Source organism: Ictalurus punctatus, chromosome 2 (genome assembly GCF_001660625.3).
Source record: "Ictalurus punctatus breed USDA103 chromosome 2, Coco_2.0, whole genome shotgun sequence".
NCBI lineage: Eukaryota > Metazoa > Chordata > Actinopteri > Siluriformes > Ictaluridae > Ictalurus > Ictalurus punctatus.
Genome location: NC_030417.2, coordinates 19,408,205 through 19,687,649, shown reverse-complemented (window position 1 = coordinate 19,687,649; position 279,445 = coordinate 19,408,205). Strand labels below are relative to the sequence as shown.

Sequence of the window (279,445 nt, the reverse complement as noted above, 5' to 3'; positions counted from 1 at the left end):
TATTATTATTATTATTATTTAATTCAGGAAACATCTCCTTTAAGCAAATGAACTGAAATGCAGGCACAGTCAACCAGCCATGAAAACTGCTTTGTGATCTTACCTCAAAGAACATCACTGGAAGCAATACCATTTCTAAACATTCATAAAAATACCAGTACAGTCAGTCATTATTTAAAGTTATATTCAGGGTTCATAATAGAAACCACTGCAGTTTTTTCTATCATGGATGGATCATCCATCCATTTTCCATACCCCTTGTCCTACACAGGGTGGCGGGGAACCTGGCGTCTATCCCAGATAACCCTTGGCACAAGGTGGGGTTCCAGCCCATCACAGGGTACAATCTCTCTCACACACAGACACACCGGACAATTTGGACATGCCAATCAACCTACAACACAAGTCGTTGGACTGGGGGAGGAAACCGGAGTACCCGGAGGAAATCCCCGAAGCACGAAGAGAACATGCAAAATACACACACACAGGCCGGGGGCGAGATTTGAACCCCCAACCCTAGAGGTGCGAGACAAACATATCTAAACCTCCGTAAGCCCTAGTTATTATTTAAGTGTGCTGTCCACCTGCAGATTGCATGTCGCTAAATGAAGCTTGTATTCGGCTATTTATTATTAGTCTGAAACTAACAGTGCAAAATCAGCACAGGGATTAAGTTCACCCTGAACACAGACATGCAGCAGCTTTTGTGTGTGTGTGTGTGTGTGTGTGTGTGTGTGTGTGTGTGTGTGTATGTGTGTGTTTGTGTTTCAGGAGTAACACCAAAGGAGCCCTGAGCAGGTCAGTGACAACATGGAGAAAACTTTACTGCAGCTTAAAAATAGAAATCACAACAAAATCAGCACATTATTACGATTAGACAAATATGTCTGTCCATGATGGAGCTGTCCTATCTAAACAATTCATCATTCCCTGCGGTTTTGCCCCTGATCACAGATCAGAGAGCAGCGCAAAAAGAATGATAAATGTCAGGAAGTGCTAAAAATAGTTTTGTTTTGTTTTTAAATGTTTTTTTGAAAATAGCATGCACAATCGTGCATTTATAGCAAAACAATGTTGTTGTTGTTTTTTGTTGAAAAAAATATCATTGTTTTTTATATATATTTTTGAAAATCTTGCTGGCTCTCATGATAGCTCCAAAAGATAATGACACAAAATCAAACATTTTTAAAAACGTTTCAAGTGGATTTTTAAAAATGTTTTTGGGGAAACATTCAACGATTTCAGTCTACATATGTGGTACAAAAAGTACAATAAATAAATAAATATAATATATATATTTTGTAATGTCATGTTTGATTACACAGCGATGGCTCTGCACTTTCTCTGAGTTCTCAGTTAAACCGTTTTTGGCCGTTCGTTGCTGCAGGTGTGTGAAAGCTCTTTTTTTGTTTAAGGTGTGTGAATTGTAATCTGATCCTGCTTTTGTTTGCTTTACTTTCACTGGAACCCTGTGAGAAGAAGTTTTACAGCTCTCAGGTGGCTGCTTTATGCCTCCCTCAGGTAAGTGCTGGAGGCCTTATTGATGACAGACAGCTGGAGCAGCTGGACTTTAATGTGGATTTTTGTATGAAAGGTATAAGCTTTAGTCGAGATAAATAAATAAATAAATAAATAAATAAATACATAAAAAAAGATTATGGTATTTAACCTTTGGATTTAAATGGATTCATGGATCTACAGTAATTAAAACATGCTTTGAGCAGACGCTGAGTGTATTTCTGTCCTGCAGGGGGCGACACCAGAGTGTGTTTTTTTTTAGTTTACAGAATTTATTTCATTTATTATTACATTTGATCCTAAACCATTTACATTATTATCAGCAGGTTTTAAGACACAAAATTGGATTTCCCTCAGTCCTGGGATGTGATCTCACACATTTCCAGTACTAACCAAAAAGCAAGAAAAAAAATACCATCTTTCTCTCTCACAATTAATAAGAAAAATAAAAATAAAAAAAACACACACAGCTTGTCATTTAATCAAGAAATCGCAAAGAAGAGTAAACTCCTCTGTCCTGAAGATGTCGGAATAAATTGTAACGTTACAGCTTTACCTCTGACTGTTACAAAGCACTGACACTGGAGACTCCTTCCATCAATGTTAAATGAACATCTCCTCATAGAAAACGTCACCGTATCTATAATTATACATGATTTTTAATCTGTTTCTGTGGGGCGTCCACTATATACAACCAGGTCCATAAGTATGACACAATTTTTGTCATTTTAACTCTGTACATCCCCACAGTTGATCTGAAATGAAGCAATCAAGATGGAATCAACTCCAGACATTTTGTCTCCTTCATTTGTCATGAAATAACAAGGAGACAGGCCACACCTGGCTGTGAAACGGCCTTGCTTATCAGTCAATTGTCCAGTTACTTTTGACACTGTAAAAAATGGCTGTAATTCCTAAACTGTTGATGCAATATTTTGTTGAATTAAAGCTGAAAGTCTACACTTCAGTCACGTCTCGATTGCTTCATTTCAAATCCATCGTGGTGGTGTACAGTGGCAACAGTCACTGTGACTGTAAATCCCTATGAATATGCAATTAATATAGAAACGATAATATCTGTCAAAGGAACCATGGGGGTGAGATGAAGATGTGAGAGTGTAATCTGTTAGAATGAGTGCATTTGCAACTGCACTACTGTCAGAGCTGCTGCTATAGAAAATGAATCAACACCTTCTGACCAATCAGAGTCCAGAATCCCACAACGCTGTGGCATAAAATGGCATTTAACATCATCATATTAAATACCATCACACCCATAATATAAATAAAAAACCTTTCTCACATGAAAGCGAGAGAAGAGAAAGTAGAGCACGCGCACACACACATACACACATCATCTAGGTATTAGTGTCACCTTAAATAGCTGAAGGTGAGAGATAAATACCACTAGGTTGTGAACCTAACCCATTTTTGGTTCAATGATAGCTCTTGCCCCGATTTAACCACCCACCACAGAGAACAGAAGCGGTGTGTGTGTGTGTTTGTGTATGTATGTGGGTGAGAGTTTCCTTTTGTGTGAAGTGAAGGAAGTATGTGTTTGCATTTTATGGCTATTGTGCGGCCTCAGAAATCACAGAGGAGGTATGTATAATGAAGAACAGATGTATTATGGGGGTTCGGACGGGGCGGGGCTAGGTGCCCGTGAGAATTAAAGCGGATTGGGCGTGCACGTGAATGTAACGCATTGAGAGAATGGAATGCACTGCATATAATTACAATTCAGGATCAACTGTCCAGTCACAGAGGACTTTGTTTTGATTATACACTCACAAACCTTCTGTTCGTTTCTGCTGTTGTGTTTTCTACATATGTAAAAAATAAAGATAAAAAAGAAAAAAAAAGAAAAACAAAAGACTGTACTGCAAAAATGCTGGAGCTCCTCTGGTATGGTATTTTTTTGGGGGAAAGGAAATGAATCCACCTTAAATTGATCCATGTAACGTCTAGTTTTGGTTCGACTCAACAGAAGTCTGACTTTATTACATCGTCAGTCAAAATAGAGTATAAAATATTACTCAACTCAACTGTATTATTCAGGAATATGTTACATATGAGTGTGTGAGGTGAGGAACCGAGTGCCTGAGGTAAGGTACCATGCGCGTGAGGAACCGAACGCGAGGTGACGAACCGAGTGCTTGAGGTGAGGAACCGAGTGCGAGAGGAACCGAGTGCTTGAGGTGAGGAACCGAGTGCTTGAGGTGAGGAACCGAGTGCGAGAGATACCGAGTGCTTGAGGTGACGAACCGAGTGCTTGAGGTGAAGAACCGAGTGCGAGAGGAACCGAGTGCTTGAGGTGAGGAACCGAGTGCGAGAGGAACCGAGTGCGAGAGGAACCGAGTGCTTGAGGTGACGAACCGAGTGCTTGAGGTGACGAACCGAGTGCTTGAGGTGAGGAACCGAGTACTTGAGGTGAGAAAACGAGTGCGAGGTGAGGAACCGAGTGCTTTCGGTGAGGGACCGAGTGCGTTAAGTGAATTAAAATTCATAGCATGCCAGTGTTAGCGCCTGGAGATTAGCAGGCTAACATCCCTATTTTAACAGCTGTCATTAGAAGTTGATTATGCTAATGGATATAATGGCTAATATTGACCGGTGCTTTATTACCCTGACCTGCGATGCTGAGATCAAAATAACGAGCGTCTCATTTATGTGCAAACAAGGGTCCACTGAAAGCAAAAAGTTTCATTATCAGCTGGCTGCAGAGTTAGCGGATTAGCTGAACAAAAATAGCAGCTTTGCTAATAGAGCATGGGATTTAGAGAGAGAACAGGAGGAGTTAAAAGTAAAGTGAAAGTCACATCTCAGTTATCAGAATTTCAGCAGTTTGTTTAATGTCCTGTTCTAGGAGGGAAAAAAGCAAGGGACTTTCCTGACTTACTCAAATTCTGCACTATTGAGTAAACAGCTGGAGATGATCGTGATCTGCTCCAGATGTGAATTGTGCTGTCACAAAAATCACTTTGGAAACAATGAGATGATTTGGTTCTGGTCAGGTTAATGACGTTTGTGTGGGTTAGCCAAAATAACAATCCCGGATAATATTGAATTCAACAGACAAGACTAACGCCCCAAACGTTTAATTGGATTTGTTACTAGAACATCAGCCAAATGTTTGAGGGCACAGAATTCGTACTAAGAAGACAGCCTGATGGTGGTTGTTTTCCATCAGAAGCATCAGCTACTAAATAGACCACAGTGTTTGGGACACATACTGAATCTTCACTTAATCAGCTAATGAATTGTCTTATCATCTGTATCATTCTAGCCTGCAGATTAGCACAAAGACCTCTTTTTTTTTTTATTTGCAATAAGTGTTGGAACATTTTTGAAACACCGCTGAAGATCAGAACACCCCAGGCATTGTATTATCAGTGTGTTTAGGTCTCTGGAGAACCCAACAGTCATTACAGGTGTATCATCAGAGAAGATAAATCAACAATCAACTTCATTTCCACTTGATACCAGTCACTTGTCTTTCAAGGTGACATTCACTCTTTTGTTTTCCCGAGGCCCCACCCTTTGGATGCGGTTTTCCCTCCAGGCCACAAAACAGTGTGACTGAACTGTACACAATGACACATGGAATATGGGAGGGGTTCCTCGCTCCGGGTTCTTAATTAAACGCTCTATGAGTCAGAGAATATGACTAATTTAATGACTCAAGTCAAACACCAAACCAGCAATGCTCTGAGGGTAAGTAGGAAAGTTTCTAGTTCCAGTTCTACCCATCCATCTATTTAATCATATATTCTATATATTTACTTAGAAATATTATCCTCTTGCTTTTCCTTCCATTTATCAAGATCTTGTTGCCAAATACATCCCTTCCTCCATCTATCCACTTAGGCACCAGTTTCATCCATCCCCTGCCAGTTCATTCCACCAAATTACCAAATACATCCCTCTATTCATCCACCCCCCCTTTCTTTCTTCATCCATCCACCTATACCTCCATCCCTTCCTCCATCGTTCCATTCATCCTCTGCCAGTTCCATCCACCTAGTTACCAAATACCTCCCCCCATCTATCCACCTCTCCCTTCCTTTATCCATCCATCCAGTCATCCTCTTGCCAGTTCCATCCATCTAGTTCCCAAATACTGTACATCCCTTCATCCATCTACCCCTTCCTTTCTCCATCCATCCATCCATCCATCCATCCATCCATCCATCCATCCATCCCTTCATCCCTTCCTCTATCCATCCATTCATCCTCTTGCCAGTTCCACCCATTCATATATTCACTAGATCCATCCATCCCTTCATTGATTCATCCTTTTGCGAGATCATCCATCCTCTTACCCAATGCATCATTCCATCCACCCATCTATCCAGTTGCCAGTTCCTTGTGGTTTGGTACACTTTTAGAAAAAAAAATCCAGAACCATAAAGGATCACAGCTTGTCTGTCTGGGAGATCCATCCATCAATCTGTCCATACATCCATCAATTGATCTTTTCAGTTGCTAGTTTAATCCATCCATCTAATTAAAGTTATATCCATATGTCCATCCCTGCATTCATCCAGCTGCCAGATCCATCCATGCACCCATCTGCCAGTTTCATCTATTCATCTAGTTACCAGTTCCAGTAAGCCAGCAAGCCTATCAATCTATGCATCAAACCCTCTATTCATCCATCCCTTCAACTAGTTAACAGTTATATCCATCCCTCTAACCATTTAATTCATCTAGTTGCCAGGTCCATCCATCCATCCATCCATCTATCCATCCATTCATCTATCAATCTCTCCATCCATGCATTCATCCAGTTTGCCAGTTCTTTGTGATTTAATACACTCTTAAATCTAGAACCCTAAAGGCTTATTTAGCTTGTCTGTTTGGGGGATCCATCCATCCATCCACCCATCTTGTTCTCAGTTCTATTCATACAGAATTATATTATGTTTTTTGAGGATAAATAATAATGCTATGTGAGTAAACTGAAACTCATTCTGATTCTTCATTTCTTCCACCCATACCAGGACTTATTTTTGTGTCATTTCAATTCCTCTACTCTCACCACATGGATATGATGAAATAGGTGTGTCTCTGTCCTGGTGTAACCCACATGTCCTCAACTCGCTGAGGTCTCGCACGTTTCGTCACTCACTGCTGGCCAAACTGCTTGTGTTGCGTACTATATTTTGACTACCGTTCACGGAAGCATCCAGGAATGTAGTTTTACTCAGAATACTTAGAGCGAAAGGAAGTGGGCTTGTTATTTTTGGTACACTCAGGGCTAAATGTCAGTCCAGAAACAGGAAAACGGCCACACATGCGGTTCCTGTCGATACGGCGGCATAGTGTGGTGTTAGGACAGGACACACTGGGTGTGATGGTGTGGCCATCAGTCAGTGACAGTGACAGCACAGAGCGCTGCTACTTTGGACTGGCAGCACTCGAGACAGGACTGCAGCTGTATAAACACACACACTCGCATACACTCACACACACTTCTGCGTCACTTCCAGGTAGAGAAAACACAGCAATGACACACAGAAAAAGAAGCAAAGACAGCAGAGCAACGAAAATAACACATGGTCAGAAGGTGCTGATTCATTTTCTTTAACCGCAGTTTTGACAAATTAATGCTCTTATTATAATACACCAATGTTTCTATAGTAACAGCTCATACACAGAGACTTAATATTGTGAAGTTTTATATCTGTAAGGAGATTTGTGACTGTGAGGAGTTTATTTAACGTTTATGGAAGGAGTCTCCAGTGTCAGTGCTTTGTAACTGAGGTAGCAGAGGTAAAGCTGTAACTTAAAAAAAAAACAAACTTTTCTAACATCTTTAGGACACAAGAGTCTATGCTTTGTGGGTTCAAGCTGTAATTTTCTCATTTCATAGACATTCCCCAACATTAAATGTAACTCTAAACGGACAATAGTCTACAGATTTAGATAACAGTTAGGCTTTCTGTGGTGGTTTCCAACGGTAGTTTAGACCACACACATCGCTGTGGCTGTGTACACGTTGTGGGTTCTGCATGATTGCAGAATAACCCCATCAGCTCGCTATTTTGCTGTTGGTTTAAAAGGTGGAGCTCGGCGGGTGTTAAACAGCAGGATATGGACACGAGTGGACTTTGTACGGCATCCTGCACTTACTATTTATTTACTTTCACGCTCCGGTCTGTGTTTTTTCTCTTTGAATCTACAAGAGAGTTGAGAGATGTTTAAACAAAATACACTTCAATGTGTGTTTCGTATCGTACATTAGGCACAGTGTGTGTTAGTCGTCTGGATTTGACACAATTTCACAGTAGAATGGAGCTCATGCTGTTTTATTGGTTATCGTCATGATAAACAAAGGACTTAATTACTGCTTCACCACATCTCTGTATTTATTTAGTTCACGAAAGCAAAATGAACTTTAGACTCTACTGAATATTAAATTTGCGCATATGGTGTGTACTCGCCTAACTCTGGTGTTATGCGATGCAAAGACTTGATCACATTTCATTTTGGTTCAGTTTCTTTGTATTTGAATGAAAAAATCTGATATCTGAACCTCAAAATGTAAAAAAAAAAATTTCTGTAAAATTAAATAAAACAACAATAAAACACACAAAGTTCTTGTCTATATGTTTTGGTTTTGTTCCACAGACAATACAAATGTAAAGAAAAAAAACTATGATTATTATTATTAACAATAATAATCATCATCATCATCACCACAACTGCTTTTTGAGCCCAAATCTGTCATTATGAATTACTGTGGTGCTTGTTGTTGAGAATTTTCTATATTTCTGCATAAATATGACTTAAAACATCATTTTAGGACAGAAAAGTGCTAAAAGTAGATAAAGAACCCAGTTAAACAAATGAAACAAAAATATTATACTTGGTAATTTATTTATTGAGGGAAATGATTCAATATTACATATCTATGAGTGGTAAAAGTATGTGAACCTCTAGTATTAGCAGTTAATTTGAAGGTGAAATTAGAGTCAGGTGTTTTCAATCGATGGGATGATAATCAGGTGTGAGTGAGCACCCTGTTTTATTTAAAGAACTGATCTTCAGATAAAAGTCTGATCTTCACAACACATGTTTCAAGCAAATGAATCAAAAATAAAAAGGAAATTTGGCACCAAACAATCCAACTGAACAGCAGTGCTCAATGTACAAACTGTACATATACAGTACAATTACAGAACTTGCCCTTAGCATATATGTCAAGCTGTGTGTGTGAGTGAGTGCACATTATGAATGGTGATTTGTGTTCTAAGTGTTTGCTGCACATTTTAAGGACTTGATGACAGGGGTAGGGGGCTCCCACTTAAAGCACTGTGGCTCAAGGCCAGCCATTTTCACCATCATGATGAATGATAGCATTCAGTCCAGAGCCAAACTGTTCCTAGTTTTAGTTTTGTTTTGTTCAAACGCACCATGGAGAACACTCTCTCTGCATCTGCATCCGAGTGGAGAAGAACTAAAACCAGTCTGGCAATCTTAGGCAGCGTTCCAAATCTGCTCAAACCGGTCACCTGTAAAAATAAATAAATAAATAAATAAATAAATAAATAAATGACCTAAGAAGGCCTAATTATTCTCTTAATTTTTTTTTTATTTGCATTGATAAAGCTGATTAAGTAAATGTCAAAGTGTGTAGAATATCACTTACCCTATTTTTCATTGATGACATATAAAATAATAATAATTTAGCATGAATTTGGTTATATTCCCAAACATCAGCTCTCACTATATTTGATCACAGGCAAGTGGTTTTGTCCAGGAATCGTAAAATCAAAATGCTAAAAAAGAAAAAAAAAAGGGGTTACCTACTGCATTCATCGGATCTTGCTCTTCCAACCTCCACACCTTGTCCACGTGCATCCATGTTGCCTAGTAACAAACGTGCTTGCAGCGGGATCACGTAATTTACCCGGAAACAACTAATTCTAATTTCTGATTGGCTGGTAAATAAGTAAGTGAATTTTATTTATTTAACACATTTAACATAGCAAAGCTGACCAAAGTGCTGAACAGAGTAATAAAAGTAAAATAGAAAACAGAATAAAACAAAATATAGACAGACCATAGAAAACATTAGATTGAAACGCCTGGGAGAAGAGATATGCATTCAGACTCTTTTTAAAAATGATAATTGAGGGTGCAAGGCGGTTGTCCAGTGGCAATTGAGTACATAAACAAGGGGCGGTGACTGAAAAAACTCTATCCCCCTTAGTTTTTAAACAGGATCGAGGGCCATTCAATTCAATTTTATTTAAAAAGCAGCTTTACAGAAATATATAAACATGGGATACAGCAAGCCAGTGGCGACAGTGGCAAGGAAAAACTCCCTAAGATGATATGAGAAAGAAACCTTGAGAGGAACCAGACTCAGAAGGGAACCCATCCTCATCTGGGTAACAACAGATAGTGTGAAAGTAAAAGAAAGTTCATTATAGTTTTTACATGAAGTCTTTGTTGAACAAGTCCACTGTTCACTAAAGGAGACCTGAGTGCAAAACTGAATGTGATAATTGCAATACTAAGGCCATAGCAGCAACCGTAGTCCCAGCACCACAGAGAGAATGTCCATGTGGAATTGAGATCCAAAACTATTTCATGGTACTTCAAGCGGTATCATCCTCAGCAATCTCCAGGCTGTAGCCTCCAGTTGATGAGAGCTCCATCCAGAGGTAGGGCATATGAACGGATCAGGCAGGTCTGGAGTGCAGAAAGGGTCAGGATCACTGGAATCTCCATAAAATCATGTGTGGCTCGACATACAGACTAAACCTATCAGAAGATCTTAAAAATCTGCTAGATGAACGTGGTGTAAGAAGATCTTTGAGATAAGAAGGATCTTGATCATTTAGAGTTTTAAAGACAAACAACAGAATCTTAACCTGGATCCTACAGTGGACCGGGAGCCAATGGAGCGATGCTAAAATTGGGGTGACATGATCATATTTCTGGTAGGTGGCATTGAACTCCGTATATCTCGAGACAGCTATGAACTCATCAGAAAACTTCCCTCCGTATACCTGCCATATATACGTATATGTCCATTAAATGTACACAGCGGGACAAGTTTCCGCCTACTTCTCAGCATGAGAAATACAAGGTATGGCATGTGAACTGGTTGAAATGTATGTGTCTCATGATGAATGCATGAGACTTGAGAGCCCTGTAGCACAAAGCTGAAATGTAAATTCTATGGAAAACTTGTCTGGAAAACAAAGAGATGTTGTTCTGCATGGGATAAAAGAGGAACATCGCAGAGAACTTTAATCAAATCATGTTGTTTGCTTTTCCGTATAACTAGGAGTTTTGTATAAACTCAGAACTGACTCTGCTGACTCCGCCCCTCCATGATCATTTGTGTCTTTGATTTGATTTTCCGTTGCATATTTATAGCCATGATTCCTTTTGTGCTGCTGATTTTTACAATCCTGCGATGCAAATATGTTTTAAATCCTTCCTGTTGTTTTATAGCATTCTGACTTTCAGTATTTAATAAGTTATTGGTTAATGCTTACTCGATGTGGCATAGAGAACTGGCCTAAACTCGCCAAATGTGCATATAAAAGAGTTAGCTAAATGAGTAAGCCATGGTAAGCCATGGTAAGTCTCAGAGTTGACGTGAAATAAAGAACTCAGGTTACATTCACTTCAAAAGAAAAATCAAGAAGCTTTTCTTGAAGTATGACTGTATGACTCATGCTGATGACATCATCAAACCGCTGTTAATGGGCAGAACTTCCTGCGTCACTGTCTCAGCTGGAGGTGCCTGTCTCTGGGTCTTTAACACTGGTGTACAATTAAAAACATTCACACTCAGTAAAGTTTGACTCCCATCTGACCTTTAGGGTTAATGTGCCCCTACTATAGTGTGCAACCTGGCGCAGTCTCATAACCTTTGACCTTGGAGTGCACTATTTATACTCTGAAGAGAAAGGTAATCTGTTGGTCTGCTGTCCATTTAAATAAAGTTCCACCAAGTTCACATCATTTTTCTTATTCTTTGGCAGAAATAATTAATCTTTTTTTCAGCATATCTGCTTACCTTAAAGAACCATTAAAAAAATATTTTTTTTAATGGTAGACATTTTAGAACACCTTCTGGTCTGTCTGCTCCAAGTAACACCCTATTAGGAGGCGTAGAAATCTTGAAGAACCCATTTTTAAGAGTGGATCAATTACCAGGATGTTAAACACCTGACAGGTTCTAGGTTTTAAGAAGAAAATAATGAGCAATAAGTTGTACCGCAATCTTACCCAGTTAATACGTACATTCTTAGAAAAAAAAAGGATCTTTAAGGGTTTATTGCATAAACAAGGGTTCTTAGTTTCCAACTAGGAAACACTGTGTTGTAGTGTTCTACACAGAAGCCTAAATGGGTCCCCCAAAGGGGCAACCAAAGAGCACTTAGGGCTTTTAACTTTTTCCAGTAGTTCTTTAAGGGTTTATTAGATAATGAATGCTTCTTAGCTTCCAAAGGTTCTATTTGGAACAGTTTCTGATAGGAAAACACTGTGCTGTTGAGGTTTTACACAGAACATTTAAGGGTTCCCAAATGATGGACACCCTAACAATATTTTTTTTTTTGTAGTTTTACACAGAACTAAAGGACAACCAAAGACCCTTAAGTGATTCTGATATAAAACTGATGATAAGAGTGTACACATTTAGAAAAAAAAGGGTTCTTTTAAAAAAAGGCTCATTAAATACTTAAGGGATCTTAGCTTCCAATGGAAACTGTTCTTCAAGGATGAAATACTGCGAATTAGGAGCATACATGTGTGATTTGCAGCTGCACTGCTATCAGACCTGCTGCTATATCAAATAAATCAACACCTTCTGACTAATCTGAATCCAGAACTAAATAGCTCTATGTTTGTTATTATACTCTGCAGGACTTTGCTTCTCATGCTGAATGGCTTAAGATGAGGTGAGTCACAAAGTGGTGCTTTGTTTTGCATTATACAAAAATGTGCTCACAGCTGAAACCATCGTGTCAGGAAATAAAACTATATGTATCATTTCCTACTGTCTATGTGCAGATTAAGGCCAACTGAGGCAAAATTACAGCCTTATATTCAGTTCTATGTAAACATGGATTTAAATTTAATTTCTTTGTGATGTTAAACATCTGTCAGATTTAAAATATATATAATTAACTACAGTTTAATAATAGTTAAATGCTACAAAAACTAACTAAAAAAAGTAATGAAGACTCAGTATAAATGTGGAGGTGTGGCCTTTGTAGGTCAGTATAAGTAAAAGAAGTCTGGCCTTGGTGCCTTAGAAAGCAGTAAAGGAAGTGTGGCCTCAGTAGGAGTAAAGTAGGCGTGGCCTCTGTGCCTTAGCAACACTAAAGTAGATGGGGTGGGGACTCTGTGCCTTTCAGTCTGAGTTAGCAGTGTGGCCTCTGTGCCTCAGCAGCACTAAAGGAGGTGTGGCCTCTGCTTTTAAGACCAAGTAAAGAAGGTGTGGCCTCTGTGGCTTGGTAGCAGTAAAGAGGGTGTGGCCTCTGTGGCTCAGTAGCAGTAAAGAGGGTGTGGCTTCTGTAATTTTCAGTCTAAGTTAAAGGTGTGGCCTCTGTGGCTTGGTAGCAGTAAAGAGGGTGTGGCCTCTGTGCCTCAGTAGCAGTAAAAAGGGTGTGGCTCAGTGGGAAATAAAGAGAGTGTGGCTTCTGTGGCTCAGTAGCAGTAAAGAGGGTGTGGCCTCTGTGCCTCAGTAGGAGGAAAGGAGGCATTTGCCTCAATGTAAATGTAGAGGCCTCGCCTCCAAAGCTCATTTTAATAAAGGCGGCGTTTCTATGTCTGTTAGTAAGAATGAAAGGAGGCGTGGCCACTGTGCTTCAGTAGCACTAAAGGAGGCATAAGCTCTGTGACTCTCAGTCAAAATATAGAGATGTGGTCTCTGTGCTTCTCTGTCCAAGTTAAGGGTGTGGCCTCAGCCGTCCTACTGGAGGAGGCGGGCACTCTTCTCCTGTTTTTAATGTTTTGAAATGTGGGAATTTTACAGACTTCTGCTGAGGTTTATGGTTGTTTTTTCAGGCTCATTAGAGAGAAAGTTGGAGAACTCACACCGTTCTGGAAACCGTCTCTGTCTCTCTCCCCCCACCCCCTCCTCCTCCTCAGGAAACTCAGGGAGCCAAAATCCTGTGAATACAGGATGAGAGGTGATTATCTCACACTCACTGCAGACGCTGTATCCACATTACACACATTTTATACAGCAGTAAAGTCACACGGCGTCCATTTACACGTGACAGCGAGACGTGTTTTACGGGTTCTCCACGTGGGAATGTTCTTGCGAGATGAAACCTAGGCAGCAGAGTGGAGAATTCTGGAACACAGCTGTGGATTTTCAACAATTTCCTCAGTGAGTAAATCTACTGGCCCGGGCTTCCTGTCATTTCAATCAGAAACAGGAAAAGGCCTAACCCTTCTTCATCCGTACTGCTTCAGCAAGGAAAAACACAAACACACCGGCACACAGAAACACCCTGGGGGAATTGAAGAATGAGGGAAGAAAAATATGTGGGGATAATGTGGCTTTTTAAAATTCTTTTAAGCACATGAATGGATTTGATTAATTTAGATTTTTTACACCATGCCCCCAATGGTGTCTTTTTTTTTTTTTTTTTTTTTCGCTTTTACTAAGAAAGGTTTGTACAAGCTTAGTTCTATATCTATAAGGTTCTACATCTATATCTATAAGGTTCTATATCTATAAGGTCTTGATATCATATCTGACAAAATGCACACCATTCATAAAATTTATAGAATTTTTTTTTTTTTTATAGAAAAATACATTTTGAATGGTAGTGTGTATACACACACACACACACACACACACACACACACACACACACACACACACACACGTGTGAAGCTGGGACTGCACAGTGGACTTTATTGTAGATCAGACCACTGAGGAACCACAGACGCATTCATTCCTCCCTACACGTCTGTCTAAACTGCTGGAGGAATTCATTCTCCACGGCTCAGAGTGTGTTATGCTTTGGTGGGGAAGTTGCTGGTGTTCAGGAGGATTTGGGGTGTAAATAGACTCCTGTATTTGCTTCCTAAAGAATATGATGACGTACTTTGAATTTCTAATTGTGTGCTAGTTTTTACTTTATTAAGAAGGAGACTTATCTTTTTTCCCTCTTTCCTGTCTGAAAAGGACTGGATTCATTTTTTCCCTTGTTCCTTACCTTTACTTTAAAGGATCTGACCCATTAGTTTTTAAATGAAATAATTCTCTCTCTGTACTCTTTCTATACCTCCCCTACACAATTCTATTGCAGCTCCACCCTGTGTGTGTGTTCCATATTTTTCTATTCCTTTTCCCCCTTCTTTTTGGAGAGGAGGAGCGCGCGCTTTTCACGCCCAGCCGTTCACTACTACAGCCGACTTGCAGCGCGCGCCGTCACGGGGTTTTCTTTCTTTTCTTTTTTTATTTTGCGCTTTTCCCCCCTTCTTAAACTTTTGGTGTTGGACCCTGAAGTCTCTCGGACGCAGTCTTCTTTATCGTCTGGGACTTTTCTACTCCGGTAAGTCGGCTTTAATGAGTTTGCTCGAGCGCGGCTGTTTATACAGTAGCTATAAACAGCGTTTGATAGCTTTTTACAAAAAAAAAAACCAACAACAAACAAAAACAGCAAAACCCCCCACAAACAAACAGGACATTTTTCGCTTTTGTGTGTGTGTGTGTGTGTGTGTGTGTGTTGGCTGGCTTGTTAGTCCTGTTGTGCATTTTAGCCAAACTCACTCCTGAGTCGAGTCTAGAAAGGGGCGTTGTTCACCTCGCGCGCTTCTAAAGAAAGCTTGTTATGCTAATTATGCAAATGAGATCGCGCTAATTAACAAAGTGTTAATCCTGCTCCATGCACGAGCTCTTATTTCGTTTAAACCACAAACTATTCAGTCGTTCCTTCAATACATTTTGGGTAATTTGTGAATTCCAATTTTTATTTATTTTATTTTATTATTATTATTATTGTTTTTTTTTTAGAAATAATTATTATAGAAAGTATGCAGGGAAAATAAGTAAATGGTTGGTTTAAAAATATTATAAACAAGCTGTAACCTGAAAAAAGTTTGACAATTTTGCAAAAGAAATGTTTACATACTAACTGTCCAACATGCAAAATGTCGCCCCCTGGTGACCGATGATGATGATGTTGATGATGATGACGATGCTGTTGCTGCTGCTACTACTACTAATAGTAACAATGTTTTAAAGCTATTTGGTCCCTAAATTGCATTCACGCCCATTACTTTCAAAGAAGTTGCAAAAAAACCCAGTAGTTTTTATCCTGCACAAGTTGCTTCTGTTAAGAAACCATGAGTTATTTATTTTTTCTATATGGTCCCAGAATTGCTTGTGCCTCCACATCCTAGTTAAAAACACTTACAAAAAGTTGAAACAAAAAACAAACCAAGCAAACATGCAGTTTTGTTTTTGTCCTTAACAAGTTGCTTTCAACTTTTTAAAGAAAGGTGCACTAAGGTGGACGTTTCTGTGAAATGTATTGCGTGTACATCCATATCCTTGTCCATGTCTTCAATTTAAAAAAAAATGTTTTTGACTTACAAAATTGTTTTACAAAATAAGCATTTAGTTTTTGTCCTGCTCAAGTTGCCTTTTGAACACAGGTGCAGTAAGACAGGTTGACATCTGTCCCATGAATTTGCATGTAAGAATTTTTGCATATTAGGCATCAGATCTCACATACCCATCCTATGTGTGTGTGTGTGTGTGTAATTGGGCGTGTGAGCCTTCAGCACATTCCATAGTGGTATGTGTTGAGGCGTTTTATTTTTTTTTGGGTGGTGAATGGAGAGAGTCTGTGTGTAGTTGGGGGTTGGTTGGATTTCCGGACTGCAACACAAACACAACGAGCCGTGCCACTACGATCTGGGCACCATGAATCCACCCAGGCTGCTTGGATGAAAAAAAAGGCACTTCAGACGAGTGCAAACACTCACAGAACAAGCTGAGATGTTTATTATTGTGTAGCGATGCAAGGTGTCTGTGTGTCCAAGTTCAAGATCAACTCAGTGGCTGATTATTATTTTATGTTTTCATTTTATTTTGAAGTCCAGCTGTGTGGAACATGGCTCCACTGCATCTTTCTTTATTATTCAAAGCAGATCTGTTCCACTAATCCACTCACAAAGTTGTTTCCTGACACCACTGGATGTGTAGCACACTGACATTTTTAGAACTGGACATGATAAACACGTTGCCATGGTTACCGTAGCGTACTTAACCCGTTCAGGCCCGGCGTCCGCTATAATGACCACCACGTGATTGACCGATTTTGATAAATAATCATGCAAGTCCACTGATTGGTTGCCAAGAAGTCTTTCACAAGCTATCAGAGGTGAGCGTTGGCACTAATGTGACATATAGAGTAAATATATTCCAACACATTTCCATTATAATAGTAATCATAATAATAATATTTATAATGTAAATAATACTTATGTCAGAAATAATCGATTCATGTAATCAAATATTACAATTTAATCTTAATTTCAAAACGAATGATTAATGATAAGGTAATGCTTTATTAAATGTGAATAATTATAATATTCTAATGTTAATAATAATACATATTGATGCATAGATTTCATTATATTAGCATTATATTGATACATGACTACCTTAATTACCAACAACCTTTTAAATACATAAAAACAAAAACAAACAAACGTAAGGAAGTTGAATCATTCCATGATGCTTGCAAATTAATGGACACGCTTAAAAAAAAGTTAGACCATTAAGTGTTCTTCAGTTGTTCCTTTCGGAAAGGGGATAATTTTTTGGAAGCATATAACCCTTAACTAGCCAACAGACCCTTAAAGAACCCCTGGAGAACCCTTTTTTTCTCCCATGAACAGTGTGTACTGTATACTAACTGAGTAAGTGTGTGGTGTAAACTGCAAATTACTGCTGATTGTCAGTGATTGTCAAAAGGGTTCTTGTTAGGTTCTTTAAGGGTTTGTTGGATAATTAAAGGTTCTTGGCATGCTAAAAAGGTTATGTGGAAAACTTTCTGGTAGGGGAAGCACTCTGCTGTTGGGTTCTACACAAGGACAAGCGAAGAATACTTAAAGTGAATGACCACAATAACAACATTATGTGTGTTGAATTCTTCCTGGACGAGTAAACTTCTTGATCCTGATTGTTTAATGAGAAGTTCTGGAAGTTAAGCAAGACTCAGAATTCTGAATTACTCTCTGAGCATTGTTTCAGTGAGATCCCTGCACAACATAACCCTATTAAAGGTTTGACATTACCGGCTGAGCTTTAGACGTGTCGACCTCTTTGATTAGCCGTGAGAGACGTTCAGAATTTATTTTGGAAAGCTGAGGGGAACGAATGAACTCTTCTGAACTTTAGCAAGTTTATCATGTATTTTTCCTCGATGAGATCTTCTCTGGGTTATCAGAGGTTGATATTGGCCGGAGTTGGAGCTCTCACGTGATTGATCTTAGAGAAGATGAGGCCTAAGCTTTCCGGCGTTTCTGAGGACTCGGTCATGCCGGTGCTGAAAATGCACTTTTTTTTTTCCTGCAACGCTTTGAACTCCATGTCAACGCTTTTCGCTTCAGAGACACAGAAATGTGATGATCCATCAGTCTCCCGCTCGGATCTTCGGAAGCATTTGCATTGCAAAGTGACCGTCACAGTTGCAGAATGTGTGATTAGCGTCGCAGTGCCAGGAAGAAGGAAGAGCGCGGTGGAAAAAATGAGGGCGACATTACGGTCTGCTTCTGCCACTTTCCTCCTCTGATAAAAAGGAAAAATAATTTATGAATCGAAGGCATGATGTCATTTTATTTTTCTGTCTGGGAAAGCTTTTCCAAACTGAGAATTCTAGCCAGAATGGCTTTTCAATATGAAAATATTTTCATCTTTTAACACTTTTTGGTGTTGGGTGTGGAGTCTGCTTTTAGAGAGTGTCAATAAATTGCTTGGGTGTGGTTTCATATGTCATGAATTACAAAAATAAAAAAAAAAAAAAATTGACCAGCAGTCAAAATTCCTGAAGCTTCTGGCTACAATGATGTTCCCTGTTCCTGGCTAAGACTCACAGGCGGGAAGAAACGGAAACGTCCCTCAAAAGGGTGGGGGTCTACCAGACGTAAAAACAGACGTCCACTTAAGCAGGATTGAGGGATTTTGCTCTCTCTCTCACACACACACACCCACACACACAAGGAAAATGAGATGCGCCTGGCATGTTGGAGCAGTTTTGTTTATAAATGAGGGGACTCAGCCTTCAGAGTATTATATTTACGCTCACATGACAAAAATAAGTGGCGTTTTAAACACGAGTGCTTGGCACGCCGAGTCACAATCTGTTATTCGCATGACGAGACTAAACACACAAGTGGCACAGGGAGCCGTTGCTCAGATCAGAGATCTTAGGCTGTTGTTTCATCCCCCTGATCCCACGCATTAGTTGCGAAATTCTCAAATTCGAAACGCCCCCACTTCCTCGCACGTTAGCATAATACGCCACAGATGGAAAAGCCGAATGGAATCCCTAAGTACAGTCCGTGTGAAGCAACAGGCGGCTCAGACAAGGCTTCTGTCTATCTATCGCTCTCTCGCTCTCCATCTGAAGATCAAAGTTTCTGGAGAGGATCCAAAAAGCGTGTGAATCAAAGTTCCTCGCTCCTTTGGGTTGTCCAAGTCTGGAATGTTGCACAGTGAGACTCAAAGTGGATATTGTGCAAAATGAAACGGAAAACAATGTGTCCAGAGCCCAAATCCAGACTTTTAACTCTGTAGTGGAGGTACAGCACTGAAATACAACGACGCAAATCATAAAGCTTCAGATTTATTTGTTTTGGCAGAAAGTTTGATCGGAAACCATTTCTAACTACGTAGAGGCAGTCAGGTCCACCAGGTCCAAAATCTTAAAACAATTCCAAAGGAAGCTGAATAAAATATGAAGTGTATACGATGGCAAATGTTAGAAAAAAGGAAGCTAGAAATGAATAAATAAATGAATTAAAAATATTATCGGCCGACATTTATCAGCAGTTAGCTATTCCACGCTCACACTCAACATGTTTTGAGAAACAAAATTTCCTAAAAGCAGCCCAACAACCCACGTCATTACTTAATCATTCAACTCTGTTTTTGAACTAGACCAATTTTGAATGATCCAAACTTTCCAACAATTTTTAAACTAGTTCAGTTCAACCAGACCAATTTCACCCTAGTCCAATTATCCACTTTTCAAACTAGCCAAATTTCCAACCAACTAGATTTTCCGACTGGCCCAGTTTTCCGACCAGACCAAGTTTCAAGGTAGGCGATTTTTTTATTTTCCAACAACCTAGATTTTCCAACTAACAAAATTTTTTTTAACTGCTCCATATTTGACCTTGACCAATTTCGGAACTAGCCCAATTTAGTGGGAAAGCTAGAACAATCCATCTATATGATGACAGTAAATTACTTTCTACTGCACCTTTTTAAGAGTATTGTGAGAATCCCTGGCACTTCTGTTACACTGATGGTCTCCATTGTTAATCGTTGGAACGTGATGGGATAGAATTGATAAGTCGAGGGTTAAGGGCCCTTGCCCTTAAGGGTTAACAGCGACTTAACCTCCCATGATAGCGTCATGTTGTTTGGACAGTCAGATGAGAGGGTCTTGAGTAGATGAGTGACAGAACATCTTAAAAACGTTACACTGTTATTCTGACTGTGGACATTATCTCTCCTCGTGTTTCTCAAGAAGATTTCTCCTTTTGTGTTAATTCCGCTCTAGTTCCAGGTCTTCGGTGGGTGGGGCTGAGGTTACGACGGAGTTACGAGCCCTGAAGCAGAACTCGCTTTGTTTCTGTGCATTAAAACCTCAACACTGGCTGCGTGCCAACTCTGGCTTTTGTGTTTTCTCCAGAAATAGGCCTGATCGCTGCACACAATATGACACCCCAAGGAACCATGAGGATGAGACAATTAAAGAGGTCAGAGGCAGAGCTGAGTCTCTGCTTTTACAGATTCACTAATCAACAGTGGTTGAGGTTTTGAGCCATAAAAAGTGAGGCTTGTAAACATCTGCAGGCGTCGCTCAGGGCCTGTGAAAAGGCGCTTTGTGCTGAACTGTGCTCTGGGACAGAACTTTGGTAAACAGAAAGGTAATTGGGGAAGGTAATTGTCCTCCAAAGTTGAGTTTCTTTAGCTCTAGGGAAGGTAAGACTGTGATTACAGGCAAATGTGAGTATGCTTGAGCACAGAAGGTTCCAGAAAGTCCTGCTTTTCAACAACAGTAATTTGAGCTGCTGCCATACAGTTGCACAAGAAGTGGAAGATGTCTTCATAAGTATGGGACATGAAACAAAAAGGTGCATTTTGACATCTGTAGCATTATTAAACCCAGACTTAATTTATGACTTGGAATAAATTAAGCTTTGATCTTTTATTCCATCAGTCCTCATGGCCTTGCTTTCTCTTCCTGCAAGGTTTCTGTGCTGCAAAAAAGAGCTTCTTGTTTCAACGCCGTTCTTCGTTCTTTCCTGGAGAAGAACTCTGCACCTTCATTCACTGCAGCTCGTGAAACGACTCGCGTCTCGTATTTTTCCTTCCTTCCTACGAGTTGGAAACTGCGGAATAAACCCGCTGACGCTGAATACCTAAGAGCTGAACATCAAGACCACAGCTGCTGTAGAGCTAAGCGCTAAAACATTTATTGCACGGATTCCCTCAGTAGGGAAACTCTTTTTCCTTCTTCCCTTTTTTTTTTCCCACTCCAACACGCCTGGGTTGTCTGAGTTCCTGTCCTAAAAAGGTCATGTGGTCCTTTACAGGACTTTTTGAGATGTCTTGCTATAAAACATCAAACTTTCAGACAAACCCTAGATTCAGAAACCACTTAGGATTTAGAAGGAGACTCCAGTGTCAGCAATTTGTAACAGGAAAGAAGGAAGTCTTCCAGACAGAGGAGTTTATACGACAAGATTCGTATTTTATGTTTTTATATATATATATATATATATATAAGAGAGAGAGGCTGGTGAGGGAACGACTGTTTATAGCTGCTATAATGTAAGTGACAATAGGAACTAACCTCTTTCAAGGGCATTAAATGTAACTATAAACGGACAAAAACGTCATACTTTAGGCGAAAACATTTGAATTGCTGTCAAATTCCTGTGGAACAAGATGAATAAAACATTTAAAACTTCAGTGTGGTAACAGTAACTCCACTTCACACATCACACCACCTGCCACTGATTATTTTCCGTTAAGAGCATGCCACACAATGGTTTATTCCTAACTTACCCAGCACAGATTATCAGCACCATTAGATGATCTGAGATGATCACATTCCCACATAGTTTTATCATATGTACCAATTATTCATTTCATAATTATTTCCCTTAATACCACAGAACATCTTAAACGTCTTCTGAGCCACACAGGGATCTCCGACATTTCTTCCATGACTGCATCGGCCAACCTGGAAGCTCGGATGCAGACTTATGTGGCTTTTGTTTTATATGAAAAAAAAAAACCCCTCAGATGAAATGTTCGAAAGCCGAGTCAGCGTTTTCCACTGAGCAGGATGAGGGGAAAGACTTGGGCAGATTAGCAGCTGGATTCGTCTCCAGCGTATTTACACATTTTGCTTTGAAGAAAGACGGGACTATGGATTCTGTAATCCTGAAAAGCTGCAGACTAATCCCAGGAACTTTTCCAAGATAAACTTGTAGGTTTTGGTGTTTCATCCCAGTGCACACAGCCTTGCATTAGAGGAATTTCTTCCGTTTACTTACGTTGATTTTCTCTTTTGAATTCCAAGGGCAGCAGCTGTGATGCAGAAGTTTACAATAACTGAGTGATGAATTTGAATGTATAGACGTCATATAGGTGTACGTTCATCTGAAATATTTCCAACATCCATTATTTAAAGATACTGTATGTATTTGTGTAAATTGATTACAAAAATTAATTCAAGCCAAACCGCTTACATACGGACTGCATTTAAAATTCCTCATTTTCCCCCTCCGTTTTTCTCTCTGCCGCTCTTTCAGTCCCTCTTATTGCTCTTGTATTATTTCCCTTTTCATCTTCTTCACCATCCTCTTTCTTTATTCCTCCCAATGTTTCTTTGTCCTTTTAAACATAATATTCCTCTTTATTTCATCAAGTCAGTTTCTCTTTCCCTCCTTTCGTTCTTTCTTGAATCTTTCATCTTCTTCTATTCCTTCTTTCTTTTTTCCTTCCTTCCTTCCTTATGAGCCAGAATTCAATTTGAGCTTAAAAAGCAAGTAAACTAGAGTTAAGTTTGTCGAGAGCTCAACACTAGCGCTTTATCCATCTTGGGATTCGACATCACAACCTTCTCATGACTTGAACAGGACCTTAAACACTGAGCATCACAACATCACAGACTCGTTCATGCTCTTTAAAGCACCACAATAGCACTCTTGTTTCTGCACTGCCTTTGCTAGATGATTGTCCATTGCTAAGCTTAACTATGAGAAAGCTTGAGATGCTGTTTTACTTCTGTGAGAGTTTTAATATCAGGAATTTCCTTCTGAAAGTTGATCTCATTGCCACCCGTGGAGAATTTGGCAATGTAAGGAAGAAACCAACACTGGTTCGTTTGTTTTAACTCTGTAGGGTGTTGTCCAAATGTCAATTATCACAATCCGAGCTGTTTTACATTGTTATTTCAGCTAATGGCCAATTCGAACCGTCGTTGGGATCTCTCCGAGTGGTCCTGGGTTGGTTTTATATTGCATGGTACTATAAAAAGGTTAAAGCTGCTACATCCAGGTTATCGTCTTCTGATATCAGGGTCCTCTGATCTCATACGAAATATTTTTCACTTTAGTAATAGCGATAAGGTGTTGCTGTAAGGTTGCACCATTTTCTCATTATTTTCTTTCCACCAATGACGAGTTTAAGATTATGCTCAAGAATTAATAATCGTTGGATCAAAAGGAAAAAATCCAACCTGATCTCAATCTGGAGCTTCAGGCCAATATCCGTTGGCGCAGCCTTAATGTGTAGTTCGGATCACTAATAAAAAAAATTCTTTTTGAAAAGATTTTGATTCATTAAAAGTAATTATTCATTTTGCAACTGAATCAAAACAAACAGATGAGTATGCATGAGTGGTTACATGGTGGACTAGACTTTAAAATTGATCTACAATAGAATTACAAGAAAAGAAACAATATTTTTTTTATATTTGCAGTTAGCCTCGAGATACCGAGGGGGGATAGGTAAAGACCTGAGCGTTCAGAGAAAGGAGAGAGACATGAGGGGAAAATTCATTTTAAGGTGTATGCAAACTTTTTCACTCAACTCTAAACACCCTTTTTGTATCTCATGTAGTTGTTTGGACATTTTGGAACAAGTCATTTTAGTACATAAAAGTTCCTTATATTAAAAAAAAAATAAAAAAATGATTGCATTTTGGTTGGTTTGCGTTTTATTTCTTCCCTCCACCCCTTTGTTTGCATTTCGTTCCCTCCATTTTCCCCGGCTCCTCCCCTCAACCGTCTTACATCTCTTGAATGAATCCACAGAAGGCGGCAGCTGCATAAATTTAGACCATGTGCATAACAAGTCCGTACCCAACCTCCCACTGTATGTTCTCCCCCCCCCAAAAAATGTAGATGGCTAAAAAAAAACACTCCGTCCAGCTCGGGGGGAGGAGGTGTTCGGTGTCATACTCCACACACTGGTGCATGTTTGTCAAGACTCGTAGCTGATGGCGTTCTCAGTGCTGAAGAATAAGGCTCAGATTTAAAGAGTACCTCAGACTGCAGATCTTTATAGCTCATTCTTATCGTCCTCTCAATTGAAGGTCCGCTAATTAGGTTCTTCATTTCACTTCATCAGAATTCGGTGTTAAGCAGATAAACTGTGACCTACACTCCAGGAACATACCAGAAGAACAGAGTTTTAATGCCTGTGGTAATCCCTTGCTCCATAATTATAAGTCCAGAGCCAGAGAGAATTCCGTCCTGGTAGGGCTGGGCAATATGACAATAATATCACGATATTATATCAAGATATCTGTACGATACATGGTGTATATCACGATATATAATTTAACTACCAAACTGCCAGCGTTTAAGTTGCACAGACTGAATGACGTTAATGTTAAACTGAGGTACGTTTGAACAAATATATCGAAACGTTTTCTTTTACGAAAGTCAGTAGGACGTTTTTCTTTGTTTGGTTGTTAGAAGAGTTAAGAAAAAGAAAAGTAGGTGGATGAGAGACAAGCTGCAGATTTCCTATGAAATGTTAAAAGATTCACTCAGTTAATATCAGCATGTGGTCAAAGCTGCAAGAACAAAATGTTTTTCAGATTTAATTAATAGATATGTACATTGTCCAAAAGTTGTGTGTAGTACCACAAACAAGGCGCTAAACCCGACTACTTCACCTTCGATAGATTTAACCTCTAATACCTGTGAAGATTTTTTTGTAAATAAGATTGATATGATCAGATCACATATTAAACCCTCTAATATCGATTCGCCGATTTCTGTTTCAAGTTCCGTTTTGAATCTGTCTCTCTTTCAACTTTAGCACACATAATCAACAAATATGAAACCGACGTCTACTCCTTCAGATCCTATTCTTACTCGACTTTTCAAAGACCTGTTTGGCTGCCGGTTCAGTTCAGGATTGATTTTTAAGAATGTACTTGTTTTTAAAGCAGTACATAGCTTGGCTCCACAATGTATCACAGATCTCCTAAGCCTTTATAGTTCATCAAGGCCTATGAGGTCGACAGATCAAATGTTGTTGGCTGCCCCTCGGTCTAAGCAAAAGTCAAAGGGTGATCGGGCATTCTCTGTACTTGCTCCCAAATTATGGAAAAATACCCCCCTTTATATTCGCTTGGGCCCGTCAGTGGAGATTTTGAAGTCTCAGCATTAAACTGTGGGAACGCTGAGTACTTGAGATTTGTGTTCTGATATTAATGACTCTAATGTAAATTAATGACTGTTGATCACTTCTACTTTGTATATGCAGATTTTGTTGGAGTTTGTATTGCTGTCGATGTGTGTGTTGGTGTGTCATTTTACTGTTCTTTGATTTTCTGGTTGTGAAGCACTTTGTTCAACTCTGTTGTTTTTAAATGTGCTATATACATAAATTGAATTGAGCTCACTGATCCTGAATCTCTGCCTGATTTGGGATTACACAAGTCTTTATATTGCATCTTGTAAAATAAATTAGGATTCATTAGTTCCTGGTTTGCACCTAAAATTCACAGCTTAAAAAAGCCCTATTGTGTCTGGGAGAACTTCTCTCTCTCTTTCTTGTGTGTGTGTGTGTGGTTTTTTTTAAGTAAAGTGAAAGCAGAATGCATTTGTAAGATGTGTACACACTTCTGTATTACTCTGGTTGGCCAATTTAACTGCTTTTAGACCACAAAAAAAGTTTCTGGATTCCTGTAAACTGACAACTAGACATAAAAGACGAGTGCCGCAGCTGCTGCCACGCTATAAAAATGTTCTTGTGGGGAATTAGATTACTCTTAAAAGGCAGCAGAAAAAGCAGAGTCTATGTGTGAGAATGACCTGGTAGGCAGTCGTGGATGTTCTGTATATCCTGCTGAGCCATTTATTGTAAATTTCTCACTTTAAGTGTTTAAGTGTTTTTGTGTAAGCAATAACACACTTCAAGCCAGCTGTTATAAGAAAATACATTTACATTTATTCATTTAGAAGACGCTTTTATCCAAATGAGGAAATACAAGCGAATATAACAGCAAAATAATCTGAAAAAAGTAAAAAAGGCTGTTACCATTCTGAAGACGATCATTTTCATACATCAGCATAAAGTGCGTTATTCCGCTTAAATCACAGAAATTCGTCAACAGTTGACTTTTTTTTTTTTATCTATTAATATACAAAATGTTCTGCTTCCTTAGTGATTATAGTTACAGGTAAGAGACAAGATGGTTCCTGTTCTCACTTGCATTATAGCAGCTATAAACCGTAGTTCCCTCTCCAGCCTCTGCGTCCTCTCACTTAAAACCAAAAATGCAGCTTGTCGTTGTTTATTACAGAGAAACAGCAAAGTATAAACTCCTCTGTCCTGAAGATGTTGTATAACTTCCAGCTTTACCTCTGACTGTTACAATGCGCTGACACTGGAGACTCCTTCCGTAAGTGTGAAATGAATGTCTCCTTACAGAAAATGCCACCATATCAATGATTACGTATGTTTTTCCTTGTTAAAAAAAACAGCATGCTTTTCTAGAAAAAAAAAATCTAACCCATTAGAACAAGCTCATTAAGATATACCTTACATCTGGAGCTACTGTCAGGGCTGTGCTGTTATATAATAATCACACTGAATTCAACCACACTGTGGTATTTTAAAGAATAGTTCGTTAAAGAGAGGTCTACAAAAGGTCCTTCGTTAGAGACTCTCCCAGCGTTTATGACTTTTAGAGACATTATAAATATCTCAGAAGAGAAATCTTTGAAATCCTAGCTTGAGGTTTTAATTATGAATGTGGTTTTGGCTGAGGAATTTCTAGTACTAAGGCAGTCTTAAACGCTAGGTATAAATACTGTAACAGTTGGCCCCAGTTCCACTGGCACCATTTATTCAACCTCCTTGTAGAGGAAGAGAAAGGAATTTGTCCTGTGAGCTCGAGCTCCTGCTGGGTGGAGGTCTAATCTGCACTATTTTGATTCGATCAGTGTCAGATACATATTTTTGGTTCATTCTTTCTCACGTACAATGAGTGCTGAGGTTTTTACTCGACTTTCCCAATCCGGGCTTGAGCTAAATTTATAGGAATTCTACTAAACATGACGAATGCCAACACTTGTTGGATTTCACATGAACATACTGTAGTTATGATCGTGGAGCCTTTCGTGACTGTTATCTGGGCTACTTGAAATTTTGTGCAAATACTTAAAGCTCAAATGTGAGACAGTGTTGTTCCTCTACATTCTCAGAAAGGTTATAAAGAAGAGAAAGACCGAACAAAGCTGCAGTTTGGGATTATTCTGTGGCTGTTTTTAGATACCAGTTTGTCTATGCATAAACATATGCTCTAGGATTGAGATGCTACATTGTTGCTGAAAATCTCGACTCTAGTTTTAAACCTTTGGCCACGCCTACTACTGGAGTGGTTTGGGTTCAAAATGGTGAACGATGTGCCTCTGTCCAAAGCTGATTGAGAAGACACCACTGTGGGACGATTTAGACACGGAGTTTCCCAGTACTCATTAGCCTCGCAAAACCTGAAGAAGGAAACCTCAGACACCAAACCCATCTTGTCTCATGGACTGGTTTTGAAATGTTATTATTTGCCGGATGTGAACTTTAAGGTCACCGAGGTTTATGTATTTAGTCAGTGGAAGCCCATGAGGCCCCGCTGAAGGTCTCAAGGCTTTACAGCACTCGTAGCCAAATCCAACTCTGAATGTAGGCTCAGACGTGAGCTCAGCGCGAACGCTGCCACAGCATGACCTCATCAACTTTATGGCAGAACAATGTGCTCTCGGGCTAAACATGGTGAAGTTTGGGAAATTCTTGAAATATTCTGAGGCACAGCTTGTGATCAGAATGGCTTCATGTGTTAGTCAATATGCTCAATCATTCCTCTCATTTTTGTTTATTTGGTTGTCGCACAGCTCTCATCATAATGAGATCTCGGGGAGTTTTCTTTACTGCACACTATAAGATGAAGCTGATAATTAAAACGTTCGGGAGCCGAAACTGCCTGTATGACTGTTTGTTTTTTGTCCCTGGAGGAGCAGAAAGTTTTCTTTGTTCCATATGTAGGCAATTAAAAGGACGAAAGGTCTGTATGAGGCATGGCCCTGGTATAAAATAATCAAGAAGGAGGGTGTGTCAGATTGCCTTGGCGTCTTCTTCTGCTCCGACACACCTGATTCACCAGCTAATTAACGAGCTGCAGCAGGTGTGAATGAGGAAGTGAAACTCTAAACTGTGAATTTCCATTTTTAGTCTATTTGTTTGACAGGTGCTTTTTTAAATTATTATTTATTATTATTTATTTATTTTTTAAGCAAGTTGAACAAAACCGAAAACAACTTGTATGTGAGGCAAAATACAGTACAGGCAGAGCGACAACAGAGACATGTTTCACACCAAATGACCAGAAACAGGTGCAATATACTCAGGACTGCTTCATGGACTAGACACAAAGCTGTCAGTCAAACTCTGAACTAATTTAATAATGCTAAAATTCCAAGAAATTTTCCACTGCATTGTAGTTTTTGCAACAGGAAACAGGAAGTCTGCTTTTGGCCAACAGTCCAGTATCAAAGGTTCTAGTTGTACTGTTTTTGGAACCAGCTGATGATTAACACAAGCCGGAACTAAAGTGGTGCAAATGAACTGGACCACCAAGGTCTGCTGATTCTGTTTAAGCCAGATTCTTTTTTAAACATGCAGTGAAAAAAAAAAAAAGCCCAACAAATGCTGCTTTTGGTTCTGGATTAGAATGTTAAAGCATCTAGTCCAGGCATATATATTGATTTATCCATTGGCAATTGTAACTACAGTGACATTTATGTGAGGAGCTAAAAGCAATACAATTACTGCAGAAGTTTCCATCAGACCATCTGACTCTAGACCCAGTGCTACACAGTGGTGGCCACAGCCACTAGGGTAGGTTCTGACAGGGTAGTCAAGGGTAGACTGCAGCAACTAGGGTAGGTCCTGACAAGTGACACACCCTGTAGATGGGTACGGTTCCTTTCCTATAGATGAGCATTAAGGATTGAACTTGATGCAAGAAGCTACAGTAAGCCAGTGGAGTGTGCTGACTAGGGAATGTAAGGTGCACATGACTAGACTGGCTGCTATACTTGCCACGTTGGTTAATATTGAAAGCTGGGTTCAGAGAGTTGAGTCGAGTCAATATTATACAGCTCAAATCTGCAACATCAGGAGACGGAGGTAGTTCGTTACATTACGGGACTTGCTTTGAAAGGTTGAGTCTTCATACAGGTTGAGATGTTTACCAACGAACATGTTGACCAAAGGGGACAAGCCAGAATGCTTAACAATAATAGACCTGTTCTTTCATGTGCAGTCCATGTGTAGGATCTCATCTTAATGCGAATGTTCTTGTTTCCCCTCAGGTTAGTCTCATCCTCCTGCTCCAGTGTCAGCCATGTTGGTGATTTTGGCTTTCATCATCCTCTTCCACATTATTTCGGCAATACTGCTTTTCATATCAACTATCCACAATGTGAGTATCTGATCATCGTAAGGAGCCGAAACCTTTCTACCCTCCTGCGGCTTCATCCCCATCCAATTCTCAGTTCAAGAACTTTTTCAGGACATAAGTTAAATGCAATTGGATCTGACACTGAAGAACAGGCCATAACGGATGCTGGATAAAATGTTAAAAGTTAAAAGTAAACGGTGAAGGAGAGGGCATTTTTCAGGAATGGATGATTCATTCAATTTCTTCTTCTCATAGTGAAACAAACCCTATAATTTACTGCCATTTTTGATGATTCTGCCACTCACAGGCTTGGTGGTTTACAACAAACGGGGACTTCTACACAGATCTTTGGTACATATGCAACGTCACTTGTAAAGAGATTCCAAAAAGTGCATCCAGTGAAGCAGGTAAGTTGTTAGAATCAGATTTAACATCTTTAATTTCTACACAAAATGATTACCAGGTGCAATATTGTCACAAATCAGTCAAGTTACATCATCTGTATACCTTTTAAGCATTATATTTAATAGGTTTGTCAAATTGCCATCACCATTTACCCTTGACGTAACCCTCGTCCGCATCTTAAGGCCCATTTTGATACTTTATTATCCAAGTGATGTGCGTTAGTTGACCGCTTTGAGTGGTTGAGGGTTCAAGTTAACAGAACTGATACTGAAACAGAGATTGGCAGGTTGGCCAGTGATCATTACCCCATGGGTCCTGGTGGACCTTGATGGTAGTAGCAATACAGAGCCAAACTTGAATAAGCCAAGCCGGAATAACAGATGATTAGCCTTCTTTGAAAGGTTGAGTTGAAGGTCTGGATTTAGACCTTGTGCTACACAGGGATGGTATCACCAGATGCGTTTCATTCAAAAACCATGGTGATTGTGCTGGAACGTAGGTCCTGACAACTAACTCCATGTAGGTGGCCATAGTTTCCTATTGGGAAAGAAGAAGAATGTGAAGTGCACATGATTTGTTTGATTGATGGTTTTCCATGCTTGAGTCATCCTCGATGGTTTAATAATGACTCTCTGACTTCAGAGAACTGTGGGAGTCTATTCGCAAGGTGAGAAATCCCAGGACAAGTTGTAGTATTGCATAAATCTGACAGGTACAGTCTAATCTTCTAGATACTATACAGGTCTAACCTGCAGGGTACGGACACTACCACATAGTGGTCTGTAAAAGCAGGTTGGCCATCGATTACTACCTCAAAGTTACTGGTGGTCTTTGATGGAAGTAGCTGTGAGGAGCCATATTTAATAACGGTTTGTTTATAGTACTTGGGATGTTGTGCAATACATTTGGCAAACAGGGTCACAGAGGAAAGGAATCGCAGATTAAATGAATTTAGATCCGTTTTCAAAAACATAAATAGACTCCAGTCACACTCATTGCAGCTGTAAATCCTATAGAAGAACCTGACCCTTTCTTTCTTCCTTTTCTGACCAGGTTATCTTCAGACCGTGCAGGCTGCCATGATTCTAGCCACGATCCTGTGCTGTGTGGACTTCTTCGTCTTCGTCCTTCAGCTTTTCCGTTTGAAGCAGGGCGAGAGATTTGTCTTCACGGCCATCGTTCAGCTCTTGTCTTGTGAGTTACATGGACAACACCGGTTATTTTTGTTCTTATAGTAAAATGCTGAGCGATGGTGTAAAGTGTGTTATAGCTACCACCATGAAGTTGATTATTTTTCTATACACCATCTACTGTATGTTTCAGAGTGTTTTATATACCACAGCAATCAGACATGACATGTTTACTATATTAAATGATGATTAATGATTTTATCCATTTATAATTACATCTATTGTTGTGGAGCGTCTGTGAAACAAGCTTGTTCCTGTTCTTATGTCTGTTATAGCAGCTATAAACAGTCGTTCCCTCACCAGCCTGTCTTTTCTATCTCTCCTGAAGTTCATAAGACAAAAATACACAGCTTGACATTGTTTGTCACCAAGAAACCACAAAGCATAAACGCTTCTATTCCGATCATGTCAGAAAGCGTAATGTTACAGTTTTTCCTGACTGTTACGGGAGAATCCTTCCATAAATGTTAAATAAACGTCTCCTCAAGCTGTTGCTATAGAAACGATAACATATTAGAATAAGTGCATTATTATATACCTATGATTTGCTGCTACTGTCAGAGAAAATAAATCAACACCATCCGACCAATCCGAATCCAGAATTCAACAGTGCTGTGGTGTAAATATACTCATTGTTCTTTGCAAAACCACTCAAAGACTTTTTCACTTATTAATTAATTTATTTATTTATTTATTTAATGTTCCCCTCTGTGCAGCACTGTGTGTGATGATCGCTGCATCCATCTACACGGCCGAGCGGACAAGTTTCCAGAGCGCGAGTGTAAATGACGGGAACTATGGCTACTCCTTCGTGCTTGCCTGGGTGGCCTTCCCGATGACGTTCATCAGCGGCCTCATGTATTTAGTGCTGCGCAAGCGCAAGTAGACGCCTTACAACAGCCCACCTCATCCGGCTGCGACCTTCGCCAACAGAATTTATTGTGTAAATATGTTTTTTTGTTTTTTAAATGTGGACATCCAAAACATTGTCAAAACATATCATTAAAAAAGAATAACGTTAAAGCATAAAATACTGGAAACTAATTAGTTTTTCTTTTCTGTGCTACAGTATGGAGTTTTAACCCTTTTTTTTTTGTTGTAAATTGGTTTTTAATTTTGGAAATTTGAGCAAAATTTAGATACGATTTAATAAGATATAAATTAGAAATGGCAAAACCACTATAAGAATTTTTTTCAGAAACTACACATTGTGAATTAGGCTTAATAAATACTTGACCATTTCTAACATGTCAGATAAAACTCGTGCTGGCAGTTTGTCGAGGACCACATCATACTTGAAGCTGAACAAAGCAAGGCTGGATGTGTACATGACGCCTTTTTTGTGAAAGTTCGTATTCTTTTTTTTTTTGTTTTCTTTTGTAAACTAAGGTTGTAGTTATACTGCATGTTTTATTTTACTTGCATTTAGCTTACCATTGATATCAATTGTAGCACGGATTATAGTTCATTAGGCAGTGTAATAAGCTTATAGTGAAAGATTTGGGTTTGAGGATAAAATGGTTTTTTTAATTATTATTCTTGTGTGTTTGACAGAAATGGTTCAAATAATGTAGAAGTTTATTTATGTTTTTTTTGTAATGAAGTATTATTTCATCAAGCTTGAACCCATTTTACTGAAGGCTTTTTATTTCTAATGGAGTGAAATCATAATGGCAGCTTTCTTTCCTTTCCTTTTTTAATCTGTTTTGCTTGTTCTTCATGCTATGATCTATCCAGTTGCCTGTATTTCCAGTGACTGATCCCCACCAAGGGCTCATTTTCTGCATTTTTTAAGTTTAATTAAATGTATTTTACTTTACTTTTTTGTCATTATTTGAGTTTTCTCTCATTTTCACATTTTCGCTTTCAGGATATTTCTTACAGCTTCAGTAAAAATCATCATCTTTTAGGTCTGACGTTCCATATAAACTCAGCAAAAAAAAAAAACCATCCTCTCACATTCAACTGCTTTTATTTCCAGCAAATTTATTTATTTTTATTAACATAAAAACAATCAACAACTGAGACATAAACTGAACAAGTTTCAGACATTTGAGGAACAGAAATGGAATAATGAGTCCCTGAACAAAGGGGGGGGGGGTGTGTGTGTGTGTGTGTGTGTGAATATTAAAAGTAACAGTCAGTATGTGGTGGCCTCCAGCTGCTTTAAGTACTACAGTGCATGTCATCCTTGTGGACTGCACCACATTTGTCATTTCTTGCTGTGAGATGTTGCTCCCCTCTTCCACCAAGGCATTCTCCATCACGACTAGGGGGACACACGGTTACATGCAATTTTCCACTGCAAGGACGATCAGCTGTCCTTCCTGTCTCCCTGTAGCACTGTCATAGGCGTCTTACAGACGTTGCAGTTTATTGCTCTGGATACATCGGCAGTCCTCATGCCCCCCTGCAGCAGGCCTATGGCATGTTCACACAGGTGAGCAGGAACCCTAGGCATGTTTCTTCTGGTGTTTTTCAGAGTCAGTAGAAAGGTCTCTTTAGTGTCCTAAGTTTTTGTAACTGTGACCTTAATTGCCTTCAGCCTGTAAACTGTTAGTGTCTTAAGGACTGTTCCACAGGTGCATGTGCAATAATTGTTTATGGTTCATTGAACAAGCATGAAAAACATCGTTTAAACCCTTTCCAATAAAGATCTGTAAAGCTTATTTGGATTTTAGTAAATTATCTTTAAAATACAGTCTCCTGAAAAAGGGACTTTTTTTTTGCTGAGTTTATATAATATATTTTCCATACTAAGGATTCACCCTCTAGCTGAGAAACCCCTAAAATGGTTTGATTGGAAAGAGACATGGCAACAGCATCAAATATTTAGCTTGCTAATAAAAGAATTCCATCATTAGCACACTCCTTGGGTAGCTAAATTGACTGCCCTGAACTTATATCTCCATTTTGCCCCCTAGAGGAATAACAGAATTCCACTTTCTTTTTTTTTTATTCTTTCAGTTCAATTACAGTCCACACGGCTTTAATACACAACACGGATTCTAAAGTCACTTTAACCTTCATCCAGCTGTATATTCGATCCCCCAGTTTACTTGCTATGAACCTCATTTTAAATGTTTCTGATTACTGAAAAGGAAGTAAGAAACACTGGTTCAAGAGTACTGCAGCGTTTTTTTATGAGGATAAACCTCAGGATCAAACATGATACCATGCAATTTTGATAAGGTAACGATTTGATCTTTGACAATACCACTGAATCTGCTATGCTTTAGTATGGATTGATGTTTGTTCAGAATCTGGGGTACCGTTAAAGACTATGATGATGGACAGAAAGACAATTATATAAGTAGCAGAGTTAGGGACAAATCAACTTAGTAGCCTATTAAATTATTTACATATTTATATTTACACGTGTTTTATTTTGTCCTTTTTTGATAGTAATCGATTTCTAATCAATGATGATTGCTAAAAAGCAATATACAACTGTTGGAGCAATTAATTTCAATCGTTGCTTTATTAGTGCATCGCTCCAGTGTTGGAAATTTGGATTAACCACCATTTTGTCCTCTCAACCTGTGACCTTTATTTTTTAGACCTGTAATGACTGTCATTTTAAATTTTCGCTATTTAATTAAAAAAATAATAAAATCCTATTAATTTAGGAGATATTTATTAGTTAAACTTATTTTTGGTAATGAAGTATTATTTCATTAAGTTTGAACCAGTTATCTGAAGGCTTTTGGCGGCATATCATTTTTAGAGATGGAATTTTTGAGAAGGGTGTAAACCTCAGACTTCCACACAATATGATAATGATTGAAGTGGTGATATGAAGATAATATGAAGTGGTGCACTAGCTACAATAAAAAATATAACTCGTGAGGTAGTGTTTGCACTTATTAGTCAAAATTAGAGCATCTATTGGTTTAGTTGTTGTCACCGATGATCACAGCGATGTAACGTGTTTAAAAACGGATTAAATAAAGACGAACTGCAGAAGAGTCTAGAGGGAAGGGAATCCAAAAAATTTTGGCGAGTCTTTATCAGGGGTAGCCAAAGAACAGGAAATGTGTGGGAATGTGTTTCAATCTGTATTATGAAAAAGTCAATACTGAGGTCCATTCCTATCGTACACCGTGACCATGAACAACCGTGAAACCCTGACAACCACAATACTGCCCCTACTGTTTTTATGATGGCATTGCAACAGATTTATATTGTGTTTCCTGTGACATGCACAATATGGCTGAGTGATATGACAATAATATATATTATATTATAATACCACTATAGTGATAACTTGCATCACAGTATGCTTTTCTGAGATATTGCGTATATCGTTGTATATTTTTATTAATATTAAAAGAAATATATAATTATATACTTTTTGACTGACAGCAGCGCATGTGATTTAATGAAACACTACTGTTTTAGAAAACCTATACATATAGAATATTTTTGTGCACAACTGACTGAACGAATGCTCTCACTACGTTAAATATACATTATAGTGTAATGATCTATCTCTATACCTCATCTACCTGCCCATTTTCCAGCTGTAAGCGCATCTCCATATAACTGCAGATGTTTTGCTGTGGTCTTTTATAAACCAGGTTTCACTGAAAAAGGACAGAATTGCATCAGAATACATTTTATTGTAACAATATCAAAGAATTTACTTGACAAGAAAAAAAATGCTGAGCAGTTCGCCTTGCTTACGTGTCACTAAAACTAAATATTTAAAAACAGGTAAAGTTCACGTTTCTCCGGGCCAAACGGTGTGGACATCGCTGTAGGGTCCGTAGCGGCCGTACACGTCCTTCCCGATGATGATGAAACACAGCGTCTTGTCTCCGGATCGTTCTGCCGCCACTCTGCAGGCCATCGGCAGAGGCATGGCTTTGATCACGCCCATGGTTTTCCATTTGGTGAAAGTTCCGTCGCTGCGCTCCTGCGTTACGTAGATGTAGTAGCAGTCCATGGTGGCGGCGTCTGGATCTTCCTCTTCCACGTTCCACAGCAGGGCGATTCCTCGTGGGGTTTTGATGCGCGCCACTTTCACAACAGGCTTCTGAGGCATGGATCTGCTGGCAGCCGCGACGGGAAGTTGGTTCGGGAACGGAGTGTGTGGAAACGGCGGGAGTCTGGACAGCAGGGCCGCCTGTTCAATTATACAACGTTAGCATCTTAAGAAATCGATCGAAAGGAAAACTCTCTTAATAAAACTCTTTACAAAATGAACATGGAATTAAGAGGGGAAAATTCTGTGCTCTGTCTAGGAAAAAAAATTACACAGTATGATCAAAGTATACACAATATGTATATATTACATTGTGACAAACATCTGTACAGCTGGATTGTGTCCATGAGGAGAACAATAAATAAAGTATCTGCTACCTCAAGTTATAGAGGTTTGTTGTTAAAAAAAAAAAAAAATATATATATATATATATATATATATATATATATATATATATATATAAAAAATGTAAGGTTTGCATCAAAATTGAACATTGAGATGATGCCATGACGTCTTACCTCTGCTTCCTGCACCTCAGGTGATTTTTTCTCCACCACTACAGAGCCCTGAATCTCACCGTCCTCTGTTAAAAATACACAATGTGCAGGAAATGTGTGATTCTTTAATATACTCCTTTTAAAAAATGTAATAAACAAATAATTTAATTCCTCAGCATACCCAGTGGAGATGATCTGCTGTCTACGTATTCCTGTGAGTGAGAGAGATAGAGCGAGAGGGGACTGTTAACAAGGAAAGAATAAACATCATGCTTTCAGCCAACAGGTGAGAGCAGACTTACCTGCGATGAGGTTTGGGGAGAATCGCTGTGCTTGATCCCATTTTTTCTGCACACTGCCTCAGAAAACACACACACACAGTTCAGCATTATGCATGTCTCACACATCACAGTATTAAACAGATCATGTGATCACGTGCACTAAGAGTGCATTAAAACACAAGTATAGATTTAAAAAAAAAAAAAAAAAAGTGCATTATTTGTTCTATATTAACATCATACTCTGGAATGTATTTTAATTGATGTGGCTGACATTTTCAATCATCATCTTTCACTACCTGCTCTACATTTTATAAAATATCCGAATTAGAACTCATGATAAATACTAAAATAGGATAAATAATAATACAATAAAATCTCATTATTTATATCATAGCCATCTTATTTATAATTAGATGAATAAAGATGAAGAAAACAAAAACAAAAGAGCAAAGTAATTCATTTTTTTTAAATTGTGCAAACGTAATGTTTATATACAAAAAACAATAAGTAAAATAAGTAAACCATATAAAACAAAAATAAATGCAATATATGCAATAGAATTAATAAAAGTAATAATGCAATCATTTGCTTTTTTGTTATAGTTAAGTTATATAACATCTTTCACTTAATGCAAAATGAGAAAGAAGAATAAACTAAATTAATAAAAAAAAGAAAAATCATAACTAGCTTTTTTTTACATTAAACATAAAACATTTATTTATTCATTAATTCTTTCTTTCTTTAGACTCTTATTTGTTTCGGAGTGCTTTTAACGAATATGCAACGCTAATGTCTTCCAGATCTTTGGTGCTCGAAACAAGACTCCTTCACCACTCTGTGTTTATAAATACACAAACAGAACAATTTTTTATTTTTTATTTTAAAAAGCTTAGTCTCTGAACAGATCGCACCTTCTCCGTCAACGGTCAGGTCCACAAACTGATTCTTTATGCGCTGGAATTGAAAGAAAAGAAAAACAGATCAAACCTTCCGTCACGCTCGAGTCCACAGATGGAGTGAAGGACATGAAAAATGAAGACAAAAAGCTACCAAACTCTGCCAGCAGTCTTCTTTAGGTTTCCCCGCCGTGTCTCCTTCACTGGTGATGGCTACAACAATGACATGAAAAGAGAGAGAGAAAAAAAGTGAGAGATAAACCTTAGTTACTGGTTATGGAGCAAAAATAAATCTCACTTAGAGCTGATGCAAGACGTTAGTGATGAACACACATACCTCCTGACACTGAGAAATCAGAAACCCCTCCGTTAGCAGAACTGTGAAGAAAAAAATAAGCCAATTAACTTCTTTATTTCAGACACTCAGCAGGATTCTGGACTTTTTTTTTTTTTTAACGAGATCATACATTTTAATATATAATCACAAATAATCACTGATCTCTACTCTTCACAGAAAGTATTTTGACACCATAGAGGCATGTGCAAAAGTTAGCATCCCCTCAGGAGAAAATTGAATGGCAGAAACTGTAATTGATTCACTGTGTTCACTTTTACAGATTAGAAGATTAGATACTAACAGCGAGAAAAAAAAAAAAACGTTTGCATCTCCGTTTCTGGACGTAATGAATACATTACAGATGCCCCACACCTTTATTGATAACGATAAACAGATACATTTTAATCGTTGACAATCTATTGTGGTATAAGAGGAATAAAACATTTCAGGACATGCTGTTATCGGAAAATAATCAACGACAGAGTTACTCAATGTTACTTAACATTTTACTTTAGCAGCACATCTTGACACGCTTTATTCCTCTTATACAACAGCAATTTCCAAGCTTTCACAATTTCATTCATTAAAAGAATGAAACGTCATACATCTTATCCGCTTATTGTTACAATTAATATTGCGACACATCCACAAAACAAGGTCCACCCCCCCCACGTTATAGCAGCTATAAAAAAGTAATTCCCTCACAAACCTGTTTTGTTTTCTCTGACAAAAAAAACCCCCCACAACTGTCGCTGTTTGTAAGCGAGAAACCGCAAATAAAAAAGCGTGACTCAATTGTAGGAAAACTTATAGTTACAGTGCTGACACTAGAGACTCCTTCCATAAAATGTTACCTAAACGCATTTCTCTTTTTTTAGTCCGTTTTATGTGAGGCGTCCACTGCGCTAGACCGCTTGAATGAGCTGTTACTATAGAAACGATAACGTATTCGACTGTAATATAAACTGAATCTCTGCTGATTTAACAGAAGATGAATCGGACCAATCAGAATCCAGAAGCGCTGTGGTGTAAATATTCTACAACCACTTGTATGAAGTCAGACTGATAAACGCCTCTGCTGGCCTCTACGTGGCACTGTTTGCCCTTCAGAGGAGAAAATGGCGCACTCCATTCATCAGAACACCACAAGATGAATTTGTTTTTCACTGACTTAGCAAAGTGCTTTAGAGTATAAGACTGCACATGAATCTTACTAACGTAGCATGGGGCATTTAAGTACTCTAGCCCTTCCTGCTTCCAAAAACAGAGAGAGAGAGAGAAGAAAAAGCAGAACTCGATCGATTAACAGAAAGCACAGGTTGCACGGACGGAGAAGGGCTATAATGATGATCATGATTTTTCTCTTAGTTCAAGTCATCATTATCCATCATGAGTGTTTGTTTAAAATAAACAGAAAACAGCATTTCTCCTTTTACAGAACAGAGATTTAGATTGTAATGTACTGACTGGAGTTAATAAAAGGAGATCGTTAGCATAAACTAATTTGATCTATTCTCACCAATATCGCAGTTAATTATTTGAAAAGCCAAAAATAATGATTTACATTTAAAATATATTTATTTACTACGATTAAGAAACACCTACAAAACAGAACATCTACGATTTTATTAATCATTAAGGCCTACAAATGTTTGGCCTGCAATAACGTCACTGAGTGATCAAATCTGAAGCAAGGTTGCCAATATATAAGAAAAGACCTTAAATTCGTCAAAAATTTAATAAATGAATAAATAAATGGATTAAGAATAGCCTTTAAAAACCATGCACGCACGCATGCATGCACATCAGATTAAGAACAATATAGAATAAAGTTGATTAAGAGTAGTCTTAAAAAAAAAAAAACAACAACACAAAAACCCACCGGATTAAGAACAGCTTTAGGGGGAAAACAAATAAATAATTAATAAACTGATTCATTATTTAAACTTGATTAAGCCTTTTATTATTAATTGAATAATAAAAAGCTTATTCTCAAACAAACACAAGACCCCAGACCACATTAAGAATGGCCATGAAGAATTAAAAAAAAAAACTGATTAATAAAATGATTTATAAAACAAACATGCACTCGCACACACAGGATTAAGAAGTCTTGAAAAAGTAAATAAGTAAACAATAAACTTAACATTAAAAAAAGAAAGGATTAACTCCCCCTCCCAAAAAAAGATTAATAACAGCATTTATGTTAAAATACTACTACTACTACTACTAATAGCCTCAAGAAACAAACATATCCAGATTAAGAATAGCTTTAAATAAAAAATAAACAAATGGACAGATGAATGAATGAAAAAATAAATGAATAAATAAACAAATTAAAGAATAAGTGAATAAATAAATACATTAATAAATTAAATAATAAATGTATGAATAAATTTGTGAATGAATGAACGAAAGAACTGATTAAAAATAGAGTAGGTATGAACAGACTGCTCAAAACCTCAACATGCAAATGTAAGATGATGAAGGTCTTAAACGCTTTTAAACTTTAATGTTGTAAAGTGTAAGTGCAGCTAAATCACGGTGTACAGTGTGAGTGTGTGTGTGTGTGTATACAGTATATAGGATGCAGCAGGCACAGTGAGCGTTATAGCGGTGATGTAACCAAGCAAAACGCTGCATTTTGCACATTTCGGGAAGCGGCACTGGCAAACGCACGTTATTATTAGACTCTGGAGACGAGACAGAGACGTGCTGTAGCCTTTTTTTAGCTTCGGTTTCTGTGTGCGATTTCTCAAGTATCTGAAAATATGAAGACACGATGCCAAGAGATGTTCAACACAAACACGACAAATCGATAGAAGTCCTACATTCTTGTGTTATAGATTTAACAAGTGATCGTCTGGATGTTGACTGATCTGAAGTAAATACGTGTGTATACACTGTAACTCATTTAAATGGGAGTGGCCATGTTAATTTGATGTCACCTACAAATTCTTATATAAAAGATATAAAATAAAATAATAGAACAATAATCAAATAATAACAAGCTAATAATGTAATTTTTTTATTTACTAACTTAAAAACTAATTTTACTACCACTACTGATGATAATAATAATAATAAGAAGAATGTACCTGGTCACATTTAGGATTTTTGCCTCTTTTTTGATCACAAGTGTTGGGGGGAGATTCTGGGATCCAGTGGCAGTGAGAGAATTTGGAGGGGGTGGGGGGAGGAGAGAGAGAGAGAGAGAGAGACTTAAACACCATCAAACATGATTTTAATTCATTAATACTGTATGAGTGGCCGAAGTTTTTTCTTGAAGCAAAAGTGCTACGAACAGAAAAACAACAGAATTTATTTATTTATGTAATAATTTTAGCATATTAATATTATGACAAAATGATTAAAAAAAGTGGTTTAAAAAAAGCATTTAAAATTAGAAATATATTACCAAAAAAAGGAAATAAAATAGCATGAAGCTTTCTTTTAAATACATAACGATTTATTAATTTATTTTTGTAAAATATTTCTATTTTTATGAGAAACAATTTCAGTAAAGAAAGTGACGAATCCCCCGAGGACACAGAAAAAATAAAGCAGCTAAAACATAAATAAATAAAAACCAAAATCTTATATTCAAATTATATTGTAAAATATAGAAAGAAAAGTGTGACGTAAATTTTTATATAAATATTTTTAGAATATTTTTCACTAAGGAAGAAGACAAAAAAACATTTTAAGAAAGCATAAAAAATAATTAGTTAAAGGGGTCGTATCATGATTCTTAAACAATTTTAAACGTTAATTATTTGGTTTGTTGGGTGTAATACAGTAAGTTAACATGCTTTAAATGGCTCAGGAGATGGCTTCAAATGCCATAATTGATTTGTAGATATTTCACAATTGATTTAACAAAAGTACCAAATAAACCAGATGTTGAATGCTAGCAATTGTGGTGTTTGTGGTGGTAGTAATAGCAGCTGAGAGACTACTTTGTCGGTCATGGCAAAGTAACTAAACACAGTTAATTTCTGTCTGCCTTTTACAGCTGAATTGTATTTGTGATCGGACAGCATACGAGATTTAATTGTGGTGACACCCACTGTACCTGGCTTAAATAATTTTTTATAAACACTGCAAAATCTCTCTATGTTGACCACCAACGGGCTACAACCATGTCCTAAATTCTTCATCTTCCAGCCACTTTTGCTGGAATTTGCACTTCCCCATTTCTTTGCAACTTTTTATGAAACTTGGCCAGCTGACCGTTGACCCAACTTGGCCAGCTGACCATTGCATTATGATTGGCCAAAAGCCTCACGAGTGTGTTGGAAATGTAACGCCCCTTGGGTTAGCTTTAGCCACCAAAGCTTCTAAAGCAATGTCATCGGTATCAGCTCGAGCCAGAGTTCGATTCAGAGACTGCGGATGATCAAGTGGAAGCAAGTTTACAAACACTAGCTAGTATTCTTGTGATTCGATTGATATAAACCGTTTCAAGATGCAATCACAACAGCAGCTACAATCAACATCTCTGTCAGACCACTGATATACAAACACTTACAAACCTGAGGCAAGTTAACAAACTTTAGCTAGCACCTTAGCAGAGGTCTACAACTGAGTCACAACACAAAACTCCACATCTGAACAGTCAATAGTAGATACTTCATAAAATAATCAAAACACATTTACAGGTTTTGATTCAGAAGCACAAGATGAGTAATGTGGGAATCGCCCCACTTTTCAGGAGTAGCCTTTGTGTATAACCAGCCTTTACTTGCCCAGGTTCAGGAAGCTCTCCTCCGCAAAATGTGCTGTGCACAAGCAAATGTTTGGGTTGTACTGCTCAGGAACAGCATTATAAATAAACAGTAACCACCAACTCCTAATTTCGTCTGTTTTCGGAAGGTCAAACGAGGTTTTGCTCTCGCACCGAAACACACAGCATTTCCGCAACATGACACCTGAACTCACTACACCTTGCCTTCTTTCTTCGTCGCTGCCTTTGGGCGGGATTATGCCGACACTGCACTCAGTGACAGAGAAATTACGGAAGTAAATTTGGACTTCGAACGACGCTTTCGGGCAGGTCTGGAGCAGTGTTCTCTGATGGAAAAAATAAATCCTTCTGGGGAAGACTGAGCTTTGTGACTTTGCAGAGATTATACATGCACAAACAGATACATTACACTCCCAAACAAAAGGAAAACCTTTTTTTTAAAATCATGAAATGACCCCTTTAATTATTTATCATTTTAAAATATTCATGCTGTTAATAGATAAAATGACAATGTACAAAAAGTAGAATACAAACAGCGTTCAGCTATCCTCTACAATTATGAGGATAAGGCAGCACGTCACAATCATTGACTGAATCGCGGGCTGCCAATACTTATAATCAACCCGTTCCTAAGCCCCACCCACTTAAACTGCTATTGCTATGAGTTTTCACACACACGTAAGAAAAGTCTTTACAAAAAAAAAACCTAAGTCAGGTCAAATAAATAAAAGTGGAAACGTGTTTATCGTGATGTTTATTGCTTTTCTCTCCTGGGTTTTCAGTTTATTTCTCTCCTCCTCGTCACTGCTGCTGGTAAGAATATCTCTCCTGACCTCATGACTCATCTCTGTGTACATATGACTCATGTGTGTGCATGCGCGTGTGTTAGATTATGTCTTACAGTCATAATTATACACTCGATATGCATCCTGGAATAGTTTATGCACCACTCTAATGTGTGGAACGCAGTCATACAAATGTTATTAAAAGGTTAAATAAATGATTAAAGTCATTTACAGAACAGTGAGGAAGTAAAGTTTATTCTCAATCCAGATTCCTAATTATGCTAATAATCTCAACATGCAGTGAAAATCTATTTCCAGTAAAGTTGACCCAGGGCTCAATTCTCGGCAGAAATTTGACAGAAAGACGACTCTGGTTATTAAAATTAACGGGAAATGTCCATCAGTAAAGCAGACACATTGCTTTAACTCTGCTTTTTAATATTACAAGCTGTGTTTTGGGAAAAGTATACCTTTCCGAGAATAAATACATTCAATAGATGTGTAATAATAATAATAATAATAATAATAATAATATTAGCAGTAGTTTTAGTAATAATTTCACTATTAATCTGTTTACCGAGTCCGAATCAGCATGAAAGTGATGCTTTTATTTTACGTCGTCGGAGAACTCTTTCATTCATTGGTCAGAAGTGTGTTGAGGAAATAAAGGTAAATTCATGTTTACACCTTCTCCAAGCAGGCGTAGAAATCAACTGAATCACCCGAACAGGGAGAACATGGAGTCGGCGCGCCATAAATGATTAGACGACTAAATAATTAACTGTATATCTAATCTCATCCAGCGTTTATTTTCTCTTTTTATTCCAGAACAAGTGGCATTTCTGCAGCGCTACATCTCTGTCCTTAGAGAAAATCTGAAGTTTGTTTTTTTTTTTTAATTTTTTTTTTTTTAAATCTAACACACACAGCATCTGATTCACTTCCTGTAGGTGAGTCGATTCACTTTCTTGGTAGAGTTCACTAGGAGCAGGTGGGAAAACACCTCGTGCAGGTGCTCTCAGATCGGAGGGCTCTCACTCGCTGTGGTCTCAGCTGCCTAAAGAACTGTACCACGCCCTGTCGCACCCCTCTGGTTTTAGGCAACACCCCCTACCAGATACCTGCGCCTGCCACTAAACTAGAGTATTTATGATTTTCAGAATATCATCAAGAGATATCACCGTATTGCACCATGCTAAACTGGTAGCTAAACGTGTACAGTATTTGTTAGCTACGTTAGATACGTTTCATGTTTAGTAAGAGTAAGGAGATATGACTGAAATTAAATACCATTTCGTGCACGCCGTTTTCTTGTACCTGTTCCTGGGCTGCTTCCAAGCTTGCACGTTTCTGTATGTTCGCGAACACGGTGTCTCCTCTTCGCTTCACTTTCCTAACATGTGCCTGGAAAAAGGAATAGCAAAATAAATAATAATAATAACAATAATATTTAAAAGGTAAACGATTAAGCAAGATGCATCGACACTGGGTGAGTGTTTATTCTGCATTTACTGTTTCTTGTTTTTAAGTGATTAGAGTGACTTTTGTGCTCACAGGCAAATTACCTGGCTGCGCTGGGCGCTTCCCGATTTCAGACTGAAGTGGAGAATGTCTGTAAAATGACTGACAGGAGGCCCATCCAAACACAATGAAGCGCTTCAGACCGGAAAGCATTTTTCCATCCCACTTAACATAATATACTTGTGTTGAGGCTATGGGGTAAGTGATCATTTAAATAAATAAATAAATAAATAAATAAATAAATAAATAAATAAAAGATAGGCTAGTTGCACTAGTAAGAAATAAAAAAATAGACTATTTTACCCTTTAAGCTAGAAAGATAGATGATTTTTGAATTCTGCCCCCTCTGGTGCAAAAATGCTACTGCAAGTTACTTAAGTGAGGCGATTCCCGGGCACTGCAAGCATCACCACTTCTTTATAAAAATTTATGCGTCTGCACGGTTAATTAATGCAAAGGAACATAATCACTGACCGCGTGCACATCTCATTAAGTCGATCATCATGTTTCAAACATGACTCCAAAATGTAGTGTGTATTAGTTTAGATGTATACACTAGAAAAATGATACATGCATGCTTGATAACGATACATGCATAAGACGATGTAATACGATATCACGGTGAGTGATGCCACAAAATACTGAGATATTGTCAAATTTATTTATTTTGAAAAATATCAATTTCAGACTCTGACTGAAGGTTTTGATTAAAATGTTAAGAATACTATTCAGCGTTTTCAAAACATTTCCTACTTTACCCAAGTATTGCTAAACTTGACATTTCGCATGCATTTATGGTGATATTTTCCTAGACGCTAGGAAAATAGATTTCCTAGCGTCTCTATCTTAACTAAAATTGACTAGCGGCAACTCCCCCCAAGCGCCTTATGGTTACCGTAAAACCCGTATATACGCATGCTACCTTTGGTCGGCACAACAAAATGATTATTTCATTAAGAAAAATTTAGCTCATTCCCCTGCATTACTAAATTACAGAGCTGTCTCAAGTAGAACTCCATATATTTTTTCTACTTCAGCGTACACTAACGATTACGAATCGCATCTCACTGCATACACTGTGCATGACGTGCACTCACCTCCAGCTTCCGAATTCTCACGTCGTATCTGGGTTCGTTATCGACCTCCTGAATTCTGTCCATCAGGGCTTTCATCATTTTGTCGGACTGTTCCAGGGCAGACTTCACCTCTCTGGAGATCAGCTCCTGGATCCAAAATCCAAAGCAAAATGTAGAGTTTGAGGATCAAGATTACTTTTATTTTAAGAATGATGCAGTAAGAATTTTTAATCAGTGCACTAAGACAACCTTTGAGACTAGTGCTGGGCGATGAGACAAAAATATAATTTCACGTTACTTAAGGACATTTTCTACGATATACAATGCGCATTATGATATATAATTTCAATAAAAATGTTAAACTGTCTTTGATGACAAAATGATTTAATGACATCAAACCAAAAGCATCCATTCAGTTCCACTTAATTTGTAATTATTAAAAACTTTAAATATACATCACCATACCAACGATATCTCAGAAAAGGCTATCGTGTAATCATTTATCAGGATATCGATATTATAGTGATATAATCGCCCAGCCCTACTTGCGACGTCTCGACTGATTTATTTTTAAAAGTTCCTGAATCCTTACAGCCCTTTAAATCCCGTCAACTATTTTCTCCTAATTAGTTTGGATCCTGAATTGACCAGCACACATTTCAGTTCAGTATGTTTGCACACTCCGATTTTAGTTCAATATCTTCTCCTCACTAATTCTAAAAACCTCTCTCCTTCTATATTAAGTGTTCCCCCTCCCCCGAGACAATCAAGACGAGTGGCGACTGATCTCTTCACCTTGGCTGTAGAGAGGTTTAAAGCAGCAGATGGTTTTTCAGACCCGTCATCACGTCGTGTCCTTTTCATACCTGGAAAAAAAGTGCACGAAAAAAAGCATTTATTATATTATTAAATCACCTTTTAACAATATTTAACCAACACCACTAAAAATCAGGAAATGATGTTCAGTTCACTTTAGTCAGGGTTTTGGGAAAAATAAACAAACTAATTTACACAGCTTTTATTTCATTTTATAAAACGTTACTAATAGCCCTAATAGTAAAACCAATAAATAATAATAAACAAAATATATAATAATAAAATATAAATACTAATGCAAAAACAATCCAAAATGAATATGAAATAAATAAATAAATACAGGTAATTACATAAATAAAGGTTATTGGAAGTACTAATAATAAAACTAGAGCTACAACAACTAATTGATGAAATCGATACTAATCGATTATGAAAAACGTTGTCAATGAATCTCATTATCGATTAGTTGGCCAGCGCATAGTACGAGGTACATTTACTCACTACGTTACTTCTGTTCCGAAAACACCCTTCGGAGAGTAAATACTAAATTTGTGTCCCAAATGACGCACTATACGCTTACACTATGCACTCTGCACTACCGTCCAGTGTATGAATTTTAGAAAGGTAATATCATCTTAAATAGAACACTAGCGGAGGTTTTTCTAACCGGAAGTATAAGCTGCTTCCTAGTCAGTGGCACATAACGTCATATGCAGGTAATGCGACACCGCTAGCTTTAGCCTAATACCCAGACAAGGATTTTCTCCAGTTTACAGTTTATGTCAGCGTTACCTTTTATCCCCAACCTTTTATCCTCAGTCTCCATCAGACGGAGCCGAAATCGTCACGTGACTGAGGAATAAAGTCCTCTAAGGCAATGGAGCATTTTAAATTAAACACCGTGGAGATCTTATGTTTATATCCAAAATGCTCCACTGTGTGTAAGGGGCAGGGGAAACTGGTGCAAGCTGCTTAAAAGGTTTAGTTTAATTTAAGTTTCTTGTCATTATATGCTGTATTTGTGCGCTTGCAGTGTAAACTCTGTCGTTTATTATAATGGAAGTGATGTGTTAGTAACAAGGCCGCGTTGCTGATCACATGCTGATACAGAGTGAGAGCATGAGTAAGATCTGTAATGTGCATTTAAAACACTATGATCAAAAGTAAACACAAGTAAAATAATATTCCTAAAGGCAGTGAGTAACAGAAACCACAAGGTGCAGTGAAATTGAGTTTATATTATTAATTTAGGACCATGGTATAATTCAGGGCTTTTTGTGCATCCATAAAAAAATAATGCATAAATACTTATATATAATATAAACTTATATAAATAAATAGTTTATATTACATATAAGTATTTATTCATTATTTTTTATGGATGCACAAAAAGCACTGAATTAAACTACAGTCCTAAATTAATAATATATATTCTGGTGTGTGTGTGTGTATTAGGTTCTTTTCTGTTTTGGATAAGCAGTTGTGAAAAGTTTTAGTCTGAAGTTTATATTTGTAACACTCAGTTTGTTGATTTTATTTTAAACAAACAAACAAAAAAGGTACTGAAAGTTTGCTCCCCCCATCCGATTAATCGAAAAAATAATCGGCCAACTAATCAATTATGAAAATAATCGTTGGTTGCAGCCCTAATTTTAACCAATAAATACTGATAAATATACCAAATAAATATAAATAAATAAAATGCTTCAAGTAGTACTAACAATAAAACGAGTAATAAATATATAAATAAATATTAAATAAACAAACAAATACCAAAAAACTTTATTCATCTTTAACCTTTACATTTTCAACTTATTATTTCCTAACTAAATTGGGAAAAGGCAGTCATGAGATATAAACATGTACAAGAGCCATTTTTTAAAACATTGAAAAAATATATATATATAAAAAAATAAATAAATAAACTCAAATATATAATGCTTATAATATTCATTTATACAGATTTATTTTTTTTTACTAAAAAAGTGAATAACTTCTCGAAGATTAAATAATTAAAGAAATGTATTCATAAAATAATTTACCACAGAAACTAAACTGTAAATATTTAAAACTAATTAATTAATCAATTAACTTTTAATTTCTTTACTGTTATTAATGTAAATTATTGGATGGTTAATAATTATTATAAAGCTAATTCAAATATTTTGTATGGATTTAAAACATTTTTGTCCTTTTCTATCAGAAATAATTTATTTTAATTCATGATTGTTTTTTTAGTTCTATTGATTAATCAAATAGATATTGAGGGGTCGTATTCCAATAAACTCCATACTGTGTGTACAAGTGCACTACATATGCTACGACGAAAAGGAACTTACACCTGCGGCAGGGCGCTACAAAGACGCCTATGCGAGCGATTTGGAACATACCCCAAAAGTCAATTCAAGTCAAGACGGCGACTACTAAACAATGAAACGACACAGTGACAAAACATTTGTTAAACACGATGAGAATGACGGGTTAATTCATATTTAGCATTTAAGTACGATATAAAATGGAAATTACAGTAAACAATTTAAAGGTTATTTTTAAGAACAATATATTTGATAGCTATTACACGTAGCTAGCCATTATTAGGAACTCGCTTGTGATGGCTTTTTGCGGCCAGTTATACAGGATGACCTATGCTTACCTTGTTTAAATCCTAAGCATGCTACAATTTATTAATTAATACATTACGAAAATGATTTCACTGAAATTTTAAAGGGATAATTATAATAATCTAGTGAGAACGGCTAGCCTAGCTTGCTGGCTAGATACCATTAGCTGCATGTTATAAATAGCTCGAACTCACCAGAAGTATTCAGCCCGCTTCTATTTTAATACATATATATATTTTTTTTAAATCAGCAAAAATACTTCACGTCCGAGTAATTCTTTATTCTTGTGTCGTCTTTATAATATAAGTCTAGATAATATCAGTGCATGCTAGCTTACTAGCTAGCTAGTTAGCGTTAGCTTCCGGTGGAAACCTCCATTCCATTCAGCCCTCGCGCTATCTTTTCCGTTAAATTTTTGTAAATAAATATTTTTTTAACTCACTTGTCGTTTTTTTTAAGCACCGCAAACAAATCCAGAGCCCGCCGCACCTGGAGTTTCACGCTGTAAAAAAAAATTATATATATGTATATATTTTTTTGTTTCTCCAAATTGCTGCTTCAAAACAACAGCTACAGACCAAACTGAAGAAAGGGGCGGAGCTTATTCGCAGGACTTTAGACGTGGGCGTGGTTAAAATGCTCCTACTGCTCCTGGTTTTGCTTAGAACGTTTTTTTTTTTTTATCTTTTCATTCAATTTAGTATAGCTATAGATGTGACGGCGTTTTAGTGTTACGTAAAAATAAAATTACGTGAGTAAAGTAATATTTGGAGAATAAAATCAAAATTACGTGAATAAAGTCGTAATATTTTGAGAATAAAGTCAAAATTACACATCGGTAAAGTTGGTTTTATATTGGACATTCGCAGATTCGAGATCTGCTCTTCTATTTCTCAAGAAATAAACACACAGAAATAACAAGGTATTTTTATTCTCGTAAATGTAACTTTATTCTCAAAATATTATGACTTTATTCTCGTCATTTTGACTTTCTTCTCAAAATATTACGACTTTATTCCCGTAATCTTATTTTTTTATGTGGCACTAAAACGCGGATGTAACTATAGACTAGAATAGAATAGGGTATAATTTATACGTTTTTTAACAGTACAAATTAAAATCCTGAGGAATGGATCATTAACATATATTCATTAATTTTCATTAATATTCATCACATTAATTAATTATAGACCAAAGCCTTGTTCTGGATTCTGATTGGTTAGAAGGTGTTGCTTGACCATTACATAAGGTTATACATGTGACGTCACGGTAGGCGGAACTCACCGCGGTCACGCCCACTGAGGGGCAAAAAGACTGAGCGGCAGCATCATTGTACAGCGTGAGCTCCGCGAAACAACTCATCTAAAATGCGGAAAAGCTGTTGTAGGATCGACTGTGCTAACAGATTGAGCAATAATTCAGAGCTATCTTTTTCCAGAGTGCCAAAAAACCATTCAGTCCTTTTTAACTATGTCGAGCAGTGTAAGTTCTTTTGGCATGTGGTGTTCATGTTGTACAAGTTGTAAGAGTCAGTCAGTACGTTTCCATGGACAACAATAATCCGCTATTAACCTGATTAAGACAATACTCTGATTAAGAAACTACCATGTAAACAGCGATTATTGATGACCTTAATCTGATTAAAGTCATACTCGAAGTAAACACGAATCGAATTAAGACGTGGAGTATTCCTGTTTTAGTCGCATTACATGCATTACAGACATGTAAACACCTTAATCACATTATTAACATTGTGTGGGAGTTTTCACCGCATTTTGTGACAGGACACAATTACACATGGCAGTGCTCAACCGTTTTACTGCAAACAGGAGAGCACGGCTGCGTCCCAAACTTACCTGCTATATAGTAGGCAAAATACATGTGTTTCGGCTACTATATAGTAGGTAACTACACGGTTTTGGATGCAGCCCATGGCTTCAAGCAGTCATGTATTTGCACGTACAGCATGACAAATAATTAACTCACTTGAAGCTTTCATAAAAACACCCAAAACTGTATACGGTATCATAAGGAAGAAGAACTGTATGTAGATACGTGTATGTAGATATGTTATAGAACATAGTTCGATGGACAGCACACGTCATTTCGTTGCCACGATGTTCCCTCCAGAATTTCACGTATCAACATACAGTTCGTCTTCATTATGGTACTGTATACAGTTTTGGGTGTTTTTATTTAACATTTTTACGAACGCTTCAAGTGCAGTTAATTATTTGTCATGCTATACGTGCAAATAGACCACTGCTTGAAGCCATGGGCTGCGTCCCAATCCGCATACTTGCCTACTATATAGTTGCCGAGATACATGTATTTCGCCTACTATAGGCCTATAGTAGGTAAGTATGCGGTTTCGGATGCTGCCGTGCTCTCTTATTTGCCGTAAAACAGTTGCGCACTGCTGTGAGTGATCGTGTCCTGTCACAAAATGCGGTGAAAACTCTTACACAACGTTAATAATGGGATTAAGGTGTTTAAATGTCTGTAATACACGTCGATAATGCGACTAAAACAGGAGTACTCCACACGGCTTAATTCGATTTGTGTTTACTTTGAGTATGATCTTAATCAGATTAAGGTCATTAAAAATTGCTGTTTATATGGTAGTTTCTTAACCAGAGTATTGTCTTAATCGGGTTAATATTGGATTATTGTTGTCCATGTAGACGTACTGACTGTCGAGTCCAACTGCCTTTAATATAAGCTGATAATCGATAGTTATACCAGTGTTTTCGCAGGTGCCCCTATTAAAACCAGCCATTTTGTTGGATGTTTTGCCACTCAGTCCTGCCGAGGTGCGTGTTCCGTTGGGAAAGTGACGTCAATGCATACCCTCTACAATCACAAATTGTTTATAATAATACACTACTCCCATGTGGGCATGGCCTGGCCAGTGTTTTTTCACTGGTAGTAGCTATATTTTGCATCTTCTAAACCTAACTAATTAAGCACAAATTAAATAACGCAATTGCTGTGAAAATTGATTGTTTGATTTCCACATCATGTGCTTGGCTTCGTTCCCTTAGTAGAGCTGCAAAGCCAGCTAACTGTACTAGTAGGGCTGGGAGGGCTACTTTACAAATGTATTCTGTTAGCGTTACAAATTACTTGTAACTGTAATGTAATCAGTAATCCAAGTATTATGAAATATGAAAGTAATGTAATCTGATTCATTTTGGATTACTTCAAGATTAAATATGTAAAGTCAATAGAAAAGCAACATGAACTAAAATACTTTTATTTAGAGCTCATTTTAGAGCTTAAAAACATGTTCAATGTTTGGATTTGTTTGAATCCATCCATCCATTTTATATACCGCTTATCCTACAGGGTTGCAGGGAACCTGGAGCTTATCCCAGGGAGCATGGGGCACAAGTCGGGGTACACCCTGGACGGGGTGCCAATCCATTCATACACTACAGACACTTTGGACATGCCAATCCATGCATGTTTTTGGACTGGGGGAGGAAACCCCCGCAGCACGAGAGAACCAAAACATGAGCAACCTCCTGGTTAATGCTCAAGCCTGTGAACTAGCTACCTGCCCTCACCAGGGACACAGACAATCTCTGCTACTTACATTTACATTTACATTTATTCATTTAGCAGACGTTTTTATCCAAAGCGAATTACAAATGAAGAAATACAAGCAAAGCCATATATCAAATGGAGAACAATACAAGTTGTTCTACCATACAAGATCTTTTAATTGAGTTCTAGAAAAGCAAAGTGCGCAGAGTAGAGGTGGAAGTGCCAGAGTATGTGTGGGTTTTGTTTTTGTTTTTTTTGTTTTTTTTTGAAAGAATAATGTTGGGTTGGCATTTTAGGGGTACATCCTTACAAGCTTTATTTTTCTTCATAATGCCACCATACATGTTTTATATGGCAAAATGAAAGCATGGTTCTTTTGTTTTAGTGCATCAAACAGTAAACGAAGTGTAGAAAAGAAGAACAAAGTGGGGAACTGAAGGACCATCGGACCACACGTGATCAGAGCAATCACCAAAGCTAAACGTATGGATTTTGTCAGTTTACAGCATCATAATGTGATGGGTCTTCGTTGCATGTTTTCATTGCAATTGCAATTGAAAAGAAATGACAAACTGGTAGACACATTTATGAATTCAGATTTAAAGAAGAAAAATATATACTTGTTCAGTAATGACTTTTGGTTATGACAGGCTTTGGATCAGGATCAGGCATGGTTTGTAATTTTAGCACTGGCCTAGTCTTATCTGTGCTAAACTCATTTCTAGCTTCATGACTGTTCTGAGATTAACTTCTTTTGGGTCACGATGGGTCGGGTAAAAAAAAACATCTCTTATTAAGGCACAGATGATGAAGCTTAGTGAGGAAAAAGGTGATGGATTCTGAATACAAACTCACTCCAGCGTCTGGCTCTCATTTCCCTGAGCATTTATAAGGACCAGGAAATGGCCAAAAAGTGTAAATATACTCTATATGATTTGAGATGCATATACAGTATCTCTATGATTACACATTCCAAGCCCCTCACAAACCTCTCACGCCTTCACCTCCGCCATGCTGTGCATGCATTTTCCTTTTTCCGCCTTCACGAGGCCAATCACTTCGCATTATGTCTCAGACATGATACGGCTCCTCAGCGCTCACTCACGACATCACACCCTGTTCATAATACAGGGATGGAACACAAAGCTCCCCTGCGGCTAACTGCCATCTCTGGATTGAGCTCGCTTGTATTTCTTGTTTTTTTTTTGTTTTTTTTGTAAATGCAAGCCAGAAAACGGAGCACAAAACATTGGAAGGAGGACGCTTGTATGGCAGGCAGATGCTCCACACTGAGGTTTTTTAAAAATGGGTGTAATTGTGGATTTCTGTGAGGAGGTGTTTTTTTTTAACAGAATGAGTCTCTAGTGTCTAGTGTTCAGGGCATGCTTCTTTATGCTTTCTTGGTTACATGACAAGCTGCATTAGATTTATTTTTTGTCTTATAATCATCAAAAAAGAGAAGAAAGCGAGGCTGGTGATGGAACGACTGTTTGTAGCTCCTGTAAAGGAAGTGAGAACTTGTTTTGTGGATGTTCCACAACAATATACATATTTAAACAGACAAAAAGGATCATGTGTCATTGTTTAATTAATAAAAAATCGTGGTTGTGGTATAAGAGCTGTTACAGTAAAAGACTGAATGACGCGATGGTGTTATGAGGCAGAAATACTGTTACCACTCCAATGTTGATTACTTTCCTCTTTATGTCTCTTGAAGATATCATTGAAGCAAGTGTACTGTATGATTAGACAAATCTGGGTTTTAATTTATATTTTTTGTTGACTAATGACATGGAATGGGCACACGGTGGCTTAGTGGTTAGCATGTAGCTTCACACCTCCAGGGTTGGGGGTTCGATTCCAATGCCCTGTGTGTGTGGAGTTCGCATGTTCTCCTTGTGCTTTGGGGTTTCCTTCGGGCACTCTGGTTTCCCCCTCCAGTCCGAACACATACATGGTAGGCTGACTGGCATGTCCAAAGTGTCCGTAGTGTATGAATGGGTGTGTGAATGTGCACGTGATGGATTGGCACCCCATCTAGGGTGTACCCTGCCTTGTGCCCCATGCTCCCTGGGATAGGCTCCAGGTTCTTCGCGACCCTGTAGGATAAGCGGTATAGAAAATGGATGGATGGATTACACAGAATAATACATTAGTCGTAACACCATGATCGCACACTGTTTTAGAGGAACACTGAAGGCAGTAATGTAACCCTGGAGGATGTTTTTTTGTTTTTTGCGCATGTTGAGTCATGGGAAATAATTGGAGTCATCTCATTGTTTTTATGGATGTGCTCACTAAAAAATGCCTTATTGTTCTCATTACTGTAAGTGATGCTTAATGAGAGAACGCGTTAGCTCCTTGGGATTGTTATTCAGCCCTTTTGTGGTCGTTATGTTCATCAGAGCATAATGATGAGCGTGCAGTTTGTTCATCATCATTATCCAGTGTAAGAATAATGCTGAAACGACTGAGAGAATCTTATACCAGTTAATAAGATCACCCACCCACCCACCCCGCTACCCCCTACAAAAACCCTCCTCCATCTTGAAAAATGTTACAGCTTTACCTCTGACTGTTACAAAGCGCTGACACTGGAGAGTCCTTCCATAAATGTTAAATAACCGTCTCCTTACATTTCTATTTGTTGCATAATAATCTATTAATTAGGCTTAGATTATTTGCAATATTTATTTATTTATTTATTTAAATTCAGTGGCCTTGATCAAGTCAAGAATCTCCACTACATAAAATTGTATAAATATAAACAAACATAGTTTCAGTTGTTTTTTCAAAATCCACTCTTTAAAAAAGGGATAAAAAAATTACTGATCACTGATCATCCATAGCAGTAAAATATTATTATTGTGTACGTCCTCCTTGTGCCACCAAAACAGCTCTGATCCATCCAGGCATGGACTTCACAAGACTTCTGAAGGTGTGCTGTGGTATCTGGCACCAAGACGTTAGCAGCAGATCCTTTAAGTCCTGTAAGTTGTGAGGCGGGGCCTCCATGGATCGGACTTGTTTGTCCAGCACATCCCACAGATGCTCAATTGGATTGAGATCTGGGGAATTTAGAGGTCAAGTCAACACCTTGAACTCTTTGTCATGTTCCTTAAACCATTCCTGAACAGTTTTTGCAGTGTGGCAGGGTGCATTATCCTGCTGAAAGAGGCCACTGCCATTAGGGAATACCGTGGCCATGAAGGGGTGTATTTGGTCTGCAACAGTGTTTAGTTAGGTGATATGTGTCAAAGTAACATCTACATGAATGTCAGGACCCAAATTTTCCCAGCAGAACATTGCCCAGAGCATCACACTTCCTCCACAAGCTTGCCTTGTTCTCATAGTGCATCCTGGTACCATCTCTTCCCCAGGTAAGCGATGCACACGCACCTGTCCCTCCACATGATGTTAAAGAAAACATGAAAACATTGCTGTGGGATCGGACCAGAAGGGCTAGTCTTCGTTCCCCATGTGCATCAATGAGCCTTGTGTGCAGGTTCACCGGTTCTCCTTCCTTGGATCACTTTTGGTAGGTACTAACCACTGCATACTGGAAACACTCCACAAGACCTGCTGTTGTGGAGATGCTCTGACCCAGTCATCTAGCCATCACAATTTAGCCCTTGTCAAAGGGGCTCAGATCCTCAACCTCGAGAACTGACTGTTCACTTGACGCCTAATATATCCCACCCCTCGACGGGTGCCACTGTAACGAGATAATCAATGTTATTCACCTGTTATACACCTGTCAGTGGTTTTAATGTTATGACTAATCAGTGTATATCATTTATATTAATCATGAAATATTTTCATTTAATCATTAATCATTTAAAGCTTAAAAAGGCTTACAGTATAAATCAGCAAGGCGCTTAAAGGCAAGAGCGTATGTTATTAGTTATAACAGGAGAAAACAGATGCTTCCAGCAAATATAATTACAACAGAGCTGTTCGTTTAGTTGATGTGTTTTATCCACAGATGAGGTCTGAAATATTGAAATATTGCTCTGTACAGGGGGAAAAAAACTGGCACTGAGTCCACTGCCTGCTAGTGGGGAGTGTAAAGAGAACCCAAAGAAAAAAACAAACAAACAAAATAAAACAACCCTGAAAATGTAAATCTGCACAGTTCACAAAGGGCAGGGATTAATGCTTTAGTATTAGACCATGTCTGATTGTAGAACCTCTCAGTAAATATAATTAACCAGCTACCTGTTTTACTCGATGTGCTTTAATTCACAGATCGACACATTTTCTTCACAGTTCATGTCTGAATTGTTGCTTTCTAAAGGACAGAGTGGGGTTAATGCAGCAGAGTGGAATTTTTCTAAAATGAAAGGAATATTTAATCTTCATTTGGGATGTCAACACTATCAGACAAGACGTGTCTGGTGTCTGATGTTTGGTGTCTGTGATGCTAATGGAGCAGATGTAGTAGAAGCCTATTACTGTGTTCGAATTACCTCAGAAGTAGAACTCAGAATTAAATCATTTTTTTGACTAAAGAAAACACATGTATATGTCGTGTTTATTACTGATGCTATGATCAGCCATGTTGATTCGTCATCGTTTGCTAAACTCGGAGCGAATCAGAAGAGACCTTTCTGACCTTTCTAAGAGTAGGAATTTCGAGTTGAGAGGACGTTTTCCTACTCGGAAAACCGACTTATGAGTTTTACTCGGTTGCAGCGTATGTCACTCAAAATCTTTCAACATCCAACGTCCTGGTTTTCTGTTGACGTTGTACAGATTTTGGTTTTCAGACAGACTTTTTCACACTTGCGTGAGTTTTCTTCTCCTGGACTCTCTCAGTTACTGCGGAATCGAGTTTGGTACGTTGCGTTGGTGAAGTGCGAAAGCTGTTTTCAAGCCTAAGACCGATTCAGAGATCTAATCTCTGCTCCTGTTGAAAACACTGGCCTGGAGCTCAATTCACCGAACACTGATATGATCCACATTATATGTGGAAATGGGTGCGGAAACCAGGGTTGTATACGCTTTCTGTTTTTTTTTAATCCTCTTTTTTTTTTTTTACACAATAATAGATTTTGGCTTTGGAAGTCGGCCTGGCCAAACATGAACCACTTTTCATGTTACTTCTTGTTTCAAGTTTCATAATGGTGGGAAAAGGGATTGTTAAGGTCAGGGCAAGTGTAAGCATGTCATGAAAAATTCATGATTTAAATCTTCTTATGCAACATGGGCTCCTCGTTTGAAGGTATTTCTTCATGATGACATCCGAAAAGCAATGTTCTTCACTGCTTAAGGGTTGGTACGAAAGGAAAATAATAAAAAAAGGACTAATGTACATTAGTACCTTCATTTTGCAAATCTGCATGCTTTATGGAGTTGCACAGTAGAACCATGGCTCAGAAACAATTTTTCTATGTCAACGTAAACCTGCCATTATAAGCCCCACCTCTAAGCGATCACACCGGTCTTGAGTGTGGACTCAGCATTTGTGCCAAGTGTCAAAATGCTTTCACTGTCATCTATAAACATGGACAAAACTTTTAAGCTGCTTTCACACTTGGATTCTTTTTCTCAACCCCCAGTGCATGTTTGACATTAAATCCTACAGGAAGCTTTTGAAGAACAAAAGCTGTCTAAATATTTTTTTGTTCACAGCGTCATGTAACAGGAGCACAGGATTTATTTGTGATTGTACATTGAGGTCTAAACGTCCAGCAAATCAGATTTAAGTCAGTCTTGCAACAATAAGTGATAAATATCAGTGTCAATGAGCAAAAGCAATGCAATTTACACAAAAAAAAACCCTCAATGCATCATTACGTACTGTATGTGTGGTCCAAACAAATTTAGCACGATAATCACAGAGAATGCGTGTTCCAAAAGCACTCTTTTTTTTTATACGTCCTGACCAATCACGTCGCATGTTCAGGGTCAAGAGAGTGAAACAAACATGGAGGATAGTGTTGGTGGAAGTGAGGAGATTTACGACATGGACACGGAATAGAAAAATGGTGGCATGGTGGTACATTGGATAACATTCCAGCCTCACAGCTCCAGGATCCCCAGATCTGTCCTGACCCTGGGTTATTGTCTGTGTGATTTTACATGTTCTCCCAGTGTCTGTATGGGGTTCCTCCTCGAGCATGCGAGTAATTGGATTAGATTGACTGACACTAAATTACTCCTAGTTGTGAATGAGTGTGTATGTGTGTGTGATATTGTATGATTGACATGGAATCCCATTCTCCTTTGCATTCCCGGGATCGACTCCATATCGATCCACCATAACCCTAACCCGAATAAATTACTCTCAAGATGAATGAATGATGCAATATTGCATTGGAAAGTACAAACTGTGCACCCTTTGCTTTAATTTTGATATTTTCCAAATACTGGGTAGGGCCTCCATTTGCTCTCAAAACAGCTTCAATTATTTGTTGCATGGATTCCAGAAGATGTTGGAAACATTCCTTTGAGATTCTGGTCCATGTTGACATGATGACATGCATCATGCAATTCCTGCAGATGTTTCAGGTGCACTTTGATGCTGCGAATCTCCCGTTCTACCACATCCCAAAGGTGTTCTATTGGATTCAGTTCCGGTGACTGGGAAGGCCAATGAAGAATATTGAACTCATTGTCATGTTCATGAAACTAGATGACTTTTGCTTTATGGCATGGTACATTATCATGCTGGAAGTAACCATTAGAAGATGGTAAATTGTGGCCATGAAAGGATGCACATGGTCAGCAACAATACTCAAATAGGCTGTCGCATTCAAGCCATGACTGATTGGTATTAACGGGCTCAAAGTGTGCTGAGAAAACATTCCCCACATGATTACACCACCTCCACCAGCCTGGAATTTTGACTCAAGGCAGGGTGGATCCATGGATTCATGCTGTTGGTGCCAAATTTTGACCCTACCATCTGTGCGCTTCAGCAGAAATCGAGATTCATCAGACCAGGCTACGTTTTTCCAGTGCTCAACTGTTCAGTTTTGTTGACTCTGTGGCCACTGCAGCCTCAACTTTCTGTTCCTGGGTGACAGAACTGGAACCCGACGTGGTCTTCTGCTGTTGTAGCTCATCTGCCTCAAGGTTTGACATGTTGTGCATTCTGAGATTCTTTTCTGCTCACCACAGTTGTACAGAGCGGTTATCCGAGTTACTGTAGCCACTGTTTGAACCAGTCTAGCCATTCTCTGTTGACCTCTTGCATGTTCCTTATAAAGTGCTCAGTGAGTGTGCGTGTGTGTGTGTTTGCGTGATTATATATATATATATATATATATATATATATATATATATATATATATATATATATATATAATCAAAATGCTTCTTGGTTCCTTGACCTTAGTGCGTGATTTTCACTGCAGCACCGTTCTGAAGTTTGCAGTATGAGTGTGAGTAGCAAAGAAAAGGAGGTGGGAAAGAAAGAAAGGAAGGAAGGTAGAAGAAAGCCTCACGGAGCATCCTGCTCTCCTCCGCATTTCATCCTTCAGTTGCAGATCTGCTGCTGCTCTCTGCATGTGTATACCTCTATGTGTGCGGGAGCGCGTGTGTGCGTGTGTGTGTGCGCGCGCGGTTCTTCTTCTTCTTTTTTTTCAACCCCGCAGATCTGGATGCGGGACCGAGGAGGCAACACACACACACACACACGCACACACACACACACGCACATACACACGGAGTCATGGATAAAGCTCGCGGACGCCCAGAAGCCACTTTGGATTTAATGTGATGTCGCGGGATCGAAGTTGAAGGATAATAAAGGGCGACCGTTCAATCAACCGCAACCCGGCAGGAGAAAAGAGGAGAAGAAAGACAAAGAGAGAGTGAGAGAGAGAGAGAGAGAGAGAGAAAGAGAGAGAGACAGAGAGAGAGAGAGAGAGAGAGAGAGAGAGAGGAGGACAGGACCTGCTGCGATGTCCACTCCGATTCTGGAGCTCTGTGGAGGAGAGACGATGCTGTGAGTAGCCCAAATATACGCTATATATTGTTTATTCTCGTCCATTATTACGCATACGCTCTCCAGGAAAAAAGTACATTGCATCCTAAAAAAGAGGCAAAAAATCCCAAACCGTGCCTGTTACCTATATGGAATGCAGCAGAATAGGTTTGCCATGGATTTTTTTTCTGTCATGTAAACCTGATCTAAAGAGATCTCGGTTGTGAAGAGCAGTATAGAAAGCCTGCATCGTGCGCCATACAGACAGTTCTTTAGCGAATGCCATGCAATGCATTGAGACTGTAGTCTGATTGCAGCAAACTGCTGTGTAGTGCTGAATATGTGTGTCGAGATTAAATAGAAATACAGTATGAGTGTGTGAGTGTGAAACTGCTTTGGATGATCATGTGAGTCTCCGGAGTCTCTGCGTCCCGAGCGCAGGATTTTAAAAAAATAAAATAAAAAATACCCCGGAGCCTTGTGCACGAACAGAGCAGAGATATCTGTCATGAATCTGATATTCCATTGCAGTTAGACCTATTTTTTTGGACAGCCTGAACTTCACGTTCAAGCAGATCAAATCTTTGTGTTGATTTATTTCTTCTTTATTTCCCCCCCACCTGCTCGGTGACCTGATCACACTTTTATCCAAATAGCACATTCAAATAGTTTCAGTGAAGCGCGCGCTCCTTTTAGACACAATGCGCATCGTTCATACATGACAGCCATATGCTCTAGCTATGTAGGTGTGTATACAGTAGATGTGTATAAGCACGACATTGAATGCGCTGGAGTTGCGTCCTAAAGCGGAATGAGGCTGAGGTCCGGGCTGAGGCGCACCGACAGGTGGCGCGCGTGCATAAAGCTGCAATTTGTGGGAATTAACGAGACATCGATACATCTCTAAAGACATCTATACACGTCTATGCACATCCATTCAACCCTAAGCACATCTCTGCACATCTAAAGACATCTAAACACGGTTATACTCATCTATGTACATTTAAAGACCCCTAAAAGCATCTATACAAAATTAAAGACATCTCTACACAACTCTACTCATCTAAAGACATCTCTACACAACTCTACTCATCTAAAGACATCTCTACACAATTCTACTCATCTAAAGACATCTCTACACAACTGTACACATCTAAAGATATCTCTATACATCTCTACACATCTAAAGATATCTCTATACATCTCTACACATCTAAAGACATCTCTACACAACTCTACACATCTAAAGATATCTCTATACATCTCTACACATCTAAAGACATCTCTACATAATTCTACTCATCTAAAGACATCTCTACACATATAAAGATATCTCTACACAACTCTAAACATCTAAAGACATCTCTACACAACTCTACACATCTAAAGACATGTCTACACATCTAAAGACATCTCTACACAACTCTACACATCTAAAGATATCTCTATACATCTCTACACATCTAAAGACATCTCTACACAACTCTACACATCTAAAGACATGTCTACACATCTCTACACATCTAAAGACATCTCTACACAACTCTACACATCTAAAGATATCTCTATACATCTCTACACATCTAAAGACATCTCTACACAACTCTGCACATCTAAAGATATCTCTATACATCTCTAAACATCTAAAGACATCTCTACATAATTCTACTCATCTAAAGACATCTCTACACAACTCTACACATCTAAAGACATCTCTACACAACTCTACTCATCTAAAGACATCTCTAAACAACTCTACACATCTAAAGATATCTCTACACAACTCTAAACATCTAAAGACATCTCTACAAAACTCTAAACATCTAAAGACATCTCTACAAAACTCTAAACATCTAAAGACATCTCTACACATCTAAAGACATCGCTACAAAACTCTACACATCTAAAGACATGTCTACACAACTCTACACATCTAAAGACATCTCTACACAACTCTAAACATCTAAAGACATCTCTACACATTTATACACATCTATGGACATCTATACACATCTATACATACCTAAACACATCTCTACACATCTAAAAACATCTATACACATCTATGCACATTTAAAGACATCTAAACATATCTATACACATCTTTACACATCTATACAAACCTAAACACAGGTGGAACACATGCATAAAGCTGCAATTTGTGGGAATTTTACGAGACATCTATACATATCTATACACATCTAAAGGCATCTCCACACAATTCTACACAACTCTATACATCTAAAGACATCTGTACACATTTGTACATATCTAAGGACATCTATACGAACCTAGACACATCTCTACACATCTCTACACATTTAAAGACATCTGAACACATCTATACACATACACATCTACAGTTACAAACAAAATTATTCAACCCCATTACAAATCAGGTTTATTGTCAAAATTGATAGACTTTCAGCTGTTTGCAATGAACAAATCAAACAAAAGCTATTGAAATAGTGCAAAACAATGAATGCTTCAAGTTTCCCCAAATTCAACTGAAAATGTAACTTATAATGATTTCTCCAGTTTCAAAATGATTCAACCCCTTCATGGCAAGCATCTTTAGTACTTAGTAGAGCACCATTTTGCTGTTATGACCTGCTGCAAAAGAGATGCATAGCTTCTGGCAGCATTTCTGAGGATTCTTAGCCCATTCCTCATGAGCATTGGCCTCCAGTTCAGTAATATTCTTGGGTTTGTGTGTTGCAACCGCTGTCTACAAATTCCACCAGAGATTTTCTATGGGGTTCAAGTCAGGTGACTGTGATGGCCTGTAGAATCGTCCAGGACTTCTTCTGCAACCAAGCCTTTGTGGAATTTGAGGTATGCTTGGGATCATTGTCCTGTTGGAAGGTCCAATGATGCCCAAGCTTCAGCTTCCTCACAGATGGCATGACGTTTTCTCCTAGGATTTCCTGATACTTTGATGAATCCATCTTGCCTTCCACACGCTGCAGGTTTCCAGTGCCAGACGATGCAAAGCAGCCCCAGAGCATCACTGAGCCACCACCATGCTTGACTGTGGACAGAGTGTTCTTTCTTCATTCTTCTTTCTCCAGACATACCATTGATCAATCGTGCCGAAAAGTTCCAGTTTTCTTTCATCAATCAAGAGAACAGAATCCCAAAACGTCTACATCTATACACATATCAACACATCTATTAGCATCTATAGACATCTGTACACTTCTATATCACTCTCTAATTTCATGGTTTGATCTCCGTCATTCTCCCTCTTCCTCTGTATGACTATTATAAATAGTAAACCTACAAAGTTTCTGCAGATACAGTAAAGAGTCTGATAAATAAATCAATAAAGAAGCCTCATTTCAATTCCATCTACAAACCCAAGAACAAATTCTGTAACCATTCACCAATAAGTAAGGAATAAAATGTTTATGATATTTATTTAATATGAAAATAACAATCTTCAGGAGAAGTTTGCACGTTGTGGTTTCTCAGTGACATGACGGACAAGCTGCATTATTTACTTCAAAAGAGAGAAAAGGGATATCAGGAACTGATTGGGTTCATGGATGTTCCACAACATTACATGGAACTATAAATGGATAGAATATGGTTCTAATTTCATATGGTTCTAATTTCATATGATTCTTATTTCCCTGCATTTTCTCTTCAATTTTGGCTACCCACCAATCCGCTGGATTTTCCCTATCATACAACAGCGAACAATTGGGAAGGGTGAAGGCTTGCTTCATCTGTGACACGCCATGTCAGCCAACCAATTGGCTAGTGTTGCTGTGATTTACAGGGGAGAAAGTAGTTGCCCCTCCCACTGAGAGAGTATGACCAATGTTGCTTTCTAGGTCTTCTGATTATGTAGTGCTGTGGAATCATCAGGAAATGAACTTGCAATCTCCAAACAATTGGGCAATTGGATTTAATAAATGCTGGATTTAAATATTAAGAAGAGACTAGTTAATCTAAAAGCAATGCAGTGGAAAAGAAGGATGGGAAATAAAAGGAGGAACCACCCCTAACCCCCCACTCCCAAAAATATATCAAGCCCGAGGTAAAATCTATGATGTCATCAACATGGATTCCTAAAAAGGGCACATTAGTTTTCATCAGATCACACTCTGCAGCTTCACCTCTCTCTGAACCATATGATCTATGGTGATCTCTTTACCTCGCTTACATATGTAGGCCACGTCGGATGTTCAGGAGGCTCGGTTCCCTCAGTACTCTTGTGGTGTGATGATGTCAGCACTCTGCTCTTCTGCTCTGCTTGCTGCTCAGCCTCAGTGTCAGACGGCATCTTCATCACTCGCTCATCGCCAGCTCCTCATTCGCCTGCTTTCCAAAACGAGACTCTCTGAACATCCAAATGCTTCACAGCTTATTTGCTTCCTGCGTCATGTTTTTACACAGTGACATGTGTTCATTGTGTTCAACGCGCTAACATAAGCTTGTGGATACAGTGTATAATGATACTGCATTAGGGGGGCAAGGTGGCTTAGTGGATAGCTCGTTTGCCTCACAATTCCAGGGTTGGCAACTTAAATCCCACTTTCTCCTTGTGTGTTCAGAGTTTGCATGTTCTCCCGTGCTTCGGGGGTTTCCTCCGAGTATTTAGGTTTTCTCCCCTAGTCCAAAGACATGCCTTCTAGGCTGATTGGCATTTCCAAATTGCCTGTAGTGGGTTGGCAGCCCGTCCAGGGTGTCCCCCGCCTTTTGAGCATGTTCTCACTCAATCTGAGAGAAAAATGGGATATTAAACATTTTTCAGCTTGACACTCGAGGGGAACTCAAAGGTTCTATACAGAACTGTACAAAAGGATTGTTTCTCTTTGAGAGAGGGTTCTAAGCAGACCTCTAAGCATAACATTAGTAAGAGAATTGACCATCCCTTAAAGAATGTGTTGATAATGAATCGCCACATTAATTAGCTAATCTGGACATGCACTTGTTGAAGGACCTGACATTCCAGCCAAGCAGGTTCTTCAAGAGTTCTTAAAGGGTACTTTGGATCTTTAAAGGTTCTTAGCTTGGAAATCTTTTTATAGGGAAAATATGTTGTTGGAGTCTATATAGAACCTTTAAAGTTTTTATCTTCATGGTTCTTAATGGTTTTTTGACCTTTTAGCAGGAGAAAATCTCTAAATTATCCAATGGATGCCTAAAGAACCCTTGAAGAACCCTTTTTTCTAAGAGTCTACCAAATACCAAAGCTACATGTTACATGTCTTACAGGTTCTAGGTATTTGGAAGAAAATATTGAGCAATAATGTGAAGTAATCCAACATGCAGAGCATAAAGGTTCTTCAAAGGTGGTTTAGAGGTTCTGCATGGAACTTTTCCTAATATGGAAATACTCTATCCTAGGATTCTATATAGGACTTTTAAAGGTTCCCCCAGGGACAACCCGAAAACCTAACATGGGTTATAAATTATAAAGTATGTCCCTTATCTCAATGGATAAATGTATGATGTGTCAAGTCTTTAAAAATGTCTAATTGTTGGAAAATTTGCTGTGGAAAAAGAGGAACAAAACATGTTATGGGAAAATAATCAATGGCCCACATATTACCACTCCATTGTTAATTTCCTATACTGTAACAGGATACTGAGTGTTTTAATGCTGTAAATGTTCTCAAATCTTCACAGAACTGATCAAGTGTATAAATTGGAGATTTAGATCAGAACACTGCAGAACATTTCCATAGTTCTGTAGAAATGAAATGTTTCTTTCTAACCTTCATATTAGTATTCTGTAAACGTCAACGTTTTCCTTCTGTGCCAACAGGGAATAAAGTTGAGCACTATGGGGTTTTCCGGCTTGGCATTCCTGACGGTCACGGCTCTCCTCACCCTGGTGGGCGTGGTGCACGCCGCTGAGAAGGTTCCCATACTGAACATTGCCGTGATCCTGGGCCAAACGCGTTACATCTCGGACCGGGACATCCGAGCCCTGTGGAGCAAGGACGACCCGATCGACGTCAACGTGGTCACGCTGCTGGTCAATGAAACGGATCCGAAGAGCATCATCACTCATGTCTGCGACCTCATGTCTGGGACTAAGATCCACGGCGTGGTGTTTGGCGACGGCACCGACCAGGAAGCCATTGCCCAGATTTTGGATTTTATTTCCTCGCAGACGTTGATACCCATCCTGGGGATTCACGGTGGCTCGTCCATGATCATGGCGGATAAGGTAAGCATGCATTCAATATTGCGTGCCTTTATTATTAAGAATTTCGGGAACATTTTCCCAAGATTTCTTTCTTCGACAGATTTGACCTAAATCCTAGGTCTTGTTCACCGTCAACAATTCTCATTTTTGTTTTAACAGTATAGAAAAATTGCAGATGACATGTAACTGTAGCTAGCATGTCGGATTTGTTGATTAGCTACCTAGCTACTCCATACTATAATGTGTATGTCTATTAATAATGTCATTGTGTTTAAATAGAGGAATCGGGCTTCCACTAATTTAATACCTGCCCTTCAGTCATATTCATTTACACACAGAATCTCTGAAGTAACTTTCAGGCTGCTGTAAATCACACTGTAGGTGGTGAATTCATCGATTGGCACTGAATCTACTCACTGGTTTTAGACTTTTAAGTAGAAACGACTAAAATTCTGTATTAAAATGAAGGGAAACGTAAAAAATTTTGTTAATTTGGTCAAGTAAAAAACCCAAATCCTCTGTAGAGTCTGTTAGAGTTAACGAGCTTGACTATTATTTCGCTATAAAGTTTGTGCTTTAGTAAATCAGGGCTTAAAAGGAAGTAAATGTATGATTATTTTTAATTGCGTGTGTATAAAATCGACCATACTTACTGTACATTTCACTCGGTATAGATATAAATCCTCTCAGATTTAAGTTGTGCACATTAGCTTCATCGTGGTTCCGATCCAGAGTGTGGTATTTCTTTACTTAAGTTACACATTATACATTATTAAATACCTTAAATGTTCTGCTAGTAAAAATAGTCTCGTGTGCAACTTGAAGACTTTTCTCAGGTTTCAGATTTTCATCTCTGTTCCAAAACAAAGTCTAAAGTATGTTACCTGGCATTATACTGTATTTATACTGTATTTACAGATGGAATGAACTTTAAGTGAACTTCATTGCTATACTTAAGCATCATTTTAATGGAATTAAAACTTTTAGCTGATTATAATTAAAATGATTATTGTACTTTACATTATACTGAATTACATTTCCAAAAAAATTTAAACTAAAGTTTTCATGATTACATCATCAGTTACTGTGCTGTCAATTTACACGTTTGTGCACATTTAAAAGTTTTTACAATTAGAATTTTTTTTTTTTAGAACTTTCACTTGTCATTTAACTGTGCTTCTTTATCCATTATACACTTTCTTCCTTTCTGTCTTTCTTTCCTTGCTTCCTTACTTAGGTATTTCCTTCTTCTCTCTTGCATCTTTCTTTCCTTCCTTTGTCTTCCTTCCTTCCTGTATTTTTCCCATCTTCCTGCCTTCCTTTCTTCCTCACCCTTAATTTATCTCTTCCTTCATTCCTTCCTTCCTTTCCTCCTTCCATCCTTCTTTCCTTCCTCTCCCTTAATTTCTCCCTCCCTCCCTTCCCTCCTTTCTCTCTCTCCCTTCATCTCACTCTTCCATCCTTCCTTCCTATCTCTTAATTTCTCTCTCTCTTCCTTCCTTCCTTCCTTCCTTCCTTCCTTCATTTCTATTGTGTCCTGAATTTCTGCCCACATTTTTCATTCCATTGCATCTCTTTCATGCTGCAGTGATAAACAGTGTATGTTATTGACTTTAATGCCAGTTTATTACTTTCCTCTCACAAATCGACTCCAGAGCATTGGTACTTTAAGAGCACTTTTATTTCTGAGTGTATTGTCTTGCTGCAGGTTTCTCTCTCTCTCTCTCTCTCTCTCTCTGTCTCTCTCTCTCTCTCTCTCTCTCTCTCTCTCTCTCTGTGTGTGTATGTGTGTGTGACTCCACCTGGGTGAGAACAACATGTTAGTGCTAATTAACACGCTGATTAACACACAGGTCACACGTCAGTGCTTAGAAACACGTGCATCATTATGTCATCGTGTCATATGCTTTATAGCCTGGTACATAAAAAAGGTCAGTGCAGAGGCAGGTTCTCTTCTCTGAGTTACTGACATAAATCTCATGTGTTAAGGTGATAAATTTAGAAGATATTACACTCAGGTGATGTCAGTGTGCTAATATAACAGCCACTGGAGTCATTTTTCTTTACACGAAAAAGCAGAGAAGTGGAAATGTAGAGTGCTGAATGTAAAACGATTTCCGAGTTCAGGTTTATTGAAAATTTCATTTCTGCCTATGAGCTGATAAACCCAGCGCAGCGAATCCTTCATGAGCAGCATAAAAGATTATCATCACACACGCATTATCGATCTGTTCAATTTATTCATCTGGTTTTTATCAGAGAAAAGATTAATGTAGCTGAAGCTAAATTTTTCAGTGGTTTTTTTTTGTGTTTTTTTTTTTTTGGTGTGTTTTGGTGCTTTTCCTCAAAAAAATTGCATTGTATTGGCTTTTTCCGCAAAGACTCGAGACGTGCTAAAACATTAGGCTTTGGGCTTTTTTCTTTCTTTCTTTATTTTTTAACACTGCTGAATCACTGGATTGTGATTGGTCAGATTTTGTTGATTAACTGACAGTAGTGCAGCTGCACATCACAAGTTCATATTCGTGTGCTAATTATAATGTTATTGTTGCTATAGTATCCACTAATAATAAACAGATTATTAGTTTTAAGATTCCTTTCTTTCTATCTCCGTCGTTCATGCTTCTTTACTTCCTTTCTTTCTTGCATTTGATCCAGTTTCTGCCAAGAATCTTCTTTCTTTCTTTCTTTCTTTCTTCTTTCCTTCCTTCCATTTTTCTCTTTCTTTCTTTCTACAATATGTGTAAAAGTAGAAAAGTACAGTAATGACAATAAAAAGGACTACAGCAATAATAAAAGGTAGATAGTTACTTAAATGCTAAAGTTAAAAAAAACATGTTTTATAGATGAACATTGTTTAATTTCACTGTTTACATTTACAGTGGGGGAAATAAGTATTGAACATATAAGCATTTTTTTTCCAATGAGGTTATTCACATAAAATTTTCACCAGACATCAGTATTAACTCAAGAAATCCGGAAATATAAAGAATTCACAACATTAAAGTCCATAAATAAAGTTGTGTGTAATAAAGTGGAATGACACAGGAAAAAAGTATTGAACACGCTAAGAAAAAGCAGTTCTCCAAGGCAAGTTAAGGCAAGGAACCAGCTGAAATCCGTAAGTAATTATACCCCCTATCTGTGTAAATTAATATCAGCTGGGTTAGTAAATTGATGGTCTATAAAAAGGCTTTTCGTTACCAGGGTGTCACACAAGAAACATCTCATGATGGGTAAAAGCAAAGAGCTCTCCCAAGACCTTCACAACCTTGTTGTTGCGAAACATTGATGGAATCGGATACAGACGTATTTCAAAACATCTGAATCTTCCAGTAAACACCACTGTGGCCATTATCCGCAAGTGGAAGCAACATCACTCCGTCATCAACCGGCCATGCACAGGAGCTCCTCACAAGATTTCTGACCAGGGAGTCAGAAGAATAGTCAGAAGAGTAGCCCAAGAGCCAAAGACCACTCGGAAAGAGCTCCAGAAACACTTGGAGGCAGCAGGTGCCATCATCACAGAGAAAACAATAGGCAATGCCCTCCACTGCTCACGCTCACCTCGCAAGACTCCATTACTAAAGAAAAGGCATGTCGAAGCTCGTGTAAAGTTTGCTACAACTCATTTGGACAAGGCTATGAAATACTGGGAGAGTGTAGTCTGGTCAGATGAGAGCAAAATTTAACTTTTTGGCTGTCATACTATACACCATGTTTGGAGAAGAAATGGCAATGTATATCACCATAAAAACACTAAACCAACTGTGAAGTTTGGAGGAGGAAGCATCGTGGTGTGGGGCTGTTTTTCATCGCATGGTACTGGCAGACTTCATATAATTGAAGGAACGATGAATGGAGCCCTTTACCGGGAGATTCTTGAGAAGAATCTGCTGCCATCCACCAGGATGATGGAGATGAGACGTGGGTGGACCTTCCAGCAGGACAATAAATAAATAAAGGTGTTAGAATGGTCCAGTCAATCACCTGACTTGAATCCAGTTGAACAAGATTTAAAGACAATATGTTTAGACGAATGGGCCAAAATCACAGCTGAATATTGCGACCGATTAATTTCTTCATACAAGAAGTGTCTTGAAGCTGTCATTACAAACAAAGGCTTCTCCACTAAGTATTAAATAAATATCAGTTAGCGTGTTCAATACTTACGTCCTGTCTCATTCCTCTTTATTACACATAACTTTATCTATGGACTTTCATGTTGTGAATTCTTTATATTTCCAGATTTCTTGAATTAATACCAAAGTCTGGTGAAAATGTCGTGTGAATAGCCTCATTGGAAATATGTTTATTGAAAAAAATGTTGACAATACTTATTTCCCCTACTGTGTGTCAGAAACACATTTTAGCTATAATCCTTTATCTCACTAAAATAAAACTAAAGTAAAACCTCTGGCTGCTGCTGAACAGGAGGCTGAAGCTGTGAGGCTCGGCACCACAAACCAGTCGCTGGGAATCGATTATAATTTCCTAATGTTCGGTGTGGAGAGCACTGCATCAGGTGCACGGCTGAATGAGACTGAATTAAACAGATTCATCAATATGTTCACTGACAGCTCGGTGACTTACATACGAGTGTATAATGAGAACATGCTTATAATTACAACTGAGACAGTCTCAATTGCTTATTAATACACCTGTGTGTGTGTGTGTGTGTGTGTGTGTGTGTGTGTGTTTATTCATTTACACCGTTGCACCTCTTGGTGATCTTAACTCCAGGTTATATTGTTCAGAGCAGTAATATAGTGTAAAATGTGGGCTCTCGGAGGAGCTGTTACGCTCTGTCTCCTCGCTCTGTGTGTAGGAACGGTTTTATTTGCAAATAAGACACTCGTTTTATTGCGTGTCAGCGAAATAGTACAATTAAATGAATCTAAATCTTATAAAAGACGTCCTGAAAGCTAGATGCACTTAATGAGAATAAAGAGAAGTTCTGCACAGAGGCTGCTGTTATAAGCAAATGTTTCTAATAATATCTCTGTGTGGAGTAGTCCAGGATACTGTGTTAAAGCAACACTCAAACCTTTTACTGCCTCATCTCCATCTCCATCACCTCCAACACACGCGTCTGTGATTACACCAGGATCAGACTCTCAGCACCATTCACTTCACTGAGGAAGAAATCATCAGAAACTAGTTCCCTTTGCAGGATAACATAGTTCCTGTTGCTGTATTAAGTAGTTCCTATTGCAGTAAAAACATAGGTCCAGTTGCAGTAAAAAAGTAGTTCCTGTTACAGTAAAAAAGTAGTTCCAATTGCAGTATAAACTAGTTCCAGCTGCAGTAAAAAGTACTTCATCTAGCAGTAAAAAGTAATACCTGTTGCAGTTTAAGCTCGTTCCTGTTGCAGTAAAAGTTAGTTCCAGTTGCAGTAAAAAGTAGTTCCTGTTACAGTATTAAGTAGTTCCGGCTGCAATAAAACATAGTTTCAGTTGCAGTCTAAAGTAGTTAATGTAGCAGTAAAAAGTAATAACTGTTGAGTTTAAACTAGCTCCTGTTGCAGTAAAAGTTAGTTCCAGTGGCACAAAAAAAAGTAGTTCCTATCGCGGTATAAACTAGTTCCTGTTGCAGTATAAACTAGTTCCTGTTGGAGTAAAAACTATTTCCTGTTGCAGTACAAAGTATTTCCTTTTGCAGTATAAATTATTTGCTGTTGCAGTATAAACTAGTTCCTGTTGCAGCAAAAACCAGTTCCTGTTGCAATAAAAACTAGTTCCTGTTGCAGTAAAAACTAGTTCCTGTTGCAATAATAAAGTAGTTCCAGCTGATTTATTTTCAGCTGATGAGCTGCTATCCATGACGAGGTGTCTACCAGGAAAAGAGACGAGTGGTATGATTAGCCTAGCAGTGGTATTAAAACCCATGTAACGAATATGAATCTAAACAAACTCACCAGTGGCTTAGCAAAGTGGCTAGAATTTATTTTGAATATATATGTACATACCAGCATAACTGTGTCCATAGCACCAAGAGACTAATACAAAGCCTGATTTTTGATTTCATGAGCACTTTAAAGCAGCAAAACTTTAAAACGCTGAGGTTGCTAATGATGAATGTGAGCTAATAGGGGCCAGTTAGCATCAAGCAGCTGCAAATGTGTGGAAATGATCTCCATCAGCTCTCGTTTGTTGTGGTGAAAAGCTCTTTTGTGGTGATAAATGCTGAAATGGGGATTATTTCGGACTTGATCAGCAGCAGAAGAGCATATGTTTCCTCTATACGGCTGGTGGATTTAACAGATGGGGACTGAACCCTGGTTTCACACTGAACCACCAGATCAGCTCGCATGCTGGAATACGCAGTGTATGTTGCCTTTTAAAAAGTCACTACGTATAACAAGAAAGAAAGTAAAGACTTGAATACATGTCCTAGATCTCTGGGCTTTTTATTATATGGTTGTGTAAAAAGCAGTATCTCTTCATCAGAGTGAACAAAAGCCAAAAGTGGAACTGATCTATGTGGTTCGTCATCCACTTCATGACAATAACGCTGTCTCCTCCTGAGCGTCTCTGTCTGTCTCTCTCTCTCTCTCTCTCTCTCTCTGCTGTAAAGTGAGAGCTTTTTAATCACCTCATTGCGAGTCTATTTCCCAGGTAATAACACTCTCCACCTCAGAAAGCAGAGATAAGAGAGTGCTGTCTCTGTCGTTACTCACAGATCTGTGATATCACTTTTCCTCTTTAATTGCTTCTGGCAGAGTCATTTATAGACCCTGAGGCTAAAAATATTTATTCAAATAACAATAACAACAACAACAACAACAACAAAGCCTTCATGTTTGGTTGCAAGCTAATCTGTGTGATTGAGGAATGTTTTTTACACACTGGGATGTTACTGAGAAGTGTGATTAATGTAAGATACAATTCTGCTGAACAAATTCTTCAATGATGTGGTTCAAGTAAACCTCTAACCAGTCAGGACTGTTAGAGGTGTCAGCACTCAATAACTGAATGAGTGACTGTATGACTGACTGATTGAATGAACAGATGAATGAATGACTAACTGATTGACTAATTAACTGACAAACAGAGTCATTGATTAACTCAGCAGTTCTCAACCTTTTGTAACTAAAGCCCCCCCAAGCCTCCCCTATCATGTGGCACGCACCCCCGCCCCCTTTTTGGAGGCGACCAGGAATAATGATTATCTATTCTATATAAACTCTATATATACCTAACCTATAATCTGTTTTGATAGATAGATAGATAGATAGATAGATAGATAGATAGATAAGTAGTTCTTATCTACACTCTTCTGGTACTGCGTTAATAATGTGTTTGGAGCAGTTTATTGATACGCCTCAACGTGTTTAAATGAATGAAAAGTGCCTGTGTGCATTTTCAGCTAGCATGACCTGTTTATGCTACAATGCAGGATTCGGGTAAAACAGTTATCATAGGGGCTTTAAAACAACACAAAAACAGCTAAATCTGCACCTGTGTGAGACAAATAATGTGGAAAAGTCAACCTTTGCTAAGATCTAAGTTGAATTTAGCATTTATGGTTGAGAATGGATGAAGTGATGAAGTGAAGAGCTCTATTTGAAGTCTTGCCATAAAATCCGTGTGTGTGTGTGTGTGTATGTGTGTGTGTGTGTTTAAATGGTTGATGGTTGATGTTTGTATTTGAATTGCTAGTCCACTGCAGTGATTTCTGCTAACAGCTCTAAATTAGCTGGAAGAAACCCAGCTCTGTTCACTAAATGCCGTGGCTGATGGAAGCTCCGTGTCAGTCGGTGTGCTTGTGACTCCATTGTTATTTATGTACCCAGAGTAGCACATGGATCTGGCTGTTAATCATCAGTGGTGTGTTTTACTGCAGCTGGTCAGCAGGGTGGTGCCGGCTTCCTCTGTTATCTGCAGCAGAAATGTTCTACAGAGAGCTCGCTCTCTTCCATACACGCACACACACACACACACACACACACACACACACACACACACACACAAACAGATACACACCACCAGCATCTATCTCAGGTGTCAGGTTCCGCAGCAATGCTACACACACCGCTAACGTTGCTAATACCAAATCTAAATGAGCTCTGTGATGTTCATTGTGATTGGAAGCACTCTGAGTTGATCAGATCTCATCTGTCGTAATGCTGAACCACTCGACTCGGTTTTCATATTTCATTTTCAAATGTGCTAATTATTTTTTTAAATGGTTCTAAAATAGATGATGGTGAATGAATTTGGCCTGTAAGTACCAAGGAAACATGAAGGAACTACAGCGCTTAAAAAAAGGTCAATGGTAAATGGTCTGCACTTATATTGTACTTTTTTTTAACCTTCTACAAAACACTTTACACTGGTCCTCATTCACACACACTCACACATCAATGGTAGCAGAGCTGCCATGCAAAGGCTTGCCATCGGGAGCAACTTGGGGTTCAGTGTCTTTCCTAAGGACACTTCAGCATGTGGAGTCATGTGGGTCGGGAATCTAATCGCCTACACAACGATGAGAGGACAACCCGCTCTACTACCTGAGCCACAGCCACCCTAAATGATGGAGGAATAAAAGGAAGATGGAAAAATAAAAAAACTATTTAAAATAAATAAATCGGGAAACAGGGCGCACGGTGACTTAGTGGTTAGCACATTCACATAACACAGGGTTGGGGATTCGATTCCCGCTGTTGCCCTGTGTGTGCGGTGTTTGTATGTTCTCCCTGTGCTGTGGGGGTTTCCTCTGGGTACTCTGGTTTCCTCCCCAGTCCAAAGACATGCATGGTAGGTTGATTCGCATGTTCTAATTTTCCATAGTGTATGAATGGATGTGTGAATGTGTGTGTGATTGTGCCCTGTGATGGATTGGCACCCTGTCCAGGGTGTACCCCGCCTTGTGCCCAATGCTCCCTGGGATAGACTCCAGTTTCCCCATGACCCAGTAGGATAACTGGTATAGAAAATGGATGGATGGAAATAGGGAAGTAAGATGAGGAAAGAAAGATATAGATAAGGAACAAGAGGAAAAACAACTAGAAAGAAAGAAAGAAAGAAAGAAAGAAAAAATAAGAAAGGAAATAAATCGAACCAAAAGAATAACAGGAAGGAAGTATGGAAGGAAGGGAAAAATGAAAGAAAGGGGGAAGAAAGGAAGAAAGGGGAAAAAGAAGGGAAGGAATGGAAAAAAGGAAGGAAAGAGCAAACAAATGAAAAAAAGTAGATTGAACCAAATGATTAACAGGAAGGAAGGGAAGAAACGTAAGGAAAAAGTAAGGAAACAAAAATGAAAGAAATGCAGTAGGAAAGGAAGATGTAAGATGTAAATGAAAGAAAGTCAGAAAACACTAATGTTTATTTAAATGACTGCTCTGAAACACAAAGTCAGTTTAGAAAGAAGGAAAAAATCAAGAACAGGATGAAGGAAGACATGGCAAGAAAAGAAAAGAAAGGCAGGATGGAAGAAGAAAAAGAGAGGAAAAAAAACGGAAGACAAGAAGGGAACAAAATGGCAGAATCATACAATCACAAACTAATCACTGCTGGTCATACCGTAAGCACATGCTAAGATGCATTAAAAGTTCTGAATAAAAGGTAAGTGTTAGGGGTGGGGCTAGGGGTGGGGCTAGGGCTGAGTCAGCTATCTTGTCATTTATAAGTTCTTCAGCAGCACATTTCTGTGTTGATGATGTCAGAGCAGATAGTCCATGCGGCAGGTTCTTTCATTTCAGAAATAAATCCCTCACTGCAGTTTCACGTGTGTGTGTGTGTGTGTGTGTGTGTGTGTGTGTGTGTGTGTGTGTGTGTGTGTGTTGATGACTGAGAAAACATTTGAAGGTCACTCGTCACATACAGTATCACATGAAAATTGGTCATTAAGGAATGTATTCCATGTTTGCTCTGCTCAGTGCTGTGATGATAAAGATGGTGTGCAGTCCATGTCGAGTCCGAGACGCTCAGCATCATCACTAACCTCAGGGTTATTCAGCTTTATTGCCCTGTTCTCAAATCTGATTGATCTGTCAGTAGTGCAGCCCCAAATCACACCCACTCCTACTAATACGTTATCGTTTTTACCGTGCTGTGAAAAAGTATTTGCCCCATCCTGATTTTTTCTGTTTTTGTGTATATCTCATACTAAATAGTTTCAGAACGGAAAACAACATAAAACAAAGGCAAACAGAGTAAACACACAATGCAGTTTTTATGTATTTATTTTTTCTATTGAAGCAAAAGAAGTTATCCATCACCTATCACCAATGTGAAAAACTAACTGACCCCTTAAACTTAAAATCTGGTTGTGCCACCTTTAGCAGCAATAACTGCAACCAAACACTTCTGATAAATGAAGATCTGTCTTTCACTTACTTCTAAGACTAGGACTTCCTCCTATGCTTTGGATCATTGTCTTGCTGCATAATCCAGTTGCGCTTGAGTTTCAACGTACGGACTGAAGACTGGACATTCTCCTTTAGGATTTTTTGTTAGAGAGCAGAATTCATGTTTCCCTCAATTATTGCTAGTCGCCCAGGCCCTATAGCAGCAAAGCATCCTCACACCATCACATTTCCACCACCATGCTTGACCGTAGGTATGATGTTCTTTTTGTGGAATTCTGTTTTGGTTTACGCCAGATGTAACGGGACCCCAGTTTTCCAAACAGTTCCACTTTCGATTCATCAGAAATGTTTGAGGATCATCAAGGTGTGTTTTGGAAAAATTCAGGCGAGCCTTAATGTTCTTCTGGGTTAGCAGTGGTTTTCACCTCGCCACTCTTCCATGGATGCCATTTTTGCCCAGTGTCTTTCTGATAGTGGAGTCATGAACAGTGACCTTTATTGATGCAAGAGAGGCCTGGAGGTCCTTTGATGTTGTCCTTGGCTCTTTTTTGAATTCCTGGATGAGTAGTTGATGAAGAATTTTGGAAGGTTCACTACTGTGCAGAGTTTTTCCATTTGGAGATAATGGCTCTCACTGTGGTTCTTTGGAGTCCCAGAGCCTTTGAAATAACTTTGTAACCCTTCCCAGACTGTTCTATTTAAGTATTGATTTGATTGAACATTGTTTGCAGTAATCAGGCCTGGTTGTGTCTAATCCAGCTGAACCCCATTGTGAATGCGGTTTCATAGATTTGGGGTATTAGTAACTATGGGGGCAAATACATTTTCACACAGGCCCAGTTGGTATTGGATAACTTTTTTTGCTTCAATAAATAACATCATCATTTAAAACTGTATTGTGTGTTTACTCAGGTTGCCTTTGTTTGATGTTGTGTTTTGTTTGAAGATCTGAAACTATTTAGTATGGGATATAGACAAAAACAGAAGAAATCAGGATGGGGGCAACAGCATCTTTCTTTCTTTCTAACTTTTTCGTCTCTCTTTAATATTTTTTTGCTCTCTTTTGAGCTTTTTATGTTCTTCCTTCATTCTTTCACTTTATTTAATTTCGATCTTTTCTTTCTTTCTTTCTTTCTTTCTTTCTTTCTTTCTTTCTCAAAAATTTTATTCTTCTTTCCTACTGTTGGTGTACCTGCCTTTCTTTTTTTTCTTCTTTTTCGTTTATATTTTTAAAATTTTAATTAATTCCTTCTTTCATTTTCTTGTTCTTTCTTTCTCTCCCACCTACTTACTTTATTATAATTCTTCTTTTATGTTGTTACCTTCCTTTTTTCTTTCTTTCATTTTGGTTCTTCCTTCCTTTTTCTTCAATTAATATTTTCTTACTCTCTTTCTTTATCAACTTCTTACATTCTTTTTTCCTTCTTTTTTCTTTCTTTCTTTCTTTCTTGTCATATGGTCAGAACAGAATAGAAAGAACACATGCAGATGACTGAATATAGCTGTTTAAGTAATTACAGTAACTTGTATTTTGATTGTTCGACAATGTTAAATGTAACTCTAAATGGATAGGAAACCACAGTCAGTTGTACTCATTGCAATTCTGCTGTGGTAGAAGAGGAAAAAACCACTTCAGGACATGCTGTAATGGGAAAATTATTGACTCATCACATCACTGTGGTGTTGATTATGTTACTGTAACAGTATCACATAACGTATTTTACTCTGTGGAAAGAATCTCATGAAGCACTGCCTTAATGAAAACCACCACTCTTCTGCTTCTGGTGTGTTTCTTTATTAATCTGACCTTGTAGAAGATTTGGAGGTAAAACCTGACAAACAGTAAACAAGCTTTACAATCTTATACTACGAGGAGCAGGAGCTGGAGCAGGATAAAGAATAGCAGCAGGAGCATGAACATGAGCAAGAAGAAATTCAGGAGGAGGAGCAGGAGCAGGATAAGATTCAGGAACAGGAGAAGCAGGAGGAGGAGATTCCTGAGAAGGAGCAGGAGGATATGCAAGAGCAGGAGGAGATTCAGGACGAGGAGCAGGAGGAGATTCAGGATGAAGAGCAGGAGCAGGTGGAGATTCAGGATGAGGAGTAGGAGGAGATTCAGGACGAAGAGCAGGAACAGGAGGAGATTCAGGACGAGGAGCATGAACAGGAGGAGATTCAGGATGAGGAGTAGGAGGAGATTCAGGAGGAGATTCAGGACGAAGATCAGGAACAGGAGGAGATTCAGGACGAAGAGCAGGAACAGGAGGAGATTCAGGACGAGGAGTAGGAGGAGATTCAGGAGGAGATTCAGGACGAGGAGCATGAGCAGGAGGAGATTCAGGATGAGGAGCATGAACAGGAGGAGATTCAGGATGAGGAGCATGAGCAGGAGGAGATTCAGGACGAGGAGCATGAACAGGAGGAGATTCAGGAGGAGGAGCATGAGCAGGAGGAGATTCAGGATGAGGAGCATGAACAGGAGGAGATTCCAGAGGAGGAGCATGAGCAGATGGAGATTCAGGATGAGGACCAGGAAGAGATTCAGGACGAAGAGCAGGAGCAGGAGGAGTTTCAGGAGCAGGAGGAGATTCAGGATGAGGAGAAGGAGCAGGTAGGGATTCAGGAGGAGGAGCAGGTGGAGATTCAGGACAAGGAGCAGGAAGAGATGTAGGACGAGGAGCAGACGGAGATTCAGGACGAAGAGCAGGAAGAGAATCAGGAACAGGAGGAGATTCAGGACGAGGAGCAGGAGTAGGAGGAGATTCAGGACAAGGAGCAGGAGTAGGAGGAGATTCAGGATGAGGAGCAGGAGTAGGAGGAGATTCAGGATGAGGAGCAGGAGTAGGAGGAGATTCAGGACGAGGAGCAGGAGTAGGAGGAGATTCAGGACGAGGAGCAGGAGTAGGAGGAGATTCAGGAGCAGGAGGAGATTCATGACGAGGAGAAGGATAAGATTCAGGAGGAGGAGAAACAGTAGAAGGAAGAGAATCAGGAGCACGTTATTCTGCTCGTCCTTGCTGAATAGGATGATATTGAAAAGGAAATATTTATCAGAGAAAAGCTCAGTGATGGAAATGATTTCAGCATTCGTGAGGCTCAGCATCGTGTTCAGTTTCAAGGCTACTTCAGCGACTCGTCCGCCCCCGATGTCTCCTTTTAAACAGAGAGAGAGAGAAAGAGAGAGAGCTGTCACGACTTCTGCCGCACACACAAACACGTTCACCTGCAAGTTTCTGATTTCGTTCCCTCAGTACACCCTGATTCCACATCCCCATCCCGATTCCTCTCTGTATCTCTCTGTAATGGAGCTGTTTTAAGGCCATTATCGTCACCAGTGTAGCAGTAATGCGAGGGGTTCAAACCCCCCGAGACGGCTGACCTAACTGCACAACTCTCCCCAGCACCTCAAAACTCCTCTGCCTCGTTTGTCAAAGCCGACCCTGAAAACGCTACGCCGCTTTTTTTGTCATCCGTCTTCAGTCTTAGCTGGAGCGCCTATTTTTAATGTCGCAGCCACGAGAAAGAGAAGGAAGAGGAGAGGAAGTAGAACAAAAACTAGTTTATGCTCCAGGCATGAGGCTATTTGGAAAAAAAAAAGATCACAAGTTCCAGCTGTAAAAAAAAAAAAAAACAGCACGTGAAGGCCAAGTGTACAGTACGGGAGAGGTCATGTGACCTGGGAGCGGTCATGTGACCTTTATACAGAAATATACTGACACTCAAGTAAGAATGTGGCACAAATCAGAAACATCTCTCTGTCTCTTCCTTCCATCTTTTCCTCATTCATCTTTTCATCTCATTTTACTTCAGATTTCACTTTCTTACTTTTTTCTTTTTCTTTCTTACCTTCTTTTTTCTTTCTCTTTCTTTTTCTTTCTTTTTATTTGTTTTCTTTCTTTTTTCTTTCTTTTTTCTTTGTTTTTTCTTTCTTTCTTTCTTTTTTCTTTTTCTTTCTTACCTTCTTTTTTCTTTCTTTCTTTCTTTCTTTCTTTCTTTCTTGCTTGTTATATTAGTGTCACAAACCACAAAGTGTGAACTCCTCTGGAAAACTACAGCTGTACCTCTGACTATTACGGCTGTGGTTCAGGTGGTAGAGCGGGTTGTCCACTAATCATAGTGTAGGCGGTTTGATTCCCGGTCCACATGACTCCACATGCCAAAGTGTCCTTGGGCAAGACACTGAACCCCAAGTTGTTCCTGATGGCAAGTTAGTACCTTCATGCTACCACTGGTGTGTGAGTGTATGCGTGGGTGTGTGTGTGTGTGAATGGGTGAATTAGAACCAGTGTAAAGCGCTTTGTAGAGCCGCTAAGGTTAAAAAGTGCTATATATGTGCAGACCATTTACCGTTTCTTTCTTTCCTCACTATAGTCGTTTCATTTTGTCCATTGTTTGTTTGTTTGTTTGTGTCTTTCTTTCTTTCCCTCTTTCTTTATAGTTTTTTTATTTCTTTTTTCTTTAATTTCTATTTTTCTTCATAGTTTTTTTTTCCATTTCCTTCTTTCTCTCTATCTTTATAGTTTTTTAAATTTATTTCTTTTCTCTTTCATTTCTATTTTTCTTTATAGTTTTTTTCATTTCTTTCTATCTTTCTTTCCTTCCTCACTATAGTCTTTTCATTTTGTCCCTTGTTTGTTTGTTTCTTTCTTTCGTTCTTTCTTTCTTTTTTCTCTTTCTTTCTAGTTTTTTCCATCTGTTTCTTTGTTTCTTTCTTTTATTTTTTCCATTTCTTTCTTCCAACTTTTTTCATTTCTTTCTTTCTTTCTTCCTCAACTTCTTATTTTCGTAATATTCTTATTTTTCTTGTTCTGACCTTCTTTACAGCTTTTTCTACAGAAATAAATGAATAAGGCAAAAGGACCTGAACAAAGTTAAATATGAAAATAAAAACACTGCATTTGAAAATCTACTGCATGTAGATGTGTTAATAATGTGTAAGAGTCAGGTGATTATATGACTATTCTCTGTAAGAGAACTGATTCCACAGAGAGAGCAACTGAAGCACACGTTTACAATAAACCGGAAATAAGACAGCGTATCATCACCCGTATGGCTCGCGGTTGTGCGTGAGGGTTGTGCCGTGATTAGCGAGCAGAAATCATCAGAGTGATGAGACGCTGTGTGCTGCAATCTGTTGAGCGACCCAAGCGATTCTCTGTCGTAAAACAGGCAGGAAAGGAAGTGGAGATCTGCGGCGCTCAGCTGGACTTTACACACACAGGCTCAAACCCAATTACCTTCACAGGAGGAAGCTGATCCAGAGAGCTGTGAAACAGCACAATCTGAATGAAGCGTTAGCAGCTCACTGGCTGCGTTTAACCTGCTTTTATATCAGCGTGAAAAAGAGTTAATAATGGTAACTGTTTTTAGGTTCTTCAGGACTGTGTGGAGATTTTAAAGAGCGAAAAACACTAAAAAGCTTTGAATGTATTCATTTTCTACATACAGTGCTGTGATTTCTCCTGTTTTTGTGTATATCTCATACTATATATATATCTAGTGTATATCTGATATAGTTTCAGAAATTAAAACTAAATCTAAGATAAAAACAATGACAACCTGAATAAACAAAATACATTTTTTAAATGATATTATTTATTGAAGCAAAAAAGTTATCCAATACAAACAGGGCCTGTATGAAAATGTATTTACCCCTGTAGGTACTAATTCCCCCAATCTATGAAACTGCATTCATAATGGGGTTCAGCTGGACTACACACAACCAGGCCTGATTACTGCAAACCCTGTTCAATCAAATCAACACTTAAATAGAACTTTTTCAATAGCATGAAGTTGGTTAAAAGAATTTGGTTAAAAGGTCTTACCAAGTAATACACTATGCCAAAGTTGAAAGAAATTCCAGAAATGATGAGGAAGAAGGGGATTGAAATCAATCAGTATAGGAAGGGTTACAAAGCTATTTCAAAGGCTCTGGGACACCACAGAATTCCACAAAAAGATCATCATGTCTACGATCAAGCATAGTGGTGGAAATGTGATGGTGTGAGGATGCTTTGCTGCTATAGGGCCTGGGCAACTTGCAATAATTGAGGGAGACATGAATTCTGCTTTCTAGCAGAAAATCCTAAATGAGAATGTCCAGTCTTCAGTCCGTACGTTGAAACTCAAGCGCAACTGGATTATGCAGCAAGACAATGATGCAAAGCATAGGAGGAAGTCCTAGTCTTAGAAGTAAGTGAAAGACAGATCTTCATTTATCGGAAGCATTTGGTAAATACTGGGGGCAAATACTTTTTGCATCAGCACTGTAAATGAGTGACAAATTAATTGAGATTCTCTTACACCATCAGCTATGATGCTGTAAAGCAACAAATGCAAAACACTCAACTCGAACAATTCCTCAGAGCAGTCATGTAATGCATGTGTTCTTATGTTTCTTCATTCCCCCGCTCATAACTTTAGTTCCTACTTGCAATTAGTTTCTGTTTACATCCACCAACATGGAGGAAAAACATATAATTGTTGTCTGATAAGATAACATATAAATCTCATTCCTGTCGTGTAAAGTGTACACAGTCGTTACGAAGAAAAATAAAGGCAGGATGTAGCAAAGATCGACATTTTTAACAGGGGTGTGTAAACTTTCTTGTCCATCACTGGTGAGCTACACACACTGATTTCTCCCACATATTCTCCCACAAAGTCCAATCGTTTTAACTGGGCTTTCTTGGCATTGTTTAAAAAAAAAAGAAAGAAAGAATAAAAATGAATCGAAATGAATCACTTTGTGTGAATCACTCAGTGTGAATCAACCATCCTGATTAATCAACAAGAACCGGAGAACCAAGACAAGGTTCCTCCTCCAGTTCTGATTCATAACATCTCTGTCTTCAGTTCTACTGTAAAACACACACACACACACGCACACACACACAAACACACACACACATAGATGCTGAGTAAAGCCTGAGACAAGGCGGAGGAGTCAAAAGGAAAGGGTGACTCACCAGGCGGGGGATTCCTTCTGAGTGGTTTGAGGTTATGATGAAGCCGAGACGATGAGTAATCACCTCGCGGATCATCTGCGCAGCGTCTTCCATCTCTGATATTTAACTTGGCTGTGATTAGTAACCACTTGTCCTGGAGGATCGAACATGAAGCTGCTCTCAACGTCAGAAAACCCCCCAAAAACATATGCAGCTGAATTAGTTTTCTATTTCAACACGTGAATTCAATTCAGAATGTGAGATGTTAAAGCCGTGTGCTGTAGGAGAAGTCTTTATTATTATTATTTTTTAATATTCTGAGAAAATATTAAACAAAAAGCAAAACTCTTCACTTTACTGACTGCACTCTCTAAAAATGTTTGGAATTGGAAAAAATGATCTGATCAAAAAAAGTTCACATGATAATTATTAACAGGTATCTTGTGGATAAGTACAGGTTTGGAATGAAATTTTCTTGTTGGGGCGAAAGAAAGAGAAAGAAAGAACAAATGAATGCTCTTTCTTTCCACAAACTTAAGAACAATATAGCAATAATAAAAACTACAATATAGAATATTTTCCTACATATTCCCCCCTGAAATTATAGTGCTATACACCAAAGATATTTGGGTTTGAGATCAAAAGATGGACCTGAGACGAGAGTTTAGGATTTCCGCTTTTATTTCCTGGTATTTACATCTAGATGTGTTAAACAACATAAAACATAGGACCTTTTGTATCAGACCACCCAATTTATAGGTGATCAAAAGTATAGGAACAGATAGTTAGACGTAAATTGAAGTAAATAAAACTTAATATTTGGTTGTATTTCCCATACTTGTAATAACCGCATCAAGCCGTGGATCATGACCTCAGTGACATCACCAAACTGTTGGTTTCTTCTTTTGTGATGCTTTTCCAGGCTTTTACAGCAGCTTCTTTCAGTTGTTGTTTGTTTCTGGGGGTTTGTCCCTTCAGTCTCCTCTTCAGGAGGTGAAATACTGCTCAGCTGGGTTAAGGTCTGGTGATTGACTTATCCAGACTAAAACTTTCCACTTTCCCCCCCAAAGTCCTTTGTTGATTTGGCAGTGTGTTTTGGATCATTGTCTTGCTGCATGATGAAGTTCCTCCTGATTAGATTGGATTCATTTCTCTGTAGATTGTTCCTGTAGACATCTGCATTCATTCTTCTGCTACCATCCTGAGTTCAATCATCAATAAAAATTAGCGAGCCTGTTCCAGAAGCAGCCATGCAAGCCAAAGCCATGACACTACCTCCACCATGTTTTATAGATGAGCTTCTATGTTTTGGATCATGAGCAGAACCTTTCTTTCTCCACACTTTGGCCTTTCCATCACTTTGGTAGAGGTTAATCTTGATTACAGATTTTTTTTGTGGCTCGTCTCTGTATTTCTTTGCAAATTACAATCTGGCTTTCTGAATGTTACTGCTGATGAGTGGTTTGCCTCTCGTATGGTCTCTATATTTCTGCTCTGGAAGTTTTCTTTGAATGGTGGATTCTGGTTCCTTCACCCTGGCCCTGTGGAGGTTGTTGCTGATGTCAAGTGTTGTTTTAGGGTTATTCTTCACAGCTCTCCCAATGTTTCTATCATCAGCTGCTGTTGTTTTCCTTGGCCGACCTGTTCCATGTCTGGTTGTTAGTACACCAGTGGTTTCTTTCTTTTTCAAGACATTCCAAATTGTTGCATTGGCTATGTCCAATGTTTGTGCAATGGCTCTGATAGATTTTCCCTCTTTTCTCTGACTCGAAATGGCTTTCTTTTCTGATCTTCCTGTTGGTTTATCCTTTTTAACAACAAATGTGGTCACATATGAAACCTAGGACTCACACCAAGAGAAGACATTCAGAGCTATTCATTTTTTAAACAATCAATCTAACAGGACACACCGGAGAAGAAAGAAACACCTGTCAGTCACATGTTTCAATATTTTCAGAAGGGACTGTATGTATTATGAAATATTATTATTATATATTATATTTTTCTTATACTTATTAAATTTACAAAAATACAGTAAGTATTGTATTGTAATACATGACAATACAGTACTTACTGTGTTTTTGTTAATTTTGTGGCAATCCGCCATTTTGTCATAGGATGTGCAAACTTTTGCACTCAACTATATAGATGTACTATTGAGAATAATTTTGAATTTTAGATTCAATTTTAGCCTGAGAGGGAAAAAAAAGGGTGTAACAATAATTCACATTTTTCTTCTACCCTCTTTAGATGAAACTTGCATGCTAATCCACTTTATTAACCTCTACCAAGGGTAAAGAGCGCGCACACACACACACACACACACACACACTCACACGTTTACATTAACATATGCTAATACTGTAACGCTTTAATACACACACACACACACACACACACACACACACACACAGCTCATTGCTGAAGAGAACAGGACGTGACAAGCGCTTTGTGCTTATCTGCACTAGCTGTGAGTTTGCTAGCATATGGTGCTCGAACAGATCTCATCAAACTGCATTTGGCTCTCTGGGAGGTCAATCACAGCACCGGGACGCGTATTGATCTGTCCGGCTCCAGCGGGAGAGTTATAACACACACACACACGCACACACACACACCCTGCAGCGAGCGGAGGTTATTTTGATCAGCTAGTCGTATAACAGAGCTAATCAATCTGTCCTCACACGCCTGCTTTATGGCTCCGGTGTTCCACTGGCACGACGCCCAGAATGGTTCTGCGTGTGTGGGTTCTCTGCAGTGTGACGGGTCCGTTATTTACACACACTCACTAACACCACAACAGATCAAGGAAGAGAAGAAGGAAGGAAGGAACGAAGGAAGGAAGGAAGGAAGGAAGGAAGAGGGAAAGAAACAAAGTAATAACGGTAATAGAAGGAAAAAGACAAAAAGAAACAAATTTTTCAAACGTGAAGAAAAAAAATAAAGAAACGAAAAGGAACAAAAGCACAGAAGGTAGAAAAAATGAAAGAAAGAATCAAAAAGACAAAGAATAATACAAGTAAACAAATGCAGAGAAATTAAGATGAATAGAAAGGAGGAAAGAAGGAAAAAAGATGGAAGAACCAAGTAAAAAGAAAAGAGAAAGAAAGAAAGAACAGCCTTTCCTTGTTTTCCCACAGCAAATTTACAACTTTCTCCATTTTTATTCATTAAAGAATGACACTGTAGTTTTTATCAATTTATAGTTACATTTAATGTATAATAAAACCAGTTAGGTTCTGTTCTGTGTGTGTGTGTGTGTGTGTGTGTGTGTGTGTGTGTGTGTGTGTGTGTGTGTGTGTGTGTGTGAGCTTTCAGACGCTCCTCTTCATCATCTCTCCATTGACCCTACAGAGGGTGTAATGTTGCTCGTTAAGGTGGAGTGGAGTGTGTGTTCATACACTTGTCTTTACTGCCCCAGTGCATGATGGGAATAGAGGAGTGGAGCGGGGGGTCAGAGTGAGCTCGTAATCTTTTACAATCAGAATCATTTTCTTCTTCTTCTCCCTGCTCTCCTTTTCTTTTACATTTCTTTGTTTACTTTTATTCTATATTACATTTCTGTTCTTTTTTAATGAATCTTTTGTTTATTTTTATTTATCATTTCCCTTTTCTTTCTTTTTTCACCTTCTTTCATTTCTTTCTTTCAATTGTTTCTTTGCTTCTTTCTTTCGGAATTTATCCAAATTTTTGTCTTTATTTCCTTTTCCTTTTCACTTCTTCTTTTCTGTCAGACATTTCTGTTCTGTTTCTTTCATTAATCTTTTCTATATTTTATCATTTCCCTTTTCTTTCTTTTTTCACTTTCTTTCTTTTTGTTTGTTTGTTTGTTTCTTTCTTTCTTTCTTCATTTGTTTATGCTTTTTTTGGCTTTATATCTATCTACATATGATTATATATTTCTATCCTTTTCTTTTCCACTGTGTATCATTCTGTCTCTCCTTTCTCATCTCACACTCTGCCTGTTTCTCTGAAGTTGTGTTGTGAGTGTGTATGTAAATGATGTCACTGTAGCAGGATGATATGGTGGTTTAGAGCTTAGCACGTTTGCCTCCGGGGTTGGGGGTTCGATTCTCACCTCTGCTCTGTGTGTAAGGTGCTTGCATGTTCTCCCCATGCTTTGGGGGTTTCCTCTGAGTACTCCAGTTTCCTCCCACAGTCCAAAGACGTGCTGTATGCTCATTGGCATTTCCAAATGATCTACAGTGTGTGAATGTGTGTGTGATTGTGCCCTGTCCAGGGTGTCCCCCGCCTCGTGCCCCAAGTCCCCTGGGACAGGCTCAAGACTCCCTGCAATCCTGTGTAGGATAAGTGGAACATAAAATGGATGGATGGATGGATAAATGGAAGGACAACTGGAGGTGTGTGCAGTGAACTTCAGTGTGCAGTTTAGCTGAGCATCTCTGACACCTGTAAATCATCTGATCGCTTCAGGACCATGTCAGAGGAGTAGAAATGATAGACATCACTATCACTAGCAATAGACATCTAGTGAGCAGCAGAACATCTCCTGGTTCTTGACACTGAATGTGGCCATGAACCGTCTACCATACCGTCAACATGTCATTCACCTGATATTGTAAATGTATTTTTGCAAGATGAGTAAAAGACATGTTTTTTGGCCAGTTTAGTGTACGATATACTTCAGGAGGTATGTGGGCGGAGCCTCTGCACCTGAAAAAATTCTCAGTTGCAGAAATGTGAAGCAGCTACACATGACTTTCACTAGAGTTGAAAGAAAATGCTCCCAGCTCCAGTTCTGGAGGTAACACACCTGACTGTAGTCATGAGGTAATTATTGTGAATCTCTTAAAGTAATGGAGTAACTGAAAAAAACCCCCAAAACAGCTCTGGGCGTTTACTGCACAGGTCAAACGTTTGGCGGATTTTACCAACGGGCCCCTGATCAGTGGTGTGTGTGATAAACACTGTGTGTTGCTGAAGTAAAGACGTACTTTACAGTATACAATAAACTACCACTCCATATGTATAGAAAAAATACACTATATACTCACATATATGCATGTTTATTAAATAGGTGTAAGTTATAAACTCAGAGTAGGTGTTTGTCTTAGAGGGAGAGCATGGAGGGGAATCATCTACTCATCCAACAATTCATTTATCCATCTGTTTATCCAATCATTTATCTAATTACTTCATTCATCCACCCATCCATTCCAAGCTATCCTTTCTTGAGAAATGTCCATATCCACTCATTCATCCATTTTTCTGAAGAATCCTCTTCATTCATTTTTAAGAAACACCCATCAATCCATCTGTGCTTGAGAACCCTCCATCCATCCATCCATCCATCCATCCAATACCTCCATCCATTTACCCATCCATCCATTCTTGAGATGCATCCATCCATTTATTTTAAGAAACATCCTTCAGTCAATCTACTCATCCGTCCATCCATCCATCATCTAATGCCTCCATCCATTTATCCCTTCATCCATTCTTGAGAAACTTCCATCCATCCATCCATCTATCTCAACCGATCCCCTCTTGAGAAATGTCCATCCAGCATTACATTTATCCATGAATCCATCTCCCATCCATCCCAATGCATCCATCCAGCCTCCCCTCTGTCCATTGATCCATTTAATGCCATCATCCATTTAACCACCTATGCATTCATGAGAAAAGTCCTTCCATCCATTTAGCCAGCCAGCCAGCCAGCCATCTAATCTTTATAACCATCCATCCTTCTATCCATCCATCTAGCCATTCCCCCTAGAATACATTTCTCAGTGATCTATCCATGCATCCATTCATCCATCTGCATTCATCCATCAGGCCCGCCATTCTAGTTCTGGGTGAATTCTTGTGCTTGCTATTGTCCAGCCTCCATCCTTATTCTTTCACGATAATTCTAACAGAGCTAACAATGACCACTAATGTGGATATTAGCATGACACGAGTGTGATGATCCACATGAACTCATTTTCATCACAGCCACGATGAAACACATTCCTTCGTGACATATTTCTCAGAGCTTCAGGTGGCTTGGTTAACCAGGCAATTTGCTCTTATCTGTTGGAGTCGTGTGCTGTGACAGAAGCTTTTAGCTCAGATGTCAGGCTGCAGACTTTTCAGCTCAGAGCTTCTGCCCTCAGAATCACCTGAGGAAAGATAAAACACACCAGGAGCCTTTCAAAGTCGTTATCGTTCTTCACCACAACATGGTTTTTGGTGCGAATCCCATAAATCCCTGACTCTTCAAGTCACCACCTCCTCCATTCTAAAATTTTGCCTCTTCTAACTTTATTTTGACAACAATTTTCAAAAAAAATAGTTGCTGTTTTGTTCTCTGGTTGTTGGATGAAAGATTGATGATGACAAAAAACTGAAATGACTTGAACCTGAGCCGAGGATATCTAGGCAACGTGAGATACCTTATTTAGCACAGTTAGTGATATTAAGGATTGACCTTAATATCACTAACTGTGCTTTGGATTGATAGGAAATAAGTCTCTATATTATAATCATTTTATTATACTGTACATGTAGTTCCTTAAAGTTGATTGTTGATGTGAAAATCCATCCATCCATCCAAACATCCATCTATCCTTTCCAATTTATTATCGAGAAATCTACTTATTAATCTATCCAACCAAATTACATGCAGCCATCCATCCATCTATTGTTGAGAAGTATCTGTCCGTCCATCCATCCACTGAAAAATGTCTATTCATCTCTCCAGCCATTGTAGACCTATCCATTCATTTATCTTCCCAACCATCATCCATGTAGCCATCCATCCATCCATTCTTGAGAAATGTCTATCTATCTAATCATCTGTCCACCTAAATTTCATCAGTGTATCCATCCATCTATTTTTGAAAAGTATCCATCCATCCCTTCTTGAAAGGCATCCATCCATCTATCCAGCCCTTTCATCCCAAACCATCCATTGTGGAGAAATGTGTATCTATCCAATTATCTATACACCCAACCATCATCTATGTAGCCATCCATTCATTCTTCAGAAGCATCCATTCATCCATCCATCTATGTATCACAATCATCCATTCTTCCATTAATATATCCAACCTTCATCCACATCGACATTCATCCATCTATTCTAGAGAAGTATCCATCCATCCATCCATCCATCCATCCATCCATCCATCAAAAAACAACTATTCATCTCTATAAACATTGTAGTTCTTTCCATTCATCTATCCATCCAGCCATCATCCATGTAACCATCCATACATTTTTGAGAAGCATCCATCCATCCATCCACCCAACCCTTCAATCTGAACCCATTAATTCTTGAGAAATGTCTATCAAAACATCCTTCCATCCATCCCCTGAGAAATGTCTATCCAACCCTTGTAGTCCTGGTTGAATCTGATCCTGCATCCATCCTTATTCTTTCTTCCTAATGCTAACAGTGCAGTCATATGGATTTTTGTGTGGATTATCCACATTTTTGCCTTCATGTGTAAATAGACGCGTTAAATAACCTCCATTCACTTAAACTCCTGTGCCTGAATTTCACTTCACACATTATTTATACACTCCTCTTTTTACTGTACAGTGCTCATTTTTTTAGGCCTTATCCTTTGCCATTGTCTCTCATCTGATAATGAACTGGGCCACGTCTCTATTCCTCTCCTTTTAAAGTAATTATAACTCTTCCACTTTTAAATTACGGCATCAATCTCGTTCTGTCCCGCGGCCGTGTGAAAGATGACTAGATAAAAAAGAGGGAGGAAAATTAAAGTGTATTTTGTGTAATCTATAATCTGCCGATGTGGCAAGGCTTCGTTTCTGCAGGAATGTGGGTAGATTTTTTTGAATTATGTTTAGCCCTCTGCTACTCACACTGCGGTTTAGCTGACGTGCACTCTCTCGTGAATGAGAACGGAAAAGTGCGTAAACTTGTGATGGACAATAGCTGATGTGGCACTCTCTGTGCAATCTCTTTATCCCGTTCTGCTGTGTGGAGAGAGAAATGTTTACTGGTGTTTCTGACTCATGCACTGCAATGTGGAGTTTATTCATTCAACATGCTTTCAGCTGCAGTGTAGCAGTGTATGATGAACCACTTTATAAAAAAAATATCTGTCTATCTGTAGGTCCATTCATCCCTCCCTGCATTCATTCATTCCTTTGCCCACTCATTTCATCCAAACATCCATGTACTATAGCTTACATGGATGAATGTTTCTGAAGAATGGATTGATGGATGGATTGATGTGTCCAAAGAATAGACAAATGGATGGAATGGATGGAATGGATGGATCATTGTAAAGTGTAGCAGATAAATGATTAAGATTAATCAATAGCAAACAAATAGAGAATACATAGTTAAAATGAGTGGATTTATAGAGGGATGGGCAAATTGATGATGAATGGATGGATGGATGGATGATTGTAAATTATAATAGATGGATGGATGAATGAGATGAATCAGTAGCAGTATGATGGAGGATGCATTGATGAAATGAGTGGGAGAATGGATGGATGGATGGAGGAATTGATGGATGGGAGAATGGAATATTGTAAGCTGTAGGAGATATATGAATACAGAAAGATGGAGGATGCTTGGATGAAATGAGCCAGAGAATGAGCAAATGTACAAATGAAGGATGGATGAATGGATAATTACATTGGATTGGATGAATAGATGGATGAGCAGATGGATGGATGAATAGTTACATTGATAGGTGGGTTGATGGATGGACTGTTCAATTAATGGATGGATGAATAATTAAATTATTAGTTAGGTGGATGGATGGGTGAAGAAATGGATGGATAGACAGATCTATTTCTCAAGAATACATGGGTGAAAGTTTCTCATGAATGGATGGATGAATTTTTCATAACCTTTTATAAAAAGGAGTTCTTCAAGAGTTTCTTAGGGGTTCATTGGATAATGAAAGGTTCTTAGTGTCCTAAAAGTGTTCTACTTAGAACCCTTTCTAATAGGAAAACACTTTGTTGTAGGGTTCTACATGAATAATTCAAGGGTCTCCTCCAATTTATTTCCACAATTGAAGAACCCTTTGAGAGTGTGATTAATGGATGGACGTCAGGATGAATGGATAGTTGGACAGATGAATGATGCTTCATAAGACTTAATGAATGGATAAAAGGTGTTTGATGTCGTGTGGATGCTTCTTGTGTGGAAATCTTTTTTCAGTCTTGTAGAAGATGTCAACAAAACGTTCGACCTTAAGAAGGCTTGAAGCCGTATGTTCAAATTTCAACATTTCCATGAGAAAGAGTGATCCATATATTTGTATTTTTCCTACGAATTATGTCACAAGACAAAAAAAACAAAAAACAAAACACTGCTAGCCCCTTAACGTTTAATAACTTGCGCCATCAGATTCTTACAAACATGCAATCATGAGAGCGTGTTGGTGTACGCACACAGCACTGAGTCTTTATTAGAAAAGGAGTGGGCAGTGTTTCTCCTCGTGTCGGGTTTTATATCCGTTTGGTAGTGATGGAGGAGGAGAGAGTAAATTACCTAATAACCGTGAGCTCAGAGGGACTCTGACATTTCTTTCTGTCTGAACTCATTTTGAAAGTGGACAGGAGAGAATAATTGCAGCCTAGGCTGCATTAAGGCTAATGGTAATATTTCACCTGGTACGTCTGGATGAGCCTCGACTCACTCTGTGTGTGTGTGTGTGTGTGTGTGTGTGTGTGATTTAATGACTAAAGCAACGTTCATATGAGGTGGAGTTTAATAATAATAATACTCCTTATTATTATTTCAGATTAAATAGGTTGGATGGATACTTTGGTGTCTGGATAGATTAATGAATTAATTTATGGATGGATATATGATCTATGGAGGCATGGCTGGATGGGTGGAAGGATGAATGGGTTATTGTAAGCTGTAGTAGATAGATGAATCATTAACAGACAGATTGATGGAGGATGGTTGGATGAAATGCATGTGAGAATGAATAAAGGTATGAATGAAGGATGGATGAATGAATAAATATATAGAGGGATGGATGGATGGATGGAGAGATGGATGAATAAGATGAATCATTAACAGACAGATGTTTGGATGAAATGTGTGGGAGACTGAATGAAAGGATGGATGGCGGGATGGAGGGATAGAGAAATGAATAGGATGAATCATTAACAGACAGATGGAGGATGTTTGAATTAAATGAATGTGAGAATGAACAAATGTATGAATGAAGGATGGATGAATGAATAAATATATAGAGGGATGGATGGATGGATGAATAAGAGAAATCATTAACAGACAGATGATTAAATGAAATGAGTGGGAGAATGAATGTATGGATGAAGAATGGATGAAGTGATGGATGGAAGAAAGTATGGATCGATGTAGCAATGGATAGATGGATGAAAAAGATTTATCTTTAGCAGATAGAAATGTTCAAGAGAATGAACAAATGTATGAATGAAAGGATGAATAAATCAGTGGATGGATGGATGGATGGACGAATGGGTGGATGGATGCATGAAGGAATAAATACTCCATCCTTGAGAAGAATCCATCCATCAAAGCCCTCTAGTTGCTATGACAACATGCATCCAGAGTGTATTCTCTTTCTAATTTAGGCAAATATTAATAAAGTAAGGCAAACTCTGATTAAAACCATAGTGACAGGTTAGCATCATGAATATAGATCATGCTAACTGGCGCACAATCTGTAGCCCATAATGCTTCACATCTCAATGTGTGGCAGAGAGTTTTATCGCCTTTGTCTTCAAGCATTGGGTGTCTGCGTCTGCGTTTTTTAGTCATCTATGTTGCTATGCTATGAATTATTAACATATCTACAGAACATCTGTCATGAAACACGGCATATGATGAACAGATTGTGATAAATAAAACTATTTTTTTTTAAAAAGAAGCTTGTTTTCATCTCAGCCATTTTAAAAGCGCACACATGGAACCTTTTCCAGCATAAAAATGTTTAAAGACGTACTTAACATCTGCTGATGCATGTATAATTTATCTTTTCCAGTTGTTTAGCTCTCACATGTCGGTGTTAACTGACGGAACGTGATGAAAGACAGCAGTTTTTCCTCCTGGTGCTGGTTTGGAGCGAGTTGTAAGCTGAGCAGCAGCACACAGAGTTTTTCAGGATTAGCACTAAGCCACCTGTGGGTGACAACAGCAATGACGTCACACGTCATGCGGCCATGGTGACGCACTCACCGAGCAAAATTACAGGCTTGGTGGGAATTTATACTCCAATTACAGTATGGTGAATAGCTCTGTGTTACAGCAATCACTACAGACAAAAAAAAATGTTTCAACCCCCACACTCCAAAAAATTTTACATAATGGGGTTGTAACCTTAGTGTTTAGAGATTTATGTTTTGTTTAGGTAATGGTGTTTAGAAACTGGGGATTAGAGGATGGTGTTTAGAGTAGGGATGCACCATATGTTCGGCAACCGAAATTATTCGGCTGAAAATAGCAAAAAAAGCACTTTCGGTGTTCGGCCGAATAAGTGAAAAGGCCGAATAAATTTGACCGAACAATGACGTGTTTGATGACGCTCCAAATAGCCTAGCAACCCGAATGAGATGCAGGAATTTCATGACCTCGATGAGGGGGCGCGCGCATGCACGAGCTACGTGCACGAGCGCATGCTCTTCAGATGTTGACAACCGTGACATTGTTTACTCTGGATACGTGTGTTTGTTTTGTTTCTGTTCCGGAGTATTCTGTCACGTCGCGAGACATAAGGGAGTAGAGTACAGAAGCAGGTAAAGGCATATTTATTTAAGGAAACATAACATTAACAACGTATCTAACTATGCTATATCTACTATAATACTCCGCGAGGTGTACAGGGATGCGAGTGCTGTACATCACCAATATAATCAGCCGTATAGAACCAAATAGAACCATTTTTTGCACTCGTCAATGCACTTTTTAATGCACTTTTTTGTTGTAGGCTACAGAGTGTTACATTCTTTCAGCAGTCACTTATAGGCCTAACATAGGCTATTCAAGGGGGCTCAAAGATGACCACATCAAAATGTTTTTATTTTACTCATTTATTTATTTAAAGTTATATTGTACCTTGTTGGTAGCCTATGCCTGCTGGAATGAAAAAAATGTTCAGTGTTAAATAAATATTTTGAAATTGTAGTTTTTGGAATGGATTTTTTTCTTTGAAAAGCAAGACAAAATAGTAAAAAGCACATTTTGACTATTTAATTTATGCAATGGTGAAAAAATGGTCAAATAAATGGAAAAAAAAAGTCAAAAAACGTGTTTGGTATTTGGCCTTCGGCCAAGTTTTTCATTTCGATGCATCCCTAGTTTAGAGGATCGTATTTAGAGATTGGGGATTAGAGGATAGTGTTTAGAGAGTGGGGATTAGAGGGTTGTGTTTAGAGAGTGGGGTTTAAAGGATAGTGTTTAGAAATTGGGGATTAGAGGATAGTGTTTAGAGAGTGGGGATTAGAGGATAGTGTTTAGAGGATCGTGTTTAGAGAGTGGGGATTAGATGATAGTATTTAGAGAGTGGGGATTAGAGGATCGTGTTTAGAGAGTGGGGATTAGGGGATTGTGTTTAGAGAGTGGGGATTAGAGGATTGTGTTTAGAGAGTGGGGATTAGAGGATAGTGTTTAGAGAGTGGGGATTAGAGAGTGGGATTAGAGGATAGTGTTTAGAGAGTGGGGATTAGAGGATAGTGTTTAGAGATTGGGGATTAGAGGATAGTGTTTAGAGAGTGGGGATTAGAGGATTGTGTTTAGAGAGTGGGGATTAGAGGATAGTGTTTAGAGAGTGGGGATTAGAGGATAGTGTTTAGAGATTGGGGATTAGAGGATAGTGTTTAGAGAGTGGGGATTAGAGGATTGTGTTTAGAGATTGAGGATTAGAGGATAGTATTTAGAGAGTGGGGATTAGAGGATAGTGTTTAGAGGATCGTGTTTAGAGAGTGGGGATTAGAGAGTGGGATTAGAGAGTGGGGATTAGATGATAGTATTTAGAGAGTGGGGATTAGAGGATAGTGTTTAGAGGATCGTGTTTAGAGATTGGGGATTAGATGATAGTATTTAGAGAGTGGGGATTAGAGGATAGTGTTTAGAGGATCGTGTTTAGAGAGTGGGGATTAGAGAGTGGGATTAGAGAGTGGGGATTAGAGGATAGTGTTTAGAGAGTAGGGATTAGAGGATAGTGTTTAGAGAGTGGGGATTAGAGGATGGTATTTAGAGAGTGGGGATTAGAGGATGGTATTTAGAGAGTGGGGATTAGAGGATAGTGTTTAGAGAGTGGGGATTAGAGGATCGTGTTTAGAAGATAGTGTTTAGAGAGTGGGGATTAGAGGATTGTGTTTAGAGAGTGGGGATTAGAGGATAGTGTTTAGAGATTGGGGATTAGAGGATAGTGTTTAGAGATTGGGGATTAGAGGATAGTGTTTAGAGATTGGGGATTAGAGGATAGTGTTTAGAGATTGGGGATTAGAGGATCGTGTTTAGAGAGTAGGGATTAGAGGATAGTATTTAGAGAGTAGGGATTAGAGGATAGTATTTAGAGAGTAGGGATTAGAGGATAGTATTTAGAGAGTAGGGATTAGAGGATAGTGTTTAGAGAGTGGGGATTAGAGGATTGTGTTTAGAGAGTGGGGATTAGAGGATAGTATTTAGAGAGTAGGGATTAGAGGATAGTATTTAGAGAGTAGGGATTAGAGGATAGTATTTAGAGAGTAGGGATTAGAGGATAGTGTTTAGAGAGTGGGGATTAGAGGATTGTGTTTAGAGAGTGGGGATTAGAGGATTGTGTTTAGAGAGTGGGGATTAGAGGATCGTGTTTAGAGAGTGGGGATTAGAGGATAGTGTTTAGAGAGTGGGGATTAGAGGATAGTGTTTAGAAGATAGTGTTTAGAGAGTGGGGATTAGAGGATAGTGTTTAGAGGATCGTGTTTAGAGATTGGGGATTAGAGGATAGTGTTTAGAGAGTGGGGATTAGAGGATAGTGTTTAGAGGATCGTGTTTAGAGATTGGGGATTAGAGGATAGTGTTTAGAGAGTGGGGATTAGAGGATAGTATTTAGAGAGTGGGGATTAGAGGATCGTGTTTAGAGAGTGGGGATTAGAGGATAGTGTTTAGAGAGTGGGGATTAGAGGATAGTGTTTAGAGGATTGTGTTTAGAGAGTGGGGATTAGAGGATAGTGTTTAGAGAGTGGGGATTAGAGGATAGTGTTTAGAGGATCGTGTTTAGAGAGTGGGGATTAGTGTCTGGTTTAGAAGGTAATGTTAAAGGGCTGGTGTTTACACTGGTGTGGTGTTGTATAAGCCTGTTTCAGTGTTGTTTGTTGTTCCTGGAGGCCTGGGTTTTCTGTTGGACATTTCAGAGCTACAAACCCCTCAGGAGTTACTGACCTGACTCCAACTTTCCTTGAGAAGGAGAACGAACAGGAAGAGGAGAAATGGCCTACATTCTCCCTGTAATGTTCCATCCATGTCTTGTAATTTGACCTGAATGTAACACAGTATCATGTTCACAGACACATGCACACACACACACTTACTTCCTCCAAGCTACAGATCCATTACAGTAAAATCAAATCCCTTCAAGATCTTCTAAGTACGGTGCTCAGAGGAGGCCAGAGGGGACAGCAGCAGTCGATTTGTCATTTTACAGAAGATCAATGTGAGATCAGGAGCTAATTTATTCATCAACAACAAATTCTCCATCGGCAGCTTCGGGATTTAAATCCAGCGACAGTCAGCAATCTAAGGAGAGAGCTGTAGTTATCACTACACCAACAATCCTGTAATCACTCACTCAAGGGGCAACATCCTTTCTTTTTTTCTTTCTTTTTTTCTTTCTTCCTTCAACAGTGACATAATCACTCACTCAGGGGTCCAGTGAATACTTTATCAGTGTGTGTGTGTGTGTGTGTGTGTGTGTCTTTGGACCCATGTTGGTATACATATGGGTCTTTATGCATGCATGCCGTTTTGTGTGTGTGTGTGTGTGTGTGTGTGTGTGTGTGTGTGTGTGTGTGTGTGTGTGTGTGTGTGTGTGTGTGTGAAGTCTAGTGGGAGAGCTGTTAAAGAGCAGACACTTCACATTGTGCTGACAGCAGGGGTGTGAGTGACGGTGAGATAGAAACTTTGATACAGTAGAGATAGAGAGAGAGAGAGAGAGAGAGAGAGAGATTCTCACATTTCTTTCAAATTTGCTTTTTCTTTCTCACTCTTTCCTCATTTTTCTGTCTTTCTTAATTTCCCACCTCTTTCTTTCTTTTCTTCCTTTCTTTCATCACATTAGTTATATTCTGAGCATTGTGTAAAAAGTGTATGTGCATGTTTGGAAAGGGGGGGTTGGTTTACCGTGTGACTAGCGACAGATGAACAGATGAGGTGTTTAATGGCCACCTAATGAAGCCCTCAGCCGTGTGTGAATTTATTACCCATGATTTACAGCGTACACACACACACACACACACACACACACACACACACACACACATACACTTGAGCAGTGCACCATTAACCTCCTTCAGAAACTGCAAGTGAGGTCAAAGGTCATGGTTATGTGATACATCAGGTTCATACACAGCAGTCAATAGCTTTGTGCTGCTTTAGCTTTTTGCTAAAGCTGAGAAAATGATGGAAGTAAATTAGCGATGCAGTAGGAGTGCAGGGAATTGGAGGAGTGGCACAGGTTTCTATATGGTTGGCTATCTGAGAATGTGTGTGTGTGTGTGTGTGTGTGTGTGTGCGTGTAGACGTGGGCGTGATGAGCAGTCCTCTGCTGCGGCCATGACAGCGAGTGTGATGGAGAGAAGATTGGAGTTTGCCGACCGACTCTGCATCATTAGGGAGTCAGCACTTTCAGGAGACGAGCAACGTTCAGAATCCCATTAGTATGTGTTTGTGTGTGTGTGTGTGTGCAGGGATTAGAGCCGCTCTAGAACCCCGCGGCCTCGACTCGGGCGCCTGCAGTGACATGAGATCAGATAGACAGAGGGAGAGTTTGTGCTGCAGTGGCACTAGTTTCTCTTGGCTATGACGATTAGCTAAGATAAAGAGAATAACGCAGGTGCTGTTTGTAACAACGTCTCAAAATAGTTTATTAAATAATGAGTCATTATTTGTCACATATACATTACAGCGAAAATCTCTTCTTCACATATCCCAGCTTTTTTGGAAGTTGAGGTCAGAGCACAGGGTCAGACAGAGAGGGTTAAGGGCTTTGCTCAGGGGCCCAACAGTGGCAGCTTGGCAGTGCTGGGACTTGAACCCCCGACCTTCCAATCAGTGACCCAGCGCCTTAACCACCAAGCCACCACTGCTTCACCATCATGTGTTGATTTGAGTGTGATGTTGCATCAGTTTTCCTTTGGGAACAACTTTTTAAAATAATTATTATTTATAAAATTAATTTCCAGTTATTTTAGGTAGCCACCTAGCTTTTTTACTGTGCGTTCAAGTCCTCCTGGCGAGTTCGTATTTACGAGTTGGGAACTCGTAACTACGATGTCAGGTGTATTCGGGTCACCTTCTCTTAATTAAGTACAAAAAATACATCAAGGTTGTTTTTTTTTGTTTGTTTGTTTTTTTTAACTCTGCTTGAAAAGTGAAGAAGAATCCATATTAGATGTGTTTTGCTTTTTTATGCTTTTAATTAATTTATGAAGCCGCTGTAAACGTCATTGTTACATATTATATTGTAATTGTGCAATGCTCTCTTATTTTGTGCAGGAAATGAACTTGTTCTGTTGTAAATAAAAAACAAACACATAACTGAAATCAGGTTCTGAGGCGAGTAAACGTTCAATTTCATTCAACAAATTTACCGTCAACTACCAACGCTGTATTTATTGATTCTACCATGTTTCTTACTGACACGCCCCCAACTCAGAAACTCTGAACTCAAAGAAAATCCTGAGTTTCCCCAATCGTAATTACGACTTTGTCGTGGCGTTCATGTTCGTTTCTATTCGTAGTTCTGTGAGTGCAGTGATCACCAACCCTGTTGGAGGGTTCCTACCTTCCACCCAAAATCTAACACACCTGATTTTAGTTGATCGATTCAATTTAATTTTATTTGTATAGCACTTTTTACAAAGGGCATTGTCTCAAAGCAGCTTTACAGAAATATATAAACACAGGATACAGATTTTAAGTGTGTGAATTTATCCCTATTGAGCAAGTCGGTGGCGACGGTGGCAAGGAAAATCTCCCTGAGATGAAATGATGAAGAAACCTTGAGAGGAACCAGACTCAGAAGGAAGCCCATCCTCATCTGGGTAACAACGGATAGTGTGAAAGTAAAAGAAAGTTCCTTATGGTTTTACATGAAGTCTATTTGTTGAACTAGTCCACTGTTCACTAAAGGAGACCTGAGTGCAAAACTGTATGTGGTAATTGCATCCTCAAGGCCATAGCAGTAACCGTAGTCCCAGCAACCACAGAGAGAATGTCCATGTGGAATTGAAGTCCAAAACCATTTCCATGGTTCTTCAAGCGGCACCATCCTCAACAAGTTCTTAAGGCAGTGATTAGATGGTCAGGTGGAGGACGATTATGGTTGGAGCTGAAGTCTTCAGGAAGGTATGAACTCTCCAGAAACAGGGATGGTGACCACTGTGTTTGTTAGAGGCTCCGTTTATTTTTGTCCTACAAGTCTATGTTTGGGTGTTTTATTGGTTTGGGCCCTGCACCTCCTTCACTTCATAACATCTCGAGGTTCACGGTCGGTCAAGCCTGTTGCTAATGTGCCATCATACTCTCGATGGTCTGTTTGTCGGAGGTTGATGCATGCGAGTGACTTATGATGACTCCGAAAATGAAATGGTCTCCAGCTGTTGCTTTCTTCACCCATTACCATCACAGCTGGATCAGAACCCCTCCTCCTGATCCTCCTCCTCAATCTTCTTCTACTATCTCTCTCTCTTCTGGTTACCAGCAAAAATCCGTTTTGCTGACTCCTATTGCTGATACCTATTATTTAGCTCACACACACACCACTGCGCTGGCATTCAGAGCTCCGACTGCGACTCCTCACCTGTACTCACGAGTGCACAGATCTCATTCCATTGCTGTAAACACTCTGGAAACACTTTGATACCTCAGCAAAGCTAAAGAACCTCATTTTAGTTTTGGCCATCATTTGATGTTGTTGTCAGACATGACGATCAAATACATATCCAGAAGGCACTCTGGTGTTGTGTTGTGTTGTGTTGTTTTTCTCGTCTCATATCATCTCGTCTTGGATCAGACCGGCAGACTCTGTAGGCTTTGATGTCTCTCTTGTTTTTTTTTTTTTACCCCCCCCATCCTTTTAACCGATCCCGGATCTTGAACTTGTTCCAAATGAAAATTGCAGATACAGCAGCAGACATCTATCACGACCCCCAGCTACAAAGGTATCGATTTCCCATTTGGGACGTGTCCTCGTTTACCAAAAATGGAGGTCAGGTTCACACCGTGTCCTAACATCAATCTGGATAATGATGGCATGCAGAAGTTTTGGCTCCCTGATTAACCAAACTTTTTTTCATTTGTTCTCGACTGCATCGCTCCTTTAACGAGGACGCTAATAGAATTATTTAATTATTACGCTACGGCGGATAACGCTCTCCAGTGTGCCAGGATCTTTCTTTCCTCCTCCTTCTCCTTCGTGCTAAATTTAGCATTCAAGCTTCATTACTCATGAGCTGAAACATGCAGAAGCCACCAAATGACCCCAACATGTCCCTCACGTAGTTGTGTGTCTCACAGACGTGTACATGATGAACATCGTGTCTGTATGGCGTCATATAAAGAATAAAAATGACCTGTTATAGGAATATAATCCATAGAGAGAAGGTGTAATGAAGCAGAGTCACTATTACTACCCTGAAATGGATTCTTTTCCTCTAACAGTACGTCCCAAAGTGTTTTATTCCTTTTATACCACAGCAATTTGCCAACGATTACAACTTGTTTATTATTTCTTAAAGAATTTTTAAAAAAAGCTTTATTATCAGTAGCGCGTCTGCCATACACTTCTCTGTGAACGAGCTGTTGCTATAGAAACGACAACATATTATAATTAGAACAAGCGCATTAATATACTGCTGTTCTAAAAACTTAAACAACACCTTCTGACCAATCAGAGTCCATCTGCAACAGTTTCATACCAAGCCCGAGACGCTCAGGTTCAAGTGCGAACACAAATCTTCAGACAGAAATCAAAATGGCAGTAAAACATCAGTAGCAGTCTAACACCGCCAGCCATGAGGCTCGTCTAATCACAGCAGCTGCAAAACTTATGGCCCCCTCACTGCTATAAAATTCATCATGGATGAATACTTGGTTTTCTTCTCTCATGCGACTCCTGGAAATGAGCTTCATGCAAAATAAAAACATCTGTAATTTTAGCGTGTGCTGCTGTTGCAATTAAAACAAATCTGAGACACTGCCCCCCCTCCCCCCCACTCCTGTACTGAACATTCATACTTCATGAGTTGTCTTTCAAGGAACAGTGGACTCTGCTTTTGGGAAGTGGGCGGAGCCTATTTTAGGGAAAGAGAAAAAAAAGAAGAAGAAGAAATTCTCCAGATTCATGACATGGAAATAAGTCTGTGCCAGAGATTGATGTTTTTCATTTAGTTCAGTCGATTACACTTTTTTTTTTATAGACCTGTCAAAAATTTGTTGTGGTGAATCTGTAAACATCCGTGAACTGAAAAAAAACAACAACAAACCATTTCTTAAAAACAAAACACCTTTAAGTTTCAACATTATTGTGGTAATACATGCGCCCAGAACCTTTGACATCTTTTTTTTTTATTACTACAAGGACAGACAGATGCTCAGATATTTTCAGATAGGTAGAGCAGATCTGCAGAAAAAAACGACACCCCTTAAAAAAAAGAAAGTCCTAATAAATATCTAACAATTGAATACAATTTTTAAAAAACAAATAGAATAACAACTTAAAAATCGAGTATGTTTATGTATTTCTTTCTTTCTTTATTTTGTAGATTTGATTTATCTACTTGTACATAAAAAACAAACGAACAATCAAATGCGCTTTTTAAATTGAAACAAGAAATAACTAACAAATTATAAAAAGGAAATAAATAAAATTTTAAAAAACAAAGCTAAAGCATGAAATTAATAACAAAACATTTAGAAAATAATAGATATGTATTTCAACGGCTTGTCTGAAATAGATAAGTAAATAAATACTTTTTTAATAAATAACGTGATTTTTCTACATCTTTTAGATATTGTTGTAGTACTGACACTGGCCCACTAGGGGGGCCACACATCGTTCTGTCTCTGATAGAGAGAGAGAAACAAAAAGAAAGAAAGAGTGAGACATACACGCACACACACACACACACACACACACACACACACACACACACACACACACACAGAAATAGATAGATAGAAAGAAAGAGTGAAATATGGAGAAAGATAGAGCGAGATAGAGAAATAAAGATAGACAGACCGACAGGAAGAAATAGAGAGAGATAGACACACACAGGGTAATAGAGAGAGAAAGAGAGAGAAATAGAAAGAGAGATAAAGAGAAAGAGAGAGAGAGAGAGAGAGTGCCATCTGAATGCTGATGTGTCACGCTGCAGCATTGGCCCACTTAACCAAGTAACCTCCTCGCGCAAGTCTCCTCCCTCCTCTTTCATCAGTCTCTCTCTCTCTCTCTCTCTCTCTCTCTCTCTCTCTCTCTCTCTCTCTTTTCTTTTCCCATCTCTATCTCTCTGTAGAAGGGAGGGCGGATCAGGCTGCAGCACTCGAAAAAGGACAGCTTACTGCTGACGCTTACACTTCTGCAAGAGCAAAAAAGGGGGCTGTGTGTGTGTGTGCGCGTGCGTGTGTGTGTGTGCATGGCATTGTGGGATTGGTTGTGTGAGAGTACTGGTGCAGTGAGAATGTGGATGTTGCCTTGATGTTTGGTGCAGGATCAGGAGTACACAGGCAAGACTGAGGAGTGTGTGTGTGTGTGTGTGTGTGTGTGTGTGTGTGTGTGTGTGTGTGTGTGTGTGTGTGTTTTAATGATAGTGCTGGCACATTAGCTGAGGGAAATGCTGTGACAGGCGTGCCCACAGCATAATGCATGCGTCCAGTCGAGCCAAGACAGCGAAACCCCACTCAACTGATCTGTGTGTGTGTGTGTGTGTGTGTGTGTGTGTGTGTGTGTGTGTGTGTGTGTGTGTGTGTGTGTGTGTACATGTGTGTGTATGTGTATGTATGTGTATGTGTGTATGTGTATGTATGTGTGTGTGTGTGTATGTGTGTGTATGTTTATGTGTGTATATGTGTGTTTGTGTGTGTGTGTGTGTGTGTGTGTGTGTGTGTGTGTGCTTGTGCACTTCATGTCAGATGGATCAGGGCTTCTCAGTGCATCTAATAAAGACAGAAAGTACATGGCAGTGAAATATGGCATGTATCTTCAGACAGCCAGATCAAATCTGGATTAACATACAAACAAACAAACAAACAAACAAATCAGAATCAGGCAACAACTGTCGAATCTAATTAATTTATTTATAATTTAATGTCCACATTACATTATGCAAATTACAGGTGCCTAATCTGATTTGTTCAGGACTGCCGTCGTGTCTAATCTCATTTTTTCAGTTGTTGCTGTAGTAACAATACATGCGCTAGTTATCTAGCTAGCAACATTGCCATTTATTACGTTTTTATATTCGCTCAGAGAACAACAAGAACCCGAATAACCTTTCTAAAAAACATTTTACATAATGTTTTATAAAACAGTTATAAATGTTACTACAACATCGTTACGACATTTTTCAGTGTAGAAGTTTCTGTATTGTTTTTGGTCCTTACGTTTCAGTTTCTATAACAGAGCAGCTACAAATCAGGTTTATATTAATGTGCTCGTTCTAATACGTTATTGTTTCCATAGTAACAGCTCAGTCATTGATATGGTGACTTTTTCTGTAAGATGATGATTATGTAACTTCAGTGCGTTTACATGGAAAACAATAATCTGATATTAAACCGAGTAAGACCCCGAGTAAGACGATACTCTGATTAAGAAACTACTATGTAAACAGCGATTATTGATTACCTTAATCTGACTAAAGTCATACTCAAAGTAAACACAAATCGTATTAAGACGTGGAGTAACTGCATTACATGCATCATAGAAGTGTAAACACCTTAATCACACTATTAACATCGTGTGTGAGTTTTCTCCGCACTTTGCGACAGGACACGTACACACAAGGCAGTGCTCAACCGTTTGACGGCAAACAAGAGAGCACGCTGCGTCCGAAACCGTGTACTTACCTACTATATAGTAGGTGAAATATATGTATCTGAGCTACTATATAGTAGGTAAGTATGCGGTTTGGGACGTGGCTTCAAACAGTCGTCTATTTGCCCATACAGCATGACAAATAATGAACTGCACTTGAAGCTTTCGTAAAATTAAAAATAAAAACACCCAAAACTGTATACGGTATCATAAGATGAACTGTATGTTGATACGTGAAATTCTGAAGGGAACGTCGGATGGAGTGGCATGGGGACGTAATGCCGTGTTCTGTTAATCGATCTATGTTCTATAACATGTAAAATGGGAATATGAAAGGAGTATTCAAAAAATGACTCATGTAAACACCTTAATCACAATATCGTGATATTCAGAATAAGGTCAATAATTAGATTGTTGCTGTCCATGTAAACATAGTCATTTATGGAAGGAGTCTTCAGTGTCAGCTCTTTGTAACAGTTAGAGGTAAAGCTGTAACTTAACTAACTTTAACTAAGTTTCCCAACATCAGGACAGAGGAGTTTATGCTTTTTTGCGGTTTCTCTGTAACTAAATCTTACACCATGTTAAATGTGTAATAATAAAATAAAAAGTCTTTCGTGATTGAACGTTGCCTTTTGGGTAAAACACGATTTATGTTGAAATGTCTACATTGGTAGCTAACTAGGAAACTTTTACCCATTTTGTAGTATTCAGCGCACGATCCCCTGTGTCGTTACCATGACAACCAGTGTGGATATGGGAGCCAATGCGACAAGAGTCCGAACAAATGAACTCATTTTGTTCATGTAAAATTGTGCGTGTGTGTGTGTGTTTGGGGGGGGGGGGGGTTGAAAGAAAGAAAGAAAGACTAATAACAAACAAATAAATGAGGGATTAAAAAAGAAATACATTTAGATATATAAAATAAAACAAACAAACAAACAAATAAATAAATCGCAATGCAGCAGGCATTTGGTGAAAAAAAAAATCTGATTTAAGAAATAAATCTGCAGTGCAAATGGTAAACCAGAGAAACAGCTACAGCTCTTATCAGGAGTCCAGATCTGTACAGTGGTGTGTGTGTGTGTGTGTGTGTGTGTGTGTGTGTGTGTGTGTGTGCTGCGGTTCTGGCTGCCTCTGTGTTAATGAACGTGCTCTCTGCAGTGCGCCTCTGTGCCTTCAGCTCTGCCGTGGAAGATGTGCGTTAGAGAAAGAGATCACGTAGGCAGCCGCAGCGAGAGGTCGAGCGTGATGTGTTGAGATGGTTACACACTCTCGTCAGAGGAACCCGAGTGCTTCTGCACCAGCCAAACACAGAATCATACATCTACTTCGTCGAGGTTCATTCCAGAAAAAAAAATCTCGGCTTCCGCAATGCAACGTACGGTTGAATGTAAAAGTTTGTGTGCCCTTATGAAGAAAACAAAAATATTTAATATGACAACAACAACAAGATATTTAATATTTCAGGCTTCACAGATCACGTTTCCTCTAACAAAAACAAAAATTAGCCGAATAGAAATCGGACTTAGACTTTCGGTTGTTTGCTTTCCTTTCAGTTGATTAGTTTAGACTTTGTTGCCTTAAACATACTCACACTTATGGGGGGATGCAAACTTTTCCACTCTACTTTAAGTTTTAAGTCCATGACAATGTGTGTCTGTTCTTGATCTACGCTACATATCTTTCTACAAAGCAAATTCCAGAACATATGGCTTTCAAGAAAATTCCTTATCAGACAAAACAAATCAAAGCAAAGAATTTTGGATGCCCCCCCCCGCCCCCCCTTATTTCCGGTTCCCGTCCACTCAGCTACCAACTGCCAACACACTTGGAGGAAAGTGCTCTCTACCCTCTTCCACGTACATGAACTCACAGATACCCATGATTGGCTGGCGTCGCTTTGATTGACAGGAGAGACCACGGACAATTTAGGTTTGTTGGACTGTGGCGTCGTCAGGATTTGACTCAAATGATTTTCTGTTCAGTAGCAGAATTGTGTTGCTTAACAAAGTTGCTGGTGATAACAGCAAACAGGAAGTGAGTCTCTTTTTCTCCACAATGATTTGTCATGAAGCTTTGAAACTTTTTAGAAACCTTGAAGATCAACAGGAAGTGCTGTGCCATTCCACCGCTAGGTGGTGCTATAACTAAAGAACAATCTAGTTAGCTAATCAAACTGTATCCCTCATAAAATGCAAAGGTCCTTCACGAAAAAACACATCAGTCCATCAATCAATCCATCACAAGGTGCTTGGACCCCTTAATCGCTTCTTGCAGCTCTATTAGCAATCAGTTCTTGACTACTTTGATATAAGAAATGCATTCGGACCTGCCAGCCAATCAGAAACGAGCCTTTTCTGTGGGTGGGGTATAATTAGAATGGAACACTTATTAGAGATATTATTGAAAGTACGTTTTTGTGCAACCGGATTTCAGAGACGCAGTTATAAGATGTTATTGGGTTTCATTTATTGCTACAAACAAGTTTATTCATACATGTTTACACAAGAAATGTGGTGTTTATGAAAATCCACTTAGTCAAAAAGAAACCTTTGTATCCTATGTTTCGCTCCGGACTTTGTGTATATTCACGTATAAGGATAACGTTTCCGGCTTCAAATCTTATAATTGATGATGGATTTCTACACGCTGTCGAGTTAAAATTTCAATTATGGATACATATCCGTAAATTAAGCTAAATAAGACTAGCCGTGCAATAGGAGGAAAAGATGGGGTGTGTCTGTGGTAGTCGACACACCGCAGTGGCTGAGCTGCATTACTGGAAGACTTGTTTTGCCAATTAACAGCTGTTTTGTGGGTGTGGCTAAATGTAGGCGTGTGATGAATGCACTTAGTAATTTATAGTTGATGTATTTCAACGTACGCACGTGAGTATGAAGTAAATCAGCGAAATTTTGTAAACAGGGCTGGAATATTTTGTTCGGTTTGGTCAGTGCAGCATCTCTTACGACAGAATCTGTCCTTCTTGTTGGTATTTGTCATGAGACCAGGGTTCAGAGCCGCGTGTTTTGTTAAACGAATCGCTCATCTTACAGACAGAGACAGAAGGAAATGTTTGTGTGAAATTGCTTTGATCATATTCGAGCCTGTGCTGTGATATTAGAGATTTGATTTCGGATCTGGCTTTGAGTCAAGCTGCAGCGGTTCGGGATGTGCTTGGCATTCGTGAAAAAAGCGAGTAATATTTCTGAGCACGGGTGTTGTTAGGAGGATAAAAATGGATTATTAATGATAGTGTATTCCCGCCCAGAGCAGCTCGGTGCATTATTTTTTTGGCACAGGGTCTGGATTGTTTGGCATTGCTGTTGCTGTTGCCGTTGCTACAGCTTTCTTTGTATCATCTCTCTTGTTGCTCAATTCTTTATTTAAAGCTGGGTATTTATTTAGTCCTATTTATGGATTTATGTGAAGATGTCTTGCTGCATGCATTGATTATTTTTAACGTTTCGTGTCTTGTGGCAGGTTAATAATTACAGCTTATGCTACTACGCTTCATGCTGGTTTTATCCTGATTTTAGCTGAGCAGCTCTAGATTGGGCCGACGGTGACATCTCGAGCTTGCTTCGGTACACCCACTTTCACATTAATTAACGTGACATTATGGATTTGGTGGATTTGGATTTCCTCTACTGGAATGTTTATTGGAACGCAGAAACACTGTAGGAACTTTAGTAATACTTTATTACAAGAACCTTGTCGAGAACCCTTTTTTTAAAATCTATTTGGCACAGCTATGTTAGGAACCTTTTCCGGAACTCATCAGGAACATTTACAGATACCTTTAGGCACATTTCCACTGCAAGAATCTTTTCAGGAACCCCAAAGTCTTTTCAGGAACTTTTCTCAGACCCCGGAATGATTGAGGAATTATTCTGGCCTGTTCCCACAGCATAAACCTTCTCAACAAACTTTTTTCAGTTACTTAGAGAACGTAACGTATGTTTCAACTACAGGAACCTTCGCAGGGTCCCAGACACCTTATCAGAAACATTTTCAAGAAGCCTGCTTCCGGTGCACAGACCTTTTCAGGAACCTTTTCAAGACCTCGAGGCCTGTTTTCACAGCACAATTGTTTAAGTATGTTTTTACAGTTACTGAGGAACAATAGGCATGTTTCCACCATAGGTACCTTCGCAGGGTCCCAGGCACTTTTTCCGGAACTTAAGAACTAATTTCAGAAACGTGAGGCCTGTTTTCAATGCACAGACCTTTTCAGGAACCTTTTTAAGACCTTGAGGCCTGTTTCCACAGATTTGGAAAGGATGGACTGTTGACCAGAGAAGTTTGCTTCGTTACACGTCTTCAAAAAGATTAACATGAAAATTTGGTTTTAAGTACGCAACGTACACGTGTGGACGGATTCCTGAGCGCTTGTAGTGATCCTGTACTCTGTAAGATGCTAACATCCTCCCTGTCCTTGTCCTGATTTTTTAGCAAACCACATGACTGTGGCAGAAAATAACTCGGATTGAGACCATCTCTCTCAGATGCTCTCAGACCTGAGTGCGATTGCTGTGTTCTCACCTGCCTGAAGAGCTGCGCCGAGGTGCAGAATTCACCAGGGTTCCGTTCAAACACACTAAACGCTGTATGTATATGTGAAAGCACTTAGTGTAATATTAAAAAAAGATTGAATATCCTTCTCACAGAGCTTCGAAATACATCTGGACATGCATAAGGAAAATGGAGGCACATCTCATTAGCAGAAGGGAGTAAAAATAAACAGATATGACGGTCGGTTCAATCAGCCTTACACAGCAATGCAGTGGCATGGAAGAGAAGAACCCCAAGGGCCTGATGGAGGGCAAGGATGTTTACAAGTTTGGATGGATTTGCATCTAGAAAATAGTATGCTTATGAACAGAACAAGACCCCTTGGATTTCCAAGACAAATTGGAGATATGGAAAGCGAAGCGTGCCATAGTTAGAATAAAAATATCCATATATTCTTGTCCTTGAAGGCTCAGCAGTCTGATAGCGAAAAAACTTCCCAAAATACTCACAGCCTGTCGGTCCACGGGGAGCTCTCAAGGAGATCTCTCTCGTTGTCAGTTCTCTCCTTTAGAGGACACGATTTCCAGAAACTTGCACACTTTATCACTTGAATTTCAGAGTGTCCGTCTGTCATCTGCCAGGCAAGATCATGTACCTGCAGCATGAGAGCTGGTAGAACAGCCTGGAAAGATTTTTAGAATATTTATGAGGGGAACAAAATTACAAATTGAAACATTGTCGTTCTAGTTTTCGTCCGGTTTGTCCTAAACATTTCCTAAACATTTTGTCTAAATACGCTTTGTGCTGAGTTATCTCTTAAACATACAAAAAAAAAAAAATACAGCTTTTTTCCATCAATATAAACAGCAGACAAGACAATTGATGTATAGAATGATTGACAGTTGCATGCAAACTTTTTTTTAAAAGTCTAATACTAACTGACTCCCTGTAAGCCCCGCCCCCTTCCTTCTCTCACAGTATGAATATCATGTCTGAATTTTTCTGCTTGAAAGATGTACTCATGTGGCTTGCGTCCTTGTTTTCAATGGTTTGAGCTCATTAATGTGAAATAATAAAGTTGATCAGTGTTTGTGTTCAACTCACTTTAGAGAACATTAGATAAGTTCAGTTGTGCTAATAAATTTACATACACCTTGCAGTATCTGCAAAATGTTAATCATTGAAATAAGAGGGATCATAAAAATTGCATTTAGGTTTTTTTTTATTTAGTTCTGCCCTGAATAAGCTATTTCACATAATAGATGTTTCCATATAGTCCACAAGACACAATAATAACTGAATTTACACAAATGAACCATTTCAAAAGTTTACATACGCTTCATTCTTAATACTGTGTGTCGTTACCTGGATGATGAACGACTGTGTTTATGTTTTGTGATAGTTGTTCACGAGTCCCTTGTTTGTCCTGAGCAGTTAAACTGCCCACTGCTCTTCAGAATAATCCTCCATATCCTGCACATTCTTTATTTTCCAGCATCTTCTGCATATTTGACTCCTTTCCAGCAGTGACTATATGATGTTCAGATCAGTCTTTTCACACTGAGGACAACTGAGGGACTTGTACAGAACTGTTACAAAAGGTGCACACGTTCACTGATGCTCAAGAATGCACAAGGATGATCAGTGTAAATTGTTATTATTTTGTCTTCTGGGAAACATGTAAATATCTAATGTAGCTTCTGAAGGGCAGTACTAAATAAAATATATATGATCTTTAAACAAAATATCAATTTACACCAATCATCCTGTTCAAAAGTTTACACCCCCTGGCTCTTAATGTATCGTGTTACCTTCTTGAGCATCAGTGAATGTTGAAGAATAGCAGTTTCATGTGTTTAAGTGCTCAGGACAGACAAGGGACTCATGAACAACTATCACAAAACAGTTACTGACATCTAATTATTGACCTTATTCTGAATAAGACAATATTGTGATTAAGGTGTTTACATGAGTCGCTTTTGGACTATTCCTTTCATGTTTAGGTTTTGCATGTTATAGAACATAGATCGATTAACAGCACACGTCATTACGTCACCATGCCATGCCGTCCAACGTTCCCTCCGGAGTTTCACGTATCGACATACAGTTCGTCTTCGTTATGGTACCGTATACAGTTTTGGGTGTTTTTATTTTTCATTTTACAAAAGTGCAGTTAATTATTTGTCATGCTATACGTGCAAATAGACGACTGCTTGAAGCTTTGGGCTGGGTCCAAATTCACGTACTTACCTACTATATAGTAGCCGAAACACGTGTATTTCACCTACTATATACATGTATCTCGCCTACTATACAGTAGGTACATACGTGGTTTCGGCCTGCTCGCTTGTCGTGTTCTGTATGGGTCCTGTCTCAAAATGCGGTGAAAACATACACACAATGTTAATAGTGTGATTAAGGTGTGTACATGTCTGTAATACACGTCGATAATGCGATTAAAACACGAGTACTCCACATGTCTTAATTCGATTTGTGTTTACTTCGAGTATGACTTTAATTGGATCAAGGTAATCAATAATCGCTGTTTACATGGTAGTTTCTTAATCAGATTATCGTCTTAATTGGGTTAATATTGGATTATTGTTGTCCATGTAAACGTACTGATTGGCTATGTTTACATGGACAGCAGTAATCTAATTATTGACTTTATTCTGTCATATTCTTCGAGTATGACTTTAGCTGGATTAAGGTAATCAGTAATCGCTGTTTACATGGTAGTTTCTTGATCAGGTTAATATCGGATTATTGCTGTCCATGTAAACGTACTGAATGATCATCCACGTAACGACACACAGTATTAAGGATGAAGCGTACGTAAACTTTTGAACTGGTCCATTTGTGTAAATTCAGTTATTATTGTGTCTTGTGGACTATATGGAAACATCTGTTATGTGAAACAGTTTATTCAGGGCAGAACTACATAAAAAACGAAATGCAATTTTAATGATCAGTTAATTATATTTACTAAAGATGCCACTTAAAAGTGGCAGTTGTTTGAAAAGAGATACGCGATGCTGCTCATCTCCAGCCACTCGATCTGATCATGCTAAAATCCACACGACAGGTGATATGAAAGCGTTGTTGTATAATGCAAATGAATTCAGAAGTCACAAGGAAGCGTTAAATGACTCTTGACTTCAAAGAATTGACTCTGCTGACTCGCTCACAGGTACCACGGCGGGTAAGAGAAAACGAGAACAAAAACGCAGATACGACGTGAATCTCGGAAAACCGACAGCGCGTTTGATTCCCGCTCGGTTACTGTGCGCCAGTGAGACGGAGGAAGAGCTGTTTTTAGAAGCTCGCCCGCTCACGAGGGTTCACCCTCCCCCCAAATCGGTGATGCAATATTCAGAGGGAGGCGAGAGAAGATGAATGAGCCATGTCACGGGACAGATGTGCGCAGGCAGACGGGGAGAAAAGGGAGGGCTGGGGGGAAAAAAATAATTCATCTGAATCAACCGGCGAGAAGAAGCGCTGAAGTCCCGCGACGTAGCGTATACACAGCTGTCTGAGACAGCGGCGTGGCAGGAGCATCGTTCCCACTAATGAGAATCTGACAAGAGCAAATCTCATGCTTAGAAAAGGCTAGAGCTCAGCAAGAACGGCTTCCATTCACAGAATTGTGTTATTTTGTGTCGGTGTGGCTGGTTTTTAACCTCATTTTTTCCTAAGCAGTGAAAAAGACAATACATTTAGCTGCACAGTACACCTATAAATGGACAAACAAACAAAAAAACAACCCAAAACAATAGCTAAGCTAGCCAGCTACCTATGATATCAAAATAGGTGAGTAGTTCGCTTTGCTAATGTTGCCTCTTAAGTAGTTGTTTAATAATATTAATAACAACAACAATAATAATAATAACATTAATATTAATGCATTATTTAAATGATCAAAAGTAATCTAGTAGAGGTCACAGGATAAAATGTAAGATTAAAAAAAAAATTCACGTACAAAAATAAGAGTAATGATACAAAAAGTGCACAAATATAGAACAAAATGAAATCTACACAGTATTATTTATATAAAAGTATTCAAAAGAAGTATATCAAATGTATGAAGAATTTTAAAATAATGAAATAAAAATAAATGTGTCTAAAATGAAATATAAATACCATAATAGAGGGAACTCAGCTTTCATTAAATGTCAAATTAAAAAGATGTGTGTGTTCCTGAACAGCTTTGGGAGTGTAATGCTAGCTAATAAAATGAAATCTATACTTGCGTATAATTAAGCGTAGAAGTGAAACCTTTGTGAATTCCACGTGGATATAAAGGGGAAACGATAGAGGGCCTGAAACAGAATCCTGTCGAACACTGATTTTCAGTTTTTAGGTTTCAAAGTCGTAAAATTTGGCACTAATCCATGGAATTGTAGCAGAAAATCGGATGAAAGTAAAGTTTCACATTGGACTTAAATGAGTAAACGCTAATAATGAATTTATTGATATAGTTATGAAGCAAGTGTACGAATATTTGGACGTTTATTTATGGAAAGGTTTTTGCTTGTTAGCTTGGAGCTACAGTGCAAAGATGTTTACAAGTCAAACATGTCTCATCTGATCCACTGCATTTGGGATATTTTTTTTTTAACTATTCACTTATTGGGTTGCAACCTGAGACGTGCATGCGCGTGGATAGCTATGTCATATAGTGCAGTAATTACTGATTCATAACTCTACCTCCTCTCTCTCTCTCTCTCTCTCTCTCTCTCTCTCTCTCTCTCTGAAATCAAGCCTGGGTTTATTTTTAACGTCGTTCATTTTAGAAATCTGGATCTAAAACACAGCAAAGGGTCACAGCAATGAGGATTCTGGATTTTGATTGGTCGGAAGGTGTTGATTACAGTAATTTTAGATAACAGCAGCTCAGACAGAAGTGCAGCTGTTATATTAATAGAAAGTTTATATTAATGCGCTCGTTTGTTATTAATATGTTTTCGTTTCTGTAGTAACAGCTCATTCACAGGGACTTTGTTGTTTGATGTAATGAAATGTTTATTTTATAGTGCACCTATTATGGTATTTACATATTTAGATATTACCTTTCATGTAGTGTGTTATAGAGCTGTTTATAAATGTAAAAATGTCTACAAAGTTTAAAAAATCAAAAGTACACGAGTGCACTCCTAAAAGAAGGAAGCGATTCTGAACAGCTGAAGCGAGTCATTAGTAATTCCAGACTTACTTCCTGTACAAACCTACGTAGGTTTATAACAAAAAGCCCCACCTCTGGTCTTCATCAGCTGCTCGTGAACAGACGGAGCTGAAACTGGTTATGGTAGGGTGTGTTTCCTTTTTGAAACACTGACAGCGATAGATCTATCACAACAGACTGGGACATCTGACCAATCAGAGCAGTGTATGCTCTCTGAAAGGCGGAGTTTAGAGTGAATCCTTTAGAGCGGATCATTTAACGAGTCGTTTTTGACACTGGGGAGAAAAAAGATAATGCTGTAATTTAAATTATGAGCACATTAAAGTGTTTTTTGATCTTGGATGCATGTGAGTCTATTGTATGAGACCTCTAAAATAAAATTAGGCACGTTTCAAAACCATAATAGGTGCATTTTTAACATGTAGGGAAGGAGTCTCCAGTGTCAGCGCTTTGTATCTTTAAGACAGAAGAGTTTATGCTTTGTGTTTTCTCTGTAAGCTTTTCTATGACAAGCGGTGTTTTATTTGTCTTATCAACTTCAAGAGAGAACAGGCTCTGACTTGGATGTTGAACAACACTAAATGTAACTATAAATGGATAAAAAGCAGGACGTGCATTAATTAATTAAAAAAAAGTAATTGTTGGAAAATCGCTGTGGTGTAAGAGGAATAAAACACCAATGTGCCAGTGATTACGAATATTCATTTACATACCGGTGTACCAAACTGTGACATGTGGGCGGAGCTAGAGACAGTGCAGACCTCTGATTGGTCAATCTGACCCTCACAGGGCGTGTGCAGTGTCCAGGTAAGAAGCGAGATCTCCAGGCACTCGATCTGATCATGTGATGCGCTGAGTTTGATGGAGGATGTAAAAGGATTAGAACGCTCGTACAAATCCGCTTCCTCTCATATCGATTTGTTTCCAGCATGTTTTTCTCGGCTCGGGAAGTGCTGACGTAGAGATGTGTTCCTTTTTTTCACGGATTCACTGGCTTTATTACCAACCTGCAAGCAGAGTCTGTAAATAAATCAGCTTATGTACGCCCACTCGCCATCAGTCAGGAGTTATCAGCAGCGACGCACTGCAAAGGAAGGCTGTTCTCCGAAGAGCTGCGTCATACATGTCGGAATGATAGACTGGCTGAGGATAGGGATTATGTGTAGAAACACTGGGATCTACATCTCCTCATCTTAGTGTAATGTAAGGAATAAAACACTGCATGTTGTGCTGTAACAGAAAATAATCAATGACAGGGTGATGTGATGAAGCTGAGTTTCACCCTGAGGTTAATTGTTTTCCGATAACAGCAGTGTTTTATTCCTCTTATATCACAGCAGTTTCACAACATTTAGCATTTTTATTTATTAAAGAATGACATGTCTTACTTTTTTTCCTTTGATAGTTACATTTGATGTTGTGGAACATTCTCTCATGACAAGATGAAACGGATACACACAGGACTGGGTTTTGCTGTCTCTTTCGCGTTCTCTCTCCACACCTGTCTCACTCTCTCCGTCTCTGCCTCTCTCTTTCTACCTGTCATTCTCTCTCTCACTTCCTCTCTTTCTCTCTCCATCACGGCCCCCACACCTGTCTCTTTCTCTCTCTCCGTCTCTCCCTCTCTCTTTCTACCTGTCATTCTCTCTCTCACTTCCTCTCTCTCTCTCTCTCTCTCTCTCTCTCTCTCTCTCTCGTGTGCACATGGAATGAGTGAATGGGCGGAGTCGGAGCGGTAGTGAGTGAGTGTGTGCGGAGCATGGCCGAGGCCGCTGCTCCAAAGTTCGCTTGTTCATTTTTCTATCTATCTTTTCTTCAGGAATACGATTTCTTTTAGGTCTTTGTTTTCTGAGGGAGTCTTAATTTACTGTTGTTTATTGTGTGTGTGTGTGTGTGTGTGTGTGTGTGCGTGCGGCCTGGGCGGCTGTTTCCGTGGTTGGGAGCATGGCTGCCTCAGGTACCGGGAAATATGATTCCCTCACGCGGCGGCATGCTATTAAAGTAGCCACTACCGCCAGCGTTGAGGAGGTTAGTCTGGCCGTGGGGAGAGTGCTGGATACGACAACATTCTGTCTGCGGCCCGTATGAATAGTGCCGTCGTGTTGTTTCTGAAAACAGTGGAGTTGGCAAACGAAATGGTGGACAACAGAGTTGTGATTGATGGTGTGTTCCACTTAGTGCTTCCTTTATCAACCGCATCTAAAAAAGTCATCCTGTCTATTGTTCCTCCTTTTATTAAGGATGAGGTACTGTCACAAACTTTATCCCGCTATGGAAAATTGGTCTCTCAGATCAAGAAGATAGCGATTACAAGTAAATCCCCTCATGTCTTTCAGACGGTTTGTGTACATGATTCTGAAGGATAATAATGATCTGGATCTGATACTCAATGTAAAGGTGGAAGATTTTAATTATGTTATTTACGCTACTACTACTACAATGAAGTGTTTTGGGTGCGGTTTATCTGGTCATCTGGTGTGGGCCTGTCCGGAAAAACGTTTGGATCCCGAAAATGGTAATAATGCTAACGAGGCCGCTGGTAACGAGGTTACTGCTGGAGAGGGCGTTTGGGTGGATGTGGCCCACACACCGGGAGAGGGAGCAGCAGCACCTCAGGTGGAGACACCTGAAGCTGGCCCCTCTCACCAGGGTGTCGGTGCTAAACCAGGTGAAGAAGAGAAGGCTGAGAGTGAGCCTGATTTATGTGATAAGGATACACAAGACAGTACGGCGTCACTAGATAGTGTTGATCCGTCCATTGCTGATGAAGTTGGGGATGAAAGCTCTCATATGGATACGGAAGAGAATGTGTTCAAGGTGCCCCAGAGAAAGAGACGGAGAAACCGTCCTCATGCACAGGCTAAGAGGAAAGATGTTGCAGAGGAGTTGAATTCTGTGGACGTAGAGAGCGAGAGCGAAGCATCTGACATGTAGTGTAAATCTAAGTGGCTTTTCGAGCCATGAATATAGCGTGGACGACATCAAGGCTTTTCTGAAAAAGACTAAACATGCTAGGAATGTGAGGATAGACGAGTTTTTAACGGATGTGGAACAGTTCATTAAAAAAACACGGGGGTTTATTTGAGAAGGGGGTTTCACTGACCAGGAGGGATACCGTCTAAAGAAAATCCTTACAAAAGTCAATGAAATGTTAGACTATAATGATAGTGATAGTCAATCCTAGACATTATGTACGTAAATCTATTCTTTTTCCTCACGAGGGAGTTTCGAATTGCTTCGTTGAATTTAAATGGGGCAAGGGAAAGAAATAAAAGATTTTTGTTATTTGAAACGGTAAGGCAAAAGAAAATTGATGTAATCTTTGCTCAGGAAACCCACACAGACGCCAGTAATGCTGCTGACTGGGCCAGGGAGTTTAAAGGGTTATCCTTTTTAAGTCATAAGACATCTACTAGTGGGGGAGTAGCTATTTTATTTTCCCATAATTTTATTCCCTGTTCTTATCAAGTTGATGAAATTATAAAGGGTCGACTGTTAAAGGTTAGAGCACAATATGAGAATAGGTGGATTGCTTTTGTTTGTGTTTATGCCCCGACCGCAGCCACCGAAAGAATGTTATTTTTACCAACCTTAGATAATGTCCTGAAGAATTGTGACTCTGATGATTTTTTTATTCTAGGGGGGGATTTTAATTGTACAGAGCTGGGTAAGGACAGGAATCATGTAGAGCCCCATATGCCATCACGTAGAAGGCTAGTCGAGTTAATGAATTCCTGTGACCTTGTGGACATTTGGAGAAATTTTCACCACATGCAAAAGCAGTATACCTGGGTGCACTCCTATAATAATATGCTCTCTATGGCCAGATTGGATAAATTTTATGGTTTTAAACACCAGTTAAGTGCTTTTAGAAGTTGTGTAATTATACTAGTAGGATTTACGGACCATTGAATGGTTCTGTCTACTGTGTATTTAAGTAAACTCAAACATAAGAGTGCGTATTGGCATTTTAACACCAGTTTATTGCAAGATGTTCATTTTAGGGATGTGTTTAAATATTTTTGGAGTGATTTTAGAACCACAAAGGTTTCTTTTAAATCGGTGTAACAGTGGTGGGATTTTGCCAAAACGCAAATTAAACAGCTGTGTCAACAGTTATACCTCCCATGTCACGAGAGACACAACTCTACGCATGAAATCCTTGGAGGATGAAATAATGGCGCTTCAAGAGTTAATGAAAAACACAGGACGGCAGGTATGCATAGAAAATTTAAGAACAAAAAAGAATTTATTGACTAAATCGCTAGACGTTACCGCACAAGGAGCTCTGGTCAGGTCACGGTTTCAGACTGTAGAGTGTATGGATGCACCGTCAAAATTCTTTTTTAATTTGGAAAAAAAGAATGGTCAGAATAAGATGATACATGGCCTGTTTTCTGATGATGGGACACTTTTAGTGGACCATAGAGAAATTCGAAAGAGAGCAGTCAGTTTCTACAAGGAACTGTACAAGTGTGAAATCTCCAATGAACAGGCCCATGATAACGTCTTTTTGAAGGATCTCCCTCAGGTGTCAAAGGAAACACATGCAAACCTCGGAGGGACATTGACCCTAGAGGAACTGCTACGAGCCCTCCAGGGTATGGAGAGTGGCAAGGCACCAGGAATTGATGGTCTACCGGCTGACTTTTATAAGTCTTTTTGGCCTGAAATGGGTGTTGACCTACTGGAGGTACTGGGTGACAGTTTAGTCACGGGGCGGCTGCCACTCAGTTGTCGCAGAGCAGTTTTGACTCTGTTGCCCCAAAAATAAGATCCACATGACATAAAATCATGGAGACCTGTCTCAGTTCTCTGTGTGGAATATCGACTGCTCTCTAAGGTATTGGCAAATTGACTTAGTATAGTCATGGAAGAGGTGATCCATCCGGACCAGACCTACTGTGTGCCGGGTAGATTTATTTATGATAACATTTCGTTCATTAGGGACGTCGTAGAAGTCGGAAGGATTTTTAATTTGGAATGTGGTTTGGTTTTAATTGACCAGGAAAAGGCTTTCGACAGGGTTGAACATACCTACTTATGGAACGTTTTGATTGCTTCTGGTTTTAATTCTGATTTTATCAATAAAATAAGAGTTCTGCACCGTGACAGTGAAAGCATACTGAAGATTAATGGTGACTTGTGTGCTCCTTTCAAAGTTCATAGGGGAATAAGACAAGGAAGCTCACTATAAGGCATGTTGTATTCCCTTTTAGCAAAACTGAGAACAGAACTGCAAGGTATAACGATTCCAAAGTGTGAGGGTGTCTTTAAACTTGTTGGCAGCCAGAGGGATGTTGATACGATGTTGAAGATCACTGACGATTTTAGAATTGTTTCTTCCACCAAGGTAAACTGGGAGAAAAGCGTGGCGTTTTTAATCCGGAGATGGTTAGGCGGCGTCCCAAGCCTCCCAGACCGCTTATTATGGTGTAGAGATGGTTTTAAGTATTTGGGGGTGTTTTTAGGAGACGAAGGGTTTATGGGGAAAAACTTCGAAGGGACTGTTGAGAAGGTAAAGGGTCGTTTGGAGAAGTGGAATTTTTTAATTAAAAAAGTGTCCTTTAGGGGGCGTGTGCTTATAATTAACAACCTGCATACCTAGCATCATCCCTCTGGTGTGTGTGTGTGTGTGTGTGTCATTGTGATGGTGTGTTAGGTGACCTCAGTGTTACACTCTACTTTTGCACAGTTTAGTGACGTGTGTGTGTGATTGTGTGTTAGGTGACATGAGCGTTACATTCCACTCTACTTCTGCACAGTTTAGTGCCGTGTGTGTGTGTATGTGTGTGTGTGTGTGTGTGTGCGTGCGTGGTCTCATTACTCAGCGTGCTTTACTGCAGTTACAGAAACACAGAGCTGAATTAATAGTGACCTTCCACTGAGGTTTCAAATCCAGATTAGATAAAGATCCCTCATTTTCTGACGAGGTGCAGTGGAGTGTGTGTGTGTGTGTGTGTGTGTGTGTGTGTGTGTGTGTGTGTGTGTGTGTGTAAGACAGATTGCTCCTGGCTGTGTGCAGGGCCGTCGCTTGAGGGGTGAAAGGTGGTGATAATTATAGGGGCCCCCAGTGGCCAGGGTACCCCACTAAATCTTAATTCCAGGACCCCATCATTTCTCAGTACTGTCCCGGTGCGCACTGACCGAACGATCTCGCGCTCAAAGTCCCCGTCTTTTTGTTCTTTTATGTAAATAGAGTTGGTTTGTATAACTCTCAGGAAAAATAGATTTACGTGTCACTAGGATTTGAGACCTGCAGCTGCTGATGTGATGTGTTTTAACATAACAATATTGTCAAGAAAACACGGCTACAACTCACTTCTCTTGGATGGAGACATTTATTCGCTTTAGTCATTTGACTGCATTCTTTTCCATTTCTGAATGTTTACTTCAGCTGTTAGACACCGGACTGCCTGGAAATACTTTTTATATTGTTGTTACTTTTTTTTAAATGTGTTTTATTTTATTTGAATTTTTTTTTGCTATTATTTTATGAATTTGTCCTGAATAATTGCTCAAGGAATTTAAACGAAGAAGAAGTTATTAATGGCTTAATGTCATTTTTTTTTTGTTGTAATATTTAGATGTAAACATTTAAAACTTTGTTTTCTTATTTTGGTAGTAATCTCTAAGGTTACATGAGATATATCAAATGATATTATACCATATATGATATGGGTGGAGGGAGGTGGGGCCCACATCACTATTTTTTCAGGGCCCAGAACTCCAGTGTGTTCTAGTATATATCTATGTGTATAGAGTAGATTCACCGTTTACTCACAGTTGTGTGTGTGTGTTGGTGTGTGTGTGTGTGTGTGTGTGAAAGAGAGACAGAAAGAGAGAGACACACACACACACAGACAGAAAAACAAACAAACATAGAAAGTAAAAGGGAGACACACAAAAAGAGAGACAGAAAGAAAGAGAAAGATACCCGCAGAAAGAAAAATAGAGAGACAGAGAGGCAGAAAGAGAGAGACACACAGACATAAAAAGAGACAAATATAGGCAGAAAGAGAGATGGACACACAGAAAGAAAAATAGAGAGACACATAGAGGCAGAAAGAGAGAGAGAAAGAGAGAGAGAGAGAGAGAGTTCACAGTGTAATACTGCAGGATAAATCTCCTCAGGTCGTTTCGTCTAGAAATATTGGCCTCATTTTTCTTTGATTTGCAAAACAGGAGGTCTTTCAGTTGTTATTCTCTCTCTCAGTCTCTCTCTCTCTCTCTGTGCCTCTTTCTGTGTGTGTGTGTGTGTGTGTGTGTGTGTGTGTCTCTCTCTCTCTCTCTCTCGCTCTCTCTCTCTTGCAACACATCTCAGAGTCATATCTTATATGCGGAGGATAAAGCCAGAAGCAACAGAAAGAGAAAGACACACACACACACACACACACACACACACACACACACACACACACACACACACACACACACACACACGGGTTAACGCCAGGTTGAATTAGCACACGGCCGACACACTCTGCGCTGGAGAGCAGCGCATCATTAATCCAACATGTCAGAGATCACAGTCAACGAGGCTTCCTGTACACACACACACACATACACACACACACACACTTGTAAGCTATTTGAGTTCCTGCCCTCTATTAACTTCTTTTCACACTGGACAGTGGGATCGTATTAAGTTCAGAAGATTTCAAATTAAAAGACTAAAAAGTTAAAAAATTAGTCCACATCTGCCAAGTTTTTCTTTAGTTTTGTTTTAAAGTTAATAATTCTATTTTATTCGCTCTTAAATAATATCTAATCCAATTCCACAAACAAAGGGAAATATGTGTCAAATAAATTTGACATCAAAGTCACCAAACAGGATGTGAGGGCATATCTTGGTAACACTTTTAAACATCATCAAAAAATTTGGTGCATATTTTTAGCAACATGACGAGATGTTAACAAATACGCTTCGAGGTCATTTGCATATGGCTTGACAAATTGCCATCAAATTTACTATCTCTCATTGGGAACAAGTGCTGATTGTCTTCTGGTCTTACTCTGGTCATTAAGCGGTGGGGTCACAAAGTACTTGGCCACCCTTAATCGCTGCTTGTAGCTATATATATATATATATATATATATATATATATATATATATATATATATATATATATATATATATTATTGTACCGAATTTTTTCCACACGCTGAACTGGAAAAGTCTCGTACAATTGTTTTATTTCCTGCTGTCATATTTCTGTATTTTATATTGCTCTCGAATGACATTTATTATCATTTCTTTTCATTAAGACATAAATGTCAGGGGTGAGATATTGTAGTTACAGCGTGCAGTCACACGGTAGAGCCGGGCTTCATAACATGAATCTCAGGAATGGATATCAAGCCTTAGTTGAAGGCGTAAATAGTGAGGAACTGCAGTCAAACACGCACGCACATCTGATTTAATCATTAATGAAATGTTATTTGGTGTGCATAGCTTATGAAGGGAAGTGACAGGCTGTTTGTAGTGAACATGAGAATTTGTAATACTTTGGATCCGGACAGACTCTGACTCTCCAAGCTAACTTTACTCGCTTTCCGAAATGAAAGAAACCCTGAAAGTGGACGATAAGTAGGTCGCCAACTTCTGCGGCTCTTCCTGAGTTCTTTTCCTGCTAAAAGAGAGAGAGTGAGAGATTTATTAAATGGTAATAGAGCCATGATTTATTTATAACATGCTGATCATTTAGTTCCTTAAGCACTAAACTGAGTGTTTAAGAGTTTTCATGAAGCCTGAAGCCCAACTGCCGTGTACGTGTATGTGTGTGTCTGTATGTGTGTGTGTGTATCCGTCTGTACTATATAAGGCTTAAAGCAGAAGCAGGACACGGAGATCTGACCCATTTCGTGTTTCTCCTCCTTCAGGTGTGAACGAGACAGATGGCATGCGCAGTAGCTCTTAACATGATTAAACCGGGTTATATATTTCATATATTTAAATAAATCAACAATTGTCAACATCTAACGTCTAACAGTGAATCAGTCTCTTTAAGTAATGTGTTGCTGGTTACATGGTTACATGACTAACTCGGAGATATGGAGATGCTTTCGTGGGTCTTCTGTGCTGGTTGTCCAGAAAAGGAAAAAAAAAAGAACCCAAGCATCTTTCGACCGTAATTCCTTCATTTCTGCATTCCTGCATTGAATTTCTCCATTGAATTCCTTCAAGTTATGGCCCTGTGCTAAACAACCCCACCGTCTTGTCCGGAACCGCTCTGTAACCAAGAGTACATAAGTCGTAATATTACGAGAAAATATTATCATTTGATGGACACTCCCTCTCCCTTTGAATGTCACACAGATGTAACCCTCGTTAGGCTTGACAATGAGCCTGCGATTTCTCCTGCAACAAAAGAAGAAAAGCTTCACCAAATCCTCCACCAGGTCCCTCATTTTAATACATGAACATTATATCTACAATTCTGTCATAGTATTATGACTTTATTCTCAATATATGACAAGCATATTCTTAAGCTATTATGACTTTTTTTATATGATGACATTTGTTCCTGAAAATATTGTCTTTTTCTCAAATATTGCAACTTGTTTTTTTCCTGAAATATTAAGGCTATATTTGGAAAATATTGCATCTTTCTTAATATTATGACTTTATTTCTTGATATATTCTGACTGTTTTGTTATAATATGACCCTTTAATTGAAATTATAGCAATCTTTTTTTGTAATAGTGTGACCTTTTTGGCAAAATATTACGACTTTATAGTGGTGCTTGAAAGTTTGTGAATTTAGAATTTTCTATATTTCTGCATAAATATGACCTAAAACATCGTCAGATTTTCACACACATCCTAAAAGTAGATAAAGAGAACCCAAATGAACAAATGAGACAAAAATAGTATACTTAGTCTTTTATTTATTGAGGGAAATGATCCAATATTACATATCTGTGAGGGGCAAAAGTATGTGAACCTCTAGTATTAGCAGTTAATTTGAAGGTGAAATTAGAGTCAGGTGTTTTCAATTATTGGGATGATAATCAGGTGTGAGTGAGCACCCTGTTTTATTTAAACAACAGGGATCTATCAAAGTCTGATCTTCACAACATGTTTGTGGAAGTGTATCATGGCAAGGAGATTTCTGAGGACCTCAGAAAAAGAGTTGTTGATGCTCATCAGGCTGGAAAAGGTTACAAAACCATCTCTAAAGAGTTTGAACTTGACCAATCCACAGACAGACAGATTGTGTACAAATGGAGGAAATTTAAGACCATTTTTACCCTTCTCAGCAGTGATCAACCAACAAAGATCACTCCAAGAGCAAGATGTGTAGTAGTCCACAAGATCACAAAGGAACCCAGGGTAACTTCTAAGCAACTAAAGGTCTCTCTCACATTGGCTAATGTTAATGTTCATGAGTCCACCATCAGGAGAACACTGAACAACAATGGTGTGCATGGCAGGGCTGCAAGGAGTAAACCACTCCTCTCCAAAAAGAACATTGCTGGCCATCTGCAGTTTGCTAATATCATGTGGACAAGCCAGAAGACTATTGGAAAACTGTTTTGTGGACAGCTGAGTGATGTGTGTGTGTGTGTGTGTGTGTCTGTGGAATTGATGTTGTCAGGTTTGTTCCCTCAGATCCACTCCGTCTCTCACTCAGTGGACTCCCAGGAGCGCTGTTCGTCTGCTCGGCTATGACGAGCCAGAATTACTCTGCTGGCAGCCAATCAAATTTAAACCAAAGAGCTGATCAGGGATCGGGTCAGGCGCTAAGATCGTAACTCATCTCACTACTACGACTCAGTTTCTTCTCCGTTAAAGTGTCGCTATGGCACGGAGATGCTCTGTGTGTCAGGGGGATTTTTTTGTGTAGAAAAATAGTAATAAAGCATAAATTATGTGTGACACATTGATTTTTCATCCTGTAACTGTTGCAGTATTAATTATGAGGTTTCTCGGAGAAGTGGAAGTGATTTGATTAAATTTCATGGTGTGGAGCTGCAGGGTAACACACACACACACACACACACACACACACACACACACACACACGCACACTTCTTCTCTTCTTTTTTTCTACCTGGACTGCAGTTAAATGTAACATGTAAGAAATTAAATTTTATTCATTTATTTATTTTCTGGATTAAATCATTGTAGAGAAAAAGGAGCTCTTGGATATTTTTTGTTTGTTTGTTTGTTTGTTTGTTTGTTTTGTCCACTCATCTCTTCAGCAATGACGGCTGAAGTCCGAACTGACAGCACTAACAGGGGCGTGACCGTACAGTTCAATGTGGAATGACAGCAGCGCTAATGAGATTAGCGATCTGATGATGTAAACACAAAGGAGTGGAGGTTAGGAGCATCCTCAGGCAGAGCTGGAACTTTAAAGAACATGCATAGGAGATGAAAAGATAAAGAGACGGCGGGGAGAAGATAACAAGGATGGAGGGAGAGAGATAGAGAACAACAGATGGTGAGGGAGGTAAGGAGGGTGAGACAGGAAGAAGCTGGAGAAAGAGATGAAAGAGAAAGGGATGGAGAGAGCGAGCTAGGGTTACAGAGAAGAAAGAGAAGGAAAAGGGTAAATGATTCAGGAGAAGATAAGAGTGAGAAGACAATGGGGCAAGAGGTAATGGTGGTGAGAGAGAGAAAGTGGGATGGAGAGAGGTGGAAAGATTGTATGGAGAGATGGAGAATGAGGGATGGTTAGAGAATGATTCATAGATAAAGAAAGGGATCAACAGAAATAATTGAGAAAGCAACAGATAGAGAGAAAGAGAAGAGAGATGGAGAGAGACGATAGCGAGAACAAGGGATGGTGAGGTAAGGAGGGATGCATGGATGGGAGAGTGCAAGGAAGTGTGAGTAGAAGCAAAGAGAGCGCAAGGGATAGATAGAGAAAGGGATCATTAGAGAGAAGAAGCGATCAGAGGACTGTAGTTCAAGGGATCGTGAAACAGGAAGGGATAGAGGGCAAAGGATGGAGTAAGAGTGATGAGAGAGAGAGCAGGAGATGGCTAGAGAGAAGAAGGGATAGAAACAGAGCATTGGCCAGAAAGGGAAGAAAGTGAAAGAGGAAGAGGGTGTTGAGGGAGGGTGGAAGTGATGGAGAGAATAGTTAGATAATGAAAGTGATGGTTTGAAGAAGTGATGGAGAGAACAAATAAATGAAAGAATAAATTAAGAAAGGAAGGAGCAGAGGAAATGGATGGTGGGAGAAAGAGAGGGATGAGAGAAAGGAAAAGGTGGAGACAAGGATGGAACAAAAGAACAAGGGATGGCAAGAGAGGGATAGAAATAACAACTGATACTGAGAAAGAGATGAATAGACAAAGAAGAGAGAAACAGGGATGCTGAGAGAGAAAGGGAGAGAGAGAGTGAGCAGAAACTGGAATGGGGTTATAGGAAAGGATGAAAAGAATGAGTGAGAGGAGAGCGATATTAGAGAGGGAGAGAGAAATTGTGGGATGGTAAGTGGAGGAAAAAAGGGGGCATAAATGAAGAAATGGGTGGTTACAGAGGAGAAGTGATGGAGAGGACAAAAGAATAAAGGGATGCGAGAGAGAGGAAAGGATGAATAGAGCAGGGGATGCTTACAGAGAGGGAGGGATGGAAAGAAAAGAGAGACAGAGGAAGTGAAATGTGATGGAAGGGATGGAGAAGAAAAGTTACAATAAATGAGAGAACAATAGGGAAAGATGGAGAGTGAGAAAGGGAGGAATGTGAGAGAGGGACAGATAGAAATAAGAAGGGATGGTGACAGAAGGAGGGATAAAGAAGAAATTATGTTATAGATAGAGAGACAGAGAGAGAGAGCGAGAGAGAGAGAGGAGCAAAATAGCAAGGGATAGAGAGAATGAGATGAATGGATGCTGACAGATCACCACATTTCATCAGTTTTTAATCTGAAATGATTGGACACTAAACTGAAATGGTTGGACACTAAATTGAAATGATTGGATGTTACACTGAAATGATTGGACGCTAAACTGAAATGGTTGGACGCCAGACTGAAATGGTTGGACGTTACACTGAAATGATTGGACGCTAAACTGAAATGGTTGGACGCTAAACTGAAATGATTGGATGTTACACTGAAATGATTGGACGCTAAACTGAAATGGTTGGACGCCAGACTGAAATGGTTGGACGTTACACTGAAATGATTGGACACTAAACTGAAATGGTTGGGCGCTAAACTGAAATGATTGGACGTTACACTGAATTGATTAGACGCTAAACTGAAATGGTTGGACCTTACACTGAAATGGTTGGATGCTAAACTGAAATGATTGGACACTAAATTGAAATGATTGGACGTTACACTGAAATGGTTGGATGCTAAACTGAAATGATTGGACACTAAATTGAAATGATTGGACGTTACACTGAAATGATTGGATGCTAACCTGAAATGGTTGGGCTCTAAACTGAAATGATTGGATGTTACACTGAATTGATTAGACGCTAAACTGAAATGATTGGACGTTACACTGAAATGATTGGACGGTAAACTGAAGGAAGCAGGTGACCCTGGAGAAGGTATGGGGCTAGTACAGGTATCTTGTTTTGCTAATCCAGCTTTAGTTATCTTTAGAAGAATATATACAACAACAAAAAACAATGCTGGACAGGCCACGCCCCAAAATGACAACAGTATCAGTCGCTACACGGCCACAAGATGAACTGCTTGCTAGGGTGAACGTGTGATTGGACACATTGGACTTCATTTACTCATTTATTAGAGTTGTCTCGGTTATTTGGTTCCTAAAACAACAGTAAAAGGTTTATCTCAGCTGATAAAAGTTGTGAAGGCTTCCGTCAGTCTCGCTCAGTGTGAGAGATTACTGAGTCAATGCTTCGGCGTCTCTACTGAGAGAGTGTACAGTCAGGTTACTTCATTATGTCCCATTTCTGTATCCATCAGCTCATTAAATATTGACAGAAATCTGTCCTCGAGGGCTCATAAAGGTCTCTCGCATCCGTGTTGTGACATGCTGACTGACAGAACTATTTGTCGCGGGTTTATCCGGCATGATCTCTGTCCTTGCTGAGGTTTCATGCTGGAGCAGAGTCTAATGGATTTGGTGGACACACACACACACACACACACACACACACACACACACACACACACACACACGTTATGATAGGTCAGGGGTGGAGAACATTAGTGCACCATAAGTAGGACTAATGATTGAGTAGATAGTTTAAGTGTTCTAGGGTTAATTGATTGACATCGAGCTTTAAGGTACTTGAGTATTTAACACAGAGGAGATATTTGATTAATGTGCCTAGCGAAGCCTGCTGTAAAATAAACTTTATTTGTTGAACGTAGTTATACAGCCGGACGTCTTTCTCTAATAGGATATAGATAAAAGCTCACCAGGGATACATACATACATAAATACATATAATTCAAGATGCTATGGAAAGAAATTGTTTACTCCTGAATCCAATCAATCATTCACTACGTTTACATGGACAACAATAATCCGATAGCAACCCGATTAAAATGATACTCTGATTAAGAAACTACTATGTAAACAGCGATTATTGATGATCTTAATCCGACTAAAGTCATACTCGAAGTAAACACAAATCGAATTCAGACATGTGGAGTATTCCTGTTTTAGTCGCATTATCGAAGTGCATTATAGACATGTACACACCTTAATCACACTATTAACGTCGTGTGGGAGATTTCACCACATTTTGCGACTGGATACGTACACACACGGCAGTGCTCAACAGTTTTACGGCAAGCAAGAATGCACTGCTGCATCCGAAACAGCGTACTTACCTACTATATAGTACGTTAAATACACGTATTTCTATAAACTACATAGTAGGTAAGTATGCGGTTTGGGACGCAGCCCCCGGCTTCAAGCAGTCGTCTCTTAGCACGTATAGCATGACAAATAATTAACTGCACTTGGAGCTTTCATAAAATGAAAAATGAAACACCAAAAACTGTATACGGTACCATAACGAAGACGAACTGTATGTTGATACGTGAAATTCTGGAGGGACGTCGGACGGCGTGGCGTGCTGACGTAATGACGTGTGCTGTTAATTGATCTATGTTCTATAACATGTAAAACCTAAACATGAAAGGAATAGTCTAACAGCGACTCAAGTAAACACCTTAATCACAATATTGTCTTATTCAGAATAAGGTCAGTAATTACAGTGAGGGAAAAAAGTATTTGATCCCCTGCTGATTTTGTACGTTTGCCCACTGACAAAGAAATGATCAGTCTATAATTTTAATGGTAGTTGTATTTGAACAGTGAGAGACAGAATAACAACAAAAAAAAATCCACAAAAACGCATGTTAAAAATGTTATAAATTGATTTGCATTTTAATGAGGGAAATAAGTATTTGACCCCCTCTCAATCAGAAAGATTTCTGGCTCCCAGGTGTCTTTTATACAGGTAACGAGCTGAGATTAGGAGCACACTCTTAAAGGGAGTGCTCCTAATATCAGTTTGTTACCTGTATAAAAGACACCTGTCCACAGAAGCAATCAATCAGTCAGATTCCAAACTCTCCACCATGGCCAAGGCCAAAGAGCTCTCCAAGGATGTCAGGGACAAGACTGTAGACCTACACAAGTCTGGAATGGGCTACAAGACCATTGCCAAGCAGCTTGGTGAGAAGGAGACAACAGTTGGTGCGATTATTCGCAAATGGAAGAAGCACAAAAGAACTGTCAATCTCCCTCGGCCTGGGGCTCCATGCAAGATCTCACCTCGTGGAGTTGCATTGATCATGAGAACAGTGAGGAATCAGCCCAGAACTACACGGGAGGATCTTGTCAATGATCTCAAGGCAGCTGGGACCATATTCACCAAGAAAACAATTGGTAACACACTACGCCGTAAAGGACTGAAATCCTGCAGCGCGCGCAAGGTCCGCTGCTCAAGAAAGCACATATACATGCCCGTCTGAAGTTTGCCAATGAACATCTGAATGATTCAGAGGACAACTGGGTGAAAGTGTTGAGGTCAGATGAGACCAAAATGGAGCTCTTTGGCATCAACTCAACTCGCCGTGTTTGGAGGAGGAGGAATGCTGCCTATGACCCCTGGAACACCATCCTCACCGTCAAACATGGAGGTGGAAACATTATGCTTTGGGGGTTTTTTTCTGCTAAGGGGACAGGACAACTTCACCGCATCAAAGGGACGATGGACGGGGCCATGTACCGTCAAATCTTGGGTGAGAACCTCCTTCCCTCAGACAGGGCATTGAAAATGGGTCGTGGATGGATATTCCAGCATGACAATGACCCAAAACACACGGCCAAGGCAACAAAGGAGTGGCTCAAGAAGAAGCACATTAAGGTCCTGGAGTGACCTAGGCAGTCTCCAGACCTAAATCCCATAGAAAATCTGTGGAGAGAGCTGAAGGTTTGAGTTGCCAAACGTCAGCCTCGAAACCTTAATGACTTGGAGAAGATCTGCAAAGAGGAGTGGGACAAAATCCCTCCTGAGATGTGTGCAAACCTGGTGGCCAACTACAAGAAACGTCTGACCTCTGTGATTGCCAACAAGGGTTTTTAAACCAAGTACTAAGTCATGTTTTGCAGAGGGGGTCAAATACTTATTTCCCTCATTAAAATGCAAATTAATTTATAACATTTTTGACGTGCGTTTTTCTGGATTTTTTTGTTGTTATTCTGTCTCTCACTGTTCAAATAAATCTACCATTAAAGTTATAGACGGATCATTTCTTTGTCAGTGGGCAAATGTACAAAATCAGCAGGGGATCAAATACTTTTTTCCCTCACTGTATATTACTGCTGTCCATGTAAATGTAGTCATAGTCTCTTTCCTGACTGGCTGCAAGCTCCTGTCTGTCACCATGTATGAGACTTCTTTCATGCCTAAAGTTGGGAAGGGATGCTGTTTAACACACCTTGTGTTATGAAGTATTTTTGTACCCTGGCTCAATCTTTTTCCAACACCTTAATCACCGTATTGTTTTATTCAGAATAAGGTTAATAATTAACTTATTGCTGTCCATGTAAACGTAGTCACTGTCTCAAACACTTCCTTTGTTTTTAGTAACTAGCTAGGTAAAATGACCTAGCTACCTTTAATGCCTTGTAACAGTTCTGGTAACAGTTGATATCTATCTGCTATGGCATCAATGTGGCATGGTATAAAATTCCCCCAAGCTGTCTAACAAAGCAGAAAACGAGCTCTCAGTGTTTCATATGTTTTTAAGTTTTCATCTTGCGGTAACGTACGTGAAAAGGCGAAATGCAAGTAAACATAAAGTCTTTTGTGTTTTATTAGTAATCAATCACCCAAACCAGGAACAAGAAACAGGGAAAACTAAGGCTTGGCTTTAAAGACATGAATCATGAGACAGACCAGGAAATAAAAGTAACAAAGCAATGACTAGACAGTGACAGGAATAGAACAAAAACCATAACGTAAGCACATGTCACTTGTTGCTATAGGAACCGTGAAACATAGGGGGATTCTAAACTGCAGTCCAAAGTTTAACGAAACAAAACGCTAAATTGTAATACGTTTCATATACAAACAACGTTGTAAAGCAGGATAACCTTATTTATATGTTAATGTTTTTAATAAACTGTCTGTATTTACACATTGTTCAAAGTGGAACTTTTTCATTATTCACATCAGCTTTGGGAGGCGGGGCCTAAATGGGGTGGAATGGAAACAAATAAGATGGCCGCCTTCATAAAGGTCCGCTATGTGTCCTAGATTTTTGATACACTTTCTTCACTTTGTAGCGACCTTAGCATAGTATCTCCTGTGCAAAATGAAATGAGGTTCCGTGAGAGGATTTTAAAGTCATAAATATTCAATCTTCACTGAAAGTCAAATTCTTGTCAAGGTCAACTTCTTAAGCTAACATGAGCTAACATGACAAGATTTCTGAGAGATCTTTTATAATGTTATTCATTACTGTTCATTTTTGCTCTGAGAACATTTTTAGAGCCATACTCCTATACTTGTTAATTACTCTTCACTGCTAATGCTATCTAGCTAACTAACATTTCTGAGAGGATTTTTAGAAGAAGCAAATCTTTAAGACACCAAATGTCCTATTTGCTACAAATCTTTACGATTTAGTAATACTTCTGCTCCTATCACTGCGATCATCCTTGAAAGCCAGCGTTAAACTTTTTGCTAAGCGCATGCTAACTGCACTTCTGCTGTTACTGTTGTTTTTCTGTTTTAAATAAGGCCAGCCTAATTGAATTTCAATTTATTTAATCAATCCTGAGCATGATGACAGAGATGGACTAGAGAGAAAGAAGAAAAGAGATGGAAAATGGAGAGGAAATGAGAAACTGATGAAAAGTCTAGAGCAGATACTGTAAGCTTGGGGTGTGTGTGTTTGTGTGTGTGTGTGTGTGTGTGAGTGGAGAGGTATAATTATTGGAGAGGGAGCAGGGTAGAGACCCTCCTGCTTTCCAGAGCAATCAGCAGGCCAATCACCAGCTAACCTCCCTCATTTAACAAACCTACAACCTCACTACACACACACACACACACACGGTACAGATTTTTTTCACTCCAGGCAAAAATGGTCTTTTTTTGTAAATAAATATTGCAATATTGATGTGCTATAGCTTTTTTCCCCTAAAAAGATTTATATTTATAAGATTTTATATCTACAATATTTCTGCTAACATGAAACTTGTAACACACACTTTATGAGTCTATATATATATATATATATATATATATATATATATATATATATATATATATATATATATATATATATACACACACACACACACAGTATCTCATAAAAGTGAGTACACCCCTCACATTTCTGTAAATATATTTTTTTGAACTCCATGCCCAAGAGGGTTAAGGCAGTGCTGGAAAATAATGGTGGCCACACAAAATATTGACACTTTGGGCCCAATTTGGACATTTTCACTTAGGGGTGTACTCACTTTTGTTGCCAGTGGTTTAGACATTAATGGCTGTGTGTTGAGTTATTTTGAGGGGACAGCAAATTTACACTGTTACACAAGCTGTACACTCACTACTTTACATTGTAGCAAAGTGTCATTTCTTCAGTGTTGTCACATGAAAGATATAATCAAATATTTACAAAAACGTGAGGGGTGTACTCACTTTTGTGAGATACTGTATATCTATATATCTTTATATATATATATATATATATATATATATATATATATATATATATATATATATATATATATATATATATGTATATATATATATATATATATAAAGATATATAGATATACAGTATCTCACAAAAGTGAGTACACCCCTCACGTTTTTGTAAATATTTGATTATATCTTTCATGTTCAGGCTTCGCGGGCCACATCCAACAGTCCCCGCGGGCGCCGTCCGAACAGGAGCTCAAAGGGGGTGAAACCCATGGACGCCTGGGGACACTCTCGGATGGCGAAAATCACATAGGTGAGGAGGAGGTCCCAGTTCCTCCCCTCCTCGTCCACCACCCGGTGCAGCATCCGTTTGAGCGTCTGGTTGAACCGCTCGACCAGCCCGACGGTTTGCAGGTGGTAGATCAACGTCTTAAAGTGCTTCACCTGTAACAGTCGACACAGATCGGACATTAGTTTAGACACAAAAGGCGTACCTTGGTTGGTCAGCACGTCCTTTGGGATCCCCACCCGACTGAACAGGAGTACCAGCTCCCAGTCGATGTTCTGGGAGGTGGCTTTGCGCAGCGGCACCGCCTCAGGGTATCGGGTGGCGTAGTCAACAATGACCAGGATGTACTCATGGCCCCGGGCAGACTTGGGAAGGGGGCCCACGAGGTCCATGCCCACTTGCTCGAACGGGATGCTGATAATGGACAGAGGGATAAGGGGCGCCATGGGGCAGTGCGCTGGCACTGCGGGCATTGCTGGCAGAAGGCGGTGGCGTCTCCGTCGTCCTGGGCCAGGTAGGCCTGCCTGGCCCGGGTCCTCTTTGTGCGTGGCCGTGGCCTGCTGGACTTGGCCGCCGGGCCCATCGGGAATCCTGGCCAGTCCCATCCAAGGAGCAGGGCTTCGCCCCAGATCTGGACCTCGGCTGCGGGAACTTCCCGGGTGTCCCCATGGACGCAAGTTACGGTGAGAACCCCCCCCAGGCAACGCCCTTTGGGTAGAAGGGAGGGCCAGGCAAAGGTCACCGTGCTCCCGGTGTCCAGCAGGGCGGTTACTGGGTTCCCCTTGACCCACACCGTCAGGGTAGGGCCCTCCGGCGGCTGTTGTAGATGGAGGGCGCAGCCCGCTAACCATGAGTTCGGAAGCGGCCGGGCAGGTTCCATCTCCGGCTCCGTAGGCATGGGCTCGTCCACGGGGGTTACCCGAACGGGCGATCTCCGGCGAGTCCTCCAGGTGCCGGGACGGGGCTGGTGGTCGGGCCGGGGGCCAGGGGCACCAAAGGGCATGTTGGGGAGCTGCTGCTCACCTTGGCCGAGCTCAAGGGTGGCCATGGTTTGCTCAAGGGCGGTTAGGAGCTCCTGGGGTGTTGTCGGTGCTTGCGCCCCTACGGCCTGGCATTCTGTGCGGGGCAATGCCCTCAGGAAACGGTCTGTGGCCACTTTTTCCGCCACCTCCGCGGCAGAATGCCGATCTGGCCGGAGCCACCTTTTGGTTATCCGAACGAGGGTGTACAGCTGTCCGCGTGGTCGGGCCCCCGGTCGATAAGCCCAGTGATGGAACTCTGTCGCTGCCTGGTAGGGGGTTCGCCCACACCATGCCAGGACTCCCTCCTTCATTGCCGCGGAGTCGGCAGCCTCCTCCGGCTCAAGGGCATAGTAGGCCGTGTGTGCCTCTCCAGTGAGCAGTGGGCCGAGGGCGCGAGGCCAGTCATCCTGGTTCCATCCCTCCCGGCGGGCAATACCCTCGAAGGCCTCGAAGTACGCCTCAAGATCTTCTTCGGGGGCGAGGGGGGGAAGCTGGCGGCGGATCTCGCGTCCCGGGTCGGGGAGGGGTATGGAGGCGGCGGGGGTCTCAGTCCTCAGGCCAATCAGCGTCTGGGTTGCAATCTGAAGGCTTTCGGCGAGCTGCTGTGTCACTGCTTGCTGCTGGATGCTAGTCTCCAGCAGGTGTTTCAGTGCGGGGTTCATGGGTTTTTTTGTTCTGTTTTGTTTTGTTTTTTTCTCTCTCTCTCATGTTTTTTTTTTTTTGCTTGTTTGTAGGCGAGTCTGTACTCTATGCCCGCATTCTCCACTAATGTAGGGGAATTAGCCCGGGGGAGGGCGGAGCACAGACCCACAAGAGGCAGGTTGCAGTCAAAATGGGTGTTTTATTTGTCTGTCTGGGAGCTGTCTGTAGTGAGGAGGTGAGTGTGTGTGAGTGTGAGGAGTTTTGTAGGGCTGTGGCTGGCGTTGTGACGTTCTCGAGGGCGTGTCGGGGTTCCCGAGATGTGTGCGTGGGTTTCCCGTGCCGTCATCCACCGTCGAACGCGATCTCACCACCCGGTGGTCTCGTCCGCACTCGCACCTTCGGGGAGAGAAGGGGAGAGAGAGAGAGAGAAAGAGATTAGTGAGAGGATACCGTCGTGCTAAAGGTTGGCGTGCCTCTATGCTGCTGAAGAGCGCGTACGGAGTCTGTCCCTTAGCCCTTCTCCTCGCACGGGCGGAAGCGCGTCCTTTTATCCTCTTCCGCCGTCGCCTGAGTGGTGGAATTTCGCAGACGGACTCCCCAATCGCCGGCCGATGTAGCGTCGACGGTCCCACCCCACTGTGATGGTCCTTCCGGCTGATGGTGTGTTTGGCACGAGGCTGTCCGCTTCGTGCGGGTGCGGCAGTCGGGGAAGGAGCGACTTTCTTATTATGCGCGCCGGCTGTCGGTCCGTCGCGACAATATATATATATATATATATATATATATATATATATATATATATATATGTGTGTGTGTGTGTGTGTGTGTGTGTGTGTGTTTATAATAATTCATTATACAGAAATGTCGACCTTCTAAAAAAATATTAATTTTTGCACTCAATACTTGGTCGCGGCTCCTTTTGCACGAATTGCTGCATCAGTTCGGCGTGGCATGGAGGCAATCAGCCTGTGGCACTGCTGAGGTGTTATGGAAGCCCAGGTTGCTTCGATAGCGGCCTTCAGCTCGTCTCTATTGTTGGGTCTGGTGTCTCTCATAGATTCTCCATGGGGTTCGGGTCAGGTGAGTCGGCTGGCAAACCAGTTACTAGTCATTTTGGCACTGTGGGCAGGTGCCAAGTCCTGCTGGAAAAGGAAATCAGCATCTCCATAAAGCTTGTCAGCAGATGGAAGCATGAAGTGCTCTAAAATCTCCTGGTAGACGCTGCATTGACTCTCGACTTGAGAAAACACAGTGGACCAACACCAGCAGATGACATAGCACCCCAAATCACCACTGACTGTGGAAACTTCACATTGGACTTCAAGCAACTTGGATTGTGTGTCTCTCCACTCTTCCACCAGACTCTGGGACCTTCTTTTCCAAATGAAATGCAAAATTTACTTTCATCTTCCCCATGCTTGTGGTTGTGTACTGAACCAGACTGAGAAATTAAAGGCTTAGGAAACCTTTGCAGGTGTTTTGAGTTAATTAGCTAATTCGAACTCTTCTCAGGTCAACATTTCAGTATTATAAATCCTTTATTCTAATATTTTGGGATACTGGATTTTTGATTTCCATGAGCTGTAAGCCATATTCATCAAGAGTAAAACAAACAAAAATAGAGACTTGAAATATTTCACTTTATGTGTAATGAATCTAGAGTATATGAAAGTTCAACTTCTTGAATTAAATTATGGGAAAAATGAACTATTTCACGATTGTCATGTAATGGGTTTAAAAAGACGGATGCAAGTGCAGTAAGAGCTTTTATTTAAGAGACGGTCAGACAAATCCAAATCGAAAGGCAATATACGTGGTCATTAACAGGCAAAGGTCAGGTGATCGGCAAATAAAGGTAGACAGGGCAAAGGCAAAATATGAAAACTGGGAACACAGAACAAAGGCTTGGTAATGACAGAGACAGACCAGATGCACCTATAATTGCTAAATATATAAAGCCCTAACTTTATGTTCTTGGCACAATTTCTATAAAAAAAAAAGAAAAAAAAGAAATATTGTCTGATGTATTTACTTGATTACTTATTTCCTTCCTTCCTGCCTCTCTTATTTCCTTCTTTGTTTCCTTTCTTCCTGCCTCTCTTCCTTCTTCCTTTCCTTCCTTACTCCTTTCCTTCCTTCCTTCCTGCCTCTTTTCCTTTCCTTCCTTCCTGCCTCTCTTCCTTCCTTTTTTCTTTCCTTCCTTACTCCTTTCGTTCCTTCCTTCCTTCCTGCCTCTCTTCCTTACTTCCTAACAGAGATAGAGACATGATCTATTGAGTATTTTAAAACATATTTAATCATTAAATTGCTATAAAATCAGAAGAGATATTCGAGTCAAAGGGACAGCCATCGTTAAGATTTAAACTGCAACATGAGGTTTAAGTGGCTTTAGTGCAGGAAAATTCTCATTGCTGCAGGGCATGACCTTACACACACACACACACACACACACACACACACACACACACACACACACACACACACACACACACACACACACACACATCCCACACACAACACTTACTCGAGCTGTCTGAAAGGCTGCCAGCCAGCATTGATGGCCTTTCCTCAGAGTTCTGCAGCTTAATCATACACGCATACGCATACACACACACACACACACACACACTTTTTTTTTAGATTAGTTTTTAGATCTTTAGAAAAAAATATTTTTTTAATTATCATAAGTCATAATGAATAAAGTAATAAAATTAATAAAAAATATTTAGATTAATTAGACTAATTAATTAGTTAGATGCAAGCTGTCCAGTCCCTGAGGCAGCGACGCAACCCCAAACCATAACATTTCCACCACCATGTTTCACAGTTGATATGAGATGTGCCTCCTGAAAAGCTGTCTTTGGTCTGGGCCAAACTTGTCTGCTGTTACTGTGGCCAAACAGCTCTATCTTTGATTCATCTGTCCAGAGCACATTATTCCAAAAGGCCTGCTCTTTGCCTAGATGCTCATTGGCAAACTGTAGTCTTGCAAAGGATTTTTCCTGGCTCACCTCCAATGCAGGTCAAATTTGTGCAATCTCTTTCTGATTGTAGAAGCATGCAGCAACAGTTGTAAGACTTACTAGCAGATCCTGTGATCAAATTTTGGGGTTCTTTGAATTTCCTGGGCTGAATTTGCTGGGATGACCATTCCTGGACAAATTGGCAAATTTGCACAACTTGTAGATGATTTCCCTTACAGTGGAATGATGTACTTCAAATAATTCACATTTTATTTTAAAATTTAAGAATCAGACTAGCAACTATATATATATGATCTGAAATGTTTCTTTACTGTAACATTAAAATTAAATTAAATTGTAAAAATTAAATTGCTTCTACTCTCTGCAATTTCAACCTTCTTTAAAATATTATTCCTTGTCACAGTGTACAAGATCCCACAAATCTATAACAAGCCGTGTGATAAGGTGTGCTCTCCATATCAGATTATACAATACAACGATTCTTTAATGATAGATCTGTGATTAAAGTAAAGTGCCTTGAAACGCACAGTGTTGACATAATTGACACTGAAACAGGAAGTCAGGGCGGGACATATCGATTGGCTCCTCCCCCTTTTTAAATAGCCAGTAGTGTTTAGCTTACCTCACATCCAAGCTGTACATGACAGTTACTACCATGGATTTTTATGTTAGGGGTGGGACACTTCATATTCTAGAGAGCATTTGATTGGACAGAAAATCTAATGAGAAGCTGAAGTGCAGAATGATGTCATCACAATTGTCATTGGCAGTAGAGAGACTGTACATTTTGTCATTGTTTTGGAGCACACTAGCTTAAGGCTAACATATTCATACTAAAAGCCACAAAACTTTTGATTTCATAGGTATTTTAAAGAAAATTACTGTGTATTTTACCAAATCAACCAGCGCAGACAATGGAGTCACATAAACATAAACATTCTGCAAAGTCGGCTTGAGGTAGTAAGGATATTTTTTCTGTCCATTAGCATGTTTCATCTATGTTTCTTGAGCGATTTTGTCTGTGACTCCAAAACTGAGCTAAAATTCAGTCTTTAGCTGGAGAACCGACAGCTAAACTGAACTAGCTAGCATAACTCTGATAATATTAATAATTAACAAATTCTTGGTTGCTGCGGTAGCGTTACTTTGCAACATGCTCAACTGCTGTTAAATAAATGTTTGAGGAAAATGATGATGACATCCCTGAAATCCCACTCAGATTGACTTGTGACGAATGCGAGGTAGTTCATTATCTCATAGCTGTCAGATTGACAGGAGGACATTTTATAGATTGTATAATATCTTTCATTTAATATATTTCAAAATTTTCTAATAAATGAAGTCTGAAGGTGATTTAATTTTGAGTAACTTTAGCATGTTTGGGTAAGTCCTTCCATTAAAATGCATCATTCATTTCTACACGGATGAAGTGAAAACAATTTAAAATGCATGCTGCACTCTCACTGCCAAATCACTAGCCGGCTAATCAATATCTCTGCTGGGGAACACTCAATCAGTGCCTCTATATTTTATTAAACATCCCACTGCAAAACATGAGATGAAATGCCAGAGGATGACTGAGGCAGCTTTTTATTCTGGTAACGAATGCACTGCAGCACGGCTGTCTGAAACTAAACAATTAAACAAACTCCAGTTATTACGGTGATGTTAAATGTACATGTGTGAACCAGATACTCACCATGGATGATTATGTGATTGTGTGTGTGTGTGTGTGTGTGTGTGTGTGTGTGTGTGTGTGTGTGTGTGTGTGTGTGTGTGTGAGTGTGTGTGTTTGCAGTTTTGCCATACTGTTTCTGCTCTCATTCTGTGGAAGGACATGACAGTATCTGGTATTAGTAAGCTAGTTAGCATCGCTGTAAACATGATCAACATTTATAAATCTATACATTTAAAAATTCTTTCAGAATGTTTGTAAAGTTAGCTAGCATTAGCAATAAAATCACAGAAATAAAAATCCTTTCAGAAATCTTGTCGAGTTCCCTTGTGTTAGATAACTGGCTAGCATTAGCAATAAAGTTTATAAAAATTCACAGACGTTAAAATTCTCTCGGAAATCCTGTCAGGTTAGCTCATGTCAGCTAGAAAGTTAGCGTTTGATGATATAATTATAAACATTTATGAATATATTTTAACTTTCCTCTCAGAAATCCTGTCAGGTTAGTTCATGTCAGCTAGCTAGTTAGATTTTGATGATAAAATTATGAACATTTCTGAATATATTTAAACTTTCCTCTCAGAAATCCTGTCAGGTTAGCTCATGCCAACTAAATAGTTAGCGTTTGATGATAAAATTATAAACATTTATGAATATTTTTTAACTTTCCTCCAGAAATCCTCTCAGGTTAGAACAAGCTTATGGTATTTATGTATATCATTTATAAATGCAACTTAATCCTCTCAAAGCCTGTCAGGTTAGCTCAAGTCATTATAGCTAACTACCTAGAGTTAGCACTAACGTTTGTAAAAGCTCATACAGAACAGAACACATACAGAACTGGCATTTGCAGCGATTAGATTGTGTACAAGATTTAGAATTTTTATATGAATAAAAAAATACTCTTAGAAATCCTATCGAGTTAGCTCATTTCAGCTAGCTGGCTATCAGACTCTGCGGGAAAAATAAGCTCAAATGTGAATAACTACTATTTCTTTTTACTTATATAGACATGGCTATTTTAAAATCTATGGTCATAGCCATATTCCAGTCCAGATGCCCAAAGCTGGGTTTATTGCCATTGTATATATATTTGGAATAATACCCAAATTCAAATTCAACTAGATTGAAAAGATTTCAATAATTTCCCCTTTTTTCCCTCTATGTCCCCAATCTTTTCATGGTTTCGTACCACTCACTATCCAAATCTTAAAGAAAATCTCTCCATTGTGGCTCAGAAAAACCTTCTAAAGCTTCAGCAAGATTGAAGTTCAAAGAGTTTGACAATCCTCATCCAGACGGGATTATTATTATTATTAGACCAAGAACCCATCAACCTTGGGGCGCTGGAGATTTGACAAATCTCAAATGAGTGACAGAATTAGACAAAAGGAAGTTTTTTGTGCAGAGTGTCTTTCCATTTTTGTTCCGTGAACTTTAATTAAGAACGTCATTAACTTTTATCTCTGTGACATCAAGTCTATTCTGGGACGTTCTCAGGATTTGAGAGTGTTTATATTCATGGGTGTTTTATTCCTCCTGACACTCGTGATGAACGACATTATATCCATCAGCATAATGTTTCATTTATCATAGTAAGGTCTCTGGTCTTTTTTCTCTCCAAAAAACAGGATGTGAAGTCAACGTTCTTCCAGTTTGGAGCGTCCATCCAGCAAGAGGCACTGCTGATGCTGAACATCATGGAGGAATACGACTGGCACGTGTTCTCCATTGTGACGAGCAAGTTCCCTGGATACCAGGACTTCATTGCCGTTCTTAAGACCACGGTGGACAACAGCTTTGTGGGATGGGACCTGCAGCACACCATCACACTGGATGCGGTGGAAGGCGTGGATGGAGGACGGGCTCAGCTCCAGCTCAAGAAGTTGCAGTCGCCCGTCGTCCTGCTCTACTGCTCCAAAGACGAAGCTGCGTACATCCTGGAAGAGGCGCGCTCGCTCGGACTCACTGGTTTCGGATACATCTGGATCGTACCCAGTTTGACCACGGGCAACCCAGACATAATGCCAGACGAGTTCCCATCAGGCATGATCTCCGTCTCCTACGACGATTGGGACTATCCTCTGGAAGCACGGGTGCGAGATGGGCTTGGGATCATCACCACAGCAGCGGCGGCCATGTTGAAGGAGTTTGGTGACATTCCTGAAGCCAAGACCAGCTGCTATGGGCAGATGGAGAAGGCCAAGCTGCCGCCAAGTGCACTTCACAAGTAAGTGAAATAGGTTTGAGTGCTAAAATTTATTTAGTTTTCCTCTCATACATTTCATTAAATCAGACAATCAGTTAGGAACCAAAACTGTGCTAAGGTTCTTAAGCCTTGGCTAAATCTGTGAAACATCCTGTTTTTATTTGTACACTAAATTAAGCAGTTTATAGCTATACAGTAAAATATTCATACCCCCCCCCCCCCCCCCCCATAATGCCAGAATTGCTTTGCATATTTTAAGCTACAGTGTGTAGGATTTATTTTTGATAAAAATGAAACAAAAAAAATTAAAACATTATTATTGAGCCAGGGCACAAAAATACTTCATAACACAAGGTATGTTAAACAGCATCCCTTCCCAACTTTAGGCATGAAAGAAGTCTCATACATGGTGACAGACAGGAGCTTGCAGCCAATCAGGAGAGAGATTATGACTACGTTTACATGGAAAGCAGTAATCTAATTAATGACCTTATTCCGAATAAGATAATATTCAGATTAAGGTGTTTACATGAGTCGCTTTTAGACTATTCCTTTCATGTTTAAGTTTTACATATTATAGAACATAGTTTGATTAATGGCACACGTCATTACGTCCCCGCGCCACGCCATCCGACGTTCCCTCCAGAATTTCACATATCAACATACAGTTCATCTTCGTTATGGTACCGTATACAGTTTTTAGTGTTTCATTTTTCATTTTACAAAACCTTCAAGTGCAGTTCATTATTTGTCATGCTATACGTGCAAATACACGACTGCTTGAAGCCGTGGGCTGTATCCAAAACCGTGTACTTACCTTCTATAGAGTAGCCGAGATACATGTATTTCACCTACTATATAGTGCGTAAATACGCGGGTTCGGAAGCAGCCGTGCTCTCTTGTTTGCCGTGAAACTGTTGAGTACTGCCGTGTGTGTATGTGTCCTGTCACAGAATGCAGTGAAAACTCCCACACGACGTTAATAGTGTGATTAAAGTGATTACATGTCTATAATGCATGTAATGCGACTAAAACAGGAATACTCCACTTGTCTTAATTCGATTTGTGTTTACTTCAAGTATAACTTTAGTCGGATTAAGATGATCAATAATCACTGTTTACATAGTAGTTTCTTAATCAGAGTATCATTTTAATCGGGTTAATATCAGATTATTTTTGTCCATGTAAACGTACTGAATGGGATGAGGAAAAGGATTTAGGTGGTATTGATTTTTTTGGAAAGCTAGTGATCAGTAATAGCTGATTTATCCCCATTGTGGAATTTGTATCGTTACCTAGTTGCGAAGTTGTTGATCTTGAGAACTTGGAGGCATTTCTCTGAGAGAGTTTGTGTATACTTACTTTGTGTGTACTGTATATTTATTGCTCTGTATTTCAGCTAGCATGCTAACAGTATCTGGCTTGTATGTTGCATTTTTAAGCAAAATACACAGAATTATTTGATCATAAAATACATGAATAAAAATACACACATCAAAAGTGATAGTTTTGTTCTCTGTGTTGTATTTTAGATAATTACAGAGAGATTGTGGGTTAGACTCAGTTAGACCTCCAGTACCAGCAGGCGAGAGGTTTTGCTCTTTCACCTCGTACTCAGTAACTATGGCAGTTCAGAATATTTTTTACTTCTCGAAATGCCTCTGTAGTAAATATTGAAGAGGTGTAAGCAGATCGTTATATCCACAGGGTTGCCGATACTTGGGTCACATCCCAAACTGCACACTGCTGAACTAAATAGTTTGTCATTGCTATTTAGGCATACTATTTAGTGCGCCTTATGAGGTTCGGCACACAGCCTTGAATTCTCTACGAACGTGTATTGGCACTCGGATAATGGGGATATCAGCAGTCTAGGTCATAAATATATGTATATTGAATTCTCTTTCCCCATGTCCAGCTGTTTGCGTCCAGCTGTTTATATTGTCTATGCAGATGACACAACTTCAGTTGTGTCAGTACCAGGTGTGAACTTAATGACCAGGTCAGATGCTTATTTATCCAGATATCAATATCCTGACACTTGTGAAATGTTAATGGTGTAAAGGAACTGCAATGTCTCAAAGACAGTTTTACTCAGTCCTTTCCAGCAACATTATCACCTCAGTGTGTGTATGAGTGTGAATGTGTGTGTTCGAGACTCCCAACTGTCTCGTTGCCGGTGTATTTGCCACTGGACATGATGAGTAACACAAAGTGTGAAAGGCATTTGAGTGGAAATGTGATATTGAGACTGTGAAGAGGAAAAGACTTGAGATTAAAAAAGCCAACCAGGATATACAGAAAAGAGAAGATGGACGGGAGAGACAGGAGAGAGAGGTGCCTCATGCTAAATTTGTTGGAATTGTACCAAGTACATTTACGGCATTTTGGCAGACACCCTTATACAGAACGACTTACATTTATCCCATTAATAACTAGTAGCAGTTGAGGGTTATAAGGGCCTTGCTCAAGTGCCCAACAGTGGCAGTTTGGCAGTGCTGGGGTTTGAACTCATGACCAGTAGACCAATGTCTTAACCACTGAGCTACCACTGCACCAAGTAAGCGATATTTCATGTGAACAGAAATGCCAAAAGGGGCTATGTCTGCTGACCTCATGCTAATCTTAACCAGTACCTTTTTGTATGCACTGGCTTGGATGATTTATTTTACGTGCACTTGCTCTGTAATTATACTCTTCCATCATATTGAGAAACTTCAAGTACTCGCTCAATGCTGTGAAAAAACGTTGACATCTGAAATGCATATCAGACAAGCATCTCGTTGGTATGAAATCTTCTCATAAACACGGTAAACAGTAAACAGATGACCGTATTTGAATGCAGTACTGAATTCGATAGAGGCCTTCCAGGAGAATGAATAGATGAATGGAAGCATATTGAGTCTGTAAGACTTCAAGAATAGGAAATTAATCTCTTTGCACTGTGTTACATGACACACATTTGCAGCCGAGAGCGGGACGGAGTATGAATGAGCAGCAGGGAGTCTTGGCTAATACATTAAAGCACTCTCCAATTGTAAAGAGCTCTTGAAGAGTCCTGCTGTGATGTTCTGCTCATCCCTCTGCTCGTTTCTGCTCTCAGGTGGAACTGTTTTGCCCACGCCATGCCAGCCTTCGGTCCATATGTCCTGTCCGCTATGGGTGCCAGGACGGCCATGGTAAATGAGTGGAGAGGGGGGCTGGGATGTAGCGAAATGCCCCATTTACAGTGGAGCGAAGCTGCGCGAGGTGCCCGCTAGCGCAGGTGCTCCATCTCACATTCATCCAGACGAGATTGGCACAGATGGCTGGAGAAGGGTTCGAGCCGAGCCAAATCTGACGAGGGATTCGTGTTTTGGAAGGCAGCTGATCATGCGTGGAAAGCGAAAATGCCTTCTATTATGGAATCAAATCATCCAGGAGTGTTTTTTTTTATTTTTATAATGCCAAAATGTATCTCTCGGGTAGTCTTTAGGCTTATAGACTTTCTGTGTGCTGTATGCTGGATGTAATATTTCTAGATATTTTAAAACAAATGAAAAAGCAGGGACAAGGTGGTACAGTATATTGGAGTAGTGTCGCCGTCTCACAGCTCCAGGGTCCTCTGGAAATGTCTTGAGTTTTAGATGTTCTCCATGTGAGCTTCCTCCATGTTCTTGAGGTTACCTATTAAAAACATGAATGTTCCAGGGATAGGCTCCAGGTTCCTGAAGATGAATTAATGGAAATGCCAACTGTTGTGTCAGAATATTGCATATTCCGCTGTTACTCCTGCTGGTCGAGTTATCATCATTTCCTGGCTAACTATAGAACTATAGAACTATGGAAGTGTTTTTCTGTCGTCACTCCGTTTCTTATCGGTTTCCTTTGGTGTCACTGGTCATAAGCGGGTCAGCCAGTTGCTTTTGTAGTTGCTTTTCTCTACTGCTGTAGATACAGGCTGGGAAAATCGCTTCTAGTTAAGATACCTCCCTGCACCCTTAAACATTACATTCACGAGAACTCATTTCTGCTGGTTTTGTTATCAGGATCGTTATTTTTGTCTACATACTAGCATGATGGCAATAAGAGTTACAGTAAATTTCAGGTGATTTTTTTTGGTCCCTCCAGGATTGCGTGATTTTGCGATCTTAGAAATGAACGTAAAATCAAGCAAACCCCACAGTATTCAGAGGAGCTTGCAGTTTTTCAAAATTACCGTAGATCTTCCGCAGATTTGGGCCAATGCGCGTCATGTGACGTCATCACGACACACATTCAGCGAAAGCCCTCTTCGTATCACATGCGTCAAACGCGAGTGCAGCTAAAAGGCATCATTTACCAACAAACATCACTGCGAAAGAGCACGCAAAACTCTTTTGTGTGATTCAATTAGCATTCCTCAAAAAAAAGCACAATTTTCACACATTTTGAAACAAGCCGCAGCAAAATCAAGCATTTTTGGCAGCAACAATTACAAAAAAAAAACCTTAGCGAAATCCTGTACGGTCTGATTTTTATCACGATTTTTAATACAATTTTCCCTATCTACTATCAGCATTCTCACTTCTAGGGACTGGCTGTTATTTTGATTGCTACGTAGCAAGCTAATTCTTTTGCTAACTCATAACTAGAAGCATCAGAGCACAAAGTTATCTGCTCATATCGTCTTCTGTCTTTCCACCCATAATTTTTTAAAAGCGAGATATGTATTATATATATATATATATATATATATATATATATATATATATATATATATATATATATATATATATATATATTTTGTTTTTTTTACTCACTATAATACCAGTATAAAGTTTGCTAGCATTACTAGCAAACTGAAGAAAAGCAGATAATGACACAAGACCCAGTATAAAGAATGAGTTTACTCCTTTTGCGTTTTTAGAGAAAATAAATGGCCTGTCTATTGTGCTATTGCAACTTGTCAGACACAAATTGATTTCAAACAAATTGCTATCACAGAGCTAAAAAAAAAAGTGATTGCCCTCTCAGTTTGAATCGGCACGACGCCCCTGAGAGCATCCACAGAAACGAGGGAATTGCATTAAGGAGCGATTGTTTTGGTTTTATGGATGGTACGTCCTCCACTGTTTTCCCGCTCCGGATGACAGTAATGCAGATTCACTGAGAAACAATGCAGATGTTTGCCTTCAGATATGTCTTAACGTCTTAATTTTTTTTGTGGAAACAGAAGCACGGTACGGTAAATAAAAGCAACAATGACGGGGGGGGGGGGGACAATGAAGTCGCAGGCTGCATTTCATCTTCTTGTTAAAGTGGTGACGTGAGAAGTCGAGGTGAAATACTGTACACGCTCCCTTGACTGAGTTTTCCTTTATGACAGATTTATGGCTTTCATCTCGACTTGGTGTGGAAAGCAGAAAATTCAGTCTTTATATATCAGCGCTTGAATGACCTGTTAACGGTTTGGAGGTCGGAGGTCCCTTTTCTCTAGGCCTTGTCTCCCGTGGAACGGCTGTCATTCCTGTTTTCCGGACTTATAGATGTCCTTTATACGGGTCAGCGGGAGATCTGAGCGGAGCCGCTTCATATCTAAAATGCGTTGGTGTCACTCGGGAGTCTTCGGCATCTGCGGCCATTTCGGTGACCTTTTCTCAGAGAAGCAGCAGAGACCACTCGAGCGTACGAGCTGTCACGCTGATTGAGCTTTACACACCAGGTAATTTCATTATGCGTAGGTCAGGAATGACATCATCATGGACAATGTGCATGATCTGGACACGCAACAGAAAAATTACTCAAGTGTAATTTTTCACTGAAATGAAATGAAATTACAGCGAAAACATCAGCAACCACACCTCTGTGTTCAAACCGTATATGATTCATATGGGGAAAGTGGCAGGGCTTGCTTAGAATAACTGTTTCGATTACTAATCAGAGTTAATTTTTAAAAATGTGATTATTAGAGATTTTTGTTAAGACTTTAATTTAAGCTTATTTAAGGTAATAAACCGTTTGTTAGCAAGTAATACATGGGTTATGTAACAATAATGCATGATTAGTTAATGATTAACTGTATAATGTTTAAAATGTGTTTTTATATCATATATTCCTAGTTTTGGTATCAGGATAAACACTAACGCTAAATTACATTTAATTATTAAACAGTCCTACAAAAAGGGGGGAAAAGTGAGGTGATGGAGAAGGAAGTGAGCCGTGGAAAAGAAACGTCTGCGATCCAGAAGAGTGTTAGATTTAAAAAAGAAACTTGAAACTGGTTTGGCTTTAAGAACATATAATTTGGAGACCTTTAACTGACCTGGATCTGTCCTCCAGGGAGAAGAGGGCACAGCTAATATAGCCTGCACAGACACACACACACACACACACACACACACATACACACATGCATATTGCCTGTCCAGGAGTATCAGCGTAGCTCAGTTTGGCCTACTTTACATCAGATACACTTAGTATTCTTTTTTTTTTGTTGCTTTGGCTCTGCTCTGCAGATGAAACACACACACACACACACACACACACACACACACACACACACACACACACACACACACACACACACTGCACACACTGTATAACACATGGGAAGAGGTAAGCCTAGCGAGCTCATGAGCAAACACAGTTATAACAGGCAAATCCATAACCATAATCCACACACAGGCAGAGAAAAAGGTCAAAGGCAGAAAATACTGAACCAGTAATAAACGAGCAAATGTGCCTCATTGACTCAGCCAACACACACAAAGACAAAGAACAAATAAAGATGTGCCCTTCTGCTCAAATGTTCTCAATAATTTCAAACATATTTTGTTACGTGCCACATATACACTCCAGTGGCCTCCAGAAATATCGGAACTAAAAATGAATCGCAGCAGTGTTTTGACATTAAACATATGGGGGATATTGCCTAGTTGCCTGGTTTTAATTTACATGGCAATTATTTCAAACTTAAAAAGCCCCAGGACTGAAAAACATCGCCAAGGCACTCGTGACATCCTTTTTTTAAATCGCACAACAAGTTTTCAACATTGTTCAGAAGGAACCCGAAGGACCGATTTTGTATCTTGGACCCATTTGAGCTGATTATCTTCTGGAAAGCTCCATCTTTAGTCAAGTCATAACCACATGGCAGAGCTAACCAGGATTTGGGATGAAATATCCCGATATGTAGCAGAAATCATGAGCCTATGGGACAAAAAAAAAGTAGAGAAAAAAATGTATTGGACATTTAGTACATTTCGCTTATCTGTTCGATTTAAGGATGTTTTTGGATCAAATAAATAATAATAACAACTCACTTTATAATAAATTCTCTGAATTAAATAAATAAATAATACGATTCTCTGAATTATAGCTAGTTCTAAATAATTCAGTCTGTGTTGCTTGAGGTTCTGGATCTGCTATTGTTCCCATTTTCTCCTGCGGTAGGGGCGTGGCTTAAGAACTCGATTTGCATATGGGTCTGAGGAACTTTTAACTGACTTAATTTTGAATCTTATGGAAGAATTGTTTTCAACGTTTCTTGTTTTGTGTTGGTTTTAAGGCCCATTGATATTGTTTTATGAAATGTTTTGCAATACTAAGCATTTCAGAAAAGTTTCCTTCAGTAGTTCACCCTGTGTTTTATTTCCCAGTTGAGTGGATTAAGGTGTTAGTACCACTTTATTAGTGGTAATAATAATAATAAATGATTTCCAAAATCAGGCATTTTCAGTGGGGCATTTATGTTTTGTTTTTTGCATGAAATACTCTTTAAGTAAAATTTACCAAAAGTGATTTACTTGTTTTATTTGTACAGTATTTAAATAATTATATTAAGAAGATTTTACTTTAAATTACATGAAGTAAAAAAAAAAGTAAATTCTCCTGAAATTAAAAAAATCTATTTTTTAAATCATTATTTTTCTGTGTAAAGCATCTAGTTAATGGAACATGACTAGATATACGTAGTTGGAATTAGTTGATATACAGTAACCAAGCGATTATATACCTAAACAATAATAAATAAATGTTACTAAAAATAACATTTGGCCGTTTTGTGATGCGAGCATTGACGGAAAATCCAGAATTACAGAGTTCAGGGATTATTGTTGTAGCAGGACGTAACAAGTTCCTGGTAAAGGATGTGATTTTATTTTGCTGTAACATTAAATAGTTTTTTTTGCCTTTCAGGATGCTGGAGGAAAGATAAAAGCAGACAGAAGTAATAAAATATGTTATGAATATACTGAAGACAGGTTTATACCCACATTTCAATTTGAGTCAGTTGGTCGAGTCAGTATCTGGCTTCATGATGTTAGTAGATTTCATCAGCATGCTGGCGGGCAGGTCAACATGACGATGGTTCACTCACAGACAACAATGTCGCTTACCAAAGCGTTAATTTCATCTCTACGGATGTGTGATGTGATGTGAGATTCATATTTATGTAATGTATTTATTTATTTATTTGTTCTCTTGCTGAAGAGTGAAATCTGTAGAGACAGGAAATCAACAAAGTGGTGAGTTTAAATCAGAAGGGACCCAGCGGTATGACCTGAGGAACGCCAAAGATCCAGAAGTACAGAGGAGAGAAACCACAGCTAGCTCGCCATATTACTAAAGTATTGGCCTCAAAATGGATGCACCAATCCTACTTTTGATACAATAACAATATCAGAGCTTCAGTTTTTGGTCAATACTTGATACTAACGGAAACTTCTCAGCAACCAAGTGAAATGTTAATTGTTATCAAGTTACGAAAACGTCAGTGGTGTGATGGTGGTGTTAATAAAATGTTTAGCCTTTGACGTTTTCGTAGCAGTGTTTCTGATTAAGACACATCTCCTCTGAGGTCCTCCGTATGAAAAAAAAAACATTTCAAGGATAATATGATTGATTTTATGAATAGTGTCATATTTATGTATTTAATATTGGCCTTGAATGAAATTCCATCATTTTGTGTGTGTGTGTGTGTGTGTGTGTGTGTGTGTGTGTATGTACAACTTAATACTGCTTCTTGCTTAAGAATATCACCCAAGAAAAATATGCTTAAGTTCAAGACCGAACCGTGAGATGTTTTTGGGAAACTCCGCCCCCCTGTGTGTAACTTTCACGTAACTTCTGAATAGCATTTAAATCAGTAGTTATGTCTGAGTACTGCATACTGATGTGCGCAACTGCTCGGAAAGTTGGGAAGACGCCCTCAAGTTTGGCATATGACATCATGTCAGCATGATAAATAAACACACTGTCAGCAGTAAATAAAACATCACTTCACTACTTTAAACGAGCTTATAGCAGTAAACATAAAACAACATAGACATAAATATACCATATTGACCATACAGGTCGCTGTTTTGAGAAAGTAAATACATCATAAACTCACTGATGTTAGCTGGCTAGCTTGTTGCTAACACAACACATGCTTTCATGGAGGTGTTCTTTGATTTTTCCACTTTGTACTCAAACCGTTCGAAAAGGACAAACTTCCAAATGCATCATAAGAGTCCTGGGATAAGGAGAGTCTTTATGATTACCACAGCAGTTCTTACAGTGAGAATGTCCACTGAAGAAAAAGTGTGATTCAGGTGGATCCTGGATCCGTGGACCTGGTCACTCCCTTATTTATAGTCTTCCCTCTCTTTTATTTTGGTTGTACGAACATCTCTAGGTGACAGGGCACGAAGCCCCTGCTGCCGTCCTGAAGCTCAAATAAAGACATCATGTGGAAAGTTTCCGGGGGAGCAGTAATTGGCGGGAAGCGGGTGATCCAGGGCTCCAGCGAGAGCATGCAATAAGACACAGCCGGGTGTGAAAGCAGGTCTAAACTGAGTATCGGAAGACCTACTGAGAATGGAAGCACATCCCGTAAAGGGAGAGAGTGGGGATCATCGATTTTGCTTCCTCTCCTGTGGTTTGATGTAATTGGATTCAGCGATATATATCCAGCCTGATTGGAGCTTCACGGCAGACTCGCGCACTCGCCTCTACCAAGCTTCCAATCAATTCAACAAGGCGACACCAGTTCAGCAGACCCGCAGCTGTAAATTGGCGAGAAACGCACTGCCATCGGAACTGAGCGGCTCTGCCCTTATTCATTAAAATAAAAGGCTCATAATTACAGAAAATCACTTTGCGCAGAGGGGTTTCTATCCATCTGGCATTTTTAAAGGAAACCCTTTCGTGCATAGTGTCCACACATACAGTACGGACAGTAAATTTAAGGCTGTTTTTAGGAAAACATCAACTGTAAATCACCTCCAAATCAGTTACTTCATACTTCAACTATTTAATAAATTTAATAAGCTGAATCACATAATTTTTTTCAAGAATATTTCTATATTTTGATCCAAAGTGATATTTTCTATAATTTTGGTCATCAACAATAAATATTTTAGACCTCAATATTTTTTTTAAATAAATACAGTAGATTTTTAAAAGTTATTTCAAGTATAATGTTTTACCTTTTTTTTTCTTCTTTACTTTACTATTTATTTACTTTGAAACTGTTTTCAAATCTGGAAATGTTTTGAAATCATTTACGCATTAAATAATAAAATGAAATAAACTTATTTAACATTGAAAATGAAACGAGTTAGCAATTTATTTAGTAAAAAAAAATGCTGAAGAAAAGACTAAATATTGTCAAAAATAAATATGTGGCAGAAATCAATAAATACTACAGCGAGGGATTTTTGTAACAGACCGTGTGGTAATGTGTGTGCTGCGTTCTCAGACTATTCGAAAACCAGCAGGTGATGAAAATTTCCATTCAGGCTTAAGTGTAAAGTGTAAAATTCATCCGCAGTGTAATGCTGCATTCGACTAAAGGTCGTAACTACTAATTTCTGACTTCCTACTAAGATAAATTCCCCCTCGACTGGAAATTCCCTCTCAGTAGTTCAAGTGACATCAAAGCAACATGACTGCTCATTGTGATAAGTCCTGTCACATTTCTTGTTCACCATTAATGTCACACCATTTCAATATAAACATGTGACTTCACCTAAACCCTATCTAATTACAGCAGAATGTTTTATTTTATCTGAAAGAACAAACAACTGTGGGAAATGAGTCAGCACGATCTTAAGCACAGAATGTCATATAATTAACAGAATCAATTAAATATCTAGTAAACATAATTAAATAGCATAAAATATATTGCCATCACTGAGACTAAGCGTTCATATAAACAGGGACTGATCTAGAAAAAGGACACGCCCAAAACACTATTTTCTGCCGCAGTGCCCCACCCCATTGTTTGATTCTGGGAATTTTCAGGAGGCTGATGTGTGATCAGAAGAAGATATGATACAGGTGACACGCTCAATTAGCATTCGATCGTTTTCTTTTTTGTACGTGTATGTGTTTTTACAGCTAAAACATAAATGCTTAACAACTTAATACTGAAGACAATAGTGCACAAGAGAAATGCGCTTAAATTCAAAATCAAAATATCTTGTAACTGCCTGACAAACTCCGCCCTCTGTGCGTAACTCTCATGTACAGTAATATATACATAGCGCTTAATTCAGTAGTTACGTTCAACGTCTGAATACTGATGTTTTGGTATTAAATCCGCACTTCGCTCTGAATACGTCGCATTACAATACTATTACACTAAAGCTTATGACTTCAACTTGAAATTCCTACTCGGAAAGTTGCGAAGCTGTTTGTAGCAGTACGTAGTGACTGAACCCGCCGCTGTTTCGAGGAAATTCACGTGAGATGCTTTGCGGTAGCTGAGATTCTCAATGAGTGATTTCTCAGTAAGAGGCTGTATTTTTGTCTTATTAACCATTTTTTAAACACTCATATAATTTATCTTTGGATATGTCAGAAAGCAAAGACAGCAGTTTAGTTTCCAGGTTAGTATAATAAAAAATAAAAGTTAATCTCATCTTTGGCGGGCAAATGGCCGAACGCAGCAATAGAATCAATGGAAAAGAGAAACAGAATAACTGTTCTGGGTGAGTCAGAATGCTGGCCATTCATGCCAATGCAAATTTTTTAAGGATGGTACTTTCCAGCACGTGTCTTGCATAAGCCAGCCTTCAGCAGGTTTTGAGAATGCCGCATCAGCACAGGGAAAATTAGCTTTCAAAACACTGCTGATGTATAAAGAAGAGAAAAATAACTTTTAAAATGCACAGCACTTTAATACAGAATCAACAAAGGTTCTACTGTATTTGTGTCTCAAATAATGCCCTTGTTTTTGTAATAATATTACAAAATGATGAAAGTATAAGCATTGCTGAGTTTTATTTATAGCCTACTGGTTAAATTTAACTTGATATTGCTTCTCAAGCATTTATTATTTATTACTTTTTCCTTTTGTACCCTCAAAAATGAAAGAAAATTCCTAGAACCGCCTCTGAATAGAAACGTTGTGTCCCTGGAAAACAGTCAATAGGAAAGTAAATATATTTGTTTTCTGGCAAATATATCGCTGAAATATTCACATTAAATCTCATCGTATTACAGAAACATGACTGTTCTGAACCACACACTCGGCTTTCAAAGAGAACGGTGAGAGCTGACTTCATTGGATATCACAGCAGCATGATTAACCATGCCTCTTGATTATATATTCAATTTAGTCCCGCCCCCTTTTACAATTTCACTATGTTATAGCTGCTGTGGTTTTATTTATTTATTTATTTATTGGTTTCTTTTTTTAAATTGTTTGTTCTTTATTCATTCTCATTTTCTGTTTTGCTTTTTTGAGCTCGGGTCACAAAATAGGGCTTAAAAATTGGTGCATTTATATTTATTATACTTTATATTATATATTTTTTTTTTCACAGTTTGTTTTTTGTTTTGTATTTGGCTCACAAAAATAATACTCAGTAATATTTATATTTATATTATTTACATTATACATTCCTTTGCTTAATTTTTTTCCCCCTTTTCATTTTGTGAAATGTTTGGATACAACACAGGTTACTTAACACAACAAGTATAATATGTACAGTTCTATTTAATATATCATTTATATTTATATTTAATTTATTTATATTATTTTTATTTGCTTTTGCTCATTATTTCATTTTAATTTTGTAAAATATCTTGATGCCATCACCGGGAAAATACTGTATAACGCTGTGGTCTCATGCACAAAAATAGGCCCAACAATATCTGTATTTAATCTATTATTCTATTTTATTTTGTTTTATTATTTTTTTTTTTTATATTCTGAAATATTTGGATTCTGATCAGGTTTTTGAAGGTAGCATGTGATGTGATGGACGTGTGATAAATTGTCTCACACCTTCATTTATCTCCTTTCCCAAAAACCTTTACATGCCATCTCAAGCATCTCTTCTTCCTCTCTTTATCACATCTCTCTCTCTCTCCCTCTCTCTGTCGCTTTGTCTCTTTCTGTCTCTCTGTCTCTCTGTCTCTCGTTCCCATCACAGACAAGGAGAAAAGACAAAGGAGTGTCAGTGACAAATGCAGATTTCATGTGATGCTAATAATATCCCAGGCAGATTTTTCATCTTTGCTTGACACGACATCTGATTTCGGTCAGTCGTTAGGTGTCCAATGGTTCATTAATTCCTCTTTTTTTTGGCTCTGCAAATGACCTTCATACATTACTTTCATCATTAATATCAGCAAGACTGAAAGAACAGATATTTCTTTATATCACTAACCTCATAACCTTGTGTGTGTGTGTGTGTGTGGTAGGTACATGATGAACGTGACGTGGGACGGCCGGGATTTGTCCTTCACCGAGGATGGCTATCAGGAGAATCCCAAACTGGTCGTCATCGTCCTGAACAAGGACCGTGAATGGGAGAAGGTAGGGTTTTATTTAATTAATAATTTCTTTTTATTAAATCTACATTTTTTTGCTAAACTCCTGAGAGATTCTGTTTATTAAGAAAAAAACTAGGTTTTTTTTATATACATTATTTGAAAAAAGCGTTCTCCACTGGATAATCGCAGGTTCTTAGCGTCCAGAAAAATGACGCTTTCTGATTGGGCCAAACAAAGAACTTCTAAGGAACCTACATTTATATAGTTCTTTATATAGAGCAAGTCCTTAATACCTTAAATCACATTCTCATAGATACAAACCCACGCGTGTGTGTGTGTGTGTGTGTGTGTGTGTGTGTGTCATCTGGATGATTTGATTGTTCCTCATGCTTCTCAGTTATATTTTTAGCTCTTTACAGAAAGCACAGCTCAAAAGAATAATTGGAATGTGGAGCAACAATAGGAGCAATTGATTTACACTGTCTGGACCGCAGTTCGGTCAATATCAGTAGGAGGCCTAATTGGAATGATCAGACCTTTACTGAGAAACCTGGGCTCTTATGATGACCATGGTTTCACACATCCGTGATCTGAGAGGTCTACCACTTCATCACGGACCGATAAGATCGTAGCGACTGTAGGAGCCATTATACCACGGACATTCATTTTCACTGTCGCTGGGACCTCACCACTTCTGGATCGTTAAAATTTGCAGTAGTCACACTAATTATTTGTCATTGGATTTGTTCTATAGAGGCATAAAGTGTGTAAATTAGACCCGGGAGCTTTAGGTCTTATTTGTATGAAAGCATTCCTTTTTTTAAGACGCAAATGTTTGCTTGGACTTAGTTTGAGATATGTAACGCTTTCTAAAGGCCAGCGGAAACTGCAGCTGCATTCCAGAGGTATTGATTAGCCGTATTATTTCAGGTTAGTTACCGCTGCAGTTAACTAGCATGGAGAAACAAGAGCAGGATGGTGACAATTAACCCTCACAAGTTCACTACTTTAAACATCATCATCCATTTTATTTTACAGCAGCAAAATAGTAAAGTGAATTATTGAACATGTGGAAGTGTAATGTAGTATTAAAAAACCGATATGTTGCTAGAGTGAGATCAGGTTTTTTTTACATTTTGTCTACGTTTATGTTTTGTCACCTTGGTCCTGAAATTCACCATTAAACCCATCTTAGCTTATAATAACTCCATTTTTTGTTGTGATGTTTTGTCACAACTGCTTTAACAGGTGTTCACTATAAAAATGTTCTTATGTGTTTTTTCTGTACAAGACAACTTGGCAAGAATGTTCTTTCCAGAAATGAAACCTTTTTGGTTCCAACAAACAACCATAAATACCCCAAAAACAGGAAACAGGAAGTAAAACTCAAGTGTCCCTGAGTTTGAGAAACCAGTAAAAGTTCTATATAAAATTCTACCACAGTATGTTTTCATATAATAAAGGATACCAAGGAGGTTAAGCATTCTTTATTATCCAATGAACCCTCAAAATACCCTTTAACAACATTTTTCCCCCTAAGAGTGTACCAAGCAGATCACACACTTAAAGAAACAAAAGAGTTTATCAAATTGTACTTTTAGGATTCAATGGAGAATTAAGGCATCTTTGCTTCCAACAAGTGTTTACTGATAGGAAAACACTGCTATAGTTTTACACATTTCAAAGTCAAAAAATATAAAACAGCACAATCTCATGACTTAGCCTGCATTTGTGTTATGATCATGAAAATATCATTTTAAATACAGGGGATCCCTCCTACTAGCAGTACAGATAAGTGGTATTTACAAAGATGTATGAAATATTTGAAGCCAAGACTATTATATTCAGCCCAAGCAGAACATAAGGGTTATGTTACATGTGTCTTTAGCCAGTCCGATCTCGCTGCGTCTGGAGCGCTACAGATTCTCTATACATAACTGCATTGTTCCATAATTTTTTCATCCTCTCGCTTTTTACTACCACAATACTCATTGCCTTGCTCCTTGACTTTCCTCCTGTCTCCCGGCCTGTGGCTATCTCTTGAACTTTAAACCTCCGCTTGTTTAGTTGCTTCAGATGAGCTTATTAAAAGGACAGCTATAAAGATCAAGCTGTTTTTGATACCAAATTAAATCTGCATGAAGGCAATTACATTCATTAAATCTTTGTCAAGTCACCACCTGTTGATGTTTATTGAAAAAACGGATGCTGGGTGAGGAGTAGCTTCATAGATTTCCTTCCAACACTCCAAAAACAAAGACTTTATCCTAAATGTAGTCGATCGCCCATGATGTGTTTGGAGCTATGAGGCTAATGTCGTGAACCCAGTAGTGAAGTAATTTCTTTACAAAAACAATTCTTTCATCAACATGATTTACCCACAATGCTGTGTGATTACCTGTTTATAGCAGTGCAGTGGGATTTAGCCCTCGCTTCATCTCTACCTAAATAGAGCGATGCAGCGGCACTTTAATCCTTCAGTGTGTCCAGCTCTCTGACCTGTACACTCTTCTAAACAAATAAGCTTCCAAAGCTTCACCTTCCACTCAAATGCCATAACCATCAACGGCATCACACGTGCAACTCAGCATCCTATAGCTGCATTACATTCTGGGACTTTGAGTCCAGTGTTTGCACCAACATCTCCACTGCTTCTACACAGGAAGTTTCATTAATATCACATTGAATGTGGCTCTCGAAAATCAAAATGAGTGAGAAAAGAAACTCTTTTGTTTTCAGGAGCTAAGAGTTAAATCTGAACGTGGCAGTCCATCCTCAGCTCTGTAGGAGTCACGCTGCCTGAGGAGGATCAGCTCTGTGACAGATGCAGAGATTTTCTGAATGTAATAGGAGTGTAATGCGGCTTGGCACTGTGCTGTGTTGATATTAATCTGACAAAACCGATTCATCAGTAATGAAGCTCTGGGTGGAGGAAAAAAATTTTACTCAACTCTCCGTGAAGGGCGTTGCTCTGTTAATGCTGAGCTAATGCTGCATACATCAACACACATCACCAAAGTGGGAAACTCATCGCATTTCTGGATTTCAAATTATATGGACCCCATCAGTACAGATTTATTTCACAAACACAATTATTTGAATTATTCACCTCGTTATTTAAATAATATTTTGCCTATTAATTACAGCCATAGAGCTTTTTTGAAATCGTCATTCGCCTTCTTGGTTATGAGAAACAAACTGGGATGTAGGAAACTAAAAGCAGGAAGTAAAACAGTGCACACTCAGGGTATGTTTGAGTGGAACCCTGGTTTGCCTTGTGAACTCTACTGAGAAAGTTATTCGACTCTGAATCGACTCACCTGCAGGAGGTGAATCAGATATGCCATATGTTTTGGGTTGCCGCATTAATTAATTAATTATTGTGAACTGCTAAAGTGAGCCATAAGACACAAACTGACGAAGCGTGTGAACCAACGAAACAAACAAGAAGAGTAACTAATTATTTTTAAAATCATCTGATCATTTACTGAGTTCTGGCTCCATGTTCTCCGTGCTTGGGTGATTTTTGTGATTTCTACGCAGACTTGGTAAAGGTTTATTTAACTTTTTCAGTCACTGTATTTCTAAACAATAAATTTACAAGGAGGTTTTTAGCCCTAACCGACCTTCAGACAATTGTTTTTCTTTTCTTTTTTTTTTTTTTTTGGTTCACTGAATTATGTGCAGTGTGAAATTTATCCAAATCAAACAGCAAATCAACCAAAAGGAAAATTTCACTCTAATTCAGACTCAGCAAACAGACTAATATGTGTGAAAGCTTCTCTGTAAAACCTGTGAACAGTTCTCAGAGGAACCCTAGAACACAGCTGGGTTTATTAATCCATTAAATTTGTCATTAGATGCAATTTGACATTTTATCACATTTCATAACTTTCATAAAATAGCATTTTGGTTGGAAAAAGATGAAGTTACAATGTTTCCGTGGTTACAGGAATACCTCTGATTGGTGGGTTTTGCTTAAGGATCGTGTTTTTTTGTAGTATTTAATCAAGAATTTGGCAATTAAACAAAAAAAAATACCACCGTGACACCATGGGTGTTAAGTTCTTTGTTTGATACCAGTCACAGAAACAGAATTTGGAGTCTGCACTGGCTGATTTCCTTTCGTCCGTGCTTGGGAAGAAGTCACACCGACACCATCGTTCAGTGAAAGCTTCTTAGTTTAATGATAAAGGAAGCATAGTATATATACACACAGAAATATTGATAAAGAATGATGAATGTCAATTGGAACAGGTCACAGATAACATCAAAACATCTATTACAGTACGTATGTTCAAGTGATATAACAACTAAAGACTCCTAGTCTACCAGATAATAAGAGAAGAAGAAGAGCTGAGAGAGAGAGAGAGAGAGAGAGAGCTTGAGGATAAAAGGCGGGATGATTAGGAATGCTCAAAACAACACATACCAAGAACACAAAACTATTTGGTTCTGGTACATCGTCACACAAACTAGAGCCCTTCAGAACTGAGACACGGAGATCATGCCTGAAACTCATCAATGGGTTAATATCGGATGATATTAGCAGCAGATTAGGAGCAGCGTTTTGCCAGAAGTTGTGAAAGACGTCATAAAAGTTTACGAGCATTTGAATTCAAAATGTTGTTTTCCTGTCCGTATAAAAGCTAAAAAAAGTCCAATGTCTTTTAAAAATACCTCAGTCTCTTTTTTGTGCAGATAATGACAGCTTGCTGAAAAGCACATTTGCGTAAATGTTAGTCATTATTACAAAAGCGGGCGTTTGCATTCCCCGCCGAACACGAGCTTCACATTTCATAAACATCTGTTGTGTCACGTTCATTAAAAACGACAAAGTAGATCTGATGCAAATGGTGAACACACAAAGAGAAGCGATTAGCTTAGCCCTTCTGCTGGATTCAGGCTCACCGTTTTCATAAACGTCTGAGTGTCATGCGAACACAGCGGCCGGCTAATTGATTTATTTTTGCTTCCAGACATGGTTTTGCTGGAACGAGTGTGCTGTGTGTGGTGTAATAGATTAATCGTAGAGGCTGGTGTGATGAAGTGGAGTTACTGTTACCACCATGAAGTGGATTATTTTCCTCTAACAGATCATCCTAAAGTGTTTTATTCCTCTTATAACACGGCAATTTGCCAGTGATTACAAGTTTGACATAACTTTGCATAACATTTAACAGTTATTTACTTCTGGGGTTCGAATACCGCTGTGCGCAATACGACCATAAACCTCGACGACTTTCCAGGACTGATACTGTACTCTAAAACACTTATAATGCTGCATACATGCCTTAAACATGCAATCACATGTTATTAATTTACAATCACACACTTGGCAGCACCTTAATTACACATCAACCTCATGCCATATAATCCATTATGATTTAAAGTGCTCTGCAGGCCAATACTGCACTCTTGACTTCGCTCGACGGCTTCTTTTAACCTGCACCCGGAGCCCCTGATCTGAAAATAGCAGTTAATCATAGCGCTCGAGACGGCAGATATGATTGCAGTCTGTGAACTCCAAACGCTGCCTTGAACCTGGACTTAATCAAAAATGGAGTTTGCTCTTGGAATTTCATTATTGACAAAACTGCAGGACAGAGACACGCTGACCTGGACCCCGTAGGCTCCGGCACCGAAATAAATATTTATCTGTGAATCCTCGGGCTGATTGAGGACTCGGCTCGGGATGACGAGGAGATCCAGAGAGGTGTGACAGCTGAGCAAATAGACACAGACGTGTGTTTTTTTTTTATCCATCTCTCTTGTTTTTTCTCACAGCGACACATATAAACTTCGACAGACACACACACAGACACACACAGACAATCTGCACTAAAGATGGTGGAATGCCCTAAGGACTGGCTTGGAGTGGCCAATCAGTTGTTGTCGGTGTGAAATGGATCGGTCTGGCATCTCGCTGGGTTGATGGCAGCAGCTACAAACCATGTGTCTCTGCCACCTGGACAAGTACTGCATCTCTGACATCCAACTGCTTTCCTACAGGCGAGAGAGAGACAGACAGACAGACAGACAGAGAGACAAAAATGCTTTTAAACTGCCCTCTTCAACTTGCCCTAGTTTTATCTAATGCCATTTACAAACAAACAGCAAAAAACATGGTTTAAACCACAGTACTCTTGAATTCTGGATTCTGATTGTCGGTTAAATTTTCTACTAAAACAACAACTCTTGACAATAATGGCTGCAATATCGCAGCAGCTCATTTACAAGAACATGTACGGCAGATGCTTCACGTAAATGTGTTAAAAAATAAACGTGTGCAATCATTGATATGGTGAAGTTTTCTATTAAAGTTAACATTTATGTCTCCAATGTCAGAAAAGCTGTACATTATCTGACATTATCTTCAGTATGGAGGCATATTCAGTAAACCGATTTGCGGTTTCTTAGTAACTTGAAGTGACAAGCTGCGGCCTTTTACTTCAAGAATGAAAAAATTGAAAGGATGTTGAAGGAACAATCGTTTATAACCTGCTACAAATGTAAAAACGTGAGAACAGAAACTATATTGTGTCTATCATGGACATTCCACAACATTGGCAATCATCATTGGCAAATTGCTGTAGTAAAAAACACACCACAGGGCATGCTGTTATAGGAAAATAATCAACTTTTCACCTTGGAACAATTTACTCTGCGTTCCTTTTGCACTAAATCAATAAAATGAACGGACACAGAGATCAGTTCCAGATAATTCCTAGCATCTAGCTGTAATCACTACATGCGTCTCTGTGCGATGGAATATAAATATCTTGGCAAAAGGCCAGCTGTATAACATACGAAGCTAAACGCAGCAGTGGAGCCAAGTCCCGTTTCAGAGGACTGGAGGAGGCAGCGAGAAGAAAGGATGAGAGCTGATCATACTGTATTTATTACAGAATGTTCTATTTTCATATAAGGCTCTCTGGAAGTGCAAAGCCCTACAGGAACACAAAAGCGAGATGTAAATAAACGGACACGCTTATTATGGATTGGCTGAGTTTAGCGGGTCGTGTGAGTTTCCAGTAAAACTTCTGCTCAAACTTTTGTTTAGCAGTAAACATTCTTTCAAGATAGAATGCAGAGAATCACAGTTTATATGACAAACAAATATGTCTTAAATATATGTTGCCTCATGATAGCAAATATATGTTGCCTCCAGTTAGCTTATGATAGCCAGATGGCTAGCATTAACAATGAAGATTATGAACATTTAAGAACATTTAAGGCTTTAAATCTTTCTCAGAAAGATTAGCTGGTTAGCATTAGTGAATATTATGAACATTTAATGACGTGGCTTTAAAATTATTCTTAGAAATCCTGTCAAGTTGTCTCATTGTAGCTAGCTGTAGTTAGCATTAGCAGTAAAGATTGCAAACATTTAAAAGTATAGCTTTCAGTTTTTCTCAGAAACGCTGGCAGGTTAACTAATTTTAGCTAGCTAGTTAGCATAAACAATGAGGACTATTTACATTTAAGGACATGGTTTTAAAATTTTCTCAGAAAAATCTGTCATGTTAGCTCATTTTAGGTAGCTAGCCATCATTAGCAATGACGATTATGAACATTTAAGAATATAGTTTTGAATGTTTCTCAGAAATACAGTCAGGTTAGCTTATTTAGTTAGATGGCTAGCTTTACCAGATTATTAACATACGGCCTAAATTCTTCTCAGAAATCCTGTCAGATTGATTCAACTCAGTGTTAGCACTACAAGATTAAACATTTTATGATACAAGACTAAATTTCTCTCGTATATCCTGTCAGGTTAGCTCATGATAGCTAGCTGTTTAGCATTTGCAGTGAACATTATAAGAAATCCTGTAAGGATATCTCATGCTAGCTAGCTGGCTAGCATAGGGGAATATAACCCTACAGTCTCAGAATTGCCTCAGGTTAGTTTATTACATTTCATGTAAGCAGTGAAAATGAAACATTCATGATATGTCATTAAACGTATCAGAAATTCTGTCAGATTATCTCATTTTAGCTAACTGGCTAGTGTTAACAGTGAAGATTAGGTATATTTAGGAATATGGCTTTAAACCCTCAGAAATTTTGTCAAGTTAGTTAATTGTTAGTGTTAGCAATGAATCTTAAAAGTTTCAAGATACAAGGTCAGAAATCATGTCAGATTAGCTCATGGAAGCCACATGGCTAGCATTAGCAATGAAGATTAGCCTATATACTACATTAAGAATATAGCTTTAAAACTTACTTAGTTACCTTATGTTAGCTATATGGCTACCATTAGCAGCGAAGAATCTAAACACTTAAAACTATAGCCTTAAAATCTCAGAAATCCTGTCAGGTTGGCTTTTTTTTTTTTTTTTTTAAAGCTAACTTTAAAAAAAAAAAAAAAAAAAAAAAAAAAACTTAAGCTAATTTGAGAAATTTCTCTAATAAATCCTGCCAGGTAAACTTGTGATAGCTAGCATTAGCACCTCTAGAAATATATCCTCACAATCCCATAAATCCTGTCGGGTTTGTTTATCTTAGTTAGTGTCAATAGTGAAGATTATGATGATATCATAAAACAGATCTAAAAATTATTTTAGAAATCCTGTCAGGTTAGCTCATGGTAGTTAGCTGGCTAGCAGTAGCAAGTGATTGCAGTGAACATTTTAAATATTTAAAATAGAGATGCACCGATACTAAATTTCTCAGCCGATACCGATAACCAATACTGATAGTTCTGCCTTTTATGCCTTCTTTTAAATTAATAATAATTAATGTAAAAAAATTCTGAAAGAAAAGCAAATAAAAACCGTATTCTCTCCATTTCAACAAGTTGTTTCACAATAACTGGTCTCATGAACAGAAAAGACATTACTCTAATTAACATTAACACATGAACTAAATTCTGAAGATTAAAGTAAGATTTCTTAACTTATTGAACTTTATTAATTAATATTAACATTGACTGAATTCTAAAAAAATCCTCCTGTTAGTCTCACATTCAGTCACCACAAACAAAAGCATTTCTATTTCATCACTGACATCACACTGGTAATATATAATATAAACATTTTATATTTTAACATTAACTGGATATACTACTCTACAAATATATTTTCTGAACAATATATACTTTTTTTGTCAACTCAGTTTCACTTAAATCTTTCAGCAGTGTACTGGCCCTTTAATTCAGCTCGAGCAGCGCAGCAAAAAATTTTTTTAGACTTGACGCCGAAACTCCCGCTTCACTGCTGCAGCCTCCGGTGTAAAATTTTTGCAGTGCAGAGATTACAGAGTTTACAAGTTGCAGCTTTGTCGTCATTCCACACAAGAGACATCATCTTCACACACAGCACCAAATCGATGTTTTCCCACCCTCTTTTGATTGACAGGATATAATCGACCCTGATCATCAGATGTTTTTAAACTATTATTTTAAACCGATTATTGGCCGATATATCGGTGCATCTAATTTAAAAATATAGCTTTAAAATCCTGTTTGCTCTTGTTAGCTGACTAGCTAGCGTTAGCATGAACAGATCAGCTCATGTTAGCTGACTGGTTAGCGTTAGCATGAACATTCCATGATACATGACTAAAATTTCTCTCAGAAATCCTGTCATGTTAGCTTATTTTAAAAAGAGTTTTGACATCAAAATTATGTCCGAATTTCTAAAAATTAGCGTAAGTTAGCTAGTCTAGCAAATTATCTTCAGTGTTATAAATTGAAGAGCTTCATATAGCCTCAATTTCTCACCCACGTTTCCATAAAAAAATTATATTTCATTAAAATGTGGTATCACGGAAGAACGATGATGATCTCGGACAATGTACTAAATTATTTGATTTAAAGCCGCCTATGCGTGAAGATGATTCTCTCAGGATGGTTAAGGCGTGACGCCCGAGTGACGCTCCCTGTGGTGTAATTATCGGTGTCAGCGTGAGGCATCCACCTCAGCAAACAAGGCGAGAAAAGGGCTAAGCTGCCTACTGCAGGTGTGACGCAAAAAAAAAAAATTCTCAGCATGGGTGAGCCACCAAATAGGAGGATTAGTCACTAAAACAAGATATTTCCATCTGAGGAGGAGTGTAGAGAGGCAGCTGTGTCTGACAGAGCCATTTCTCTGAGTTGGAGAAACAAAATAATTACCAATAAAAATACATTATGTATCTCCAATGGGATCTTGGCATGTTTAGCATTGTTTAGCATACCACTGGGGCTTGATTGAGGAGGGTTATGAGGGCATGCTATACCCCTGGTTAAGAAATAAATTAAATTAGGTTTTTTGTTTTTTTTAATGTTTGACAACCTAATTTTGTATTAAAGAATTATATAATACCAAATGTCTATGATAAATAAATCTTCATAAATAGCAACATGCTAAATTCAAACTTATAATGTCTGTAATCCCATTAGTAATTGTATTGTTAGCAGTTATGCTAGTAGGTTAGATTGCTAGGTACATAATTTTTTTAGTTCAGGAAAGTTTGTTTTCACGTGAAGGGTTTTTACAGTATGCTACACGTCGTAAGATAAATTCCCCTTTAAGGAAATCTGTTCAATCTGTGAGGCGTCCATTAAGAAATGGAAAAAGTGACATGTAATGAATTTGTGCAAGGCCATGTCTTCCCCCTGTTCAATTCTATTACCCCTCTTTTACACAATCTGTTTCCCTAGCCTGCGTGGTTGCATGGCTGCAAATCTCTTGTCTTTTGCAATTCAGTTCCCCTCCAGGAATCTTCAGATAGGGTCATCAACGTCCATCTTGCCTCAGCTCTGAGGGGCCACTTGATATTCGGCCGTAAATCTGAGTATCGTTGATAGATTTTGATACAATTGTCAGACGCAGTAATGGAATGTCGGCCCTCTCGATCTAATCCCTCTATCTCGGTGACCTTGCTGAGACCTGCACTAAATTGGTCTGACTGCTAAGTCGTAGACTATGCTAGCAGGAAATAAGCTGCTTTGCCACTTGCATTATTCCCCCTTTACCAACAAGCAGGGAACAGAGAAGGCAGAGTGAACTGCTGTCACCTTGGAAAACTGCTCTCATTTTTCACTCCTGTATTCTTCTTCAATTTGGCCCCAGTACAAAAGTGGCCCGAGTTCTCTGACGCTTCTTTGTTCCGCTGCTCCCTTCAGTAATCATTTAAAATGTCGATCTGCTCGGTAGAACCTTGTTGATGCCATGGTGGGCGTCTAAACTCTTTTAGAAAGCTTGTTCCTCTTTAATTTGGCCCGGCCTGAAATTGGCCCAAGGTTCTTTCTTTTGTTGCTCTCTTCATATCTCTCAGTCAGGGTTCATTAAACTGTTATAGCATCACTCGAGCTGCTCGGTAAAACCTTGTCCATGCCATGGTGGGCATTTAGATTAATTTAGAAGGCGTGTCTTTGATTTTCTGCTGTGTTCCTATTTAATTTGGCTCAGCCTGAAATTGGCCCGAGCTCCTTCATTTTGCTGCACTCTTTATATCGCTCAGTCAGGGTTCATTACGATGTCGTGGCATCACTCAAGCTGCTCTGTGGCACCTTGTCAGTGGCATTGTGCATATTGAAATCAGTGAATACACATTGTTTGGGCTGATTATACTCCTGAAATTTGGCCCGAAATTGATTTCAGTTCCTGTCTTTCAATCAGAGATCATTAAAATGTTAGAGAATCTCTCAAGCTGCTCAGTAGCACCTTGCTGATTTCATGGTGAGTGTTTAGAGTCGTTTAGAAGGCTTGTCTTGTTTGGGCCGTTTGTACCTCATGATTTGATTTTCTGCTAATTTACCCCAGCCCAAAATTGGCCCAGTTCCTTCATTTTGCTGCATGCTTCATATCTCTCAGTCAGGGTTCTTTTAGATGTCATTGCATCATTAATGATGCTCCGTGGCAGCTTGTCAATGTCACTGTGGGCATATAAATCAATTAGAGTGCATCTTTTTTGAGCTAATTATACTCTGCTATCAATGGCATGGTTGGTGCTTAAATTCTTCAGAAGGCTCATCTTGTTTGGGCCGATTATTGATTTCCTGCTATGTTGGCCTAGCCCAAATTTAGCCCAAGCTACTTCATTTTGCTGAGCTTTTCAGGGTTCGTTAAGATGTTGTGGCATCACTCAAGGTGCTCTGTGGCACCTTGTCAATGGCATTGTGGGTATTCATATCAGTTAGACCATGCGTCTTGTTTGGACAGGAAGTAGTAGATTTAGTGCTGTTGGTGATTTTCAACCTCCTGTATTCCTCTTTAATTTAGCCTGGGCCTAATATTTTCCCCTACCCCCTTATAACTCTCAATCAGAGCTCATTAAAATGATGTAGCATCCCTGGAGCTGCACTGAGGTACCTTGTGGATGTGTGAATCCATTAGAAGGCTTGTCTTGTTTGGGTCGAATAGATTCTGTGATGCTTTGGTCGGCACTTCTTTCTTTTGCTTCTCCCCTCATATTGTTCATTTCAGAGATGTTTTGGCACCAGTCATGCTGTTCCATGGCACCCGGCCGTAACATGGTGGGCGTTTAAAATGGAAAGAAAGCTTGTCTTGATTGGGCCAATTATGCTTCAGGAAGCAGTAGAGGTGTCGCTTTAATTATGTACTCCTGTATTCTTGGTCAATTTGGCCCAGACTGAAATTATTTTCACCATTTCTGTCAGATCTCTCAGTCAGAGATCATTAAATTGTTGTGAAATTGCTTGAGCTGTTCAGTAGAAACTTGTAGATGGCTCTGTGGGCATTTAAATCCTATGGAAGCTTTGTGGAGTTTGGCCTGATAACATCTGAGGAAGTAGCAGAATTGATGCTTTGATTTTCCACTCCAGTGTTCCACTTCAACTTGAAAAGCAGTCTCTGAGTTCTCCTCTTCCTTCATATCTCTCAGTTGGGGATCATTAGAATGTCATGGCATCACTCCAACTGCTTGGTGACACCTTGTCTATGGCATGGTGGGCGTTATAAACCTGAGAGAAAACTTGTCTTGTTTGGCTCGATTATATTTGACGAAGCAGCAGAAGTGATGCTGTGATTTTCCGCTTGTGTATTCTGCTTCAATTTGTCAGAACCCCAAAACAATCCGATCTACACTGTACTTCTTTCTTTAAGTACTGCCTTTATATGTTTTCTTTTAAGGTTCAGTTATTGTTGTGCCATCATTCAAGCTCCTCTATGGCCTTTGTCGACGGCATGGTGGATGTTTAAATCAGAGAGAAAGCTTGTCGGTTTGGCCCAATTAAACTTGAGTAAGCAGCAGAACTGTGGCTTTAATTTTCCACTCAACCCAAAAGTCAGTCTGATCTCTCCGATGGTGCTTTCTTTCACTGTTTCCTTCACATCTCAGAGTCAGGGACCACTGGAATTTCATGGCCCTCATTCGAGCTGCTCTGCGACACCCTCATTGATGGCATGGTTGGTGAGAAAGCTTGTCTTGTTTGGCTTGATTATCCTTGAGGAATCAGCAGCAGCAGCTGATCCAGTGATTTTGCTCCTCTGGCCCAAAAATGACCTGGAAAACCCAGTAATTCTTTCCTTCTGTACTCCCTGAAGGATTGTTAAAATGTTTTGCCGACACTTGAGCAGCTCTGCACCACTTTCTCAGTGATTTTGTTCCCTGAGAAGACTTGCAGAGTTGTTTTGATGTTTTAATGTCTCACTCTTGTATTCCTTGACAATTTGGCCACTAAGTGACCCAAGGTCCCTTATGTTTCTTTCATACTGTTAAGTCATATTCACACTTTCACACTTCGAGCCCCAGAGTGGTCCAGAGAACCGACCCCTGGTTGAAAACACTGGTCTGGGGCTTACATAATTGCGATGTGTGTGGAAGCTATCTGAGTAATATCATGTTACTTCCTGTTTCAAGTTTTAATATATTTATCCAGACTTTTCTACAGACTGGAGTGCTATAATTACCTTACCTTTGTGGGGCGAGTCCTTGCACTGAGAGTCTCATGAAAAAATTCAGGTCTGGTGCCAGCCTGCAGGTTTCCTTAAATAATGTCATGCCATGCATAAAAAAGCCCCAAAATCAGCAAAACCTAGTGCCTACCCTTTTACAAAAGTGGCATATGGAATTACATGATAGATCCAGTAAGAATGTAAGTATGAACGCAAACCTGTGATTATAAGCCCCACCCTCAAACAAGCCCAGAATCATTCCAGCTGCTCCTTGACAGCTTGCTTGTCAATGATATGGTGGACATGATCTTCTCCCAAAAAGCTGTACCATTGATGCTTTGGTTTTCCCACTCCTGTGTTTCCTCATCAGCCCAAAAGCATCGTATCCAAATCTCTCCTTTTATTACTTTCTTTATATAGTTTAGTTCTGGTTCATTAAAATGTCATACCATCATTTGAGCTGCTTCCTGGCACTTTGTCGATAATACAGCTTCCACTTATATCCATGTGAAGTCTCTTCTTCTTTGGGCCAGTTATGCTTATTGAGAAAGTGGCAGAGATGAAGATGTGATTTGATAGACGGCAGGAATGGTGTCATGAGATGAGACGACAAAACGGTATCAATTATCTGCGTGGATGTTTGCGCAGCAGCGAGGTTCAATTGGATTAGAGGGAGGGTTGCTGTAAATTGAGAGCAGGGCAGTAATGAATACAGTGTCAACACTCGCCATGTAGATGGGATTGTTTTCTCCCATTCTTTCTCTCAATTATGTAACTGGAAATCTGTATTGCAGACATGGTTTCAAATGTAAATATTCTTTGCAATACAAAAGACACGTAAAATTATAATATGCATTTTTACAGAGCTTGGAAGCCTGACTCTAGAATTGAAACTCGGAAAATGAAGCAAAAGGTAATACCGATTACTTAGCAGGTATTCCATGAGCCCAGCAATAAGGAATACTAATTTGGTGCCATACACAGGATACAGAACACACAATACAGGACCAGAAGCACTAATAGAGCCAGTCGATATTTGTATAATAGCTTCTCCCACAGTGTGCTGCAAGATGGTTCAGTTTCGACTAATATGGCTCTCGATTTAATAAGGAAAAGGACATATAATAGATGCAGTCTTCTGGGAACAGATCGATATGGACTGCATATGAATTTATGAGTGCTCACGCTCCACATGCTGTCCAGAGGTGTAGGTGTAGAGTAAAGAAAAAAAAATAATGATTTCCTGTTGTACAGACTGTTACATATCTTCAAACCTTGTGCACATGCTGAAATGTGCAGCAATACAAGCAATTAGGTGACATGTACAGGAGCATCTCATGCTGTTACAGGAAAATAATCAACGATAGGATGATGTGATAAAGCGGGAGTTACTGTAAGTCAAAAAACAGCATGACACGGAGTGTTTCATTCCTCTTACAGCACAGCAAGTTGCCAATGATTACAATTTTGGATTTATTAAAGAATAATGCTTATTTTTGGCCATTTATTTTATAGTGATGGTTAATGTTACAGACATCCACAAAACAAATTTCACTTACGTTGAATCAGCTACAAACACTGATTCCCTCACCAGTATCTGTATTTTTTCTCTCTCTTCAACTTTATAAGGCAAAAAAAAAGCAGATCGTCATGTTACCAAGAAACAGCAAAAGTGTGAGTATCCTCTGTCCTGAACATGTCGGAAAAATTTAAGTTACATTTGACACGGGAGACTCCTTCCTTGAATTAAAAAAATAAGCTTGCAGCAAACTTATGAACCATATGAATGATTACACACATTTCTGTGGAATGTTGTGAAATGTTACTATAACGTATAACATAAAGATAAGTTATCGGAGCGAGCACATTAATATAAACAAAAAATAAATTTGGCTCAACTATTTGTTATCTACAACAATATACAGTGTATTTTCAATACACTACCTTTACCTACAGTATTGGCTTTCACATACAGTAGCGCATGTATGTTTTATCATTTAATCTTTGATTATGCAGTTTGTGTGCGCTGATCTTAAGACCCCAATCCCCCCGCCCAATCTCTTAACTACCTTCCATTAATTAATTAATTAATTAACTTTTTTTTTTTTAACACTTTTTTATTTTTACTATCTTTTCCCTTCATTAACTAACGTATCAAATGTTAATGGAATCGACCTCCATTGACTGTTTATTCGATGCACGACTCAAAATCACACAAATTAGTGTAAATCTGTAAATATTTCAGCTTCTCAGTTCTGAACATGTTCATTAAGGCGTAGTTTAATTTTATTCATTGATGGTGCTGATTATTTGACTTATTTGTTGTTGTTTTTTGGGATTTTTTTAAAAATCCAAGTTCATGGTTAGTTCAGGTTAACATATTAAGTTAATTGTCAGATGATCCCTAAAGTATCTCTATACAATGTAATGGATAAATGATCCAGTACATCTATTAGCCTCATCTAACTGGAGTCAGTACTCTAGAGAATGAGAGAATACAGCTGTTTCTGTAGAATGTGTATCTGTGCTCTCAACAACCTGCAGACTCGACATTTCACGAGCTCGGAGCACACCCCGGCCTCCTCCGTCTTACACAGTCATTAATTATCCGTCCTGAACAAAGCTGGACGTGGGCCGTTTATCTTATCTGCAAACAGACCTCCTAGACGAGCTTTCTGCTGTTCTTATTGAGCAAAGATGCTGATTTCTAATCTGTTCCTCTTTATCTATAGAGGCACAGAGCTGCTAAAGATAAAACCTGGTATCTCCGGGGCCCTGAAGGTGGTGATGATAATGACCCATGGGCCTGTCACTCATCTGTGATTCATCTGGCGTCTGGAAACGGAGCCAGATCGAGATCAGCGCATGAAATTAGAATTAGTGTGGGATCGTTATAACGCTTGGGGAGTTAACAATTAAAATCCTGAATCTGTGTCTCAGTGGTGATACTGCAGAGACTCAACAAACACATGTTTCATTTTTATCCTTATTTAGACACAAATAAATAAAAAAAAACCCTCCATGCATTCCAAAACTTTTGACTGGCAATGTACTATATAGGCCTAATGTCACAAATAACATTGTAGCCTATATAGTGTTATAGAAATAACATTCAATGTTATGGGCAGTGGTGGCTTGGTGGTTAAGGCTCCGGGTTACTGATCGGAAGGTAGGGGTTCAAGCCCCTGCAAAGCTGCCACTGTTGGGCCCTTGAGCAAGGCCCTTAACCTTTTCTGCTCTAGGGGTGCTGAATCATGGCTGACCCTGTGCTCTGACCACTACCTCCTAACATGCTGGAATATGCAAAGAAAAGAATTTCACTGTGTATATGTGATCAATAAAGACTCATTATCCAAGAAACAAGTTCTCACTTACTCTATAGCAGCTATAAACAGTTGTTCCCTCACTAGCCTCTGTTTATTCTTTCTCTTGAAGTTAATATGACCACACACAAAAAAAACACAGCTTGTCATTGTTTGTTATAGAGAAACTGCAAAAAAAAGCGTAAACTCCTCTGTCATGAAAACGCCGGAGAACTTTACAACTTTTTACTGACAGTCTGTCTGTTAAATAAATGTTAAATAAACGTCACATTGCCGAAGATGTACAAGTCCCAGTGAATGAGCTGTTACTATAGAAACAATAACATATTAGAACTAGCGCAGTAATGAAGTTCAAATCCTTCTGACCAATCAGAATCGAGAATTCAGTCACGCTGAACAATGCAAAACAAATTTGTATTTGGCTCACGTTCTATTATATTAATACATATTTGTATAATCTGTGGTAGCAAGGCGTCATATTCAGCCAAATTATGCGCAAAATGGTTAATAGATATACATATATTATTGAAAAATATATCTTCTAAAAACAATAGCCTGAAATGCCTAAAATATGACGCAATATAATTTTCAGTCTTCCCACATGACGGTTATGAGAAAGTGAAGATCTTGATGACTTTTAACTCAAACTCCTTCTCTTTCCGCGCTCAGTCGAGTGAAGCAACTAAAATAACGAGTGAGTGTCCTTTCTCGTAAACTCGGCATTACCGTGTGGATGAAATTAAGGATGTTAATGCGGATTCTCTGCACGGCTGCGTCGTCAAGCCTCTGTTTAATTATATTTACCTAATGAGCAAGTTTGATTCAGAGTGGCTCGAGCGGCGTTATTACTCAGTGTTTGGAAGACTGGCTTCTGTCTTTATCGCTCTGTTTCTCTTTTCCCTTTTCGCTTCGCTGCTTATCTCCTGGTGTAGTAGTCTACTTAGCACTCTGACTTTTTTTCTCTTTTTTTCCCCTTTTTTTTTTCCTTCATTTTTTTTTTTTTGAAGTGGAAAAGAGGTAGGTGCTTGTCTGTTATGCACAGTTATAAAAGTCAGTGTGACAATCCTTATTTCGGTGTGTTGTCTCGTGTTTGTTTCTTTTTGTTTCTTTTATAGATATAGAGAATTTTATGACCCGGAACACGCTGAAAGGGTCTCAGAGGAATAGATTGGAAACAAAACCTTCTCTGGAAATAAGGCTAATTCAGGAGATAATGTGCTATTAGGAGGAAGAAGGAGAGCTAAGAGCCACCGGCGCTGATCCCTGAAACATGTTCATGTTACTGCTGTGTGAACTGAAAAATGAAAAGCTTTTTAATCCGAACAGTTTCTTAATAGCTCAAGACATTAAAGGTAGTGAGTGTGTGTGTGTGTGTGCGTGTGCGTGCGCGTGTGTGAACGTGTTCTACGCAGTGTCCGTGAAGTTTTCAAGGGCAGGGGAGCCTCAAAGAGACACTTTCTTAAATGTAAAGTCAGCTTGAAAGCACTCGAGTAGGAAAGAACAAGAGCAGATCAAACGCCTGAAGAAAACAAGAGGGGGGAAAAAAGCCGGAGAAGCAGAATGGAGAGAGAACACGAGCGTGGTTTGGCACTTTGAGTCCTTTTACATTAAGAATTGATGCTCATGCACTCAGCTCAGCTTTGTTGTGCTCCAAATATTCTGGAATGTTCTGTTTGGGGTGTAACATCACGTGAGAATCAGGGTTATTACTTAAATACAGAGTTTGACTCAAATAGAAACATTTTTTTAAAAAGCAAAGCACCCTTAATTATCCAGTGAACTCTTAAGTATGGAATAAAACTCTCTGTGTCATGCTGTTATAGGAAAATAATCAGCAATGAAGCAGAATCACTGTTACCACACTGAAGTTCCTATAATATCACATCCTGAAGTGTTTTAATTCCTCTTCCTCTATAGCTACTTGCCACAGATTACTTTTTTGTTTTTATTCATTAAAGAACATTTGAATCTTTTTATAAATATCTAGTTACATTTTATGTTGTGGAATTATAGTTATAGCAGCTGTAAACAGTCCTTCCCTCAACAGCCTCTTCTCTCTCTGTCTCTCTCTCTCTCTCTCTCTCTCTCTCTCTCTCATGAATTTAATAAGATCTTGTCTGTCCTGAAGATATCAGAAAAGTTACAGTTTTACTTCTGACTGCTACAAAGCACTGACACTCGAGACTCCTTCCACAAACGCCCCTGTGAATGAGCTGTTGCTATAGAAACGATCAAGAGCGTGTTACTACAAACCATGTGATTAATAGAAATTTAATTAACACCTTATGACCATCTTTATTTCCAGATAAACTTTGTCGTTGTTGTTGTTGTTATTATTATTATTATTATTATTATTGTTGTTGTTATTATTATTATTATTATTATTTTTGTTGTTGTTTTGATATGATGATGATGAGGATTATTTTATTACAGATGGGTAAATGGGAGAACCACAGTCTGACGCTGAAGTACCCGGTGTGGCCGCGCTTCAACTCCTTTGGTGACGCGGAGACGGACGATAATCACCTGAGCATCGTGACTTTAGAGGAGAAGCCCTTCGTCATCGTGGAGAACGTGGAACGTCTGACGGGAACCTGCATGCGGAACTCAGTGCCTTGCCGCAAGCACATCAAAGAGTGAGTCCCGGCCCAATCTCTAACTAATCTGTCTCGTGTCTTTTCTTTATTTATTTTTCTTTGTTTATTTATTCCAGCTTTTAGCTAAGTGTTTTCTCTGTCTTATCAATATGCGCTTTTGAAATTGATTTACAAACGGAAACTCGGCCCAAAAAGCCCTGGAGTCATTTTTTATCCCTTCAGGAAGGCTTGTTAAAAGGGTTTATAGGCATGTCATGGTGGTGGCGCTGCCTTTCCGTTACAGGACTGCTGTGTTCAGCAACTTCCTCGCTGGGTAAGCATACTTCAGCTTTTTGAGAAAATTACAGGTCAGATGATCAAAGCACAGCGTTCTAATTGGCCTGCTGGTGAACTGTAAATATGGTCTGACAGCGTCTAACAACTGACATCCACACTGCCATGCAACAGCTTCAGATTTGTTGTTTTTGTTGTTGTTGTTGTTGTTAAATGTCAATTAGAGATGGATCGAGAACGTTTTCTTTTCCGATACTGACATTGAAACCTTAAGTATCAGCCAATACCAAGACTCGCCTGATATTGTTTTCTTTTTTCTTTTAAATGCTAAGCTTTAATTTAAATAAAAAACTGAACTCTTTCATGCAAAAATCACTTGCATAATATTAAATAATCAATATAATAATGTACAGTATAAAGTGTAAATATAATCAAATCAATCTGAACAAAAGAGGAATAAGGGATCTGTTTTTTGTCTCTCTTTATATGTAAACATTTACCGTCCCAAAATATATATTTTTTCCAAATCCATTTCCAATCGTTACCATTTGTCACAGTATCCAATACATCCAATATGTTTTCTCTGAAATCCGATCCACCATTTTAAGCGTGTATGTGTTATAATTTCATAGTGAAAAATATTAGGATGATATGTAAGATAATTTATACAGTAAAAATATAAAATATTGTGACTATACATGAGTAAATATAATAGTTCTCATTGTGTGATTATGAGACAATCATGGAAACTATTGCTATTAATATATCACTGTGAGTTTCTGTTATTTTATCCACTTCAGCCTCAGCAAAAAACATTTGACAATTTCAAGCTTTTAGGTTTAATAATGTTACGTTTGTTTTATTGTAATTGAATAATGAGAGATTTGACAAATTTGATTTGATAAAACCTTTTACATTATATTTATATTTATATTTAGTATATTTTTCACTTAATATCATTTTTATGAAAGAGTTACTGTTACAAGTACTACCCCAAGGTTGATTCTTTTCCAATAAAAGGATTTTCTTTCTCTTTACCAACAATTTATTATTTTTTTTATTTATTAAAGAATGACACGTCATACTTCCCTCTAAAGTTATATTTAACATCCGTGAAACGGCATATTTTACTATAGGTTAGCTATAAAAAGTCACTCCTTCACCAGTAAAACATAAACTCCTCTGTAATTTACAGCTTCACCTCTGACACAGGAGACTCCTCCTTAAATGTTAAATAAACATCTTTTAATGAACAATTATATATATATATATATATATATATATATATATATATATATATATATATATTTTTTTAAATCTGTTCATTATTATGCATAAAGCTGCTTCTATAGAAACGATAACAAACCTGCACTATTTTTCAGAGCTCCGTTATTGAAAATGTATCCGCACGTTGTAAACCAATAAGATGGCAGAATTGTGATGACGCGATGTAAATGTGTATATACAGTATGTTACATAACGTGTCTCTGGCTCTGGTTGCTAAGGGCGATTGTTTTTTTGTTTTTTTTGCGCAATGCTAATTATGGTGATCTCGCAGGATCACTGACACGATTCAGAGCTCTTGGTTTACTGCACACGTCTGCGTGTAAACTCTGTATTGCTTTCCTCCTACGGCAGAATTCGAACTTGAGCATCCAGGAAGAAGAAGAAGAAGAGGAGGAGGAGGAAGAGGAAGAGCTCAGTGATGCATGCTGCCACACAAACTCACTCTCTTCCTCTATCTCCTCTCCAGCGCTATCTAATAGCTCTTCTCTCGCCACCTTATCACAGAAATTACTTAACTGTCGAGTTCTGCAGGACAAACCCAGCAAGATACGTGACACCAGAGACCACTTCTTCTCCCGTTTGTTCTAGAAAGGCTAGTGAAGGATGTTTTTTTTTTTTTGGGGGGGAGTCTATGAGCATGAACACGAACTATGGCTGCATTTAAACAAAAATATACACACAGACATGTTCTTTACTGTTACAGCCAAATATTTCTGCTGTTTCTGCTGTGAATATTGTCTTATCTTAGATAAGATTTCTAAAAATGAATCATCTCTTAATGAACCCCAGGATGTCAAACGTGATTAACTACACTATGGATCATTTAATACTACAACAGCAGCTCTAACAGTAGTGTTTATATTAATGTGCTCATTTCGTCATTCATAGTAACGTCATTCACAGGAACTTGTAAGTCGGACGCGCCACATAAACGTATTTGAAAGGTGATTAATCTATAAGGAGATCTATATTTAACGTTCAAGGAAGGTGTCTCCAGTGTCAGAGTTTTGTAACATTCAGACGTAAAGTTTTCTGGCATCTTTAGAATAGAGGAGTTTACGGTTTGAGGTATGAACTTCTGTAATGTAAGTGAGAACTTCTTATTACGTTAAATGTAACTATAAACGGATAAAAAGTAAGAAGTTCCAGACTTTGATTGATTGAAAAATTGTGATTGTTAGCAAATTGTTGTGGTTCGGGACATGTTATAGGAAAATAATTTGGTACAACGTTGCTATGGTAACAGTGATATTGATTAGCAGTATAACAGAATAAAAGTGGTGTCGATTATTTTCTTACATCAGCATATCCCGAAGTGGATACCACAGCTACGACACGTCGTGTTTCATTCCTTACATATCAAACACTACAGAGTTTCTTTTTGGCAGTTTTGTGAGAAAGAAAGAAAGAAAATCTTAGTTGGGAACTTTTAATGGCACTTTGGAGAGTTTTTAGTGTTAAGATCGGATTTTGTATGACTACACTCGCTCCATTTCCTCATCACTCTTATAGCTGAAAACTCTCACACTCCTACAAGTGACCTGTGACTCAGTGGTATAAAGTGCCTCTGCCCAGTGATGTGTGTTTTCATGTTTTAATTGGTTTGACACAGGGGAGACGACACAATGTAGTAGGAAGCATAGACTCTCTCGTTCTTTTTTTGTGTGTATTTGTCTTTATAAAATAATGAAACCTTCCATAAAAGAGATTGAATAAAATAGTTGAGGGAGGAAAAGAGCCGGGCAAATATGCCGAATGTGCTTCATAGAATGCAGCCCGGGGGAGAGATCGATGTTAAACTGGATTACTGTGTGTGTGTGTGTATGTGGTTCATAGCGGAGACGGAAGGAAGCTTGTTGTGAGCAATATGAAGGCGTGTGGCTGGATGTTTTCAGCATGTTTTCAGCACCTTTTTGTTCTCTGTGAGCGGAGTGAGCCGTTTTCTTCATCATAGCTTCATGTGTTTAATGTTTAGCATTCGTTTGCTCTGTCACGATGATTATCAGCCACTTGCATGGCGTGGTGCTTCACAGCTCCATGGTTTGAGCCTGAGCTTGCGTTACTTCTGTGGAGATTCTCATGCTCTCCAAAAGTCTATGTGGTTTTCCTCCCAAGTTCTCCAGTTCACCTCGCAGAAGCATCCCAGTAGGGGTGTTGTTTAAACTAAATTGCCTCTGCTGTGCTGCTTGAAAGTTTGTGAACCCTTTAGAATTTTCTATATACTGGCATATAAGTCATGAGGACTTGTATCTCCTCCCTTTCTTCACACCTAGTTTTCCCAGGATAGGCTCCAGATCCATCATGAACCTGACCAGAATACTGGCAGTGAGAGAGTGAATAATGTTCAAAATGTTTCTAGGCCCATAACATTGTTTAGAAATTGACAATATTGTCATATGTAGTGGACCTGGGTACTTTCTTTGTTTCAGGATGTAAGAATCATTGACATTGGGCCCTTTTCACAATTCTGCATTTAGATTCCGGAAGTACTCAAAAGCAGGGTGAACAGCACGGAAGTAAAACTCAGCGAGTGATGTGTATCAGTGTGTAAAACCTCTGAGTAATATGCAAAAAATGAGTATGTGCAAAAAAAAAAAGAGTGCATTGTATATTTTAACCATATAATTAATAAATATGTACATAGATCATGACTCGAATCCGCCTCCTTTAATAAGCTCCTTTAATAAATTCCATATCGCATTGAAAACCACACTCAGAGTTAGGGAAAAAAATACAGTAAACTTTGTTGTTTTGTGCTAGTAGGCTAATCCCGAACCGAGGATTAGCACACTAAAAGTTTTATTTTTACTTAATCAGTCCTCAGCACTTGTTTCCAAAATGTTATCTAAATGTTTGGGGTTTTTTTTGCATTTTCTTTTCCTTCTGATGACTCTTCCATGCAGATCAAGTTTGTGCAAGCAATGCTGCACAGTTGAGTAGTGTGTGCACTACTCTTTTACCACCACCCTTTATGTCTTTGTTGGTGGCATTATTTATACATGTATTTCAACAAATAACATGATGAAATAGCTTTTTGTGTTTTGAGTGACACGGCAGAGTTGCACGTTCACGATCTTTTGACGAAATAAGCAATTTTATTATTTCCTTTTTTTTTTTTTTTAGAAATGCTGGAAAATCAATAAGAATTGTTATAATAATCCGATGTGAACCTAAAATTTTGATGAATCTGTGGCACTATAAATTGAAAAAAAGAAATTCCTGTGTCATGAATAAAAATTGAGAGATAATAACGAGTATAAGGTGGACATTTTGAACAAATTTTGTATATTCAAACCTTGATTGCTTGCTGATGCTTTATCACAAAATGAAGCCTTCATGATGACTTGAAAGTGTAAGTTCTTGTCTTTCTAATGATATACAACATATTTCAGGGTTCGTTTGTTTTTTTTTTTTTTTTTTTTACAAAAATAGCACCAGAAATCTCTAAACACACCAAATTTCTCCCCTGGGCTCTTTCTCCTGATGGCCTCCTGAAAGCAGCTCCAGAGGAAACCCTTCTGTTCATAATAATTAAGAGATTTCTTGAGTGCCAGCAAGTCTTCGTCAAGCTTTTATGCTTCATACCTCCTGTAGGCTAATCCCATCTCCCGGCGGCTTCCCGACACAATTCAGTCCTTCAGTCATTCACGTTTCAAATGCGTCTGTGTGCTGTAATCTTTATTACCCTGAACAAATGATGTGGAGGTGTTCATGCAACACGTCATAATCCTCCAATCGCATCTGAAGAGCGATTTAAATTAGCAACAGGAAGTGCTTTATATTCATGTTAAAGGCTGAAAACGATTATCACGTCTCGTATCTCGACGGGTCTGAAAGGCTTCGGCTCGTAAACTCTGTGAGGCGGAAGAGAAGTGTCTCTTGCGCCCTCTCTGGATATATATTGCTGTAATTTATCTCCTCTCCAACAGTAATTCCACCGAAGGAGGAGGAACTTACATCAAAAAATGCTGCAAGGGCTTCTGCATCGACATCCTCAAGAAGATCGCCAGGAACGTCAAGTTCACCTATGACCTTTACCTGGTGACCAACGGGAAGCATGGGAAGAAGATCAACAACGTGTGGAACGGCATGGTGGGAGAGGTGAGGGACTTCATCCAAAAATGGGGCATAAAAATATTTTAATTATGTTTGCACTCAAGTTAAAACTGAACTCCAAATGGAATAAAACATTTTTTTTTATTCAATGCACCATATAAATCGGAGCTAATTGAAGAGTGAAATTAACATTTTAGAGAAAATATTTTGATGAAAAATAAATTAAAAGTCAAATTAGGATTCACTGCCTCATGCATATTCATTATTATTTTTCAAAATTGAAAAATACAGAAATGTAGAAGTCCCGATTTTTTAAAAGTTAAAAATAAAAATTTGTAAGCAAACTCCCCACTTAAAAATAAAAAGAGAGAGAAAAAAAAAGTAAAAAAAAAAATGAATGCCCCTACAAACAAACAAATTGATTGTTTGCACTGATTTAAAAATGTGTTAAAAGTAAGAATTAAATTTGTTAAGAAAATACAGGAAAATACAGAATTTCAATTTTAAATATAATTTTGAATACTTAAAAATTAATCATAAAATATTCTTTTCACTTCACTTTATCTAAAGCAATATTTTGTTTAAATTAAAATGATTTTACTAAAAAGTCACCGTTAATAACACTGAAAGGTTAACCCTTTACTTCCCCTAATCTAGCAGTGTGTTTTAGGAGGGGGAAAAGGACAAAATTATTAACAGTATTTTATCTCCTAATTACTAAGAGAGCAATACATGCTAATAAGAGTAGCAGAAACTCTTTTTAGCATAACTCGTTGCCATGAATTACTTTATCCATGCTAGCAATGAAAGAAAGCTAATTTGAGGCAGTTAGCATAACACTAATGCGTGCATGCTAACTAGCACACAGCAGTTTTTCTTCACTGCACTGTGTATAGAAGTTTAAAAGTATACTAGTGATAAATAATATATAAAAACACAGGCAGAGTAAAGATCTGATCAAATAAGTCGTGTTAGAAAAATGCGACGAGTCGACAGCAGCTTTGAAATGAGAAACTGTTTATCTCTGCCTCTTGGAAGTAATTTAGAGACAGACGGAGCCCGATAGCGAGCGGTTGCGAAAGCGGCGACATGATTTACTGTTTTATTGAGAGACCAAAGTGATCAGATCCCGACTGCAGCTGGGCGCAAAATGAAGCTAAATGAGATATAAGAGTGGCTCAGTGTGTGTGTGTGTGTGTGTGTGTAAAGGTTTGGAGCCTTCAGTTGTCTTTGTTTTCCGCTGCAGGTGGTGTATAAGAAAGCCGTCATGGCCGTGGGCTCGCTGACGATCAATGAGGAGCGCTCGGAGGTCATCGATTTCTCTGTTCCTTTTGTGGAGACCGGGATTAGCGTGATGGTGTCCCGCAGCAATGGCACCGTCTCTCCCTCTGCCTTTCTGGGTCAATTTTAACACTAACACCTTCAAAAAGTCTTCCTCAACTTTATATACAGTCATGTGAAAAAATAAGTACACCCCATGGATATCGTTGGCTTTTTTGACATATTTGGACGAGCAAACATTTGATCCTCTTTGAAACTGTGTCTGTTGTTAAGGTTGATATACTTGAACAAAACCACAAGGAAAATTTGCTTTCAATCATTTATTCAACAGAAATATCAATAGATGTGATATTATTCTGTGGAAAAAGTAAGCACACCCTTGGTCTCTGAAGCTAGTATTGCCCTCTTTTAGCAGAAATAATTTCTTGTAGGCAGTTTGCATAATTGTCCACCAGGCTTGCTGGAATTTTTGACACTCTTCCATGCAATTTTCTTTTAGTTGTAAGATGTTTGAGGGTTTTCTTTCATGTACTGCCTGTTTCAAATCCCCACACAACATTTCAGTGGGATTCAAACCCGGGCTTTGACTCTGCCATTCCATAAACCTCCATTTCTTCTTTTTTTCCTTGGTGGATTTGCTAGTGTGCTTAGGATCACTGTCCAGTTGAAATGTCCACTTTCAGTTCAACTTTTGCACAGACACAGTGGCCTCACATTATCCTCAGGCACTCTTTGATATGATGCAGAATTCATAGTTGAATTAAGGAATACAAGTTGTCCAGTCCCTGAGGCAGTGAAGCAACCCCAAATCATAACATTTCCACCAGTTGGTATGAGGTGCTTCTCCTTAAGAGCTTCCTGTGTCTCAATCAGCTCCCTAGTTCAGTAGTTAGGGCAATGATCACGGAGTAGGTTATTTTATGGGCTCTTTCAATTGCGAAATCCGTCTAGTGCACTGGAACGGTCGCTCCCTAAAAATCCCACAATGCACTGCAAAAACCAGGGAGCATCGATGCTCACTATGTTCCCTTACAGGAAGTGACGTCATGTTTTTTGAAGCCTCTCAGCTACAAAAAAATGGGGGGTTAAACTCTCAGCCAACTTCCGGCTACAAATGTAAATAGCTTGTTATTATTATTGTAGCTCTCAAATGAGTAATTACATTAGCGATTTTTAACTTTATTTGACTTTATTTGAGAAATACGTGTGATTAAGCTAACAAATTTATATGATATATAAAACTTAAATATTTTTACATTTTTGGTGACGTTTTACAATGCAAGTACATTGTCATGTCACCGGAAATTCAGTTCTCAGTGTCCCAATGTGACTCGAGTACACAATATACTGATTCGCTACCTACTGAACTAGAGAACTGGTTGAGACAAACTATGGTCTGTGCCAAACTTGTCTGCTGTTACTGTGGTCAAACAACTCCATCTTTGATTAATCTGTCCAGAGCACATTATTCCAAAAGGCCAAGGCCTATATGTTCATTGGCAAACTGTAGTCTTGCAAAGGCTTTTTTCTGGCTCACCTCACATGCAGGTCAAATTTGTGCAATCTCCTTCTGATTGTAGAAGCATGCATTTTGACACCAAAAGATTTATTAGCAGATCCTGTGATCAAATTTTGTGGTTCTTGGAGACTTCTCTTTGCATCAGACGGTCTGCTCCAGGGCTGAATTTGCTGGGATGGCCAGTCCTGGACAAATTAGCAGTCGTTTGAAATCTGTGCCACTTGTAGATGATTTTCCTTACAGTGGAATGATGTATTTCAAATCATTTGAAGATATTTTTAAAATCCTTTGCCGGACTCATAGGCATCCACAACCTTTTTCTGAAGGCCTTATAGAGCTCTTTAGATCTTGACATGATGACACCACCCACCTCAATAACAAAGGGAACACCAGACACTAGATATGAGAGGGGTATAAATAAGACATGTCCCACCTGCACTCCCTAAGCAGGTACTAATCACTGGCACCAAATCTTCAACACTTGATTTGAATTTTATGAATTTGAAGGTGTGATAAATGTAGGTGGGTACTTACTTTTTCTATATGACTGATATTTATCTTGTTAATTTAAATTGTGAAAATTACTACAAAATGTCAATTTTGTTATGTTGAGTGTATCAACAGACATTTGATAGAGCGTTTCAAAGATGATTAAATGTTTGCTTGTCCAAAAAAAAAAAAAAAAAAAAAAAACCCTATTAAATAATTTTTAAATACAGAATCCAAATTTTTAGGAATTAATAGTATTATTATAAGTTTTATAATTTTTAATCCTGTTAAATCCTAAAAAATGGGATTCTGTATTTTTCTGCCAAACTAAAAAAACATTTATTTTTAAATTTTTTTATTTAAACCAATGAAGTTTAAATGAGTGGATTGTTTTTTTTATGTTTTGTTTTTGGAGGATCATTTGCTCTTGATTTTGCTTTTTTTTTTTTGTTCCAATTGATTTACTTATTTATTTCTTTTTTAAATTGACTTAAAAGGAAAAACTTTCCAAGGAGAAAAATATATATTCAGGAATGATAATGAACATCATTTCTGATTAAATTATATACAGGTTATATAGGTTGAGTTGGACTACTGACATACATATTAATTTGCATATATGTATTTTTTAATAGAAAAGAAGTTTAAATGAGAAACATAATTCAAATTTTACTTAACATTTTTCCAAAGAAAATATATTTGGAAAAAAATGGAAATTTTTGTGAATTTTAGTACCTTTTTGTATATATAAAACTAACTGAGATATTGTCAGTACTGATTCAGGGGCGGCGCTACGTATGAGCTCTGCTTGTGTCATCGCAGCATCACGCCTGATATGCAAATTGACTGTGGATCACGATATGGTACATGGAAACATTTAGCCACAAAACCTTCAAACCGGCTAGCTAACTTATCAAATGTTAATAATGAACAAAGTTGCGGTTGTCATGGTATCATTGAATATATTTTAAAGAATATATATTTGATTGCTGAAGTAAAGAAAATGAGGATTTAAATCACAGTTTAAATACTAATATCTCAGGGTGTTGACTTGTCACAAATGCTATCTGGTTTACTAGCAGCTAACTAGACAACTTCCTAAGCTAGCTAAAGTTAGTGATATATGGGATGCACAGAGGATATGAGGAGTGGTTCCATATTAACAAATTTGCATATTCATCAATATGCAAATGTACTGATAAGGGCAATGTACACAAACCATTTAAGTCATATAATAGACATAAAAATGACACAATAAACTATTATCTAATTATGTATTTAATGTTAGTGATATGAGGAGGATTTGACGATGCAAATATAAAATAGTTATTTTGCATTTTTATGTATATTCATATATCTGGGTATTTTAATGAGGAGGAACATGTAGAAATGATAAATGAAATGAAATATTTTTTTTTTTTAGTAGACAAAGAAAAAGAAAAAACAATTTTATTCAAACATTTCTGCTTGTACATATATTATTTTGAATAGTTTCAAGATTGCTGATTTTTTTGATAATAAGAAATTATTTACTGAAGGATGTTAATTAAGTTTTAGCCAGAATATTATAGACATTTTCCATTCTTTTTTTCTGGCTTGTCCTCACATATTGCTCTAGACAGAGTGGATGGAAAACGGAAGTCGATGATTATAAATAAATGCTGTTTCTTCATCTCCCTCAGAGCCCTTCAGTGCATCCGTGTGGGTGATGATGTTCGTCATGCTGCTCCTGGTCACCGCCATGGCTGTGTTCATGTTCGAGTACATCAGCCCTCTGGGTTTTAACAGGAACCTGGCCCAGGGCAAAGGTAAGCTAATGACCACTTCCTCTGGCTAAACTTTACTCTCTTTAAGTCCCGAAGGTCACAGAAACCTGCTCAATTATACACTCCTTCATGTTCCTCGAGTAAAGGAAAGCCTCTGGCCAAACACCTAATATTAGTATCTACCACAAGTGACTAAGTAAGAGATAACGCTCGCTGATGTGTGATGTGATATCCAGAAAATAACAGATGAGGCGAAAACAGTCACAGTGCAAACAAGACTCCGATAGCAGGGAGTTATTACGCATATACTGTGGCCACTTACCAAGATAAACATACCTGTCAGCCAACCAGAAACACACATTTTAATGGTTGTCCTATAAAGGTACAGAAAAATCTGTTTTCTGATCAAGGACGAGGAAATTGTAAGTAAAAACTAGTAATCTGCTGTTTAATACATGATACTGTGAGTTTGTAGACTCCATCTCTATACTGTACATTCACTTTTCTGGCAGAAAGCTTCAGAATCTCCACCAGCATCATTAAACCAGTCAATACAGGAAATGAAATTCAGCCCTAGAGTATTCTGGTGGGTGTTACAAAGGTACAGAACTCATTCCTGAGAGTGATATATACCCTCGAGTATGAGGTTAAATCTACACTCTTAGAAATAAAAGTGCCATTTTCCATAGCAAAGATTGTTCCACTCTTTTTTTTTTTAATTTATAAAGATCCATCAATCAAAAAGAAAACCAAAAACTGTTTCTTGCATGACATTAAAGTTTCTCCTACTTTTATTTCGAACAGAGTATCACCTAACAAGAAGAACCCACCTTTGAGGGAAGTTTGGATGCACAACCCTACAACACAGGGTTTCCTTTTCTAGAAATGGATCCAAGTAGAGCTCTTTTAGCCTAAAAAAGCTGACCTCAGGTCCTGTAGTTTAATACAAAGTGCGTATTATATATCACAGTCCGTGTTTTTGATGTATTTTGTGCCAAGGTTAGCTATTGATCGAATTTGATTCCTTTACAGATAATAAATTTCAGTTGAATTTGTCCTCTACCCATCCGCCTACACTTACACTGTTGATGATGAGCCAAGAAAACTCAAACCCTCCCTCCCTCCCTCATTCATTCACCTTCTGTCTGATACAAAAAAATTTTTTTACCTGAAATAAAACCAAGGACTGGGGCTACAACACACTTTCGTTTAAATTAGACATTCAAAATGGCTTCGGCTTATAGTTCAGAGCATAATAAATATGTTCAAATAAATATGAATTATAATTTGTACCACAGTGCTGCTGGGTTCTGGATTCTGATTGGTCAGATTAATGTTGCATAACAGCAGCTATGAAATGTAGTCACTCATTCTAATATGTTATCGTTTCTATAGTAACAAAATGAGATTCAGTAATGTGTAATTGCTGAAATGGTGACTTTTGTGTAAGGAGATATTTATTGAAGGAGTCTCCAGTGTCAGTTACTGTAAATAAAATAAAAATTTAAATGTAAAAAACTTTATGTAACTTTATGATTTGAGACAGTTTTCAGGACAGGAAGCTAAGCGCTAAAAACGAGAGCAGAAACATACTTGTGTCACGAAGATTAAATGTATCTATAAAAGAATAAAAAGTTTTTGAAAATTGTTAGATTTGGCAAACTGTGGTATAAAGCAATCTGAGATGTACTGCTGAAGTTGCAACTCATTCATGCTTCATTAGACCACGTCTGAACTGATTATTTTCCTGTAACAGCATGACAGAGTGTATTATTCCTTACTCATTTATAACAACACTCAGCAGTGTTTTATTTATTTATTTTTTCCACAGCAAATAACCCTGAGCATAAACAGCAATTAAAATGATCCCCGAGGTTAAATTACATCCATATGCTCTGCCTGCGTTTCATCCATGTGAAACCGAATGCTAACTCAGCGTTTTTACTACATATTACCCCCAGCACCCGGGTGACATTATTACAGAGCAACTTCCTGTGACCGAACAAACAGATAAAAACATCAATTTGATTTAGAAGTGTACCTTACAGAATTGTAATTACAGAAACTTGAGTTGATCTTGGGAGTGCTGTTCTTTCAGACCCACACGGACCCTCGTTCACCATGGGCAAGGCGGTGTGGCTGCTCTGGGGTCTGGTCTTCAACAACTCCGTCCCTGTGCAGAACCCCAAAGGCACCACTAGCAAGTTCATCGTGTCCGTGTGGGCCTTCTTCGCCGTCATCTTCCTCGCCAGCTACACTGCCAACCTGGCCGCCTTCATGATCCAGGAGGAGTTTGTGGACCAGGTGACAGGACTGAGTGACAACAAGGTGAGTCTTCTTTCCTGGAAGGAGTTTTCAGTTACAGATCATCCCGTCTGAGTTGACTGAATTCCTCAAGTAACAGTAAATAAGTCGTCTAGTAAGTCTAGAAATGATTTGAGTAACGGCTTTACGAATTACTTTTTTTTTTTAATCTGAACATGTTCTATATCTGAGCAGTTTGCTAGGCTCGTTAGCAATAGGCAGTCACTACTGAACATGGAAGTGACATGTCAAATTTAGCCTTCATGGTTTAAAAATTTTTAAAGATCTGGCTAGCTAATATAGCTCCCTCGGCTAGTTTATGCCTTTCCTGTATGTGTTTACTCCACGGGTTTCAGCTAGCATAATATAATTTGCAGATCATTATCATGTTGTTCCTTTTGAAGGATTTCAAACTGAAAACTGGGTCAGGGACGATCAAGCGTATTCGCTGTCTCAGACGTTGCTGCAAAAAATGTGGTGCCCATCATTTTCAGCAGGCGCTATTTAGATTTAAAATTGTCTTTTAATTGGCTAACAGTCTTCCTGAGTTAAATGCATTATTATTGGTTTTCTTTATCAAAGTGATTAGAAAAAAATGTTACAAAGTTGAATATTTAATATTTTTACATAAAAGTCCTATGCTATAATTATTCTCGTTACAGTGTATTATTACAATGAGCTAAAGTGCTCAAGTACTACAAAGAGACATATAAGGTACATGTAGTTAATTCCTTCCCACTCCTGCTAAAAACTACTAAGCGTGGTGTTGATTCATTTCCTATAACAGCAGCTCTGAGAGTAGTGTGCTGTACACAGAGCAAATCCACATAAGAAAGCAATAGCTACGGTCTCTACAGCATTAATGTAGCAGAGTGTTTACTTTCTCATTTTTATTCCTGCTGTAATTTATTCACGGAGCAGATGGCACCTAGAAATAAACACAACTACGACTTTATTTCATACTCCAAAATAAATATCTATTTTCTCTACCTTCATGTGTGTATAAGAAGAGCATTAATAAAGGAATAAAAGAAAACAAAGCTATTTTTAAAGAAGCCACTACTCATATTGTAATTCAGCTTACACCACAGCACTGTTGAATTCTAGATTCTGATTGGTCAGGCAGTGTTAATTAATTTCCCATAACAGATTTCCTATACTATTTTTTAGAGATGCACCAATACTAAATTTCTCAGCCGATACCAATAGCCAATTATTCAGAGTGATATCGGCCGATATCGATAGTTCTGCCTTTTATGCCTTCTTATAAATTAATAATAATTCATTCCACAATTCTGAAAGAAATGCAAATAAAAACTTTATTCTCTCCATTTCAACAAGTTGCTTCACTAAGTTCTGAAGATTAAATGAAGATTTCTTAACTTCTTGAATGTTATTAATTCACTCACCACAGACAAAAACATTTCTACTTCATCCCTGAACATCAAACTGGTAATATATAATATAAACTTTTTTATATATTAACATTAACTGGATATGAAATATACTACTCTACAAATATATTTTTCTGAACAATATATACTTTTTTGTCAACTCATCTTCATTTAAATCTTTCAACGGTGTACTGGCCCTTTAATTCAGCTCGAGCAGCTAAGCAAAAAAACATTAGACTCGACGCCAAAACTCCCACTTCACTGCTGCAGCGCCCGGTGTAAAATTTTAGCAGTGCAGAGCTTACAGAGCTTACAAACTGCAGTTTTGTCGTCATTCCACACAAGAGACATCTTCTTTACACACTGCACCAAAACAATGTGTTTTCCTGCTCTCTTTTGATTGACAGGATATAATCGGCCCTGATCATCGGATGTTTTTAAACTATATGGGCCGATAGCTCATAGCTTGAAAGATTGCCTTTATCGGCCGATACATCGGTGCATCTCTACTATTTTTTAAAATACATTTTCTGCTATATACTGTAGTAATGCGTTCATTCTGATCCATTATTGTTTCTATAGCAACAACTAATTTACACAGACTCCTAAACACATGAACAGACTAAAAAGTCGTCGATACGGTGACATTTTCTGTAGTTAACCTTTAAGGAAGCTGTCTCCAGAATCAGCGCTTTCTAATAGTTAGACGTAAAAGTTTTCTGACATCTTCAGTACTGTTAACTAATCTTATTTGATTATCTGAACTAAAATTATTTCTTCACTTTATAACCGAACACCAAATGCAGAAAGGACATTGCAATACTATTGCAGGCGCAATCGCAGTGTTCTGACATTTTCTCCTATTTAACCATATGTACTATTTTCACAATGTTAATCAAGTTTCTAATAATGATTAACTGATAAAATGTGGCTAATATGAAATTATAATAAGTCTCTCTCGAGATCATTAAACAGCCCCGGGCTGAAAGAAACAGTGTAAAATTAAAAGTAATGGTGACTTTTAGTCTGAGTTTCAACTTAAATGGTGTCTGTTGAACCAGAACATGATGCTAATTGTGTGCAATATTATACACATTAGCGGGGAATGAAAAGAAAAAAAATCTGAGTCATGAGTAACATTTTCCTCAGGATGAGAGGAAATTGCACCATATATTATAATAATAATCATTATAAAAATAATACATATTTTATAGATTGAACTTAATATAATAGGCATTGTTACAGATTAGATTATACTGGTTAAGATCTTTGTCTTTCATCTTTTTTTTGCCACGTTGCAAAATCACACTAGCAGTTATAAATGGTTGTTCGGAAATACGACTAATTAAAGACGTAGCATTTTTCTCGCGTCAGTGCGTTTCATCTCTGTGCTTTTTATCCCTTTACAGATTTTGCTGAAGCAGCAAAAAAATGTTAATTTTTTTTTTAAATTCACTATGGTGCAGAGATTTGTTTAAAGATTTGTTTAAAACCCCATCTCTACCACGATCATCTGCTTTGTTTATTTGTTTAAAGTGCATCACATTGTTAATCAAATTGCATTTCAATTTAAAAGCACAACATTGATTTTTCCTTGGTCTGTTAAAAATCCGTATTCAAAACTTTCACTTGTTCCAACATTTTTACAGTCAGTTATTATCAGGAATAATGAAATGCATGTTATATGAGGAAGAAAACACTTTTCCTGAAGCTGTAATGGCAGGATAATCAACGATGAAGTAGTGGTGTGATGAAGCGGTGTCGCTGTTATTACCCCAAAGTCGATCATTTTCTGATAACAGAACATCCTGAAGTGTTTTATTGTATCACACCTCTTGCATCACAGAAATTTACCAACAGTTACATTTTTTTATTCATTAAAGAACAACACCATTTGTAGCATTTTCTTCCTTACTTACAGGATGCGTATTATCTTTTTCGCATGTAGACTTCCTATAAGTTACAAACTGAGATGGTTTAATCTATAATAAAGCTAGTGAGCTGTCAGGAGCGTCTTCATTGTCATTCCGTCCACACAAACCGCTAACAGACTCTTAACAAGAGTGGAGCACCCGATATCATCCCCACACACACACACACACACACACACACACACACACACACACACAAACACACACACAGAGCTATGAAGATGTGTATTTATCGATGTAACTAAATCACAGTAATTATACGTCGAGTCCAGGCCTATGGCGATTATACAATTAACCAGTGGTGTGCGAAATTGGGCTAAAAACATTAGTTCTGGAGAACGAAGGTTCTCCTGCATGTAGTGGAGCAGATGTTTCAAATGGATATGACCAGAGTAGTGTAATTCGGTTCGAGATGGACAGGAAGGCTAAGTGGATCAGTTCTGGGAGTCTGGGACACGCTGCGTGTTCGTTCAGCGCTGATTACACAAAAGAAACAATAATATTTGTATGTATTTAAATGCTATAGCTTTTAAGCATGTACTGTAAAATAAGTAACTAGCTACTAGAATAGACGCTTTTTCTACTTTCATTCAACTAGTTATTATTCGCTACAGATGTTATGTGATCACCTCTGAGTGTAGGACGGACCCAGAATTTAGGACGGACACTAATACCAAGTCCAAATGGGCTCCAAATGTGGAGTTGGAGTTATGTAATTATCTCTCCGGAGAATTTTTGGCCTGTATGAATCAGTCATGTCAGTAATTTGTTTTCTTATAGACAGAGTGTTTACACATCTGAAAAGATCTTTGCCATATTTTACCTTCAAGAAAAAGGACCAGGAGAACTATCTTCAGCATAAAGACACTCCAGGAAGCGCTTGTTCTTTTTGATCATCTCCCTTTAAAACCAAACTGAAACCGAGTCTGAATGCAGTATATGAATACATAATGCAGTAGTAGAACAATTTAGACTACGTGTAAAAGGCTTTAGAGACATGTTAGAGAAGTGACAGCTCTAGTGGTTTTACATGAGTTCTTAGTTTGGCTTCCAGACATACAGTTATGGTCATGTGACCCACAACCCCAATTCTGAAAAAGTTGGGACAGTATGGAAAATGCAAAAAAAAAAAAAAAAAACCCCAAAATTCAGTTCACCCTGTACTATATTGAAAACACATTACTAACACATTATTTGATGTTTTACTTTGTATATTTGAATATTTGAAAATATACACTCATTTCAAATCTGATGAATGCAACACACTTTTTTTTCTTTTAATAACACTTATTAAATGTTCGGACGCTGAAGACACCAGTTGATTAAGTTTAGCAAGCAGATTTCCCCCCCAATCATCCATTATGCATTTTTTCAGCTGCGCAACTGTACGGGGCCTTCGTTGCCTTATTTTATGCTTCATAACGCACCACACATTCTCAATCGGAGACAGGTCAGGACTGCAGGCAGGCCATGCTAGCACCTGCAGTCTGTGCTTATCCGGGCAGAATGTGGTTTGGCGTTGTCCTGCTCTGGATGGCAGCATATGTTGCTCCAATACGTGTACATATGTTTCTGCATTAATGCTGCCCTCACAGATGTGCAAATTACCCATGCCATGGACACTGACACTCTGACACACACCAATACCATTACAGAAGCTGGCTTTTGGACCTGACGCTGATAACAGCTTTGATGGTCCTTTTCCTCTTTGGCCCGGAGAACACGACGGCTGTTTTGTCCAAAAACTATTTGAAATGTTACTCGTCGGACCACAAAACAGGATTCCACTGTGCTACTGTCCATCTCAGATGAGACCGAGCTCAGAGAAGTCAGCGGTGCTTCTGGACAGTGTTGATGTATGGCTTCTGCTTTGTATAGCAAAGCTTTTACTTGCATGGATGCAGTGGCGAATGGTGTTGACAGACAAAGGTTTACCAAAGTATTCCCAAGCCCAAGTGAGGATATCCATTACATATTCTTGACGGTTTTTAAGGCAGTGACGTCTGAGGGATCGGAGATCACACGCATTCAGAAGTGGTTTTCTGCTTTGCCCTTTACGCACCGAGATTTGACCGGATTCCTTGAATCTTTTAATTATATCGTGCACTGTAGAAGGTGAAATGCGGAAAATCCTACTGATTTGTCTTTGGGGAATGTTGTTCTCAAAGTGTTGGATTATTCGCTGAAGCATCTGCGAGCCTCGACCCATCCTTGCTCTTGAAGGACTAGGCCTTTTTTGGAGGCTCCTTATATACTATGATTAGACGATTGCCTCACATTCACATCACCTTCTTATTTCAACTTGTCACATCACTATTAGTCCTAAATTGCCCCGTCCCAACTTTTTTGGAACGTCTTGCATGCATCAATTTCAAAATAAACATTTATCTTCAAAAAACTATGCAGTTGATTAGATAAAACATCAAATACCTTGTCTTTATATGTTTTTTGTTTAAATACAAGTCAAAGTACATTTACAAATCACTCCTCTTTGTTTTTATTAGCATTTTCCATACTGTCCCAACTTTTTCAGAATTGGGGTTGTACTACTTGTGCACTCCAATTAGTTATTCTATGAAAGCTCAAAGCAGTCAGGTTGAATTAAAGATATGAGGTGTAGGTGGTGCAAATGAACCTTTGGTGTGATGTCTTCAAGGTCGTCACCCCAAAAGTTAGTGTGTACATCGTGAAGAAAGAGATTGCGTGTCCTATGCGAATCGATAATAGTTATTACAGACTTCCTCCAGCAGCATACTGTCAGGAAAACTAATGCTGTCCAAATAGATCCTCAGAGTCTTGGGAATCCTGTTTATCACGCAGATTTGCCCTGGTGTCTGTTAATGCGGAAAACAAATAAATAGCACTGTATGACGACGGAGATTTACTGAGAGCTGTACGGAAATTAATTAATTAATTAATTAGTTGTCCTTTCTAATATTTTTACTTTACACATGTCCACATTAAACTATATAAAATGAAAACACTGTTGTAGTAAATGTCATAGCTTAAACAAGAGGACGCTAATCATCTTTTCATTTACAATCTTTTCATAAATAGTCATACTCAGAGTGTGCATGTTTGTGTGTGTGTGTGTGTGTGTGTGTGTATGTTTGTGTGCCAGAGTGTTTCTTCTTCCAGACATTGTAATAGATTTTTTTAATGCCTGATTTGTATCATTTTACACAGCTCATCAGTAGGTTTTTTTTTCCTGTTGGCAGTTCCAGAGCCCGTACTCCTATTCTCCACCTTTCCGATTCGGGACAGTCCCTAACGGCAGCACGGAGCGGAACATCCGTAAGAATTATCCGGACATGCACCAGTATATGATCAAGTACCATCAGACAGGAGTGACGGATGCACTGGTTAGCCTGAAGACCGGGTGAGGAGAATATCTCAGTTTTTTATACACACAGACACACACACACACACACACACACACACACACACACACACACACACATACACTTCAAAACAGGAAGTGACTGCTTAATGAGACATGATGTATCAAACAGCTTTCTCGATTAAAAAAAAAAACCTGGGAATTAAGGGTTCCTTCATAAGGGTGGAAATGAGGACACAGAAGTGGAGATTAAGAGGAATTAAATAGGAATTAGAGTTCTTACAACTTGGTTAAGTTTAGGATTCGGTTTCCCATCATGTAATAGTGTCCATGAAAGTAGGAGGAGTTTATTTGGAGGTTGTAGGGTTGAGACTCGTGATTGGCCCAATTATCAAAATACCACACATACACACACACACCAAAAAACCCACATGTAGGTTATTTTCCATTTTGCTTGTCTTCTTCCCAAGGGGGCTGTTACGTCACTATTTGTCAAGAAACCTCCCCATGATTTGAAGAATATTCAGACTCATGTACTATGCTTACACCTTACTTTAAGTGTTGTTTATTTAAGAAATTCCTTCCCAGAGATAAGCAATGTCCCTGCGGTCTGAAAACTAAAGTGCGCTTTTTTTCGTATTAAAAACCTCACAACGAGCACGTAACCCATCCCTGAGTGCGCTCCTTAATACAACATACTAACATCTATGAACTGTACAATATGCATTCACACTAGCTTGGTGTATGTATCATATATCGTCCTTCCACAGATTCATGCAGGGCAGCAACATCATAACAGACTTATCGAAGTAAACATTGGACACGGGTCTGAACCTTGGAGTTGTGTTTGACATTCCCAAAATGTCACAATGTCGATGTAATGAAGGGGTTTATACAAAGCGAGGCAGGAGAGAACAACGCTCTAGCATCCACTCCAAATGTCACACATTAGGGAGACTTGGCGACGTGGTACGCTCTCACCTCAGTGTGTGTGGGCCTGTTAGCAGTTCTGTCTCGTATACGGGTTTGAGGCGTTCAGCTCAATCAGATTGTGACAGCAGGATTAGTTTGATTCCTTCAGAGGCTGGTCAGTGCTCCGAGGCTCTCACAGTAGCCCTTTTCAAGTGCTACTCTACCTCATCAAGAGGTCAAACACTCCTTCTTCTCTCCTCTGGAACGTGTTGTACAGATGAACAAGCACACACACATTCATGTCTTTCTACAAATGCTTGGAGAAAGTATTTGCGCTATGAAAAAGAGCCCCATCACCCCTCATGAGCGCAAGCCCATTAGTGTCTTCAACATACGGAGTGTTTAGTGTGTTTGAAAGGAACCCTGGTGTGTTCTCCGTCACAGTGCGGTTCTTTAAGAAGGTGAGAACACAGCAATCACACTCGGGTGTGAGAGCCTCTGAGCAAGGTGGTCTCGGTCCACTTCCAAGTGATTCGACTCTGAGTCTACTCTTCTACTGAAGTGAATCTAACATGCTGTGTGTTTTGGGTTGTGACATTATTTTGTATTATTTTAAAAAAAGACACTAACCCAAAAAGTTTTAAGTTGACTAGTTATTTACCAAATCGTTTATTTGGTGCCGTGTTCTCCATGCTTGGGTGATTTTTATGATTTCTAAGGACAGTTGGTAAAGGGTTTGCTTATCTTTTCTCCTTTATAATATTTCTGATGAAAGTTTTACGAGGGTGTTTCCAGCCCTAAATGTTCCTGAGATAGCATTTTTGTTGCTCTTTGGAGACATAGATAGATAGATAGATGGATAGATAGATAGATAGATAGATAGACGGACGGACAGACAGACAGACAGACAGATAAATTCCTAATTAGTACAATATATTTTCTGTTCATCTTAAAGACGGCAACATTTTCAGCATGTTAGATGATTCGATGATTGTTAAGCCTCTTAGGTATTTGTATTATCTGTGAATAATTAGGTAATGACTTGTCAGAAACACATCCCTGCAGTATAAAAAGCTTCATTTTTTCAGGTGAAGACATCTAGACGTAAATCTTACAATGCCACCACCAAAAAATATATGCACCCTTTTGTCATAATTGTGTTATATTCCCTATCTTTTTTATTTAACATACAGTCAGACCTATAAGTATTTGGACAGTGACATAATTTTCGTAATGTTACCTCTGTACACCACCGCAATGGATTGGAAATTAAGCAATTGTCACTGTCCAAATACTTATGGATCTGATTGTATGTATACAGTAGAAATTATTTTATTCTTATTTAATATATGCAATATAGCTGAATGGGGAAGTACATACATATACTTGTGCTATCATTGTAGAATGACTATCATTTGTAAAATGAATCACAATAAAAAAAAAAAAAATTAGCATTCTAGTGAAATATTCTTCCCATGTATTAGCTGTGTATGCATAAACATGATTGAAATGCTCAGCGCCTGAGCCCAGAACTTTCCTTGTGTCCACTCATGGGTTGCAGGAAAGAATATTGGTACTGTAGGAGTTTTACATCATCCCTGTTCGGTTTTAACGTTGGCATTCGTTTGTTTTTCTCAGCAAACTGGATGCGTTTATTTACGACGCGGCTGTACTGAACTACATGGCTGGTCGGGATGAAGGCTGCAAGCTCGTGACCATTGGAAGTGGCTACATCTTTGCTACTACAGGTTACGGAATTGCGTTACAGAAAGGCTCCCCCTGGAAACGCCAAGTGGACCTGGCCATTTTGGCCATCATTGGTGACGGTGAGTGCCTTTTCTCTAAATCCTACATGCTTGAATAAATGGCATAAACCATCGTAACCTAAACCTACTTACAGTATATAAAGGCTTAGTGTGACAGACATGGGCTGTCATGAAGACTGTTTTCATAAAAGTCAAAAATATCCATTATGCTGTCATGACATTGTCTTAAGTATTCATAAGCAGGAAAATCATGTTAATTGAGGGCCATGATGATAACTGATAACTTTTCAATGTGCCAATTGTAGGAGCTTCTTCTAAAGAGTTCTTTATTAAGTACCCAGTTTTCCACTGAACCTTATTTGGCAAGTTATAACACCATTATGTGACTCTGACACCAAAGGTTCTAACTTGCGTCAAGCTTGTGTCAAAAAAATCCTCGGGTGTTACATCAAACTTGATATAAAACTTGATGAAAGCTACCTTAGTGACACTTATTGGAATGTCTTTTTAAATTGTGTAGTCCTATGAAATTATATAAATAGATAGATAGATAGATAGACAGACAGATAGACAGACAGACAGACAGATAGACAGACAGACAGACAGATAGACAGACAGACAGACAGATAGACAGACAGACACCACTGACCATGGACTTCTCAAGCACAGGATTTCAAGTTCATAAATATGTCTTTGATGTTATTATGGATTTTTTATTACTGCATGGAAGTAAACAGAATGCCTATTTGAATGGTTATATATTCTAATGTATTCCCTTTCTCTTATCTGTGTCAACAAGCAACTGTCACAGTGGCTTTAGCTCATATTATTAATGTAATTCCTTTGAACTATTTTTATTTCAAAGCCATAGCATTAGCGCATAGTTTTAAATAAATTCTGCAAAATTATTATTTTTTAAACGTTATATAGCTAATTATCTAATGAACAAAAGAAGGTGACTGAAGACCAGTGCTGTCATTCAGGTTCTTTTGCACAAATGTCTCTGGAAAGTTCTCATATTTTTATCATATGACGTAGCTCTTCTTTAAATCAGCATTTTATGTCAAGCTCTTTAAAATGAAATGCATTCAAGAGGGAATCGGCAATCAACTTTGCTGCATCTCCATACACCACCTGCCTAACATAAGCCCTGATAAATGATGGAATAATCATTTTGGCAGACTTGTATGGAGCCAGCATATGGCTGATGCCAGAGTGTGTATTTTGCTTATTCTCTGCACTGGAATGTTTCACGACAGGATGATGTTCCTCCAATGTAGAAATAGCGGTGCTTGCTGAAGTGTGTAGGAGATAGCAGCAGCAGGATGACTGATAGCCTTCTGTGTGTGTGTGTGTGTGTGTGTGTGTGTGTTTGTGTGTCCAGGTGAAATGGAGGAACTGGAGGCCCAGTGGCTGACCGGGATCTGCCACAATGAAAAGAATGAGGTCATGAGCAGTCAGCTAGATGTAGACAACATGGCCGGGGTATTTTACATGCTGGCTACGGCTATGGGTCTCAGCCTAATCACCTTTGTGTGGGAGCATCTGTTCTACTGGAGGCTTCGCTACTGCTTCACAGGAGTGTGTTCAGGAAAGCCAGGCCTGCTCTTCAGCATCAGCAGGGTAAATGCTAAAGGCTGAACCTTCCTGTCCTTTGCGCTATTAGCAAAGTATATCACACTTAGCAGTTGTACAGTTCATGAATATTCCATAATACTTTTTTTTTATTATTTGCATCACAATGCTCAGATCACTCTAGGTTGGTTGCTAGAAGGTTTTCCTATACTGAGTGCACTGCTGGTTGCCTTGGTTTTCCTGATAATGCCTTGTGTCTATATAAATTGCTTATAAATTATCTACATAAATTATATTAGTGCAAAAAGACAAAATTAGTGGAAAACAATGTTTGTGGTGAAAACACTGTCATTGTTAGTGGTGGTAGAGGAATCAATTTTCCAAAACTCTAAATTAGTTTTCCACTTCGATGTTTGCAGCTAAAATGGGGCAATCAATATGGCTGCATATGACAGTAGGTAAACAAGCTGAAGCTTAAGGATGCACAACGCACCATTCATCAGACCCAACTCAGACATACCTTTCTTCCCTGATGTGGTCTCAGTTTGAATGAAAAATTAACCTAATACAAACTTGTTCCTGCATGATATTCAGTTTAATGTTTGGAATTATTCATCATTCCTAGCTGGAGACTAGCTGGCCCTTTCAGTAAGTGCCATAGTCAGCTCTATGTTTTAGTAGAAATTCCTGGTGTAGATTGGTATTGGGTGGAGGTCTTGTCTTACTGACATTGTTGAGGTAATGAAATGCAAAAATTTGAGAAAAGACATGCAAGACACATTTACACATTTGTTGGGTAAAGAGGTGTGTAAAAGTGAGAAAACCTGTCATGTGCAGTAGTAATGTGATAAAGAGGGAAATTAACAACTTATAAGGTGAACGTGACATTAATATTCTCAGGATTTTCTCTTTACGTCTGTGATGTATCTCCTCTATATGTTTAAGAGGCATTTGGATGACTTATTGTGTTTCTTAAAATCTAGAGAGCAGCATTTGTTCATTTTTTGTCTTGTATATTGTGTTGATGTTCCCTCTTACTTTTCTTAGGGTATTTGGAGTTGCATTCATGGAGTCCATATTGATATGAAGAAAAAGTCCCCAGACTTGGATTTCAGTCCTCAGGCCAACATGCTGAAGCTTATCAAGTCAGCCAAGCAGATGACAAATATGACCAACTTAAGTGGTTCAAGAGTAAATTCACCCAAACGCAGTGGCGAGTTCGTGCACTCAGCCGGGCCCATGATCATGGATCTGATGTCAGAGAAAGGAAACTTTGTCTACACTGACAGCCGAAGCTATGCCCAAAAAGACGTCTATGCTGACTCTAGTGACATCCAGAGCTACCTGGCTAACCGGCACAAAGACCACCTGAACAACTACATCTTCCAGGGCCAACACCCACTTACACTAAATGAGTCCAACCCCAACACCGTAGAGGTGGCTATGAGTGCAGATGCAGCTCAGACTGCTGCAAAACCCAGGGCTCTTTGGAAAAAGTCTGTGGATACATTACGACAAAGCCAGACACCTGACATGCTGGTTCCAGACCCCCGTCTGTCCATGAAGAGTCAGCGCTACCTGCCAGAGGAGGCAGCCCACTCCGACATCTCTGACTGCTCAAGCAGAGCCGCCTCTTACAAGGATCCCGAGAACAACAAGCACCTGAAACCAAAGGACAGCTTAAAAAAAAGATCGATGACGTCAAAATACCCTAGGGATTGCAGCGAAGTGGAGCTGTCCTACTTAAAAAATAAGCAGGGCGGAACAGGACGAGAAAAAATCTACACCATAGACTCTGACCGGGAGCTGAGTCTGCATTCGGAACCCGTACATTTTAGAGAAAACAGAGGCCTTGCGGCTGATGATTTGGATTTCCCTGAAATGTACTCTGACCATAATGACAACTACAGGAAGTGCGACCAACCCATCATCCATTTGAACAGCAGTCCCCTCCATCACACTGATGTGGACCTCCTGCCAGACAACGTGTTCAACAAGCATTACAGCTTAAAGGACAAGAACCCCAGTCCACATGAAGGCAACGACCGCTACAAACAAACCCACTGTCGGAGTTGCCTGTCAAAGGTACCCAACTATGCGACAGGACCCTATGGCCCCATGCGCTCACCTTACAATCGATGCGAGGCCTGCGTCCACATGTGCAACCTGTATGACATTAGTGAAGATCAGATGTTGCAGGAGGCCATGATCAATCCCAGCATACAGCAAGATGACTTGTTCAGCCATTACTGGCCCCAGACAGATGGGCCTCATGTGCAGAAGAGGAACAAGCTACGGCTTAGTCGTCAGCACTCCGTTGACAACATCATGCTGGAGAAACCCAAAGAGGTCGACCTCAACAGGCCGGCACGCAGCGTCAGCCTCAAAGAGAAGGACCGCTTCCTGGAGGACGGCTCGTACGGAAACCTGTTCAGCAAGTCGGACAAACTGTTTGGCAGCAGGTCCATGCTCTTCAACCACAACTTGGAGGAGAGCAAACGCAGCAAGTCGCTTTACCCTGATCATACAACGGACAACCCATTCATGCAGGCAATACAGGATGACACACGCCTAGTCCATGGCAGGAGCTCGTCTGACATTTACAAACAATTTGCTCCTATCAAAACGAGGAACGAAAACAATCTGAGGTCCTCTGTGAAGTCCACTGCTTCATACTGTTCCAGGGATGGTCGAATACCCAATGACTTGTATATTTCAGAGCATGCGTTGCCTTATGTAGCCAACAAGACGAGTGCATACTCAGCTCCTCGGGTCCTCAGTTCTTCTCAGTTCAGCAATAGACGAGTGTATAAGAAAATACCTAGCCTTGAATCAGACGTTTAATGCTCTGTCGTTGTATAATTAAAAATAATTATTCACTTAGGGCACCATAGTCGGCCACATGATAAAAGGAAAAACTGCTAAGTACTCGAGTACTATATTTTGCAGCTATCACTTTTTTTTCATATATCAGTAGTCATCCTCCTGAATAGCGCTTGCCAAAGGTTTTCAGCATTTGTTATTTACCCTGTAGGAAAGCAAATATTTCCTGGGCAAGCCATGAAAGCCCGGTTAGTCAGGTTTTATGCTGGGGAAACTGGGTCCAGGGCTGGCTGACCCTACAGTCACCTCAGAGGTGTGTGTATTATTGAAAAGGCAATTACTGAGACAGATGGACCACTTTGAAGTGGGCCAGATTGTAGCCTAGCCATGGCGCTTTTGGAGTTGTTTACTGAATAAACCTTAGGCAAGCAAGGAGTGTTTCAACAAAAGGAAGCATAACATTGCGTTGCTTTTATTATCTACTACTATAGAGTTGGGATTTTTGGCATTCTAATCCCTATTTAGACCTTTAGAATTTTAGCTTATGTGGTAGCACAATAATCATTAGTTACCCTCATGTCCCTGCTTTTTAAACTTCTCAATTACTGGCAGGAAGATTCTTTTGCACGTATTTACTTATTTATTTACCTATTTATTTATTTTATTAGAAATACAACTCATTTACATTTACACGAAACAATGTTTATGACAGATTAAAGCTGGTTGTGCCGGCGCAATGAAAGCTTGACCTGTACCAAGTAAGTCTGTTTGGCCGATTAATGTCTGGGAATGTTTTATTGATCCCCCATCCGAAACTCCGAAACAGGGTACTGACAATTTTTTTTGGTTGTCTGTTGACTTTACATTTGAACTTAACTTGTAATCCATTACATTGAGTACTTGAGTGCACTGTGAAATCAGAGCATTACTGAATGACTGTTGTGTACTTTTTGCCGGGTGGCTGCAATGCCTACAGTATGGTTGCTGCGCTCTTGCCATTAGGTCATTTCCAAACAGCTTAGATAAGTTCAAATATAAATGTTGGGTTTCACCAAGTTACCTGTTCATCAGTTATTAGATCAAAATGCCTAATACCTTGGCAGTGTTAAGGGTTCTGTAAGGGTTCTTAGCTTCCTAAAAGGGTTCTGCTTGGAATGGAAAATCCTAAATTGTAGGGTTCAATATGAATAAAGATTCCTCAAGAGGAACAAACTGAAGCACCATTTAGGATTCTAGATAAGTACTCTTTAGGGTTCTGAACAACAAATAAATTGGTAGCTTGGTGTACTTTTGGGCTCTCAAGAATGGCCAACTCAACAGCCAAAGGTAATGAAAGTGCTTTATTGTAGGATTCTACATTAGATTGCAGGATTCCCTCAAAATAATAAACAGATGTACCCTTTAGGTCCTTGTTTTACTCTTATTTCCTAAGCATATAAGGTATTCTGCTTCAATAACTAATAAATTGGGAACTTGCATAATTTCACTCTCTCAACAGATTCATAGCTGTACTCTTGGGAAAAGGATCCCCCAAAGGTTTGTTGTGTAGTTAAGGGTTCTTAGCTTTATAAACAGGCTCTACTTGGAACTCTGTTAAGGAAAACGGACTATTGTAGGATTCTACTTTATATTGAAGGATTTCTCCCTGAAGGACAAGCCGTCATTCAAGTACCCGTCTGCACTTAGGTATCCTGATTGAATAAACTGGCAAGTTGGTGTACTTTTTCCTCTCAGAAGGATCACCAACTCAATGGACAAAACCTCTGAAAATTGTCTTCTGCAGACATGATTAGTACTGTAGTCTATGGGGAAAAAGGGTTCCTCAAGGGTTCTTTGGATAGGTAAGAATCTTAACTTTTTTACTTAGAGGTAAGAGGTAAGTTTACTTAGAACCCTCTTAGAAAGGGAAACCCTCTTTTGTAGAATCCAACATAAAACCTTTAAGGATTCTCCCAGAAAGTCAAACTGAAGCACCATTTATGGTTCTAGATTTAAAAAAATTTCCATAAAAGTATAAGGAATTCTGATTGAACAACTAATAAATAGGAAGCATGGTGCAGTTTTGCTCTCTCAAAGATTTTAGTAACTCTTTCACAGAGGACTACCAAGCCAACTTCTCTTAACATCTTGTTCTACAAAGCTGCACTTATGGAAAAGAAGGGATCCTCAAGGGTTCCATGGATAAGTAAGGCGTCTCGGTTTCTAAAGAGGTTCAACTTGAAACCCTCTCTGAAAGGAAAACCCTCAATTCTAGGGTCCAAGTGTATTTAGAACCTTTAAGGATTTCCCCTCAAGTGGCAAACTAAAGTACCCCTCTAAAGTTCTAGATTTATGTATTCTGGTTGAATAACTTATAAACTGGAAACTTGGTGTACTTTCACTCTCTTAAAGATGGCCAACACACTGGCCAGAACCTCATAAAATCTTCTGCTGCAAACCTGATACAGAGCTGCACTCTTAGGAAAAAAGCTTTCCTCAAGGGTTCTTTGAATAGGTAAGGGTTCTTAGCTTTCTAAAGGAGTTCACTCTTGTGAATTCACAAGAGAAAACACTTTATGGTAGAACCATATAGAAGGTTCTACATAGAACCTGTAGAAAATGGAGAAAATTATAGATTTTTAAAGAACCTTTCAGGATTCTATGGTTTCTAAGAGTGCTTATGGTGAATTTTGTATTGAATTAGACCTTATATCCAAATCCAATACCTCAGGATCATTCTCTGTTGTAGACGGTCATCGGTTCTAGTTCAATCAAGTACAGTTTGCTGATTTCTCTTCTCTAACTCACTTACAAAAGCTTCATTAATGCTTCCTCCTGACTAGGATTCTGAAGACCAGAATCACTCAAGACTTTCCGAGGTTCATTTCAGGCAACTATCTGAAGCTCTTAAGGAATAAAACATAATGTGGTATGCACTGGAAAGTAATAAATGATTTAGTAGTGTGATGTTCCAGATTCGAAACAAGTTATTATTATCACTCCAAAATTGTTTATTTTAAAATAGCAACACATCCCAAAGTGTTTTATAACTCTTATACCATAGCAATTTGCCAATGATTAAAATTTTTATGTATAAAAGAATGGCACGCTGTACTTTTTTATCCGTTTATAGTTACATTTAATGTTGTGGAACATCTGCAAAAGAAGTTCTCACTTACGTTGTAGCATCTATAAACAGTCGTTCCCTTACCAGTCTCTTCTTTATTCTCTCTTCAAGTTGATAAAGCAAGAAACAAGCTGCACAAGTCCCCGTGAATAAGCTGTTACTAAAGAAATGATAATGATGATGAGCTACCGTTGTAAAACTAATATCTTCTGACCAATCAAAATTACGAATTTAACATCATTGTGGTATAAGGAAGCATAAATGAGACATTACTCTGGTTATTTGAAATCAGGAAATTTCACTGGATTGAAATTAATGACCACTGTGTTGGCCTTCACTTCAAAGCTCAAAAGCACACATATGTGTTGTGTTCAGCAAGTCATTCTTTATTCTTTCATATTTATTTGATTATTTACTCGTCGAAGGTCTTTCAGTGGAGTCACTTTAATAAGAAACACAATTAGACACGAGTGAGCCAAGAGGCGTTTTTGCTCACCCAGCCATGTTCGAATCGAGAATGCTGCTCACGACTCCAGGTCTTATATTTAAAAAAATAAAAATAATAATAATGCAAGCTTTTTCTTTGGTTTTAATGTATTCAGAGGATGATGTTATATTACAAGACTAGCATTTAAGGACAGATGTTTAACGCTGCACTGGGCCAGTTTTCATATCACCATCTCCCAAAGGGATTCTTGCTCTTTCCTGTGAGATTAATCCAGTGTTCGGAGAACCTCTGAGATTTAGAACCTTTAGTATGTATCATGAACATGTTTATCTGATTAAGTGCTGCTTGACGAAGCTAATGTGTAAGTAATATGCACATGTAAAATATCAAGGTCTTGTAACCATGTATGACATTTAATTTGAGGTTCTTTTTAATGTCACACTCTTAATAACTCTTAATAATAATCCCGCTCCTTAAATTGAGCAGTAATGTATTTTGATTATCTGAAAAATATTAGAGGCATGCAACCCAACTGTAATGCTTTATACGCTTTTGTTATGATCTTACGGTCCACTTATTTGTAACAGGGTGAAAATATTACCTGCTGTACAGAAACAGCACGATCATTTTCACGACGATGCTGCTGTCGCTGTTGGAGGAAGGGGGAAAAAATCCAGGTGTTTTGTTATTCCGCAAACCACAGCTGTGTTTTTCTCCCGTGTCCCTGCTGTAAGGTGAATAACCTCGCTTTATTCCTCAGCATCACCAGCTATTTCACTCCACACTCCAGCTGTAAAGACGGGGGAAAAAATCGTTTTCCGAGGTGACTGTACTCCCTCCCCCAAAGATACAACCCCCTTTATTTTTTCATCTTTTAATTGTTTTCTTTTTTAAATGTATTGTTTGCTGTAACAATAGAGCTTTTAAAAACAAATCCCTCAAGGACAGAAGGAACTATTTTAAATATAAGACACATGTAAAATCATTTGTAAATTCATATTCAAATACATCATTATGGAAAATAAGGGGTTTTTTTGTGTGATTTATTTTCAGACCTGCTGCTGATGCTAAATGCTATAGTAGCATTTATTTGTTTGTTTGTTCTTTCTATTTGCTATCATTTTTTCTACCGTCTTCCTTTCTTTCTTTCTGAGAGTGTTTGTTTATTTATTTATAAATACTTTTTTTTAATGCATTATTTTTCTACCATCTCTTCCTTTCTGAGAAAATGTTTATGTATTTGTTTGTTTGTAAATTATTTTATTTATGTATTTTTGCATTTATTCTTTTTCTACTATTTTTTCTTTATTTATTTTTCTTTATGTTTTTTCTTTTATCTTTCTGAGAGTAAATGTTTGTTTGTTTATTTATTTATTTATTTTATAAATTCATTTATTTATTTTTAAATGCATTCTCTTTCTTTCTTTCCTTCTTTCTTTCCTTCTTTCTTTCTTTCTTTCTTTCTTTCTTTCTTTCTTTCTTTCAGTGTCTGCAAACATACACATGAATCAAATGGGGATTGTAGCCATGTGCATTTTTTTGAGAATTTAAAAAAAAAAAAGGGGAATTTATTAATTTATTATTTATTTCTTCTCAGTTGGCTTGCAGGTGATTTTGGATGATGCATGTCTCATAGATAAAACATTACATAAAGAGTGTGAATTCTGAGACTCTTCCACAAACTACTCAAAACTAAAAAAAAATTATTTTCTTCTTCTTTTTTGTCCAGTTAGTGTGTGTGTGTACTTAAGGATGATTTCTGGTACGTGTTTTCAGTTGGTCATATCTGATATGCGGGAACGTGCAGGTCAGGGATCATTTGCAATTGCAGGCAAAAGGGAATGATTTAATTGTGATTTCAGGTTTAGGACGAATTGCCATCCATAGTTTATAAAGAATCTTAAGTACAGCATTTTTTGATTTACGTTTCATAGTGCAGATGTGAATTTAAAGTAGCTCAGATGATTATTTCAATAAGGAAGTGCTAAAGAACTAGATTAGGCAAAGTAGTTGAGTCGATAAGAGACAAAAATTAGTACTTTCTCAATTTTAAATTGAATGCAAATTAAGGAGTAATTGTGTTGTCTGTCGGTGAGTGTTTATTCTCAGAATTATTTTCCTGCAAAGATTCAGGTTTAGGATGTTTATTTCCTCTGTGGTCATGTTTGTGTTTGAGAGTCGCCTTTTCAGCATCTCATCGCCCACTAATAGAGCCATTTTCCCTCCAAACAAATCCATAAAATCTTCTTTGAATCGTATAAACAGATAAAACGATGAGTCTCCGTTTGAAGCTGATGGAGTCGATCCATCAAGGTGAGTTTTATGTCCCGGAAAAAAACATCAAGATTATATGATGGTAATAATCTCAAAAAATAAAAATAAAAAAAGGAAAACATCTCACTCTCCAGCCTTTGTATTGAATGAAATAGTGTAACACTTAAAGTTTGCATAAGGATCGTGTTCATAGGGCTTCGTGACACTCACATGTGCCCTTTATGGGATTTGATATAAATATACACTACCATTTATAAAGTCTTATTCCAATAGGTGTTCAATAAGACTCGTGTTGCTCTTGTCAGTTCTGAAGACAAGTTGGTATAACATCTGAGCTGGTGACATAAGGTTGTTATGACACTTGTTGTTGTTACACTTGTAACATAATAGTGATGACATTACAGTATTACAGTGGCACAGAATTGGCATAAGTGTTCATAAAGATGCATAACTCTTGTCATTATAGTACCATGTTATTGGTGTAAATATTCATAAAGATGCATAACTTGTCATTGCAGTGCCATGTAATTGTCAAAAGTATTCATAAAAGTACATAACTCTTGTCATTACAGTGTGTCATTACAGTAGCTGAGGCCTGTTGGCATAAGCCTTTATAAATGTTTACGTAGGTTTATGTCAGTTATCTTGAAGGGCTTATGTAGGTGATATGTAGCCAATTAAAATAAGCCTTTATACATGTTTAGGTAAGTTTTTATCAATTGTCTTGAATGGCATATATAAGTGTTATGTAGCCCTATGTAGCTGACACCTGTTAGAATAAAGCTTATAAATATTTATGTAGGTTTATGTTGGATGTCGTGAAGGGTTTATGTAGGTGTTTTGAAGCCCTATGAACACTATCCTCAAACTAAAGCTTTTTTTAAAGCTTACTTTTTGAAATAAAATGTCAAAATCAGACTTTGTTTTAAAATCCAGAACAATCTGATCTGTTCACGGCGAGCTAATTTCAGAGACAAGACTACGAGGTGTTCAGAGTAAAGACAAGAACAGAATCCTTCATGCGCTACTGCGTTCACTTACCCGTAATTAAGCCTTACATTCTAGTGATACAATACAGATGGAAATGTAATTTAAATGTAAATGAAGACGCCTGATGATCAGCAGAAGGTTATCGTCTCGGATTTCGCTTTCAGCTCGAGTTCCCCTCGTTGTGCGTTGAAGTATTCGTCGAGTTTCGTGTTCATTTCATGTGAGACTGTGGATGATTGTTGAGTGGGATTTTGAGCAAAAGTGAGTTAGGAAATGTTGCAAGCAATGATTTAGTTTTAACGATTTGTGTTGCATGACTTTGTGCACAATGGACGAGTAAAAAGTACATGAGTGAGATTGCATTCGGGTTAGAGAGAGAGTCCTGCTTCCTTGTTAAAATTCATTTTTAATTTTACATGCACTTAAATCATTGGATTTGTCTCAGTTTGTTGTTGTTGTTTTTTTTTTGTACTTTTTTAAAAAAAATAATTAACCGTTATCACATTGTGCACACATTTAAAAAATGTCTTATGACAGACTTTCAGCTTTCGGGCAAACTGCATGAGAAAGTACTAATTCAGTGGGATGGTTGAAACATATCCTGCTTTCGCTGAACTACATTGCTTCCTATCGTTTATAATATACAAAGTAGTCTAGACAGCTGTATTGTTTTATGTTCGATGATTCATTTTGTATGTGTAAGATCTTGTTAAGGGGGCGTGTCTTCAGATGTTATGTGTAAATACGTTGCTGATGGCAGAAAAATGAAGCGGGGTTCTACAGGATGTAAAAAAAAATATATATGTACATAAGTTTCATTTTCTAATAAAGGCGCTTTCTGCCACTTTATACGAACACTCACTGTGTGACTGGATCATTTTGAAAGCCAGATGCAGGGCAACACAACCCGGCTGTGGGGGGTGGGGGGCAGATGTGGTGGAGACTAGGGGCAGACATTGATTGATGGTTGATGATTGACAGCTCTGGTGATTGACCTGTTGAGCTGGTGAAGTCGTAAAAGCAGTAATGAGGGCAGAAAAACAGGGTGTGTGAGTGGGCGCATGGGTGCGTGCATGATGTAGAGTATCTCTAAACCACAAATGAGGGTGAGATTATTAAATATGACCACTAATTCAGATTTAGGTTTAATCTATGCTTCTGTTTTTGTCTTAATGAATATGCAATTCTGGGGGCGGAGTCAATGCAAGTAGATCTGTAGCTTATAAAACAAATAGTATTGAAAATAATTCATTTGGTGAAATATTTGTTTTGTATTTAAAATAATACAACTGCAGGTAAAGAACAGAAAGTATTTAATAGTAATCATCATCATCATTATTATTTCCAAATTTATTTTGGGATTAATACATTTTTTATCTTATGTTCTCAAAATGTCATCTCATTACCTCAAAATAATTAATTTCCTTTAATGTTTTGTAATAAACCAAATATAAACAAGTAGTATGTAGTTTACTAATGATAGATGATTAATTAATTAAATGTATAAAGTTTCAATTATATTGTATATGATGTTTTTATTTTTAGGTACAAGGTTTAAAACGTTCTAGTAAAGGTTTCATTTAATTAATTAATGCTTTAAATAAATAAATAAATAAATAAATAAATAAAAACAATAGAAAACGTTCATCTTTGGGAATCCCTACCATCAGGATTCTTTTATTTTGTTTAATGTATTTGCTAATTCTTATTTATAAATAAAGAGAGAAACAACATTAGAAGCAATTACTGAACTACTTAACCTTTTTAAAAAATGAATTCCTCACTCTACTTTAATGTGAAGTCATTTATGTGATTATGTTTTTTGTTAATCACTTCGCAAATTCAGAGATGACAAAAAAATTTACTGTGTCATGTTTATACACATGAAAGTTATTATTATGATTTCGGTTTTATCTTAAATTTGTTTTCCTCGCATTTAGGAAATTATCCCCTCAGATCATGATGGGCGGATCATCTCTGCTTTTCTTTTTCATTTCTCTTTTTTTAGGCAGCATCAAAGCAATCGTTTATTCTCCTAATGTTCCTGTCTGTGGATCTTTGAGACAGTGTTGGCAATTTAAGGGAAATCAGTAGTGATTTAATGCTCTCTGTCTGCATCACTCAAGGTTATTTTCCACTAAAGAAGTTGCTCAGTTTGTTAGAAAAATAGTGGCAGCATAATGGTGATTTTCGGTAAATCACTCTCGATCTGGACGTTTATTTCACTGAATTACTCTACAGTTAATTCATGGCTACTTCAGCTGCACAGTTAGACACTACAGATCTGCAGAACGAATTCTCATCATCATCATCATCACCATAATCTCAAAATATCATCAATAGTGAAAACAATCACTATTTTGAAAACGTTTCACATTATCCTGTGTTGTTCACGTGATTGCATGAGTGAGCTGTGCACTTTGAGATGTTGTGGCCTGAAATGACTCATGACATCATGTAAATAATGTGGGATCACATGCAACTAAAATGTGAAAAATGATTCAATGATTCATTATTCAGTGACTGCATTTGCAGAAGCTTGTTTTCACCATGTAAAGATGTATTTTATTGAAGAGTCTTGACATTAAGTCTTAGTATCTTAGTATGAATGAGTGTTAACACTTACAGGCAAGTTATAAGCAGCTCATAAGTAGTAATAAGCACTTTATTAGTACTTTATTCACAGAGCATTTCTCAGAGCACTATGAAAAATGAAAGAGTGCACAAGGAGAAAATAAAAGATGATGTGAAACGAGTAGCACAAATATACACATAAGGAGATTAAAAAAATTAAATGATAAAAGAAAAAAGATCAACTGTAATCTAATCGGATGCAATAGAAGATAAAGAGAAAATAATACAAAAATAATAGTAACTATAAAAATGTTCATAGAATAAAATGAAATAGAATACTAAATAAAATAATTCTGACAAATATTTTTCATTCATTACATATAGTGCCCTTGATAAATATGAGCAAAGAAGGTTGTGAAAATTTGTTTTGATCTTTTATTTTAAAAAAATTCAGAAAAATACTCTGCTCTCATGGCTATCAAACAATTGCAAACAATTACAAATTGGCTCCATTTTAGTCAATACTTTGTGCTACCTCCCTTTGTCAAGATAACAGCTCTGAGACTTCTCCTATAATGCCTGATGAGGTTGGAGAATACATGGCAAGGGATCTGAGACCATTCTTCCATATAGAATCTCTCCAGATCCTTCAAATTTCGAGGTCCATGCTGGTGGACTCTCCTTTTCAGTTCACCACACAGGTATTCTATGGGTTTCAAGTCAGGGGACTGGGATGGCCATGGCAGGACCTTGATTTTGTGGTCAGTAAACCATTTTTGTGTTCATTTTGATCTATGTTTTGGATCATTGTCCTGCTGGAAGATCCAGCCACGGCCCATTTTAAGCTTTCTGGCAGAGGCAGTCAGGGTTTCATTTAATATCTGTTGATATTTGATAGAGTCCATGATGCCATGTGTCCTAACAAAATGTCCAGGTCCTCTGGCAGAAAAACAGCCCCAAAACATAAAGACCCACCATCATATTGAACCATGGGCATGAGGTACTTTTCCATATAGCTACCTCTCTGTGTGTACCAAAGCCACCTCTGGTGTTTATTTCCAAAAAGCTCTATTTTGGTTTCATCTGACCATAGAACCCTATCCCATTTGAAGTTCCAGTAGTGTCTGGCAAACTGAAGATGTTGGAGTTCGTTTTTGGATGAGAGTAGAGGTTTTTTTTTTCCATGAAACCCTTCCAAACAATTTGTGGTGATGTAGATGACTTCAGATCGTAGTTTTGGAAACTTTCAGACCCCAAGACACAACTAACTTCTGCAATTCTCCAGCTGTGATCCTTGGAGATTTTTTGGTCACTCGAACCGTCCTCTTCACAGTGCGCTGCGACAATATAGACACACGTCCAATTCCAGGTTGATTCATAACATTCCCAGTTGACAAGAACTCCTAAATTATTGCCCTGATGGTGGAAATTGGCATTTACAATGCTTAATTATTTTCTTATAGCCACTTCCCATTTTGTGAAGCTCAACCCTAACCCATATGAACAACACATTTTTTTAAAAATCACTCATGAAAATATATGAATCATGTGCTTGAAATTTATTTTTTTATTATTTTTTTTAAAAAAACATGGAATATGAAAACATGTCAAATTAACATCTATTATAACAAATAATGTGTGGAAAAAATATCAGGTGAAAATACACTTTAAAAAATTTAATGTGAAAATAAATGAAAAATGTGTTGAAAAAAAACCTTTTTAAATTGTGAAAATAAATACAAAACTGTTTTAAAAAATCATGTGAATAAATAAATTAAATACATTAAATAAATTAATAAATTAATCAAGTGTAAATAAATCAATATAAATGATTTAAAAAATTGTATGTGAACTATAATATCTATAAATAAATAAATAAATAAATAAATAGTGTAAAAATAATTAAAGGTGAAGAATAAACACATGCACACGTGACAAAATAACGTGAAAATGAAAAATGTGAAAAGTAAATCATGAAAAAGTGTTCTTCCACACACGTCATGGGACGTTTTTTTTGGGTCAGGATTATGGATCATCTCAGCTGCTGGAAATGATTCACTGCAATAGAACTTTTTTGGGGTTTCTAGGGCAGAGGCTGCAATCCACACACTCTACACACAAGTACACTGTGTATGTGTGTGTTGTGTTTTATAGTAAAATAATCATCAACATGGTGGTGTGTGACCATATTGAAGTTGATTATTTTCCTATAACAGCATGTCCTGAAGTGTTTTATTCCACTTACACTTCTTGTTAGTTATCACTGTAACCACACGAGCCTCTCTATTTTCTTTTAAAGTTAATAAGACCAAGAAAAAAAAGCAGCTTGTCATGTTCCCAAGAAACCGGAAAAACAAAGATGTCAGAGAACTGTTACTGACCGTTAAAAGCGCTGACACTGGATACTCCTTCCTTTCATAAATGTTAAACAGACTTAGTTTCCTTACAGAAACGTTCACAGTCTCAAAAAAAATTGTGGCTTTTTAGATCTGTTCAGATTATGAATGAGCTGTTACTATGGAAACGATAACGTATTAGACCGATCACATTGATATAAACCTGTGATTGGATTTGCAGCTGCACTACTGTCAGAGCTTCTGACCAATCAGATGGTGTCCTGAAGTCATTATTACCCAGATATGCATCTCCAACTCTTTTCTTACAATCATATCATATTTTGGACATCTTTAATCACTGTTACGTGCAGTTTTGGTTCCAGTTTCTCTCTTCCAGAACTCACCATTGGGGGGAAAAAAGAAAATAAAAAATCACACACACAAACCTTTTTGCACATGATGTCATCTGCACAATTTATGAGATTATTCCTCATTATTTGGGATGTGAATAAATCAGGTTTTGTATTCATTTTCATCATTTTGCCCTAAAGAGATACAAATTTTTGCACCTAATGGTGCATCAGTGGACTCAAAAAAGCACATGGAGCAGAAATCGACAGCAATGTGTCCTCATTAGCGGGAAAAAAGCCGAATTAAAGATGTTTACTGACAGCTTGACATTTAAGCAGCACCCATTTGAAAGGACCTCCATCTTAACTCTTGCCTGTCTTTCACACTACACCAGCCTTTCACTCCAATTTCAAGCTCATTTAGCCTGAGGCATGTCTTTTCTCTCTCTCCCCCTCTCTCTTTCTCTCTGAAGACTTGCACTCTGTTTCTGGACATCATCAGTGATGAAACTTTTAGAGAGAGAGAAAAAAATATCGATTAGAAATGCTCTCTCATTATAGAGGTCATTCCTAGCCTCATATCTATAGGATAATTAGACAACATTCTGATTGGTCAGAGGAATATAGAATAGTTTATTATGACAGTAATGCCACAGCACATCGTAGGTTTATTAATTATCATTATTATTATTATCATCGCAGAGAACAGGCTCAGGAAAACAAATACAAGGAATAAACACACTAGGTACCGGAAAAACTTGGTAAAACTAGGAAAGAAACCACCACCACCACTACTACTACTACTACTACTACCACTACCACCACCACCACCACCACCACCACCACCACCACCACCACCACCACCACCACTACTACTACTACTACTACTACTACTACTACTACTACTACTACTACTACTACTACTACTACTACAAACCATAAGCTGACTTGCCACAATACTCCAGCAACTGAGGAGAAAACCAGGGAACTTAAATAGAGCACTAATCAAGGGAAAATAACAAACACCTGGGTATGGTTAGACAGGAAGTAAGGGAGACAACAGAAGAAGTTCTGCACTGGAAGTCAGGGTGCCCTCTAGTGGCCAAAGATGGATGTGTCCCTGGGGCCATGACAGCTCTTTCTAATGCTTTACTGTTTCCATGGTAGCAGCTCATTCACAAGTATGAAGGATTTTCTACGTAAAACTGTTTTGGAAATCCTTAATGTAGTGAAGTTTTCTGTAAGGATATGTCTATTTAAAAGTTTTCCCTGCTGGAAAAAAACAAAACAAAACAAAAAAACAATAGAAACCCTCATAGAATTTGTAATAGTTTTAATGGTTATAATGGGGATTGCATTGCTTTTAATGGAAATTGTAATGGTCCCTGTGGGTCTCTACTGGTAATTTGTTGCCTTCTATTGGTATCATGTTAGTTCTAGTGGATACTATTAATGGTAATGGTTTTAATGGTTAGCTGATGGTTTGTAATGGTATTTGTCGTGGAAACCATTAGAATTTTTTCAGCATTATACTTTGTTTTTTCAGCAGGTATGGAAGGAGTCTTCAGTGTCAGCACTTTGTTACAGTCAGAGGACTATTTATAGCTGCTGTAACATAAGTGAGAACAGGAATTACCTTGTTTCTCGAACATCAATTGTAATTATAAACAGATCAAATTCTTTAATAAATAAAATTGCTGCCATATAAGAGGAATAAGACATTTCGAGACATGCAGTTGTAGGAAAATAACTAACTTCAACATGTTTATACTGACATGCTGTTGATTATTTACCTAAAACAGCAAGACGCTGAAAGTTTTAATTCTTTACATATTGTCAGAATTTGTTTGTTATTATTATTTTTACCTGTTTTAATCTGCACAGTTAGCACACTCATTTGAGAAAGCCTCGATGCATGAAATTAACTGAACACACTGACCACACGTTGCAATATTCCCCGCGTCTGCTAACTTTCTTTTTTTTTTCTGGTCTCTGTGCTGCAACATTAATTAGTCCCAAAACTGCTACCTTGGCAGTAAAGTCACTGATCAATTCATTCCCTCGCTCCTCCTGAATCTCACTCTATTCCTCAGGAAGCTCTCTGAATGCTAATGCTAGCTGACTGCAATGCACTTCTGACGCACAACAAACTTTACTCCACTCCACTCTTTATACAGCACGGGTTTCTCCAATCTTTTCTAACCTTTAGCTGTAAAAGAAATCCCATGTACCTTCTCAAGGCCAGATTTATTCCATGGACATTATGTCCTTGTGAATATTTCAATAATATTTTGTTTACTTATCATTCTTTAGACAAAAGTCTAAGTTTACTGGTGACATGTTAGGGCTGTAGTTGCTTGAGAAGTTTTCTGTATTGGATTTTGTCTCGATCAGTAAATCTCAATGTATTTTTCAGGGTGATTGCACCATTTTAGGCAACTCTCAAGAGAAGTTTCTAATTTAGTCTGGTGTATATATGAAACTGACGGAGCATCTTGAGTCTTGAAAAGGATTTGATGGATTTAAGTCTCGATCTTGACTTGGTCTTGCTTTCAATTGGACATTAATATTAAAGCTTAATACTCGGCCTTGACTTGATCTCGATCTCGGCTAGTCCTGGTCTTGGACTTGATAATGGTGTTCTTGACTACAGTCCTGTGGCTTGTTTTTGAGTTACTGAAGTTTGGATTAAACTTATTATATTCAAGTGACCAGTCAAATTGTCTAACAACAACAAAAACTCTATATCAATAAAACTACAGGGTGTACCAAAAGTCTATGTACACAACACCACATTGGTTGTGCCTTTGTCAGTGGATGTTCATGGGCATTGCAGAAAACTACTTGAATACTCCTTTCTTAAAATGCAATTGCACAAAATTGTTTTGCACGGTCTTTCGCGGTGACGTTTGTTGGTAAATGAGACCTGTTAGCTGTACTCATGTTTGACACGTGAATCGAAGAGGGCTTTGGCTGAATGCCCGTTGTGACGACATCACACGATGCGTCTTGGCCCAAATCTGCAGAGAATCTGTGGTAATTTTGAAAAATAGAGTTTGCTTAATGTTGCATTAATTTCTGCAATCACAAAATGACAAAAATCAGGAGGGACTGAATATTATTGTTGCTACGCTCATGCACATTTTCAGAAAATTGATTCAGGACTTTGCGGATCTCTTCATATCAATTTCATATCATCAGCAATGATCGTGTTGTTAATATCCTAGATTCATTTTCTTATATTTCTCATTAATTATTTCGATTATTTCACTTTGTAAACCTGTGCATGTTCAGACTTTCCACTCTGACATACTGTATTCAGACAATACATTTGTTTTTTTTTCTGTGGATTTTGGAATTAAATACCTGAATAACACACACGGTACTGTTCATCAACGTTTGTGCAGCCGAGACCATGCGTGTCTTCATTTGTTCTTTGGCAGGAGCTTCGGTGTTTCAGTGCTTCAGTGATTTCCAGCAAAAAAAAAAAAAAAAGGGTTTTAAATTGGTGCATTTTAACTCAAAATAAAGAGGATAATCTGCTTAGAGTAAAACTCAATTAGTGCTTCTTCAGATGATGCTTCTTTGAACTCGTCTTTTCTCTTTTTCTTCTTTATCTCCCCACTTGAAGCTCCTTCTCTCCATTTTTTATTTTTATATTTCGATGCATTTTTTATCAGTTACAAACAAGTGGGATTAAATGAACCAGAGTTTAGAGCTAAACTGGGATTTGTTGATCTAAAATTTTATTGAATATGAAACTGAACAAAGCAACAATTGAAACTTTGGCCTGAGATTAATTCTGATTTTCCACCATGATGGTGTTCAGTAAAAAAATAATGATAATAATAATTCTTTGGATCTGCTTAAAAGAATAGTAAGTAACAATTTTCATGGATATTTTTACATAGTTGCATATTAATTGTGTTGGGTTTATTTTCAGATTAACAAAAAACCCATGTGCGAAAATCACGTGTGATGAAGTTTTCTGGAAGGAGATTGTGTTTACTTAACACAATATGGAAGGAGTCTCCAGTGTCAGTGAAAAAAAGAGAGATTAGTAAGGGACTGACTGTTTATAGCTGCTATAACGTAAGTGAGAATAGGAACTTATTTCAAGAACATTAAATGTACCTATAAATGGATAAAAATGTACATACTGTTGTTTAATAAATTAAAAAATATATAATTGTTGGCAACTCACTGTGCTAACAGTAACTCGGAGGACGAAACCTTGGCTGTGAGAAAAAACTACGACTGCACTGAGCTCCTCGATTTCTCCATCACTCATAAGTGCGCTTGAGTGTATTGAAAATAGAACACACGTGAAATATCAAGTGTGAAATCAGTCACACAGGAAACGAATCCTGTAATGGTGCCGTGGCATAACTGTGGTGTGGCTTAAGTAAAAATGCTGCTCTATAAATGTGTAGCACTGACACTGCTTCCAACCATGACAGGTGCTCTTTAAAGCGCGCTTCCTGTAAACATTCATACAGCTACACAAAATAAAATTGAAGAAGAAAAATCACTTAATTGAGGCATTATGTCAATTTAATTGTTACCAAACAGGAGTAGAAGCAGAAGCAAGCGCAGATCAACGTCTTTATTTTCTAACAGAAGTCTACAAACATGAAACGCGGTCTAGACAGGAATAGATAATCAAGGTTTAAACATGAAACTGGATGCGAGGCATGTAACAGAAACCGGACACGAAAACAAGACCGCTTAGCTTACTTAACGCATTCACCACTACATTCACTTATTCAATGAATACTGCCCAAAGTGCACAGCAATACGAGGGCTTTAAATAACAAACATAATCACGCTTGAACATAGACAGCTGAGACCAATAATGACACATCCTCTAACATCAGCCAATGCTTAAACAGGAAGAGAACAAAACCAAAACAAAGGCATGTGTCCATCGGAAACAGTTAATTCTGTAATCTCGTACACGTGTACGCTCTGCAGCCGCCCGTGCACGTTGACACCGCAGCGCCATCTGCCGGAGAGATCGTGACATTAATGTCTAAATCAATGAAGAAAAGTTGCTTCATTTGGGCACTGTGTCGACTTGATATCAAAGTCGAAGACGAAAAGCAAGGAAGAAATTCGGCTCTTATATACTTGAAGAAATGCAGCTTAATTCAGGCGTTACGTGGGCTTGACATCAAACCAAAAGATGTAATGTTGCTTAGTTTGGGGATTATAGCAATTTGATGACAATTTTTTAAAAATATGTTTAATTCTGGCTTTATGTCAACTTGAGATTAAAATTAAAAGAGAAAAGTTGCTTAATTCAGGTGTTACGTCAACTTGAAATCAAAATTGAAGAAAAAAAGTCACTTAATTGAAGTCTTGTCTCAGGTGTTATATCAACATGATGTCAAAATTAGGTTATGACAGTTTACAGCTATTGAAATAATCATTTTTAAATATTTATGCAATTTAAAAATGCACCTATTATGGTTTTGAAATGTGCCTAATTTTGTTTTAGAGGTCTCATACAAAAGATTTACATGCATCCACGGTCAAAAAACACTTTAATGAGCTCATAATTTAAACTGCAGCATTCTCTTTTCCCCCCAGTGTCACAAACAACTCGGTAAATGATCCGTTCTAAAGGATTCATTCTAAACTCTTCCTTTCAGAGAGCATACTCTGCTCTGATTGGTCAGATGTCCCAGTCTGTTGTGATTGGGCTACCGCTGTCAGCGTGTTTCAAAAAGGAAACACCCACTACCATAACCAGTTTCAGCTCTGTCTCTTCACGAGCAGCCGGTGAAGACCTTTACGTTATAAACCTATGTAGGTTAATCCAGGAAGTAAAGTCTGGAATTTCTGAAGACTCGTTTCAGCTGCTCAGAATCGGTTCCTTTTTCTGGGAGTCAATAATCCCATTTGTCATGTGCTTTGATTTTTGAAACTTTGCAGATGTTTTTACATTCACAAATAGCTCTATAACACACTACATGGAAGGTAATATGTGAAAAACCATAATATGTGCACCTTAAAGTCATTTGCCATTTAGGGCTTGTTTACAGGGGTTCTTGTACGGAATTTATTATCATTAATCAGAGGTGGGTAGAGTAGCCAAAAATTTTACTCAAGTACAAGTAAAACTGCTTATAAAAATAATTATTCAAGTAAAAGTAATAATGTTAATAATGAATTGAGTAAGCGTAATAACAGTATCCAATGAGAAGACTACTTAAGTAGCAAATTACTACTTACTAGTAGTAACCATCAAACACACGTCGAATCACAGTTGATCTAATTTAACGTCTTCCCTACACATATCCTCACAGCTAGCTTTATGGTATGTATTTGTTGTTGTTGTCATTTTAAACATATACTGTATATCACCAGCTGTTTAATACCTATCTACTCATTAATACTGATTAATACTGATTCACATGAAGGGAAAATCCTGAATCTCAGACTACATGGAGAACTTTAAGTCACACCTCTCCTTGAAAGTCTGTCTGTTCTGTTTATATGATATATAACCTGGGTTCAAGATGATGCAGCATATCCCAGTCCTGTGATACAATAACACACCACCTGTCATTTTCACACAAAATCACACACACACACACACACACACACACACTGCAAAAAACAAAATTTTCCCAACAGTTCCTGTTTTTAATTGTCACAACATGTTAATAACAAATGTGTCATCATCTGCATTTAAACAAGACAACAAAAGAACACACTATGGAACAGAACAGAAGAGAAAGTGTGGGTAGAGAGAGAGAGAGAGAGAGAGAGAGAGTGAGTGTGCGTGTTAGTATGTTTGTGTGCATGTGTGCTGCCTCCGTCTACACGCTCGCTTCCTCCCCCTCAGCAGGACTGAGGCTCTAAAAAAGTGAGCGGTTGTTGCTTCCGCTTTCAGACCACTGTAGCGTATCACAAGACTCGCGACTCCATTATACACGATATAAACTCATTTTTAAAACATTAGCATTTAACAGTAATGGAAGAACGCCAGTTCTTCCGGAGTAAAAGTATGGTCAATTAAACTTACTCTTAAAAGTACTTTTTTTTTTTTTCAAAAAGTTAGGCTACTCAAGTAAATGTAACGAAGTAAATGTTACTACCCAGCTCTGACATTAATGGATTTTACATTACATAGAGTTCTTTTCATTTTAGCCTGAGGGCATTTCAGGTTTTCAGGCAGTGTAGCAGGTACAAACCAAGACAGTGAGACATTATGATTTTCCATTAGAGTCCCCGGGAACATCTGGGCTCGTGGCATTATGCAGGTACGAAGCAGCAGCAGCTGTTCCTGCATACGTTAATTATCATACAGTTTGCTCTGCACTTCAATCACAGTGTAATTTAGCTGACGCAGCTTTTATTCATCAAAAAATGTAAAAAAAAAAATTTAGTTTAAAAAACAACCCCAATCAAGCCTGTCATCACTTTCCTACTGAAGTGCCATCTAAAACAGAGAACAAGTGACTCCTGATGAAATCTGTCGCTTCTAATTTTTAATTTTTATTCAGAACGACATTCGCAACCTTATCTCAGACCTAATTGCTTGAAAATCGAAAGTGTGTGTCACAGTTTAACGGTTTGTTATGTCTGTATTATGAGGACAGTATGTTATGTGTGTGTTATGAGTACTGTGTGTTATTATGAGTACAGTGTTCTATGTGTGTATTATGATTATAGAGTATATTATATGTACTGCATGTGATTAGTGTTTGCATGTTATGGACAAACATAAAGAGTATAAACATATAAACAGAACACAAACACACACACACAGACACAGACACACACACACACACACACACACACACATGCTGTACACAGTGCTAATAAGCATGAGAAAGCGATAACTACAGTTTGATTTCATTAATGTGGTAGAGTAATTACATGTTTATTTCTGCAGTAATTTATACTCGGAGCACATGGCACCTGGAAATAAACAGAATTATGGCTTTATTTCATATTCCAAAATAAATAGGAACAAATTTTTCTATATTTAAAAAAAAAAAACTCATTTAAAAGAATAAAACAATCCAGTTTACATCAAAGGCGCTATTTAATTGTATTTTTATAAAAGCAACATCTTACACCATGTCTTTGCTGAATGCTGTATTCTGATTGGTCAGAGGCTGTTGATTCATTTTCTGTAACAAGTTTATATCATATATAAAGTTTTATAAAGTGACAAAATTGAAGCAGTTTTTTTAAATATTTATAATAGCAATAAATGATCCTCTCCACATCCTCCAATGACTGTCACTCACACACTCCTGCCATCTGTCTCGATGTCACGGGCAGCTGAAATAGTCTGATACGTGTATTAGTGTATTAGCCTGCAGTCACTTTAGATTTGGCGTGACCGTATTCTCTGTGCCTGGCTCTTCCTCCTAATGAATAACGGCTTTAATTTGATAAAGCGCACGTTAAAGCGTGGTTTATGACTGATGTTGTTCTACAGGTTTTGCCAAGTGGAATTCATTTCCCCTATAAATGTATTTCTCGTGCCATAAAGAAAAAAGCTGAGAAATCCTGAGGGTTTAAAAACACTACACCTTTCTTCCTCATGGTAATATATAGGAAACCCAGAGTAGAACATGAATTTATTTACGAATTTATTTGTTTTGTTTGTTTGTTTGCTTGTTCTTTCACTTCGTTCTTTCTTTCTGTTATGAGAGTTTTGTGAGAGCATTGTGTGTGCGTATGAGAGTTTGTGAGTGTGTTATGAGAGTTTGTGAGAGCATTGTGTGTGCGTATGAGAGTTTGTGAGTGTGTTATGAGAGTTTGTGAGAGCAGTGTGTGAGTGTTTTGAGTTTGTGAGAGTGTTATGAGAGTTTGTGAGAGCAGTGTGTGAGTGTTTTGAGAGTTTGTGAGGGTGTTATGAGAGTTTGTGAAAGCAGTGTGAGTATGAGAGCTTGTGAGAGTGTTAGGAGAGTTTTGTGAGAGCATTGTGTGTGCATATGAGAGTTTGTGAGTGTGTTATGAGAGTTTGTGAGAGCAGTGTGAGAGTGTTATGAGAGTTTGTGAGAGCAGTGTGAGTAGAGTTTGTGAGAGTGTTAAGAGAGTTTGTGAGTGTTAGGAGGGTTTGTGAAAGCAGTGTATGAGTTTTTTGAGAGTTTGTGAGAGCAGTGTGAGTATGAGAGTTTGTGAGAGTGTTATTAAAGTGTTGTGAGAGCATTATGAGAGTTTCTGAGAGCAGTGAGAGTGTTTTGAAAGTTTGTGAGTGTTATGAGAGTTTGTGAGTGTTTTGAGAGTTTGTGAGAGTGTTATCAGAGTTTGTGAGAGCAGTGTGAGTATGAGAGTTTGTGAGAGTGCTATAAGAGTTTTGTGAGAGCAGTGTGTGTTTTGAGAGTTTGTGAGCATGTTATTATAGTGTTGTGAGAGCATTATAAGAGTTTGTGAGTGTGATATCAGAGTTTGTGAAAGCAGTGTGAGTATGAGAGCTTGTGAGAGTGTTATGAGAGTTTGTGAGAGCATTGTGTGTGCATATGAGAGTTTGTGTGAGTGTTATGAGAGTTTGTGTGAGCTGTGTGAGAGTGTTATGAGAGTTTGTGAGAGCAGTGTGAGTATGAGAGTTTGTGAGAGTGTTATGAGAGTTTGTGAGAGCAGTGTGTGAGTGTTTTGAGTTTGTGAGAGTGTTATGAGAGTTTGTGAGAGTGTTATTAAAGTGTTGTGAGACCATTATGAGAGTTTCTGAGAGCAGTGAGAGTGTTTTGAAAGTTTGTGAGTGTTATGAGAGTTTGTGAGTGTTTTGAGAGTTTGTGAGAGTGCTATAAGAGTTTTGTGAGAGCAGTGTGTGTTTTGAGAGTTTGTGAGCATGTTATTATAGTGTTGTGAGAGCATTATAAGAGTTTGTGAGCGTGATATCAGAGTTTGTGAGAGCAGTGTGTGAGTGTTTTGAGAGTTTCTGAGAGAGTTATGAGAGTTTGTGAGAGCAGTGTGTGAGTATGAGAGTTTGTGAGAGTGTTATGAGAGTTTGTGACGTCGGGTTGTGGTACTATTCTGAAACTTCCCGGGCCATGCCCCATTTCTTGCTCTCTCATTGGCTGCAGGTCAAGGCTGCAGTTATATTTAGTCAAAACACATTTCACATTACGCAATTTGGAATCACAGACAGGTCCAGATATTTATCATGCTAGATATTTTGCTGACATCGGGGACGCGTCGGCACTTCTCTCAGATCATGTCTTTGATAATTCATACATTGCAAACTCTGATTTGCCTATGATTTTGGGCTTTTGTCAGCGATCTCCACAAAACTGTCGGCGAGTGAAAATTGGGCCTAAAATCGTGTACTGTAAACTTGGCATTACTTACCCACTGCACAAACCAGACAGTGATGTCACACCTAAGGTCAAAGCCTGAACATGGCCTGGTGAAAGCAGAGCTGCAGGGTGTGTTGCTCTGTCACTATTCATGATAAATTGTTTAAAAAACAAACAAACACTTGTGAGCTCTCACCGCTCATCTCTGAGGTCACTGGATCATAGCTGAACCGTTCCATTTCCCTCCTTCTTTGTTGACTGACTGATGACCCTCATGGTTAATGATACAAATGTAGAAAGACCAATCTAAAAGCCTGTGGCTCAACAGGTTAGTGGTGTGATTACTTTGTGGTGCCGTGGTTTGGAGCCAGCATGTGATGGGTAATGTCTGCTGTCTGCCCCAGTGGCTGTAAGTGTGAGTGGTATTGCTGCTCAAGGTTAAAATCCCCTTTGGGGCGGAAATGTGTTGATTTGAGCCTTTGGTAGGAAAGAGTGAGGGCTTATGCTAATCTGGATTCAAATATAGGCTACTTTTTATTGTAGTTTAGTAAAAATATAGCTAAATATAGTAAAGCATTGTATAATATAGTATAGTACGATATTATATATATATATATATATATATATATATATATATATATATACAAATAACAAAATAATTAGTCGAATGTAGTGATATATATAGTTTTAAAAAGGACATAATAATGTAGAGCAGAATGTGTGTATATGTAATAGCATAATAAAGTGAGATATATATATAGCGATATAAAATAAATATATGTAAAATAAAAATGTAGTTATATATATACATATATATATACATATATATATATACATATATACATATACACACATATATATATATATATACACACACATATATATATATATATATATATATATATATATATATATATATATACAAATAATTAAATAGCAAAATGTGCTATATAGTAGTATAATATAATAATAGGTGGGACAGACTGAACTTTCTCTCTGCAGGAATTTATATTGAAACACCTACTGCCCAGCAGGGGACTTGAACCAAGGTTCATACCCAAGACATGTACAGGGATTTAACCAACCACACCACCTGAGCCAACAGGTATGTTGCCTTTTTTTAGGGGGGTTATCTTTTGTTTTACACCTCCACGTGCAGCGAGAGAAATTATTGACAACAAAAAGACACTTCACCCTAACCAGGACTCAAACCATATTAGCACTCTGAGAGAGACACTGGATTTAACCCACTGAGCCATCAGATACAACAAGCTGCTTGGTTTTTTCAAGGGGTTTATCTCTCGCGTTACACCACCTGCTGCTGGATTTAACATAAAGTGAGCACAAGACTTGAACCTGAACACAGGAGACACTCACACTCAGCCCACTGAACAATCAGAGCTTTTAGAATACTGTTGTTTTTTAAAGGTTTTAACCTACGCTTACTTAGAGCTCAAGCTCATGTAAAGGACAAAATACCTGAGTGTGGGTTCAAACCACAGAACCACATACACAGCTCCATGTACATGCAAACATTACTCAATGAGCTACCTGTGACTTATGACGAATTAGCTTTTTTTAATGATTTATCTTTTATTGTACATCCCCAACGCAGATGGGTACTAACAAAATAAAATCTTTTAACAGGTCTAACTCTAACATTAGGAAAGGCTCTATCATCAAAAATAGTGAAAAATATAACAACCTTACAGCGGAACAGTGGAGTAGCAGTTAGGATCAGAGTTTCACAGCTTTAAAGTCCTCAGTCTGACCCTGTACCTCAGGATCCTGGAATAATCTCAGTTTCTGCTGCTTTCCTGACCAAGATAGAGTGCGTACTGAGGATGGCATAAAAAATTAATCATGTCTGTGTCTAACAAAGAAAAAAAACAGCTTATTTACAAATGTATCTCAAAGAATCACAAAAAATGTGAGACTTAAATCACAACGCAGTGACGTCACCATTAACTCAGACGGTGGCTTAATCGATTAACAAGCGGAGAAAATTTGACTGGAAAAAGATTAAACAGTAAAAAAAAAAGAAAATCTGTTTATCTATCTATCTATCTACCTATCTATCTATCTGTCTGTCTATCTTACTATATGTCTGTCTGTCTGTCTCTACATCTACTTGTCTGTCTGTCTGTCTGTTTGTCTGTCTCTATATCTACTTGTCTGTCTGTCTGTCTTATCTATGTATATATCTATATATATAATGATTTCAACTCCTAAACAAATGTTTAATAGATGTAATGAATATAAATGCTTAATAAACATGTAGTCATGAAACACTTGACTGCTTCATACACGGTGGTTTTACGTTGAAACTGGATTTACTTTCCCAGTAAACACTTAATAAATGAGTACCAATTACACCCCATTATTGTTTAAAGAGTAAATAATGAATCAAAATGTAACAAGTCCAATGTATTAATAAACAAGCAAAAATAAGAAATTAATAAATGCAGAAGTCATTACAGGTTGGACTGACACATATGATTGTTACGTTTTTATTAAATATACAAGGCCATCCATGCTTAATAAATGTGTAATAATTGATTGTAATAAATGGTTAATAAACATGAAGTCATAAACTTCATTTTTAATTTCTTGAGCAATACTTATATTTAAACATACAGTTCCAGGAACACTAGTTATTAAGGAGAAGTAGTAATGTTTACACCTGTATATAATATATAGTAAGAGCTTTTCTATTTTACACACCTTTAAAAAAGAAGTATATACACATTTAGAGTAAAAAACTAATTAAATATTCTCATTAGCACTTTTTTCATAAGGAGCAGAAATAAGATACTCTTTACTGTTCTATAGTGCAGCTTTATCTTATTTCCCTCATGTGAACCATGTGTAAAGGGGCACCTGTATAATTAGAAATGTGTGGGTAAGTGTGTCGAATTTTCTGCTTAAACTGCCGTGAAAGCTGTTTGAAAGGATGAGCCCGCGATCTGATATGAAGAGTGTGTGTGTGTGTGTGTGTGTGTGTGTGTGTGTGTGTGTGTGTGTGTGTGTGTGTGTGTGTGTGTGTGTGTGTGTGTGTGTGTGTGTGTGTGTGTGTGTGTGTGTGTGTGTGCGTGCACGCTGTTATGAGTGAGGGATTAAACTACATTTAAATGAAGTCATAAAGAGAGCTGAATTGAATTTGAGCGAATTCCCAGAAAAACTGAGCTGGTTTAAAAAGATGTTTTTTTCTTAAAAAAGAAGGCAGAATTTCAGTTCTATCTGATGAGGTAGATAATACACACTCCAGGAATTTCATAATGAAACTACATGTTCACAAAAACTTGTGGTATTATCTGTATTATCCAGTCACGTTTTTCTCACAAAAGCCAATGTAAAAACGAATTTCTCTTTTATATATATATATATATATATATATATATATATATATATATATATATATATATATATATATATATATGTATGTGTGTGTGTGTGTGTGTGTGTGTGTGTATGTGTGTGTGTGTGTGTGTGTTTTACAGGTACTGGTTGACATCACTACTGTCAGACCTACTGTTCTAGAAAATGAATCTTTTGTCCAGTCAGAGTCCAGAATTCTGACACATTATTACTCACTGCACATTATTACTCGTGGCACATTATAAAGCCCGACACGTTATAAATCCCGACAGCATTATTAATCCCGGTACATTCTTAATCCCGACAGTATTAGTAATCCTGGTACATTATTAATCCCGACAGCATTATTAATTCCTAACTGTCTGATGTACAGCACAGAGTCAGAAGTAACAATGTGTTGGATGTAATAATGTTCTGGGAGTAATAATAATGTTGGGATTAATAATGTGTCGGAAGTAATAATATGCCGGGTGTAATAATGTGCCGGGAGTAATAATACTGTTGGGATTAATAATGTGTCGGAAGTAATAATATGCTGGGTGTAATAATGTGCCGGGAGTAATAATACTGTTGGGATTAATAATGTGCCAGGAGTAATAATACTGTTGGGATTAATAATGTGCCAGGAGTAATAATACTGTTGGGATTAATAATGTGCCAGGAGTAATAATACTGTTGGGATTAATAATGTGCCAGGAGTAATAATACTGTTGGGATTAATAATGTGTCGGGAGTAATAATATGTCGGGAGTAATAATGTTCCGGGAGTAATAATACTGTTGGGATTAATAATGTGTCGGAAGTAATAATATGCCGGGTGTAATAATGTACTGGGGGTAATAATTCTGTTGGGATTAATAATGAATAATGTGCCGGAGTAACAATATTGTTTGGATTAATAATGTGCCGGAAGTAATAATGTGCCGGTAGTAATAATACTTTTGGGATTAATAATGTACTGGGAGTAATAATGCTATCGGAAATAATAATGTGTCGGAAGTTACAATGTGCCTGGAGTAATAATTTGTTGGGATTAATAATGTGCCAGGAATAATAATTTGTTGGGATTAATAATGTGCCGGGAGTAATGATACTGTCGGGAGTAATGATAATGTCGGGATTAATAATGTGTCTGTCACGTAATGGAGGCTGAGTTGGATGCAAGTGCAGAATTTTCCAGTTTAATAAACAACAAAACAAAATACAAACAACACTATGACTTTGAGGCGTAAACACATCAACAAGAACTACGCCAAAGAAAGACAAACGTGAGACAAAGAGTGCAGGGCAAACTGTGGCTATATACAGGAGTGCTCAATTAACAGGAATCAGTCGGCCGTATCAGTAGACTCTGGTGTGAGCAGAATTTGGTTGTCCGTGTCAGCAGACTCAGGTGTGAGCATAACTTGGTCGTCTGTGTCAACAGACTCGGGCATGATCAGAACTTGGTTGGTTGTGACATCGGTTTCAGTCATGAATTGGCCATGCTCTCTGAGGTTCAGGTGTGGAGCGTTCTTTTCTGCACCGTAGAGCGATGACATGATATCACCGGCCTGGTTTGAATGCAGAACTATGGCTACTGCACAGCCAGCAGGAGGAACAAAGCTCAAGGAGAAGCCTGAGGGGAAAGTGACATTCCCCATGACGCTAGAGTGCCACTCTCCGCAAGGTCCACGGGGGGAGCGAAGTTCTCCACGAGGCCAGAGGGAAGATCAAAGATTTCCATGAGGCCAGAGAGGGGAGCAAGGTTTTCCGTGAGGCCAGAGGGAAGATCAAAGATTTCCGTGAGGCCAGAGAGGGGAGCGAGGTTTTCCGCGAGGCCAGTGGGAGGAACGATGCTCTCCACAAAGCATGAAGGGGGAACAATGCCCTCCGTGGAGTAGGAAGGACGAATGACATACGGCGTGAAGCAAAGAAAAGGAGCGATGTCTTCAGTGGAACATGGAGGCAGAGCAACGTCCTCAGCTTAGCAGGACGGCAGAGCGACGTCCTCAGCAGAGCAGGAACAAAGAGCGACGTCCTCAGCGGAGCAGGTAAGTGGAGCGATGTCCTCAGCGGAGCAGGGAAGCGGAGCGATGTCCTCAGTGGAGCAGGAAAGTGGAACGACGTCCTCAGCGGAGCAGGAAAACAGAGCGGAGCACTTGGCCATGCCGGGACACAGAGCAACATCTTCAGCTGAATAGGGTGACTGAGCGGCGTCCTCAGCTGAACAGGAATGCTGAGCGGCGTCCTCAGAAGAGCAAGGAGGCTGAATGACATTCTCCTTCGACTTGGCATGCTGGACGAGATCCACAGTGGGGGAGAGAGGGTGGGAGATGGTTCCAGCCTGGTTGGAAGGCTCCCCTTTTGCATACCCCATGACGGAATACATCGCATCGAACCATTCTTGATTGGCTTCTATGAGGGAGAATTTTCCCTGTTTCTCCCACTTCGCCTTCTCCCTCTCGTACAGGGCCTCTTGAACCCTGAAAAATTCTGCTGCATCCAAGTTCATGGTCTCACGTTCTGTCCCGTAATGGAGGCTTAGATGGATGCAAGTGCAGAATTTTCCAGTTTAATAAAGAACAAAACAAAATACAAACAACACTATGACCTTGAGGCAAAACACTATGGCAAAACTAAACATAAACCAGAGACGTAAACACAGCAACAAGAACTATGTCAAAGAAAGACAAACGTGAGACAAAGAGTGCAGTGCAAACTGTGGCTATATACACGGGTGCTCGATTAATAGGAACGTGATTCAGGTGCAGGTGGTCATGTGACTGTGATGCATTAGCTGCTGGGAACTGTAGTTCAGAGTTCCTTCTCTGATTACATGACAGTGTCGGGAAAAATAATGCTGTCGGGATTAATAATGTGCCGAGAGTAATAATACTGTTCGGATTAATAATGTGTTGGGATTAATAATGCACCAGGCTTAATGATGCTGTCAGGATTAATAACATGTTGGGAAAAATAATGCTGTTGGGATTAATGTTTCAGGATTAATAATGCAGTCTGGATTAATAATGTGTTGGGAGTAATAATACTGTTGATATTAATAATGTGTTGGGATTAATAATGTGTTGGGAGTAATAATTTGCCAGGTATAATAATAATATGCCAGGTACTAGAGAGGGATGAAATGAGCTGCACATCTCATTATCAAACGGTGAATATGACTTGTATAATTCCTGACAGAAATGTTTAAATGTGACGTGGGTCGCTGGGTACAGCGCCATCTTTGGTCTTAGTCAGTTTAATTATTGCCTCAGATTAATTTTCTTTATGGTCTCAGAGCAGTAACTTACTCCTACTGTTCCCTCAGAGAGGTTGTGAGGTTGTGAGGATGTGTCTGGGTTAATGATTGGATAACATGGCTTCAGTAATAGACTGAGAATGAAATTCAACTCATGTTGCAGTAGAGCAGAACTGGGGGTTTGGGATTAGTGTGAGACAAAATGGCTGTGTTAGGGGAGTGTGATGAGCCCCAGTTTGTGCAGGATTGTTCTGGATGCTTGCCAATGAACACAATGTGAAGCTAGCTGTACTGTGTAGGAGTTCCTGCAACAGGAAACTGGGACTGAAAAATCATACTTAAGTAAAAATAACGTTACTTACCAAAGAATGTACTGGGATTAGTAGTGTTGGGTCCGAGTCCATCTTTGTCGAGTTCGAGTCGAGACCAAGCCCTTAACCAATCGAGTCTGAGTCCAAGTCCGAGTCGAGTCCAGAAAGTAATTAAATTTAAAAAGATTTAAAATTGCAATTGTAAACTAAACCCTGAGCTGTTAAATTAATATTTTAACCTTCACAAACCAATGGCAACATAATTGTAGCAAAAAATACCACTATTACATCTTGCCATTGCCATTTAATATTTATATGTCATGTCATCAGCACCTCAACTAGCTTCCTATCAAAAAATGGTTTCAGTGAAAAAAGGGATATAGAGGTATATGTAGACCTTTTATTATATTACAAGTGTAGGAAAATACAAATGAACCTGTTTTGTTATTTTATCACACTATATTGTGTCCTCCAGTTCAAGTTGACATTTCAATGATATGATGCGTCTCCCCCACAGTTATATAGGCTGAGAGAGAGACAGAGGGAGAGAGAGCGAGAGAGAGAGTACAGTGTAGAGTTACATTTAGCAGCATGTCATAAGCTTCATGCTTTATTACTGCTTTTAATCAGTCTATGAATAATAACAAACATTTATGAACATATATCTGTTCCTGTAACTTTTTTCATTCGAATTCCTAAATTAAAAAAAATCCCTATCAGCAGAGTTTATGATATTTACTACATTAAGGAGCACATTATATATTTTATGTGAAATTCAAGCCTGGAATCAGCAAATGCTAATGTTTAGGGGTGTGTGATATGACTACAGTCTTATTTCACGATAACGATACGTTTTCTTAGGTCGATCTATCAGTAGTATTATAGAAATTGAATAAAGCAATAAAATGTAAAATAAAATAGACTTCACTGTATAACATATACAGTGATTCTTATTAAATTTACTGAAGTTATTCAGTCAAATGAGTGAGTGAGTGATTTTCTCTATATATTTTGTTCTTGGATTAACATTAATGACACAGACAGCAGCGGGTTTATTAGACTGCTGTCACTAAGATCTAATGCACAGATCCAATATACTGTATTGACACCTCCAATTTTTCCCAACTGTTTACATTCACTTAAAACATAACCTACTGTGTTTGCATGAATACTCGGCCAGACCGCATGCTTTTTTTCATGATGTGTTTGTGTTTATTTGACCGTCCAAGCATAATAAGCTCTAAAGAGAACTCATTTCAGTACTTGCACAATGAGGCGGCTTTTTGTACACGCTTCAAGTGTGTGTGCACAGAAAGCCCCTGGTCAGGCAGGGAGACCGTCAGTAATTTCTTGTTATCTTAAGTTTATGCTGACATCCCACCTGCAAAATCCCTAGGTAGCTCCACCACCCCTGCAACCCCATCTCTCTCACACACACACACACACACACACACACACACACACACACACACACACACACACACACACACACACACACACACACACACACACACACACACACACACACACACACACACACACACACACACACACACACACACACACACACACACACACACACACACACACACACACACACACACACACACACACACACACACACACACACACACACACACACACACACACACACACACACACACACACACACACACACACACACACACACACACACACACACAGCTGTGTCTCAGGTGGTAGAACAGGTTGTCCACTAATCGTAGGGTTGCGGTTCGATTCCCGACCCACATGACTCCACATGCTGAAGTGTCCTTGGGAAAGACACTGAACAGCAAGTTGCCCCTGATGGCAAGTTTGTGCCTTGCATGGCAGCTCTGCTACCACTGGTGTGTGAGTGTAGGAGTGAATGAGACACAGTGTAAATTGCTTTGGATAAAAGCACTATATAAGTGCACCATTTACACACACACATTTAACATTTATCTTAACCTGCTTTCAGGATTATTTCAAGTAATTTTTCAAGTAAGCTAATAAAACTCGAATGTTTCATGTTTCATTTATTTGACAAGTAATTTTGTATTGTAGTGTGACACTAATCAATAATGATAACACATTTTTAGCATCTAAGCTCATCTTGGCACTTTGCAACTGTAAACTATATATGCCACATATAGGTATATAACACAAACCAAACATACATATCCACAAATCAACTTAGGCAGTCATATGAAAATGTGTTTAGGATAATCTGTAACATTATCATGTATTCATAAAAGCTGTATTCTGTAGCATCTTCTCTCTCCTGTCTTGACTGACCATAATCTTTATTTTTCTTACTAAAGAAGGACATTATGTCCTTTTGGGTTTTTTTCTCTTCATTGTAACTACAAAGGGGAAAAGGATGAAAATGTAAATGAAAATGAAAGTCTACATGAAAAGAGAAGCTCACTCAAAAATCCAATCATTATTTACAAACCATTTCAAACCCTTTTGACTTTCTGTAGATATAATGAAAGGAAACACAAAATAAAAGGAAATAGTTATTCTGACTATGATGGACTGTCAGGCTCAAAAAGGAGGCAACAAAATCCAACAAATTATCAATATACAATATAGAATAAGTCATACAGATTACTTTTACTGTTATTTTATGATATTTTGTCCTTTTTGTGAACATGACAACACAGAAGACAGGAGATCATGAGCTGACACAACATTAGAGTAAGAAAATAATGAGTGAATTTTCAGTTTTGGTCAGGTTATTCCTTTAAATCTAAATTCTGGACTTAACATCTCATTCATTGAGTGGTTAACAAATCCTTCATAATTAATAAAAGACTTACCAGATTTTGTCTTCCCACAGTCGCACCTGCTTCATATCACCTACTAAAAAGGCAAACAATTAATGTAGGCAAAACCAGACAATATAAGTGAAATATGACCTTGTTGTATAAGCGTGACTGAAATTGAAATGTCTTTAATGTGTTACATCTGCTTCTATGTCTAATATAACGTCTAATATATGCAACAGCGGACGCTTGGGTAGTTTATTATTTCTGACTATGTGAACATGACTGAAATTAAATATTTTCATTATCTGTATCTTTTTTTGGAGTTCCTTCTCTCTGTAGTGTGCTGTCTCACTTTGAGTAATTTCCTCTTGACATAAAAGTTATGGCACAATAAACTACTTTTTCCATTACTGCCACCCACAGGACAACCTGCGCATTGCACCCAAAATTGCTTGGTGTGGTACGATTTCAAATTGCTTGGGGAGCAGGGGGGCAAGCTCTTTGACAAGGGGCACTGTCATCGTCGTCGTCGTCGTCGTCCCCCTCGCCCCAGGAACCGCCCCTGCATAGGACATCAATAGAGTAGCTCCTTAGAAGCTATAGTCAACTACTTTAAATAACATTAGCTATGCTAATGAACAAATGACACCTGTTAAGCACTGTTGAGTGCTTTTTGTATTTTCTTTTTTTTTTTGGAGAGAGAGAGAGAGAGAGAGAGAGAGAGAGAGACGTCAACTTTAAAGCCTACCCAAAGAGAAAACTGATAGGTCTAGTTAGCAGAAAGAGAGACCAATCAGGATACGTTCTCTGTCACACTCTCTTCTGGAAGAAGTGGGATGTCTGTTTATGTTGTTATTTATTTTTTAGCTTTCTTTTCATGTTACACATTACCAGACTTAACTGTACTTGGAAAAATCCCCTAGTCCAAAAGGTCAGAGTCCGTGTCAAGTTCGAGTACAAATTTACCCGAGTGAGTGACAAGTCTGAGTTCATTCATAATCAGATCGAGTACCCCAACTCTAGAGATTAGTAGGGCTGGAAAATACGTAATTGTACCTCAGTAATAAATCTTGGCTGGCAGGAGTAGAAGCCGATGTGGTTTTCTGCTCTTCTAGTCCATCTGGCTCAATGTTGTGCATTCTGGGATGCTTTTCTGTGCACGATGGTTGTACAGAGTGGTTATTTGAGTAACCTGTCAGCTTGAATTAGTCTGGCCATTCTTCTCCCACTGAACTGATGCTCGCTGGATGTTTGTGACTGTTGTGTGAAAATCCCAGAAGATCAGCAGTTTCTGAAATACTCATATTCACACCAGCAACCATGCCATGCTCAAAGATGACATTGCTCACAAGCTCTTGACCTCTACCTACATGATTTGATGCACTGCGCTGCTGCAATGTGATTGGCTGAATGGATAATTGCAGGTGTCTTGGCAAAGAATATCAATGTAAATTTTGTCTAGCTGTTACTTTGTGTTTGGAACTGATGTAGACCTAATAATGGGATTTTAATGAGGGTAATTAATATTTTTTTAAATATTTGATATATCAAATATATGTGTCATGAGCTCAACAGGATGTAGGATGAGTAAAATCTTTAATAACACTCCAAAGCTTCAAGCGTAAACTGGCAACGCTTAAGAGAGGAAAATAAGTTAAAACAGGGAAAATGCTCCAAGTTGTTATGTGCTTAATTAATTATCTGATTACAGTTATGTCCTGTGGCGAAAGGCCAATGCACAAGAAACAAAGATCGCTCCTCCCACGACTACCGCTGTGGTGTTGAAGCGACAGCTCCGCTTCAGCACAACCAATGTTTTGGACAGCCGGAGAACGCGTGGCTGCGGGGCGGGGCCGCCAGCACATACACGGCTGCTGAATGGCGGGCGGCACGGGAAAATTCCACCATCCAGTAGGCTACGGGAGAGTATAAAAGGGGCGATACTCCCAATACTCCACTCACAAGAGAGAGGAGGCTCCCAGTGTACGTGTGCTAACCGTTGCTGTATCTTTTGCAGACAATATACGCACACATGCACACCCATACCCTCTCACAACCCGTTGGTGAATAAAGATTTTTTCAGAGACACTCAAACGGCCTCCTGTGCATCTGTGCTCTCTCCCGCCTGTCTAAGTTCCTTACACTGGTGGAGGATGCAGGCATGAGCACAGACCCGCCCCTTTAATAATAAATAAAATTTAATAATATTAATACCAATAGATGGATTCCCTTCTGTAACAACTAATGGAGGCCAGCCTCCAGCAGCAGACGATAACACAGCAGCTCGCCCAGAGCCTACAGATCGCAACCCAGAAGCTGCTGACCCTGAAAGCCACGACCTCTGTGGCCGCCCCTCCTCACCCTGATCCCGGCCGAGAAGCCCAGGACCTGCTTCCCCATTTGTCCCCAGAGGATGATATCAAGATCTACCTGGAAGCCTTCGAACAGGTCGCTCACCAGGAGAACTGGGGTATCGAAGAGTGGCCGCGCATCCTCGGCCTGCTGCTTTCCGGAGAGGCGTGCACAGCTTACTATGCCCTCTCTCCGGAGGACGCAGGGGACTACGGAGAGGTAAAGAGAGAGATCCTGGCATGGTGTGGTTGGAACCCCCTCCAGGCAGCGGCGGAGTTCCACCGGTGGAGGTACAGGCCGGGAGCCAAGCCACGTGGACAGATGGACACCCTCCTGTGCCTCACCAAGAGGTGGCTCCAGCCAGACCTGCACTCTGCCACCGAGGCTGTAGAGAGGGTGGCTGTGGACCAATTCCTGAGGACGCTGCTGCCCACAGAATGCCAGGCTGTGGGTATACAAGCCCTCAGGACACCCAGGGAACTACTAACTGCCCTGGAATGCACCCTGACCACCTTGGCGCTCGGCAAAGAGGGACAGCACCACTAAGGCCACCCGGACTATGGGACATCCGAGGACGAGCCCAGACCAACCGAGCCAGACCAGGGTACACCAAAGAAGACCCAGAAAACCTGGCCAGCAGGGCATGTCCTCCCCACGCTGGACCTGCCGAAACCATCCCAGCAAGCAAAGGAAGCATGAGCGTGGCAGGTCTATATGGCCCGAGGCGAGGAGGACGCAGGGACAGAAGGTAAGCTGCACATACACTCTAACCTGCTCACGTCTGTGTTCCAGCAGGTAAACTGGCAGGGGAACTTCAGCCAAGAGCAGAAGGAGGACAGCCACCTGAAGTATTGTTGGGCCCAGGTGCGCTAGATCGAGGGGATCAACCAGAGCCTGAACCAGAGACTCCCCTCCTCCTACTTTCTGGTCAAAGGAGGCTTACTGTACCACCGGACCAACCGCAGAGGGGAAACCATGGACCTCTTGGTCCTCCCCAAAGCCAGAACGCAGGCAGTGATGCACTTGGCCCATCCACGGGATTCACACCCTTCGAGCTCCTCTTCAGACAGCTACCTCGTGGACTGCTGGATGTGGCACAGGAAGCATGGGAAGAACAGCCTGCCCCGTTCCTGTCGGTCATCGAGTATGTACAGTAGATGCAAGAGAAGATCGACCGAGTGGCCCCGATCATCCAGGAACATATGAGAGCCGCCCAGGAGGAACAGAAATGAGTGTACAACTGTCCAGCACAACCCCGCGAGTTCCAGCCTGGCGATCAGGTACTCCTGCTAGTACCCAGCAGCTCCTGCAAATTCCTAGCTCGGTGGCAGGGCCCATATACAGTCCTTGAGAGGAGAGGTGCCGTGAACTATCGCCTGCAGCAGCCCGGTAAGCGAGCAGACACGAAAACATACCACATAAACCTGCTGAAGAGGTGGATAGAGCCAGAACCTGTACTGTCTATGTTTGCGGCCCTAGACACAGATCACGACCAGGTCACCTTAGTCCAACTGGGTGAAGAGCTCACCCACACACAAAAGCAGGAGCTGACAGAGTTGGTGGGTCAATTTACTGATGTTTTTTCTACCTCCCCAGGCATGACGCAGCTGGTACAACACGAAATCAAGACTCACCCAGGAGTGGTGGTGTAGCAGCGGCCCTATCGGGTCCCGGAGGCCCGCCGTAGGGCTATCGAGGAGGAGGTCAGCTGGATGCTACAGGACAACATCATAGAGGAGTCCAACAGCCCCTGGTGCAGCCCTGTCATAGTTGTTCCGAAGCCTGACGAAAGTATGCACTTCTGCAATGACTTCCGGAAGCTAAACCAGGTCTCAGAGTTTGACAGCTATCCCCTCCCCAGGGTGGAGACCTAGTGGAGCGATTGGGGAGGGCTCAGTTCATCACCACCCTGGACCTAACAATGGGGTACAGGCAAGTGGCTCTGGCTCCAGAGGCGAGACCGAAGATGGTCTTCAGCACGGTGAACGACCACTGGCAGTACCGGGTTCTCCCTTTCGGGCTACATGGTGCGCCTACGACGTTCCAGCGGCTGATGGAGATTGTCCTGCGACCCCATCGTGCCTTCGCAGCCGCCTACCTGGACGATGTGGTCATGCACTCCTCCACTTGGTCGGACCACCTCTTCCACCTGGGGGAGGTCCTGAAGGAGCTCCAGAAGGCCGGGCTGACAGCCAACCCCAAAAAGTGCCACCTAGGACTGACTGAGGCACAGTACCTTGGTACCGTTTTGGCCGGGGCTTACTCAAGCCGCAGACGAAGAAAATTGAGGCAGTGAAGGGTTATCCCCGACCAACGTCAAAAAAACAAGTACGTGCCTTCTTGGGGTTGGCGGGGTACTACCGTAGGTTTGTGCCTAACTTCTCGTCTGTAGTCTCCCCCCTCTCAGATCTCACAAAGAAGGGCCAGCTGGATCAGGTGAAATGGTCTACAAATGCGGAGCGGGCATTCCAAGCCTTGAAGGAAGCCCTCACCAGCGCCCCTTTGCTACGTAACTCGGACTTCGCCCTCCCATTCACCATGCACACAGATGCATCCGAGATCGGGCTGGACACGGTCCTCTCACAGACCTTCGACAGGGAGGAGCACCCAGTCCTCTACATTAGCCGAAAGTTGTCCCCAGCTGAGAGGAGGTATGAGACCGTGGAGAGAGAGGCCCTAACAATGAAGTGGGCCATCGAGGAGCTACGGCACTACCTGGCCGGGCGGCACTTCGTCCTGGTGACAGACCACGCCCCACTCCAGTGGATGGCCAAGGCCAAGGACACTAACGCCCAGGTAACTCGATGGTTCCTCTCCCTACAGGATTTCTCTTTCCAGGTCCGGCACCGGGCAGGGACCCAACATGGAAATGCAGATGGCCTCTCATGACGGGATGCTCTGTAGGCCTAACATATGACGGCAGTAGGCTCGGAGCTGGGGGGGGGGGGGTTACTGTGGCGACAGGCCCGCGGCTGATGCACAAGAAACAAAGGTTGCTCAAGCAACAAAGGACGCACAAGAAACAAAGGTTGTGCTGAAGCGATAGCTCCGCTTCAGCACAACCAATGTTTTGGACAGCTGCAGAACTCGTGGTGGTGGGGCGGGGTCGCCGACATATACACGGCTGCTGAATGGCGGGCGGCACAGGAAAATTCCACCATCCGGGAGAGTATAAAAGGGGCAGTACTCCACTTGCAAGAGAGAGGAGGCTCCCAGTGTACGTGTGCTAACCGTTGCTGTGTGTTTTGCGGACAATCACAATGCGAGCGAAGACTCCGCCCCCTGGCTGCACCCGCGGTTTCTCCTGACGGCAAAACGGGATCCCCATTACTCGGGAAACCCCCAGTACGCCCTAGGCAACCCCGTGGTGACGAAACACTTCAGCTCACACCCCCATTTCGACACATACGTACACTTGCACATCCACACCCTCTCACAACCCATTGGTGAATAAAGATTTCTCCAAGAGAGACACTGAAACGACCTCCTGTGTGTCTGTGCTCTGTCCCATCTGGCTACGTTCCCTACAGTACATAAATCTTACATATGTACAGTTTTTACAAGTCACCTGCCGGCATTAGACTTGCGCACTTTACCTGATATATTTACTCAAAAATAATGAGTCATTAATCAAGTAATTAAAGTCAACCTGAAAATTAAACTGACTTTGTTAGCCTGAAGTCGACTGTCACAAAGCGCTGACACTGGAGACTCCTTCCATAAATATTGCATTCAATGTCGTTACAGGAAACTTCACCACATCAGTGAATACATACTTTTTTTTTTCTTTTTTTTTTAAAGAAATTTGTTTATTTGGAGCATCTGCTGTACAAATCCAGGCATTTTTTTGCATACTGCTGAGTGCAAAAGTTTGCGTTCCCCATGGTTTCTGTGTTAGAAAATTAAAATATACTTTTATCTTACAATATATCTATAAAAAAAAAAAATTATATAACCGCTAACATCTGGGCTTCACTTCCTCCTCTAGAGTAGATGAATTGTCCTGTTGAGGAAAAGGTTCAGTTCTCACCTTAAAACGAATCAATATATTTTTTAGTCCAAGCGTCATCTGTCACAGAAAAGAGTAATGAAATATATTTCCAGATCCATATCATTCATTCTCTGCCATTCTGAGCGTCTCATGAACAAACAGATTGATCACGGCCGGTGTGATGGAGGAGTGGAGGTCATCACGCCGCTGTCTACACGCAGTGATATGCTTCTCTCACACTCTGCTTATTTCACAGCAGAGTAATCACAGGTAATTATTCTGCCAAAGAACCTATTGATCTGTGCGATAATTGGATTGTGGGAAATGGCACAGATTCCATGAAATGCATCAAATAATTAGGAAAATATCTCATACTCTTATATATGAGGTGGCCTGAGAAAACCTGTTGGATGTCTCTGTGGATGAAATTTAAAAAACATGACTAAAAAATAGGGCTTTGGCCAAAGTTTAACATCTCAACTTTACAAAATTGTAACATATAGTAATAAAATAGAAAAAAAAAACTTCTAGTGGTATCAGGTATCAGTCTGGTACCGTGCTTATTTACTCACACTCATAAAAATACCAACATCTGATACCAGGTGATGGTATGTGGCATAAACCTAATGTACGTTGTTGAACTGATGACACGAGAAGACAGACGTATTTCACGATAACAATCAAAGAAATGGAGACTGCAAACTGTGCTCTGTGAAAATATCAAAAGGAGTAACTATGGCATCTTCCTCCAGGTAAAACATCTTAAACAGAAAACTCATCATGAGATGTTCATCGCAACACTGGCAACAAATATACAGAAATATTATTAAACACAGCTGAACTTGCTGTCACAGCTGATCAGAAGGAGTCGAGGAGTCTGTTTTGACTCCGGAATGAGCGAGCGATCTGAGAGATTGCAGCCGTCTCAGTTAACGCAGGCATGTCATTAACATAACCACATTACAGATGCTGCTTCATCCCCAAAGTAGCTTTTGAAGTTCGGGTTGGTTGGTGCAGGATGGTGCAATCTTAAATCCTCGAGTCCCCTATCTCCTGTCCACTTCTCTTCTGAAAATGATTAAGAACGCAGCGTATCGTTCTGGTTTAAATAATAATAATAATAAAAAAAAACAGTAGAGATTGTTTTAACCTGACCAGGAAGACACATTAGCGTTTCTGCCCATCTCTTATCAGAGCTCAGCAGCTGCAGGAAGAGAAAAATTCATTTCCAGCACACCAAATGAGTAAACACACATACATCCAAGCTTCTTTATTTAAAAAAAAAAAAAAAAAAGTAGGTCCTGTTTTGCACTTTTGCTCTCTTTTTTTTAATGCAAACACAAACCTAATAACTTCAGAGCAGCACTGCGTTTAAAGTCAGAACTTTTAAAGTTTAAAGTAATTTCCTGTTTCCTTTTTCCTCATCCCACCGTTCAGGATACGAGCTCGTTGCCTGGCACCGGCTCAGGTCCACTGTCGGGTCTCGGCTCATGATTTATGGAGGGAGTGTTTAAAATGTACATTGTGGTATTGTTGCGGTGGAGCGCATTGACACTACCTTTAATTAGCTTTCTCTTGAAACTGGAGATGCTACTTACAGAGAGGAAGAAAACGAAATAACGAGAGTCATGGCAGTGACTGGAAGCAGGACAGTTCATATCATAAGGCCATGAAATCTAAAGGATAGACTGGAATTCAGATATCATGCCAAAATGCTTCATTGCATAATTCAAACCATGCTGTTGTAGGAAAATAATCAATGACAGGGCGGTGTGATGAAGCGGAGTTGCGTTTATAACCTCTACAGCTCTACTCTGCGCACTTTGCTTTTCTAGAACTCAATTAAAAAAATCTTGTATAGTAGCACTACTTGTATTGTTCTCCAATTGATATATCGCTTTGCTTGTATTTCCTCATTTGTAAGTTGCTTTGGATAAAAGTGTTTGCTAAATGAATAAATGTAAATAACCCTAATGTCGATTATTTTCCTGAAACACCATGTCCTGAAGTGTTTTGTTCCTCTTATACCACTTGCAATTAAAAGTTTTCCTATTTGGTACATTATCTTTTACATAGTAACAGCTCATTCACAGTATGACGGACACTCTGCATAAAACAAATACATGTGTAAGTGTTGATTTGTTAGGGAAGGAGTCTCTAGTATCAGCACTTTTTAACAGTCAGATGTAAAGCTGTAACTTTCCCAAGGAGTTTACATTTTTCTTGCATGAGGGAATGACTCTTTATACAGTAGCTGCAATAAAGAAAGTGAGTGGAAGTTCTGCAACATTAAAAGTAACTATAAATGGATAAATAGTATAAAGTTGTTTTTTATTAAATAAAATAATCGTTGACAGATTGCTGTGGTATGAGAGGAATAAAACATTTCATTGTGGTGGACTCTGCTTCATCACCGCCCAGTTGTTGATTATTTTGCAATAACAGCATGGCAGTTTTATTTCATACTATGAATAAATACAATCCCCTCCAAAAGTATTGGAACAACAAGGCCAATTCTTTGTTGTGCTGTACACTGAAGATATTTGGGTTTGAAATTAAAAGATGAACATGAGACAAAGGATATGCGGCCAAATTTGAATATTCTTTAAGGCTGTCTGTTCCAATACTTTTGCTCACCTAAAAATTGGGTGGTCTGATATAAAAGCAGCCATGTTCTAAGTTGTTTAACCCACCTAGATGTAAACATGAGGAAATGAAATATGAAATTCTGATCTATCATCTCATATTCATTTTTTGATTTCAAGCCCAAATGTCTTCATTGTATAGCAAAAAAAAAAAAAAAAAGTTGGCCTTGCTGTTCCAATACTTTTGGGGGGGACAGTATTTATCCATGTGTTATGTTAAATTTGGAAAATATCAAGAAAGTATCTAATACACACCTTAATGCCTATGGTTTGGGTTTTAAGTTAATCCAAGTTTATATTGCGGAGATGATGTTAACAGAGTAACAAGACAAGGGGAAATAAAAGTTTTCTTTTTTACACTCCTGTAAATATGGCTAATAATTTATTTTAGCCATTCATAATAAATCACACATCCGTTCCGGAAAGTACAGGAAACACGAAAGTTAGAGAAACATGTCTTGTGAGATGGAAGGCTGTAAATCTTTTATTTAACAGCGACGTCTGTGTATCATGTTAATATTGATGTCTGAATCTTAATGGGTACAAAGACATGGTTCTGCTTTTAGGAGCATTTTATTCTACCAGCTGTTTTTTCCTCAGATATATATACTTATTTATTTATTTATTTTTTCAGGTCATTGCTTCGACACAAAAGAGGTAGGAAGCAGAAAACTATGGCTTGCGCTAAGGCTTAATGCTCGTAATATAATATAACACACTCACCAAATTACAAAACCTTTCTGAGAGGCTTTTATGGCAAGTTCACTACCCTGAAGAAGAAGCGAATATTCCGAGTGGGAATAAAACTCAGCGTCTGACTGACAGCGAGGGGATAACCAATTTCTCTTTCACATGATGAGTTCTCGGCGCTGATGAGTTTCCACCTCCCACTGTTTACTGTAGAAGCAAGTCCCAAATTGCCGAGTTTGCAGTCCATCTTCCTCCAATATTTCTGAAAAGCTCTGGACTTTAGCCTCCTGCACCTGGTGGGGACCGTTAATGCTTTTATATTACGGTTTATTTTCAGGTTTGTGGGCTGTAATTCAGCTCAGTGGACTAGAAGTATAAAAAAAACAAATAAAAAAACACAGACACACGAATCTCCCACTGTTACTTTTTTATATAGCTATATATTTTTTATAATGCAGTACGCAGTGTTTTGAACGGTATTGCAGGATGTTGTTCAATATATACAGTACATACTGATGGCCAAAAGTTTGACTGGAAATCTAACACAGGTTATATTTATGCACTCATTCTCAGTTCTAATGTTATCGTTTCCATAGTAACAGCTCCAAGTTATTATCATAATGCTGAGCTACTTAAATTAGTAAAAAAAAAAAAAAAAAACCTTTCAAATAAAGGATTGGTGTTAAAGACCAAAAAATACTTTATGGCCTTGAGAGTACATAAAAGGTTTGTTGGAAAAAATAATGAGTTATAAATTAATCATCATTAATCTTTTAAAGGCCTCTTAAGGCAATGATATGAATTTTTTTCACTGTGAATATTATTTTTATATAGCAAATGTTGAAATGGTCTATTGACGCAAAACATTTATTATTCAACATTATTTTACTTTATATATCTATTTTTTTAAAAATGAACACATGGTGTGCAGCTTCATAAAATAAAATAAAAAATATGAATGAATGAATTATAATAGAAAACGACAATATAACAAATACAAAATACCAAAATAGTGAATGGTTATATAGAGTAAAATGTCTCAAAGTTTGTGCAAAAGTGTCTGTGTGTCATTGGTATAAAAATATTTTTTTTCAAAAATCAAGTTTTCATTTAATATCAGGTTTTCTATCAGGTTGTCAGTCAGGTTTTCAGTTAATATCTGTTGATATTTGAAAGCATATGATACCATGTATCCTAAGAAATTATCCAGGGGCCTGTACCATGAAGGTAGTTGAAGAAACTCAAGGTTACGGGATTAGTTTCGAGTTGACAAAACCAAACCAATCCAATCAGGCTTTACTGATACCATGACGCTGGTTATCAACTTTATTTGTCCACTCAGGCTTTGATCCTTAAGCTATGATTAGTCCATGAGTTCATGCAGATAAAAGCATGGCGTCGGCACCGAACAACCAATAACATGCAACATGGGAAAAAGCAGCATACTTCCAGTTGAAAAGCAAGAAATTATTATGTGAAAATATGAGAAATTTAAAGCTACACTAACCCCAAAAAGCAACACCATTGCGACTGCCAAAGCTCGGTAACATTAGTGGTGGAATATTGCTGATTGTTTACTTTTACTAAGTGTACTTTTATAGACTCACAGTGAGAATAAATGGATTGAAAACTTATAACCCCAACATATTTCATGTAATTTCATTTAATATAAATGTAAATTGTTTTAATTAAATGTTTTTTTTAAATAAATATCGATGTGTAAAAATATATTAGGACAGAAATAATGCCACTGTATGCAAATGTGTACCACTCGCAAAGAAGCGCAAAGCAATGCATACAGTTTGTGCTACAGTAAGAGCTTGGCTTTGGCCTGTCAGATTTTTAATGTGTAGCTTCAGAAGTTGACAAAGATATCAGATTCCATCCACGGTAAATCGATATCTTTGATATAAGTAAGTATTAGAGCAAGACAGGGGATTTTGTCTATCCCTTAAAACTTCATTTGAACTTACAATTTGCACTGAGATGTTGAATTAGTTGCGTCACTTATACTGTATGTCACTTTGCTCACAGCTGATTGGTCCAAGTTGTGTTTGAGTTCTCTTACTCAGAACATAACCTGTCCCGGAGCAGGTTAGCCGTGGAGCGCAAGTTACTATGGCGATGAACACCGGTAAAAGCTGAATCACTTTCATGGTACCTAAAACCCAAGGTTGGCACATACTAAACTGAAACCTACCTGGCTAGCCACCTAAACTGGCTTCATGGTACAGGCCCCAGGTCCTCTGCCAGAAAAACAGCCCCAAAACATTAAAGAGTCACCACCATATTTAACCGTGGACATGAGGTACTTTTCCATATAGCTACCTCTCTGTGTCCGCCAAAACCACATCTGGTGTTTATTGCCAAAAAGCTCTATTTTGGTTTCATCTGACCATAGAACCCGATCCCATTTAAAGTTCCAGTAGTGTCTGGCAAACTGAAGACGCTTGAGTTTGTTTTTTGGATGAGAGTAGAGGTTTTTTTTTTCTTGAAACCCTTCCAAATAACTTGTGGTGATGTAGGTGACCTTGGATTGTAGTTTTGGAGACTTTCAGACCCCAAGACACAACTAACTTCTGCAATTCTCCAGCTGTGATCCTTGGAGATTTTTTGGTCACTCGAACCGTCCTCTTCACAGTGTGTTGAGACAATATAGACACACGTCCTCTTCCAGGTTGATTCATATCATTTCCAGTTGACTAGAACTTCTTAATTATCACCCTGATGGTGGAAATGGGCATTTTCAATGCTTGTGGTAGTTTCTTAGAGCCACTTCCCATTTTGTGAAGCTCAACAACCTTTTGCCACACATCACAGATATATTCCTTGGTCTTATCCATTGTTATGAATGACTAAGGGAATTTTGCCTATGTGATACCTCATATTTGTACCCTTGTGAAACAGGAAATCATGGTTGAACAATTTCCTGTTCCTAGTCACCCAGGTGTACTAACAAAATGTTAAATATCAATGGGAATATAATTCAAATATTTGTTTCTCATATGAATGCCAATAATTGTGGCACACCTATATTTAACAAAGATTTTTGGATAAACCTGTATTTGTGTTTGCAATTGTTTGATATCCATAAGAGCAGAGTATTTTTGTGATTTTTTTTTAAACAAAAGTTCAAAAGGTTACACAATAACGATAATTTTTCGCAGCCTTCTCTGCTCATATTTAGCAAGGATGGCAATATTATTGGAGGGCACTGTATATATAAAGTTTCTCACAAAGTGAGTACACCCCTGACATTTTTGTAAATATTTGATTATATCTTTTCATGTGACAACACTGAAGAAATGACACTTTGCTACAATGTAAAGTAGTGAGTGTACAGCTTGTGTACCAGTGTAAATTTGCTGTCCCCTCAAAATAACTCAACACACAGCCATTAATGTCTAAACCACTGGCAACAAAAGTGAGTACACCCCTAAGTGAAAATGTCCAAATTGGGCCCAAAGTGTCAATATTTTGTGTGGCCACCATTATTTTCCAGCACTGCCTTAACCCTCTTGGGCATGGAGTTCACCAGAGCTTCACAGGTTGCCACTGGAGTCCTCTTCCACTCCTCCATGATGACATCACGGAGTTGGTGGATGTTAGAGACCTTGTGCTCCTCCACCTTCCATTTGAGGATGCCCCACAGATGCTCAACAGGGTTTAGGCCTGGAGACATGCTTGGCCAGTCCATCGCCTTCTCCAGCTTCTTTACCAAGGCAGTGGTCATCTTGGAGGTGTGTTTGGGGTCATTAGCATGCTGGAATACTGCCCTGCGGCCCAGTCTCCGACCCAGTTCTTCATTGTTGTCACATGAAAAGAAATAACCAAATATTTACAAAAATGTGAGGGGTGTACTCACTTTTGTGAGATACTGTATATATATATATATATATATATATATATATATATATATATATATATATATATATATATATATATATAATGAATAGAATGATATATAATGAAAAAAATGTTATGAAAATTTTAAATGAATATAATTTATTAAACATAAGAATCCTCCACTATTTTTATCAGGCCGGTAAAAAGAATTTCAAGGTGTGAACAGGAAGTTCCATAGTATTATCACAACCCAGGGCTCACAGTTTCATCATGAATAAAAAAAATCTCACTAATATCACCATAGCCGCTGCGTTATTTAGCTCGTCTTACGTAATGTATATGGTGACAACGTGTGGGCCGATCTGGCAAAGCACTACATGGTTCACTGCATTTCTGCTTTCAGCAAAAAGGTGGGTGACTTTGTCACGACCTCTTCTCTTCTTCCCCCTAAGATAACGGTGACAACATTAATTATCTCTGAATTACACAGAAACAGACATAGGGAGAAGACGGTAGCTGACGCGTTCTCCTCTGCAGATGTTATTAATTATCTGAAAAAAGAGGACGAGCAAATGTCTCAGAGTGAGGATGAAAAAGGTGCTTTTGATTTTTTTGTGAAATGATTCATCAGAAAAAGGGTCAGGGTTTTTATTTTATCAGTTTACACATAACTGACTGTACTGAATAAAATCACATGTTAAGGACATCTGCGTTCAAATAAATGCCTTGGACACTGTGACTCTAACTAGATGAGACCATCTACCAAATTTAGGTGACCAGATAAAGAGGGAATTAGTCAGAGAAGCAAGTGAGAGACCAAGTGTAACAATTTGATGTTACCACCACCATGATTCACAGTCAGGATAGAGCTCTCAGGTTGATCAGAAGTGTTGGGTTTCCAGCAAACATAGCGCTTTGTGTCAAGACCAGAGAACCTTTTTCTACATGTTTTCTGAGTCACTTGCCTTTTCTCAAACTTCATGCAGACCAGATTCGATGCGGCTCATCGCTCTTCCTTAAAAAATCACAGCTTTGTGGAGTGTCCAGGTGTCTGTGAAATCTGTCCTGTGAAATCCCAGATCCTCTCCTGGAATGAAGTGGTGCAGAAAGGCATGTTCATAAGTACAGAAAAATAATGCTAATTAAATAAATAATAAACTAATTCAATACATTTTAATTAGACCAAAAAATTTGAATAGGCTCTACCTTTTATCAGAGTGAAATAAATTGTACAGTGATGCAACAATGGGAAAAAATTAGCTGCTAAATATTCTTTCACATCAGGAATGTTCTTTCACGTTTCCCCACTGAAGCCATAACGTGATCGGAGAATGGATGCGGATCATGACGTGACCCGATTTATATAAATACCCGGTGGTTTTAAAAGTGATTGAATCTCTGTAGGGCATGGAGGAGACGATGGTCGAGAGATATAACTTCATCCAGTTGTCACTGTCTCTCAGCCAGAAAATCAATCTCTGTGAAATACGCGGAGGAATACAGATAGTGACGTTTTATTTTTCATCTTTTTGCCTTTAGAGGGGTGATAAAAACACATCCAGGTCTTTAGAAAAGCATAAAGATGCGGGTCAGATGAGGACGGGGAGATTTTCAGTCCAACGAAGAGATGCACTATTGAATGTTGAGGAGGTTTTGCTCCTGAGCCTGGAGATTTTTGTTTTTATTTACTTCGAAGAAGCTTTTATCCGAAGCACAGTCTATGTGGCTTCCTGACAATCCTGGGTTTGAACTTCTGGTCATTCTGAGCCACTAGGAATAAACAAATAAATAAATAAAAATAAGAGTGCATTACTATCTTGAAATAACAAGTCAAATTATGGCATAATATCATGAAATGACAAGGTTTTAAAACGAATCAAATACAAAGCAGTGGTTCAGTGTTTCTATAATTTTTCAACAAGATTAAATAATTTTTTAAAAAATTACATAAAAAGTACTTTATACTGCTTTTATCCTAATGGGATAAAAGCTAACAGTCTATGTAATTTAGTTTAGGTTTTTAGTTTTTTCCATTAATGTATGTATACCATATCTCCATTCACACACACACACACACACACACACACACACACACACAAACACACAACAAATTCAAGTGAAAATGCAACTTATAATGCTTTTTTTGGTTTCAAAATTATTCAACCCTTTCAAGGCAAGCATGTTTAGTACTTAATAGAGCACCCTATTGCTGTATTGCTGTTATGACCTGCTGCAAATGAGATCCATAGCTTTTGGCAGCGTTCCTGAAGAACCTTAGACCGATCCTCATGAGTAATGGCCTCCAGTTCAGTAATATTCTTTGGTTTGCATGCTGCAACCGCCTTCTTCAAATTCCACCAGAGATTTTCTATGGGGTTCAAGGTGACTGTCATGGCCCTGTAGAATCTTCCAGGATTTCTTCTGAAACCAAGCCTTGGTGGAATTTGAGGTATGCTTCAGATCATTGTCCTGTTGGTCCAATGACGCCCAAGCTTCAGCTTCCTCACAGTTGGAATGATGTTTTCTCCTAGGATTTCCTGATACTACTTTCCTTCCACATGCTGCAGGTTTCCAGTGCCAGATGATGCAAAGCAGCCCCAGAGCATCACCGAGCCACTGCCATACTTGACTGTGGACAGAGTGTTCTTTCTTCGTTCTTCTTCCTCCAGACATACTGTTGATCCGTCATGCCTAGCTTCCTTTTTCTTCCTTTTTATGCCCCTTCCAGGTATTTCATACATTTTCTGCCCCTAACCAACACCTGTTTTGCATATTTGTGCTGTTGTGAGGGATTCTATTCATGGGGTTAATTTTGAAACTGAAGAAATCATTATAAGTTGCATTTTCAGTTTTTTTTTTGTTGTTGTTGGCAATGGGACTGATATATGTACACACCTTTCACGCACGCACATTTCCTTGGAATTTAATGGTAATTAATTTCAAGGGTTTAATAATTAGTAAAAGGTTTCAATGGCAACAAAAGGTTGGAATTCCAAGAAGGACTGATGAGACCTAGTACAATTCCCTTTAAATGATCACGAGGCTCATGTATGAACAGAAGCCAATACCTTACTGTGAAAATTTATAACATCCTGAACATTTATCCTGTGAAACACTGAGCATTTTTAAAAACATATTGGTAGATTAATGCAAAAACATTAAGGAAAGCATCAAATTTGAGGAGGAGAAGAAGAAGAAGATAAACAGAGGAAGAGTAGAGGGAAAGTTTAGTTCTCTGTAGTGCAACAGTTAATTTTACACATAAGGACTAAATGTCAGAGGTAAATGTCTCTATTATTTATTCTGAGCTTTTGAAAAATGTTAATTGCCTCAAAAGTGACAAGTTTCTGTGTTTAAGCGGTTACTATGGCAATGATAACATATTAGAACTAGTGCATTAATATAATAATAAACCTGTGGTTTGTAGCTGCACTACTGTCAATTAATGAACACCTTCTGACCAATCAGAGTAGAGAATTCAACAGAAGATCATTAATGACATTGCAAGCTGGATTATGTTTGGTTTTGATCTGAAATTATGTTTGTTCGTGGATTAGGCGTCATTCAGGTTTTTGGTGTTTTATTTTGGGTAAATCTGATCCAGGACCCAAACAAATCTGTAAAAGGGGTTATTACATTGATGCAGACATTACGCTCTTTCCCATCTTGCAGAGTGCGTGTTGTGCCTGCTGTGCCACTTTTCCCATCTGAATTTGCTTTCATTTATCCGCTGCAGTACTCGCGGCACTTGAGCAAATTGAATTATCTGTGTAAGATGCTAAGACGGCTTTAATTTGTTTTTGGGTTTGTTTTTTTTTACATAGGGAAGGACGGGGGAACTCACACGATAACAGATGGACATTTTCTTGTTGCTCTCAAGCTGAATCAAGCTCTGGAGAACCCACGTGTGTCGCCTGATAACTCGGGCTTTAATGCCTCCGTCTCGATTCCCTAGAGAAATGCGGCTCATCAAACAAATATGAGGCTCGAGTTGTGCTAATAACGTAATTTAGAGATAAGAGCCAATAAGTGATGAGCGATGGAGAAGATGCATCTGGAGTTACTCGAGCAGAAGCTTTGTCTCTTCTCTCCATCTCTCCCAGTGTCATTCTGTATCGCCAAGGGTAACACAGATGACACTGCTCAACAGCAACACATCCCTGCTGCCATATATATATATATATATATATATATATATATATATATATATATATATATATATATATATATATATATATATATATATATATATATATATATGTGTGCATGTGTTTCAGCCTCTGCTTTGGATTCCGCTCGTGCCCTGGCGTGTCAGTGAGCTGCATCTGGAACATCTGCCTCATGTTAGCAGCCAGTCCTGCCCCAGGCTCTGAGGAAACAAACATCTCTGTGTTTGACGCTGAAGAAAGGTTTCGATTTACTCTGTTTGTTTTTTTTTTCCATTGATATATAAAACCTAAAATAATATGCATGTAGAGGCATTATTCCAGGCAGGCAAAACCAAACAAGTTCTCAAAATCAGGAAGTAAAACTAGACATACACATACTAAATAAGAAACAAAGGCTCTGTCAACATCTACAACACAATCAGGGAACATCCAATGATAGGACGGGGGAAGAGACAAAACTCACATCCAAGCAAATGCACAAGATTAACGATTATCTTCCTATTATCATCGTAACAATTTGCTCTCAGAAAAAAAAAATTATTCAAGGGTTCGTACAGGAATGTTAGAAAGACCCTGCAAGGGGTAATTGTGAACCATGTGTTTATACATGCTGCTAAAACAGGAAGTTAGCAGGAAGTTGTCAGTGTAGAAGAAGAGTCCTTAATATTCAGGGAAGGGGGCCCTCCATAGTGACAAACCATAGTGTGATTTTTTTTTTTTTAAGCCCAGAGTTATTCAATGAACTTTTGAAGAACCCTTAAAGAACGACAACAGCTAAATAACTCCTGACAGGTTCTAGGTGTTAAGAAGAAAATAACGATCAATTATTTGGAGTTTGTACCACAAACTTATCAGGTTAATTTAGAAAAAAAGTGTTCTCCAAGCATTCTGTAGGGATTTCTTTGGATAGTGAAGGGTTTGTAAGCTTCCAAAAAAAACACACACAAAAAAACGGGCTTCTACTTGAAACCTTTTCTAATGTTACTCAAGCAAAAAAACTTTTAAAACATCCTTATTAAGAGCCTTAATAGTTCTAAATATTTTAAGACTGTACCATTTGAGTGAAATCTACAGCATGAAGGCATTTTCTGGAACGAAAGCAGATGGCGTGAGAACAGGAAATTCAGTTCTATTTCATTTATAGGAGAAAAAAAAGATTTGTCATGGATTATTATATAATGTACAGCTTTCTTAAATTAAAAGTGTGCTTAAATAAAAATAAAAACACACACATGAAAACGAGACGCAACAAGTATCCCAGTCGGTTTCACAGTGCTCCCACTGCCAAGTGCCTAAGAGAATGCTGCTTCTCTGCAGATTTATTTCACATCTGTTCAGCTGATGCTGCAGTGCAGAATAACGTCAGTGAGAGAGGAGGAGGAGGAAGGAGAAGAAGAAGAAGCAAGGTTTAGAAGCAAGTGTTTTTGCGTGCAGTGAGGAAGCTCAGGTGGAAACCTCTCAGGTGTGTAATTCTGGCTTGATGCGGTATTGATGGGACACAGTCTGAGGAAAATGAGGGTGAGAGGTTACAGCAGCAGATATTTCACTCCAATAACGGTGCAGAAGACTTGTTGATGGGATTCAGATTGCCGTCAGGCACGAGCGCATTTTGCGACTGTTTAGGAAGGAAAAAAGGGTTGCGAAATGAAGTGTGTGCATGAGCAAGACGTCACGATTAGGCACGATTATTCAGTTTTTAAAAATTGAACTCTTTTTGTTTTTCAACATTAAATATAAGAAACCCCATTTCAGGTAACAATCTCATTTTCAAAGGTCTCATTTCAGGAGTTTTTAATCATAGAATTAACAAATCCATTCTAATGCCACAAGGATATTAATGATGTACTAACAATTTACTTGATTATTATTATTATTTTATTAATCATTTTGGGAAACGTGGTTGAACTTTCAAAGTGACATCATTCAATATCTCAACATATCATCATAAATACACTATAGGAAATAAAGAAAAAGGATGAAAGAACGTATTTTTCTTCTTCCCGTGATCTTCAGGAAATTCAGATGATGCAACTTCCTTCTAAACATGGAAACTATTCCACATATATTTCCCACGTTTTCCTATTCAGCTCGCTGGAAAGTCCCGGTGCGTCTGGAGGAAGTGATCAAGAAGCAGCTCATTAATACATTCGTAAATATTGAACAAAATGCACACACATATAAGGCTTAATATTCTAATTAGGCTGAGATTGAGATTATTGATAGTATGGTAATGAATATGCTGATTAATGTTGACGAGTGCACAATAAATACCTTCACGCTTCACTAAACATGCATTAATGTAAGGAGATCCGATTTCACCCTTCAGTCTACTCCAAGATGTTTTAATGTAATTGTAAAAAATGTGTGTTATATCTGAGGAGTGTGTTTGTGTGGGCGGCTGATTAAATCACATCAGGCATCTCTCTCTATCTCTATCTATCTCCTACCTCACAGCATGGGAGGATGAATCATCACAGACACAAGGAGGTCCATTAATTGGAGTAAAGTCAAGTTTGTGGACTAAACGGGATCCCCTGGTGAATGTGTAAAATTCTGTACTCAGGTAGTGAAAGAGATTTTAGAAATCTAGACATTTTTAATTAGACCTGGAACATTCTGCAAATAGTCTCTACCAATTGCTGTAGAGATGTGTAAGGACACATTTATTTAACATTTATGGAAGGAGTCCCCAGTTCCAGAGCTTAACATTCTGTAAACTCTGGATTAAACTAATATCTGGAGTAAACTATTCCCGTATCTTCAGGACAGAGGAGTTTACGCTTCTTTTTTTTTTTTGGCTCTTTCTCACACCTTCACCTTTTCAACTTCTCCATATTCATATTCGTCACTACCTTACTTGTTTACTTTCCCCTTGTGGAGAGCATCACACCTCGACGTCTCCTTCGTGTTTTCAGTTTATTTTTAGGTCGAATGAGAGCTTCTGAACTTCACACGCCGTCCTTCTCTAACTCTCCTTGCTCTTGTCAAATGTGTTTAGTTTAATGTTTGTTCGTCATTAATTTATTCACATCCTGAGCGCTAAACGGAGCATACTGATCATGGAGGAAAAGAACAAAGGGAAAGAAGACTACTCTGACCTTCGCAACAGATGCCAGAGAAACTCAACACTGCAGAACCTCGCCTTTACTTTCTATCCCTCTTATGCGCACGCACACACACACACACACATATTCCTTATCTACAAAAAAAGCCTGTGTGTATGCGTGTGTGTGTGTGTGTGTGTGTGTGTGTGTGTGTGTGGTTTTCATGGTGACAGCGTCGACTTTGCCCTTTACCCAGCTGCTCTGAAGCCTGTTACAGCGCTGCTGTGTTTCTAAAGAGTCAGTGAATTCATACACACAATAAACGCTGCTGTCCTTTTCACACGCACTGAAATAACAGCGGGAGTGATGCTGCTTAAATCCTAAAATACTTTTAGTTCACTTTAGTGATGGGAAGTTCGGATCATTTTACTGACTTGGATCTTTGAATCTCGTTCAGCAAAACGAACGACTCTTTTTTTCCCTGAGTCATTTTGTTCATTTCAGCAGAATATAATTAAAATGTTACATGTTAAATTGCCCGACACATCTATTACATACGAAAACGTTGATCACATTTGTAATATAAAATAAACTATAGGTTAATGCAGTCAAGGCCGAATGATTAGAAACAGAAATGATTCATTAATATCTTAGCTGTTCTTCAGGCCATGCAATCTGTTAGTTCACCTCACCTCCTGACCCGAGTCGTTCTTTCGTCACGTCACATTTGTCACGTCTGTTCACCGGAAACAGAAATGATTAGTTCACCGCTCGAGACTTCTGGTTCGAGTCATTTGTCAATCAGTTGACCTCCCCATTATCCTAACTCCTCTGCTAATGTTAGCTGGGCTGGACAATACAAAAATACTTACCTTCATAATCAAACAGGTACTAATCAATGAAGAATCTGTATCCATCATCAAGTTTAGAACGTGACGTAAGTGAAACTTTGTTTGCAAGTTGCTGTACATCATCTAGACATATTTTTGGCAGATATAGAAGGGACTGGGTAAACTCCATAGCATTTCACTATGCTGGCGGAAGTAACCATAGACTGCTTTGAGTCAGTTGCGTGATGTCATGTGAAAAGGGTCTATTCTCCTTCTTTGCCTCTCAATACGCAGCCCTTAATATTGTCCTTCAGGCATTTATATAGGGTTTTATGACCTACTATCGCCACCTACTGGTCTGGCATCCTCAAGAGCGTTTTAAAATTGTTGTAACATTTGTTTGTTTGTTTGTGGACGTCTTTTCATTTTTAAAAAACGCTCCAAGCTCTATCGTGTGGACAGGATTTAAAAAATACTGTTAGAAAAAAATATCTGTATACATGTGAACTTGCAGTTCTTCGTCTATCATCAACCGAAAATAGCCAAATTTGTAACAATTTGTTAGAACTTAATTTGGACTTTAAAAAAAAAAAGATTACAATTAATCTGAAGGTTAGGGACAGGAATGGTTAGTGTTAGACATCATCCTTATTCTTTGGCAAATTTCTATGAAAAGTGCATACGGTCAGATTCAAAATGGCTGCTGTTGCAATCGGATCTCATTACAAATCTATAGACTTTAATCCGTTAATAATGACACTCAATAATTTCATAAATATACATTTAAAAGTGCGAAAGAAATCGAAATTGAAAATCAAAACTTATAATCATAAAAGATAATAATTTTTTAAGTGGTAGCTCAGCAGTTAAGACGTTGGACTTCTGATTGGAAGCTTGTGAGTTCAAATCCCAGCACTGTCAAGTTCCCACTAGTCGGCCCTTGAGCAAGGCCCTTAACCCTCAACAGCTCAGTTGTATAAATGAGATAATTGTAAGTTGCTCTGGATAAAGGTGTCTGCCAAATGCCGTAGTGTAATGTAAAATTTTACTACTCTAAAACCATTAGGTTTTACTAGGACCACTAGGTCCCTCATTATTGTTACAATCCTGAAGTTGATTATTTTCTAAAAACAGAATGTCCTGAAGTGTTTTATTCTTCTTACACCGCATCAATTTGGATTAAAGGATTAAAATGTATTATTTATTAAAGAAAAACACATCATTCTTACATCATTTGAGTTACATATAAGGTTAACGAAACAAGTTAGTTCCTGTTTTCACTTAGCAACTATAAACAGTCGCATAAACTCCTCAGTCCTGAAGCTGTTGGAAAACGTAAAGTTATATTGTACGTGTTTATTTTGCGGATAAATGAATAAACAGTATGACGTGTCATTACAAACACTTCAGGATGTGCTGTTACAGGAAAATAACCCACTTCAGGGTGTGTATGACATCACAGCATTGTGTTTTCTTTCTGCTGTGACGTCGTACATCACTGTGAAGTCAAACAAAACTTTGGGCCATCTGCTTCTCGCTTATGATTGTTGAGTGAATCATACTTGTTAGCTACATGACAGCAGCCTTGTGATGGATGCTGAGTGCTCCCGTCCATCCTCGTGATGAGAGCATGTTGACTTTGCATTGCTGTCAAGTGCCCTTGGTGAGTGCAGTGAGTCATAAATTAGCCCGTCTAACTTGAGGTCTGGAGCGCGATATGGCTGAGGTCAGACACAAACGCTGATGCAGGTTAATTACACGAATATGCTTACAGCAGCCAGGTTAGCAAACGCACGCCCAAACCCCTGACAGAAAAAATTGAGAGCCACTTCAGGTTTAATTGTAAGCTTTAATAGTTTTTGATCCTTTTTTTTTCCCCTTGTGGACAGTGAGTGATTACAGTGTTAGGTGAAAGCACTTTACAGCGCTCTATTCCACGAGGATTAAAGAAAAAACCTGCACTGATCTGCATTTAAATCTGATCATGTTTGTTTGCTAGTGTAAGCAAAAGCAGCTAGCTAGCTCCAAGCGCTAAGCGCAAGCCATTTTTCAAGATTGAAATGCATCACGGTAGTTTTATTGAGTGATAAATCTTCCCTTTCACGGATCATGCCAGGCTCGCTGCCATCTGCTCTTTAAGTTCTGAGATGAAGAGGAGCAAAGCGCTTCTTTTAGCTCGAAATCCATCACACTCTCAACGTGGCAGTGTGGATTGTTTTCCCGCTTACTTCCTCTCCTTAAATAATCGGAGAAAATGGCAGCAAAATAATTGTAAGAACAGTAAGAAATCTAATGTGGTATGTAATTTAGGTGTCATGCTGTTATAGGACATTAAAACTCAAAGAAAAGTCTTCCTCTAACAGGTCAAGTCAAGTGGCTTTTATTGTCATTTCAATTATATACAGCTGGTACAGTACACAATGAAACGAAACAACATTGCTCCAGGACCATGGTGCTACACAAAACAACACATTAACTACATGTGACGCAGAATTTAAAAAACTCTACACATTCTAAATAAAGTGCACATGCAAACAACACAAGACAGTACAATACTACTAAAACAGGACAATAGGCACAGTAAGTGACAGTGTAGCGCCGACCAGTACACAGTTCTAGTGTGGATGTGTCCGATATAACAGGTAGTGCAAAAGAATATAAACATACTATGACATAGTATGCAGCAGATTAACCTATACCATATGTGGACATAGCAGTTATTGCGGTAGAAGCCAGGTAAAGAGTATAGTGCTGACAAGAAATTGAAGATAATATTTTTATAAGTACATTAGCAGCAAAAATACAGGCTGTCAGTACAGAAATGTGCAACAATTGCAAGGGGAGTGGGATGGTGTTCAGTTCAGTATGAGTGTGTGTGTGTGTGTGTGTGTGTGTGTGTGTGTGTGCATGCATGCGTGTCATTCCGGGATGTTTTTCGCAGTGAGTTAAATGGTCCGTTTTTCCTGCATTTTTTTGTGTGTTCACACCCAGGCGTTAAACGCCGCGACATACTGATTAAACTGTAAATTTACTCCCTGACAGACTTTTTTTTTTACTGAAAAGCAGAAATACCCCAGTACACAAGGTGGCGCTGCACAACTTTCCATTTCTGACACCCGCTTATCACTGAGAAGAAGAAGAGAGACAGCTATTTACATATTTTAAGCTGTTCACACACTTTTTGTGAACTTTTTAAAGCACACACACACTTTTGTAAATGTAAAGTATTTGGTGATTTGGACACTGCAACAAATACTTCTATGAAGCTAACTCCTTATTGTTCTCATTGTAAACACCATACTCTTTTTAAATAAGTAATGATTTGAATGATATCAAAGTCACAGCAATGGCATTCACATACTTATGGGAAGACTCAGATTCTTTTATTTTTTTAATCTATTTTTTTTGAGGGGGGATGACGACTACACTGTGAACAGGCCTTGATGTCATAGGGGAAGAAGCTGTTCCACAGTCTGGCCTTGAGGGCCCGAATGCTTTGGTACCTTTTTCCAGACAGCAGAAGGGTGAAAAGTTTGTGTGAGGGGTGTATGGGGTCGTCTACAATGCTAGTGGCTTTACAGATGCAGCTTGTGGCGTAAATGTCTATGATGGAGGCAAAAGAGATCCAGATGATCTTCTCAGCTGTCTTGTCCCACCACAGTCTTGTCATTGTCGAACTTGATGATGTGATAGGAGCCGTGCCCTGGGGGGCCCCTGTGCTCAGTGTGGTGTTGCTGGAGATGCTGTTCCCAATCCGGACTGACTGAAGTCCAGGATCCAGTTGAAGATGGAGCTGTTCAGGCCCAGTAAGATCAGCTTTCCAATCAGGTGCTGAGGAATGATTGTGTTGAATGCTGCACTGAAGTCTATGAACAGCATTCAAATGTAGGTGTCCTTTTTGTCCAGGTGGGTGAGGGCCAGATGTAGGGTGGTGGCGATGGCATCATCTGTTGAGTGGTTGGGACATTACATGCATTGCAGCGGGTCCAGTGAGGAGGGCAGCAAGGTCTTGATGTGCCTCATGACGAGCCTCCCGAAGCACTTCATGATGATGGGTGTGAGTGCAAAGGGACGGTAGGCAGGACACTGAAGACTTTTTCGGCACAGGGACAATGGTGTTGGCCTTGAAGCAAGTTGGAAAGACGATGCTGCCTAGGGAGATGTTGAAGATGTCAGTGAGAACATCTGCCAGCTGGTCTGCACATCCTCTGAGCACTCTGCCAGGAATGTTGTCTGGTCCAGCAGCCTTCTGTGGGTTGATTCTGAGTAGTTTTCCCTCACATCAGCTGTGGTTAGACACAGCACCTGGTCGTTGGTAGGAGGTGTGGTCTTCCTAGTCGTCCCTTCATTTTGCTCCTCAAACCAATTGTAGAAGTTGTTCAGTGCATCTGGAGGGACGCATCACTGTCACAGGCGGGTGATGTTGTCCTGTACTTGCTGACTGCCTGAACGTCCTGCCACATGCGCCGTGTGTTTCCGCTGTCTGTGAAGTGACTGTGGATTTTCTGGGTGTGTGCGCGCTTTGCCTCTCTGATGGCCCGGGACAGTTTGGCGCTCGCTGTTCTTAAGGCCGCCTTGTCACTTGCCCTGAAGGCGGAGTCTCGGGTCCTCAGCAGCGCACACACCCCCCCAGTCATCCATTGCTTCTGGGTAGAGAGTGGGGTGATGGTCTTGGAGACAGGTATGTCATCAATGCACTTGCTGGTTCAGCTGGTCACTGATGTCATGTATTCCTTCAAGTTGGTGAAGTCAATGTCGGTTGCAGCCTCCCTGAACATGTGCCAGTCAGTGTGCTCAAAACAGTCCTGAAGAGCAGAGACGGCTCCTGTTGGCCAGGTTTTCACCTGCTTCAAAACCGGTTTGGAGCGTCTAACAAGCGGTCTGTTTGCTGGGATTAGCATAACAGAGATGTGGTCTGAGTAGCTGAGGTGGGGTTGGGGCGGGGCTCCGCCTGGTACGCACCAGGGATGTTTGTGTAAACAAGATCCAGCGGGTTCGCCCCTCTCAGTGCAAAGTCCAGGTGTTGATGGAATTTAGGGAGCACTGAGATTCGCATGGTTAAAATCTCCGGCGATGATAAAAAGTCCATCAGCGTGTGTGTTCTGCAGTTCACTAATAGCCCCATACAGTTCACAGAGCGCCTCCTTAGCATTAGCGTTGGGGGAATGTATACTCTGATTATAAGAACAGTGGTGAATTCCTGTGGTAAATAAAACGCATCTAACAGTCACAAACACCACCAGCAGTAACTAGAGACTAGCACAGAGTTCTTGCACCATTCAGTGTTGATGAAAACACATAAGCCACTACTGCAAGCCTTACCGCACACTAGAGACTCCTTCCATAAATGTTAAATAAACATCTCCTTATGGAAAACTTACAAGTCCCTGTAAGTGAGCTGTTGCTATAGAAACAATAAAGTATCAGAACAAGCGCATTATTCGGTTATCAACCTGTGATTTGGAGATGTGATAATAAATTAGCATGTTCTGACCTATCAGCTCTGCAGTATTTCCCCTCACTAACAATCTCTCCGTTGAGAAAAGACTGACTACTTTCCTCTCCTTTTCCTAAAATGCTGTGCAGGCAATTTAAAGACTGACTCATCGCATCCCGGTCCTAAAAATAAACCCCTGCAGCTCAGAGGAACAATTATTTTACGTCGGATCCCCTGAAAGGCCGACCCTCAACTCCACGCCAATGTCGTAGCCCACATCTCAGATGATTCCCGGAACGGAGGAGCACATTTTCCTCCTAACAAGCCCTCTGAGAGGGAAACAAGAGTGAGCATTGATTAAGGGAATGCTGTTGCCGCCGCCGTGGGTCGTTATATTGTGTTCAATAAAATATACAGGGAATCGGATCTGGCAGCCATGCTCATCCTAACTGGCTGGATGCTGAATCAGCAGACTCTAGTGGCTCTCTGAGACTTTGTCTCTGTCAGCAGGAGCTCGTCCACACCACTGTGCTGTGAGAGAAAAAAAGGAAATAAGTGTGAATATGTTCTCTTGTGCGCACGTTGGCTTAGTGGTTAGCACATTCGCCTCACACCTCCTGGGTCGGGGGTTCGATTCCCACCATGGCCCTGTGTGTGCGGAGTTTGAATGTTCTCCCCGTGCTGCGGGGGTTTCCTCCGGGTACTCCGGTTTCCTCCCCCAGTCCAAAGACATGCATGGTAGGCTGATTGGCATGTCTAAAGTGTCCGTAGTGTATGAATGGGTCTGTGTATATGATTGTGCCCTGCGATGGATTGGCACCCTGTCCAGGGTGTACCCCGCTTTGTGCCTGATGTTCCCTGGGATAGGCTCCAGGTTCCCCGTGACCCTGAAGGAAGGACAAGCGGTATAGAAGATGGATGGATGTTCTCTTGTGCAAGATTGCTGTCACAGATTACATGTTACACATCTCCAATTACCTATTAGTCATCATAAAAGTATATTTATACCAGTTCAGTGTTGAGTTCTTCATTCTGATTGGTCAGAACGAAGTCATGAGAACATAATGATATGTCTAATTATTGTCTAATTGGAACGTCGTACACTGTAATGGAGTGTTATCCGCTGTAAAGGAATGTCGTGTGCTGTAATGGAACAGAATCTGATATAAGCAGCTCACCTTTTTTAGTTTTGGCTCTTTGTTTTACTTTATGTTTATTAGCACAGGTGTAGGGAGTGTTCCAGGTCTTCAGAGGTGCTGCGTTGTGTTCTGACAGACAGCGTGGGGCGCTAACCGGCATTGCTGTGATTAGCCGCGAGCGGTGAGTGCCATCTGACAGGCGATGGTAATGGAGCATGAAGAAAGGGTTTGAGCGAGATGACAGGACTCGGGTCTCCGTCTCACATCATGGCAGTCCCGAGACCAAGGCCAGCTTTATTGGCACAACTCCGTAATTCTGCATTTAGAGCCGCAATTAGCAAACCCGTAGACTGACAGCATCATCAATGAGTAAGCCAGTGGCAAGATGGCAGAGATTAAAGACCTCACACTGGTGAGATTAAAAGAGAAAGAAGGTCTGATCTGGTTCAACATTTCTGTCAGCGCTCTCAGATAAGGCTTTACATCATGCTGACAATGAAGCTGCAACAAACAGAAGTTGCGATTGTAACTGCACAAGGTCAGAGATCTGGGCACTTCACCTTCCATCAAAACCAGCTGTGAAATAGAGAAAGTCAAAATCCTCAAGATAAGCAGTGTATCTGATTACAGTGCTGTCTCATCCATTCAAAAAAGGAGGTATTATTGTTAATGAGTTAATGAATTAATTTATCATGGCAAGCCTCAAGCCTGCAAATCTTGTATGTCCATACACAATTCTGGTTTTGTTTGCGTTCTTCTCTACATGCGTGTACACACAACAGCTATTATTATTAACTATTTTTACATCACTTAAGCTGTTTCTTGCCTGAACAATTCAGTATCTTATTATGTTATTAGAACAATCAGGCTAAACATCAATTTGGGCAAATGAACAAATATGAACAAATTTTTTAGCTCAAATGTCTCAACTGACTAGAGTCACAGAAACGTCCTGAATTCCATCAGAAATTATTTCTAGCTCTCCAAATCAGGATCCATTGTGCTTCCTGACCTTCTCGTGCCCTCCCTTAAAAAATAGTCATGTTGCTAGGCTGGTTAAGAGCTTCGCAGCACTAAGTGCATCTACAACAGCTTAAATAATATATGTTTCAGATGCAGATTTGCATGATTATAACATAATGTAACGAGATGGCTTTGTAGAGGTAATTCATGCAAAATCAGATTGCATGTCTATTTGGAAGTCAAACATCCAAATTACTTATAAATAGGCAATTTCAGGTGAGCAAATGTCCTGTGCTGACAGCCTCATGAATACGACAAAATGAAAATGGAGGCAACAATTCATGACCTTTATGATCCTGAAAAAAAAGAAAAGAAAAAAAAACATGGCGATGTTTGTAAGTTGGCCACATTTCATCCTCTCAAGCCGTGTAAAATGTAATTTCAGAAGGTTAGATGAGGGAATGTTTGTGTTTAAAATGCACAGATTCTTCTGCACTAATCCATGTTCTTCAGGTTCTTTCTTCAGAAAACATTTTCAAAGCATTCGTACACATGCCACATGCTACTATTTAATAGCTGGTTCTAACCTTCTGGTCAGAACAAAAGACAGAGGGATCAGGAGAACAGAGATAGAGTTCCAGGTCATTCAAATATAACTAATAAACACATAAACACACCTATTTATTTTTATATGACTAGAAATAGAAATACTGTTACAACCGATCTCTCCATCCTACATTTAAACCATCGTTTAGCCAGTTCCCTCCAAATGATAGGTTCTTTGGCGCTCTGGATCTCGAGCATGTTCAAAATTTTCAGATAAAAAACAATTCAAGACATTTTTAGGCCCATTTAAATATATACACCAAATAATAAGGACAATACCTGTTGAGTGATATTACCTGTTGTAGAGTCTGTATTCAGTCTAGGGTTTATTATTATTATTATTATTATTATTATTATTATTATTATTATTATTATTATTATTATTCAGTCTAGTCCCACAAAACAGGAATAAACCCTGAATGGAACACACACGCACAAACATTCACAATTAGGGGCAATTTAGTGTACATAATAAATCTACATGAATGTTTTTTGGGAGGTGATTGAAAACTGGAGAACCCGGAAGAACCCCACACAGATGTGGAGAGCATTGCTAAACTCTGTATAGTTAGTAACGCGAGCTCAGGTTCGAACCCTGGAGCTGTGAGACAGCAGCATTACCTTCAATTAAACTCAATTTGATTGTGAAGGTAAAGTCCATTGTTAAATGTGGACCTACAGATCGCACCGCTATCATGAGGGAATGACAAAGGATCAGCGCTGATATCTGATTCATCATCTTGTGATCAGAGCTCGATATAACACTGGCAGAAAATCAAAAGAACTTGTTAGGATTCCTCACAGCATGAGATTGCGTCGCAGTAACACTGGACTGGAGGTAAATGAACAAGAGAGAGAGACAGAGAGAGATACAGAGAGAAATGGAGCTGATGGAGGGGGGCATGTAAGCCTTGATGTATGACAGTTTCAGAGAGCGAGTCCAACACTTTCAAATCAATACATATTGAGCATCTCGAGAAACGTCCTAGGAATCCTGTCGCTAAAATGGAGCTGTGTCTCCATGTCTAAATGTTGTAGGTTATCTGAATATAAAACTTGAAGAAGAAAAAAAACACAACTGGATGGATGGATAACACACAAATTCTTATGAATTTACTCATTCAACTCTGCCTAATTTTATGCTAGCAAATCACAGCAATGCTTAAACAGAGATAACTTATTAAATTAGTCTACATTATCTATCTGTTAAGCAATTGATTGGATTCATTTTTGACATAACCATTTTTTTGGCATAACATTAAAAAAATGCATTTCATATTGCATTTGTCCTCAGATAACAAAGTAAGCTAGCAATGTCTGCTCATGTGCTTAGCTGATCTCCTGATCTGCTAAGCACATGAGTAGACATTGCTAGCTTACTTTGTTATCTAAGGACAACAAAGTAAGCCAGTTAGCTAGCTCTCTAAGTTACTAAGTGAACACAGATACAAAACAAGTCGGTTAAGAAATGTTATACGTTATATCAACTCACACATTAGCAAGTCCAGAATTAGCCTAGCTAACTGGCTAGCAAAATAACTTTTCTCATCAACTGGAGGCTACATTCTGCTACTGAGGACGGCCCCAAGAAGTGCAGCCTGGAGATTGCTGAGATTGTTGAGGATGATGCCGCTTGAAGTACCATGGAAATGGTTTTGGACCTCAATTCCACATGGACATTCTCGCTGTGGTTGCTGAGACTACGGTTACTGCTATGGCCTTAGGACTGCAATTACGAATGAATGAATGAATGAATGCCTTTTATTGTCACTATACATATGTACAATGAAATTAAGAGCCACTCCTTTTTGTTCCGTGCAAACATATACATTCAATACACAAGAAGAATAAACAGATAATACACAGATAAATAAATAAGATAAATAAACAAAATAAATAAACAAGATATACAATATATGCAAGATATATGCACGATAGATAGATATTTGGGTGGATGGCGGAGGTACTATGAATTGCACAGTTTGAGACAATATATACATATGCTGTGGACTCAGTACATGTGTTTATTTATCATGGTAATAGCTTTTGGGAAGAAACTATTCTTAAATCTACTAGTCCTTGTTTTGATGCACCTGTAACGTCTCCCTGAGGGCAACAGATTGAACAGATCAAAGCCAGGGTGAGAACTGTCCTTAATGATAGTTTTTCCTCTGCTGAGGCAACGGGAAGTATAAATATCCACATACAATTTTAGTTTTGCACTCAAGTCTCCTTTAGTGAACAGTGGATCAGTTCAACAAACAAACTTCATAGAAAAACTATAATGAACTTTCTTTTAGTTTCACACAATCCGTTGTTACCTAGATGAGGATGGGTTCCCTTCTCAGTCTGGTTCCTCTCAAGGTTTCTACCTCATTTCATCTCAGGGAGTTTTTCCTTGCCACCGTCGCCACTGGCTTGCTCAATAGGGATTAATTCATAAATTTAAAATCTGTATCCTGTGTTTATATGTTTCTGTAAATCTGTGTTGAGACAATGCCCATTGTAAAAAGCGCTATACAAATAAAATTGAATTGAATTGAAAGTTCAATGACTGCCTTTCGACTTCTATTATTACAGATGAGGTTGTAAAAATGTTGGAGTATTCCTTTAAACCATTTAGAGCTGTCATGTCAATAGCGGAGAAGCACTAGAGACTACGATTCCCATCAACCACTGCACGTAGTCACATGTCTTGATTCACCTGTTTCACATTTTGGCTCATTAACACTGGTGTGTATATATAGTCACGTTGTGCACTGCACTGGCTGTCTTGCATTGTTTGGGCTGTCTGTCTCACATTATGCACTTGTTTCATGCAAGTTTTGGTTTGTTTTGTACTTTGTTTTTGTATTTGTATTAAATGTTTTCCTTCAGTTCTGCATTTGCATCTGTCTCTACCTACAATCGTGACAACAGCAAATGAGCTTGAAAGCAACTCCTTATTCACAGCTAATTAGTAACAGCAGGAAATTTCTACCTCCGGTTTATCTTATAAAGAAATTAGTTTAAAAAAAAAAAAAAACACTAGCAAGAGAAGCACATTTTTCTCTCCTGCTGAAAAAAACACAGCTAATTAATTTGTCTTAATTACAAAAAAAGCTGCCATCTGCAACAAACCTGCAGGCAAGAGGAGCAGCTGCTAAACACAAAATGAAAATGCATGAATACATAACCAAATAATGAAATAAATCTAATTTCTGAGTGCTGAAAGGCAATGTAGAGTTCGTTTGGGTTTATTTTAAGCTCTCTCTGCAGCAGAATGTTTGGCATGTTTAAGACACAATTCAGATCCTCTATTTGCACACTTCAAAACTCAAACAGCTCTGACCTGTCCAGGCATGGACTCCACAAGACCTCTGGAGGTGTTCTGTGGTATCTGGCACCAAGACGTCTGCTCCTTTACCTAACAAAAACTATTCACATACAGCTTGACTAAACAAATATGTCTTCAGCCTGGTCTTAAACACATGTGCACCCAAGGTCCATGGTGTGTCGGTGCCAGAATGAAGGAGACCTGGGCTATTTGCATCCTGGGTGCATGGCCCTGTGCAGAGAAACGCATGGAGTAGAGGTGGTGAGATTAATTGTATCATGCCGCAAACATACCTTGGACTTGTGAGTGTCAGCCTGAGACATCTCAAGTGCGGCTCTCTGCTCATGCAGCTGGCCTGCTCTTCTAATAGGTTGCAGATCTGCTTCTTCACGGCCTCCAACTCCAACTGCACTTGGAAGTCTTCACCTGCACTCAAAGGCAAAGTCCTCACCTGCACTCAAAGGCAGACAAACATCCAATACATTCTCCATAGTGAACAGCGGCGGTTGAGTGCTAGCTGGCTAGAATGATGCTAGCAGGCTACAAGCTGGTAGCTGATGTTCATGAAATCTGTTGAAAAACTAGGAATATCACTGAAAAATGATATTGGGGATATGTTCATACGATATAATAGTGAAGAATGGTAGGTTTTAAGATTAATCAAAAATCGAAAAATTGAGAAACTTAGCATCAACTTGAGCTTCCTCAAGTAACGTCCTCAAGTAGCTCCTTCCTCCAGTTCTGATGCTCATGTGCCCATTGTTTGAGCTTTCGATTGCAGACAGGGCTCAGCATGGACGCTCTGACCGGTCTGCAGCTACACAGTCCCATACACACCAAGCTGTGATGCACTATGTGTTCTGAATTTTCCTATCAGAGCCAGCATTAACTTTTTTCACCAGTTTGTGCTACAGTAGCTCTTCTGAGGGATCAGACCAGAAGGGCTAGTCTTCGCTCCTCATGCACATCAATGAGCTAGTACTAAGCTACTAACCACTGCGTACCGGCAACACCCCACAAGACCTGCCGTTTTGGAGAAACTTTGACCCAGTCCTCTAGCCATCATAATTTTTTTATCATAATATTTTTCCTGCTTCCAACAAATCAACTTTGAGAACTGACTGCTCACTTGCTGCCTAATACAGGTGCATCTCTAAAAAAAATGTTATATTGTGGAAAAGTTCATTTAATTCAAAAAGTGGAAATTTCCATATATTCTAGATTCATTACACATAAAGTTAAATATTTCAAGCCTTTTTTTTGTTTTAATCTTGATCATAACGGCTTACAGCTCATTGAAATAAAAAATCCAGTACCTCAAAATATTAGAATAAAGAATTTATAATACTGAAATGTCGACCTGAGAAAAGCTCGAATAAGCTAATTAACTCAAAACACCTGCAAAGGTTTCCTAAGCCTTTAATTTCTCAGTTAGGTTTATTACACACAGTGCAAAAGTAAATGTTGCATTTCATTTGGAAATCAAGGTCCCAGAGTCTGGGGGAAGAGTGGAGAGGCGCACAGTGCAAGTTTCTTGACGTCCACTTTGAAGTTTTCACACCTGTCAGTGGTTTTAATGTTATGGCTGATCAATGTATACTCTAAGGCCTGTTTTGTTTTGTTTTGCAGTATACTCATTAAAAATAAGGTTCTAATACAAATCACTAATTCATAGTTTTAAAAATATAATAATAATAATAATAATAATAATAATAATAATAATAATAATAATAATAATAATAATAAAAGAGGAAAATTCGAAACCCTGGAGTGTAATCTTCCAAGCACAAAGGAGCCTTTTTGTTTACTTCTAAAGAGAAATGTCTCTGGCTCACTCCTGTGCCCTGATGGCTTTCAAGTTTTGAAGTAATGAAGAATGACTCAAGTTTTTTTTTTCTTTTAAAGCCATTTAACATCCGTATAAAACGTTCGGCTTTAATGGAACAGAACGTTAGGTCAGGACATAAATATTTATATTGCAGAGACTTTAAATGAGTCGTCTGTGTGAAGGTTGTGACTGTGTGAGTGAGTCGCAGATTTCAGGCAGTGTGTGTGTGTGTGTGTGTTTGTGCGCAGATGCAGTCCCTCGAGGCTGCTCATTAAAACGTAAAGCAGCCAGAAGAGACAGGCGCACGCAAATGAACAGTGCAACAACAAAAAAGGGAACGGCTTGATTCAGAGACGTTTAAACTTGTTTGTGTTTATTTTTATTTTTTTTTACCACCACGTGTTTTATTTCTTCATTTGAATAAAAAATGAATGTTACATTATTTGGAAGAAGCCAAACATTGTTCATGCAGGGAGTTGTAGAATGTATTGCTGATGATGTAAATAAAGCTGGAGTCTGATTGAAATCTTATTCTACTCCACGTGTCGTGCTGCTACAGAAAATAATCAATGACAGTTACCTTTAATATCTTGGAACGTCCTTGAAACAAGCCAATTACATTATAGCAGCTATAAACTCTCAGTCCTTCAACAGCCTCTCTTGACATGCATAAGATAAATAAAGAAAAAGCTTGGAGTTGTATCTTGCCACAAAATAAACCTAAACTCATCTGTCCTGAAGATGTCGGAAAACATATAGCTTCACCACTGACACTGGAGACTCCTTCAGTAAACGTTAAATAAACATCTCACTGATCAACCATGACACACAGCTTTACATAATGAAGCTCTAAAAATAAGTAAATAAAATAAGAAAAGAAATGACTCTGAGAAGCATCAGCACATGTCCTGTGAAATATATCAATGTATGTAATTTCGTTCTGATTTTTTTCCTTACACACTCTCTCTCTCTCTCTCACACACACACACACACACAAACACACAAACACACACTGATAGCTTTTATTTTTTCAGCTTCTCAGAGTCGAGGTCATGCTTCATGAATATTTTGCATCATGTAATAAAATCCTGCGTCACTCTGTTAAAGTCCAGCTCTTGGTTTCTTTTTGTTGTTGTTGTCTAAATAATGATTACACCCCCCCCCCCCCCCCCCCCCCCCCCCCATCTGCGCCTCCTCCGCTCTCCGGAGAGATTCCCTTTTTACATCTACGGAGCAGGATAACATCCAGCAGCAACCCTCAGTCCCATGCCTCATCAACTTTACCCCCCATACACACACACACACACACACGCCTGATATCTATTTCTGGATGATGGCTGGAGTGTCAGGGGGGGTTCCGATGCACGTAGATGAAATGAGATTAAAACGATTCTTTTTCCAAATGATTTTTCCCCCAGAATTGTATAACAGAGATGATGGAGATGTGTATCTTATATTTAGCACTAGTGTTCATAAGGCTGCATAATCCTTTCATAAATAATTGACCTATATACAAATACAAGAGTTTACTTCTGTCCAGCAGCCATGAATGCTGCCAGTGAAGTGACAGAGTTTTGTTGCCATAAGGGTGTGTTATGTCACTTTATGTCACATTGGGACGTCATAACAACTGACTCTGTAGCCCACATAACAGTAAAAAGTATAACAAATGTAAGTGTAACACTTTCTATGTAGGCCATATTTATGATGATCCACAAATACATTCATAACATGTCGTAATGCATTTGTATAATGACTTATGAATACATTTATAACATGTTTTAACACCTTCTTAAGGCATTATACACATCATTATAATTATATGAGGAAATTCATCATGTGTTGTTGATTATTTTCCTATAACAGCACAGCAGGAGGTGTTAGGGTAGTAGAGCTACGATGACGTCCAGCGTGTAATGAAGACTTTCAAAAGAGAACTGCGTCACACTGCAATCTAATTACACACCGAGGGGGATTCAGGAGCACAATGGAGAAGCTGAAATCGTGAGGGATCATTAGAGAGAGGGAGAGAGAGAGAGAGAGAGGGTTCAGGTGATTGTCTGTGTCACCATTTCATTTTCTTTCCTTTTGTTTCCCCACAATTCATTTTCCATGTCGCCACCTTGAGATTTAATGAGCTGAAACATTCATTTGTTTATCACGAGCCACAATTCACTCTCTCTCTCACTCACCCCCACACACACACACACACCAATTTGCTAATGTGCCAATGTGCATATAATAAAACACTCAAATACAAATACTCTGTCTACAAAGTGTGTGAGGAGTGTATATGTGAGGAGAGTATGTGAGAAGTGTGTGAGGAGTATGTGAGGAGTGTGTGAGGAGTATGTATGAGGAGTGTGTGAGGAGAGTATATGTGAGGAGTGTGTGAGGAGAGTATGTGTAAGGAGTGTGTGATTAGTGTGTGAGGACGGTATGTGTGAGGAGTATGTATGAGGAGTGTGTGAGGAGAGTATATATGAGGAGTGTGTGAGGAGAGTTTGTGTGAGGAGAGTGTATGTGAGGAGTGTGTGAGGAGAGTATGTATAAGAAGTGTGTGAGGAGGGTATGTGTAAGGAATGTGTAAGGAGAGTATATGTGAGGAGTGTGTGAGGAGAGTATATGTGAGGAGTGTGTAAGGAGAGTATGTGTAAGGAGTGTGTGAGTAGTGTGTGAGGACGTTATGTGTGAGGAGTGTGTGAGGAGTATGTATGAGGAATGTGGGAGGAGAGTATATATGAGGAGTGTGTGAGGAGAGTATATGTGAGGAGTCTGTGAGTAGAGTGTGAGGAGTGTGAGGAATAAGTGCAGGGTCTGTGAGGAGAGTGTGAGGAGAGTGAGGAATAAGTGCAGTGTCTGTGAGGAGAGTGTGAGAAATAAATGCAGAGTCTGTGAGGAGAGTGTGAGGAGTGTCTGTGAGGAGACTGTGAGGAGAGTGTGAGGAATGAGTGCAGAGTCTGTGAGTAGAGTGTGAGGAGTGTGAGGAATAAATGCAGAGTCTGTGAGGAGAGTGTGAGTAGAGTCTGTGAGGAGAGTGTGAGGAATGAGTGCAGAGTCTATGAGGAAAGTGTGAGGAGTGTTACGAATAAGTGCAGAGTCTGTGAATAGAGTGTAAGGGGAGTGTGAGGAGAGTGTGAGGAATGAGTGTAGAGTCTGTGAGGAAAGTGTAAGGAGAGTATGAGGAAAGCCTGAGGGGTGTGTGTGAGGAGTGTGTCGATTGTGTGAGGAGAGTGTGAGGAGTGTGTTAGGAGTGTGAGAGGGGAGTGTGAGAAGAGTGTGTTGATTGTGTGAGGAGAGTGTGACAAGTGTATTAGAAGAGTGTGAGGAGAGTGTTATGAGTGTGTGAGGAGTCTTAGGACTGTATGTGTGCATGCTTGTGTATGTGTGTGTGGGTATACATTTGTATGTGTGAACACTATATACTGTCTGTAAACACACATGCACATACACACAGACATGTATATGCATGCATAATGTCACACACATACAGTACATATACTGTACATTTGTTGTATTGTGTGTGTGTGTGTGTGTGTGTGTGTGTGTGTGTGTGTGTGTGTGTGTGTGTGTGTGTGTATAAGAGATACTCGGCTCAGTGTTAGAGAGGGTGGAACTCTTACACCTGCTGCAGTAACCCACTGCAGTGCTGTGATCTTCAGCAAGTGGTGAGATTGGTGTGCAGTGCTGCCCTCTGGAGCACAAAACCAACACTGCTAACATGCACACACACACACACACACACACACACACAATAGCTTTCAGGATCATTAAAAAAACCCAGTTGCATTATAAACAACACGAGCAGATAAATAAAGAAAATGTTGGTGGAGTTGGAGGGTTACAGAGGTCACTATTTTTCTATTATGGTAGCCTTAAGGGTAAAAAATCAAAACTCGTAGCGTAGGAGTTGGAAAAATTTCTCCGTCCTTATACCTTTGCTAGTTCCTCGACAAAACATCGACTGACTCTGACTCAGTGGAACAACAATGTCAGAATATTTGTGGAAAATTCATGGAGATTTTTGGAAACCCCTGCCTTAGATTTAGTCTATAAATATCACTCGCTGAATGAGATATTCGTTTTCTATATTTATATTAATTATTAATAGAAGAATTTCAGAGTGGACTCTGGAATCAAATCGGTAAGCAAAAACAGCTATATCTCAGGTCTCTCCACTTAACCCCGTTAACTCCCTCATCATCTAAACATCTTCTCTTGCTCCATTACCCGACTGGACTGCAGTGGAGCGCTGTGATGATCTGCAACATCCATCAAATCCTCGCGCCAAATCCTAGCACCAAGTGAGGAGCTGGCACACTAGCTGAATCCCCCGCTGCCTTTCTCTTCCCCATTCCTGCGCTTACACTCAGCCAGGCTCATGGAAATTTACTCTGCCACATGAAAATGTCCTACTGCTTTTCAATAATGTAAAAAGAAAATGCCCTGGATCTTTAAAGAGCTAATGAATAGTCAGTGTTACATCACAGTGCTGTTAAATTCTTGATTCTATTTGGTCAGAAGGTGATTAAGCTTCAAATACGTTTCTATAGTAACAGTTTGTACAGCGGACACTCCACATAAACTGATTTTTTATATAAACTGTGATCTGTGAGGAGATGTTTACTTAACGTTTATGGAAAGAGTCTCCAGTGTCAGAGGTGGAACTGTAACATCTCTTCATCTCCAGGATAGACAAGTTTACACATTGTGATTTCTCAGTAACATTTTTTGTCGTATTTAGAGAATGTTCCAAAACTTTAACTAGAAATGTAACTAGAGATGGATAAACAGTACAATGTGTCATTCACAAAGGTAAAGACAAACTGAAAGCCTTTAAAGAGCTAAACAGTGATACATGAAGAAGAAGAGAGAAAGATCTAAGAGGGAGAGAGAAGTGGAGAAAATAATAAGAGATAGCGAAGGAGAGGAGAGAACGGCATAGAAAGGGAGAATATTAAACAAGAGATAAAGGCAGAAAAGGGACGAGTAACCTGTGCGTGAGAGAGAGAGAGAGAGGAGAAGAGACCTTTAAAAGGGCATGAAAGAGAGAGATAAACAGACAAAGCGAGAGAGACAGAGAAAGAGAGCTGGAGAAGCTGCAGGAGGACTGAAATAGTGGATAGTGGAGAGCTGAATTTAGCTCCTCTCTCTCTCTCTGTCTTGTTTTAGAGCGATTACTCAAACCCTCCACACTCTGACACAATGAGATCATCTGAGCTGACGACGAAGAATACATTCAACGTTCTAGCGTTCTAGGCCAGCAGCTCGGGGAGAACACACTCCGGATCACGGGGAAGACGAGTGCAGCCGCCCGCGCTACATTCCTCTACCTCCTCTCTCTCTTGCTCTCGCTCTCTCTTTTTCCCTCTCTCTCTTTCTCTCTCTCTGTGTGTCATGACGTACTTCTTTAAGGCTGGGTTCCACTTCATTTTGTATGTGTGTGTGAGAGTGTGTATAAGGGTAAAGACTGAGGAAGAGTGGATGAAGACTCCCAGGTGACGAGGCAGAGGTCTTAGTGATGATGGAGTGTGTTACAAGGAGAAAGTGTGACTCACCGCTAAATACTGACATTTTTATAATCACACTTCTGTACTTCACTTCCACTAGCCACAAAATTGAAAATGGAATCAGTGCTTGGCCCCCTACATCGCCATATGTAGCCTGAAACTTTTCTGGTGTTTTGCTGAGACAGAAATAATTGAAAAGCTGTAAAAGCTCATGAGGAAAAAAAAGGACTGAAATGCAGTGATGCAGGTGTTCCAGATTCAGGCAACTTTACAAAGATAGAAGCAAAAGAGAGTAACGGTGCAGGTGATGTGGACAATTCGGCTCTTAGAAGAGCAGTTCCAGTTTTTTCAAAGTTTCGGGGGGGTGTAATCTGGGAAAAAAGCTATTAACATTTTCCAAAACCAGAAAGGCGTGGCTAGTGTAATGGTGCATTCAAGTCATGTCGGAAAGAATGTGTTTATGAGTTGAAACAAACATGAACACCACCGCAAAGTCGTAATTATGAATGGGGAAACTCCGGATTTTCTTGGGTTGGGGGCTTGTCAGTAAAAAAACATGCCGGAATCAATGGATGCAGCGTCTGCAGTTGACGATAAATTCAGAAGCTGATTTCAGATATTATGTCATGCTTTTTTATTTACAATAAATCGAGCTAATTTCCTGAACAAAATATGATAGCATTGTACAACTACAATATAACATTTAACAATAATTCATAAAATTATTTAAAACATAAAAAAGCTTTATACACCTGATGCACATTCTTTGAACTTAATTTTCTAGAAGTAGAGATAAAAAATTTTAAATTAAAATTTGTAGTTAATTAAGAGACGGTACACCGCCATATTGTGCCAACTGAAGTGACTTGAATGCACCTACGACTTCCCAACTCGTAAATATGAACGTCCCAGGAGGCCTTAAACCCCAGTAAATGTGCTAGCTGGGTTAAGCACCGCTCTCCTATCTTTCAAACATTAAAAAAACATTCATTTTTGGTGTTTATTTCCTGTCAGATTATTATCTGTTCATCGCTCGATGCAAGTAGATTATCACAATCGAGGTATTGTTAGATTTTAGATTTTAACTCTCACATCTTAATATCACAACCAACCATCATTTAAAAAATCATGTAATGTAACAACCCACTAATGTCTCCACAAAATGTCCTCCAAATATCCTGATTGAACAGAAAAAAAGCTAAAAGTTACTTGAGTCTTGTTTATTTTATTCCCATTGTTATGTAAAAGTTTTCTTTAAATTCCAATAGACCTTATAGATGAATAAATATACAAATGAACAATTATATTGAGCCTATATTCACTCCTGGTGTGTCAAATGTTTTTTTTTAAATGACAAATGCTAAATAAATAAATAAATAAATAAATTTAAAGACAATAGATTCAAAGAAAACACAAAATACGTCATCCTAAATGTATCTGTATGTAAATGGTATCCTGCAGACTGGATTAGCTAGCCCTGGCGCATTAGCTGACTAGCATGAGTGTATTAGCTAGCTAAACCCACATATTCAATGCTGGTTTTACCTGAAAACTATGCTAAGCTAAATCTTGTGAGCCAAGAGAAAACAAAGAGGCAGGACTGTGGTGTTTTGGCTAAACAAAATGGAGGACATGATCATTATTAAGCAGCACTCAATCACACTAGACATTTGCCTCACTAAGAAGAAATGAGCTGTCTGGTCTACACTAGGGATTCTGTTCCTGCTAGGGTTTTCTTGTTAGCAATGTTAGCACTTCTGTATCTTTCATTCAGTGTTCCTAATATATGCTAAAACCAAAAAGCTACAAAAAGAGATCTTGCTAAATCCTCACAAATGTTTGTAAGAACGAGATACTAGCCATATTAGCAATGTTTTCGCATTGCCAGTCAGATTGCTGAATAATATATGGCTTAAGAGATTTCCTCACCTCCATCTTAAGGCCTAAAGACCTGTAATGAATCACAATAATCGAATACAACAGGAACAGAAATATGATTAGCGTGAGCAGCTTCTTAATCGCATATCAATGTGACGTTTATGCCGTTGGATTAAAGCGGTGTATGTCTCGCTCCGTCACAGCTCTAGAAGAAAAGCATGCAGCGTTTCCTGCCTCACTGACTAAGTAGGGCACTCTGTTAA

At 38.9% G+C, this 279,445-nt stretch overlaps 3 protein-coding genes across 5 annotated transcripts; 2 read left to right on the top strand and 1 right to left on the bottom strand.

Annotated features, from left to right (window-relative positions):
- The first annotated feature begins 13,860 nt into the window (after positions 1-13,860).
- Positions 13,861-33,158, top strand: emp2 (epithelial membrane protein 2). Of its 2 annotated transcripts, none has more exons than XM_053673629.1 (5): positions 13,861-13,888; positions 29,656-29,765; positions 30,052-30,151; positions 31,203-31,343; positions 32,056-33,158. In XM_053673629.1, exons 2-5 carry the CDS (start codon positions 29,688-29,690, stop codon positions 32,223-32,225), a joined length of 489 nt encoding a protein of 162 aa, XP_053529604.1. In that variant the 5' UTR covers positions 13,861-13,888; positions 29,656-29,687; the 3' UTR covers positions 32,226-33,158. The 2 variants fall into 2 exon arrangements, with proteins under 2 accessions (XP_053529604.1, XP_017344428.1); XM_017488939.1 differs by lacking the exon at positions 13,861-13,888 and adding an exon at positions 14,843-15,065.
- A 2,783-nt stretch (positions 33,159-35,941) lies between these two features.
- atf7ip2 (activating transcription factor 7 interacting protein 2) lies at positions 35,942-50,505 on the bottom strand. 2 transcript variants are annotated; one of them, XM_017488963.3, is made up of 12 exons: positions 50,346-50,505; positions 47,262-47,332; positions 46,488-46,613; positions 45,187-45,273; positions 41,436-41,491; positions 38,338-38,378; positions 38,155-38,213; positions 38,016-38,058; positions 37,126-37,178; positions 37,005-37,035; positions 36,845-36,909; positions 35,942-36,467 (listed from the first exon to the last, which is right to left on the bottom strand). In XM_017488963.3, exons 2-12 carry the CDS (start codon positions 47,328-47,330, stop codon positions 36,063-36,065), a joined length of 1,035 nt encoding a protein of 344 aa, XP_017344452.1. In that variant the 5' UTR covers positions 47,331-47,332; positions 50,346-50,505; the 3' UTR covers positions 35,942-36,062. The 2 variants fall into 2 exon arrangements, with proteins under 2 accessions (XP_017344452.1, XP_017344444.1); XM_017488955.2 differs by having other exon boundaries at positions 45,160-45,273; positions 50,346-50,504.
- Positions 50,506-60,951: 10,446 nt separating this feature from the next.
- grin2aa (glutamate receptor, ionotropic, N-methyl D-aspartate 2A, a) lies at positions 60,952-209,470 on the top strand. The gene is made up of 13 exons (XM_017484032.3): positions 60,952-61,406; positions 67,165-67,572; positions 144,106-144,704; positions 158,340-158,454; positions 178,012-178,214; positions 183,665-183,836; positions 185,038-185,191; positions 188,763-188,888; positions 190,945-191,174; positions 197,694-197,854; positions 200,366-200,553; positions 201,878-202,116; positions 203,116-209,470. Exons 2-13 carry the CDS (start codon positions 67,183-67,185, stop codon positions 204,910-204,912), a joined length of 4,374 nt encoding a protein of 1,457 aa, XP_017339521.1. The 5' UTR covers positions 60,952-61,406; positions 67,165-67,182; the 3' UTR covers positions 204,913-209,470.
- Positions 209,471-279,445: the final 69,975 nt, after the last annotated feature.

What these genes read in the sequence shown, in the direction of transcription:
- atf7ip2 (XM_017488955.2), bottom strand. Translation starts at nt 47,330, where the DNA reads ATGAAAAGGACACGACGTGATGACGGGTCTGAAAAACCATCTGCTGCT. An exon ending in AAAATCCTAAATGTGACCAG is followed by an intron (nt 38,379 to 41,435) that starts GTACATTCTTCT and finishes TTTTCTTCACAG; the next exon opens with TTCTGCTAACGGAGGGGTTT. An exon ending in CTCCCCAAACCTCATCGCAG is followed by an intron (nt 37,036 to 37,125) that starts GTAAGTCTGCTC and finishes TCTCACTCACAG; the next exon opens with GAATACGTAGACAGCAGATC.
- grin2aa (XM_017484032.3), top strand. Translation starts at nt 67,183, where the DNA reads ATGGGGTTTTCCGGCTTGGCATTCCTGACGGTCACGGCTCTCCTCACC. An exon ending in GGAACGGCATGGTGGGAGAG is followed by an intron (nt 183,837 to 185,037) that starts GTGAGGGACTTC and finishes TTTCCGCTGCAG; the next exon opens with GTGGTGTATAAGAAAGCCGT. An exon ending in CTCTCCCTCTGCCTTTCTGG is followed by an intron (nt 185,192 to 188,762) that starts GTCAATTTTAAC and finishes CATCTCCCTCAG; the next exon opens with AGCCCTTCAGTGCATCCGTG.
- emp2 (XM_053673629.1), top strand. Translation starts at nt 29,688, where the DNA reads ATGTTGGTGATTTTGGCTTTCATCATCCTCTTCCACATTATTTCGGCA. An exon ending in AAGTGCATCCAGTGAAGCAG is followed by an intron (nt 30,152 to 31,202) that starts GTAAGTTGTTAG and finishes TTTTCTGACCAG; the next exon opens with GTTATCTTCAGACCGTGCAG. An exon ending in CATCGTTCAGCTCTTGTCTT is followed by an intron (nt 31,344 to 32,055) that starts GTGAGTTACATG and finishes CCCTCTGTGCAG; the next exon opens with CACTGTGTGTGATGATCGCT.